The sequence below is a fragment of the Eulemur rufifrons genome, chromosome 2 (assembly GCF_041146395.1).
Source record: "Eulemur rufifrons isolate Redbay chromosome 2, OSU_ERuf_1, whole genome shotgun sequence".
Classification (NCBI taxonomy): domain Eukaryota; kingdom Metazoa; phylum Chordata; class Mammalia; order Primates; family Lemuridae; genus Eulemur; species Eulemur rufifrons.
The window spans coordinates 113536224-113779039 of record NC_090984.1 but is presented as its reverse complement, the minus strand read 5'-3'; the positions used below and the strand labels follow the sequence as shown (position 1 = coordinate 113779039).

Below are 242816 nucleotides of genomic sequence, written 5' to 3'. Positions count from 1 at the left end.
GGGCCACCTCCTGCGCTGGTCTCCGTCGGCAGACGCGCGGCGCTCGGCGGGCCAACCTGGGAGCTGCAGCGCTTCTACTCCGGGCCCACAGATTTGGGGAGTGGGTGCTGAAGAGGCTGGTGGGATGCTTGGCCGACCTGCGTGGGCCTTTCCGGGGCCAGGAGAGGGCGCTCTGTCCCCTGCAGACACATCTCACCCCCACCCGTGTGCACAGCCACACACTCCCCTCCAACATCACCCGCCCCGGGCAGGTGCCAGCGAACACGGATGCGTAAAGGAATGGATACGTGGGCATCTAAGAACCAAGTAGAATTTCCCCGCCTTTCTAGAGAGCGGTCCCAGGCTGAGCCCCACACGCCCACCTATACTCACCAGGAGCACAGAAGGAACACCTGGAAGCCCTGTTTAGTAAAACCATGATTGCGAATAACCAGCTCTGGCCAGTGTGTATCATCGGGAGCCCTGATGCTGTTATTCCTCTCAGCTCCGTTATTCACTCCCCAAAGACCCATCTTTTATCTACCCTTTTGTTGGGCAAGAGCTTTAGGCAGGTAGTGAGAATAGGGGCATGTGTATACACCCAGGATGAGTACCACAATCCTTTTTTTCCATTTTATTATGAAAAATTTCAAACATAAGTTGGAAGAATTTCACAGTGAACACCCGAATACTCACCACCTAGATTCTACAATTAACAAAGTAGGGTGTAGCCCTCAGTACACTTCCGCCCCCATACCCGGCACTCTGCCTGCATATCATTGCGTAGAGTCCAATATTTACTTACAGATTTTTTTTTCTTTTGGGGTGAAACTTACAATGAAATGCACAAATCTTAAGCGCCTCGTTAGGTGAGTTCTGACAAATGCATACACCTCTGCAAATCAAACACCTACCCAACCAACCTATTAACCAAACATCACCCACAGGTCACAGTTCCCATAGGTCCCTTCCCAGTAAATCTCCACCCACATTCCTTCAGAGGAAATCACTGCTCTGAATTTTTCTACCATCGTTTACTTTTGCCTTTATAGAACTTAGTTTGTTCTAGATCTCCATATAAATGGAACCATACAGTTATGCACTTTTTTGTGTAAAGCATTATGTTTTTGAGATTTATCGATGTTATATGTCTTTGTAATCTTATTCTCTTTGCTAGTTTTTCAGTGTTTGGATATACTGTTTATTCATTCTCCTCCTATTGATAGAAAGCAGGGCTGCTAGAATATTCTGGTTATAAAACTATTAGGAATATTCTTGTATAACTGTAGATACGTTTTTATATCTCTTGGGTACATACTTAGGAGTGAAATTGCTGGGTCATAGGATAGGTATGTATTATATTTAGTTTTATAAGAAACTGCCTGACATTTTTCCGAAGTAGCTGTACTGACCGACAACATACAATAGTTCTGAACGCTCCACATCCTTGTGAACATTTGGCAGTATCAGTCATTTTAATTTAAATATACTGCTGAATGTACAGTGATATCTCATTGTGGTTTTAATTTGCACTTCCTGATGTCTAATATACTGTTAGTCTACTGGCCATTTGTGTGCCCTCCTTTGTAAATTTTCCGTTGAAATATTTTGCCCATTAAAAAAAATTGGTTTTTCTATTATTGAATTATAGCAATCCTTTATATATGCAGGATACCAGTCCTTTGTCAGATACATTACCTTGCAAATATTTTCTACCTCTGGCTTGCCTGTTTATTTTCTTACAGATAATTTCTGTTTTCTGACAGATGTAAGTTTTTAGTTTTGGTGAAGCTGAATGTATGTTTGGTACCCTTTGTATATTAGGGAATCATTACCTCCCTCAAGATTGCATAGGTTTCCTGTCCCTGCTTCCCACCAATCCCCAGAAGTTTTGTAGTTTTAGCTTTTATATTTGGGTCTATGATCCATTTTAAGTTTGTTTCCATATGGTGTAAGAGTCTAGTCATTTTGTCCATGTGGATATCCAGTTATTCCAATGCCAATTGTTGAAGAGATAAATATGAATGAATTTTATTTCAGGAATCTGTATTTTGTTCACTTTTTGTGTACTCTTATGCTAATACCACAGTATTTAGGTTACTTGTAGCTATACAGTAGGGTTTTTTTCCCCCCCCACTCCCTATACGGTAGGTCTTGAAGTCAGGAAGTGTGAATCCTCTAACTTTGTTCTTCCTTCTTGAGATTTCTTTGGGTATTATAAAACCTTTATATTTCCATTAAAAAATCACAGAATCTTCTTAATCATAAAAAGCCTTGTGAGATCTCAAATTGTATCGAATCTATTTTGGGGAGAACAGATCCTAACAATCATGACTATCTTGACGTTTCATGGATGAGGTATATTCCTACATTTACTTCAGTCTTACGAAGTTTTCATGTGGAGATCTTGCACAGCTATAAATTCATTCTAATGTATTTTATGTTCTTTTGATGTTATTGTAAATGGAATTTCAAAGTTTCACTTTTCAATTGTTTGCTGTAGTATAAAAATATATATGATTTTTGAAAATTTACTTGCACCCTGCAACCTTGGTAAATTTACTTATTAGTCGTAGTTGTTTTGTTGATTCCTTTAGGAGTTTCTATGTAAATAATGTTATCTGAATTTTGCTTCCTCCTTCCCGATCTTTTTTCTTTTCCTCTTATCTTACTGCAGTGGGTAGGACCTCAGGACATTATTGAATAGAAGAGGTGGAATCAGATATCCTTGTCCTGTTCACGATCTTAGGGGAAACCTTTGATTTACCATTATCATGATGTTAGCTGTTGGTTTCTCACAGATATCCTTTATCAGGTTGAAGAAGTTTCCTTTTATTTTCGTTTCTACTTTTCTACGTTTTTCTTTATTAAGTAAAGCATGAATGAGTACCTGACAAAGTTTGGATTTTGTCAAATGCTTTCTCTGCATCTATTGCAATGATCATAGTTTTTTCCTTTATTCTATTACATGTTAAATTTCATTGATTGCTATTCTAATGTTAAGCCAACCTTGCATTTATGGGATAAATTTCACTTCAGGTTTTTACTCTTTATTATTTTTACTCTTCTTCTTCTTTTAGGATTTACTTTGCTTCTTTTTCTAGCTGCTTCTGGTGGATGCTTAGATCACTGATTTTAGACCTTTCTTCTTTGCTAATGTTAGCATTTTAAAGCTATAAATTTCCCTGTTAGTCTGGTGCTAGCTGCATCCTAAACATTTTGGTATGTTTATTTTCATATCATTTTGTTCAAAGTATTTTCTAATTTTTTTCTTCTTTGGCCTATCAATTATTTAAAAGTATGCTGCTTAATTTCCAAATATCTGGAATTAAAAAAAGACATTATTTCTAACTTATTTCCTTTGCAGAGAACCATATTATGTTTTTAATTTTACTAAATTTGCTGAAACTTATTTTATGGTCCAGCCAGATGGTCTATCTTAGTGAATGTACCATATGCACTTGAAAAGAATGTATATTCTGCAGTTGTTGGCTGTAGTGTTCTATAAATGTCAATTAGGTACAGGCAACTGATAATGTTTTTGAGATCTTCTGTCTTTACTGACATTTGCTCTAGTTGTTCTATTGATTGGTGAGAGTATTTAAAATCACCAGCTATTATTGTGTAATTGTCTAGTTCTCCCTTTAATTATGTCAATTTTTGTTTCATATACTTTGAAGCTCTATTACACATATGCATTTATAATTAATATATCTTCCTGGTGTAGTGACCCTTTTGTTTATATAAAATGTCTCTGTCTCTGGTAAAACCCATCGCCTTACTTTATCTGATATTAATTCAGCCACCTTTTGCTTGACATTTGCTTGGTATCTTTTCTTATCCATCTACTTTTAACTTATCTGTGTCTTTATGTATTTAAAGTAGATTTTTGTGAACAGCATACAGTTTGGTCTTTTTATGGAGGCTGGGCCAGTTCTGACAATCCCCATGTTTTAATGGGATTGACCAGACTAATGCTGTCAAATGTGATAATGCAAATATTTTTTATCTGTGCTGCTCAATATGCTAGTGAAATATGGAGGTGACAACTGAGCACTTGAAATGTGGATAGTGCAACTAAGGTACTAACTTTTAAGTTTTATTTAATATTAATTAAGTATCACATGTGGCAATCAGTGTAGGTTGAGACCATTTAATGTAGTTATTTATATGACTGGATTTAACCCTGCCATTTTACTATTTGTTTTGTGTGTCCCCACTGCTTTTAGTTTCTCTATTTCTCCTTTCCTGTCTTCTTTTGGAGTAACTGAATATTTTTTAGAATTCCACTTTATCTATTGACTTTTAAAAAACACATTTATTTATGGCCAGGTGCAGTGGCTCACGCCTGTAATCCCAGTGCTTTAGGAAGCCAAGGTGGGAGGATTGCATGAGCCCAGGAATTCTAGGTAACAGTGAGCTATGATTGGGCCACTGCACCCCAGCTTGGGTGACAGAGAGACCCTGTCTCTAAAAAAGGAGAGAAAAAAACCACATTTATTTATGGAAGCAATGGGCAAAGGACACCGACTTGGAATTTCAGGAACTGTAACTTGAAGTTGTCAATTATTGACCCCTATCTGTAATCCAGAGGAAATTAAGTGTGTGTGTATATATACATATTTTTCTTAATTACCTACCTTGATACATTATTACCCAAAGTCCATAGTTTATATTAGGTTTCACTTTTGATGTTATACATTCCATGGGTTTGGACAAATATATAAAGACACGTATTCACCGTTATAGTATTACATAGAACAGTTTCACTGCCCTAACAATTCTCTGTTCTGCCTAATCATCCTGCCACCCCCGACAACCCCAGATCTTTTTACTGTCACCATAGTCCTGCCTCTTTCAGAATGTCACATGGCTATAATCATTTTATGTGGACATAAGTTTTCAGCTCCTTTGGGTAAATATTAAGGAGTGCAACTGCGGGATCATATGGTCGCTATATTTACTTTTGTAAGAAACTGCCAAACTGTCTTACAAAGTGGCTGTATCATTTTGCATTTCCACCAGCAATGATGATGCCTGTTGCTCTAGCATTTGGTGGTGCCAGTGCTCTGGATTTTGGCCACTCTAATAGGTGTGTATTAGTATCTCATTGTTCTAATTTATACTTCGTACGATGTGGAGCACCTTGTCATATGCTTTCTTGCCATCTGTGTATCTTCTTTGGTGAGGTGTCTGTTAAGGTCATTAGCTCATTTTTTAATCACACCATTTTCTTGTTGAGTTTTAAGAATTATTTTGGATAATAGGCCTTTATTAGATAGGTGTTTTGCAAGTATTTTCTCCCAGTCTGTGGTTTGCCTTTTCATTTGCTTGACAGTGTCTTTCTCAGAGCAGAAATTTTTAATATCTATTGACTTTTTTGCTCTGTCTCTTTGATTATTTTTTAAGTGGTTGCTCTAGGGATAACGTTTTCACAGCCCTCTCAGAGGTAATATTGTATCACTTTGGGTAAATACAGAATGCTTGCAACTGTGTAAGTTCATTTCCTACCCACCTTCTCCACATCTATTATGCTATGGTTGTCATTCAAATCACTATCTCCATATGCTGAAACCCCACAAGTTTTTATTGTTTACTTTAAACAGTAATACACAGTTTAAAGAAGAGGAAAAAAAGAAGCCCTTTGTATTTACTCAGGTATTTACTATTTTCAGTGGCTTTTATTCGTTCCTAAAGATTTGGGTTTCCCTCTGGTATAATTTCCCTTTAGCCTGAAGAATTTCCTCCAGCCTTTCTTATAGTTCAGGTCTGTAGTTTCCTTTTATCTGAAAATATGTTTTTTTTTGGTTTTCATTCTTGAAGGATATTTTCACTAGATATAGATTTCAGGGGTGACTTTTTTTTTTTTTCTGTTCAGATGTTAAAGATGGATGTTGCATCGTCTTCTAGTCTTCAATGTTTCTGATGAGAGAGGTCAGCAGTCATTCAAATCATTGGTCCCTAGTTTCCTCTAGTTGATTTCAAGATTTTCTCCAAGTTTGGTCTTTAGTAGGACTATGATATGCCTAGCTGGGGTTTTCTTTGTATTAATCTGCTTATTATTCACTGAACTTCATAAATCTGTACATTTATATCTGTTGGTAAATTTGGGAATTTTTCAGACATTTCTTCAACTGTTTTTTCTGCCCAGTATTTCTCCTGGGACCGCAATTATGTGTAAGTTAAACCTTTTGATATTATCCCACAGGTCCATAACTGCCTTTGTTGTATTTTGTCTTGAATCTTTTCATTGTTGTTCTCGAGACTGGATAATTTCTGTTGACCTATCTTCAAGTTCCCTGACTCCTGTCATATCCATTCTATCAAGGTCATCTAGTGAAGCTTTTCAGATATATTTCAGTTCTAAAATTTCCAGTTCTTTTGAAATAATTTTTATTACTCTGCTGCAGTTTACCATCATTTCGTTCATTCATTTAGAGACTGGTGGGGGGAGGGTCTTGCTCTGTCGCCTGGGCTGGAGTGCAATGGCACTGGGCCCAAGCTGTCCTCCCACTTCAGCTTCCCAAGTAGCTGGGATTACAGGTGTGTGCCATAGCACCTTTTTTTTTTTTTTTTTTTCTTCCCCCTAAAGAGACATAGTCTTGCTATGTTGCCAGGCTGGTCTCCAACTCCTGGTCTCAAGCGATCCTCCCATCTTTTTTTTTTTTTTTTTTTTAATAGCTTCCTGGTTAAATATTTTACTCTTATTTCATTAACAATCTTGTCTTTCTTATTTTTCCTGGCAGTACATTCTTTCTTTTTATTTTTTATTTCAGCATATTATGGGGGTACAAAAGTTTAGGTTATGTATATTGCTCTTGCCCTCCCCCCCACCCCGAATCAGAGCTTCAAGCGTGTCCATCCCCCAGACAGTGCGCATCGCACTCATTATGTATAGATACACCCATCCCCTCCACCCCTCACATCTTCCCGACACCCAATTAATGTTATTCCTAAATGTGCTCTTAGGTGATGATCAGTGAAACCAATTTGATGGCGAGTATATGTGGTGCTTATTTTTCCATTCTTGGGATACTTCACTTAGTAGAATGGGTTCCAGCTCTATCCAGGAAAATACAAGAGGTGCTATATCACCATTGTTTCTTATAGCTGAGTAGTACTCCATGGTATACATATACCACATTTTATTAATTCACTCATGTATTGATGGGCACTTGGGTTGTTTCCACATCTTTGCAATTGTGAATTGTGCTGCTATAAACATTCAAGTGCAGATGTCTTTTTTATAGAATGTCTTTTGTTCTTTTGGGTAGATGCCTAATGGCATTGCTGGATCAAATGGTAGGTCTACTTGTATCTGTTTAAGATATCTCCATATTGCTTTCCACAGAGGTTGCACTAGTTTGCAGTCCCACCAGCAGTGTACGAGTGTTCCTATCTCTCTGCACCCACGCCAACATTTATTGTTTTGGGACTTTTTGATAAAGGCCATTCTCACTGGAGATAAGTGATATCTCATTGTGGCTTTGATTTGCATTTCCCTGATGATTAGAGATGTTGAGCATTTTTTCATATGATTGTTGGCCATACTTCTGTCTTCTTTTGAAAAATTTCTATTCATGTTCTTTGCCCACTTTTTGATAGTGTTGTTTTTTTCTTGCTGATTTTCCTGAGTTCTAAATAGATTCTAGTTATCAGCCCTTTATCAGATGTGTAGCATGCAAAAATTTTTTCCCATTCTGTAGGTTGTCTGTTTGCTCTCGTGACAGTTTCTTTGGCTGTGCAGAAGCCTTTTAATTAATCAGGTCCCATTTATTTATTTTTGTTGTTGCTGTGATTGCCTTTGGGGTCTTCTTCATAAATTCTTTGCCTAGGCAAATGTCTGTAAGAGTTTTTCCCACATTTTCTTCTAGAATTCTAATAGTTTCACACCTTAGGTTTAAGTCTGTTATTCACTGTGATTTGATTTTTGTGAGAGGTGAAAGTGCAGGTCTTGTCTCAGTCTTCTACATGTGGCTATCCAGTTTTCCCAGCACCATTTATTGAATAAGGAATCTTTTCCCCAGTGTATGTTTTTGTCTGCTTTGTCAAAGATTAGATGGCTATATGAGGATGGTTTTATATCTGGATTCTCAGTTCTTTTCCACTGGTCTGTGTCTCTGTTCTTGTGCCAATACCAAGCTGATTTAATAACCACAGCCTTGTAGTATAGTTTGAAGTCTGGTAAATTAATACCTCCCATTTTGTTCTTATTGCCTAAAATTGCTTTTGCTAAATGGAGTCTTCTCTGGTTCCATACAAAGCATAAAATTATTTTTTCTGTATCTGTGAAAAATGATGTTGGTAATTTAATAGGGATTGCATTGAATCTGTAGATCGCTTTGGGTAGTATAGACATTTTAACAATGTTGATTCTTCTGATCCACGAACATGGGTATGGTTTTCCACCTGTTTACATGCTCTGCTATCTCTTTCCTCAGTATTTCGTAGTTCTCCCTGTAGAGGTCTTTAACCTCCCTAGTTAAATATATTCCTAGCTACCTTATTTTCTTCTATCTTTTCATTTATTATGCAAATATATATATATATATATATTTTTACACTCTGGAGCAAAGCTAAACATAGCTTGAATAGCTACTTTAATATCTTTGACTGGAACTTCTTGGGGTTGATCTCCTTTAATTGTCTTTTCTCTTGAGAATGAGCCATGATTTTTTGTTTATTCATATACTGAATAATTTTGGATTGTATCCTAGACATTGTTTAGTGTATAATTTATGATGTGTTGTAGAAACTCTGGATTTTGTTATATTCCTCTGAAAAGAATTTATTATTTTTAAACAGGCAATTAAGTTGGTTGAACTCAATGGCCAGATGGTCTCCTTTGCAGTGGGGAGTAGCTCAACTTTTAGTTGGGTTCTTTTAGTCCTACCTGTGCATGAATAGTTCAGTTATCAGCCAGAGATCTGAACAGAGTTTATATACAGAATTTGGGAATCCCCTTTCTGACACTCTTTTCTGTTATTTCCCTTTACTCTCAAGAGGCCATGGTTGTTCTGAACTCTCTATTTTTTCTTCAAGCCAGCAAGACTATGTAGATTTTACACTGGAGGTTTAGCTGTCCTGCACGGTGCAGATTGAGACCTGACTTTAGGCTAAAAGTGGTTCAAACAAACAAACAGGAAATCACCAGTATGGTGCCCTTCCTCCAGTATTGACTCCCCTCCAGTTTCTACCTGCTTTTGGTTACTTTCGGTACCTTTAAGAAGTTGGTTTTTAAAGAAGTGTTTTCCCCAGAACTTATAGTTTTTATTTGCTAAAGAGTTGGTCCAGGCCGGGCGCGGTGGCTCACGCCTGTAATCCTAGCTCTCTGGGAGGCCGAGGTGGGCGGATCGTTTGAGCTCAGGAGTTCGAGACCAGCCTGAGCAAGAGCGAGACCCCACCTCTAAAAATAGAAAGAAATTATATGGACAGCTAAAAATATATATAGAAAAAATTAGCCGGGCATGGTGGTGCATGCCTGTAGTCCCAGCTACTCGGGAGGCTGAGACAGGAGGATCGCTTGAGCCCAGGAGTTTGAGGTTGCTGTGAGCTAGGCTGACGCCACGGCACTCACTCTAGCCTGGGCAACAGAGTGAGACTCTGTCTCAAAAAAAAAAAAAAAAAAAAAAAGAGTTGGTCCAATAGGAACTATTTGGCTCTACCAGAAACCTTAAGTGACTTGGTTTCCCCCCAACATTTTATAATGAAATTTTCAAACATCAAAGTTGGAAGAATTTTACAGTGGCAACTTGTAAATCCACCACCTAGATAGTATGATTAAATTTTTCTATACTTGCTTTATCATGTATCTACCCATCCATTAATACACCTTACATTTTATGCATTTCAAAGTAAACTACATTGGTAAAAATCTGTGGTGTTTAACACATTGACTACCATGCGAATTGTATTTAACTTAGGCTAGTTTCGACCCTGGGGGCCTTATGAAGCAAAACCCTGCAGATTTTCAACAAGTGAAAATTTTACTTGTTGATGTTCTTATTGTTACAATTAATATTGACAATTTAATTCTAAAAATATGGATTGCATTGCATATAAGTCACACACTGAAAACAATAAAAAATAACAAATTAGAAAGGATCGTTTTAATGAAACACCATGGCCTCAGGGAATTTTTTTTTTTTTTAGTGTGGCAAAGCATTAAAAAAAAGTTATAAAAACCTAAACTACAGACATCAGCGTACTTGCCCCTAAATACTTCATGTATATCATTAGCTAGAGTTCAACAACTCTAGTTTTTTTCTTTCTGATATAGAATTTACATACAATGGATGCACACATAAGAGCTGTACATTCTTTTGGATTTTTAAAAAATCAGCTTTAGCTATAATTTATATATAATAAAAATGATCAATTTGGTGTATAATTCAAGTTTTGTTAAATGTAATCAATGCTACAACCACGAAAGAAACATTTTTTTTATGCCCCCCCAAAAGTCCCTTCATGCAGTCAGGCCCTTGTCCCCAGCCCTGCCCTTATTTGTTTTTTAAAGCCACTCAGTTCTCTTCTGAGAAGCCAGGGTGCCACTCCCAGTAACAGGAATTAGAGACCAGAGGAGAGGCTATTCACTGCCAGATATGTCCTGGGGCGCCAGAGAGGGAAAGAATGGAAAAGGGGAACAGGGCTCAGACTGGGTTCTTCAGAAGTATCTCTGGGTTGTCTCTAGAAAAGACAATGGGCTTTTAATGGGCTCATTAAGCTACATGGCTCATTCCCTTACCTAAAGGCGGATTCTGCCAATTCAAGCACAATTATTAATAAAGATGCCCATTTCTTGAGTCTGTTATGATATCAGGATACAGAAGCTTGCTCTCTTGATCTTTAAGAGGAATGAAACCTTAAGTCTGCATATCTCTTTGAGGCTGTTTTGTCACTTATAAAATGGACTTCCTCCCAGAGGTGAAATGGGGCATGCCTGGCACATAATAGACACTCAGATATTTGCTGCATGAATGCATCTGGCAAATGGTAAAGCTCTTGGCCAAGTAATTATTTTTAATCCCCACCATGTGGTTGCTGATATTGAAGGAAGGTAGTTACACATCCTTTCTTTGCAAATTTAGGAGCTACTCACGTCAAATTTAAACACTTTCATGCCTAAAAACACTTGTCCAACCCCTTCTTCCACACAGGCGACCCTCTTCCCAGCAACTTCTCCCCAAGCCATTCAGTGGGCACCCACTAGCCTGCCCATCCTTCACACCCTGATGGCCCTCCCCTACTCCCTTGGGACCCCCTCCCCAAGCACATCACAGCTCCTCCCTCCCTTTCAGACAAGCCTCAGAAGCCAGCTGGCCTAGTGACTCGCCTTGCTTCCTCCCCACCCATTCAGATCCTCCCTTCAGCATCTCAGAGAGTTTACATCTGGCACCTAAACTGAATGCTCAGCCAGTCCCAGCAGGACATAAGAACGGCTCAGCATGAGGGGGCTTTATGATGGCTACAAGGCAAGCCCAGCTGTTCCCTCCCCAGACTGAAGGCTCTCACCTCCACCTTCTCCCTCTTTACCAGCTATCTAAACTCACTCTCATTAATATGCACTAATACTCCCCTCCCCCCCCCCCCCCCCCCCCCCGCCAAAATCACGTGCTGACCTACCTTTCTGGGAGGCAGCAGGCATTGTAAATGCAGTACTCTCAGGGTAGGAAGTGTGCAGGTCAGCTCTGTGGAGCTGTTCAGGGTGTGCTTCTGAGACACTGAGTCTAAGGATGAAGACTTCCTTATGAACAGAGCCCCTTCCTGTCGGATCCAATAGCATCCTGCCACACTGCTACAGCCAGTATTCTTAAATCTGTCTGTCTTCCAGAAACAACTTGCATGTATTAGTCTGGAAGCAATATTTGTGGAAGAATGCTAGTTTCCAAAAGGCATGGGTTTTATTCCTACACTTGAGTAACCATTCTCGTAAGTGCCCCAGAGACTGCTGGTTCCAAGCATTTTTATTTACTGATAACAAGAATGAGTCCTTACAACTCACATTTCTGAAGTTCTTGCCACTGTTCAAGAACACCATTTCATCTGATCCTTACAAAAATCCCATGAGGCAGGAAGCACAGATAAGAAAAGGAAGACTCAGAGGCATTAAATGACTTGTCTAAGGTCTCACAGCCTGGGCGCAGCAGAGCTGGGGCTAGACAATTCTAATGAATCCTGAGCGCCTTTTAGTGGAGTCACCTCTCAAGCTTCAGTCAAATCTCAAGCCATTACCAGGTGACTGCTTGTCTTCACTCAGGGTAGATGAACTATCAAACCTGCAAAAGAATATGTTTTACATTGTATCCCTGAACACAGGTAAATACAAAGCTAAAATAATCATACTGTGTGCTACACATACATATTTTCATTAAAACGTGCTGGTCTCGATCCACTAAATTTATTCTGTGATTCACTAATAGGGATTTCATGATTCGCTAAAAGATTGTGACCCACGGTTTGACAAATTACTGTTCTAGAACACTCAGATCACAAGGGTCGCTTATTTAGTCAGCTCTTCTGAGAAGTTTGGATTTTCAAAAATGTTTCTACTTGGTTTCCCTTTGCTTTTAAATAAATTCTACAAGTTTGCACATATTATTTAAAGAAGAGGCATAAAAAGGTTTCTTTAGCACAATATTAATACTTCACCTAGAGACATTTCTTGCCCTGGAGTTGACATCAGGTATTTCCCACCTGTCTTTGGAGAACTTCCCATCTGCTTCCTCCTTCCCTCCCCAGCAGCGGCAGCCCCAGGATCTGGAGTGACTCAAGATGGCCAGTCAGGTGCTGGGGACTTTTACTGGAATTGCTGCGTATTTTCTTTTCTCTGGAATGAGCTGGAATTCCAGGCTATGGGAGAATTTCGGCCTCCAGGTGTAGAGCACTAGCTTGAGAATACCCATATCCTGGAAAGCAGAGCTGAAACTTGGAGACAGTCTCAGTTATTATACATTAGGGATCTCTTGGCTCCAGTACATTTACTGGACTTAGGTCAAAGTCTCTTTTGTTGCACAAACCTAATTAACCTGGTTTCTGTCACTACAAAAGAATCTTGACTAATATAGCCATAAAAATATTGATAAAATATTGAATAGCAAATATTTAAGAGGCTTTTAAATTTTAGCAATGTCAATTATACGATGAAAACAAAATCATTCGGTTGTCACATTAATTTTTAAAGAACCTATCAGCAAACAGCCATCCAGGGCATCCACACTGGCATCATTTACGTCCTCAGGCTGGGAAAAGGATGGCACTGGCTTAGCGGGACAGACCCTGCACCACAGACAAGGCACAGCTCTCATTCATTACCGCCATGTGTGGCCTTAAACCCTAATTTTTCCCTCTTGTAAAATGAAGATAGTATCACCTGCTCCACAGAGTGATGAAGATGTATATAAAGTTACCTGTGATCATAAATGATCCCTGAAATAAATGCCCTATGGATGCAATTTCTCTTTTGGCTTTCCTTTCTGAGCTTCTCTTTGTTCATGTATATTAAAAAAGGAGAACAGTCCGGGTGCCTTCCAGTTCTTAATAAACTGCAACGGGACTCTTTGAAAACCTTGTTACAAAGGGAACAGGAGACACTGAACCAAATGCCTTAGGTACATGAACCATAAACATCGATCAGACCGTGGTTTCAGTGGAGCTTCTTATAGGCCTAAAGTGAAGAGTGTAATTTACATGCACCAATTGAATCCTGCTTTGAAACAGACTTGCTTGGAACTCTGTAAAATATGGAACATGAGTTTTACGAGACTCGCACACTTTGTCCCCATGTCTGTGCACCGTCTGATACTATGGGAGGCGTTTTCATTTTGTCTTGTTCCAACACTGTATTTCCTGGACTGCCTCTGCCCTACCCTCTCCAGCATCCTCCATGCTGCCTTCTTTTCTGACACCAACCTCATTCCCCCTGCTCTGTGCTTTACATCGAGTCAACAGAAACCACAGGTTTCAGCCTGAGAATTTAATAGAACATACTTAACAGTGTTCAGCCCTTGATACTCTAACTTGAAAGGAGCCTGCTCCACTGGCAGTTAGGTCTGGCTTTGATAATTCAGCGGCTCAGTCCTGCATACTGATGCGACATTTATTGAGTGATTTTATGTGCTGCTAGTTGCTTCTGTCATGCCAACTGTGACTTGCTATTACAGTGGATGAAAGTACTGCCAGTCTTGTATCTACACAGGTACATACCATATATGCAAAGCCTGCTCCTTGGCTGGAGCTTGGGAACATCTGCCACATTTGCTGCCTGGATCCTCACAGCAGAACAGTATGACTCTGCAGTTAAACCGCCTGGGTTCAAATCCCAGCTCTGCCACTTGCCAGCTGTGTGACTTTGGACAAATAATCAGTTTCTCTATCTGCAAGTGGGGATAATGACAGGAACTACCTGACAGGGTTATTATGGAGATTAATTAATAAACACAAAACCTGTAGAACAGTTCCCAGCACAACGTGCTCAGTACTTGCTGGTCAATATCAAGGCTCAGGGACCAGAGGACACAGACCGATCTCAGAGTTGATTATTGTGGGTGGGTTTTGGTCATGTGATTGCTGGCATTTCCGAGGACCAATAATGGCTGCAGATGACCTCTAATCTGATCTGTCTCGCTTTTCTGGTGTGTGAAATTATATTAAATATAAGCAACAGCCACCTAAGACATATAACTTACTAGCTGATAGAAATTCAATAAGAAACCGTACAGTTTGTAGTACTCTCTCCTGGATATTGCTTGAAATAAGTGGGCTACTAAACTCGGAAACCTTGTCAAAAATTTTATAATAAGATCTGACCTAGGCATAATATGGAGTTAGCACCATATTCATTTGAAAAGTCACATAATACTGTACTGATTCCTGTTAAGGATAACTTCTCCCAAGGAATCCAGGAAAATGAAACTCAATCTGTATGTGCTGTGGTGCAGCAAAGCGTGCACTCTCTAGGCAGAACCCAGGCTTGGTTCCACTAGTTATTGTGGGAACTTATGTTACTTAACTCCCTCAAATCTTAGTTCCCTCAACTATAAAATAGGGCTAATAGTGGTACATTCTTCAGAAGACTGATGTGAGGATTAAGTGTAAAGTACTGAAACATAGGAAGAACTCAGGAAACATTAGCTGTTACTGTTACTTGGAGAAATACAGCCTCCCAAATCAGTGAACTTTAGGGTTGATTAAAAATAGGCAGCTTTTCTAAGGAGTATGTTGATAATGAAAACATCCCATCTCTCTCCCTCACCCCAAGAAGCAGTCCATTCCTCCCTTCAAAGGAGAATTCATGAGAATGGAGGGGACACGGAATCTTCCCGCCAAAATGGGAGGTGAGTTCCTTTAAGCAATCATGTGTCAGGGCTGACAGTTCTCTACCTCAACATCTGTTTAGGTCTCTGATGCTCAAGCACTCAGCATATTCTGTTGAAATTTATCATCTGGCGTGAAAATCTCATTTAGGCTTTTGGCTGCATGTCCATCTCTTCAAAAGGATGTAAGATTGAAAAAGATACAACTTTCTGTGAAAAAAGGGCAGTGGTTCCCTTTGTCCGTATGTAGAAAAATCTCCTTCCTCAGACAATGAATCTCTTAGGTTGGCAGCTTACAAAGAAGTTGGATTCTTTTATGAGATTTGTCCTTAGGCATAAAGCCACTGTTCATGAGATCTGAAAGGGTGGGAGAAGATGGGGAAAAAAAGGATAAATGGGGGACATGCGGCTTCATGTAGACAGAAGGGAAGGTGTGGGTTTCTTCAGATAGGGAGAAATAACTGTTAAGTCCACCCTGAGAACAACAGAAGCACCGATCCTCAAAAACATTAGCAGGCATGTTGCAGCCAGTCCCAATAAAAAAAAAGGCCAGATGGGTAGAACTGCTTGTTTTGTGTTCCCACACGTTCTTGATTATTTTTGGGGCATTACTTTATTTCCCAGAAAGCACATGGTAGCGACCATACCTGCACTGGCCTGGCTCAGCCCTGCTATCCCTGAGCCCATGCTCACCTGGGCAAGGGGCACAGGACGGCTGTCAGGGGTTGGGCCCGGACACCTCCTGAGTGCAAACTCCTCGACCACTGACTTCCCCTCATGTGACCTCAGTTACTTACCCAGCCTATTCTACAGAACTCATGTCTCCCTTTCCGGACTGGCCCCCCAGGTCCCCACCAGGTATAGAGGACTACTCTCCAAATGTGTGTGTTTGGTGGCCCAGGGCCCATTTGTGCTAAGAGCAAGCATTTAGAAACTTTCATAGCAATTTGACAGTGTTGTGACAGCCAGCACCTAATTTTGTATTCTAAAAAAGTATCTGTCCACAATGGACTGGGGAAAAAAACGGCCCATCTCCTCAGATAGTCCACCATACTGCTTGGGAGCCAAGGCCACCTGGTAGTTAAGGGAAGAGGCGTTGGATGCTGTCTGACCTTGGTTCAGATACTGGTAAAGAGCACTTTTTAGCAGCATGACCTCGGACAAGCACTTTACCTTTTTGAGCCCAGGTTTCCGTATAGGAAAAATAAGGATAACCCTAAGGAACTAACAGTTGCAGTAGCAATCACGTGTACTATTCTTGTTTTGTGAGGGCATGGCTCTACACTTTACACATACTAATTCACCAGAAAGTCTCTGCAAAGAGTATTACTAACATCACCTCCATTTTATAGTTGGGGGGACCAAGGCACAGAGAAATGGTCTAGGCTACACAGACAGTGAATAACAGAGCTAGGATTCAAACCCTGGCTGCGTGACTCCAGCTCTGACCTCTGACCCACTTTGCCAACCCACCTCCCTGTGCTGTTATGTGGATCACATGAGCAGTGTACCCACGTGACCCCAACATGGTCATCACCTTGCCTGGCTGGGTTCTGCTCCAGAGCCAACTGCTTGCAGCTATCAGGATGCCCTGCTGACTGCCAGGCTTGCCCAGCAGTAACCCCCAACTGGGTTCCACCACTACTGGTGGAACCACAGGTTCTTTGTCACAGTCCTTTGGACACCCAGATGGAACCACTGGGCACCTGCTCTGGGCAGGCCCCACCATGACAACGTTGGCTTTTACCACCAGCCCCAGGGCCCTCCCCACTTCCTTCCATGGCAGTTGGGCTCACCTGATGTAGGGTTTGAATGTTTTTGTACGCAGAGGGTAGGGTCAAGAAAGGCTTAAGCCTTAGTTTTCTTATCTGTGAAACGAACTGGTTAACACACTGTCTGCCATGTGAGTTGTATTTAACTCATGCTAGTTTTGAGCTGGGGGGCCTCATAAAGCAAAACCCTACAGTTGGTTTGTGAAAATCTTACTTGTTGATGTTCTTATTATTACAATTAATATTGACAATTTAGTTCTAAAAATGTGGATTGTGCTGCATATAACTCATGCACAGAAAACAAAAAAATAACAAATTTCTCACTAAATTAGAAAGGATGGTTTTGTCTTTGAAGTTTTTATTCTATTTTCGTAATAAAACAGTGGCCCCAAAGAAAAAAATTTTTTTTCTAGTGTGGCAGTCAATGTGTTAAATTAATTTAGTGGCTTTTCAACCTTTTTTTTTTTTTTAAGCAAAAGACTTAACCACCCCCCGGCCCCCAATAACACCCCAACATGTAAAATAAAGCAGAGCTTCTCACTGGAAGGCAGAGGTGGCCCTGCAGCCCTGGCTTCCTGCCTCCTCCTCCTCCATCACACCCCCCACCCCCAAGGTTCCTTTGGAAAATCCTGGGCCTCTGAGGAACAGTTTGAGACTATTTAAAAAAATCTTTCAAAACTACCATTCAACTCTCTCCTAAATTATAAGATAAAGAGGCTGGTGACAAACTGGAAATCGGCCTCATGTGCAAGGAAACAGGGTCTAAACCACCTTGGGGAGAGCCCGATGCACACAAAGCAGAAAGATACTGGTAGTTCTGACCCCAGCCAGCTGTGGGTTCTATAAGCTGTCTTCTCTGGAAATAAAAGAGACCCTCATTTACCCTGGGGAATGGGTGAGGTGGTGGGGTCCAGTGGGATCTATCTGCAAGCAGGGAGGCAGCCAGCAGGGTGGAGAGAGGGGGAAAGCCTCGTGAGGCAAAGGCTGAAAGCCATGGAAAGCTGCAGAGTGACGAGAGTCAAGACAACTCGCTGTGTCTGAAGCAGCTGACCAGCCTCCACGATAGATCCCAGGGACAACCGCAGACTACAGTCCAGCAACCCCAGGAGACACAGTTAGAAAGCTAAAGGGGTACGGGTGAAAAAACAAATGATTGCATTCTTCCTTGGAAAAGTTCTGGCTGAATGAAGGGCACCTTTACAGATGAAAAATGAGAGCACAACACACATTAATCAAGCTTCAATTCAGAACACCATGAGATTCTACCTCCTTGTGAGGATGATTTTATATCTATATACAGGTTGAGCATCCATAACCCCAAAATTCAAAATCTAAAAGGCTCTAAACTCTGGAACTTTTTGAGAGCTGGCATGTTGGTTGCTACAAGTGGGAAATTCCACACCTGATCTCTTGTGACAGGTTGTAGTCAAAACTTTGTTTCGTGAACAAAATTAAAAACATTGTATAAAGTTACCTTCAGGCTATGTGTATATGAGACAAATGAATTTTGTGTTAGACTTGGGTCTCATCCTCAAGATAGCTTATGTATATGCAAATATTCCAAAATCTGCAAAAATCCAAACTCTGAAACATTTCTGGGTCCAAGCATTTCAGGTAAGGGATACTCAAGTCGTATACATTTTTAACATTGTGAAGTTTAATAGTTTTCTTTCCAAAGCATATAAAAGTGAATTAAGAAAAAACCTTTTCTAAAGTGAGAATGTTAATAATGACCATTAAAAGTATCACCAACATCCATGTTCATAAGAGCAACCTTTGCAAAGAGTTTTATAGGGGTGCAAAGAAGACTTTAAGGAAGTGAACATCCAGTACACATAACAAGAACGTTCAATGCTTGGGCTCAGTGTCTTACATTTAAATTTCACAGCTTTAAGATTCTCAGGAGGGCACCCACATGTTCCCATGTGTATCTGGTGCTTTCACATAAGGAATGTTCCATATCCATGGCCGATCTGGGAGGAAAAACACATTATATAATATTTATTAGAACAGGATCACAGAAAATTCACTCACCTGATGGGATAAAAGCACTTGTGTGCTTTATTTTCCAAATTGTGAAGAATATTTTCTTTAACCAACCCCAGATGATATCCCTCCCCCTTTAGACAATGGCTTTTACTAAAGGTATGGTAGGCTACAGGGGTGAGTGAACATGGGGAAGCAGGCAAGCAAGACCCAGGGCAAATCCTGGTGCTGCCACTTATTAGCTGTTAAACTGGCAAGTACCTTCAACAGGAGCCTCAGTTTCCTTATCTGTACCTATGTCGTGGTGCTGTCATTAGCATTAAGTGGGATAAATCCATGTAGCAAGCAGACAAGACATAGCATCTGGCACACATTAAAGGCCCAACAAAGGGCAGCTATTCCTTTTTTTTTTTTTTAAGATGGGGTCTTGCTATGTTGCCCAGGCTAGTGTCCAGCTCCTAGGCTGAAGTAATCCTCCCTCTTCAGCCTCCAAAGTAGCTGGGACTACAGACACGTGCCAACACACGTCTTATTCCTTTCTTCTTTTAAGAAGCTGAAGAAAGCAATAATAATTGGTACAGTCAAGGGCCACAGTTCTGATCTCAGCTGGTCACATATAACTAAGAGGGCCAGTCCCATGTCCATGAAATGTTTTTGTTCTGTGGTTAGAGGTTAATAATGGATGAGACACAAACATCTCTGTATAACAGACTGCAGACTAACATTGAAGAGAGCAACATGCCTGGGTATGGCAAAATGGAAAGGACACCGAGGACCTATGTTCAAATCCTATCTCCATCCCTCTCACCACCCTAGGGAAGGCATTTGGGTTCTGGCCACAGGTTCCTCTTCTGTGAAATGGGAATTACATTACCAACTGCCAGGGATTACCATGAAGCATAAATGAGAGAACATCTGTGAAAGTTCCTGGCATGTTGTAGGTGCTCAATGAATGTGAACTTTCTTCCTTCCTTTTAATTGATCACCACACATTGCTATGCTAGAGTCAAACAATTTCAAAAGAACACTAATAATGTGGGTAGGCTGTAAATATATCACAAGGATTAAAAATAAATCCCCATATTATTGTCTTGGTAAGTATTGCAGACAGAGGAGCTTTGAAGGGTTGGGGTGCTCATTGTAAACTGCCAGGTAGCGGGTGTAAGATGGACCGCCCAAGTAATGGCAGTGTCTCAGAGCTGCAAACTTGCCTCTGGGGGAGCGTCTCCCCTTCTTCTGAACAGAGGCAGATGGTAGCTCAGAGGAGGGTGTGGGCAAACAATGGTATCTGCTGCTCTCTCCTCCTAGATTCACTGTTTGTGTTAAATAATTTCAGAGCAATCATGCAGACAGGAGCACCCAGCAGGGTATGCAGAAGGGAATACCAAAGATGGCAACAAAAGATCAGAACACTCTTTGCTTGTCTTTGGCCTTGGGATGGTTTGAAAGCATGAAACCAAACCCTTTTTTGTTAAACAAGGTTGTTAGCACAAACCTGGGCCTGTGTTACACAGGCTTCCTAAGAGGCTGAGGGAAGGGCAGGGCTGATAAACTTGCCCCCCCTCCACTGCCACTCATTGGTTTTAATGATGTCCTTGCTCTTTTCCACTGGAACCACCACCTCTGTGCCTGGGCTTCTCCTTTATTTTCCCATCTTTTCCTGTATATTGTTCTGCTGGGTAACATCAGTTCTGCTGCATTCCCAAGGCCGAGGACACCCTGGTTCTTGCTGTGTGAATAGCTATTAGAGATACTCCTCAGCAATGCAGAATTTCTGATGCAGGCATTTACCAACCAGCGGGTAACTTCAAGATCATCACTGTATTTACTCTTCCCCCTCAAAATTCAGCCATAATGACCAAGCAAGGACCTGGTAATCATACTGTTGGCAAATCCCCTGCAACTGCTTTATAAATGAGCATAATGTCTGCATCCGTGCTGGATGAAAGGTCCACCATCACCTGGAGGGAAGACTGAAAAATGGCCACAGGGAGGAAAAAAGGTGGTTGTGATTCTGGTCCCCCCCCCCCCTTCCTCATTATGACTGGAAATCTGCATTAATACTCACTGGCTTAGAGGAAAACCTATTTTAAGCAATCCCCCTAAATCATCCCATGACAGAACAACTTGCCTCATAACATATTCATGCATGTATTCAAAATATTAGAGAGCTGGGTAGATGCCAGGGACTCTGCTGGGTGTTATGGATACAAAGGGATAAGCCAGACATGAAAGCCTCACAGAGCTTCTAGACCAGTGTGGAAAACAGGGAAGCAGGCATGCCACGGAGGTGGAATTCTGACCTTTACCATGTCTGTGTAGCAGGCCCCCAACCTGGCTGACGTGAGAATCCCTGGGGACCCTGCTAGAGCACATTTAACTAGGACCATGCCCAGAAAGCTTGTTTCAGTAGGTTTGGGCTGGGGTGTGACCATATGCATTTTGATCTGATTCCAAAGGTGATGCTGATGCAGAGTTTGGGATTCTCAGGCTAAAGGGGATAGGAAGCTATCTTTTTTTCTGGAATATAGTGGAAGGGTTTAAAACAGGAGAAGGACATGACCAGATTTCTATGATAGTATGGAAGAGGATGAATTCCAGTGGGAGGAGACCACCACTGGAGATGAGAAAACAGTGTGGTCTAGGTGAGAAACCGGGAGGCCTATGTTAAGGCCATGGCTAGAAAGCTGGAAATGATGCCCATGGAGTTTTGATCTCTTTCCGTACGGTATCCCTTTCGCATCTCTTCCTGTGGTCAGACCGTGTGCACCTTCCACCTCTTTGTTAATTCCAGAACTTAGCCTTCCGTAGGGAAGTAGTACATTGTAATAGAAAAGGGGGTATGGATACAGGAGACAGACTGCCGACGGGGCCTTGACCAAGATAACCAGAGTACGCTAGGTTCCATATCTGGAAATTGGGGGTTGTACTACAGTACTTGCATCATGGGGTTGTGAGGATACAATGAATTCATTCATGTCAAATGCTCATATTGATTCCTGGTCCATAAAAAGTACTTACTGAATGCTAGCTATTATAGTTACCACCACCCTCACTCACAGGGCATGACAACTGTCATTATCCCAAGTACTATGTAGGTCCTAAGTGGTTTTTTAAACAAATAAATGCAAGTAAAGTACAAAATCCTGTTCTATTTAGTCAGGTAATAAGCTCTTTCCTCCAACCTTCTAATAAATGGCCACAGGTTAAGGGCTTGACACTGCTCTTACCTGCAGGCCCAAATACCTATAGGTGTTTCCCACTATCTTTTCTAGAGGGAAACTTGATACACCACCCTCCAGAAGCCACTGTCTGTCACCTGAGCAATCACCTTGGAAAGCTCTGAAATATTTTATACTGGCTTACCAACTTAGCAGAAATGCAATCATTTATAATTGCAGTATCAGTGTTATCCAAAACCCACTAACACTGTTCTCTATGAAGAACTTCAAATAATAATCTGTGACTATAATACAGAAACAATTTATTAATAACTAGTGGAAGAATTCAGCTTGCTGAAGATCAAGTACTTATTTATTTCAAGGGAATCCAATAAATGACTTGTTTTCTTACCTTGATAATTCTAGATTTCCTTAAGCTTCCTGATTACAAAGTAATTTTAAAAGCTGAGCTATTAGTTACTTTTAGCTTGTTTGCACTATGAAACAAAAATAGATTTTATTAAAGGAGATGATTAAATTCATTCTAAAATATGTTTTTGGCTGCTTCATTTAAAAAATATTCATTTCTAAAGGTCTTTCAAAAACAGGTCCTTAAAAAATAAAATATACCAACAATTTTAAGCAACTTGCTTTTTTTGCATTTTATTTAGAAAGGACAATTCAATCGACTTCGCATTTCCCTTAGAAAAATACTTTATGAATCTGGACTCTAGCAATAATTCTAACAGGTCTAGACTAAAGTTTGTACTGCTACTATCTGAATGCAATGAACTATCTTTAAAATTAACAAAACAATGAGAGAATGGTGACACCATTTAGGAACCAATGGTTTTAAAGTGTTTTAGAGGATTATATACACTATATACGTGCTAACTCGATATCATGCATATTTCAAGTGCCAAGCAGGTTTTAAGGACCTCTTCTACTAAACAATTACACTTGCAGCTTATAAGCTTAGTTCCCGCCACTTAAAATTTTTGAAATATATCATACCTGTGAAAGAGTATATACAATCTGGCACACACCAACTTAACCAATCAAAGTTAACATCACCAGTAATCAAGCAGATGAATATCATGTGCTTCCTGATATGATGCACCAAGAAAACACATTACTTCTTTGATATTCTTGGCAAAAGTATATAACCTGGATCTAACTGGAAGAAAGAGTGGACAAATCTAATGTAGAATCTTCCTCACAGTTTACAAAATAACTGGCCTATGCTCTGCAAAGTGATGTCATGAAACACAAAAAATTGTGGAACTGTTGCTAATTAATGGAAACTAAGGAGACATGATAACTAACATAACATGCAACCTAGACTTTCTCTTTTGCTACAAAGGACATCATTAGGGAAACTGATAAAATTTGAATACATTCTGTAGGATAATAGTATCAAACCAATGTTAACTGCTGCTGATGATAGTTGTACTGTGGTTATATAAGAGAATGCCTTTATTTTTAGAAAATATACAATGAAGTATTTCGAGATAATGGCACAATGTGTGCAAATTTCTCTCAAATGGATCAGAAAAAAGTTAATATTAGACTGCAAATGTGATAACATATTGACATTTGGTAACCAGGGTGAAGGGTTATATGGGACTTCTTTGTGCTGTTCTTGCAACTTTTCTGTAAATCTGTAGGTATGTCAAAAATTTAAAAGAAAAAAATACACGCATTCTGTATTTAAAAAAAAGAAAATAGAACAATGTACTTAATAGAATATAGCACATCTGAAGCTTTATATGTTCGGTTACTTCTTTTTTTTTTTTTTTTTTTGAGACAGAGTCTCACTCTGTCGCCCAGGCTAGAGTGAGTGCCGTGGCGTCAGCCTAGCTCACAGCAACCTCAAACTCCTGGGCTCAAGCGATCCTCCTGTCTCAGCCTCCCGAGTAGCTGGGACTACAGGCATGCGCCACCATGCCCGGCTAATTTTTTCTATATATATTTTTAGCTGTCCATATAATTTCTTTCTATTTTTAGTAGAGATGGGGTCTCGCTCTTGCTCAGGCTGGTCTCGAACTCCTGAGCTCAAACGATCCGCCCACCTCGGCCTCCCAGAGAGCTAGGATTACAGGCGTGAGCCACCACGCCCGGCCCGGTTACTTCTTAAATGTGCCATATAACTTATTCTTTAAGTCCCAGTAGGATACACTTTACCCTTACCGTCCTGGTTCCAGTCTGCAGAGGGGCTGCACTGCACACCACACAGCTTTTACTGAGGACCCTGTGGAGCCTGAGGTGCAAGTCCCTGGTAAACCACTGGGTCCTGAGCATGTATCACTCATGAATTCATTTTACTCTCTCAATAGTATTTAAAAAGATAATATAAGCTAAAAAGGGAGTTCAAAGCAGATGCCCTTGGAAGAGAGCGCAGGAGAGACCACACACTCATTTGTTTCACTTTCTCTTCAGGATCAGGGTCACAAAGCAAGTGGGACATATGGAGATAATGTGTTAGATTTTAAAAATTGGTGATTTTGCTTTACAAAAGTCTTCTTCAAAAAGTACAATTTCTATTAGTAATGTGGGTTTGGTTAAGTACAACTTTTCAGGAGAAGAGTAACCTAAGCTTGATGAAGGCAAGGACTGCAGCCTGTCTTGCTCACTGCTATATTCCAAGCACCCAGAAAGTGTCTGCACACGGAAGGCTCTCAACATATATCTGTGGAGAGAACGAATAATAGCAACTACTGCACAAAGCAAGGTATTCTGGTAGCTGAGTCTTAGTTTTTACTTTATTTGGTCATTTTCTTGGTTTCAAGCTATCTGGCAGTCTCTTGCATTGATCTGTAACTTTGTTCACAGCAATATACTCCTTTGCTAAACTTTTTGTATAGTCTTCTGATTTTAACAAATACTGAACAAGATCTTTTTGTATGTTACAAAGGTTTGACAATCACTTTTTAAAATGAAGTGCTTTGGAAATGTTCTTAACCACTCACTTTTCTAAATCTTGGTAAAATGCCTTTCTATAGTCCACACGGCTGCCTTAAATGTTGGCTATATATGAAGTGATAATGTCTGAATTACTGGCATTTTACACACCATTAAAGCAGAGTGGAAGATAAAATAGTAATAACAGAAAATAAAATGCTCCAGTCTCTCTTATATGTATCTTTCAAAGGAAATGCCTAAAAACTAAAAACCTCATTTAAACATTGGAAACCATTCTGCTTGCTGGCCAAATAAAAGATTTACCATTCCATGGTCTAAGATGCTACCCAGTTGTAAATGTTTAAGTTCTTGGGAATGCTTTTTCTACTGGAATGGAAGGGACCTCAGGACATTTTTAAGGCTCTTCTATCTTTTCCATTCTTGCTTTGATACTCCTTTGAAGATCAGGACTAAAGGGAGGGGTGGAATCCAACCAGGGTTCAGAGCTGGGGTACGGAGTGCAGGGTCCAAGGCTAGGCCGCAGCAGATATGGCCTACGGCAATCACAGTCAGCCCCCATCTCTATGACGTTTATTCAGGAGAACTCAGGTTAAAAACAAACAAAACAAGAAAGAAAAGGAACCTGAAGAACAGAGAAAGGAAGAAAAAAAGTATAGCACAAAGCCAAAAGGGAGAAGGGGCTATGGGTATCAAGGTCCAGGCAGGTTTAGGGAATGACCCGCACATGTCTTAGACTTGTAAAATCATCAGCTCACCAAGGGAAAGGGGAGGGAATTCACACTAATTCATTGTCTATTATGTGCCAAGAACTGAACTAGGCATTTTAATAAAAGCAACTATGATCAAAGAAGCTAACATTTATTGACTGCTAATTCTGAGCTAAACACTGTGCTGTGCACTTCATAGATACTATCTCAGTTAATCTTTTCAACCGTATGAGGTGGGTATTCAGAATATTTTCCTCATTTTGCAGATAGAGACACTAAGGCCTAGACGAAGTAATTAAAATGCCGAAGGCTACTTAGTAAGTTGCGGAGTTGGCACATAAACAAGGCCTGGTTTTAAATAGGGTTCTCTTTCTTTCTTTTTTTTTTTTTTTGGTGGCAAGTAGGGTGGTGACAGATTCCTTAAAATTGTAATAAAACCTATATAACCTTGCTAGTGAAAAAGTGATACGCACGCATATACAACAAATATAGAGGACTCAACAGAGATGTATAGAGGACTTACACACTTAGGGAAGAAGAATGCCTTCTGTAACTTAGTAGCAACACAACTGATTAGAGAAATGCAAAGTTGCCTGCAAGAGGCAGGATGGCCAGTGGACAGCAAGAGATAGGATTAATTTTGTTAGATGTGTCAACACAATCTAAGGAATGGGTCTGTCAGAAAGGGGAGGTTTGGCTCACCATGAAAGCTGAGAAGGGTGAGTGAGGGTAGGGAAGTTGCTAGAGCCTACCCAGCATTGTCTAGGGAACTGGGGGACCCCACTGGGCAAGGATGACCCTGTTAAGGAATTGTAGATTTTGGAGTGTTAAAGCAGTGGTGTCATTAAAACTTTCTAATCAAAAAACAAATGTTCTTTGTTCAGATTTAGCCCTGGCTCAGAAACCTATAGATTATAATCTGACTACTCATGCAGGCCCATACCTTCCAGGGGAGAGTATGTTGGTTATGGTGGTATGAGCATTTGCCATTTTAAATTATTAAGTGTATCCTGATTATACAATCTCATTCTGTGCAAGTATGGTGTGGACCCACCTCAAAGACAGCTGTTCTTGGGGCTGCTAAAAGTGGCACAACAGCCTGTGAGGCTGGGTCACACCCAGGCAGATGGAAGTGTTGTACCTAAGCCAGTCAGCTTTCCTCAGAGGACATCTAGACTTATTCCTAGTAACTTTCTATTGTGAAAAATATTTGGTCACTGTCCTTAAAGTCATAGTCAAGTATAGCAGTTTTCAAAGTGTGGCCTGGAGATCTCCCTTTTGGAGAGGGTGATCTGTGAAGTCAAAATTATTTTTAATACTAAGCAAGCCACTTGTTTTCACTTCCGTTTCCACACAGGTGTGCGGAAGCTATGTGACATGTGATATCACAACAGAGAGCAGCTATGACAATGCAGGTGTCTTCTTTTAAACTACACAATAAAGAGGCATGCAAAAACATAAATCACTTTCCTTGCTAATTTCTTCTTTTTGGAGATAGTTATAGAAAGTATGTTACAAGGGGTTTATTATTGTTAAATTTCTTGGTTGTAGTTTCTAATACAGATGGTCCCTGACTTAACAATTTTTTGACTTTACAATGGTGTGAAAGCCATATGCATTCAGTAGAAACCATATTTCAGTAATTTAATAAATTACATGAGATATTCAACATTTGATTATAAAATAGTCCTTTGTGTTAGATGATTTTGCCCAAGTATAGACTCAGTTAAGTATTCTGAGCACTTAAGGTAGGTTAGGCTAAGCTATGATGTTTTGTAGATGAGGTGTATTTAGTGTATTTTTGACTTATGATGGATTTATCAGGATATAGTCCCATGATAAGTTGAGTAGCATCTGTATAGGAACTATGAGAGTGCTAAGGGGTTCCAAGACCAACCAGTTTCAGAAGTGCAGCCCCAGACAGGATGACAAAGGGGCTTCTGCAAACCTGAGCTTCCAGAGGGTTCCATGAACCAGGCTCCCACTGAAACCAATGGCTTTCTCCTAGGCTGTTTATTTCTACTACTATGGTATTATCCACCCACAGTTTTCCTTCATCTGCGTCTCACCTTTACTTCCATACAGTTCTGGAGGGAGATCATACGGCACAGGAAAGGTGGCCGACTCCTGGTTGCCAGAGAAGAATTTCTGTTTCACTTTGAAACTGTCTAGGCCCTGCAGACACACAAAGGGAATCTATAATTACACTCCGTTTTCTGAAAAAAACCCGACGATTTTAAGAAGCAATCATATACGGTACAACAAAATTCAAGTTATTTCAGAGCTATTTTCAATTTTCATAGGCAAATATATTTACAACCTCCACAGATTATTTTGTTTTCTAAAAATAAGAGAGCTTTAATTTTCAGGAATTATGGCAAAGTTTGCAAAAGTTTAACAAAGGATATAAAGAAACAAACCAATTTGGATATGATAGCCCATTTCTACCAAACACTATGTACAGTCTGCAGGGAGTTTGTAAAATTGTACAAAAATACCTCAAAATACTTCCAATATTGCTATAGTAACAGGCTGTCTGCTCTGGAGTAAAAAGAAATAAAAGTTGCTCTCATGTATAATGAAAATGCTCCAATATAATGTGACAGAAGTATACAAATGAAAATTCTTCAAGACCTCCAAAATGCAAGGTTTATTCCAAGAAGTCCTGAACAGGACTGAAGTCCTGATTAATTTTAGTCTTCATCAGGGTGGAAGTTGAGGTTCTATATCTGGGCTGACAACACACTGCCATTTCCTTCTACCACAGGGCCAACCACAGTGCAGGTGCTTAGTACCTGGCTGTCGTCCCCCTACTGTGCTGCCACACACCGATCGTCTCTGGCCCCCTTCCTGGACCATCCTGGCACTCTGCTTGTTAGTCTGTCATTCCTTCTGTCCACCACCCAATTACATGTGCACTCTTCATATCCTAAATACCCACACATCAAACAATGCTAATGACTTATGAACCTGTAAAAACAACAAGGACTACAGATCTTAGTCTCCGTGACCATGTACCTTACTAAGGCGAGGCTAACTTTAACACCTAGCAAAGTCCTGGTGTGTAGGGGGTTCAAGAAATATTGAGCGATAGAAATGGGATTAAAGTACCTTCCATGTTTACTTTATAGGCTTCTGCGTAAGAGCAAATGAAACTGTGTGAAAGTGTTTTGTGCATGTTAAGACCTATAGGAAAGTATGGGGTTACAGCACTGATGAAGAAGGTGATCACTAATACAGTGAAAGGCAGGAGGTGACAGATGCCTGGGACAAGCTCCAGACAAAAATGGAAAAAATGACCTTCCAGTGCAGGATAAGGAAAGGCTTTGGAGAGACTATTTTAGCTGGGCTTTGATGAATTGGTGTAATTTTGATAAACAGATAGTAGGGAAGAACTTCAGGGGAGAGAGCAGCACAGTCAAAGGTAGAGTTGGTATGGCACAGGGCAGGCACACACCCGGGGATGGCAAGTCCACTAATGCAGTTGTCCCCAAGCTTTTTGGCACCAGGGACTGGTTTCATGGAAGATAATGTTTCCATGGACGGGGGGCAGGGGAGTCGAGGAAGGGGAGGAGCAGAGCTCAGGTGGTGATGGGAACAGCTGTAAATACAGATGAAACTTCGCTCACCTCCTGCTGTGCAGCCTGGTTTCTAAGTTTCACGGAAGGCAATTTTTCCACGGCACATTGCGGGGGTGGTGCTGGGCAGCGTGCAGCTCAGGCAGTGATGCCCGGCCTGGTACCCCGAGGGTTGGGGACCGTAGCACTAATGCGGAGGAGGGATGGGGAAGACATGGAGGGCAGCTGGGCCAGCTCCTCAGCACATGCAGCACTGGTATCCCTCCCTCACATCCTACCTTTGACACACTCTGGATCTGAGGAAACTCTTTAATCATCTCTCACTTTTATAGATTGCTTACTTGCTGTGTGACTCTAGTATGTTACTTAACCTTTCTGGGCCTTGATTTCCTCATCTATTAAGTGAGGATAATTGCACCTAGTTCATAGGGCTATTTTGAGGCCATAAAAGTTATTTAGAATGACCAGCCCAAAATAAGTATTCCAGGAAATAAACCAGCATAACAGTAAATATATTCAGGGTGTTCTCTGTGACCCTGGGGAAGAGGAAACATATTTGGAGATTAAATAGTTGCCCAAGGCCACACAGCTATTAAAAGTAGTAAGGCTGGAAATTGAACCCTACTTTTCTGATTCCTGGTCCTAGGTTCCTTCTGCCGAGCAAATGGTCTCACATTCATCACCAGGAGCCATGACAAAGGAAGAATTCCTTGAAAATTTAAGAGTCAATATTAACATTAAGGCAGGCCAAGTCAGGATGAGCCAAATTCTGGAAACCCTGGCATTTGTATATTTTTAAAAATAAAGAGGCCAGAGTTTGGGAAGTGATGCCAATTTAACGATTATTAAATACTTTTATGGAGCTTCAGGTAAAAAATAACCTCCTCCTTCTTTAGCTGCTAGCTTAATCCTGATATTTTCAAATGCATCATGGCAATGGGTTATGGTTCTTTATGGTCTGGACCCAGATCTAACATACTACATGCCTTATTCCATGGCTCCATTCTATGGTGTCTGACCTCAGATATAAGAAGATTTGAGCCATCCCTGTCTGACAGGAACCAATATGCTTTTTTATTGAATGCTATTTTTGATCCAAATTCTAGGGTATTATAAAAAAAAGTACCACTTTTCTCTTCAATCTGGATGTCAAATAATTTGAGGCTGTCTTCTAATTATCATCATTTATATATCACAGTGGTATCACTTGGCATTTTACAAAACAGAGGAAGGCACCCTCCCAGGCACACATACATAATAGACAGTTAAGACAATACATTTATAAAGCACCAGGTGAGAGGGTGGACATCTATCACACACAAGAAATTGCTGGCTTTTCCCTTCATCAGCTTTGGGAGTGAAAGAACTGGTTATTGTTGGGATGATTGAGATTTAGCAGCTTAGCTCAATCAGAGAGAACAAGAAGCATGCTCCAATTTCAGTTAGAGATGTAATTTATTTTTTTTTTAGTTGCATCTAATGTAGCAACCTGAAGTGGTAAAACCCTACACAAGGCATCAGGTTTTCCTGGGTAAAACAGTGATAGGAGCTGAGCTTGCCAGAGGAGTATACTTAATCAAAGATGAGCTAATTGACAAGGAAGTGAATTTCAGGAAGGTGGTGGCATGTTCTTCCTGCAAGGCAGTGCACGATCAACTACTGAAGTATTTCCAGACACAGACTTAGGAAAAGCTTCATGGAGAAGTGTAAACCTAACAGGGGTTTAAAGGATGAGTTTTTGATAAACAAAGGGCTGTTTGAGTGTGGTAGAATACAGAGTTCAGAAGGGAAAAAAGACCACAACATCACACAAGTGACATCAAGATTTTAATTCAAAGCTCACAGAGTATCAGCTTCTGCTTTCAGCACTTCTGTGGAACTGTGTGGTTTATATGCTGTTGCTGCTACTGCTAATATCAACCCTTACCGAGCACTTGCTAAGCACCAGGCACTCTTCTCAACACTTTACAGGTCATAACTCAATTCTCATGTGATTCTGTGAGTTGGCTTCTACACCATCCCCATCGTACAGCTGAGAATAACGGGGCTAAGTCTAACACAGCTCGTAAGCAGGGTCCCAAATCTGGTCTGTCTCACTTCAAAGTCCATCTTATTTCTATCAGTTTGGCTCCTATAGATCTGAGATCCCTACATTTTCAAACTGTGTATTCTGGGAGAGTCCCTTTTGTTGGTCCTTGGGATCTCTCCAGTGTGTTCTCCCATATTATGTCTCTTCCCAAGTTATTTCAGAGTCTCTGAGGCCAAGAGGAGCAGCCCAGGATCACACTAGTAAGCGGCAGTGGCTGCTACAGCCTACGCACAGTATGCTAACTAGTACTTGTGGGAGATGAAGCCCAGGGGAGTGAGGGGAGAGGACAGGAAAGGAGGCTGGGAGGCATGCTGTTCCAGCTCCCAGCAGACCTTGATGTCACACAAAGGAATCTAGACATTGTCTCATGGGCCAAGGGGAACCACTGAGAGTTTAAGCGCAGAGGAACATAGACCCTGACATGTGGGGGAAACACAGCTCCAGAAGCAGAGTAGCAGCTGAGATGGGGAAAAAGAGAGTCAGTTAATCCAAGGGAGGGAGATGACTGTAGGAGCAGGCAGCGAAATTCTTGCCAGGGCAGATGAGATTGGACAGGTGAGAGGAAGGAACAGAATGCTAGGGTTGTGGCTTTGTTAGCTGGATATGAGAACATCAGAGTTACCAAAAAAGGCCACATGAAACTGTTCCCCAGCTATGGCCTTCCTGGGAAACCCTGGGAGCCCACAGCTGATGGGCTGGGCCAAGGCACAGGGCAGAGGTGGTGCAGGGAGGGAGGACGAGGAGAGGGTTATGGTGGTGGCTCTTGTAAATTTTTTTAGTTCTTCCAACCACAGCCATAAGAGAGCACATACCTGTGGCATGTGCCATTTTTGACAACAAAAAGACAATAAAATAGTTTAACCAGGACAGAGAAAAGAGAAAGTAGAGACTTGACTTTTTGGAGATTTGATTGAAACACTTTTGATTCTGACCATGGAAAAGTGGGAACCCATTACGGAATAGTAAGTGAACCTGGGGCTCAGAGGAGGCTGAGAGTGTCTCATCTTAAGACAAGCACAGGACCACTTGGGCTACCTTCATCTGGAAGGTAACAGTACCGAATGTTGTTCCAGGCTTCTCAGGTGGTTGGTTACATGCATTATTCCCAGTGGTAGGAGGCATTCCAGCCACAATGCATTAGGCAGGCTCAAGCCCAGGGCCTACTCAGTATCTGACAAAGTATGTGCTCAATAAACACCAAAAGGAATGAAGTGCAAAGAGAAACATTTGTAATTCCCTGATAGACACACAAATGCCTTAGGGTCTGGAACATAGCTACTGTTCTTTAAAATCCTCAGATCTTTCCTATACTGAGATTTTTCTGAACCTTAATGAGTTAGTCTAATTTAAAAGTTAAATACACTGAAAGTAAAGGGACAACCCAGAAAACATTATAATTGATAAGCTGATACTAGACTTCAAAGAATAAAGTCTTTGATTTAAATCAGCAAACTTTTATTAGGCACCTAGTACGAACCAAACATCACTAAGTGCTGAGCACACAAAGTCAAATGTACCTTGACGTTAATCTCCAAAGCTCTTCAAAGTGTTCTTAATGAAAGGGAAAGCTACTGACAACTTGTTCTAATTGCAAGTTAATTTGATCTCAAAAGGATATATTTCTGGATTCATTCATTTAATTGGAACAAGTAGTGCCAGGGACTCATGAGCCTCCAGAGGTTTCAAATGGCATCTTTACTATGAATGGGAAATGCTGGCTCTCCAACCACTATAGTTTTTAGGCCACCGGAGAGTCACGTCACATGGCCACTTGGTTGCTGAGTGACACGTCCTAATCATGGCTGCGGGGGAAGCAGAGAACTGCAGGGTCCTTCTAGGTGAGGATTCTGTAGTGTTCGACACTGTGCTGTTCTGGACACTAAACTTGACTGTTTGCAACAATGGCCTCCAGTCAGCGTTCTGGAACACAGTGAATGACATGGTCCACTGGTGAAGGACAAAAGTGGCAACTCCAGTTGCTGATAACTCAGAAATGTGGGTGTTATGGACACAGAGTTCTGTCCAAGAAGCACAAAGGTGGGCTGATCTCAAGGAACTGAATTCTGGATAATGTCCAGTCAGAGGATGACTACAAAATTTTGTATTAAGTAAGTCTATTTGGCAAATATGTAACTAAAAACATTAAAAGGCAAGTCTTGCTAGTACTGAGGAGAGAAACATAAAAAAAGAAATAACATCAGTCCTTATTTATTGACAAACTGCATTGTCAGTAAATATTCTAAGATTACAATTAATACATTTATTAAATGAATATATAGGGACTGGCATTTTTAAAGTACTGCAATAGGTTCCTAAGGGTGTATTTTAATTTCAACAAGACAGCTACACATAGGCTATTCCATGCTGCAAATTGCTTACATCATGATTTATGAACATATTTAAGTACCCACTACACGCAACAGCCACTGGACCAAATGCAGACTCCACAGACACTGTTTGTACATTTCCCTTCACATTAGTTAGTATGGGGCCATGTGTACTCTAGGAACTTAAAGGAAACATCATCAACTAACATTTACTAAAAGCCTCCCACATGACCCATGGGAAAGCAGCTCAATCTCATGAAGGAGACACACAAATCAACAGGGGTCACGATACAGTGGGAAATGTGATGAGCCCCAGGTTCTAGAAAGTTGTAGGGTGCAGAGGAGGGGCGCCTGGAGTGAAGCGCAGTAGGTGAAGGTGGGGATGTAAAGGTGCCATTCCCAATGCAGGTTAGGGGTGGCTAGCAGGGAGGACCTGGCCCACAGGGAGAACCGTGAGTTCTGCATGGCTGGAACACAAAGTACCAGGAATGAGAGGTCAAGGGTGAGGCCTGGGTAGTCAGGAGTCAGCTCACAAAGGATGCCATGCCAAGGATCCTGTATTCTACCTTACAGGATTTGAAGCAGGTGGGTAATGTAACTAGATTTGTGGTCTACAAAGACCATTTTGGCAGCAGGCTGAGGAATACCATGAGGAGGTGAGGTGGGAGCTACGATAGTAAGAGAAGACATGACCTGCATGCAGTGGTTAGAGGGATGGCCAGAGGGAACAGATTATCAAGCAGTATTAAGGAGTCAGAAATGACAAGATTTGGCTGCTACATAGATATGGGGATGAAGGAGTTGTCAAAGATGATTTCTGCACTTGAACTAGGACAGTGGGGTGAATGGTAACAGTAATTAACAATTAGATTTTTAAAACAGTGTGATCCAAATGATGATTTTGATATCTGCAATGTATCCTCAAGTACCTTTTGAATAATGTAAATTATAATCACAATTTAAGAATTATACTTCATAAGATTCAAATTCTCTGAAAACTGGCCTGATGAGACCACTAACCCTGCTTAGAAAACTGGTGGCTTCCTACTATCCGAGTGGGATCAAGGCCAACCCTAATCTCCTTCGTGTCGGGATTCCAACCTCCCATGGCTCATGCCCCACACCCTGTCCCCATTCCGGGCACATGGAACTGTTTGTTCTTTCCCAGATATAACATGTACTGTTATCTCTGTCTAGAAGCCTCAGCTCCCCTTATAGTGGGTTAAGCCTGTGCTCATTTCTCAAAACCCAGATGGAATGTCACCTCCTTGAGGAAGCCTTTCCCAAGTCCCCCAGGCAGATAACACGCTCCCTCTCTTCTCAAAGCCCTTATATTTTAAAGGCCCCATATCCCTAGTTCTTGTCACATACTGTAATAATTTGTGTCTGTTCCCTCAAGTTATCCCTGAATTTCCCAAAAACGAAGATTCCATCTCATCCTTAATCCTATCCCCAGCAGGAGGCAGAGGGTGCTTATGGAACTGAACTGAACGTCCAGGAAGCTGATCCCAGGCCGCTGGAATGTTCGGTTACGAGCCTGGGATATACTTTTAGGAGGGAAACACTGAGTTGTTCTGCTGGGCAGGCTCTCCTTCACAAGCTAAGCATCGCATTCCTGTGCTCATATAAACTCAGCAAAATGACAAATTACCTCATGGCACAGATCTTTGGGTTGTCTTCAAAGTCAAAACCATAAATGTTAATTCGTTGAAGGCCGAGCAAAGGTCTACTACTTTTCCAGAAGCTTCACATAACAGTAAACAACACAGATGTTGTGATATAGTCGCTTAAAAACAAAGTTTCCTGTAATGCAAAAACCTGACAATGCTTCTCTGAATGGCCAGCACCAGAGCCACAGAGCCATGACAGTGGCAGCAAGCAACCCAGATAGGAGGTCACCGCTGAGGCCCCCAGGAGCGGGCCCCCTCCCTCCCTCCCAAGTCTCAGCTGTTCAACAATTCCTCTGATGCCGTGACACTCCCCCCAGCATCTTTTCAATAAACTCTCTCCTTCTGTGGGCTCAAGTTGGTTTCTATAAAACACAACCAAAAGAACACAAATGCCCCCTTCAGTCCTCTGGCGTCTGCTCACTCAGGCTAGACACCTCCCTTATATATTAGCACTCAGCTCACACCTGGGATGTCTCTTGTCTTATTACTCACATATAGGATTCTCTATCTGACTTCTGCATCCACCATGGCCAATATGACTATTAGCTCCTGGGGAGGGCAAGGTCAAAACACTTCTGCGTATTGTCCACAATACCTAATTACGGCACCTTGCCAAAAGTCATTTATGATTCACTGGAGGACACAGACAACCCAACCAAATGGGAAAGTGACTGATGGCAAGACAGGTGCAGTCTGTGGGTCCTCATCAGTGTTGTGCAGGAACATGCTGGAAAGCACTGTTTCAGGCTCTGTAATCCCGAGACATGCCAACAAACTGACTGTTGGAGAATCTGTTACCATCTTAGTATGTTAATTATATATCACCTTAATTAGGGCCCAGCTCTTGAATCTGTTGGTATACACTGAAGGGGTGGAATCTGTTTTTTATATTCTTGTCTGCTGATCTTTTTAAATTATGGAATCTCTATTCTACCTAGAACGTGCTACAGTGGGGCTCCTTTCTTATTCCAAAGATACAGAAATAAGAGCCCAGTATAAAGTCAGTTTGGGGATTCTAATGATTATTGTCACTTTCTCTATTGGCCTTCTGTAATGTACAGTCAGAGAAAGAATATCTGAAAAATTAGTAGCTTAGAGGTCTAGAGGACCTGGAAGGGCAACATATTTCTTTCCTATTACCATTTTCATGATCAGAGATCAGGTTAGAGCAGTCACAAAAGACTAGATTTTTGCAAATGCTGACAACAAAAGCCAAACGAGAATGACATGGAATTTATTCCATTGCTTATTAGTGGGAGATAATTCCAGCCTCAGTTTAAAGCCACAGTCACTATAGTCACACCAAATTACTGAATGCTGCTATCTGTGTTGTGACTTCACTGGTTCCCAGGAGCTGTGACAAAGGGCTGTGGAAGTTGAAATCTTTAGCTGCAAGCAACATGTAGATCTGCTTTGTTTTTACTCTGCAGGAGAGAGACAAAACATGCTGAAATCTTAAGATAACACCCTCAAATGAGGCCAGGTACAGGGTCTTGTAGTGAAATTCTTAGATGAAAAGGAAAAGAACTGATAAAGACTGGAAGGGGAGGAGAGAGAAAGGGAGAAAAGAGCTCTTCACCTGAGAAGTGAGAAGAGAAACAGTGGACAACGTCAGGGGCCTGGGAGGGAAGGTGCTCTCCAGTGGGCCTGAAGACCAAATTCCCATGTGTCATGTGGGTCCAGATTTCAGTCTACGGACAAGCACACAACACCCCTCAGCTAAATATTATGGTCCAAAGTGGTTCACGACAGAGCTGTGTCACATGTGTTTATCATAAATTCAACTATAGCAACCAGCAAACAAGCAAAGGGGAAAAAATCATTAGCCAGCTCATCATGAGGGCAATTCTGAGCATATGTTCAGAGTGAGTGTGAGGAGGCGAGATGGGAGATCTTGGGGCCTCTCTGCCTCTCATAGGGGGAATGTCTCTCTGGTCCAAGTGTGGTTCTCATGTTTAAAGAAACAGAGAGTTTGTACAACCCAGTCCCTATAGGCAAGCCAGCCAATTCGTCTAGAGCGTTTGGCTGCAGAAACCTCAAGCTGTTCCAAGCAGAAACCTCAAGCTGGGAGACAAGCTGGCTGTGCTGGACATCCCAAGAGACAGCTTGCAACATGGTGCCTTTCCAGGGGGCTCACTGGGCAAGAAGCATGTGTCCTTTGTGATCCCCTGAACTCCAGCTGCTGATGCGAGATTCTCTGCTTCCAGCTTATGCTCCTGCCAGTTCCTTTCCAGGTGCAATGCCATTCCCACCTCTCTACACGCACCCTAAATCCTAGGCATCCTTGAAATACCCCCACCAAGCGCTCCTGCTTCCTAACTGCATCCTCCAATCAATGAATCACCCCTCCTAAAATGTCTTATGCTTGGCTGGGCCATTCCTTTGGTGACTTGTTACTAACTACCTTGTGATAAACCTTCACATCATGGTTCACAGTATTTACCTAAATATTATTAACTTTACCCGAAGCACTAGTGTCAGTTTCTAATTAAGCACATGCCTTGAGAGCAGGTATCCAGCTGTACCTAGATTAGTGAGTGTTCAGTAAGCTCATGAGCACAGACTGGTGGTTAAGAGCACAGGCCCTGGGTCAAGAATCCTGACTCTGTTACCTGATGACCTTGGTCAGGCCACTGCAACTAGAGGAAGAGAACCCAACTCATTTCACAGGTGACCAACTGGGCAGTTGGAAGAGACACTTACAAATGCTGAAGGGAGGAAAAGGACGCCAAGCTCGTAGGAGCGGATCATGAGCTGGGCACCGTTCTTCTCTAACGCTCCCCAGGCGGCTTTGGACAGATTTGCGCTGCAGAGACAAGGATACAGAAAGGGCTGACTCAGTGAGGCATCTCAGTGCGGGTCAAACTTGCACAGCTGCAAGAGCATCGGGTCAAAAAAATACATAGCCGCAATCACGTTCATTCAGTTTCCAGCAGATTTATGGCATTTTTGAAAAGGGAACTTAAATCCTGCTATACTATAATCCTCAAGATTTATCTAATTGCTAATTTGGGATAGCTTTATGCTCATCTGCATATTCCTGGCAGCAGCTATTAAAATAATTATCTTTCTGTAGGGTTTTTCTGTTTAAAACCCTTTTCCTTTTCATGACCTTGGGGTAGCCAGGATTTCTGGGTTTATTGTTTATAAAAGTAGCATTTAAGGAAAAAACTATGTTAACATTACCTTACACAGTAGTATCTTAAACTTCATATTTCCTTTCTCTCTCTTTATTTTTTTTCGCCAGTTAGTGGTAATTTCTACTTTCAATCTAAAGAAAACAGTTCTGAGGGCACTAGATTGGTATTTGTATCTGGAAAGACATGATGCATTTAGAATGTTTTATATGTTCAAAGAGTTGTGGCTAAAAAATTATATGGTGCAGCTGGAGGAAGGAAACTCGGAACTGCCCACACGGGAGGTGACAAGACACACATCAGGATGCTCAGGAGTGGAGATGACTAAGTACTGAAGTGAGGGCTTTACAGACTCTCTTTTTCAGCAAATGCGGCAGAGAACTCTCTTCCAGTGATTGATTAACATAAACCCTCCATAAACTTTTTTGCCAGTTAGGCTCACCCAAATTCTATTTCATTTTTAAAACATAGTAAGGGTGGGAGGTGGGTATGGAATGAGAAATTATCTACTGGTAACTAATTGGGGGAGGGTTACACAAAAAGCCCAGACTTCACTATGCACTACATCCATGTAACAAATCTGCACACATACCCCATAATTCTATAAAAATAATAAAAACAAACAAAACGGTAAAACCTCAGCTATTCAGAACCCTTAAAGCCTGACTTTGTGAATGACCGAGTATTTCAAGATTCATTCACTGATGCATCAAGTATTTTCCTGAGCTATATGCTGGAATTGCTGTCTGTTGGAATGGGAGAGTCAAACAAAAACAGTTACCAGTAAGATGAAAACAATGATTTCTGTTAAGGGTTCAATGAAAACAGAAGGAAGAATGTGGAAATCAGAGTTAAGGAAAACTCTTGAAGTGATTAAGCTCACTTAAAAAAAAGCGTATTTACAGACCCTTCCTGCCTTCTTAAATGGACCACACTGAGGGTAGGGAACCCTCCTTTGATGCACAAGGGCCACAATCACGAATGCCACTGTGATGTATCACAGAGATTTAAAGTGCAGAGGAAGTTGGATGTTTACAATAAACTGGTATGACTCTAGGAAAAACGTTTTATTTGAAAGTCCAAGGCCACAGGTTGCTTTTGGGTTTCTCACCTAAAAGCAAAAAAAAAAAAAAAAAAAAAAAAAGGTGATCTCCTGGGCAAAGACAGAGGTCTAACAGCAAAATGAAACAGTGAATGTGAGGTGGAAATAGTCTTCCTATGAAAGTTTTTCTCACTTTCTAGACTATTATCTTCTGGGTAACTCTTCACTGTTGGCATCATAATACTACAGCCCAGAGGCACCTTTTGGAAAGCTGTTCTCATTTGTTCCTCACTAGTCATGTTTTCTCACCATTCCAAGATTGAAGGCTTATTCCAAGGTAAAGTTCAATGGAGACCATGAGGATACCCTTTCATTCTAATCCCTCCATTGTACTTGGCTTCTAACAGAATTCCAAGCATTTGGAACCTTAAAAACTCTATCTTGAATATTGAGAGACTCTAATCCCTCCATTGTACTTGGCTTCTAACAGAATTCCAAGCATTTGGAACCTTAAAAACTCTATCTTGAATATTGAGAGACTGAAAGTCACTTGCAGGTAGATAAATAAACATTCCTTGAGATATCATCTTTAAATTTTTCACATTCTGGATAATACTTTCAATCGGTAGCTGCTGGGGCAGCCAGGAGGATAGGGTATATATTTCCAAACTCTTACCCTGAGGCTGTGTGTGTAGGGTATGGGGTAGTATAGACAATCATCTACAGCAAAAGCACCCACACATCTTCCATGAGGCAGTGACACCACAGGGCTCTTTTGATCCTGAAATTCCGAAAGAGTTCCAGCTTGTCCTCCTTCACACAGGATCCCCTGTCTTCTGCCTGTCTTGGCTTCTGCTGAGAGCTCATTTCTACCACCTTGCTCCCCCTATCCTCATTCTTCCATCTTTCTTCTGTCTCCTTCTGGACTGGGCTGTTTCTCCCCCCCAATGCTGTGGTTTATTCTCTTGTTGTTGGATACTGAATGAAGCTTCATCACTAAAGAGGGGTGGAATATTTAATTTACTACGGATTCTTTCAGGTACAGGGCTATTCTGTGAGATGGAGAATTCTAGAGGGTAGGATTCTGGATGTCTCATGTTCTACCATCCACCAGAAACTCTGCTCAGACCACTAATAAAGTAATGATGATAAAACAGCTTCTGGGGGACAGAGGTGTGTCAGCCATGGTTCAATCACAGACATACAACTAGCAGATTATATATGTACAGGAATCTGTTATCATGTAATTGCGGGCGCTGGTTAAAGTCTTCATAAGCTGTCATCTTTGTCCTGCTACTGAAGCTGGAAGTCTCCAGGACAGGCAGAAGCCAGGGCCTTCATCACAGAGCTAAACATATACACCTGGTGAGGCCAGGGATTAGAGAAGCCAGAGGAGGACCCAGCAGAGGACACAAGATCCAGCTGCTTCCCCATGCTGAGGTGAGCCAGCACATAGTGACATGTATGTTGAATTATAAAATGGCTGCTGCTTCACACTGGCCCTCCAAATAGCTCATAAGAATATCCCTTGGGGTCCACCCTAATCAGAAACACATAAGAAAAAGAATTCTGGAAAACGTGGTTCAGCCTAGCCAAGCTGACCCATTACCAAGTATTATAAACTGAATGTTCATGTTCCCCTAGAATTCATACACTGAAATCCTAACCCCCCAATGTGATGGTATGAGGAGGTGGGACCTTTGGGGGGGGTGATTAAGTCATGAGGATGGAGCCCTCATGGATGGGATTGGTACCCTTATAAAGGAGACCCCAGAGAGCGGCCTTGCCCTCTTTCTACCATGTAAGGACACAATGAGAAGTCAGCAGTCTGCAACCCAGAAGAGGGCCCTCACCAGAACCCAACCATGCCAGTATTGAAATTCTAGTCTCTAGAACTGTAAGAAAAAAGTTTCTGTTGCTTATAAGCTGCTTTGTATAGCAACCTGAACTGAATAAGGCACTAAGCTGACTAATGGTCAGTTATTCAGTTAGGCAGTGTATTAGGACCCTTGCCTACAAGGAGCATAAGTGGTAGTAGAGTACTCTGCCACAGCTTCTAGGGCATGGCTGCTAATTACAGGTTTGATCTCAGTCCACACTACGAAAATTTCAGCCCAAAGTTTAAGTTTTTGAGAGCAAACTTTATGACATTTAATGAAAAATCCCTAAACGAAATCTCAAGAGAGCATAGGAACGACATGGAAGGTACATGGAAAAGAAAGGCAGGCAAATGTTAAGAAAAGTACCCTGGACCCTGAATCAGGAGTAGAGGTTTTTGTCTCATTTCCTCTACTAACTGTGACTCCTTAAGCCACTCTTCTCTCTGGACTTTAGGTTCCCGTCTCTAGAATGAGGACTGTTAGCCTATGAAATCAAAATTCCATTTCCAAGCAAGAGTCCACAACGACCAGACTAGACAACCATGTTCACATTAACTAGGGAGCTCCCCTCCGGTACGTACTCTGATCCTAAGATAAAATCCCTGATTTTCACCGGGAGTCTACCACTGAGGATTACTTGTATGGATGTTCATGATAACATACTGGGGTAACAACAGCTGTACGAGAAAGGATGGGGGAGCTATGAAGATGATCTCTGGGCCAAACTCTGCTCCATGCATCTTTCTTTCTTTTGAGACAGGGTCTTGGCTCTGTCATCTGGGTTAGAGTGCCTAGAGTGCAGCGGTGTCATCATAGCTCACTGCAACCTCAAACTCCTGGGCTCAAGTGATCTTCCTGCATCAGCCTCCTGAGAAGCTGGGACTACAGGTGCATGCCACCACACTTGGCTAATTTTTCCATTTTTTTTCATAGAGATGGGGTCTCGCGCTATTGCTCAAGCTGGTCTTGAATTCCTGGGCTCAAGCGATCCTTCCACCTCGGCCTCCCGAAGTGCTAGGATTACAGGCTTGAGCCACCACGCCTGGCCTTCCATACATCTTTCAAAGTCTAAACTTTGGTGACCATAGCAGCTGTCATTGTCACTGTTTGTTTGAGCACCTGTTAGAATAGCTAATTGGATTCACTTTTATGTTTTTGTTAGAAGATGCATGAGTCCCTAAGGATGACTGCTGTTATGGGAACAAGTGTCCACTGATAAAATATTTCATCGTTAATTACTTAGTCTAGGCAGCAGCTACACAAGGAGTGCAGAGACAACTTACAGGTTGAGGTTTTGGCCACCATACTTCTAGAAGATCAGGGCTGGGGGGACAGATACATGCACAGACAGATGCAATGAAAGAGAAGGTTAACAGTGGATGTAGGAGAAGATGTAGACTGAGCAGCTGTGTGGTGAGGGGGAAAAGGATGACTGCAGGCAACACTGCTGTTGTCCTTTTCCTAAAACTCCATGGTTGTGTGTCTGCCACAAACACACAGACACTGTATAAGCTACCTTTCATTTTGCATTCACTGTAAGTTTTTTTTTATTGCCCTTAGGCTCTTGTTTTATGGACTGAAAATAAGTTTCACAAGTAACACAGATATCTTTGACCTTACCTTACTCAATTTTTCAGTAGCATGTGACTTCCACTACAAGAAACTGTTCACCATCCCACTGGCTTAATTGAAATATAATATTTTTCCTTGTTTTCTGTTACATTTTGGCTTGCTTTCTTCTTTCATCCTCTCTGGTTATGCCTTTTCTTCTACCAGATCTCTCAATATTGAAAAGCCAGGAATCTATCCTCTTTCATGTCAAGATATTAACATAGACATTGGTTCCGGACTCTTAATGAGACCGGCAGAAACAAAATCTATCTGGAGGTACAGAGATCCACTCATGTCACAGAGAATCCTTACAGTTAAAGCCTCAATGAACAGACAATCATAAACCCAAATTTCAAAACATAAGAAAAAATAATCCAAATCTAACATGAGCAAAAGATAACAGAAAATAGGATTAGAACTCCAAGAACTTCAGATGGATTGATCAATTAGATAACTTAAAAATAAGTGTATCTGAAATGATTTAAAAGTAAAAGAAATACAAAAGAAATAATGAAACAAGAAAAAAAGCAAATTCAATAATAATAGCAGCTAATACACAGCACCTATTACCTGTCAGGCAGTGTTTTAATTCCTTTACATATTCTCACTCTATTAATCCTCATTCTAAACTATTAGATATCTAGACTATTATTAACCTTATATAACAGATGAGAAAACTCAAGTAATTTGTCCAAGGTTTTACAGGTTTTTATAGGCAATAAGTGGCAGAACAAGAATTTGAACTCAAGCTGCCTGACTCTGTTCTAAGCTCTAAACCCGTCAAGCATATGGTATCTCAGAAGGTCCGAAAGTGAAAAACAGTCATGGAAATTAAAAACTCTACTAATGAATAAAATAACACATTAACTACAGCTGAAAACAAAATTAATGAACTAGAAGAGAGATCTAAAGAAATTAAGTAGAATGCAACTCAGAGGCACAGAGATGGAAAGTAAGACACTAAAGATAGAATGAGGATCTAATAAGCATCTAGTAAGAGTTATGGGGAAGTAAAAAAGGGTGAGAGCCAATATGCTAAGAAATAATAGCCAGTAATTTTACTGAATGGTTGAATAATCAGATCTTCATATTGAAGAAATACAATATATCCTGCTAAGACTAAATAAAAATAAATCCATGCCTATTTATCCATTCTAGTTAAACTGAAGGACACCAAAGATAAGGAAAATCTTAAAAGTAGCCAGAGAGAAAAGATAGATTTTCCATAAAAAAACAATAATTATAGATGGCAACTTCCTAACAGCAACAAGTTAGTTTAAAAGCCAATGGAAAAAATTCTTTAAAGAACTGGGAGAAAATAACTGCCCAATTAGAATTTTAAATCCAGTTAAATTATCACTAAAAAATGAGGGCAAAAACAGAGGCAGTTTTAGAAAAACAAATCAGAGAGTTTATTGCCAGAAAGAGTGCTTCAATAAAATAACTATACAGGATACAGTTCAGAAATGGCCACATCCCAGACAACTGACAATACCAACTGTTGGCGACCTGTGGAGCAACAGAAACTTATTCATTGCTGGTGAGAATGCAAAATGACAGTTACTTTGGAAGACAGTTTGGCTGTTTCTTACAACTTGTACTTTTACCACATGATCCATGCTTCTTGCAATTTGCCCAACAGAGTTGAAAACTTATGTCCATACAAAAACTTGAACACAAATGTTTCTACCAGCTTTACGAATAATTGCCAAAATGAGGAAGCAACCACGATGTCCTTCAGCAGATGACTGGATAAACTGTGGTACATCTAGACAGTGGAATACTATTCAGTGCCTAAAAAGAAGTTAGCTATCAATCCATGAAAAGACATGGAGGAACCTTAAATACATATTGCTAGGCAAAAGGAAACAATTTGAAAATTACTACCAACTGTAATTCCAACTATATGATATTCTGGAAAAGGCAGAACTCTGAAGACAGTAAAAAGATCAGCGGTTGCCAGGGCTTCGGGAGCAAGGTGGGAGAGGAAGGGAAGGATGCATACGTGGTGAACATAGGAGATTTTTAGGGCAGTGAAACTAGTCTGTAATGGCAGATACATCATTACACATTTGTTAAAGTCCACAGAATATACAACACAAAGAGTGAATCCTAATGTAAACTATGGATTTTAGTTAATAATAATATATCAATATTGGCTCATAACGTGTACCACACTAATGCAAGATATTAATAACAGGGAAAAGGTGGGGAGTGGTGGCTATATGGCAACTCTCCATATTTCCCACTCAATTTTTCTGTAAACCTAACCTGGTCCAAAAAATGGTTTATTTTTTAAAATGTAATTAACTATTAATATAAGGAAAAAAAGGCAAGGGACTAAATTATTTATGATTTTAATGTAACTTCAATAAAAATACCATCACTTTATTTTCTTAGAGCAAGACAAGTTATTATTGACTTTATATGGAAGAATAGCCAGGAAAATCCAAGAGGATTTCCTTTACAAAATGTAGATGTATGTCCCCCAATTTAATATAGATGAGATATTGATACACATATGTCCCCCAATTTTTAATACAGATAAGTGACAAAGTGCCAGGAATATAGTAGCATGGTTAAAATTAAACCAATTATGCACATGTTGAACCATCCTGTGAGATTAAGTACCAAAGAAGATGCAACACATCAGCTGTGTTTCAAGGGTGGGTATCATCTTTTATAGATAATATATTAACAAAGAAATGCCAGCAGAAAAATAAAAATGAAAATGATTATAATGCATGTTTTCAAACAGATAAGCAAGAGCAGGGTACTACACAAGATTAGATACTTGGGTATGGGCTTTTGCAAGTATAAATTCTGACAAATCACCAAATAGATGCAGATAAATTTATTTGCAAGCTCACTCTGTTCCTCAGTCATAGGAGTATGATGATCCCCAAGCAAAGTCTTTCATATCCACAGTGAACTATGAATGGAGGCTTTGTGTTCCATGGCTTAGTCCAGCCTCGTTGTCGACATAGCCTGTAAAAGGATCTATCTATCCTATTTTTTTTTTTTTTTTGAGACAGAGTCTCGCTCTGTTGCCCGGGCTAGAGTGCCGTGGCATCAGCCTAGCTCACAGGAACCTCAAACTCCTGGGCTAAAGTGATCCTACTACCTCAGCCTCTCAAGTAGCTGGGACTACAGGCACATGCCATCATGCCCGGCTAATTTTTTTCTATATTTATTTTTATTGTCCAGCTAGTATCTTTCTATTTTTAGTAGAGACGGGGTCTTGCTCTTGCTCAGGCTGGTCTCGAACTCCTGAGCTCAAACGATCCACTTGCCTTGGCCTCCCAGAGTGCTAGGATTACAGGAGTGAGCCACCGCGCCCGGCCTGCACTGGGTTTTAATGAGGAATGAATTAAATAATCAGGGTGAAAGTGCTTAGTAATTATAAAGCGCAACACAAAGGTAAGGCTTGGAAAGTATTAACACTTTTTTTTTTTTTTTTTTTTTGAGACAGACTGTCGCTTTGTTGTCCTGGCTAGAGTGAGTGCCATGGCATCAGCCTAGCTCATAGCAACCTCAAACTCCCGGGCTTAAGCGATCCTACTGCCTCAGCCTCCCGAGTAGCTGGGACTACAGGCATGCGCCACCATGCCTGGCTAATTTTTTCTATATATATTTTAGTTGACCAGATAATTTCTTTCTATTTTTAGTAGAGATGGGGTCTCGCTCTTGCTCAGGCTGGTCTCGAATTCCTGACCTTGAGCGATCCACCCGCCTCGGCCTCCCAGAGTGCTAGAATTACAGGCGTGAGCCACCGCGCCCGGCCAGTATTAACACTTTTAACAGAACTATGAAATATTAGAATGGGCCATGGAGGTGATCTATTATAATGATCTTAAATTTTTTAAAAAATCTACTTAGAGATGATTCACGGTCATATCACCACCCTTGCCTTCTTGCAGAAACTAATGGATAACCTTTGTTCAAGGAAAATATTTAAAGCGAACAAGCTGGACACGATGGCTCATGCCTATAATCCCAGAACTTTGGGAGGCTGAGGTGAGAGGATCACTTGAGGCCAGGAGTTCTGTACTAGGAACACAGCAGCATAGCAAAACCCCAGCTCTACAAAAAACAAACAAAAGGCCAGTATCTAAGGGTGAACCAGGAATTGCCTGTACTCCTCTCCCCCTGTCCACTGTTGTGGTAACCTCTGAAAGGGGTTTCCAGAATACAGAGCTCCAAGGAACACAGTGTGAAAACCACTGATTTAGCCCAACTCCTGGTTTTACAGGTGGGAAAACAGGCCTAGAGAACCGAAGCACATGTCTATAAAAGTGTGGTTGCAGACAGCAGATTGTTCGTATGGCCGGATAAGACTGAATGGTCCAACGTATGGTCAGTATTTGGTCAAGGTTCCTTAGAGACCTTGAAAAGCTTTCTGAAGAAGATTCTGCCTCTGATCCCTTCACAAAATCTGTGACGGCTGGTGCCTTGCCTGTGTTTTCCTGGGTCCCACAGTGGCTCAACCTAACAGGAACCATTCTTGTCTTTCTGGAGCCTCACAGTGAACAGCACCATGTATTGGTGCTGCAGAGCAATTGGAAGGTTTCCGCCAAGACCTTCTGAGACAGCTTGAGGAGTAGCCTCCTGGGGGCTGGTGACCAGCTCCACAAAGCATCTGTAAGTCTCCTAGAGAGCTGTGCTCACAACCTTACAGGCAACCTGCTTCATCCCTGCCTTCAGCCTGCCACTGAGTCCTGCTGATTTTCCTGCAATAATGTCTCTGTGCGAATGTCCCCCTGCTTTTCCATTCCACTGCTACCTTATGGTCCCATGTTTGGAATTTGGCATCAGTCTCTCAGTAGGCCTTTCTGCCTCCATGTTTTATTGCCTCTAATCCATCCCAAAACTATTTCCAGAAAGAGTATATGACTTGGAAGAAACAAAAAATCTGCATTCAAGTTCCTGTTCAACTATTAATATTTACTTGATGAGCAGCCTGAACTCTGTGCCTGTTTCTACGTTTATAAAATAGGTATTATAATAATACCTGTCTGTGTCCTTTAGATCTCAGAAAGCATGTGACGGCCTTATGAAAAAAATATTTCAATTATAAAGCCATGAATAGACATCAATAATATTAATAAACACTGATCATCTCGCTTCCTTGTTCAAAATATTCAGTGATCCCTAATAAAAAGTCCATCACTCCAGTGCCACCAAACCTGGTGCCATCCACTTGTCAGGCTTCTCTCTCATCTCACTATACAACATTCTGTGCCAGCCTAGGTAATCTCTCCCCCTACCCCAACCCACCTTGTCTCAGAACCTTCAAGTTCAAGATTTCTTCTCGGCCTATCAAATATCTACTCTATCAAGCACAAAAGGTACCATTTCCTGAAGCTTCATCGAGTTATTCCACACAGAAGTAATCTCTCTTACCGAACCATCCCCGCCCCGTGCTTATTAGCAGGTACTACCCTGGATGCCCTTAGCTGCTATGGTGTAGATTCCCCTGAACCGACACACTAAAATCTAACTACATATCCATCAAGCTGTCCGTAGATCAGCAGATCCAGTTATCAATATCCCAAGGTTAGGGACATCGGTAGGCCCACAGGCTCAGCACGGTATCCTGAATACGTACTGAATGTGTATTCACAAATGGCAGAACAGATGAGTAAAAAAACTCAACGATGATATGAGACTTAAAAACAAAGTGGGACAATAGAAGAGCCAGACAATTCAGGCTATGGGTGGCATTTACCGCTACACGATGTGGCTGAGTTTAGTATGAACAGACTGGAGGTACTCAAGAGATTTTTGTCAGCTGCCCAGATGTTGACTAGTAAATGGGAATTGGATGACCATGATGAAGTGTTTTAGAAAAGCACTGAAACTTTAGATACTTTAGATAAAGCCTGGCATGGGATAGACACTCAAACACTTGCTGAATGAACTCAGAGAGGCAAGGCACACAAAAGCTGGGAAAAAAACAGCATCAGGTGACTCACTGCCAGCCACACAGTCCTTCTGTTCAGCAAGGGACACAATGACAGAATGGCAGAAACTGAAATCTTTCCAGGTGGGCAATATGGTGGGGTAAAGCAGAGGACAGGAAGCCAGGGCATTCTGGGTGGAGGGCCTGAGACCGGGGATAGGAAAGGCCTGGCCCAGCAGCAGCAGATGGTGTCAGTGGGGAGGAACGAAGCCTGGGCAAGTTGCTGCCTTAGGAAATGAGGGCTGCAGTAAGTTTTTGAGCTGTGTGTTCCCCTCCAGAACCTTAGCAGTGCCAATTCCAAAGTAGAGGGATGACAGGGCTACATCAACTACAATTCAAGTCCCTTGAGGGCAGGGACTGCATCTGTCTTGTTCATCACCCATAATTAAAGCCTAGAGCAATGCCTGGTACAAAGGCAAGAATATTCATGCCAGAACACCTGGATTTAAATCTTAGCTCTCTCAGCTTACCAACTAGTTTGCTTGGGGACACGTTATTTAAACTCTCTATGCTTTAATTTTCACATCTTTAAAATGGGGATAATAATAGTATCTATTAATAGCTCCTAATTGGGAAGATTAAATGAGTTAGTATAAAAAAGCACTTAGCCAGCATCTAGTAAGCACTACATAAGTATTTGCTATTATTTATGAGAGATTCTCTCTGGAGGCCAGTTCCTGGTAGGGGACTCCCAATGGCACCTTCTCATCTCAAGCCAGAGATGTACCTCGTGCCAACAATGCCAGTGCACAAAGGGTCTAGAGGGCCTACTTCAGGAGTCTCAGCTTCTTCCCATCAGGGATGATATTTCACAAGACTTACTCACATGGGTGTGGAAAAAGGCATGCTCTATCTTTTGTCTGCTTGTAGCAGAGTGCAAGAAGGGTAGTGATATGATCTTGAATCATTTCTAACGTTTAAAGAAAACCATTTGCAGGTACTGATAACCGTCATTTGTAACAAAGTACGTGAGGCATACCAACTAATCCCAATATCTCGGAGGAGCTGCAGTGCCAGGCAACCAAGTCTACCCAATGACACCTACAAGTATTTTTTGTGGGTGTGATTCAGTTTGATTTTCACCAAAAAACTCAAAGGAGGGGAAAAAAAGATGATTTGTTTCAGAATCAAAGGAACAGACATTAGAGAAGTAGTATTGCATAGTGATACTGAAAAGCGGAGGAGGGGGATGACGTCTTTTATGTTTCCTCAAAAAGCCACAGTGATTTTGTAGTCAAGCACTTGTCTCGTTTTCTCCCAAAGTGTCAGCACCAACATTCCTGCTCATCCCTGACTAACTCGCAACGCCTGTCGGTTGCTAGGCGACTTATAACAGTATAAGGTCTCTACCTTGCTTTCTCACTACCCACAATATACAACTTTCATAACTGTTCTCACTGGGTTTGCCAATAACATCTATGCACTATCCTCTCAGCCAAGGCTTTTCTTAAAGTTCACCTTCTTGCCTCCTTGGTCCTGTGGTGATATTTAAACACTGTGTTTGTCATCATGCCCCAATAATTTCCGTAACAGGCTGCCCATCAAACATGGGATGATTTCATGGTATAATCCAAACAGATGGGAGGAAAATCTTATTAGAACAATAAATACCTTTCCATAAAAGCAAGCAATCAGACAATAAAGGAACTATTCAGTCAATATAATATTGTAAAAAGTTCAAGCTAAACTGTTAGTTTTACGTTTCTTTGAGCATATACATCTGGCTGAACATATATACCTTGATAAAACAATAATTTTGATCAGTTTTTAAATTAACCACATAATGAGCTTAGAAAGGGCTGTAGGTCTATGGTCACATATTTTATGTCCATGTTACACATGCAAAACAGATGAAGGCTGTTGAAGGCTTTATAAAGTGCTTCCTTAAATCCCAGGGCGGGGCCTAATGAGTATGAGCCACGAAAAGTCATGCAGGGTAAGATGGCTGACCAAAGACACCAGCTGCCCGAGCATCTCAGTAAGAAGTAGTTTTAGATGAAAGAGAAAAATGAACAGACAGAGAAACATAGATTGGATGCGAGTCTAAAGGAAAGGTGCCAGAGCCTTCGGGAGATTTCACAGGAAGAAGGTGTGGAGCAGAACAAGAAGGAGCAAGGTATCAGCAGAGATCAACCCTCAAGAGGCTTGGAGTCCAGCAAGAAGGGAAGGTGGAGCGGTTTGTTTCTCCCTCCCTCGTATCTCTGACAGTCAATGGGTTCCTGAGCTCTAGGAGAGACTTTCTTCCCATATGAGCCCAAAGGCTCATGCTGGGTATGAGGTGCACCTCTGGCTTGAGATGAGGTGACACTGGGAGTCCCCTATCAGGGACTAGCCTCCAGAGAGAACCTCTCATAAATAATAGCAAATATTTATGCTATTTCATAACACAGAAAAGGATGGAATTCTCCCCAGCTCATTATATGAAGTCAATATCACCTTGATACCAAAGCCAGGAAAGGACACAACAAAAAGAAAACTACAGACCAATATTCCTTATGAACATAGGTGCAAAAATTACCAATAAAATCCTAGCAAACCAAATTCATCTGCACAGCAAAAGAAAAAAAAATCCACCATGATCAAGTGGGCTTCATCCCAGAGATGCAAGGATGGTTCAACATACAAAAATCTATAAATGTGATTCATCACATAAATACAATCAAAAACAAAGACCATATGATCCTCTTGATAGACACAGCAAAAGCATTTGACAAAATTCAGCACCCTTTATAAGAACTCTTAACAAAATCGATACAGACAGAACATAACTCAGTATTATAAAAGCCATATATGACAAACTCACAGCCAACATCATACTGAATGGGGGAAAATAGAAAGCATTCCCACTTGGAACTGGAACCAGACAAGGTTGCCCACTGTCACCACTTCTGTTCAACACAGGGCTGGAAGTCCTAGGCAGAGCAGTCAGGCAAGAGAAGGAAATGAAGGGTATCCAAATGGGGAAAGAAGTCTAACTATCACTCATTGCTGATGATATGATCTTATATCTAGAAAACCCCAGAGATTCTGTCAAGAGACTCTTGGAATTGATATATAAATTCAGCAAAGTCTCAGGTTACAAAATCAATGTACACTAATCAGTAGCATTCCTATACACCAACAACAGTCAAGCTGAGAATCAAATTAAAGACTCAATACCTTTCATAATAGCAACAAAGAAAATCAAATACCTAAAGAATATATTTAACCAAGGAGGGGAAAGACCTCTACAGGGAGAACTATGAAACACTGAGGAAAGAAAATCACAGAGAATGTAAACAAATGGAAAAACATATCATGCTCACGGATCAGCAAAAATCAACATTGTTAAAATGTCTATACTACCCAAAGTGACTTACAGATTCAATGCAATCCCCATTAAAATACCGTCATTTTTTGCAGATCCAGAAAAAATAATTCTACACTTCGTATGGAACCAGAAAAGACCCCAAGTAGCCAAAGCAACCTTAAGCAAAAAGAACAAACTGGGAGGCATCACTTTACCAGACTTCAAGCTTTACTACAAGGCTAATAATAACCAAAACAGCATGGTACTGGCACAGAGACCTAGACCAATGGATCAGAACAGAGAATCCAGATATAAAACCATCCCCATATTGCCGTCTGATTTTTGACAAAGTAGACAAAAACATACAATGGAGACAAGAATCCCTATTCAATAAATGGTGCTGGGAAAATTGGATAGCCACATGTAGAAGACTGAAACAAGATCCACACCTCTCACCTATAAAAATTAATTCACAATGGATAACAGACTTAAACCTAAGAAATGAAACTATAAGAATTCTAGAAGAGGTCGTTAGAAAAACTCTTCTAGATATTGGCCTAGGCAAAAAATTTATGAAGACCCCAAATGCAATCACAGCAACAACAACAATAAATAAATGGGACTTAATTAAATTAAAAAGCTTCTGCATAGATAAGGAAACAATCAATAGAGTGAATAGACAACCTACAGAATGGGAGAAAATATTTGCACGTTATACATCCAATAAAAGGCTAATAACCAGAATCTACAAAGAACTCAAGCAAATCAGCAAGGAAACATCAGACAACTCCATTAAAAAGTGGACAAAAGATATGAACAGAAGTTTTCCAAAAGAAGATAGACTAATGGTCAATAAACTTACGAAAAAATGCTCCACGTCTCTAATGACCAGGGAAATGCAAATCAAAACCATAATGAGACATCAGTTAGGGTGATATACCTAACTCCAGTCAGAATGGCTTTTATCAAAAAGTCCCCAAACAATAGTTGCTGGCATGGAGACAGAGAGAAAGGAACACTTACACACTGTTGATGGGACTGCAAACTAGTTTAACCTCTATGGAAAGCAGTATGGAGATACCTCAAAGAACTAAAAAGAGACCTACCATTTGATCCACAAATCCCACTACTGGGTATTTACCCAATGGAAAAAAAGGCATTTATAAAAAAAGACACTTGCACTTGAATGTTTATAGCAGCACTATTCACAATCACAAAGATGTGGTAACAACCCAAATGCCCACCAATAAATGAGTGGATTAATAAAATGGGGTATATGTATAGCATGGAGTATTACTCAGCCATAAAAAAAGGTGAACTAATACCTTTTGTAACAATCTGGCTGGAACCAGAGACCATCATCCTAAGTATCGTAAGAATGGAAAAACCATCACCCCATGTACTATTAAATTGGAAATAAATGATAAACACTCATGTGTACACATGGTAGTAAAATTCAGTGGAAATAAAGCAGGTGGGAGGGGGAGAGAGGATGGGTAAATTCACACCTAACAGGTACAATGCATGCAGTTTGAGTGATGGACACATTTATAACTTTGACTCAAACTGTACAAAAGTAATTCATGTAACCAAAACATTTGTACCCTCATAATATTCTGAAATTTAAAAAAACCCCCAAAACAAAAGTAATAACACTTGGGCCAATTTTATCACTTAACTAGGAGGTAGCCAATAATTACAATAAGCTTTAAGTGTTCATAATAGCATGATGGGAAAAGAGAATGCCAACAGTAGAGTAAGTAGGTCAGAGTTGTTAAAGCCTTTAATTCTTCCAACTCAATAGGAAGAGAATTATTGGTATAAAAATGGGCTGATTTAGGTGCATTACCAACAGCTGACTGGCATGCCATGGATTAAAATGACTACTTAAAGCCCACTAACCCCTTGATGTTGCAATCATATCACATCAAAGACCTACGTTTCATAGCCTATTGCCATTACTAACCACATTTTTGTATCCCTGGTAATTCTTTCTCTACCTTTCTCTGGATTTCACTCATCTACCTCTTTGAATAGATTCTAGTTGTTATGAAAGAGCTATCAACTTTTTGGAAAAAAAATCTATTGAAGATAAAAGCATGGCCACTTCAGTGTCCAATAACTATGTACTGAAATTGCTAAGTACAAAAAATAGTGATTTAATATCTCAAATTATTGTATTAATGACTAATTTGTCTTATTTCTAAATTTAATTTGATGAGAATACTTTTCATAATACAAAGGGCACAAAATATTAGTGAGTCATCTCAACCCACCCAGGACTGTGTTTATTCTAATAAAGAGGAATAAATTTCTAGTAACGCAAAAAAAGTCAGTTAATATTAAATACATTATACAGTTTAATACAAAATGTCCACATATATTTTCTATCATCATCCTCAGAGTATTCCATAAATGAGATAAAAGCCAAGATTATAAGTGAGTTTTCTAAAATTTAAGTGGCAATGCTAAGAAGTGGTAATACCAAATTAGGACTTGGATCTTTGGACTCTATCTCAGGTTATTTCCTCCATAATATGCTAGCTGACAGGTAATATTACCACCTGAAGACCTGAAAATGATGGAATTAAAGCTATCAAACCCAAGAAACTAGCTAGTGGTAGTGGTTTCAGGTTGAGGAGCAGGGTAGCTAGGGAATGGGAAGACAAACCTTCTTTATAGTGTGTACGTATTACCTGTTTGAAAAGAGTTTTTAAAAGGGTTCTGATTCAAATATTTATTAGTCACTAACCATGGGCCATGCAGTGTCAGATGCTAAGGATATAAAGATGAGTAAAGCCAGGCACCTGCTCACAAGCAGCTCATGATATAAAGAAGCAAAGGGACCTATAAAGAACAAGGAAGATGTAAAAAGGATCAAGCAAAAAAGCGCCATGAAAACACAAAGGAAAAAATAATTACGTATGCTGAGCTAGAAAGAGTTTCATTTAAAGGGGAGCATTTGAGATAGACCTTGAAGGAGAAGTATAATTGATCTAGATAGTACAAAAACAAATAAATAACTTAAGATCTGAGAAGCAGTCTGAAAATGAACTGCAGTTAGATTAAGAGGGATACCATTCATTCATTCAATGTTTCCTGAGCCACTATAGGCCACGTACTGAACTAGGTATATTAGCCAGTCTGACAGAAAAAACACAAACATTAAATGGATAATTATCAAAAGCATGGTGAGTAGGAAAAGTATGGTAATTATAAACTCCTTTTCTCTTATAGTAGAACAAAAACTTCGAATGCAGATAGTCCAATAAAACAGAAACTTCAATAAAAATGGTTTTAGCACAGATTTTACAATTCTCAGTGATGTGGTAACTATAGCAACTATATAATAAAACGTGACCCAGGATCTATGAGAAATGTTTTCAGTAAGAACCTCAATCACAACACATAATGAAAGAGAGCAAATGAAAACTGATTTGTATTAAAAGAATAAAGTTGAAGATGAAAAATATATTAGGGCTAGCATTTTTAAAAGATTTCAATCCCTGACTTTCGGTAGCCAATTTTCACATTTGTGACACTGGAACTGGATAAAACAAAGTCGCCATGATAAGGAAGCCAATGTCCTCTATCATGGGTAGAGAATATCAGTTATTAAGTACACAATACAGGAAACCACATGATGTACATGTCTAAGGTGATTTTTTTTTTTTTAGGAAATCAAATCTTTTGTAATTCTAGTAATCTTTTGTAGGACTATTATTTTTAACAACTCTACACACCCAAGTGGATTCGGTTTCCCTCCAAAGTACTTGTGCTGCAGGGTCATTCCGTCACTCCCATGAAGCTGCCTCCCCTGGCTCCAAGTATTATAAGGATAGACAGAAATTCACTTCTCAAACAGCCTTTGGAACCCAAGGTTCAGTCTTTTGAGTTTAAGAGTAGTTTTGCTTAACTATAGAAAACAAACCTTGGTTTTGGAAACAGTAAGAAATTATTTCAAGCCAAGGTTGGAGAATAGGATGGATAAATCAAATTGGGTAATAAATGTCAATGAGGTCTGCGGAAGGCAGAATTGGAAGATGGCTCTTGGCGCACACACCTAGTATAGTTCCCTTTCCTTGAATGTGAGCAAGAACATGAATATCATGGGATTTCACTTGCATAATTAGGCTACCAATTAGCTTACTTTAAGTTAATCAAGAGCAAATAATCCTGGGTAGGGCTGGGTCCTTCCCGAGGAGACGAATTCTCTTGCTGGTTTCAAGAGTCAAATAACCATGAAGCAGAGCACCCTAGCTAACAGCCAACAAGAAAGCAGGAACCTCAGTCCTACAGCCACAGGCAACTAAATTCTGCCAACAACTAGTGAGGTTGGAAGAGGACTCTGAGCTTCAGGTGAGATCACATCTGGGATGCCACCTTGATTTCAGCCTGGTGAGATACTGAGCAGAGGGCCTCACTAGCCCATGTCCAGACTCCTGAGCCACAGAAACCACAGGATAGTAAATTGTGTCATTTTAAGCCCCTTAGTTCGTGGTAATTTATCATATAGCAAGCGAAAACTAATACAAGGCTAAAAATGAAGAGCATCTATTAAGAAACAATACTTATTTGTTAATGTGTCATGTAAAATGTAAACTCACTTTGAATGAAATTCCAAAGAGTGGCAAAAAGGTTTGAGCAATGGCAGGATTTCTGGCTAAAGCACTTAGTTTCAAAAGGTGACCGTCTTGAAGGGCAACACTTCTTTGGATATGCAGACCTGGATTATTTTTTAAAAACCTTTTATCATCATATTAAAAGTCACAATTCATATTGCCTATTATCCATTTTGCTTATTACCCTTATAACCTTTTTCTGGGGAATTTGACTAAAATCCAGTTCTTAGAACCTAATATGTCTGCTACTTTATTGATGGAGGATCAGATTTGCTAGGCATTATTATTACTTCATTTGGACCAGAATCCATGGTGCTCTCTGGAATCCTCCCTCACCACTCTAAAGTAGTTAAATGTATCAACCGAAAGGATACTAGCACTCATAAATCAGTTATTTATAAAGTTCTGAATTTATTTTCAAGGATGATGAATTATCCACCACCAGAGCATAAAATCTCCAGGATTGTATGGAATATTTAGAAATATATTAGACATTTTTTTGGCTTTCTCCAAGACTTTTGCATTTATTATGTGAGGGCCAGATTAAGTGTCCTATATAACGCATGGAACAATCTTGCAAAACAAAGAATTATCTTGACCAAAATGACAGTTGTGCCCTACTGAGAAACACTATTTGAGTATATGCTAAAGTCAATGTATTCCATGTACTAAAATCATGTCTTATTCTGGAAAGTCTGATGGGATAAGCATTTAGAAAAGCACTCAATTATTCCAATCAATTTGAATTATAAAATTCATTGAACTCCTTTCCATAGACCCATACTAATAAAGCCTCAGGAAACCCAGAAAACATCAAGACAATGGTAATTCAGCCCTTAGAGCAGTAAAAAAATAAAAGGCCCAGTCTGGCCTCCTGCTACTGCTCTGAACTCACCCATTCTGCCATCCCACTCATTCCAATAACACTTACTTTGCTGTTTCTTAAACACAACAGGCATATTCTGTCCCCAGGCCCCAATGCTTTCCCTCAGCTATTCATTCACAAGGCTCCCTCCCTTACTTCTTTCAGGTCACTGCATAAATGTCACCATATCAGCAAGGCCTTCCCTGACCCTCCTGTTTAATGAGCAGCCTCCCTCCCCAACCTGGGCACTCACTATGATATAGCACAGCACCTGAGTGTTCTTGGGCACCTGTCTAACCTCTCTGTGTTTCAATTCCTCCATGTGAAAAGGGGATTAACAGATATATTGCAGAATTACTGTGAAGATTACGTGAGTTAATACACATAATATGGTTACAACAGTGTGTGGAACTGATGGTACAAATTACACGTTAGCTTTGAAAATTTAAAAACCACCACCTAAACCAACTTTGAAATAAAGCTTTTAACTCACGTCACTTGACAGCAAAATTTGAAACTCTTAACTCATTGGTGGCAAAAGTTGACCAAACATGATAGGAGGCTACCTGTAATCTTTGCTTTGTTTATTAAGAACTGTTGGTCCAGACACCAGTAGGGATGTTAACAGACAGCATATGTATCATATTGTCTTTCTAAACTTCAAATACTGAACTACATCTAGTCCCAAGCATTTTGAAAAAAGGATTGCACACCTAAATTATAATTCTTTTTTCTATAGTACTTATTACCATTTGACATATATAAACTTGTTTTTGTGTGTATTACTCCCATCACTAGAACATAAAGTCAAGGATTATGTTTTATTATCATATTCCCAGCACTTGGAAAAGTACTTCACACGATATGCTGAATAAATGTTATGTTATAAATGTTATGTTGAATAAATGGTTAAATCTAATCCCCCCAAATAGAATATATATAACATTTTTCTTAAGTGGAAGGAAGATTATTTCATGGAGGATGGTGACCAGTTGATCTTCAATCCAGGAGGGACAGCTTGGATCCAATTCATTTGTTTCAGTGGAACATTTGGTAAGCATGAAAAACCCACCTGATATGTACTTCCTGTATGTGCCTTCAATGCCCAAGCATTGGCTTGCTATACTCTTCTCCTAGAAAAGCCACAAAAGCTTATATGGTATCAATAATAAGGACTTAGAAGAACTCCAAAATACACTATAAGTATACCAAATTTCTGCGTACACCTCCAACAAACAATTCCATCTGAAGTCCCTGTCACAATAAATCAATCAGCGTTCAAATTTGCCATCTTCCCACTGTGGTAAACCAGTTCCAATCCCTTACTTCTGTACTGATGCCAATGACCAACACCTGTCTCCCTACTAGCCACGGCCCAACCTCAAGAATCATCTTTGAGGCCTCTCTGATATTCAATTACGCACAAAGTTACGCCTTCACTGTTACCACTTCAATCCTGGCCTTCATTAGCCCTGCTTGCTAACAAATCAGTACTGAGGACTTCCACATGCCAGGCACCCAGCCAGGGACTGGGGTGTGCTGAACAAGTCAGTCATGGACTTGGCCTCAGAGTTTAGAGGGGAAACCAGATAATTACAAAAGCAACCACAATGAAGGGGAAGGAACACTGGCAATGTAAGAATCCAGGGCATTATGGAAGCCACTGAGCTAAGGAAGTGATGTTTAAGCTGAGAACTGAAATACAATGTTGAGGTCATAACTGGGTGAAAATCTACCTATATGCATAATAGTCAGAAAAGCATTACAACTGCAATTAATGTAAATTCCACGAGAGCACAAACCTCATCTTTATTACTCTATTCCTGTGCCTGGCACAGCCCCATGGTGGGCATACGTATTTGCTGAGTAATGGATATAACTGCCTCAACTCTGTAGCCTTATTCCTCATCAAAGGGAGAGGAAGACAAGGCCACCTCATAAGTTCTTGTGATGACTGAGCAAGACGACACAGACAAAGTACTAGAATTGTCTGCTGCATGTAGCTGCTTAAGGCCAATTCTCTCCCCGCCCCTTTCTTCTTACTCCTGCAGAGCAGAAATGACACTTCCCCTCCCCTCTGTGTGTTGGCAAGGGCCTAACATTAAAAAAAAACCAAGTTATTTGTAATTATTATGGGTACATAATAGTTGTATATCTTTATAGGGTACATGTGATGTTTGATACAGGCATACAATATGTATTAATAAAATCAGGGTAATTGGGGTATCCACCACCTCAGGCATTTATCATTTGTGTTAGGAACATTCCAATTCCACTCTTACTTATTTTAAAGTATACCCTAATTTGTTATTATAGCACTTTTGTTGTGCTATCAAATACGGTTTATTCTAACTATATTTTTGCACTCATTAATCATCTCTACTTTATCCCCTCCTCCCCAATACCCTTTCTAGTGTCTGGTAGCCATCATCCTACTCTGTCTCTATGAGATTTATTGTTTTTAATATTTAGCTCCCACATATGAGTGAGAACATGCAATATTTGCCTTTTGGCTATATACCCAGCAGTGGGTTTGCTGGGTCATATGCTCGTTCTTTAGTTTTTGAGGAGCCTCCATACTGTTCTCCACAGTGGCTGCGTTAATTTACATTCTCACCGACAGTGTACAAGGGTTCCCCTTTCTCCACATCCTCGCATTCACTGTTGCCTGTCTTTTTGATAAAAGCCATTTTAACTAGGGTGAGGTGATGTCTCACTGTAGTTTTGATTTGCATTTCTCTGATGAAGCCCTAATATTTGACAGAGATCCCCAAAGTGGAGGCTGAGGAGAACCAGGGGATGGTTTGAGGGCCTGCTGACGGAGTCTGAGGTCACTACAGTTCTTTTGGTCACTGTGTCAATCTACAGGTTGAGCTGCTACTGTGAAGCATCATTATCTTATACTTACTACAGTAGATGTTTCCTGTGCTTACAATGAAATATTTAAGTACCATTACCTAACAATTATAATTAATATTCAGAATTCAGCTTCCTTAAGCAGAGAAAAGAAGTGTCATTTGTTGAGCCCCTACCACTGCCTGGTAGTAAGTGCTCTATATAACTGATTGCAAATCCCTCAACAAAACTTAGTGTAACTTCACACCCTATTTCCATATGTAAGGAAACTGAGGCTTGGAGGGATCAGGAGAGGGAACTACACGGGCTCCTGGCAGGATGATTTCAGGGGCAAAAGAGGTTGGCCTGGCTGATTCTCGAAGTTCACACTGGGGATTACTGGTAAGAATGGTGAAAATGATGTGGCGAGGGTCTACATGCCAAACAGAGGAATCTGGACTTTAGCCTATAGGATGTGGGGGATTCTGAACATGGGACAATGAGGAAAACTTATTTCAGATGATGAATGGGCTTGAGAAGCTGGGATGGGTGACCTGGGAGGAGGAACACCCACGTGATGGGATGGCAGACAGAAAACCATTTCAGAAGTCCAGGTGATAAGTTTCTGAACCGGTAATTGCAAGGATTTGAAAAGAAAAGTTTGATACATTTCAAGGATGAATAGGCTTTGATAGCTATTTCCAAAGCATCCATGTGCCCACCTCAAGCATAGAATTAATCTTTTACTACTGTAATTATTTCTGTGTCTGGCTTCTCATGGAGACTGAGCATCTTAAAGGTACTACTGAAGTCTTCTTACTGTTCTACCCTGAGTGCTCAGCATCCACAGGAGAGGACGTCTGATGATGGAATAGTGAAAGAGGACACCCAGGCATTAAGCCTGCTGACGAGAGACTATGCAGATGCCACGATGGCAAAGAAGGATGCTGGGAAAGACCCTCCATCCATGTAAGATGAGCTTGGTTTGGGAATGTTCTGACTTTGAGATAAGGTGACAAAAACCCAAGAACAAACCAAAAACCCACAAAACCAAGGGAGCTGCTTATTCGTAGACGTCACTTATATTTGGGATCCATACCTTTCCTTGTTATGGAAGGGCTGAGAGAGTGGGCTCTAAGTTGTTATTTAAGTTACGGCTCTTTGAAATTCTTCAGTGATATGAGAACACTCGATGGATTTTTTCCTTTTATACAATCAAAGTAAAATGAGTGCAGTTTTTTTTTTTTACTTAACCAGTCTTCACAGAAAATAGACACAGTAAAACTGTATCTTCATTAAGAGGAACACTAGATGCTAGAAGTGAGGAGTGCCAGCCATGGAGCCCAACTCCTTGGGTTCCTAGCTGATATCCACCACTTACTACTGCGGGATAAGGGGCAGCTTATTGAAATACTCCATGCTTCTGAGTCTTCATTGAGCTGCTGTGAAAATTAAATATATGAAGTGCTCAGAATGACATCTGGCATATTGAAACTGTTGAATGAACGTGAGTTGTTGCTATTAAAATAATCTTTAAATGTTTTGGCAAGTAGATATAGTTTTTGGTGTAGTTATTCCAGCATAAAATTAGAAGCTACAAATCTATGACAAATTTCAAATTCTTAAATTAACTTCAAATAGTTATAATTTAATTAATTTAGCAGCCAGCCAATATTAAAGCAGATATTCATACAGTACAAAACAACAAATACTAAGTGCTAACAGTGAACACTTTTTGACTTAACTGTAAGAATATATGGTGCCCTAGTTTTAGAATGGATTTTCTAAAGGTATCTGGACCTATACTTTCCTTTAGCATCACAGAATCATTCAGATTTTCCCTAACCACCCTATGTACTATCCCACCTTCGTGGCCTTTGTCCTCAGTAGGCCCTCTGCTCTGATTCCTCTTTTAATCCACCTGGCTTACTCTCAGTCATGCTTCTAGGCCTATTTGAAACACCACTTGCCTACTTAGCTTCACTGATTGCTCACCCACCCACCTCTACCCCAACTAGGCAATACATTCCTAAGAGTGCTTCCACTATGGTCCTTACACAGGTGGACACCTAGGGTACAGTGTCATGCAGAGCAGGGCTCGTGCCTCCTGGCTGTGTTCCCAGGGCCAAGCACACACTGTCATAGAACTGAAATACAAAAACTTTGCCTTTAGAAAAGGATTACTCATAGGGTTACTTTAATCTCAGTCTCCCTTAATGCCCTTGATGCTCGATCAATAATACTCATATAATTTCTTTGAAGTACATCTACTTTTTATACTCCACTTTGGGGGAAAACAACACCCAAAAAGACATTAAATTCAACTTTTCCAATAAAGTAGAAAGATACTCAAGATTGCAACATCAAGTCTTCCTAAATCTCCAAGCTGCTGGCTTGCCCTTTGGAGTTTGGACTTGCCAGCCCCCACCATCACATGAGCCAATTCCTTAAAATAAATCTCTCTCTCTAAAAGGATGTAAGTGGCTCTTTTGTTTAAAAGTTTGTTCATGAGTGCTGTTCTTTTCTTAAAGAAATAATTCCACTCTGTGATACTTTAATTAGTTGCTATTGACATTAATTATGTTACTGAATCATGAAGAGATGCCTAATGGTTAAGTTCAGACTAGGAGTCAGGAACTAAAGTTCTAGTTACAGCTCTATTTTTCAAAGGGCACAGCAATTTACCTTTCTATAAAAATAGACAAAAATGCCACCAGGTAGGTGGTTTCTTATGGGGTGATGAAAATATTCTAAATTTAGATTATGGCGATGGTTGCATAATTCTGTGAATATACTAAACCATTGAATTGTAGACTTTAGGTAAATTTTATGGTATGTGAATTATATCTTAAAGACGTTTAAAAAAACACACAAAAGATTTGATTGCTCAAGTTTCAATTACTTAAGGAGAAACTAATGTTTAAAAATATTAGCTTTAACATTTCTTCTGTATTTACCCTATATGTCAATTTGTTTAATCCTTATTATCGAGGTAGTAGATAACAGAAATGCAAACTTTGTATAGCCTTATAAACATCTAGACGTATAAGTAAATTAGGTGATGATCACACACTCTACAAAGGGATTAGTCACGGGGCTTTTTAAAATAAGGCACACATAACACAAACACACTAAAAACTAATGACAATTCACAAATCACTTTTTGGAAACCCATTCAATATTCAGAGGAGAGTTACAAACACATTTAAAAAATTCCTCTGATAAGGAATATAAGGACTATTTACCTTGTGACAAGGAACCAAGCAATGTTACTGAAGTCTGGAGAAGGTCTCATATATGTCTTAATATGTGGCATGGCACGGCTGCGGCCAGAAGTCTCAGCTGACCATTTGCTAGTGATGGGGGCAGGAAAAACAAGTTACTAATTATGAAATACAAATTAGTCATAATCATAATATTTGGAAACTGCATGAAAAGCAAAATCCTATAATCTAAAAAACAACAGTGGGTACACAATTCTTTGACCTGTGATATTTTATTAAACTCTGTACAGATAACAGCTCATTTTAGAATGCAGATATGTAGAAAATTTCCCACTACCCACAAGAAGCACTAAAACCTTTTGGCAGGTAGCCTTCTCATCTTTTTTGCCATGAACACAAATGTATACATGTTATTTCTGTTGTACTTTTAACAGCACGTGCGCACATGTCTCCTAGCTGAACTGTGAGCTCCTTAAAAGCAGGAATCATGCTCCCATGGTGCATTCCGAGTATAGGCTCGGGGAAAGCTTGTTGAATGATACAATATACAAAATAGGCAAAATACAAACAGTACATGAAAAAAATGAATGTTGAAAAGTAGGGGCATAAACCAGAAATACTTTAGTTAAATGCTGATATTCACATATCTGAGTTTGGTTTCTAAGTTTCCAACACTGTAGGACTAGGGTTCCATGGGAATCTATGGGGCAACAGCCCTCACTTATGAATATAAAAGGATAGTTTCTCAATGACAGATCATCTAAAAATAGTATCAGGTATATGCAGGTCCATCACAGTCTTCATTCAAGTGAATTTAATAATCTCATACTAAAAGGAACAATATAAAAAAGTGTCCTTCTGTAAGGAAAAAGCTGAAGAAAGCATTAAAGAAAGGCTCCAGGATGACACACTATTAATAAGTTACAGTTGAAAGCTATAGTTCGATGTAATCATGCCTTCACTTTTGACTAACCAGTACAATGAACACCTGTTTGAAGCACTGGGATTGGCTTAGAACATGTGCCACTGCTGTAGCTAGAGGAAGATGAAGGACATTCCTTTCACTTGGCCACTCATCAACCGTTTACTGAACTCTTAATCACGCTAAATACTGTACTGGATCCTGGGGAAACAGTGGTGTGGACTCCGCCCTCAGCAAGCATCATATGATGGTATAGACAGAATGATGGTATTTTATATTTTGGAAAAATGAACTGAAATGCTGCTTATGTAAGCTCTAAACTACCCAACACGATCTTTTATTTATCTTTTTCTTTGTATGCCAATATTTAAATAGAAACCTCACAGAGATAAATTTTACTCTTTGGTATTAAAAACCTATTCCAAAAAAATTCAAAATCTTGTTTTAAATTATTTCTATCACTAACATATGTAGATGAAAAAATATAGCTATATTACATAAAGTTCCTTTTAAAAAAACAGACTGACATGAATAACATTCTAATTTCTAAAGAAGCAACAGCAGCATTCTAAACCACTTACTTACTGAAAATAGGAATGCAGCCAATTCTGTTTTTCAGCTGTCTGGATGCCATAGGGAAGAGAGCCCCCAGCTTTTGAAAGAAAAATAAAACAAAAATTATGAAATATAATTTGAGGCTCCTTCATTAAGAAGAAAATCTAAAATAAACAGTGAGAAGGTAAGAGACAAAAAAAAGTACTTCCATTATTTTATCTTATGGAATACTTCTTTGAAAGAAAGGGTCTATACTTGCATTTAAATAGTAAACATTTACTATCTGAAAAGAAAACTATTATTTAATCACTTGGTGGTGGTAACTTAACATCTGTAACAGAATAGATCTGAAGTGTTAGAAAAGAAAGAATCCTGGCCCACCCTACCATCCTCATGCAGGTAAGACACAGTTGGACAGACTCTTTGATTTTGCTCAAGACCATAATTACTTGGGGAGAAAGTCTAGGATGAGACTCCCATCTTCTTCACCTTTACACATTGCTATTTCTAAAAAGACTTTGTACTAGCTGAACAGATTCTTCTAAACAAAATGGAATGATCAGAAAACAAATTAAAATGTTCAGTAAACAGTTCAGTTTTTAAAAATTCTAAAGGCCTTGTTCTTGCAAAGAGAATAAATACAGTTCCAAGAGGAAACACAATTAGAGGCCAATTTTTGCTCATCTTTGAAAGGAAGAAAACTCCATTGTAGATTCATCAGTGACTTTCCAAAAACATGTTGTAGCTTCTCCACAGTAATCTATATTCAAAGAGGGCTTTAAATATCTCGGACACATCAAATAAGGCATGTCCTGTCTCCTACTGCAAATAACTAAAAACATATTCAGCTTTAGAACCAGTTATAAAATAGCTTTATTAAAAATATCATGTTGCTCCCCATTAAAAGTCACTTTGAATGGACCTAGCCTATTAAAGGTACAGAAAGAAGACAAAAGAAAAGCCACCACCATGTCCCAGAGTCTCACTGAAATAATTTCAGCTTTGCCATTAAAAAGCAAAAACCGAGCTAATACACTCCAAACCCTACCAAGATTTTTCTGGTAGATTTTTATCTAGTTTGATAAGCAATAAATGGACTAAATTAGCCTAATTCAACACATTCTGTTTTCAGCCATCAGCAAATGCCAATCAGACTGTCCTTTCTCCAGAGGCAAACACAATTTGGGTTTTTAGTTAATAACTACTCATTGTACTATCTAGGGTGAATTCCAAATAAAGGTTTAGTGCCCAGTATTGCTATAAGGGATATGGAAGATAAGGTTCACAGATGACTACAAAATATTATTAGGCATTTTCAGAGGAAGCCTTTGAAAGAATATACATGTCAACCAGGTTATACCAAAGGTAATAGTAAATATAAATCCCAGACCTTAAATATACCTGTATCAGGCATTCCAATTTGGAAGAACCACATAGTATCTCAGACAGAGGCGGGATGTGGAGAGAAATGAAAGGTATGTTAAATATGCTCTGAAAGGCACTGAGTAGGTAGCGGAAAGTGATTTTATTTGGACATCCTGTCTGGACAACCAATCTGTTGGTTATTTTGTTGGTAAAAACCATGAGGAGGGTTACTGTGAGGATTAGATAACATATCCCAAACTGCCAACAGAGTGGTTTGGAACAGAGCTCAATATTACCTATTTTCATGATCCTTATCCAGTTAAGAGAAGACCATCTTCAAATTTCTAATGAATACTGGTAAAAATTTTACCCAGGCATTTATGGAACATATACAAAAAACACAACTGTGACAGACTCCCCAACAATTACCAGGATATCCTTCTAAGCTGGTCCGTACATTTTCCACAGAAGGATAGATCTAAAAATACAGAGAAAAATAATAAAACTTGGAATGTACCATGTTGAAGAAAAGGAATGATGATCAGCTTTTAAGAAAATGAAAGCATTAATTAAAAATACTTAGTTTAAAAATATAGAAGATATGCTTTAAATTTTAAATAGTTCCCGTCTTATTGAAAAAACTTCTAATACTTAAACTACAGGAAACACATACATTTGATGAAAATTACACTTCTATTTGAACATTTCTTCCCCTGAAATGTCAAATTAACATTGAATTGAAAGAGAAATTAACTATTAATTCACAGGTCTCTAAATAATTAAAATGCCTATAATTCTGCTGGCAATGTTATGCCAACTATTTTCTTCCTTGGCTAGACAACCTGAGAGAAAGAACAGAACAATCACAGGCTAGTCTGTGGCTGAATGAAGCTTCCGAACAAACCAGCAAGCTCTCAGCCCTGGAAGACATTAAGGCCACTTGATTACAAACGATGCTGCTAACGTACTGCTTTTTCTGTCCAAAAATCATAGAACAAAACTTCTCTGTTACAAGGAGGATTGATTCTCAATTCTTCTCCTGGACTAGAAAATAAAAATAAATTAACTCAGCAAGGCAGAGAACTCACCAAATGAAGAGGAACGGCACTTTTTCCTAGAGTCTTGCTTTCCTTCCCTAGTGTCAGCAAGCTCTCTTTAAACTCAGAACTTAACCATTTTGATTCATCAGCCCCCAAGGAGCCAATGCTTGAAAACTGACCTACTACAGGCCAGGACTCTGCTGCAGGCATGGATGAGGCATGTTCTTTCAGAAGCTGGGAAAGAAAAAAAAAGAAACGAATGCTGCAGTCACTCAAATAATGTTAACAGAAATGCTGTAATATTAATACTTGAAAACAGTGTTTTCTGCCCTTGGAAGGAAAGGCTAAAAATATTAGCCATCAATTGCATACCCACATATACATTTTTTTATTCTTTGGGAAGTAATTTTTAAATACTAAAAATACTTTTTTTAATGGAGCAGGTGGATAGAAGTTTTCCTTTCCAAAATTATTTGATTTGTACTAAAAATAAAAACAGATTTAAAAAATACAAAAGACCCATTTTAATAGAAATGTCAGATAAACCACCAACCTATCATATGAAATGAGATTTCTGCCTTAAAATCATAATTGTCTAATATACCTAACTATACCCAGAAGGTCAAACTATTGCATATTTTGACTCCCGTCATTTGAAAGAGGCTTGGCATCCTCAGTTTAACACTTGGGCTCAAGGCAGCTGTGACAGTCTAGAAATAAAGGAATATATTTACATATAGATACAGACCACCTAAAGCACTGCGTAAGACTGATCTGCATTTCCTGCCCTCATACTTATGCAAAGCTACAGAAACAATTCAGAAAATATTTGGAAATTTGATCCACTTAAACATATATTAAGTGCCTACCTAGAAGGCTGGAGATACCAAGAAAAATAAGCTGCAGTTCCTGCCCCAGTGGAGCTTGTATTCTGACTAATGTTTTGTTTAATATGTATTATTTTCTTTAACACAGCTTAGGCATTAATATTTACACATACACTTACCAAAAAGCCCAAAGTCTCAATTTTCACCATGGGTGCAGTATCGTGTAGACAAGTGACAACTCCAAGGCCCAGTTTCCATCGTGGTGCTCAGCCCCCAGTCAGCTGCACTATCTGGACAAGTCCCTGTGCTTTGATTTACACTTTAATGAAAACGGGCACCTGATCACCTGCCTGCCTTCCCTGGGAGGGAGCTGTGATGCAACATGAGCGACTATGCATGAAACGTGGTGTGAAAGTTCTTAAGACACTATTCAACTTTCAGTAAGCCTGTGATCATACACTGTATGTGCTATTGCCTAGCCCGTCTAAACCATTAGATATTAGTCCACATATAATCATTCCTGCGTACTGAAAGCTTACTGTGGGCCTTGCACTGTTTTACATTATTTCACTTCATCCTTACATAATTATTATGCCCATTTTAGAGATGACAAGTGGCTAGGTTAAGGAATAAGTCAAGATCATATGGCTTGTACATAATAGGTCAAAGGACCTATTATGGGTATCTACCCTCAAAGCTGGGCATGAAGCCAGCGTGCTCTTCTTTCTCTCTAGATCAACAGAAAGATGTCGTCTTTGAGATCTTGCCTGCTTTAAGCTGTGGTCACATTTCAAAAGGGGAAATTAAAATGAAAAGTTTCATTAACCAAGGGAGAATTCTTACATAAATAATTTATGGAATAAGAAGTAAGGCTTTGAAGAAAACCACTTTAGGAAATTTATTAAGGTCAGTAAATTGTCTAAAGAGATGAAAAAAGCTTTAATCTTCAACTTGTTTTATTCTGTCAACATTTTGTTCATTTTTATATCATTTTTGTAACTGTGGTTTTCTTAAGGGCACTATTTAACAAACAAAATACATTACAGCTCAATTGTAGCCTTGACTTAACAATACTTTCTGTTCTTTGTTGAAATTTGTATGTCAAAAATTCTTGATATGCTGAACAATCAAGAGCTCTAATATGTTAATGAATGGGAAGTCTCTATCTTTATTACAAAAATAAAAACTAAAAAGTATATATACTTATGCCATTTGGAACAGTCTACAGCTATAAGAGGCAAAACATTAAAAAGCTATAATTATTAGAAACTATAATTAGACAAATTTATCAAGTGCCTGCTATTTTCCCACAGTTGTGCTAGAAATATTGTAAAGCTATCATCAAAATATACATTTTAAAAAGGAGAGAACATACATTTAATTTTTTAAAAAGTGTTAAAACAGTAAAAGTTCTGTTACCTTCCTGAGTCTAAAATGTCCCCAGTTATCTTTTTGACTTCCTTGAAAGCGTCCTGGGGTTGAACCAATAAGATAAACCCTAAAAAGATATAAAATGCAAGTTATAGAACATAGTGATATGCTTTGGGCACCTAAAACAACAAACAAACCCCACAAAATACACATGAAAACCAAAATAATCATGAAACGTTCTAAGAGCCAACCCATTTTCTTGTCATGCCTTCTCAACAGTAGTAACTGATACTCAAATTCATTTTCAAGCAAATCGACTAATGATGTAACACCTACAAGGTATAAGGTACCAGGCAAAGAAGTGATAATTTTAAGAGTACGCCAGTGGAGACTTAAGGTAAGCAGGAAGATTCACTAGCTGCCACTTTAATGCCTTAGAACCATGAGCTAATGACAGCAGATAGTTACAGCATCTGCTCATCCCCTCGTCACATTATGAAGCACAGCCAGATATCACCCCACCTCTTTCCAAGGCCCCTGCATTCCAGACCTCATGTGGCCCTCAAGGTATGAGCTTATTATAAGTACTTCAAATTGATAAGACGACACATACTTTGTTTCAGAGAGATCATGCTCGTGGATGATGTCTATCCAGCCCTTGAGAGAAGGAGCATTATAAGCCATCAAGTAACTGATGAGATCAGCTTTAAAATGTGTTGTTGATTCTCCAGATGTGTGGGTTCCGTGGACAATTCGTGGGTATAAGGGGCTCAACCATATTCTGGAATGGAAAAAATAACCTTTAATAGTCAGGAACACAACTGATCACAATGATACCCCTGTATCCATTACGCATTCACCCAAGGAGGTGAATTCTCACTAAGTATCTCCACACAGAATGATTCTTAGGAAACATGAAACATAAATCTGATCTCATGACTCGAATGGTTTCCCATCATATTCGGTATTATTTCTGAATCCCTTGTCATGAATTTAAGACAAGTAAGGCGGGCTCTGCACACCTCTCCCAACTCACATCTCCCTTTGCTCCCTCTCATTCACCACACCTTTCTATTCCTGGTCTTATCTCTGTACCTATATATTGCTTTCTGAGACTTGATGACAGTAGTTAAGGGTTCTGCTCCTAATGCTTTCAGCATATCCATACCACCTGTAGTAATCCCCCCCAAAATTTACCCTTGTCTACATCCACATAGCTCTTTAGCCAAATGGGAAATAAGAATCAAATGTTATCTTTACTAAGAGAGATATGAAAATCTATTTTCAATAAACAAACTCATTTTCATAATGTAAATGCTACAGCAGTTTGAGATATGTTCATATCCTATACTTTGCAATGTCTGGAATGAGTATATACCATATTTAACGATATGACATTAACACCAACCTCAAACTTTTAAACACTTAAGTCAGTAAAGAAACATTAAAGATTCTCTTCATTCAATTCTTTTTCCCCCAAAGGAAAAGAATGATCTTTGCCAAAACTTCTGTATTATACCCACAAATGAAAAACTACTATGTTTAACCGCAATCCTCCATAGATTACAAAAAAGTATGGCTTCAAATCTCTTGTGCTTCAGTTTCTTCAACTGCTAAACAGGGTTAACTGTCATGCCTCGTAGGGCTGTTGCAAAGACACACACGAGGCAATGAATGAACAGTGTCTGGCTTAAAGGAGCACTCAGAAAGTATTAGCTGTCACTATTTTTTCCCCCATCTGTGATGACTCCACCACCCTGGTTCTACCCATAAAGCCAAGAGAAACTGCCCAATTCCTCTTTCACCTGGCAGCCCTCAAAGGAGACTGGTGAGATGCAGGCATATAGGGCAGGAAGCATCAGAACTACAAGACTCCCAATCCTGGTTCTACCCATAAAACGAAGAGAAACTGCCCAATTCCTCTTTCTCCTGGTAGCCCTCAAAGGAGATTGGCAAGATGCAGGCATATAGGGCCAGAAGCATCAGAACTACAAGGACTCCTGGCTGTGCATCTTCTGAACTCTGCATGTTTCTACCAGATGACATTTCATACTTTCCCCTCCTACCTTGGGGAGACCGTTGGTGGCATAGGAGGTAACATGGGGTGACAAGGGCAGGAGTCCTGGCTCTGGACCCAGATGTGCTTCTAACTGGCTGTACCATTTTGGGCAAACTCAATGACCACTCTGGGCCTTTGCCCCTTTGTGTGTAAAATGCTAAAATGCCCAGGTTGGGCTAGATGGACGTGTAGTGTCTTTCCTTGCAACAGCAACTTGGAGTCCACAGGCTGAGTCAGGCTCCTCCTGGATTAGAGATTCACTCAAAGGAGCATTCTGGATGAGGAACACGACATATGACGACTTTCTAAACTGGGATGCTGAGATATGAGGCGTTTTTAACACTTCACAAAGATGAGAAAATTATTATAGTGGGCCAAATAATTTTAAAAGAGAGAAATTAACAGGTGGACCGAGAGGCAGCTGAAGAGGACAGCTGGAACACTCGTACAGCAGGAAAGGATGAGCAGAGCCACGGCAGGCACATTAGGAAGTGAGATTACACACAAAAATGCGCTTCTGAAAGTTTTAAAAAGTGTGTCACAACCCACCACATGAAACTGCAAAGTATTAGAGAACAGAATATAGATTAAGGGCGAGATAACAGAACCCATACCGGGGTGGCTGGCAGAGGCAAGATGGAGGGAGATTTCACAGGCTTGGTACTTTTTTGAGTTTTCAATCATTTGAAGCAACTATCTAGTCAATACATTTTTTAAAAATTTCAGTTAAAAATATTTTAAAAATAAAAGACAAGAAGTAACCCCTGAGCCCTTACGCTTAATCTCTTCCCTCATAGCAACCACCACAGAGAAGCCTAAGGAAGCCCTGCTGCTGTAAGCTCAAGCTTGTGACTTCAGAATGAGCTTGAGGCCCTGGTGGGATTCCTGGAGCCACGTGAGACTGAGGGCCACCACGATAAATCCCTCTAGTTGGGTTAATTACCGTTCCCCTAAGAACAAGTTATATTATTCTCATTTTCTTTCTTGACAGGGATACATGACTCCCCAAACCCAATCTGGAAGTTTGAGACCAACCTGGCGTAAAGCTCTTGAGGTAGCAAAGACGTGGTTAATGTAGTTAACTGTAAACTCAGTGGATCAAAGGGGGCGGGAGGGTAGGTAGTAAAATACTGTGATTTTCTGCATGTATTCTCTTTTCTATGCCACGTGTGTTATTTTTATAATTAAAAAAAATAGAAAAAAAAAAGAATAAAGTGAATGCTCTGGCCTTTCTCAACACATACAACTACAGCTACGAAGTAAACGAGGGCCTACGAACCCTTGAGTTTTCTGGTGCCAGTCCTCACGGATGAGGTTGGAGGTGTGTATAACAACCCGGAGGCCTTCTTCGTAGAGCAATAGCATCATTTTCCTTTAAAAACAGAAAAGGGATCAAAAAGCATTAACAGTACTTCCAAATATGTAATACCTTTCTAATGTGAATATACCATATAGCTAAAGGGATTTTTTAAACTCATATTACCCAAATTTTATGTTTATAATCTTCCCTTGTACACATTACCATTATGAAAGTCTGCTTAAGTGACAGGTAGAAGATAATGTTCCAAAAATGCTCAGAGTATTGGGTGGTAAACGAACTTTTGCCCCATCCTGGCCAATCCTGGCACTACAAACCCCTCCAGTCTGACACCTTATCTTTCAGCATCATCTGTTACTATGATGGACCACGGGAATGTCTTCAGGGTTTTCCAAAGTATGGTCAAGAAACTTTTGCTGCATCAAGGCTAGCATTTTTTAAACAACTGAAATAGAATAAATCAGAGTATACTGCTTATATTTAACTGGCTCATGAAACTTGTTTCAGCACATAGGTATGTTCATGTGCAGTAGACTGAAATGTAAAACGTATTTCTTATTGTGAGCTGCAATTTTAAAGTTTGAAAGATGCTTCATTTCCATTAGACTGATTTTTTTATATTCCATAGATGCCACACTCATCACCAGGGTGTATCTGGGCTTGAGGTAAGTGTTCCTTGTTCTTCATTAATTCCAGTCAGACCTAGTTAAGTCCACTTTTTCCATGGGGTCTCCCCAGGCCTCTAGTTAGACACATTTCTCTTAATTCCACTGAGAGAGAGGAAATAGGGTAGAAATAAGAGCTTTCCATTTGAAGTCTGAAGATCTGAGCACCAGTCTTTGTAACTTAGAAGTGGGATGACCTTAGGTAAGCCATTCAACGTCCCTAAGTCTCAGTTTTTCACTTGTAACTTGAAGGATCAACCCTGCCTTGGGACTGCCTCAGACCGTTGTAACCGGACGTTGTAAAAGAAATTGCAAAACACATTTTGATAAATGTAAAACGCTCTCACCTACACATACCCATTTCTCCTTCAGTGCCCTGCTTTATTTTGTAATCTAGTAATGGATGATTTTTCTCTCTCTATTGTTTTCTAATTATTTCAGGAATCTATGTTTTCTTTCCCAAACTAAAGTGTCACTTCTCAAGGCTGTAACTGTGTTATTTTATCATTTCCACTGAGGCAAAAATGCTACTTAATACTCACTGACATAACTCAGTTCACATGTGGGGGAAAAAAAAACATGAACCGCTGGCTCTCCCCAAATAAATACCACCACAAATACTACTTGGGCAGGATGAGGTTAGCATAAAAAGGAAAAGGATACAAGAACAGAAAAGAGGAATGAAATATTTAGCTCATGCCAAAATGAGAAATAAACCCAAGCTGGCAAACAGTAAATTAATGCAAAGCTGGAGAAATGACAGCTGCTGAGCCATCTTCTCTGCATTTATGAAATGTGCTCCCTGAAATATGGGCAAATTGACACACACAGTTGCCAAATCAACAGCTGATTGTAATTAAGAATAAGTCAGTTATGGATTCATGGTATAAGTTTTACAAATATTTCCATTAGTCGAGACATCAATTATAAGGAAAATCATGCACTGATGTCAATGAATCCTATCAAACAGAATTACAAACTAATTTAAGGGGAGCCATATTAATCTTTCCACAGACAAAACGGTAGTATTAATATGGTCATGGTTAGTTAAAAATGGATAGAAAAGGGCAAGGAATGAGGCTTCCCTTGAAGAATGCAGACTTGCCATATTGTCTAAGCTATGGGGGCAGCAAAAGGGACACATCCCCAATATGAAGCTATTCCTCCAAAGGGAGAAAGAAAACTAGTATCCGTTGAGCACCTATCTACCAGGAGCTCTGTTGCATATTATCATGCTGAATCCTCACAGTGATTCAGAGCAGTTCTCATTCTACAGCTGTGAAATCTGTGGCTGGGAGAGGTAACCGAGATCATCCAAGGTTGCAAAATAGGCCAGCAGAAGAGCTTGCTGGGATCACACGTACCAGACGCTAGGCTCTCCCTTCCCCGTGCACAGCTTCCACAGCACTCGTGGTAGCAACAGTGAACACCTCACGCTACTGGGGCAGGAGTGAGAGGGGGAAGATGGGATCTTGGCGAGAACTAAGTGACATGCAGGCCCGGCTACAGATGTTAGTGGAGAGAGGCACATTCCACCCACTCTGCTGTTTGCCACAAGCTACTGATCTTGGGCATTCAACATTCAGCTGCTCTGGCTTTCTTTTTTCCCTCTTATCAATTCTTAGGGCCATCAGAGGTAATTTCACTCTCAGCTCTGGGGGAAACCGAAGAGCTTTATCATTCTAAAACATTGTGAGGTAAGACCATGGGATTGCATCCTACCAAAACCAGATAGAGCAGGTTTACTGTACCTAACAAGAGTATGAGGTTCTGAAAGACGAGGCCACACCTTGGTTGTTTCCATATGCTTTGCACATGGTACTCGGTCAATACATGCTTGCTAAAGTGTTTGCAATCTCAAAGACTGCCTCATATTTACTGTTGCTAGCTCTACCCTGCCAGGCTGGGAAGGCAGTTTACATCCCCATCACCATGAGCTGGAAGATTTTTCTCCTTTTCCAATCACACATTTGTCTTGTGTCTCTCACCAAAAGAAGAAAAACTGCAAGAACAAAAACTCTATGTCCTCCAGAGCTATGTCTCAAGAACAGGTATTTAATAATTCTTAAAACATTTTAAAATAAGCAAACAAAATATCAAGACATAAGCACAATCTTCTACAAGATGCAGGCATTTCAACAGATTACAGATACTATTAATACAAAGTTGGGAAAGGTTCAATTACAATTCCCTCCCTAGGCATTTTAAACTCTGAATTAAGAACTCTGTTAGGTTTAACCTGCAAAGCGTGTGCTTGTGTTTGAGGAGATGGGGAGGAAGTGAATGGACCAAAGGAAATAAGGTAAATTTTAGCCGTGAGCAAGCAAATTAGAAACTAAAGTTAAAATAAATAGGTTTTGTTTCCGTCACTACCACTGGCCTGAGGAAAATCACCTACCTAACTCCAGGCCTCGGTTTCTTTACCTATGAAGGTAAAAGGAAGGACCAAGTAACTTTCATAAGAGCATTAACAAAAGATAGCCCCCCTAGGCTCAGTTAAGCATCACTGTGATAAGATCCCAGGGAGGCCTACCATAGTCAGGCTTTCCTAGGAGTCGTAGCATACCTGACAAATGACAGCTAGGGCTCTCCCACTACCTGGTAGCACAGAAGTGCCATGTGACTGCAGACATAGTGCTTATTGCTAGCACACAACGTGTGGCAAGCACCGAAACCTGGCGCTGGTGGTCTAGCAAATCACAGCCAGAACTCAAATTGGTGACAGGGCTTGCTGGACGTATTTTAGAATCAGGAAGGAATGTATGCTAGGGTTTCAGCTAAGGGTGGGAAACAGGACTTCCCATCTGGTGCTACCCATTACTGCTGAGATGCCCCTATTTGAAGGACTTTTATATCCTCTACTAAAATTAGCATCCTATAAGCTTAGTGATATAAAAAGAATTTATACCTGAGTTAGGTGCTTGAGTTCACTCGCAACAATCCTCACACCCTGTCCTCTGTTGGACTAAAGCTACTAATTAGGGATGGTTTCTAGATGCTGCAACATTTATTCAGAGCATCTAAAATCAGACGATGTACGGTTGACAGCTATCCTCTGTCATAAAATGGCTCAACTCCTTCCGCTCTGGTTCCTTCCAAAACAGATTGGCAAAATATAATTTTAAGCATATGAAGAGAAAGATGAACATAATGCCATCATTCCAGGTCATGATAAAATTAAGAAAACAGCAGTTTGTGGCAAGTCTCAGGACCAACACTCTCTTTTATGAGATTCCTTGTTTGCCTTGAAGGAATGTGCCTGAAATGGCAGGCTACCCATTTCCACTACTGGGCTGGAAGATGAGATTTTTGTCACATTCATTTAATGAAAAAATTCTGGAGAAATGTGATTATAAAAATATTGAAATAGTGACAACCATGTCGTATTCTTTTTCTCATTTATAGAACCTATTACACAAAAGTGCTCTGTAAAACCAATGTAAGTAAAATGGGAGTTGATATCAGGAACAATGTGTCAAGTAAACAGCAGTCCCCGACCTTTTTGGCACCAGGGGCCAGTTTCATGGAAGATGATTTTTCCATGGACTGGGGCTTGGGGTGCGGGGTGTCATGAGGCGGGGTGGGGGTGTGGTACAGAGATCAGGTGGTGATTCATGGCCTGTTTCCAAACAGGCCATGGACAGGTAACGGGCTGTGGCCCAGGGGTTGGGGACCCCAGAAATAGAAGTAACAGAAAAGTTGTTCTTGTGTTTCATATCTCAGAAAATTATTCTGAAAGAGCTATCTCAAGCAGGGACAAGCATCAGACTCACAAGTTGACAACTTTTGGTAAAATAGTTTTTCTTTTAATCATAGTATGGAGCTGACCTAACAATATTCTATTCTATACAACTCAGATTCTCATAAAAGTCACAGAACTTAAAAGTAGCAGAATCCACAGGCACATGACTTGCACACATACAATCATCAATAACCACAAGGACCACACAATCACATCTATTATTCCCAAACCAGTTATAGCAAAAGTCTTGAACCAAAGGTAGAAACCTCTGAGTCATGGATTTATACTTTCATGCTCACAGCCAGAATATCTCAGTATTTTGTCTTAAAGCTGTTAGAAAACAACTCCACTTAATCCACTACTGATAGTTTTTTCTTCCCCCAGCAAAACCATCCAATATTAGGCCCTCTAAGGGCACTTACTTTTTGCAACAGTATCCTTTGATCTATTAAAATCACATATTCACCCATTTCATAAAAATTGCTTACGTGTGGTGTGTTCCAAATGCAATATCCAGCTTTGCCTAGGATAAAAAAGAAGTAATTTATTTAAAAGAAAAAATTAAATTAACAACATCCCTATCTGTTGGAAATTAAAAGGCATCAGGTCAACTTTTAAAAAAAAAACTGTTTTTACTGCCCTCTATTGGACAAGCCCTTGAATAACAAGACAGCTTTTTATAATAGCATCCAGGCTTGCTCAAAAAAAAAAAAGAAACCCACAAATTTTGTTACCCAGAATGATTCAATATGCACTGCATTTTTAATTGTGGTAATTAGGAGTAAGAAGCCTAATTTCCTTAGTTGTCAAAAAACTAATAAATGAGATATCAAAAGTTTTAAAATTAGATAATTGGCTTATATCGAAATTCATATACCCAAAGTTTTCAGAGGATATTTAAAAGAAATATTGAAAGTGGTGGCAACATAAAGACTTATGATGTTAAATTAAAATAGAAATATTCTCACATTAAAAACATAGCAAGTGCTAAAAAATAAAAGATATATTAAATCCATTTTCGAGTTACAATGTGTGATACCTTTATAAACAAATGGAGGGTGTGTGGAGATGTAAAACATCTAACATCCAGTACAGCAAGACCTTGGTCAAGCAGAATATGCAACAAGAGGCAGGTGATGAAAAGGTTAAATAAACCATCATTGAAATAGATTAGCAATTAGGAATGTAGTATACGGGCTCAAATTATGTCTTCATAATTTTGTATGACTGGAAAATACTGATATCTCTATCCCTCACCTCTCTCCTCTTTAAAATAGGGTACTCTTAGGAGATCCAGAGAGTTGTTAGGAGATAATGAATGTAAAATGGTTAGGAAAGGGGGCCTGCATACAGTAAGCACTCTACAAATGGTAGTAATCACTACTATTAATACAACCTCTCCTTTTCCCCACTACAAGACAGACAGGTGCAACTATGTGCTGGGGGCAGTAATGGCCATTTGGAACACACAGATGGGTAGAAGACAGCCCGTTTTGGGGATATTCACTGACAGGTACTCTTTTTTGAGAGTCTCACTCTGTTGCCCAGGGTAGAATTTAGTGGTGTCATTACAGCTCAGTGCAACCTCAAATTCCTGGGCTCAAGTAATCTTCCTGGCTCAGCCTTCCGAGTAGCTGGGACCACAGGAGTGCACCACCATGCCCAGCTAATCTTTTATTTTTTTGTGGAGATGAGGTTGTGCCACATTGCTCAGGGTGTTCTCAAACTCCTGGCCTCAAGCAATCCTCCCACCTCGGCCTCCCAAAGTGCTAGGATAATAGGCATGTGCTACCATGCCCAGCACCAGCTGACTATACTCTTATACACAGTGTTTGGAGTATATACATCTCACAGACTAGCATGTATCTGTGTGCTCAGTCTATAGACATGTAGGGAACTGCATTTCATGTCTTTAAAACTATAAAATTAGAAGAAAGAATGTCACTTTATAAATTGATAGCTGAGAAAGAGCAATGGTCAAGAGACCTGGCTCTTCTGTCTGGTTTGCTATAAGTTATGTGTTTATGGGCAAGTCTAAACATAAAAAACAAGAATGATAACTTCAATAGATATTTAGTAGGTACTTTTTTGGGCTAAAGCCTCAAAACCTTTAGTTAACACACTGCCACACTAGAAAAAAATTTTTTTTCCTTGGGGCCATGGTGTTTTATTATGAAAATACAATAAAAACTTAAAACGATCCTTTTTAACTTAATGAAAATTAGTTATTTGTTTTCTGTGCGTGAGTTATATGCAACTTAAAAAATTGTTCTTGCAGCTCCCAAGGTGAAGAGATGTGTGAGTTACATATGCTTTATGAGGCCCCAGGCTCAAAACTAGCATGAGTTAAATACAACTCATGTGGGAGTTAATGTGTTAAACCCTATGATGAACATTAGCAATCCATTTTAAAGATAAGCCTAACTTTTTAAGCCTAATTTAAGTGACAAGCCCAGAATAACACTGTTATTAGACTGAACATCTGTGTCCCTCCCAAAATTCAAATGGTGAAGCCCTAATGCCCACTGTGACTGTATTTGGAGAGGACTTTATGGAGCTAATTAAGGTTAAATAAGGTCATAAGGGTGGTAAACTCAATCCAATAGGATTAGTGTCCTTAGAAGAGACACCAGCTTGTATGTGGTTCCCCTCCTCCCCTTGCCATTGCAAAGACCCTGTGAAGCGGAGGTTGTGCGCAAGCCAGGAAGAGGGACCTCACTAGAAACCAAATTGACTGGCATGTTGATCTTGGGTTTCCACACAGTGTTGCTAGAAAGAGTCAAAGAATTTATTCTACAGACAAGGAATAAACGCACTTCAATAGATCCGGATAGGGCCACAATCTTCCCGCATCTCAGACTACAGTGGGAAGCTTCTGAGCAGCTCTTTGCAGGTTTGGAAGAAGCATCTGGCTGCGCCCTCTAGTGGCCAGCCTGGAGCATGCTCTCAGGGACAGGAACATCTCTCCTAAACCTTTCAGTATAGATAGTATTTGAAAAACACTTCTCTTTCCATTTATTTAATCACTGGTTGTCAAGATTCCTGCATCAGTTTATTTTCTTCCCACTATTAGTCTGCTGGGGGCTATCCTACTGAAGTTTAACCTCTTATGTTGCTGGAAACAGAGGTGAAACAATGGAATTTTAGCAGCTGCTAAGCAAAGGCCCATCTATGTGCATTGAGCCACAAACATGTTGGGTGGAAGGCATTTTTAAAGTCACAACTGTGTAAAATTCAGTGGGTTAGATCATAGGAAAAAAGTTGTGAGGTATTTCTAAAACTCAAATTGAGTTCTCACACTGTTTAAATCTTAAAAAAAAATATAGAGATCATATAGTTAGTTGGAAGAAGGGTGATAAAATGTGAGTTGCAACTCATATCTTTGTGGATGGGAAAAAAGACACTAGAAGGAAAATGGCAAAGAAAAGGTATCTAGGTACTAGGTAATTCACTTGTCTCTGTACTCCAAGGGCAGAGAACATGAGTCAATTTCACTAAGCTAATGACAATGAAAGAGAAAGGCTATAAACATTATCAAATCATTCAATATGAAATGTCTGATTTCAAATCAAAAGTATAGTTCATTATATCTCAAACAAGAGGCAGTACAATTAATCAAAGTATGCAGCTAAACTATCGACACAGTTTTGCCATCTCAACAGTAGCTTGTTTATTCCAGCAGCAAAGAAGCCTAGAGAGCAAGTAGTGATGAAATCACGAAAGGTGTTTTCCACAGCTTGTTGAGAACTGAGTATTTTTCCTTGTAAGAAGTGGTCCAAAGCCTGGAAAAAGTGGTGGTCAGTTGGGACAAGGTCTGGTGAATACAGTGGTTGAGAGTTTCCAAGTCCAGCTTCTGTAGTTGGAGCAGTGCTGTTTGTGTGACATGTGGGACATGTAGTCGAGCGTTGTCTTGTAAGAGGATTGGCCTGTCTCCATTGACCAATCTTGGCTGCTTAATCACAAGCATCCTCATCATTTCGTCCAACTGGTTGCAGTAGACATTTGCTGTAATTGGCTGACCAGGTTTAACGAAGCTCTATTGCAGAATACCAGCGCTGGACCAAACAAACGTCATTAGTTTTTTGGATGAATATTTGGTTTTGGACTGTGTTTTGGCACTTCATCTCTATCCAACCATTGTGCCGAATGCTTGCAATTGTCAGAAAGAATCCATTTTTCATCACACATAATAGAAATGGTGTGGAAATGGTTCACCTTTATGTATTGACAGCAAAGAAAGGCAAACTTAGAGACGATTTCTTTTCTGACACTCATTTAACTCACGTGGAACCCAACTATCCAGCTTCTTTACCTTGCCAATTTGTTTCAAATAGTCCAATATGGTTGGAATAGTAACATCAAACCTTGCTGCTAATTCATGCATAGTTTGAGATGGATTCACTTCTAGTACAGCTTTCAGCTCATCATTATCCACCTTGGTCTCAGGTCACCCACATGGCTCATGTTCAAGATTAAAATCACCAGAATGGAACTTCTCAAACCATTGACGTACTGTGCATTCATTAGCCACATCCTTCTAAAATACTTTGGTATTTCAGGATGTCCGCAATGCATTGATTTCACAACAGAACTCACATTCGAAAATAACAGATTTTTTCCTTACTCGTGGTTTCACAAAAATTGCTCTAAAAAAACTTTAAAAGATAATCACAAGCCACAACATGCATTTGAAAGACTAAGGATGTACCTTTACAATAAAAACAAAACAAAAAGTGTCAAAGGGAAATGTCAGAGGTATCAACTGTCAAACTTGGTACTTAAGGAAATCAGACATTTCGTACTTAATAACCTTAATAAATGGACTGATAATCCTGTTAAAAGAAATAGGAAAAGGTAAATATTACACCAGCTACTTTATAACCACCACAAAAATCCACAGCCACCCAGCTGCACCCAGAGGATCTGTTCAGTGCTGAAATCCAGGTTTCGAGAGGCACACTGACAGACTGGATGTAACCAGGAGTACTAGCAGGCTGGGGAAGGATACAGAATCCATGCTACATTGAGTATAACTTAAGAAAGTGAATGCTTGAATCTGAAAGAGAGAAAACTAAGGAAGATAGAGCACCTCAAATACATGAATTGCTGACATGTGCAAGAGAGAGATTTATTCTGTGTGGTACCAGAGGGAGAAAATTAAGACCAATGAGAAGAAGTTAGAAGGAGGAATACTTCAGGTTAACAAAGAAAAATCTTTCCAACCATATAACTACAAATGGGATAGACTACAGGAAGTATTGAAGTTGAGGCTAGACAAGTATCTGTTGGTGATGCTGGAGAGAGGATTTCTGCAGTAGGTGGGAGGGTGGACTAAGTGTCTAACTTTCCTTGCAACTCTCAGACTAAGCATGATCTCCAGTGGCAATAAGTAGCTTACCTGGCAGAGGGAAATGTTTTCATAAGGCTTTGCCTCGGCATGCAAATGAGCCTTAGCTTCTCGTTTATCGCCATGCACAAGCAGGATTGGTTTCTTCCTGAAAAGAGAAGTGTTTAAAACACACCATTCATGAAGCCAGACTCTGGCCTATCCAAGGAACATTAGCTTCCTTACCAACCAACACTTGTTTCTCTGGCTTTTTTGGTGACTGAGTACATGGGCTAATCAGTTAATGTTCATTCATCAATTACCTTTATAATGGGACCACACAGTCTGATCCCAAAGCTCTGCTGCAACACAGAGATGTTATGACTCAAGTCATAAAATAATTAAATTATGTTTGTTGGCCTAAATAAATTATGTTTATTTATGACATATAGGTGGCTGTGTGTCAATATATTTAAGTTCAAATAGGTTAGAGAGATAATCATTGTCATGAAATATAACGCTTCTCTCTTTCCCTTCTTTTGAACCAAGCACTGGATTCACTTCACACTGCACCTATATTCACCAAGCTCCTACTGTTGCTATGTGCCGAGCTAGACCCAAGATACAACAGTGAACAGGCCCAGGTCCATGGCACAAAGCAGACTTGCTAAAATAGGTGGCTAGATTTCAATAAAAAAGAGCCCAAGCTATGTTGAAAGTGCTACATTTTTGAATTCAAGACGATATAAGAAGACTCTGCAGGAATAAATTTAAAAGGCTTTTAAGGGATCCTTCATCTTCCCTGGTTAATTCAAATCAGGATAATCCTTACAAATCAATTTGTTTTTACAAGCTCTCCCAACACAACAAAAATTGGATACAAGCAATCAAACAAGATAAACTATAGCCTTTTTTACATTTATCAATCACAATGCAGAATGATTCTCTACCATATATAAAGGGACAATAATCAACTAAAAAGAAACATCACAGAAAATGTACTTCCAGTACTAATGCCTAACTACCTCATGCCCAATAGGTTTACATGACAGGTATAATAAAACTATGAAACATGTATTCCTAACTTTCATATTTGGAAAAAAATTTTTTTTGAAAAAGAAAAACAGTATAGAGAATAATGTAAGAAAGACTCAGGTTATCACCTAGAAACAAATGTTATCAGATCAGTTTGTCTTAAAAAGATTAAACATTACTGATAAAAATTGAAGTCCTCATTAATTCTTTCAAATTTACTGGTTCTATGAACTATTACAAAAAGGCAGCATTCAAACAAAATATGATCTGAATTTTTCTATGTACAAATTCTGGATGCTACCTAAACTTGCCATTTAGGTGATTATTCATTCTTACAATGCTCTTGATGGCTTTCCCAAGATATATTCAGCAATAAGGCAGTAGAAAGAGGATTGTTTTGTCCCTTTAATTACTGAGAGTCCAGTGGACAGCGTACTACTTTGCTAGTACCACAAGCTAAGTGGTTTAAACAGAAATTTATTGTTTACAGTTCTGGGGGCCTGAAGCCCAAGATCAAGGTGCTGGCAGGGTTGGTTTTACGCCTTTCTCTCAGCTGTTGGTGGCCTCAGGCATTCCTTGGCTTATAGATGGTTTTCTCCATGTCTTCGCATTATCTTCCCTGTGTGTGTGTCCGAATTTCCCCTTTTTATAAGGACATCAGTCACATTGGATTAGCACCCCTTCTTTTTTTTCTGAGACAGAGTCTCACTCTGTTGCCCAGGCTAGAGTGCTGTGGCGTCAGCCTAGCTCACCGCAACCTCAAACTCCTGGGCTCAAGCAATCCAACTGCCTCAGCCTCCCAAGTAGCTGGGACTACAGGCATGCGCCACCATGCCTGGCTAATTTTTTCTAGCTGTCCATATAATTTTTTTAGCTGTCCATATAATTTCTTTCTATTCTTAGTAGAGACGGGGTCTCGCTCTTGCTCAGGCTGGTCTTGAACTCCTGAGCTCAAACAATCCGCCCGCCTTGGCCTCCCAGAGTGCTAGGATTACAGACATGAGCCACCATGCCCGGCCTAGCACCCCTTCTAATGACCTCAATTTTGGCTTGATTACCTTTGTAAAAACCGTATCTCTAAATAAGATCCCATCTGGAGTTACTGGGGCTTAGGACTCCAACAGATCTTTTTTGGGGTGAGACATTTCAACCCATAACAGATACCAAAGGAATTGTAGTCTGCATTTTGCCAGTACTCTAAGGAGGTGACAATTTGATTTCAAGGTCTTTCAGAAGACAAGGGAGGAAGAACAGAAAATGCCAATGCCATACCTAGGCACACCTACGAGCAGCCAGGGCAGAGATTGCTTGTTGCCTCCAGATAGCCATTCGCCCCTTCTTTCCTAAACCCTGATTTTATTCAGGACAAGGTATTCGCAGCTAAAGGCATTTCCAGCCTCTTTTAGAGTTGGTTTATCATCACTTCCAGGGAGGCTCAGATGGGCACAGCTGGAAGGTGAGCCTTTTTGTCCTTCTCCCACTTTCCCCTTCCTGCTACCTGGAACACAGACAAGTGAGCTGGAGCTCTAGCTGCCATCCTGGACAATGAGGTGACTCTGAAGACTGAAGGTATACACAAGGATGGTGGGCCAGAAAGACAGAAGGGTGGGTTGGCAAGTCCCTGAGAACCATGGCACCGCCAATGCAGACCACAAATATCTACCATTTGGACTCATTAGGCTGGAAAAATTAATTTCTGACTTATTTAAGCCACTGTTATTTTGGGTTTTCTGTTATATGCAACTAAAACTAATCCTTTGTGCTACAGGTCAAAAACAAGCCCTGAATGCCAAAGCTGCTTGGGAAATTTCAACAGCATTTGGTCTACTATTAGTGACAAAGGTTTGCATAATCTTATGCCCTAAATGCACCAAGAATTTTGAGGACCCTGACAGTCATTCTTTTCTTGTGCATGTGTTTTTCCATCCTACTTACTGTTATGGGATTCTGCTACATAAATGTGTTAAAAACAGGGACCGGTGGCATATCACTGTGTGATGCTGTCTCTGTGTGGTCTGTATTACTTAACATGGGGTCAATGAACAACAAAACTGAAATTTCATCACCTCCACAGCCTGGATAAGGGAAAACTATTTATGACCCCCTTTCTTAACTCCAGGAAAAATCATTTGAGAAACACAAAGAGATCCTCAAAAAATAACAGCATCAGTGTGCTAAGTGTGACATGCTGGCCACATGTTGGCATGCTTACAGGTCTAGAAAGCATGTGGAGATGGTCTTTTCCTCCAATTAATATTGGACATAAAGTTATACTGAGTTCGAATTTGTCCTTATCTACTTCTTGACAAACAGGAAAATACTAAAATCTATAAAAAAGAATGCATGGGATTAAATAGATAAGAAATGCTGTTTTCCCAATATAACTTAGCATCCGTATGATTCCAATGATTTCAAAAGAAATATTTTAAAAAGCAGTTTTTGCCTGAGACATACAAATCTTATGTTTTAAAGTCCCATTACAGTTTATGGTGTTGGCAGTCACCCTGTGGAACTCACCTGAACTCTGGTGGATACTGTTTCACGAGCCAGTCCACATCAAAGCAGTAGTTAAACTAGATGGGGGAAAACAAGAATAACCAAGAAGTTCATAAGGAGAACTGCTTTTAGGTTTAAAGAAACTCTAAAATAATGATGTACCACATATGTAATTTATGAACCTGGACAGTTATGCTGCAATATTAATAAATAAACCTAAACTTCACCTTGAAGAGATTACATGGTTAAGGAACCTGAATAAATGGAGCCGAATACACATAACAGGCTCCAAGGAAATAATCTCTGTATGCTTTGGCAACACTAGTACTTATCAATAGGGTGCTACCACATTATTTTTAACAGCCCTGAGATCAATTTAAATAAAGGGGCTTATAAATTTATCGCTTTTCCCTTATGTGATTCTAAGAAGACAGAAACCCAAGACAAAGACCCAGCACTTTCAGAAAAGAACATTTCCTTCTAGGCTTACTAGCTACCTTTGTACATAGTCACCTGGGACTGGTATTCACTAGGCTTGTAACAATTACATCTTGACCACAAGTTCTCTGCTGGTCTTACCCACGGGGGGCTCCTCCCTGTGCCTGGGTAACCCCGGACATTGTAACTCCATCTAGGTAAGGGAGCACACCCAAATGCTCCCCACCTTCCATATGGAGACCAAGACTCTCAAGGCCACACCAAACATGAAGGGCACAGAAAGCCATGCTTTTTCCAGGGACATGGCCTTTTTTCCGATCATTGACTTGTGAGTCTAGAGCACTAACTTGATTTATCTATACAAAGGGACCAGCTCGGTCAGGAAGGAGCCATAGAACACAGAATTTCGTATTTTTCTAAATCAAATCAAACTTGAGTTAGCTTTCACTCTACTCATACCTCCCCAAGGGGTTGTACCAAGGTCTGAGATTATCAATATCTCAAAAAGAAGTCTTTCAGGCCGGACTGCCCAAAGTGACTTGGACACCTTAGGACAGTCCAGCCTGAACTTGCCAGTCCTTGTGGCCTGAGTCAGATGCTCTCCTGATAGAGACATCTATGTTCTATGTTGATGGCCATGGATCCCACAACTGTGTGTTTGGTTCCAGCCTTTAGGTACATAACCATCTTGGGGACCCCGCACTGGACTGAGATATAGGTCCCCACCTCCCATTTTCTTGTGGAGTTGTTTAATTATTTGTTTCCTTTCACCTGAAGAAAAAAAAAAAACAGTAAACTTACCTGAGCTGAAGAAACAAGTGTCCCAAATAGAGGAGACAAAATATCTGAGAAGACAAAAGATATAAATCTAATTCACACTCAGATAAAAATTCTCTAGTCATAATAATCACAACTTATTCAACAGTCATTGATAATCAAGATTAGGCTCACAAAACAGTTAAGTGGAAAATCACCACAAAGCTTTAATTTTTTTTAATGTTACTGTTTCATAAAATTCAAGAAAAAAATTTCCCCATATTATTATATTCTTTCATAAAACACAATGCAAAACTAAAATCTACAACTTCAGTACTGGATGACTGGTCAATTTCAGAGACTCAATATTGACAGTCACGATACATGTTCTTTCCAGATCTCCGAATTTTTATCCCCTGCAAGTACCCATTCAAGGCCTTCTCCAGGAAACCTCTCGATTCTGGACTAGCAAGATGGTTCTCCTCTGGAGCCTGACACAACACTTGCTTCCTATAAACGAAAGGGCAGAGGCACCCACAATTGTAAGCTCACATTCCTGGTGTTCCTGGTTATCTCTAAGGAGGTCCCACTTTGAACCCATTGACGCTTTACGTTATATAGGTTGGAAAGCTCACTTTTCATAAACTACACCGTAAGAGGAAGTACATGATCATCACCATCTTCCATTACAACAGCTGCACCTACAGAGAACCCATTAGGTGTTGGGCACTGTTGTTGGCACTTCCCATGTATTACTTATTCCTCACAGTCATTTTCCGAGCTAGGGTGTTATTTCTGTTTTCTGGATAATCAGAGAGGATTTCAACCCAGGCTGGCTGGCTCCAGCACCTTTGCTCTTAGCCATTAAACTGCCTCTAAGAATTAAGAGTGGGCTCACTCATTTATCTAACAGATATTTACTGAGTGCCTCCTGTCTTCTAGACATTGAGCTAGATGCTATGGTACAAAGATTTTAAAAGAACAAAAAAATAATCTTAAGGAAGTTCCTACCTTCTTGGGAGAGTTGCACAATTAGAAAATAAAGTACAGGCCAGGCACGGTGGCTCATGCCTGCAATCCTAGCATTTTGGGAGGCTGAAGCAGAAGGGTCACTTGAGGCCAGGCCAGGAGTTCAAGATCAGCCTGAGCAACAGTGAGACGCTGTCTACAAAAAATAAAATTAGCTGGGCATGGAGCCATGCACCTGTGGTTTCAGCTACTTGGGAGGTTGAGAAAGGAGGACTCCTTGAGTCCAGGAGTTCGAGATCAGCTTGAGCAACATAGTGAAACCCCATCTCTACAAAATGTCCTAGCTACTCAGGAGGCTGAGGCAGGAGGATCCCTTGAGCCCAGGAGTTTGAGGTTGCAGTGAGTTATGATGACACCACTGCATTCTAGCCTGTGCAACAGGGTGAGACCCTGTCTCAAAAAAAAAAAAAAAAAAAAAAGATAAAGTGTGATATGTTTTTCCATTTTGCCCACACCAGCATATCTTTCTACATTCCCCTCAAATTTCAATGGCTGTTTGAAGTCCCCCTTCCCTTATGAGATCTTCTAAATGATCTACAATTATGGCACGACAAGGTTATTATATCAAACAGCATGGATTCTGGCACTGGAATGCCTGGATACAAATCCCAGCTCCACCATTTTCCAGCTCTGTGACCTTGGGCACTTGTTTAAACTTCAGATCTGTCACCTATCCAAGAAAGACAACTGTAATATCTACTCATAGCTGTTGAGGATTAAGAGAGAAAATATATGTAAGCTCCTGTGACATTACCTCCCCTTCCTCAATATCTTGGTGCCAACAGTTAAAATGATAAACATTATATTAAGACATAGCAAAACTCTGCAATGTTCTCTAATAATTTCTTGTGTCAACTTCTCTCAAAACAACACTAACAACTGTCATATTTCTTCAAAGTACCTAGATTAGAGATTCTCAAAAAGAAAACAACCTGTAGAATCTAACTCTCTACAGTATGGAATTAGATACTCCAACATTTATACATCACACAGAAGAATGATATACAATTATATACTGGATGCATAACATTGTTGACAATGAACATAATCCATTCCTGAATATGGGCCAGAAAAAAAGTTAATCTGAAATAAGAGTAATAATGTTTATTGTATGTATCTGGCTTGTGAAAATATTGTGCTGGTCACTTCACATATTTGCTCCCATTTTTCTGAAGCCCCAGTTTAGGGATCATAGCTCACTGCAACTCAAACTCCTGGGCTCAAGTGATCTTCCCGCCCCAGCCTCCTGAGTAGCTGGGACTACAGGCACACGCCACTACACTTGAATAATTTTTCTATGTATTGTAGAGAGGGGAGTCGTGCCATGTTGCTCAGGCCAGTCTCGAACTCCCAGCCTCAAGTGATCCTCCTGCCTGGCCTCCCAAAGTGCTAGGATTACAGGTGTGAGCCACTGCACCTGGCCTGAATCCCCAGTTTAAAGATGAGTAAACCAAAATTGAAAGAATGTTAGGTCCCTGTGTTAACAATCCACGCAGCAAATGGGTGGTGAGGCCAGGAATTCTGCCTCTTTGATTCTAGAACTCCTGCTATCCCCCTTGCAGGTGTTCCCTGGGGAATAAGGAGAGCAACCAAAGACCATCTTTTGATTCATAATGGAAATATCTACTTACACTCTTGTTTGCTTCTTCACCAGGAAGCAAAAGCAGTGCTTCTCAAACTCCACCGGACATTGGAATTCCCTGAAGGGTTTATTAAAACACAGATCACAGGGCATCCCCCTCAGTTTGATTCAATGAATCTGGGAGGGAGCCCTAGAATTTGCATTTTAACAAGTTCCACGTGATGCTGCTGTCCAGGGGCCATAGAGAACTACTGTGGTAAAGTACTTGCTGCTTTGTCAATAAAGTCTTATTGATCAAGTTTAATCTTCAACTTAAAAGTTAAACAATTCTAAACATTGTGCTAAGTGTTATAAGGGGTTGAGCTACAGGGTCTTGAGAAATACCCTGTGATTGCCTGAGCTAACAATTTGCTGTCAAATGAATGCACTTGCTTGTTAAAAAGAATTTTTTTTTTCCCTGAAAGTAGTTAAGACCACAAAGAAGAGTTCTTGGAGATCATTCTGGGCTGCCCTGTTTCAGAGAGGACACTCAAGTATAATTCACAGCTCCTTGACACCCAGCATCCTCTTACCCTTGATGTGGAGGGCTCCAGAGTTGTACTTGGGCTTAATTCCTGAGACTCTAGTGAGGTAAAACTGGAAGGGGTTCCCTTTATCCAACATGTCCCAAATATCCTGGCCTTCCCCTGACGTTTCGTATTCATTTTCCTCCTCTTTGAGCCTGTGGCGGGCAGGAGGGCCAAGATTTCCAGTTCTTTGGGCAGTGCCATCCATGGGAGCAGAGATGTCTTCCTCTTCTTTGACTGCCACTTTCTCAGCCTGCTCCTGTGGCCTTTCTGGTTGCAGCTCATCATCACTGCTGGAGAGACACCAACCTAGGTACTCCTGGGAACCACTTTTCTGCCTTTTGGGAGGTGATCCCAAATCTGTGTTGCTGAATTTCATGGGTGATACTTTCCTCCTGTGTGCGGCTTTCCGGGCCTCAGAACAGGTGTACCTTGGCTCATTTGCTGCTCCTTGCCCAGCATGGGGGAGAGAAGAGGTAGATGGCTTGTCCAGTTCTGGCTTTTCATCCTCACTTTCATCGCTACTGGATATTGTCCACCTCCCATAATCACCTTCCTGAGACATTATGCTTCTGAAAATGAAAGATGGAACTATCATCATTTCCCAATCACCATGCCATTGGCAAAATACCTTTATTTCTCTCAACTTTCCTGTCAGATGAACTTCTGCAACACAAATAGCACTCTTCTGATACTTATCAGAGGCTGAGCCACCTAACATCAGTTGCTTTGCAGGAGCAGCTCAGAGGTATTTGTTTTTATCCTAGGCACATTATCAGAACCTGAAAAGGGATTTTGACAAATTAACAGCAAAAATGCTGGTCTCTTTTCTCCTGCCCTCCTTTTGTCTTTCAATCTAGACCTTGTTCTTAGATGTTCCTAGGAAAGGGATTGGTGCCAAATTCCAAAATAAGACAAAAATGTTCATTCTTGACTCTGAAGGTTCCAATAGGTGCTTTAGGTTAAGACCAATTTAAGGAATTTCAAGAGTAATTCTGACTATATTCAAATGCTTAAGGTCAAATTAGAATTTATAAATCCATCTTTCACCCAAGCAGACACCAACAGGACTTCAGTGATTATGCACGTCTTACTTCCCCAAGGATAAGCCATTTACCATAAAGCTTAAAGTCCTTAAGATAACCACTTCTGTATGTATATCATCTGTAAGTACTTCCACGAGGACCCAACTAAAGAGATAATTATCTTATTGGCCATGTCATAAATCAAACTACTAAACCCTGCAGAGAAAGAACTGGTACTGAAGGAAAACATTTATTTTCTAAACCACACAGTATGATTTCCACTTCCTTGCTCTATGAGGAAAGTACATAAAACAGACACTTTTGGTTTTACCTACAAAATCAATGGTAAAGGGCTATCGAGATTTTCCAGATAGCTGAAGAACTGTTCCTTAATGTGATCCTTTTAACATTTTAGAACAAAACCCAGAGGAAAATTACAAAACTCAAGATTCTATGTTCAGATTAATAGAGTATCTTTAAGTTTTTGCCATTTTAACAGGATACATGAGCAGGGTAAAACCAAGCCAGAAGGTGGCACTTGGTTGACAGGACCTACATTCCAAAATAAAGGCTTGATTCTACACCAAAAGATTGCATGAATACATGTTTCACTCAAATGCGTTTCCTGCTAAAAAAAACTGTTTAGGTATCCATTACTTTTCACGATTTCTCACTTAACCTTTTTCAATTAACTACCAGTCAAGTCAAACAAGGCTTCTGTAAATTACACATTCCTAGGTGCTTTTATGAAAGAGTGCGTGCATCAAGACAAAAAATTTGGCCCACTCTTCATGACTCAGGGTCACTATTACCCTACCTGGTATGGACACCGTTTTACAGCCAAAGCCTTAGAGAATGCAGAAATGGATGGGGCCATTTGCTTCTGTAATAGACTGTCTAGGTCTTTTGAGCACTCAGATTTGCTTTCCGAAAGTTTTCTGTTCATTTCTACTTTGTCCAGCCTACTTGTACAGGGTATCAGAACTCAGTATATTTTCCCTAAATTGTTTCTAATCTGCTAGGTTAAAAACCAGATAACTAAGCTTGTTAGAACTGTATTGTCACAGTTAAAAGAGTTTGAATGCCCGGTTTTCTCCATGAAAGAGATTCATACTGATTTACTACTTGACACCTACTTTAGCAACTCAGGTGTGTTTTATCTTGTTTAAAAACATCCTTAGATTCTTAGTGTTCCAGAGTCATTGCAGGATAGAGGTATTTAAGCTGCCACAATACACTATGAAGAACTATTTTCATGGCTACAATTTTGTGACTTTGAAGTTATTTAAAACAAAAGAACCACCTCAGGAAAAAACACTTCGAAAGTTAGCTCTAGATTCCTTTGAGTTCTAAAATAGCTCTAAAGCAAGGTGTTTACTAATAGAACCTTCAATTAAGTCCTCAGGTTCTCTCTAGATCACTTTCCCATTCTAAAGCAAATAGCGGGTACCATCTTCTCTTCCCTAGGTGAGCAAACACAGTAGCCTGTATTGCTCATAAATAAAATGGCATCCCAACCCCCCGAGAATTCTGTATATAAAACCTTCAGCAACTCTGAACTACTTAGAACAGCGGTACCCGATCTTTTTGATACCAGGGACCGGTTTTGTGGAAGATAGTTTTTCCATAGACCAGGGGGTGGAGGGTCACCGCCTCCGTTCCAACTCAGATCATCAGGTGTTGTTTTCTCACAGGGAGCGTATGTAAGGACGGCCTAGCTGAAATAACAGGAAAATATCTAATCCTGTAATTTTCTAATAACAGCTAAAGATCAATCCTATTAGCGCTCTCTCTCTGCTGGCAGGCAACCTGCTGGGATTCCATTCTTCACAAACACCTGAAAAGAGCCCAGAAAGGAAATGTAAATCTTTCTCTTTACATCTCACCAGCTCACCGCTTTTAGAATTTGTTTCTATAGCCTGGAGGTGTTCCTGAGAAGCCCCAGGATGGATAGCAGGGGGATAAAGTCCAGGCCTGTTTCCAGCCCAAAACCATATCTCAGGGGCAAAATCTTATCCCCTGTGACAGGCCAGACCATATCTCAGAGATAACCAAGTCTCCAAGAACAGAAGAAACAAGAAAGGCGAACAACCTGACATCTCACAGCTGCCTGCGAATTACTCCACAACAATTACCATTTTATCCTTTGTCCCCTTAAAAGCAGCAAGCCACCTAGCCTCACTGCTGGTATCTCCCTTCTTTCTTTGAGATGCCACACCATCTCCCTGCTCTCTTCCCCCCACCCCCATTCTCTGTCTTTCTAAAGGATAAAATAAATGTTTTTACCTTTATATCTTAATTTCCTCTTGAGAAATCTTTCTCCACCTGCACCGTGAGCATCTACTAGGCTTTCCACCATAACAGCGCAACCTGGATCCTTCGCGTGAGCAGTTTGCAGTGGGGTTCCTGCTCCTATGAAGGTCTGATGCCGCCAGTGATCTGAGGGGGCAGGGCTTGGGCAGTGATGCCAGCAATGGGGAGTGGCTGTGGGTGCAGGTGGGGCTTCGCTTGCCCTACTGCTTGCCTCCTGCTGTGGGGGGACGGGGGCATTGGGGACCACAGATTTAGAGGATTTCTAAGGTTTTTAGTTTTATCATTATTTACATTTTCTAAAACCACATGGGAGTGGAATTCCATTCAACAAAGTAGGACAAATGAGTGAAAGGTAAAAAAATTAAGTTCTCACAGACCTTTCCCAGAGAACAAAGCCTTTTTTTTTGGTCCTGCTTTACACACCAAGTTTTGGATCTGCTGACACTCAAAAGTATGCCTGAGAGTTGTTTACTAAAGGCAAATAACGCAATACAGTTTATTGGGTTACAATTTAATGCAACACATCAATAAAACTGTGTCTTAAGTTTAGCAGGTTACCAACCTCTTTATGAAATCAAGGACCTGGCCTGTTAAAGAGGAGCTGTTGGTAAATGATCAAACAGGAACTTTTTACTTTGGAGAACTGGATCTGGACACCAGTGTCAGAACTTCACTTCTCCCCTATACGCACAGGTTCACAGCATTCCAGGGAGCTCTGTAATCAAGTCATACAATTTTATGAGTATAGAACCCCGGGAGCTCTTTCTCCAACTGTTTACCATCTCTGTCTTCCATGGGCAGAGCCTGGTACAGCACGAAGTCACACTTTTTGTAAGTGGTGCCGAAAGAATTGGAATACGATACAGGAGGGCCAATTCTGAGTCCTGGCATTCAATCAGGACAGCAGTGTTTCCCGAAGTGGAGGTATCTGGGACTTGACATTAATTAACACTGCATTGTGAAGGTACCTCTCTTTTCTATTCCAATCCAAGCTCCCTATTTAAAACAAGGAGAAAGCTGTAGTTTTATAGAAATTCTTTTAATCTTGCTTCCAAATACCAGGTTTGGGCTCTTCTGCAGGCACCAACATTTACCAACAATGGAAGGTTACTTATAGCTTCATTATATTTACCATAACAAAATAAAGTCTTCTAGCTACTTGAGAGGCTGAGGCAGGAAGATCACTGAACCCAGGAGTTTAAGGTTGCAGTGAGCTACGCTGACACCACTGCACTATCCCAGGTGACAGAGCAAGATCCTATTTATTTTTAAAAAAATAAATAAAGTTTGTTTTTTAAGAGACAGTGTTTATGTAAAAAAGTGAGTGGATTAAAATAAAAATATTAAGTAAATAATGGTATACGTATTAAGAGAATACAACAAAAACTAGGGAGGCAGGTGAGTGAAATTTGGCAAAGAATGCACTGAGGATGAAAAATCTAAAATTCTCCCATCAAATGTCAACTCGGACCATAGTTAGAACTTTTATTGAGGACTTAAAAAATGTTGTGGACGCAAAAAAGTACACCATTTAGACCTGCAGGTGCTTCCCCTCACCACAACCATACCACACCCAGCTGGGGCATTTATTTTACACCTTCAGCTGCTTCTTCTCATAGAGCTTAAAGACCATCAGGTGGGTTTGGGAGCCAGGTTGTACAGCTGAAGTCCTTTGTGGCCAGTGGTGGGTGAACATGGGCCCCAATTTCAAACCCAGTCATTACCGGTGGTAAGTGAACACCTGGGCAGATTAACAGCTGAGCTTCAGTTTCCTCATCTGTATAAGGGGTATCATGCTTAACTCCCAGAGTTCATTTAACAACTTGTATAAGCAGCTACTTTGTACCAAGCAATGGGACTAGGGAGTTAGCAACACACAGTATCTGCACCAGAAAAGCTTAATATCAGGAAAAGACAGACCCAAAACAAAAATTTTAAGAAAAGCTAATTACAGATATTTTATGAGGAAAAAAAAAAAGGATGCCCTTACTTGGGAATACTCTCCGAAGAAGTAACATTTTAAGTGAGACCCAGAAGATGAAAAGGATCTCGTTAGCTAAAAGATGGGGTGAAGAGCATTCCGGGTAGATGGAACCCAACCTGCTAAGGCCAGGAGGTGGGAACGAGGTCAAAACTGCAAGAGCAAATAGAAGGACGTAAGCCAGGCAGGCAGTGGTCTGGGATGAAAGGGATGAGGGGAGATGCAAGTCGTGTTAAAGGCGCTGGATTTTGTTCTAGAAACAACGGTGCCCCACTGGGGGCTTTAATAAGGAGAATACCATGGTCTGGTTTACCTTTTTAAAATATTACGTTCGCTACTATTCTGTATGGAGGATGGTGTGCTGGGAGACAAAGGTCAAAGCGAAAAGGATCCCGCAGGAGCTCGGAAAGATGCTTGAAGGCGTTGGGGAAGGAAGTGAGTATGGTGAGGAAGCAGCGACAGCTGCTAACTTGACTGCGCGTTCGCCTGGCGCCAGGCACAATTTGAAGCACCTCACCAGGTACAAACTCATTTCACTCTCACGACAGCTCTATACACTACGTACCACGACAGTCCCCACTTACTAGGAAACTGAGCACAGAAAGGTTAAGTGCCTGGCACTCGGTGAGCGCTCAACATGCGGCAGCTTTTACCAACTGTCCGAGACCACCCCCCCCTCCCCGTAAGTGGAAAAGATGGAATGAGAACGCTAGCAGGAGGCCCCTCACGCCGACACTACGGGCGGAAGCCGGGTCTCTGCTGCGCGGCCCCCCGGAGCTGCTATTACTGGAGAAAACCGGTGGGTAGTGGGGACTGCACCGCTTCCGTCGCGGCCCGCCTCCAGCCCTGCCCGACACTCAGAAATTTGCCGGACCTCAGCGGCCCGCGCACCGCGACCCGGCCGGGAGCAGGATAGTGGGCCGCAGGGTAGCCGCCGGGAGACAGCGCCGAGCCTGCAGCCGCCGACACGTACCTCAGACACGCACAGTTCTCGAATCCCGCTCCTCGGCGCTGCCGCGCATGCGCACAGTTCAAACCCTCCAGGCCGCGGCGCGCGCTTCACAGCCCTTCCCCTTCCCCTTCCCCTTCCGGGAAGCTCGCCTCTGGGTCCTAAAGACTGCCGGATCCAGCGGCGCTGCCGGGTACCTCCCCAGGAGGGCGCGGAGGGGACACCGCCTTCCCTAGCTTCAAGCTCACGTCCTGGCGACTTCTTAACAAGAAAGAGAGAGAAATAGAAAGGCGTTCCCTAGCTTATCCACTTAATTAGCAGAACTCAACCTCTTTGTGGGGATTCTCGTAGACTTCCGGCTGCCAGGGCTCGAAGCAGGAGTGTTTGTATGAAAGTCGGAGAAAGGATGAGGTGAGGTAAAGGCAGCTACGGACTGGAAGACCTGTGTCCTGGGAGGAGTGGGCTCTCCTGGGGCGCAGGCTTTAAAACCTGATGTAAAATAAAAAGTTAAATGAGTTCCCAGCAGACTCAGAACCTCGAATGTCTGTTTCTTCTTTGAAACATTTGTGTTCTTTTTAATCTCACTGATTTGCCAAGAGGGGTCTGAGATAAACTTTTGCAAAACGGAAACCTCCCCTCATTCCTTGCCTTTAATAAGGATGTTTGCGGCGGAGTCTGGTCTCGATGCTGTTTACGCTAATTTATTCTTGGAGTCTCAAACCAGGCATTTCTCCCAGAGGATTGAATGAAATAAATTTATGTAAACTTCCTAATGGCTCATTTCGTTCGTTTATTGAAGGTCTACTTTGTGCCAGGCACAACGCTAGTTGTTGGGGTTATTCGGAGGACAAAACAGACCTAGTAGCTGCCCTGGGAGCTCAACCCCAAGGACTGGCTGATCTGAGCGTGAATCCTGGACTTGGCTCGTTTTATTTGGTTCTTTTTATGCTTTGTTCACATTCTTTGCGTCTCCTATAATGCTTAGCATAGTCCCATAGAGCAAAATGATCAGAAGTAATTTATTTCAAGGTGAGGGGAGAGAATGAAAGAAATCATGAAACTTGTCGCGTGGAACCACCACCTATATGTGCTGAATATACAGTCATGCACAAAGAGTTACGGGGACCAAGCAGGGGGTGGAGCCAAGTGCTGGAGGCGGGCCTGGAAGTCTCCTCGCCCCAGGCTGTTCCAAGGAAACGGTATTAAACAAAGTCTCTGGCCAATAGCACGTCGGAATTAACGTGAGTGGCTCTCAGGCCGTCCAACGGGAAGAGACGTTGGAGTTGCACGGCGAAGTTCAGCTTCCTGAGCTGCGGTGGGCGTGGCCGCGGCGGGTTGCAAGCCGGCTCTGGCAGCTGAGGTCACTGATTCGGCTGCTCCTGCTTAGTTGTGACACTTGCGATGTTTTCCTCTGAGGCCAGGGCCAGATCGCGGACGTGGGAAGCCAGCCCCTCGGAACGCAGAAAGTGGGTGGAAGTAGGTGTCCAGAGGTCGACTCTGAGTCTCGGACTTAAGTTTGGTCCGGGACTCTCACTTTGTCACCACGTTTGGGTCTCTCTCAGCCCCATTGTACCAACGAGACGTGAACTGCCCTTCCAAAGGACTAATGACTGAGCCTAGAGCTGCAAAGCTCCTGGCTGCCGGTCCAGTGTTCTGGCTAATTCCAAGCTCCTTCTCTTCTTTCCCCGCCACATAGTCTGTTAATAATAACCTCGAATCCGCGTCTCTCCTCCCGCCTTTCAAAGCCTGCCCCTTTGTCTCACCTTCCTAATTACAAGACTGAATTTTGGGTAGAATTTATCCCAGTGGTTTAATTAATTTGCGTTAGGGTAGAAATTAAGTCGTTTGCACTTTTCTGGGGTAAATTTCAGTCCATTAAGATTTCTTGAGAATGATAATTGGTTTAATGAAACTCCATTTTCAACCTCTATTGCTGGGTGAGTTTTAGCTTTTCGAGATCCAAGTTTAATATAAACTAGTAATAGAAATAAGAGAACAGTTTCTGTCTTATTAACTAAAGATATTTAACGTTCTTTAGGTATTTAAAGCATGTGATGAAGATAACAAAGGCTATCTAAGCAGAGAGGACTTTAAAGTTGCTGTTGTAATGCTGTTTGGGTACAAGCCCTCCAAGGTAAAGCTTTCTTTGTGTATTTGGGAAGGGGAAGGGGTAGACGATACAGTTTTAGTGAATGGATCCTAAGAGAAGTGCACAGCGCTAGCTTAAGATGGTCATAAAGCAAATCGCCGTTTTCACAGACGCGTGGGGTGCTGAATTTTACTTTCTTCCTAAAATCTCAACCCAGGGATGAATTGGAAATCTATTTCACTGGAACCCAGGAAGCCTATTTCACCACCAGGCTGCTAATAATTAAATGAGAGGCATCAGGAGGGAAGGCCGGGAGGGGGACGTTGGTAACAGGAGGAATTCACGTAGAAGATGACATGCACAGTTTCTTTCTCTTAAATTTAAAAATTTTTTACTTTGTTTAAATTATAAAAATAATACATTCAAATATTCAAAAAATTAAGACAGTGCAGAGGGTGTAAAGTTGAACATTAAATCCACTCTCCTTGTACCACAGGGTCTCATGCTTAGGGATTACCTTTATTAACAGATTTTTGTGTATTGTTTCAAAATTTCCTATCCATGACAAACATGCATAAATGGGTGCTTAGTATAGTATGCCTACTTTAACTTGCTTTTCCGACTTTATAGGTCAGCCTAAAAGCACACACCAGTACACATTTTTAAAAAATAGTTGCATAGTGTTCTTTTAAGCCAGTTTTCTGTTTTTTGGTCATTTAGTTGTTTCAATTATTTTTTATTCTTACAAACATTGCTGTCAATGAGCATCCTTTTATATCGAAATACATACGCATATATATTTATGTCCTTGTGGATGGGTATCTGTGGAATAAGTTCCCAGAAGTATAATTGCCAGGTCACAGGATATGTACATATAGAATTTTGTTGGATATTGCTCTCCAGAATAGGTTGCATCAATTCACCAATAAGAGTTGAGCTGAGCCTTAATGAACCTCATACTTCAGTAGGACAAGTTTTCTTTTCACCTCTGTCTTTGTACTCTTCTGCTTGCCTGTTAAATTCTTCCTAGAGACGGATCCCTTCTTGTTAAGCTGCTGAACTGGAATTAGCATCAAGATATTGTCCAGATTCAAGAAATTTGACAGCAACCATCAAACAAAGGGAGCACTCAGGGCTCTGCCTGGAATGTTCTCCCTCACTCTCATTACACCAAAGAGCTTGGCAATCAATTATGGCCCAATTGGCCCTCATGAGTGGGCTCTACCTTTCAGCCACATTCCAAGCCCAGCAAAGCCAGGGACCCCAGACATCCCACTTCACCACCCTTCAGTGTGCTTAAATACATCACAACTTCACAGTAAATATGTTGTTGACCCAAACGGGTTGCATGAACAGCCCAGGTGGGTTCAGAGCAGCTCTATTACCAGGGGATGCTTAGTTACTGAGAGGCTGATTATGGAGCCTAGAGAAGTAGTCAGGGCTGGCTCTCTGAAATTGCAGCTCTCCTGCTAACATGCAATCATTTCAGCTGGAATTACAAAACAGGTCAGCTAAAAAGACTCAAGCTTTGAAGCATTGTATTTAACCTGAGTTCACCTGGAAAGATATCTTGTCTCATTTTGCCTTTATCATCCTTGAGTCTATTTGGTTTCAATTTCAGAATATAAGTGGGGAGTTTAATGGCAGTTACAGTGATGTGGTAACATACTATACATTCATTCTGTGAAATTTAACTTTTACTTTTGATATTTGCTTTTCATACTGGGTTGAGGTTTTGGATTTTATTTCTTAAGCAAATGAACTGTTTACTGACTGCAGGTCACTAAACAGCAAAGTATTAATACAGCAAATCACCTATATACTTAGTCATTTGTACAATGAACTTTTATTACATAAGTGACACTTAATGTGTAGCTTCCATGAAATTTAACAGATTTTTACTTTTATACTAGGTTGATGTTTGGTGTTTAATTTTTGAATATTGCTTTTGAGCAAATATTTACTGACTGCAGGTCATGAAGCAGCAAAGCACTTACATATAAATCACCTGTACACTCATGCAATGTTTTACACAATGAAATTTACTGTATTCCTATTTAATAAAAAGAACACTTGCTAGTTGCTAGTGATATAAAAATGAATGAAGCACAGTCCCTACTTTGAAGCAGTTCACAGTTTAATGTAGAGAGACTTCTAAAACTCTGTGATAAACACCAAGATAGAGAAGAGAATGAAGAACAGAAAGGGAAGGGGACAAAGGAGGAGAGCCTAATTCTAGTGGTAACCATAATAGCACCCTGGCTGTCATTTAGACTTGAGAAGCTTGACTACAAAGTGTCTAAGAACAGTTTGCTTTGTGGGTGGTGGGACAAGTTGTGCCCTGGTGATTGACTGGATGTGGTGGTGGTAAGAGAGTGCCATGATCACAAGGGCTGAAGCAATAGTGATGTCACCAAGTAAAAGAAAATTCAGAAAGAGTAGGTTCAAAGGAATTCAGTGAGTGCTGGGACACATTGAGTTTGAGACGGCTATGGGCGTTCCAGGTGCATTCACTCATTAACTGCTGTGCTGGTATCGAGGTTATGGTGAAAATCTGCTCTCAAATTTTACTGCCTCCCTTATATATAGAAATCTGAAATTGGGTAGAGAGGGTAGGGCTGGAGGTAGATTTAGGACTCCTTGGTTTCCAAGTTGTAGCTCAAAATATGGGACTGAATGGCATTGCTCAAGAAAAGCATGCTGAGTAGGAAGAGCTGTAGTCAGAGGATAGAACATCAGGGAATACCAACATTTAAGGGTAGTCAGGGGACTCCATGAAGAAGATGGAGTGGCATAAATTTGTCAGGACAAGAGGAACCAGGAAAGTGCAGGGAATTCAAGATTGTGAAGCGTTTAAGAGTGAAGGTGTAGAAATTATGTCAAATGCTGCCAAGGTTCTAATTCTATAATGTTTATAAAGCCCTTGTAACAATGTGGGAAAATGCTTATATTTTAGTATTTAGTGAAAGCACATCCTCAAATTTTATATACACTGTGTTCTCAAATATATTTATAATGCATAAGAAAAAACCCTAGATTAGAACAAAATATTAACAGTGGTTTTCGTTGGATGGCTGGTTTGTAAAATTTTATCCGTCATAATTTTTTATATTTTTCATATTTTCTACATCAATTATGTATTCCTTTCATAATCAGGAAAAAAAATTTTAAATAAAGCCATAGAGCCCATTGCAACAATTGCTTATGTTTGTCTGAAGTGGAAAAGTTACCTTTTGGATTACACTATATATGGGACAGCCAAATTGATTTTATGTGCTCAAACTGTTTTGGTTAATATTTTGGGGGCCATTAGGGTCTAGCAGATTGCATCTGGTATCTTATATATGTTGATGGAAAAGTAAAATGACTATTATAGCTGTTGTATGTCATTACTTGTCTGCTGGGTTCAACAAAGTTGGTTTCTCATAAAATATATCCTTTCTCCCTAGGAATTAAGAACTTGCACTGTGAAAACATTCAGTAAGATTACATGTCCTATTATTCTTTCCTCTTTTCTAGATAGAAGTGGATTCTTTGATGTCTTCAATAAATCCAAGCACTTCGGGTAATATGAAAGTGAACATTAATTTTTGGTACCTTATTTAGACATCACAAAACAAAAATTAAGAACAAGCATAAAAGCTATAAAGCATTATGTTTAAACACATCTTTTTATTTTCTCATTATTCAAAGGAAAGTTTTGGTTCTTGTAATTTTGATTAATTAATTTATAAATATGTTTATTGTAGGAAAATTTTAAACTGTTGAAAGCATAAAATAAAAATGTCACTCATAATTTCAACACGTAGGGAATGATTCTGGATTTTCTGACTTGTGCCACTGGATGAATCCAAGTGGCAATTATTGAAATGGGAAGATGGGGGATAATATTTGGGGCTGGGGGAAACTACGAGTGCAATTTTGAATATGTTAAGTTTGAGAAGTTTCAATCCACTCTGTGAAAGCCTTCGGACTGTATGACTGTAGAATTTGGAGTAGAGTTCTTGGCTAAAGAAATAAATTTGGGAGTCATCAGCTTGTAGATGGTTTTTAAAACCATGGGAATGGATGAGACCACCGAGAGAGAGAGAGAGAGAGAGAGAGAGAGAGAGAAAGAGGTAGGGGGCAGGAACCTTAAGAACTGTGGCCATTGGAAGTTAGATAGATGGCAAGGAGACTTAGGTGGCAGAGAGGCAGGAGGAAAAGGAGTGTTTGATCAAAAGCCAAGAGAAGTGGGTATGTCAAGGGAGAGGGTGTGATCAGTGCTATCAAATGCTGCTGAAAGGTCAGGTAGCATAATATCTGAAGAGTATCCATTGGAGTTGGCAACCGGGAGGGTGTTTGGTGACTTAAGCAAGAGGAATTAGTTTCAATGTGTGGTGAGGCAAGAGGCCAGGCTATAGTGGTTTGAAGATAAATGGAAAGTGATAAAGTGTGACAATGTGAGTAGATAAGTCTTTCAGTAGTCCGGAGAGAGTGTGATCAAGAGATGCTTTGTTTGCCTTTTTTTTTTTTTTTTCAAGATGGAGGAAAATGTTTTTAAGCTTAGCAGAATGATCTAGTGAAGAGGGAAAAAGAAGATGAGAGAGAGAGAGAGAAAGGAATACCTATTGTGTGAGGGTATAGGATCCAGAGCATGCTGGATTGGCTTTTACTTTTTTTTGGAAATAATTTAGAGCTTACAAAAAGTTGCAAAATAAAAATAGAACAGAGAATAACTTCATATACTCTTTACCCAGATTCACTTATTGTTAACATTTTACTCCATTTGCCTTCTCATTTGCACTTTCTACCATTACCCTCTTCTCTCTGTATACTGTACATAACCACAGTGTGCTTATCAACTTCATAAATGTATATTGAGACTGTATTTTTATCTAATTTACCATTTATATTCCAATCTTATCATTTGGTCTAATAATGTCCTAAATGGTATCTTTTTTATTTTAGCATAGGATTAGGTTTTGAGTTTATATCTCGTTAGTCTGGAGTGTTGCTGCAGACTTTTTTTTTTACCTTTTTATAACATTGATTTTTTTTTTAAAGAATATAACCCACCCTTCACTGTTTTGTTTTTGTTTTTAAAGAACATTTCTTGTTTTGTGTTTGCCTGATATTACTCTGTAATAAGGATGAGGTTACAACTTCTTGGCCAGAATACTGTTTAGATGATATGTCTCTCAGGGTACCACATCTGGAGGTACACAATGTCCATCTGTTTCTCATAGGTGATATTAATTTTTTTTTTTTAAGTAGAGACAGGGTCTCGCGATTGCCCAGGTTGGTCTTGAACTCCTGGACTCAAGTGATCCTCCTGCCTTAGCCCCCTGAGTCTCTGGGATTGCAGGTATGAGGCACGGCACCTAGTCCTATAGTTTTTATTAGGGTTTCTATGTGAATATTCCAATCTACATAGAGTTCTATGTGCTGGCAGAAGAATTTCCCACATTCTTTGTATTGATAGGGTTTCACTCCTTTACGAGACCTCTGATATTTAGTGAGTTATGTCTGAACGAAGGTCTCCCCCATTTATTATACAGTGTTTCTCTTTTATGTGACTTTTCTGATATATCAAGTATGACTGTTGCTGAAGGCACTTTAACATTCATTATTCTCATAGATATTCTTCCTTATGTTTTCTGATTTTGAGTTAGGGGTTTGACTTCACACTGAAGGTTTTCTTTCCTTAACTAGCTCTCTGATATACAGAAAGGTGTAATGCAAATTCTGGAAGAAAGATTTTCCACATTCGGCACGTAAAAAGTTGAGTTCTCTGATGTAGAGTAAATGTTGACTTCCAACAAACCTTTTTCCCACATTCAGTATATTCGTAGGTTTCCTTCTCATATGTATTCTCCAACATTTAGTAAGATATGATTTCATTAAAAGGTTCTCCCACATGTATTACATTCATATGATTTCTCTCCTATATGAGTACTTTGATGTACATTGAAGGGTAAATGTTGGCAGGTTTTCCTACCTTCATTACATTCTAAAGATTGCTCTTCTGTGTGAGTGCTCTCATATAAAGTCAGTGTTGATTTGTGGCTAATGAGTACTCCAGGTATGCTACTGATACTTTCTTCCTCTGTATGTTTTTTTTCTGATTTTTTTTTTTTTTTGAAACAGGATCTCTCCTTGTCACCCAAGGTGTAGTGTAGTGGCATGATCATAGCTCACTGTAATCTCAATCTCCTGAGCTCAAGCCATCCTCCTGCTTTCAGCCTCCCAAATAGCTGGGACTACAAGTGTGTACTACCATTCCTGGCTAATTTTTCAAATTTTTTTGTAGAGATGGGGTCTCACTATGTTGCCCAGGCTGGTCTTGAGCTCCTGACCTCAAGCCATCCTCCTGGCTCAGCCTCCCAAATTGCTGGGATTACAGGCATGAGCCACCGTGCCTGGCCTCTTTCTGCGGTGTGAGAGAAGTTTGACTTGTGGCTGAAGACACCTCATGTTCATGAAATTTACAGAATTTCCTCTCCTTTATGAGTCTTCTGATGCCTGAGTTTTGACTTCATGCAGAAATATTTCTCACATTTGCTGCAGTCATGGAGCTTCCTTTTGATATGAGTTCTGATGCACAAATAAGAGCTCCTCTACATTTCACGTGGTTCCTCCCATGCTTGAGTTCTCTTATGTATAATGAAGATTCCTTATTATGGAACATTTTCTCAGATTCATCATGGCCAAAGGATTGCTTCAAAACTGAAAGTTTTCAACGCTGAAAATAGTCTTCCCTTTAACTAAGGGCTTTCCAACTTTGGTTATATGCTGGAAGACCTGCTCCAGCATGCATTTCCTTGCATTTAACATCAAGGAACAACTCTCACTTCTACTTCTCAATCAGATCATTAGGATGCTTCTTTTTACCACATCTTTTCCTAATAATTAATTTTAAAATATATTTCAAAAGGTTACCAAGTGAATTAGTCATCTGAGAAATTCAGGAGAACTATCACAGGAAGGATTAATTTGGAGGAATGAGATCAAAATGTAGGTGCTTTGTACTTTGTTCCAAAATTACTGTGAAAGGCCCCTCCTTACACAGGAGGGTCTACGAGCTTCTGGTCTTTTTTCCTCCTCCTTCCAGTCTTGATATCAACAGCAAATTAACCTTCTTAAAGCATCACTTTCTTCAGGATTAAAGGAACAGGTTTATAACCAGGGCACTAACTCCAATCAGCTTTAATTCGTGTCCATTTGAATGGGGAGACTCAAGACCACAGACATCTAAGGGAAAGAGTAAAATAGCCCAGCAAGAAATCACTGCTGAACTCTGATTCCTGCTAACATGATTTTTTTCTATTAGAATTGTTCAATACTGAACCAATTTCAGACCTTCAGTTCCTTCTTCTCTCTCTATTAATGACATGAGTCACATGTACATATTTCTCTTGAAGGAAGAGGGTTCATGCACAGATTAAATGTTTTTCCAAATATATTATTCTCTCTCCTTAATGTTTTGATCTTGAAGAAAAATCGAAATATTGGCCTTGGCTTCCTGGGAACTATTTATTCAGGCAATGAACTTTCCAAAGTTGTTCTGGATAGCGGTGACTTGGGAATTCTCCTTCTGCTATCCATAGCTCTTCTTCCTTCCTCTTAACCAGTTGATAACCCTTCTCTTGATTTTGATTTTTTGTTTGTTTGTTTTTCGAGACAGGGTCTCGGTCTGTCACCCCAGCTAAAGTGCAGTGGTGTCATCATAGCTCACTGCAACCTCAAACTCCTGAGCTCAAGAGAGCATCCCACCTCAGCCTCCCAAATAGCTGGAACTACAGATGTGTGCCACTACACCCTACTAATTTTTCTATTTTTTTTTTATAGAGACAGGCTCTCACTCTTGCTCAGACTGGCCTGGCCTTGAGTGATCCTCCCTGCCTTGGCCTCCCAGAGTGCTAGGATTACAGGCATGAGCCATCACACCTGGCTCCTTCCCTTGATTTTTAATCAGTCATATTCCTAATTGTGACAGAATTGAGGCCAGTATTCATTCCCCTAAGGAACTTAACGTGTTGAAGTGAGGAGTGGAGTCGATACACAAAACTCACATCACCAGATTCTGTGTAGTTGTGGGAAGTTGATTTCAAATTTGATTCTGAGCTACCTAGCATCCAGAGCAGACGGGGATTTATTCAAGCAAGTACAGCAGTAAGTGTCCATGTAATAAAAACACTTTTTCTAGAGAGGTCTTAGTCTTCCCTGGGGTAGTTCTATGATATCTCATGATAGTTCTATGATATCTGATGGGGGAGAGACTGGTGAGCATACATCAATACCCACAAACTGTTCCATAAGTACAGTAGGGAATTTTGCAAGGCTGCTCCTTCATCTTTCTTCAATGTAGTCCATTGTTTAATGCCAAAATATGTCAGGGCAATTCTATGAAGGGCAAAGATCATATGCTCCAAGTATACAGATCTCAGATTATTTGACTTCATTGAAGGATAAATTGTAGAGCATTTTATATGAATAACAACAGCCAAGATTTATGGGGCTTTTGCTTACTCTGTGCTAAATGCTGTAAGTAAGAACTGAACGAGCATTGTCCTACTGAATCCTCACACAGCTGTCTCTGTGTCGTTATCTCAGATCTGTATAAAATATGCCTAAGGTAAAAACCAGAACAAAGTACCTTAGAATTTTGTTTTCACTAGGTGATTGTATTGAGCATTTTTGCTTTCTGTTTCCTTATATTATTGCCCTTTTAAAATAATGAACATATTTTACTTTCTTACTTGAAAAACCTTTCTAGGAACTTACTTTTAACCTTCAACTTTGAATGATGGAAAAATCAAAGAGATTGATTCATCATAATGGTATACTATGGACTGTTTGACTCAGTCATGCAATCCAATGTGAGTTCAATCGAAAAATAATTTGTGCATGATTTGGTTAATGTTCAGTTGTCTTGTATGCTTTTGTTTATTACTGTCTTGTCTAACTTGTTTTAAACCAGACAGCTGACTATTTGACATATTATTTTTCTAAATTTAAATTTCCTTTTTCTAGTCTTTTAGGTTCTGTCATAAAACACCTGCTGTTGTTGAACATGTTTTGTTGTTTTGGCTCCTACAGAACAAAAGCCAAGGTATAGCAGGGGTGAATTTTGTTTGTTTGATTTCAGATTTCAGTTGGCCTCTTAGTTGTTTTCTATAATCAGGCAATGCATACAAATTAAGGTTACCTTATCTTGAAATCATAATCATAGGACGATTTTGTGGTATGGCCCACAGACTTTCACCCATAAATTTATTTATTTAATTTCCAATTTAGAGAATGGTGAGTATGTTTCATTGCAGGGATAGGAAAGCATTGGGAGACACAGACACCGACCTAAAGACCCTTTTTAAAAATTATCTTAAAAATTATCTCATGTGATAAGGAAGATGAAAGAAGTATGGTCATTTCTTTTATGGCCAGGTGTTACACGAATACTATAGGCAAGAAAACCTCTAGTAGTTCAGAGGAAGGCAACACTCCCTTCCTGGAGGAGATGTTGGTCTGGAGCCAGATGTTGAAGGATGAGTGGGATTTGAAAAAGTGGCAAAGCAGAGAAGAAAAGGTGGAAAATGAATGTGGTGCAGGCACCGGCCGTGCCCCTCTTCCAGCTCCTATTGCTGTCTCTGTGTCTCTGTGTCAAGTTCTTCATAGATTCTCTTTCCTTATGATGTCCACCTCAGTGGCCGAAATCTCTTCCTCCCATATCCTTGCTCCTCCTCTTCCAAATCTCCCTCTCCTCTCAGATTTGCATACCCAAATCTATCAGCTGTCATGCTGTTAATGCAGAGTCCTCTGGGAAACAGAATCTGCTTGGAATGGTTTTCGTCTGCACCAGCAAGGAGTGTAGTGCATAACCATAAACAAATTGTGTTCAGCAGAGTAAGCTGACCTGAGGGGAGTGGAGAGTTTGAAAGGATTAAGGACCAGTTTGCCTGGGAGGAAGGATGAGGTTTTAAATTCCAGAAGAAGGTATTAATATTAGGACTTTGCACTATTAATACCAAGGAACCTTTGAAGCTTTATGAGCAGGAGATACACATAATAAAAAAGTAGCAAATCCTGTCCATGTTTGATAGAAATAAGATTTTATTGGGTCAGAGTTCTCTGTTCTATAAACTGTTTTTACTCATTTTCCTTCCAATTATAAGTAAAACTTGATTTCTTCCATTAAAGTAGATTCTTTCTCTTTATTCCTCTACTCTTCTGCAAGAAGCTGGAAGAAAATATTAATCCTCTGAATTTGTCCATCTTGCTGTGGCAACTCACCGTTGTTGGTACCACTTTTACTTACTGTCCTTACAATCTTTTTGTGCCAATACATTATATCCCCCACCCCATGACCTCAAAAGGTTGTAATCTGAATTTTATTTCTCTAACTAGAGAAAGCTTGCGTTATATTTTTTAAAAGGCTGCTTCATTCTCTTAAATACTCATTTTAAGGAATTTTTAATTCCTGGAAAATTAATATATGGCATAATGAACATAAACCCTCCCTTTTCTACTAAATCTAGGACCAGACTTACAGTCTAAATAACTTGGCATTTTTATTGTTTTCTCCTTCACTCTCCCCAGGTTTATTGCAGTTTCTAATTTGAGCTCACCGTGATAGCCAGACTCTAGACTACTTCATTTTCAAGAGGATTTCTCTGTGTGCACTGACCCCAAAGCTTAGAACTGTGACCCACAGAAAACTATACATAATGGAACTTTCAAGGGAAAAAATTTATATAGTTTTGTTGGACTTTTTGAATATACCCACTCCTGTGGTGAAAGATGATTACCATCCTAGGAAACTGCTTGAAATCAAAAAAGTAGAAAAGATAATATTCCTAGTCTCTCTCTATGTGACGTATCTATATCATATGGATTAAGTAGTTTAGTAAAATATATATATATATTAGAGAACATGAAGAGAGTCCATTTTGCCAAGGATTGTTTATAAAATGCAAGGAGATGTTTTCCAACATTCTGTGAAATGCAGACTTTCAGAGTCAGGAAGAATTTGTAAAGGTCATTGGTTCTAGTGGCTTTAAGCCATGACCCTCAGTCCTGGGTCCTGTGGGGACACTTCAGGGTCACTGCTGGACAGGGAAGGTGGGAAGCATACCTTGCTTGAAACCAAATAGCTCTGTCTTCATCTTCTCTACACGTCAGGCTTTCCTGTTTCATAAAGAAGAACCTTTCCTACAGCTTAAAAAATATCTGCAAACTACCAATAGAGTCCAACTAACTACACAGGCAATTTCTGAATACCTTCTGCAGACATATTAACAGTGAACACATAGACACATAGATCTCCATGGTTCCTGATGTTGTGATCCTAATTTATAACTATAGTAAAGTATGTTTAGGTAGCTATTATTAGTGGAACAGTGTACATAGAGGACTCAAAATTGTATTTGAAATTAGAGTTTTCTGAATGTATTCTTTCACTAGTGGGGGAGGACACAGGTAATGCATTTCAATAGATTTATTGAAAGTCTTTATGAAGTGGTAATTTTAGGTGTGAATGTTTTGACAGCAGGTGGAGCTAGTAGTGGGAAGTCTATTTCTGGGCCATTTAAAGAGCAGCAAGATGTATACAACTTACATTACTGTGTTTGCATTGCAGAGCTCTAGGAATAGCAAATTATTATGTATTGGCTTTGGAAAGTGATCTTATTACTACAACCTGAGAGCTAAGCTGAATGAAAGCTTCTCTATCCTTTTTATTATAGCAAAGGAGCTTGTATTTGGGTATGTGTTACCTTGGAAGACTAACACAAGTTAAGGGCATGGAGGGAGGGGATGTGTTCACGAAGTTTAATAAATAATCGATGAGTTTGACTCGTAGGGTATTGACTTTAAAAGATAAGGCATATGATTCTGTGGGAAAATTGTGTGAAAGAATTTGATTAGACATACAGAGTTATTTGTGTTATTAGATTGTTTCTCTTTTTAAGTGGTAATAGGCATACAGTTTAAATCCACAGACATTTTCCCCTACTGAAAACTGAAGACCATTTGCTTTTTATCCCACAAGATTGTGAAATAAAGACCTGAACACCTTATGGCTTCAAATACTGATGAGTTATCTGAATATGTAATTTAAAAGATACCACCACTTGTGTGCTTTTTTTTCTTGTGAATCACACAAGAACCACGGAATTGTGCCTTTTTCCCCTCATCATTTCTCTAAGTCAGATGCAGTGATAATTTAAGAACAAATATTATATATGCATTTCCTTTCTCTCTGAATTTTTTTAACTATATTATATGTATTAAGAAATTGGAGTTTCTAATGGTTTATTTTGCTATGTGAATAAAAAGTGACCTTTTTGACATTAATTTACAGAGTTATAAGATTATTTAAACACACATTTTAAGCCTGGTGTGGTGGCACACACCTGTAGACTCAGCTACTGGGAAGGTGGAGGCGGAAGGATAGTTTCAGGGCAGGAGTTCCAGGCTGCAGTGAGCTATGATCGCATCTGTAAACAGCCGTGCATTCCAGCCTGGGCAACACAGCAAGACTCCCTTCTCCAGAAAACACACACACACACACGTACACACACACTTTGATGCTTGTTGCTAAAAACTAGAAATAACACCTTCCTACTTGTTATTATTTATTCATAGCATGTTACTTATTCAGCAAACATGTAATGAATTCCTACTCCATGCTAGACATCATGCTAAACACTGGGGATAAAATCTGGAACAATGTACAGTGCTTTCCCTCAGCATGTCTCAGGCAGACATGCAGCCAAGTAATTACCATAGATCCTAATAGATTCTATGATTGTCTTACGAACAGAAGATTGTCGGGTCACAGAAAAGGGTCCTATCTTAGAGAAATCAGAGACACCTTCAAAGAGGAGATAATGCTTGAGTTGCATCTGGAAGGAAATGTATAAATTACTAGGAGAAAAAAAGGAGAAAGCACATCATTCCAAGCAATATGTTTTATACATACAAAGGATTAGGGTAAAAAAGGCCTATTGTCTTGGGAGAAGCACCAGGAAATTTGCTAGCGAGACTAGAGAGGTCGACTGCAGTAAGGGGTTCTGAAGGGTCTCCTAGGACGTGCCATCATCAGTGAACAGATTATTCAAGAATTTCAACTAAGCTAGATGTTATTTAATTGATTAACTTTTGCTGTTCATAAAGCCAAAGTTATGGATACCATCTTGTGGGAACATGGCATGGCTATATTTCGATTTTAACATCAGCTAGCGGTTCTGAATGTGCACCCTGGCCACAAGGGGATTAGATGAAAATGGAGCTACATCCATACCTGTCTTTAACAACTACTGGGGAAATGCTGCATATGCTAATTTAATACAATTAAACCCTAAGTGAACCCAAAAAATGTCTTTCATTTTCACTATTGATTGCTACTGTTGGATCTCCAAATTTATTGAGCACCTGCCAGGCCCTCTGCTAGGTGCTGGAGGTATGCCCTGTCATCTACAATACAGCCAGCTGCCTCCTAGACTTCTCTAGGTTGTCTCTGAAGCACGAAGCATGGGAGACTTTGCACTTCCGAATGGCACCTCTTCATCTCACCCCAATCCTACTCTTCCCACAGACTTACTCCTCCCTTTAAGCGACTCCTTGAACCACCTCGTACTCAAGCCAGAATCTACGGGTTATTCTTGACATCTCCTTTCTCACCCGCCACATCTAATTCTTCATCAGGCTATGTCATTTCGATTCTAAAATATATCTGGAAAACTTCCACTCCTCTCGTTCCCACTGCCAGCACCCTGGCAACCACATCTCTTGCAAGTAGGCTCCTAACTTACATTTTTTGCTTCCCCCAATCCTTTTTTCAAGACAATAGCCCGAAAGATCTTTTAAAAATCTAAATCAGATTTTTACATCACTTCCCAATCCAGACTTTCTGTTGACTTCCTATTGGAACTTAAAAGCCAAATTATTTACTGTGACCCACCAGAGCCTGTGAGTTCTGGCCCCTGCCTCCATCTCCAACCTTGTCTCTTATCATGCTCTTTCTCTTTTGCTCACTACATTCCAGCCACAGTGGCCTCTTTTCATTTTCCCACTCTCCCACCCTATGGCGTTGGCACATGCTCTTTCCATTGCCTGCAATGTTCTTCACATCTTTTAGCCTGTTGGTATTGTCTCATGATTTAAGTCTTAGCTTAAATAGCTCCTCCTCTAAGAGATCTCTCCTTCATCAGAGTTGACCCTACTGTGACTGACTCTCCTTCACGACCGCCTATCTTTCCCTTCATCGCCCACACCATAGTTTGCAATTATGTGCATGTTTGCAATTGAACCTGTGTGATGACTGTCTCCCCTACTAGACAAGTAGCTCCTTGGGACTAGAATCATATATGTTCTCTTTCCCCTTCTCTCTTAATACAGTGCCTGGCCCACATTAGGTTCTAAAAAGTTGTAAAGGAATCATTTAAAAACATAGAGTGATTTTTTTAAGTCTATAAATCTTTAACTACAAATAAGAAAGACATGGGAAATTAAGAAAATTATTTCTACATTTTTTTTATACTATTGGAACTATTTTAAAAAAGATGTACAGCTCAGTGTTGCCTCACCAAAAGGAAAAGTGTGCATGTGGTTATTGTATGATTGGGAGCTATTTTAAAAACAGAGTGATAATGGTTTTTTATGGAAATCCTGAGTTATAAAAATGAACCACTCTTTTTATATATTTAGGGCTCAGTTCACTAAAATGTTTAAATTCTTGGCTTCGCTCTTTAAACCTACTACAAAGATCACATTAGAATTCATTTTAATAGACATTGTAAGCACAGTATCCAATCTCATATTATCATGCTGGGCTCTTTTATTATGAGAGTCGCAGGAAGCTGAGCCCGAGGCTGCTGAACACGTTGTGGGGTGTATCCAGGGCTGGGGATGGTGCCAGCTCTATTGTTTATGTAATATTCTCTCCACCTTTATCTATGGTGCGCAATTGGTATTGACTTTTGAGAAACTACTTCTCTGACCCTATCTCCCAGTTGGAAAAAAACCTGCCGTAATGACATCTGGCTAGGAAAAAAGGGATCAAAGAAGCATAAGGAAAGAAAATTATGAAACCTTGTTTAATAAGTAGTTTCATGCCTGTCTATTAGATCTGTTAGAGGGAAGAATATTAAACTTTTTCAAGGTCACCATTCCTTTATCCTGTGAAAGGGCTCAGTGAACTCTGAGAGTGTATTTTGTTTTCACTATTGATGGCTGCTGTTGGGTCTACTTAGCATTTAGCAAATGTCTTTTTTACTTTATAGGTTTTTAGGAGTAAATACTATTCACCAAAATTAAGAAAAAATTTGATTATTTGTAATATTTATCACTGTTCATTTCTATTTCATTTTTTCTTAAAGAGGAAAGCAGCCATTTTTAGCAAATTGTTTTTTCTCAACTTCTAGGTATATTACTTGAGGGTTTTTTAAATATTGTAAGGAAAAAGAAAGAAGCTCAACTCTATCGGAATGAAATAAGACACATCTTCACAGCGTTTGACGTACACTGTAAGTGTCTTTAATGTGTTTAAAGTGTTTTTAATATAAAAATGCTATTAAAGAACTGGTAATGGAAACATATACTCGGTAAATTAAATATACAGTATACTTGGAAGATTATTTTGCTGTATTCATTAGCTGTTACCTTAGGTGTTGGTGTAATTTTTTTCTTTATCATGATCTTACATTTTTGACATTTACCATGGATGAACTAATATTTATAGTTATATAATTGTACTTATATGTTGTACCTATAGACTTATATATTGTACCTTTATTGTAAGGAGCAAAAGGACTGGCTAAGTGGGGATATAGGCCAAAGCCACCTATGGAAGTGAGACACTGTGTGGCTTCTTCTTCAGTTCCTGCTCTGACCCACACATGATTGGAGGAATTGTTTTCCCACACAGAGTACACTGGAAGTGGTGGCTGCAGACCCTCTAAGCCCCACAGGTCACAAACAGGATGAAAAGACTTGCAGAGTCTAGGTTCAGTGTCTTGGCTGATGTTATGGTTTTCCCCTAAATATATCATAATTTTAATACCAAGCAAGGAAAAGAGGTAAATTTTGAAGACTGAACTGTTTTGACAACTCACAAAAGACTCAAAGCCTAATGTGATTGTTATAGTGCGTGTCTCTGTATAGTCCTTTCCCATATAGGACTTAGAGAATCAGCAAAATGACAGGGCTGGAAGTGATTTTCAAAATTAGCTGGGATTGGGAGGCCAAGGTGGGAGGACCATTTGAGCCATGGAATTCAAGGTTATAGTGAGCTATGATCATACCGCTGCACAGAGCAAGACCCCATCTCTAATAAATAAATTCTTAAAAAATTTTTGAAAAAAGATCAGCTGGGACTGTAGTGAAAGAGTATTACTAGATTCTTAAATTTTGAATGAGACAATCTTGGATTATCTTATATGTAAAATGAACTATAAAATACTACTTTTCTCATAATATATTAAAATAAAGTTTCACACAAAACTGCCTGAACTGACAGCTCATAGGATTTATAAAAATAAGTGAATGTTTTATATTTTGTTTTCAAATAGATCGTGGATTTTTAACTTTGGAAGATTTCAAAAAAGCATTTAGGCAGGTGGCTCCCAAATTACCAGAAAGGACTATCCTTGAAGTATTCAGGTAAGGCATCAAAATCTTTACGTATACCTACCTTTTGATTTACCATTTGCTTTTACAAAGTTTTGATTTTATGGAGAGTACTTATTTATGCTGATTTTTTGCTTAGGAACATTTTTGTCCTGTAGCATACTGTTATGATCTATCCACAATCTTGACACTGGGCTCTAAAGTGAGTGGAGTGTTTGCACACCAGGCAGGTGATAAAAACACTTGTTTGTAGGGACAGGAGAGGAGCAGGAAGAAAGCAGAAATTCTCCAGATACTTATGTATCAACCAAGAAAAACACAAAGCTTTATTAATATTTAGCATGGATGCTGGTGTCTTTGCACGGTCTATATTTCAGACAAACACAGGTTAGGTGTCGTTCTTGGGTTGTCTGGAGAGAAGAATTGGAGTTGCCTAATGGGGCCCCCATTCATTTGCTTTCAAAGCTATGGACACATGTTGCAGTTCATACCTATCTATAAAGTGGATATAAAGACTATATTATGTGGTTCTTATGAACTAATCCTGACAAAATGGATAAGTGGTTTAAAAGCAGTTTCTGTTAGGAAACTGCAGGTTGAAGGTAATATTAATAGTGCAAGCACATGCTGACGTGAGAACGCGGCAGAGCTGTCTCTTCTCTGACTCCCAGCATGTGCTTTTCATCAACCCTGTTACCAGGTGTATTAATTAGGATTCAGTACACCAGCAAGAGCCAGAGAACTCAAAAGAACAGAAGCTCAAAAAGATAGAAATGTATTTCTCTCTCACATAAACATAGGCAAGCCGGGGCTGAACAAGGACAACACAGGAGAGATCTGGATTCCCCCTTGTTGCTCTGCTGTATCAACACCTGGCTTTTCCCTCTTTTCTTGAAGATGGTTGCTTGAGTTTCAGCCATCACATAAGAATTCCAGCTAGTTAGGAAGATAGGAAGCAGAAGATATGTCCCTCCTTTTAAGGCCATATATTATTTCTGCTTACATCTCAGTGATCAAAACCTAGTTCCAAGGCCACGCATAGGTACAAGGGGAAAAGGGTTTGGAAAATGTAGTCTTTGTTCTGGCCAGTGATGTGCCTACTAATAGAGGTTCTGATGCTGAGGAAGGAGAGAGAATGGATATTGGGGGACATCTGGCAGAGATTCCCATTTGGGATAAAAGTAATTTAGTAAAATATGACCAGAAGCCAGCCCTGCTCAATGGAAATTATCAAGCAGGTTATTTGAACAGGGATCAGCCCTCATTATCATTTACAGTGACATAGATGAAATTCATTTGGTGCATCATTCGCAAGCAAGCTACTGAGCAAGCTATTGAAGAAGAGAAAAGAAGTTAAAGCCAGATGCATAGAAAATGTCATAGGACATTACTTAGTTGCATTTTGTAAAAGCATGTCCTTTAAGATACAGTAGCATCTTTGTATATATTTTGTGATGAGCTGAGTAATGAATATCAATGTATTTCTACCCACAGAGGTTATTTTTAACAAAGGAACTAAAAATTATTACCGATTTTCCTTTTAGAAAAAGATAAGTTGTCCAGATTTGCTACCTTCATGTATTAAATGGTTTTAGTAGATGCTACCTCCTTGTTTGAAAAATATACTTAAATATAGCCCGTCCAGGTAAAAGCAATGTTTTAACAATGAATGAAAAATTAACTGCTTCTTGGAAGAAATGCTGCAGGGAGAACATTTTTGAAATGCATGTTTGAAAATATGATTTTATTTTAAAATGATAATGTGTGTCACCTATTAAAACTCTTTACATCCGCATATTTAGTAAGTTGAAAATGAAATACTCTAACCTGGCTAAAAATATCTCACAAAGTTGCAGTGATTTTAGGACACAATTTTTAACATAAAAATTTAAAAACCCCTAAGCCTTTGCACTATCAGAGGATGGAATAAAAAGCTGAGGATACAAGTGCATGATGACTTTTTCCCATTTGGATCTACATATTTTCATGAGGTACCTATGACAGGCGTTGAAACTAAATATCAAAAAAATTGAACTTTAAATTGCTCAATCACATAGGATTGAGCCAAGATGTTCGGAAATAATAAAGTCTGTTGAATCACATTGTTTTTGTTAAATATGATTCATAATTTCTAGTGAGAGCAAAAAGTTATTTACCATTAATAAAATATTTTTATCTTTATTGCTTTCTTTAGAAATTTGTTTTTTTTATAATGTACATAGTACATTCATATGTGAATATAATCTATAAGTAAGTATATTCATATTGTGGAGTATATGCCCTCAAATCTTGTACTTACTGGGGTTGTATGATCAAAACAATTTGGAGACCACTGCAATATACAGCCAAACAAGACATTTTAGTTGACTGAACATGCCCTGTTTGAACTCTCAATTGTATTTTTATAACACCATAATCCCTAAACCAGAATAAGTGATGAATAAAAGGTAATAATGGAAATTGTAAACTCAAAAAAGAGAGAAACATAGTCTCTTTTCGTGTCAATTGAAGTAGGCCAAAGAAGCAGAGATGTCTACCTTATATACATATCCCTGTTTCAATGGTGTAAACAATTTTCAAGAATAAAAGAATAAAACTCAGCTGCTGAGGCTGATAGAGATACAAAACAACGTAATGTTTCTAAAGTTAGACATTCACTTTTTGAGAGGTTTCAGTAGCTTTTGACTTAATTGACCAGCAGAGTTCATTACCTAGGTCCACAATTAACCAGAAGAAAAAGCTGATCTCTGAAAAGCACTACAAGAAGGAAACTAGAGAGGGAGAATTCTAATTAAACCAGTGTCCTCTGTGGTTTGAACGACCGAAGTTTTTATAATCTTCAATTCAGACTGCCAGATTCCTCCCAAAGAAATTTCTAAAGATCAAGAGTAATCTCTTTCAGAAGTGCTTGCCTATATTACGCTTTAATTTTATAAACCAAACCAAACCAGACAACAACAATAAAACCAACCAAATAATAAAAACAATCTTAAAAAAGAGACTTGGGCATAAGGCATCAAAGAATCATTTCACTTTATAACTTGATAGAAATACTGGTGTATCATTCATTCATTCTGAGAGTGTTACCAGAACTAAATGAGATACTTTTATAAGGTTTCTGAATTATTGCCCAAGTATTCTGGTGATGTTCACTGTCACTATAGAACTGTATTCTCTATTGTCTTTCGTCTTCAAAAATGTTTATGTGGGCCATTGTACTTGAGTAAAAATATATCATGGATTGAATGCAAACATTTTTGAGTTGCATTCCTTTTCTTGAGAATGCTAATTATGCTTATGGTGGAAGTCCTTTTAAATTTTCTGTTAATTTCTATTTTAATTGCTTGCTTTGCTCACCATGATTGTTGGTAAATTTTCAGCAGTGTTTATTCTCCTTTGTGCTGCAATGTGGCTTTTTTATTTTTCTGTTTTGGTTTTCTTTTTCTTTCTTTCTTGAACTATTTAATATATATGCTCTTATTTCATGCCCTTTTGTTATTGTGCTATATCCTGTTATTTTATAGTATCTCCCCTAAGCCTTTCTATAACTTCTTTCAACTCTTGTTTTATAGAGGTGTTTATTTATTAGGGGAAACAATGATTTTTGAGATTTTATTTTTAAATGGGTGATTGCTTAGGGGAAGCTAATTATAACTTTTAATGTATATTAATAAGCTAACAAAAGCAAGTCTTATACCAAAGGAAGGGTTATGAGGAACAAATTACTTTCATAAACCAAAGGATATCTTATGTAAAAACCCAAATCAAAAATTGATACTTATTGGTTATCTCTAAGGATATCATAACATGTTTAATATTTGGATTTCAAAATTTGAGATTCCTTTGAGTGTTTGAAATTTGTAACTTTGCTTTTCTTTTAGAGCTAGTAGTCATAATTATGTGTGCTTATGTACTAAGGTTATATAAAAGATGCTGTTTCATTATTACTCAGAAGTTCTTAGGAAATTCCTTTTCTTGAAGATTTTTTTGTTCTATCCACTAAAAATGGCAGAGGTTCAGAGACATAAGAGCTGAATAGTACTATTTTTACTATGGAATTGATGTTAGATGATAGGCTATTTCTAGAAATTAAGGGTTAAAATAAGAAACATCTTTCCTCTTTAATACTAATAAAGCTCATTGAAAACTTTGTAGTGCTATCTTTTATTTTTTTAATGTTCGAAATCTTCAGTGACTCCAATGGGTAAAGTTAAAACTCTTCAAGCTGGTACTCCGACATCTGGTCCCTTTTCCAAACTCATCTTTCAGCAGTCCCAAATTCCTGTGTTTCCCTTGGCGTAGTACTTGTTTCTTTGATTATGTGATGTGCATTTATACTTCGGTCTGTTTCCGTAGCCTGAGAATGCCTCTTTCTGCTCCTTACCTATCCAAATTCAAACTTTCTTTTAAGGTCCTGCTCAATAAAGCTTTTTTCCCCCTCTACATTGAACAGTCTTATCTCCTTTCCCTAAATGTTGGTAGTATTTATTGTTATATATTTTTTTCAATCACTTACTTGATAAACAGAAATACAGTGTTTATGATTATCTCCATAAAATACTACAAGCTCTTTGAGTTTATGGACTTATCTAAAATCTCCACTGTCCCTAGTATGTTGCCTTATGTATTGTAGTTAATAAATAATTGTTTGTCCATTTTCACTTATTCCAAATACCCAGTGACAGTAAAATTCTCACGGTTTTCTTCATGGCTGAATTTATTTCTTAAAAACTAAGAAAGGATACTTTCAAATGCAGTCAGGAGCTTTATAGCCACATGTGGCTTTGCTTTTCATTTTTGTCTTTCTACATGTGATTTTCATGAATTAATCTTTGCCAGTCTCTTTCTGTTTTATTTTGGGGAGATTTTCAGTTCATGATTTAGCTTCAGCTGTCATCAGGGAGCTGGCTTAATGTTCTTTCTTGACTTTGCCCGCCATCAACACCCTGTGGTATTTCTGGCTGGCGTTTTTCTCTGCATGGGTATGTTTACTTCTCCATGCCTAGGAGCTTTCTCCATCTCATTGTAAGCACTGCTATTTGTACATTCCCACCACCTGTCAGTTGGCAGAAAGCTCTGGGAAGCCGCTTCTGCTTCCCAGTCATGAAATGAAATGTGAATATGCAGAAGGCCCATGCCCTGACCCAGCGTCCAAGATTCTGAGTGCACAGGCGGATTGCCACAGACTAACGTAAAGTGGAAATATCGAGGCCCCAAATGCTCTCCAATCAATGACTGAAGACAAAGTTATGTCCTGATATTTTTGGTATAAGAATCCCTTTCTTCATATTACATGGGGAAAGGTCAAAGTACATGGAACATCTAACTGTCCTTTTTTGGGTATTAAAAATAAGGGTGTCACCACTTGTCGAATAATATATTTTCAATGTCAGAGTGTTAGTGGACATAAGGAATGCAATTTTAAAAGGGAGTGATGGATATTCTCTTGGCAGAAAAATTATATATGCCTCGTATCATAGCCGTTGTAGAGGAAAGGGTTGTCATGAACTTGGGTAAAATGAACCGACAGGGAACCAACAGGCTCTTCTGTCACGCTGATTAGAAGACTATTACAGAGCCAAAGGGCCTAACGGAAGGTGATTTAAGATAGCATTTATTTATTCAAATCATCTGCATCTCTTTTGAAATGTTATTCCTCACTGTGTTCTTTAGCTTCCTTTCCGCCATCAGCCCACTTGTTACATATCATTTTCTTGGGCCATCTCTAACAAGACAAAGTTTCTCAGTCATTATTTTGTGCATCAGAATGATTCTCTTATATATATGGTCACGTGTTCTCAGTGAGATCACAGTTATTATAGTGAGTACCTGTTTTGATGAAGACGGTTATTGATCTATAAGTATCTACATGCTTCCGTGTATAGAAAAGTGTGAAAAAGATTAGAAATCATATCTCATTCTTTGTAGCCATACATAGATAGGAGTCACCAGCTATTCCTGCTGTGTGTCATGGCCAAAAAAGTAGATTTCTTGAGTTTCCAATTTTTATTTTATGCATTTTTGTGTCTCCTCTGCAATGGTAATGCCACAGTTTTTAATCTCAAATTTTTTTGTTTGTTTCAAAATTTTAATGTGAGAGATTCCCTTTTCTGGTTATCCTCTTGCACATGCTTATGGAATGGAGAGTATGAATATGTGCAGGCTTTTTAAGGTCACCTCAGAATTTCCTCTCTGAGGGACTTCTAGGAACTTCCACATGTAATGTATAGAATAAAACTGCACTTTTAAAATCCAGCTATAGAAATAATTATATTCTAGTCATTTTAAGAAAATGCCAGGCCCAGTGTGGTGGCTCATACCTGTAATCCTAGCACTTTGGGAGACCAAGGCAGGAGGATTGCTTGAGGCCAGGAGTTCAAGGCCAGCCTTGGCAACATAGCAAGACCCCCATCTCTATAAAAAATTAAATAATGAAAATGCCAGTTTTTCAGAGGGTTCTTAATTGATTTTGTCTATGGGCAAAAATTATTGGCTTACATATGAGGATAGTCCTTTTAGCAAGGTGAACTGAAATAGTACACATGAATTGAAGTTCAGAAACTGGACCAGGAAACAAGTAGAGAAGAGTAATGACTTCATTATATAGATTTTCAAATAGAATGTGTTATTTTGGTTTCTTCAGTTAAGCTAACTTATGGAGTTCAAATTATGAAGGATATATTATTTGATTGGAAGGAATATTTAATCTCTTTTGCATTTTAGAATGCCCAGATTTTATAGTCCTCTCTCATGTTAGACCCATCTAGATGGAAATTCTACTCATCCTTCAAGGCCCCGCTGTTATTTCTTATCTTGAAAGCTGGTCCTACCCTATATCTTAGCCACCCACCTCCCAATCCCCCAAAAGGAAATTGTCTCCATCTTCTACTTTGAACACCTAATCTGTCATAAATATCTTCTTTATGCTTTTATATAGTCATTTGTATCCATATATTATTTCCAGGATTAGATGTGACCTTAACACAAGCAGTCACAGCCAAATATTCATCACCACAGTTCCCACAGTTCATAGCACAGTTTTGTAGGTCTTGAATAGATGACTACATCTTATGCAAATGAGTGGCTTATGTAGAGAACAGGCTCTTCATTATGTTTTGTTTGTTTGTTTTACTCCGCAAATGCCACACTAGCACCATGTTAAGGTTGTTGAGTCCATTCAGGCCCCGGGATGGGAGTCAGGAGACCTGAATTCTAGTTCCAGCTCTGCCTCTGACCCCTATTTCCACAAATCTGTGCACCTCTCTGGACTGCACTGTCCTCGTCTCAGAAGGGAGGGTGTTGTGTTATACGATCTGGCAGGATTCTCCAGCTCTGAAATCCATGGTGGGGCCATCTATCATGGAGAGTGGCGTGGCCGTGTCCTTTATTTTCTCTGTGTACCACAGATATTATTCAGAATCCACCACAGCATGAATACAGATGTAGCCTGTCAGTGTGACAAAGACTGTTCTCAAGAGGAAATTACTGGGTTTGACAGGTGTCCAAAACCGGGTTTAGTTTTTGAGATGTCACTATAACAAGTGTTATGGTCAACTTGTCCAATTCCTCATCTGCATACGTGGTTGAATACGCTGTTCTTGCTGTAATAGCATGAGGGCTATTTTTCTTTTAATTCAGTGGTCACACAGGAAACTGCTGCCATGGTTTCTTTCTGTGACCAAATGTTCCTAACCCTTTCAGTCATCCTTGAAGTTATTAATAGCCACACGTCATGAATGTATTCATGCCATTTTCCTTTCTAGAAAAAGGAATCAATTTCTTATGTTTTTCTTTTGTAGTAGCTAGCTAACTTCTGGGTGGAATTTTTGATAATATTATATGTCATATTTATGAAATAAGAGAAATGTGTATTTAATAAAAGAAATATATATTTTATGAGATATTTAAATTAACATTTTTTTCAATGTCATGAAAAAATAGGCTCAAAATTAAGACTTACATCCAAGTTTTTGTTGTCTTTCTTACATATGGCCTATAACCAGGAGCAAAGATTTCCAGTGTTATATTTTAATCTGTGACATACCAAACTATGAGTTTGCTACCTTATGTCTAGCCATCTTGTTCACCTACCTCCTACCCAATCATTCTTCTCCGTCAGGCTACCTTAAATAGATACATCCTTGTCATTCACGGAGTTATCCAAGGACAGCAGCATCAGCACTGGGAGCTTCTTAGCCATGTCCAATCTTAGGCTCCACTCCAAGGTACTGAATCAGACATGTTTACCTTAATATTAATATGATTCCTGGGTGATTCATATGCACATTAAAGTTTGAAAATCACTGATTACCCTTCTAGTTAAATTTTGGATAATGAGAGTAAATTATCATCACTTTTTAATGTTACTTCCTGACTTCAATAGCTTTTCATTGCCTACTAGATAATGTCTAGATTCCTTAGCCTGACAGACAAAGTCCCTGCAGAGAGAAATTGGTGTGCCTTTTTTGTATGTCCCCAGCATTTCCCAGATCAAACATTCTACTCCATCATTCTGGTCAGCCTGCCATGTACTGATCCTGTCTCATTTCTCTTCTAGAATTTTTGCTCCTGCCAGGTTCTCTGTTCTCTCTCCTCCCCACCCCTCACCCCCCCACTTCCCCATCCACATATCTAAATGGTCTCCATTCCTTAGCTGAACACTCTTTTCCATGTAGCTTCCATTGTCACTCCAGGCCACAGAATATCTTCTTTCTTCCTTACAACTCCTATAGCACTTGCCACATTAACATATCTAACAAGATCCACAATATCACTGGCAACTGACATTTTTTGAATATTTACCACGTACCAGGCACTGTGTTGAATGAATCCTCACAGGAACCTCATGGGTTAGGCTCTGTCTGTTCCTATTTTACAGATGAAGAAAAAGAGAGGTCTGAGGACTTGCTCAAGGCCACCTGCCGGTTAGTGATGGAACCAAGTTTCAAACCCAGGCAGGCTGACTTTTAAGCTTGTGGTCTTAATCACTGTTATATTCCTTTGTTACTTCTTTTAATAGTGTAAGTGTCCTGAAGGTAGGAACCATGCACTTGTATCTCTATGTAGCATAAACATGAGCAAGCAAGGTATATTCACTCTGCCCAAAAAGCATTCTTGATAAACTACTTGCATAATTATTAATATATAGCTTTCCCCTTTTCACGTGCATGGGTTTGGTTTGGATTGTTATACCTAAGATTTCATTTGAAAAATGTACAAAAGGAAGCTGATGCAGCATTTTATCACATGAAACCGTGGAAGGCATTCCAGTTCTCATTGCTTTGATAGGAACCTGTGTGTTATGCATCTTGCCTATGGAATGATATCACAATACCAAAATATTTGCCAAATAAATTATAAAAGCAAAAAGTATTGAAAATTGCCAAATGAAGTTTTATCATAATTTTAACTGGGGTAGGGGTGCTAAACTAAATGTATGATTTTCTCTTCATAAGGCAGAATTAGACTTTGATTCACTTGTAAGACTCTTTTAATCAGTTCCTGTGAGTTCAGCATTGCGTTTTATAAATTCTAGCTTGTCCACATTATCTGCTTTTCTTCTCTCCTTGGTTGCAACCTGCTGCTGGAGAACCTCAGGGCAAAGTAATGATTAAATTCACTATAGACTTAGTGAGATGCCTCTGAATTTCTGCTCTTTCCCTGTCTCTGCCTGTCTTATCCCTTGAACCTACGGATGGCTCACTTGGTAGATTCAGGCTCACCTAGTTCCTAAGCCAACCCAAGGACAGGCAGGACCGGCTTTCCCTTCCTTATCTTCACTTGGGGCCGGGGTCTCTGTCCAAGGACCCTGCCCTTGGTTCTGACCTATATTGCAGAGCTCTGGTACTTGGGCCTGCTCTTTGCCAATCTGAGATCTTACCACTTGCCTTCTTTCTGCAGTGTTCTACCTCCTCCCCGAAAACACACATCACACATTCCACAGTCAATCAGTTTCTCTCTCTTTCTCTCTCATATCAAGTGTAATGTCTGAGAGATCTCTGAACTCTACTCTCCACCTTCCTGGACCCTCTTGCTTAGATCCCCTGATGCCTGCTGTGATCCCAGAATGGGACCACATTCACATTTACGGCAGAGTCTGTGTTCCCTATTGACCAAAGTGTTTGGACTACCAGAATCTTTCTTCTGTACTCAGTTTCCCCATCCTGGTCCTATGTAATCCCAGAGTGCCGTCCTTTTCATGCTGAGGTCTGGTATGCCTGTCACTCAGGTCATGTAATGCCCTTATTGCTGTCCAGGAGAACTTTAACTCAGCTGTCTTCCATTCCCTATGACAGGGATAGCAAGGAGTTGACATGTGTGTCGTCACCGACCCCTCCTCTACCTGTGGCTACACTCTGCTGCTGAGCTGAGTTCTACTCAGTGTAACACCCCGGGCCAGTTCATTAGGGTTGTCACATGAGATGAAATCTATTCACTCTCTCTGTAAGGCCTTGTTCTCTGTGATGATGGTACCAAACCTTTCCCATTGCTGTGCTTTGCGGGTGATCCTGCTTTCTTCTTCATGGAGAGGATTGTGGCCTCTGCCTGGGTTTCCTTTACTGCCTCCTCTTCACCTCCAAAGTTCTTTATTTCTCTTAAATTTTATTTCTAAGTAAAAGGGGTCTCTTCTTTTTTTCTAATTCCTCTCTTTTGTTCTGGTTCCATCATTTCCCCATCTTCTGATCGGAAATGTCTTAACATTTCCCCGTCAGCCATTCTCTTTCCTGTTTATGACTTCTATACCTGGCTGTAGATATGCTCAAATTCAGCCTAGAAAGCTGCTCTCCCCACCCTCCAGTTATCCACTGTCCTTTTGCTCAAGGTTCATTATTGTCAGCTTCTCACAGCATTCAGCACTCTGCTTGGGAACCCTGTCCTCGAGTCTCGGCCTTCCCAGCTTTCATCGCACTGCATTGTCTCACTGCCAGCGATGGTGCTTCCCATTCGTTGATCACCTACCACATGTTACCTTACTGAGTCCTCACAGTGATTACACATCAACTGGTATCCTGCCCATTTTATAGATGAAGCTGAGACTGCTTTATTGCTAAATTCAAGCCAAACTGAACTTAATTCTCAATTATTTTATCTTTTGATCAAAGAAAAGAAGTCATAGGAAACTGACAAAACTTTTAATTTGATTATAATCATGTTGCTGGTACTTGTAAATGGTTAAGTGTTTTTATCACACCTCAAAATTTTATCTTCTTATTTAGGAATACCACTGCCTAATAATAATGGTTGGATAGACCAAACTTACAGTTAAAACAAAATGTCTGCACTCCCATGTTAATTGCAGAATTCAATTCACAATAGCCAAGATATGGAAACTACCTAAGTGTCCACCAAGGGATGAATAGGTAAAGAAATTATGGCATATGTGTACAATGGAATATTATTCAGCCTTAAAATATTAATAGAAGGAAATTGTGCCATTTGCAACAACATGGAGGAACTTGGAGGACATTATGCTAAGCGAAATAAGCCAGAAACAGAAAGACAAATGTCATGGCATTACTTACATGTGAATCTAAACTAGTCAAACTTAGAGAAACAGACAGTAGAATAGTGTTTTCCAGGGAGTGGGAGAAATGGGGAGATATTGGTGAAAGGGTTTAAACTTTCAGTTACAAGATGAATAAATTCTACAGATCTAATGTACAGCATGGTAACTATAGGTAATAATAATAATGTGTACTTGAAATTTGCTAAGGGAATAGATCTTAAATGTTCTTACCCCACACTCACAATGTCAGATGATGGATATATTAATTAGCTTGATTGTGGAAATCATTACACAAGGCATGCTTATATGAAAACACCATGCTGTATACTTTAAATATATACAATTTTTTACCTGTCAATCATACCCTGAAAAATCTCAAAACAAATTTAGCATTAAGCATCATTCAAGAGTCATGTTAAAGGATATATTTAGAAATAAAAATAAAGTTACAAAATGTTTTGCTCAACTCAAGTCTTGTTGTTATGATTCCTCATAATCCATTCCTGACTTCGTGGCTTCAAAAGAAATCTTCTTTGCCTTGGAGATGGCATATTGAGACTCTTGTCCAAGCAGAGGCAGGGGCAGGAGAAGAATCTCACTCTTGTTCTCTTCTTGTAGGAATTTAACTGTGTTTTCAGGAGATTATTTAATAAATACAAGAAAAAACAAACAAATGAAATAAGCAAATCAATAAGCAAAGGAATAGAATTAATTTGATCAAAGTCTGCATGTTCAAATTATGTGTTAAATTGGGTAGAGCAGCTGCTGGCCTTAATTTTTTCTGGGCCTATTACAAATTGTCTTCTTTACTTGGCTTTCAATTGCAGTTTAGACATGGAGGCTTTAAAAAATATGAAATTGAGTACACATTTGTATAGAGATTTAAATTGCTATTATCACAGAATTATTACAGCAGTTTTAAACTCTATATCAGAAAGCTTTTAGCAGAACCCTGCCATCAGAGTCAAATTTGATTATTCGGATGGAACCTCCTTTTTCTTTCTCTCATTTACATTTTCTAGTAGAGAAGTTTCTGCAATGACCAGATTTGTCATAGTGTTCGTGCCATTCATCCTGCCGGTTACAAATTTCTCATGACAACAAGTGGCTTGATATACTTTTCATAGACAATTTGTATCCACAAATTGATTGTTTTGGAGGAAAAATTAGACTTTTTTCTTTAGGGATACTTGTTTTCAGAGATTGATTCATTGTGAAGAGGATCAGATTTATACCCTAAGGGCTCAGTTATGCTCTCTTTATACTGGTATCCATTGTTAGGTGTGGTTCGATTAAATAGGAAGGAGAGATGAATAGCGGTATATATATTCACGTGTCAGATGAGTGGCAGCATCCATCTTTGAGACAGGAATCTTGGTGGAAAAAGTTCAAATTTTTTTAAAATGTGAAATTACCTCCTCAATCATTTTTATTTCCAATTAAATTAATGTCTAAACACTATATAATATTAATGTATAAATGCTGTAGGCTAGCATAGTATTTGATACCATTTAGTTTGCTCTTTCAGTTTCTAATTTTCATTGTTGGACCCAGTCTTTGCTTTTTGAGTGTGAGAGTAGGGTAGAATAAATCAAATTAGCTTTAGTAGGTAGATTTAGTTTTCTCTAATGACTTTTACTAACCAAAACATACCTTCTCCTTATGTGAAAAAGCCAGAGTGGATTGTTATTTATTTGACTGACAAAGAAAGGCATTTCTAATTTTATTTAGTGACTGAAATAAATTACTTTACCATAAGTTACATGTGAAATAAATGTATGATCCTCTCTTAATGAACCAAATAGATTGAGCAAACATATTTGTAGTAGATCTTTTTAACCAGTTGGTGGTGCTAAAAACTCTGATAAGAAACTAATTGGAAGGAGAGGAGATTAACTTGGAGCCTTTCTTAATAGATGTTATTTTTTTAATTTTTGAAAAATCAGTACCAAAAATATATGCCTAGATTACTGCATTTTCTAAGGTTGGGAAGCAAACCCAATCTCTCTGATGGCCAGCAGAATATATTTCTAGTAAACTCCTATAACTATATCATTGGCCCATTTTCATATTCACTTGTTGGAAGTTGCAGGGTTGTGTTGTTTCTGAGTCCATCTTGGAAAGAGCCTTAGCCTGCTGGGTGGGAAATGGAGGTATGGACAATAATGTATATAGAGAAGTAGAGGGATATTCTTGGTTATATTTATTATTGAATTTAGGTTTTAAAAATATTAACTTGTGTTATTATTACTATGATTTTTTTTTTCTATTGTATTCCTGTGATAGCAAGAACATTGCTTTTTAGGGGCCAAGTTTGTTTGTTTAGCCCTTTGTTTTTAGCTCTGAAGTCCAAATGGAGCAATAGTCTGTTGCTTGAATGTGTCCTGAGATAGAGTCAAAAGAGCAAAGGCTTTGGAGTCAGAGAGATTAGGTTTTGAATTTCCCTACATATTTCATAACTGTCCCTTACTTATATAGATTCTTTACAGTTCGGTTATCCCAATTTGAAAAATGGAGATAATGACATCTTTTCCCCAGAGTTGGTGTCAGCATCACCCGAGATAATGTATGTAGGGATTAGTTGCTCATTAGGTGTTGTTTACCCTGTACTTCCCTGGTATGAAGCAGAGACTCAGTTCTTTTTGAGGCTCCACCATATCCCATGGACTTAGCGATGGCCTTAGGACAAAAGGCCCTCCTTGTGTCTGATGAGGCCTCATGTTCCACTAATAAAAAGGTATTTCTAGGTTATAAAGTTATACAAGGATTTTGTAGAGACTCAAAAAAGAGATACTCATATAGTTATATCTGGTTTTCACATATTTTCCTGTCTACCCTGGGATATTTACATGTGTTGGTCTGAATCTGAATCTGCCTAAACATTTAAAATTGGTTGAATACAAGTTGCTGAAAAGTGTCATAAGAATGTCACTAAGAGTTTGTTCATCCATCCATTTATTTGTTCCATAAACTTTTATTGAATGTTACTATCGCTGGGTCTCGGGCATACCAGGATGAACTCCCAGAGAGCCTGGAAGTGTTTCTGAGAACTACAGCCTTTGAGAAACAGGATGCTTTCTGCTTGGCAAGAATTGATAGGCAGCCGTTATCTATGCAACAGTTAGAAAGATTACTTAAATTTAGATATTACTTATAGTATTATAAAAATAAGTTAATGGATTGTCTGTAAGAAATTTTTATTAACTTTTTAAAACTCTGATAGTTTTATTAAACTTTCTCCTGTGTTTGGAAGGTTGAAACAAGTTAAAGGCTTTGGTGTGATGGTAAAATCATAAAACACTATTAGGAGCTTTAGCAGTATAGAATTTTAAAATAAAACTGTAAAATATATTTTTGGGGGAGTAGCACAACTAACATCTTTGGTTAAATCTGATTGATAGATTCAGACCTTTGAGATTTAGAGATTTTACAGAATTATGGGATTAGATGGTGACAGACTTTAGGAATCATATACACCATCTCTGTTATCTTCTAGCTGAGAAAATGGAGGCTGAATACACTTATGTGGCTTACCCACAATTACATAGACCTGGATCAAAATTTAGGCCTCCTGACTTCCGATTTCATGCCAGGGCATTATTTTTCCATCCTAACTACTACATGGTGAGCCGTTTTCAATAAATTAAAATAAGGATATACTTGTTTTGTCTCAAGAAACTTTCATACCAAATATAAAGCATTGTTTCTGCCAGTTATCAAATGAAAACTTTGACCTGCACCCAGTTAATTATGGTGCTCTTACATCCATCTCAGAGCTGAGCTGAGGGGAGACAGCACACATCAGGCCTGTCATATGCAGTTCTCAGCCAGAGCCAGGGAGTGCCCCACAGAAGCAGGCAGGGTTCTCATTCACGTCTGCCTTGCCTGCTTCTGGCTCCTTGCTAGATGAGTGGCATCATATGCCGCAGGTGTATTAGTAATTCCTGAGTTTGTTCCCCACTAAAAATGACCTCATTGTTTTGTGCTTCTTTTCCATAATTATACAGTAACAGGAAAATAAACCGGCTCTGAGTACAGCCCACAGCAGAAATCTTGTGCTCTTTATGCAAGTTTGATTTATAGACGCGTACTGCAGAGCAGAGTGACTATGAAACATTCATCTTCCCATTGCTAGTTGCCATGGAAATCAAGTACACAGAGCAGTGTCATTCCAGTCGTGGTGATGCCTGCAGTAGTTTATTCCTTTGTTGTTCTCGTTTCTTAAGCAACTGCCTAGCATTCTTTCATCATTACAATTAATCATGCACACAAGTTTTTATCTTTCATCGCACATAGAAAGTACTAAAAATGTATGACAAAAATAGGGAGAATTTAAATATTCTTGTGGCTTTAAATATGCATTTGTAATTTTCCCCCTCAGTCCCATTGGGAAAATAGGTCATGTAAAAAAGAAAAGCACATATTAACGTACAGAAATTTCAATAAAGGAAGCAATATAGAAATGTGAGGAAAAAACAACGCTAAACTAACTTCAGATTCCTGGGGTCCCCCAGTGTTTGGATCTAAATAAGTTTGCATTTTTGGTAATGCCAACCAAAAAAAAAAAAAAAAACAACAACCACCTAAATGTTTGCTGGATAGACATGGTAGATTAATTGAAAAGTAGGGATCCTTTTTTCTTGAACGGCTAATAAAGTTCAAGATCTTTTTAGAAGTGTAAGTAAAAGAATTCTAGTTATTTTATTTGTTTAAATGAAACCATTTTACCCCAGTTTTATCCCACATAGTTCATAATACTTACCATACCAACAATTAATAAATGCTTGTTGATTACCCACCGCCGCCGTTCGTTGGACCTCTGGCCTTTCTGTCGGTTAAGAGAGCGTGTTCTAGAATAAGTGTCTGTGTCTAAATCCCTGCTACATTGCTTATTAACTTTGAGACTTTTGGAAAGTATCTCAACGTGTCTTAGTTTCCCCATCTATAGAGTGAGCAGCTATGAAATTAAGATAATTATATGTTAAGAATCTTAACGGGGATAATTCATGCGAAGGGCTCAGCTTTGTGCCTGGCACAGGACATATGCTCCATCAGTGGGGACTGTTGTCGTGGTGGTTACTATTACTATGACTACTAACAGGCCACAAGTGAGTGGAGAACTGTGCTCTGACCCGGAGAGTGAGACTCAGTTGAACAATATAAATTCTAGCCCAAAGCCACAGGACTGTTCCCAGGGTCCAAGTTCACAGGATGATTGCCAGTGCTTTGTTTTACTTGAGCTACATGGATGTGTTTCATCTCTAGACTTTGGATCTAGCATGGTAGCTAAGGGGTACTTACAATGGTCTTTTTATCTGCAAATTGAGAAAAGAAGGCTGCCACAGGCAGTCCTTGAGGATGCAAATTTCTCATCTTTGACCTGGATTTGTTTCTTGCAAGGAGCTGTGTGTGGAGCACATTAGGAGGTAGTGGGCTGCCTTAATGTGTCTCTGGGAAGGTTCTAGTGTTTGCCTACAGAGTCTGAAATAGTATCTGACCTGCTGCCTCTCCACCCCTACATCCCCCTTGTCACTCAGCAATGGCTACCCACTCCTTCAGCCTTTCTGGAATTGAAGTCTTCCTAACTGGTGGCAGAAGCATTCTTTGTTGAAATTCACTCTACTTGGCAGTCTTCCAGGGCACACGGCAATGCCTATTTATTTGATTTAGCTTTTGTTTGGTTAGCCTTGTATTTTGTCTGTTTTGTTTTGTGAAGTTCCTTTTTCCCCAAATTTTCATATTTAAATCCCTTGGCCTTCGTTTCTATTTATTTTACTAGCTTGCTTTATAGTATTGCTAAAAGTTGTTTGCTTTAAGTTATCACAAAATGAGTAGTCTTGGATTCATTTGTCTTTTTTCCCCCCAAGTCTGATCTATACCGTGTGTACTGGGTGCACCTTTGTTAATGATTAAAACAAAATAGCCTTTATAGTTTGCCCTTTGCCACATTCTAATGTTATACCACAGTGTCTCCGGTTTTCTGTATTTAGCTCTTTGTTTTTCCCTGTCCTCTAATCGGTAGGCTCACATCACTTCTGAAGAGTTAGAAGTAGTTTAACTTTTCTGAATCCTTTTGTTCTCCCTCCTCTGCCATTCTTCCTGTTTCTCCCCAAAGATAAAAAACGGTCAGACTCCCATGTCTCCCAAGTGAAGCTTGTGACACTCTAAATGACATGAGTACTCGAAGATGCCCATTTTTTGTTTGACTACATACATCAGTGACTGAAACTTGGACCCTCTGTAGATGTTTTCAGATCCTCCCAAGACCCCTGATTATACGTATGTGTGGTCTTCACCTCACACTTACTGTGGCCAACATGCCCTCCTGTCTTCTCTCTGTCTCACAGTCACCGTGGGAGGTATCTTTGCCTTCCCACTCTAGTCTCAGGTTTGTATCTTTCTTTGTTTTGAGTATTTGTTAGTATCTCCTGCATTGCAGATACTGGGAATATATATAAGTAAACAAGATAGACCCTGCCCTTCCCTCTAAGAGCTGATAGTCTAGTTGGGTAGATAGGTAATTGGCGTCCAAGATAGTTAATTCTGAAAGATGACTACAAAGTACTGTGGACAGGGAAGATACTTAACGTAGACTGGGGTGGGGTCACCAAGGCTTACTTCAGAGAAAGTGATAGCCAGTGTAAGACCTGACGATGCTCTCCATTTGCCTGGGTTTGCCTTAGCCAGGCAGAGAGGGAGAGTGTGTTCTAGGCAGAGTACATCTGCAGAGGTCAGCAAGAAAGTATGAATAACTGGCAGTAGTTCAGTATAGCTAATCTGCTACTGAATACACTTGTGTGTGTTTGTTTGGGAGGTGGGTGAGGCTGGAAGGATGAATGTCAAGTGCTGAGACTGGAGAGGTAGGCAGGGGTCAGATCATGAAGGGTCATGTAAGACTTGTCAAGAAGTTTGAACTTTATCCTGAGAACACCAGGAAGCCATTGATATGTTTTAAGTAGGGAAGTGATAAAATCTCTCCTATTGTAGTGTGGAGAATAGATTAAAACGTGGCAAGAGTAGCTTCCGTCTGGGTTGGTCCTAGGGACCACCTTCCTAAACTCAGCCTTTTCTTTAACCCCATAGTTTTTGTCCAGCTCAGCATGTCCAGTTTCTTGCATTTTTTTGATTAGCACAAGGGCTTGTCCCAAACTCTAGCTCCCCTTTTCTAGGATCCTGTCTTGAAGGCCAGGACTCTGCCTTCTTCCAAGCTCTGGGCGGGGTCTTGCTCTAAACTGAATGTGTCATCTGAAGCACCCACCGGATCCCCATTTTACCATTTTCCAGAGGGTCTGTTTTGCCTGCCACCTTGGATCCCCTAGGATTTTGGTTCCAGTTTGGATCTGGCCTGAATTCAGTGACTTCCTTTGACTCCCTAAATTCATTGCCATTCACACAGTTGGCCCCTCCTGCCCAGCCAGGCCAGACTTGCACCTGAGGGACTTCTCCTAGTTCTCTCTTTCCCACTAGCAGTTGAGTATCCCAGATACTTCACACCCAGTCCCCATTGCATGCTCATATAAAACCATGAGTTTGAGAAGATGAATGGAAATAAGATGAGTTGAGCTAGCGACAGTTTGATTATCCCTTATCCCTTATCCAAAATCTTTGAGACCAGAAGTATTTTGGATTTTTTAGGATTTTGGAATGTTTGCATATACATGATGGGATATTTTGGGGATGGTACCCAAATCTAAACATGAAATTCATTTGTGTTTCATACACACCTTATACATATAGCCTGAAGGTCATTTTGTGCAATATTTTTTAATAATTTTATACACGAGTAGTTTGTGTTAAGTACTTAGGTGTAGAATTTTCCACTTGTGGTGTCATGTTGGTGCTCAAAAGTTTCAGATTGGGAGCATTTCAGTTCAGATTTTCAGATTAGGGATGCTCAAGCTGTAGTAGATTTGGGGCTAGTTACTTAACTTCTCTGTGTCTCAGTTTCTTCATGTATAAACTGCAGGTATTAAGAGAACCTACATCATAGAGTTGTTTGGAGGATTAAATGAGTGAATCCATTTAAAAACACTATGCCTGGCCCATAGTAAGCACTCACTGTTTATTAATGTTTTTATTATGGTGTCTAGACTTTACCCTAAAGAAAGTGGCAGGAGAACAGAAAGGTTTTTGACTTTAAGAATAATTGTTCACAGCCAAATGGGTATTAATCTTGTAAGGTCTACTCCTCTTCTTCACTATGAATAGTTGAGAGATGGCAGTAATATCACACCTTGTCCAGCTGGGGGGCTATTGCTGTGAGTAAGTAGATGTGAGGGAGTGATAAAAATAGCTAACACGTCTCTAGTGCTTACTGTGTGCCAAGCCCTGTTCTAAATGCTTTACTTGTATTAACTCATTTGGTCCTCACAACAACCCCATGAGGTGGCTACTGGGATTATTCCTATTTTACAGATGAGGAAACTGAGGTACAAAGCAACTTAGTAGCTTGGCTAAGATCACATTAATTGATAGAATTTGGCTTTGGCCCAGACAATCTGACTCTAGTTTAGAAACACAAATAGATACATCCATCATGCAAGAGAGGATCTTTTCCTTTCTCTTTTATACCTCTCCCTAGGTGTACCCTTGAAAAGGGATTTTATCAATCAGAGCTATTACAGTCTCCAGATTTTGAAGGAATCATTTTATTTCAGGGTCTTTTTGAGTCAATTTCAATAGAATAAGGATCTGGACAGCATATAAATTTTCATAGTAAAAAATAGAGCTATATAATCCATGGCTATAACCCTTTTCATAGACCTCAGGTTGGGGATATATGAAAACACGTTAGCTGCATTGTATATCCTTTTTATAAAATTCCCTGATTTCTGAGAATTTGGTCATAAAATCTTTTGATACAGATATCAAAAACCTCATACTGCAGTACTGTAAAATGTGGCTGTGTTAATGACAAAAAATAAATCTGTATTTTAAACTCATGAACTGTTTAAACATCATAATGAGAAACATTTATGGCTTAAATAATTGAAGTCCACACTTCTCAGAACCCATCTGCTCATCTCAACCTTTTGTTAGACCTTCAAACAAATCACAAAATTGACTGGCTTGGCCGGGCGCGGTGGCTCACGCCTGTAATCCTAGCACTCTGGGAGGCCGAGGTGGGCGGATCGTTTGAGCTCAGGAGTTCGAGACCAGCCTGAGCAAGAGCGAGACCCCATCTCTACTAAAAATAGAGAGAAATTATATGGACAGCTAAAAAATATATATAGAAAAAATTAGCCGGGCATGGTGGTGCATGCCTGTAGTCCCAACTACTTGGGAGGCTGAGACAGGAGGATCCCTTGAGCTCAGGAGTTTGAGGTTGCTGTGAGCTAGGCTGACGCCATGGCACTCACTCTAGCCTGGGCAACAAAGTGAGACTCTGTCTCAAAAAAAAAAAAAAAAAAAAAAAAAAAAAAAAATTCAACTGGCTTGAGTTTCAACATAACTCTTTCTTTTCCGTCATGGGGTGGTTGGATGTGCAGGGGGCCACTGGTCAGTTCTTCCCAGTTTGGATCCCATCTAGTGGGGAACTGGCCATTAACCTCCCTGGACTTCAGTTCCTCTTCTAACGGACTTCTAACTTTAAAATACCTTGATTCTCTGTTTCTATGACTTTTATTTACTCTTTAAAGAATATTATAATTAGGCCGGGCGAGGTGGCTCACGCCTGTAATCCTAGCACTCTGGGAGGCCGAGGCGGGTGGATCGCTCGAGCTCAGGAGTTCGAGACCAGCCTGAGCAAGAGCGAGACCCCGTCTCTACTAAAAATAGAAAGAAATTATATGGACAACTAAAAATATATATATAGAAAAATTAGCTGGGCATAGTGGCGCATGCCTGTAGTCCCAGCTACTTGGGAGGCTGAGGCAGGAGGATCGCTTGAGCCCAGGAGTTTGAGGTTGCTGTGAGCTAGACTGACGCCACGGCACTCACTCTAGCCTGGGCAACAAAGTGAGACTCTGTCTCAAAAAAAAAAAAAAAAAAGAATATTATAATTAATAGTACAGTGATCTAACGGCAAGAAGTAGAGAAGAAAATAAAAAGCAAGTAATTTGGTTTCATTTATTTCATTTAGCATTATTTTCACAAAAAAAATTTAAGCACCTATTATGTCCATTATTAATGTTCGTTTCACTGCCCAGTATTACTCATGATTACAATGTTAAATTCTCAGACTGACTTGGGATTTACATTCCCTTAATTTCCCCATTGTTAATGTTCCCTTCGTGGCTACAGTACTACCATAGAGTCTTATGCTGTTTAACCTAATTTTCTTATTCCCCAAACAAAGCAAAGCAAAACTTTTCATCTCAAAGGGATTATTAGCATGTTGCAAATTATGATTAAATCATGCACAATATTTTTCTTTCAGTTTTTTTCAATGTAAATAAGCCCATTTTTAAACATACGAGGTTGCATTTCTTAGGAAAAACTGTGGCCATCCAGTGTTCATTTCTAATCCAGATGGGTCAGCTGACATACTAGTTTTAAGGAGTTACACTAATGAAGTTGTCATAGAATTGAAGCCCTCTCTAGGTTATAAATTGCCCAGACCCAAATGCTGTAGAAAATTTACAAGGCCTGCCATTAGAATAGAATGTTTTAAATTATCTCAGTTATATTGAAACAAAACCAAACTTGATAAAAGGCATATCAGGTAGTCATGAGTTGATGAGACAGGAAAGAGTTATTGGGCTCTTTGTTGGATGATAAACTGGGTGATGATTATGATGAAAGTTAACTGTCATTTTTTTTAGTGCTGTAATGAGTGCCAGGCATTGCCATTATTTCATTTAATCCTCACGATAACCTAATGAGTTGTACACTATTATTAATATTATTCCTATTTTACAAATAAGAAAACTGAGTTGGAGAGATTGGGTAATGTTCCCAAAGTCACACACTTTTAAATAGCTGAAAATGTTTCAAGTTGCCCTCAGTCCACCATATTTAAAATGAAAGTTAACATCCTTGTCTCCAAGTCTCTCTTACTATTTCTGTCAGTGATACCATGATTTTCTCAGTTTCATTATCACAGTCATTGATTTTTCCTTTTCCATCTTTGTTCTAAATCCATTCAATTACCAAGTCCCTTTATCGGTTGGTGTCTTTCTGCTGTCAACTGTCTTCCCATCGCCTTAGTCTAGGTGCCCAGGCTAAAGGCCAAACTCCTTAACTCAGCCTTCAAGGCTGGCTCCCTCTGGCCCCTCCTGTCTTAGGTTCTTTTTCATGTGACATCTCTCCAGATGAAATAGTTACCTACATGCATAGTGCTTACTTTCCATGTGGCACCTTTGCACATGGTAACTCTGTTTTGAGACATCCTCTCCCCTGCTCCCTGCTCTGTGACCCCCTACCCCTTCCTTAGCATGAGATTGGGTCCTCTGTTCAATGATGCATTTCATTCCTCAATGAGTATCCCCTCTTCTCAGCAGTTATGACAGTAGTTTCTGTACTTGTCATTTTGCACCAAGCACATGTCACCCTGCCTAGTATTGCTATAGAACTCTTCATGTATGTGACCTGTCTTTCTCTTAGTGGTGGTTGGGACTGGGTCTAGATCTTCCTTAACATTTGGAACATTTCTCTGCACCTAGAAGGGTACAAGTCTCCCATGTGTATTTGTAAGGAGAGGAATTTTTATGGTAACTGTAGCAAATCTCTAAATATTGAGCACATTGAGTTAATAGATCTCCTGTTATCTTTCAAACCTTATCACTAGAAAAGGACCATATATATTCACAGATTACGGTAGTAGTGTGTTTGCAAAGATGGCCACAGCCATTCCTCCCATCCCTGTGTGTATGCCCCTTTGCAAAGTAACTTGGCTTTCTTCCCATCAAGAGGTAGAGTTTATTTCTCCACTCCCTCACTCAGAGCTGACCTTTTGGCTTACTTTGACCAAAGAACGTAGCAAAACGTAAGGAATCACAAAACCTGAGGGTGGTCTTGGGAAGCCCTCCTCCCCATAACAAAGGATCCCATCTGAAGCCATGACTTTTACCCATTAGCCCTTGAGTTTATTTGTCTATTTGTTTGAGACAGGGTCTCGCTCTGTTGCCCAGACTGGAGTGCAGTGGCCTGATAATAGTTCACTGCAGCCTCAAACTCCTGGGCTCAAACAATTCTCTTGCCTTGGCCTCCCAAAATGCTGGGATTATAGGTATGAGCTACTGTGCCTGGCCACCCCTTAAGTTTTTATGCACTGTGTGCATATAGTATAATAGATGTGATTTGAGATGTTTCTTTAACCAAAGTTTTTAAACATTTTAAAGTTCTGTACTTCTATAGAAGTGGTCTTAAAAGCAGATAACAAATTGCGATTATTCATATACCCTAGTACCATAGTTTTGTTTTGTCTCATATAGTTTCTTGAACATAATCCAAAACTAACATTGATTTAAAATGCTAATATGTTCACAAGTCTAAGTTTTTAAAACCTTGCATTGTTGTTGTCTTGGTGTGCAAACACCCAGAATTGCCCCTCCTTTCTCTCCTACCCATTATGTGGAAACAAGCTCTGTATTTGCCAAATAGCAAAACAGCCTTTACTTGACAGTGTATATTTCACTTTTGTGCTAAAGCTATATCCCAGTAACATTTTCTTTCATGGAAAATGACCATTTCTTCCAGGAATATATAATTTTTTTTCAAATGCATGAAGTTTGAAAAATGAAACTGTATCAGACAGAATGATCTTTGGTTTTATAAAAGTAGAATATTTTTTATGATTCCATGGCTGTTCATTATTTTAAAACCTATTAGTTATAACAAGTAAGCTTGAAAAATGAGGAGGTTTAAATTTAACTGAGACAAAATATCTCACTGTAGTTAGATTCTGAGACTGTGCCAGTGAAATTGTGCTTGAGAATGGTTCTCGAGTCTGTTTTTTAAGGGATCGCTTTCTGCTTTAAATGTGTATTCAGTAAAACACAGTTATTCAAATTCTGGTAGACGTGTATAAGAGCCAGATCCATGTATAACGCAGATGTGGCATTGTTCGTGGGGCTTTTTACTCCTAATAACTGACCTAATGTGTTGTGTCTTTTTCTGGCTGAGGAAAGGAATCACATTTTATAAGCATTTTATTCAGTAATATGTTCACATTGTGTTTCACCTCTTGCTATCTCTCATACTACAAGAATACCTGCGACATATTGAGATAGCTAATATCATTGCTAGAAAAGTACAAGGTAATTTGGATAGAAAATGATGTAATAGCTTTAGTAACAGAATATAATTAAATTAGCGCCTAGAGTAAAAATAATGAAAGGATTTATTTTTAGTTTTTAATGGATGAGATCAGTATGATTAAAATTCATAAATTAAATAACAGCATTTACTTCAGTGGTGTTCTTAGTGGTATCAGCTCTCTCCAATTATCTAATCTGAAGCATTATTAATCTGATCTGATTATAAGTATTCCATTTTCCTCTCCCCTTTCCCATTTTTAAGTAAACCCAATATGAATTTGATGAAATGGGAAACACATTTGTTACATTCTTGGATGCCTTGAGATTAAGAAATTTTAGATTGTGCAGGCATATATTCATTAAGCTGTCGGGAAATGGTTATTGAATGCCTACCAGGTGCCTTTCTGGGTACGGGGGATGGAGCCATCAACAAAGCAGACAAGGTCTCTGCTCTCAAGGAGTTCGAGATTTCCTTGTGAGAAGACAGACAATAACTGAATACACAAAAAAGTTAATTTCAGATAGAGATCAAACACTGTAAGGAAAGTAAGACAGAATAAATGATAGAGAATGATTAGGCAGAGATAGTTTTAGATTGGGAAGTTAGGGATGACATTTGAACTGAGACCTAAATGATGAAGAGCCATCCAGAAAGAGGAAAAACAGTGAAAAGGCTCTGAATTGGGTGTATGCCTGGCAGGATTGAGAAACTGAAAGAAAAACAGAGTGGCCTGATTGCAGAGAGCAAGAGGCAGCAAGGTATGAGTGAGATTTGAAAGATAGACAGGGGCAAGATGATGCATTATTTATGGGTGTTACTCTGTTTATTTTATTTTATATTACAGGTTGAGTATCTCTTATCTGAAATGCTTGGGACCAGAAGTGCTTTGGATTTCAGATTTTTTTCAGATTTTGGAATATTTGCATTATACTCACCAGTTGCATATCCCTAATCCGAAAATCCAAAATCTATTATGTTCCATGACGTTGTCTTTGAGGGTCATGTTGGTGCTCAAAAAGTTTCAGATTTTGGAGTATCTCAGATTTCAGATTAGGGATATTCATCCTATATTATATTACATTATATTCTGTATTGTGTTACTTTACATTATATCAGATCTTATCTCACATAATGCTGGACACTAGAAACTGATGAGTTACTGATGAGATGAATGCAAAAGAAATTGTGATAGGGTTTCATTGTAAAGCAACTTTCCTGTATTATATTTATTATTTCAATTAGTGAGCATCTACCTTTTCTACCTTCTTACTTATCCTTAGATTACAAGTAGTAAAATGATATTTATTTATTTATTTATTTATTTATTTATTTTTTTTTTGAGACAGAGTCTCACTCTGTTGCCCAGGCTAGAGTGAGTGCCGTGGCGTTAGCCTAGCTCACAGCAACCTCAAACTCCTGAGCTCAAGCGATCCTCCTGTCTCAGCCTCCCGAGTAGCTGGGACTACAGGCATGCACCACCATGCCCGGCTAATTTTTTTTCTATATATATTTTTAGCTGTCCATATAATTTCTTTCTATTTTTAGTAGAGATGGGGTCTCGCTCTTGCTCAGGCTGGTCTCGAACTTCTGAGCTCAAACGATCCGCCCACCTCGGCCTTAAAATGATATTAAGGGCCAAATATCTAATCTAAATGTCACTGATTTGTAATGTTAACTAGCATAGTCTTCATTTGTTCCTCTGCATTAGAGAAACAAGACGTGAAAAAATGATTTTGAGGCCTGCTTATGCATCAGACCAAAAGCGTTTATCATTTGAATATCTTATTCTGGGAGGAATAAAGGAAGTTTAAAAGAATTAACAGTTTAACAAAATATATGAGAGTTAAAAATATATGTTCCTTTAAATGAAGCAACACAGATTTGTAGACTCTGTTCTGTTATTATGGTTATGATTCAAGGTGTCTGATTTACACTAGGGGATCAGGAAATAATATAGACTATTTCCTTTCTCTGTGTCTTCAGACCATATGTAGTCATAATATACTGACTTAAAATTTCCACTGAATTAGACTTTCCAGTGATTTATAAGACATTGAAATGCATTACCAAGAGCAGTTATTGAATCCTCCTTCAGAGATAATTAATAAAAAGACTTTGTTATTAAAAAAGAAAAAAAAAAGCAAGAGTTTAGGTTTCATTACGGCAAAAAGTAAGCTCTAGGAGTCTTGCCATGATTTGCTGATAGTGATTCTACTCCTTGGATATTTGTTTTGCTTTATTCTTTCTAACTCTCCCTGATTCTGTGGTTTAATAGATTTTCTTCCTGTTTAGAATAAATCTGTAGAAGCCAGTACCACATTTAGTATCTATCTTCAGGCGAATCTCTCTTCCCACTGGCTGTGTTCCAGAGGATTCTGGAAAAAAGCTGACAAAGCCTGGATGTGACCGGGCAGGACATTTTAGGCAGCTCTCATGGCTTTTTCAGCTCTGCTTCTTATTTTCTTACAGATGTCTGTGTAGTGTGTAAGTGCGTATGTGTGTATATATGAAGTATATCCCTGGTTAAGGAACAAAACATTCCATTCTAACCATGGTTGAAGCCCCCTAGGGCCCTACGTGATTGCATTTGCCTTCCTCTGCCCCAGAGATAATCATTATTGTGAATTTTTTAAATCATTCATTTGTGTCCTTATATTTTGTGACACAAATTTATATATTTTAACTAATACATAGGATTGTTTTGCTTATTTTTAAATCTTACACAAATGCAAATGCTTTTTCTCTTGTCATTATATTTTTAGGACTTTTCCACATGGATATGTGTACCTTTCATTTATTCTCCCTGATGTATAGTATTCTGTTGGGACTTGAGGGTACACAATAGCTAGTACACTCTTTTGCCACCTAGAATCAGTTGAGAAATAGATTCTAAGTGTAATAAAGTAGTAGATAGAAGAAATTTCAGCTTTATTAAAATATAGCCCAAATTAAGCAGGTTGTAGTTTACCCAGGACTCCCTCCAGGAAGGCCTGCCCCTGTGGCATTGGGGAGCACAGCAGTGTGTATGCTCCACCCTCTATCAGGTGGCTCTCATAGAGAAAAGGAGGGGGCACTAGTTAGATAAGTCACTTCTCTAGGAGGAGTGAGTGAGGAGGTGGAGAGGGGCTGGAATGTTACTCTAAGAGAGGTCCCTCTGCATGGAAAATTTTTGTAAGACAGGGAAAAGGAAGTTTTCCCCAGAACATTTTTTTTTCCATTATATAAGTGTACCATAATTTTCATATCCATTCTCCTATCGATGGGTTCATTTGTTGTTATAAATGATGCTGTAGTGCATATTCTTGTGTCTCCTTATCATTGTGTAGCAGAGGGTCCATAAGGCACATATACGTCAGAGTGGAATGGCAAGGTCATGGCACATTCATGTCAGCAGCTCAACTTGCTTCCCAAGTGGTTGTGCCAGTTCACATTCTCACCATCAGTGAGTGCATCAGCATTCCTTCCCATCGATATCTTCACCAACACTTGTTATCAGACTCCTCAGTTTTTGCCAATTTGATGGGTGTGAAAGGGCATCTTTCTGTGATTTTTATTTTTCTAATTACCAGTAAAATTCAGCATTGTGTCTCCTAACTATTTGAATTTCCTAATATGTCAGTTTACTATTCATATTATTGGCCCACGTAAAAAATATTGGGTTGTCTATTTTAAATTGATTGATAGGGATTCTTTATGTATTCTGGCTATAATTCTTTCTCATTTATGAGACAAAGAAATCTTAACTCGTGGCTTATCTTTTCACTTTTTTGAGGGGGAGGAGTATCTTTTGATTTATATCTGGGATATATATTTTCCCAGAGGTTTTAGAGAGAACTTGAAAAAAGAGAAAGTGTAGGACTCTTTGACATATCCAAAGTCTAGAATTATGTAGAGAATGTGTGTAGTATCACTTGAGCATACCAATAGGCATACCTTGTGATTTTCTGCCTGTTGGAGTACTCATATTATCTTTGAACAATTGCTCATCTTTTTTTTCTATATTAGCCAGTTTGAACAATGTTTCTGTAAGATTTACATTGCTTTTCAAATTCTTTTACATTGTATAATTTAATGCTTAGTGCTTAAAGTATGATTTTTTTTGCCTCAATATGATTGCAAGAAAAGGCTATAACATAAAACACCTCTGATCTACCAAAAAACAAATTTGTCTACCACTTGGCAACTCTCTGTGAGTAACGCAACTTTTCCATTTTAACTACTCCCATGGCAATACTGTATTAATGTTTCATTCTCTCCTCAGAGCTGTGGACATTGTCATCACCCAAAGGTATTTGAGTACTAAATTGCATATAATACTTATATTAAAAAATTGCTTCATGATTTTTCTAATGCTTCAAAGAATAGTGTCTGATAGGGTCATAGACTTTCCCCAATAAGAAAAAGCCTTAAAGAACATGTGGAAAATCTCTTATTTTACTTATGTGAGGTTAAATGACCCACCTTAAGTCACACATACCTTGGCAGACATAGAACAGCATTAGGACCCAGGCTTAACACACTCTACCTCTGGCATACTGTGTCTTCTATTGCCATCAATTATAAAATCATAGTGTTATTCTCTGGTTTTATAAGGTTGGTATGTATTTCTATAGCTAGATTTTTTTAAGGTTGCACTGAAACATAGATTTCAGTGCATTTGACTTTTTGTTGATGGCATCTTTTTAGTTCTTAATACTGAAGGAACTGTTTATTATACTTCCTTAAATTAGCTGTATGGAAATAATGTATACTGTTTTCCTTCCTTATTTTCAGCTCTCTTTACATACTAGTCTTTCCAACAGGTTGTATAAATAAGTTAAATGTTATGTTAAATTATTCCAAAATGGCATATTAACAGTTTGCATAAATTAAAACTATGGTGCAATACACTAAGTCAGATTGTAACTAGATGTGAATTCATAAATGTGTGTAGTTAATTTTTTAAATATGATTTTTCCATGTGTGACTGTCTTTATTTATTTGTGTGTTTAACAATACAATTAGTACGTTCAACCCAAGAACTAAAATATTACCATTAACTCACATATACCCACATACTCCTTCATCCTGTCTTCTTGCCTTGCTTCATAGGAAGCAGTATCCTGAATTGAGTATTTACTATTCCCCTGCTTTAAAAATATACACATGCATACATATATATATGTGTGTGTGTATACGTGTATATATATCCACATACATATATGCTAATGTATTTCTCTAATGTTTAGTCTTCCTCATTTTTAAACTTAGTAAAAAAGTGTCAAATGTATGTAGTCATTGTGACTTGCTTTTGTTTTTACTCAGCAATGTTTTAAATATTTATCCTTGTTTTATGTATAATTATAACTCACTCATTTAAAATGTATAATCCATTGCATGGATTTACCACAATTTATCTGTTGTTTTGTTGATGGGCATTTAGTATTTTTCCCCCAATTTTGTTGTTTTTGCTATTACAAATAGTATTGTAAGAACACTCTTGTATCATTGACTTCTGGTGCCCATGTGCAAATGTTCTTTTGGGTATATACTTAGGAGTAGATGGGAATGTTTACTTAGACAGTGACAAAATATTATAAGGCCAAATGTTATTTCCAGTTATTCATATCAACTTACATTCCCGCCAGCAGGTGTGTGAGAGGTTCATTGATCTGCTACCTCTCCAACTATTGGCATTGTCAGACTTCATCTTCCCCAATCAAGTGGGTCTGATATCTCATTGTGGGCTTGATTTGCATTTCCCTGGTTCATAATGACTTGTCTGTCACATCTCTTCGTATTTACTGGTCTCTTCTGTGACATATCTATTCATGGATTTTACCTGTTTTTCTATTGATCTCAATGTGTTCTTTATGTTCTGGGTATAGATATTTAGTCAGTTAACAAATATCTTTTCCCAGTTTATGAGTTGTCTTTTCACTTTCTTCGGGCATCTTTTGAGACATAAGTAAAGTTTAGTTTGGTTGAAGTAATGAATTATTTTGTAGTTAAAGTGATTATGTCATATTTAAGAAGCCCTTCATTACCCCAAGGTCACAGAGATATTATATATATTTTCTTCATAATTTTTTTTGCTCTTGATAATTAAATCCTTAATTTCTTCTAGAATTGATTTTTGAGTATGGCATGGTGTGTGGGAACCCAATTTCACTTTTTTCCCTACAGATAACCAATATTTTCAGCTCTGTTTATTGAATGTGCCCTCCTTTCTCTACTGGTCTGCCATGCTGCCCGTTCCTATTCTGTTTTCTATTCTGTTCCATTGGTCACTTAATCTGTCACTGCACAAATACTTCACTGTCCTCATAAAAATCTTAATATCAGTAGGGCAAGTCTCCCTCCTTACTTTTCTTCTAAAGCAGTATATTGATTATTTCCAGCTGTTTGCTTCTCCATATTAATTCTATTATAGAACCAGCTTGTTAAAAATGAAAAATTCTGTTCACATTTCAATTAACATTGAATTTACAGATCACTTTTCCGAGAATTGACATCTTAATAATACTGCCCTCCTATCTATAAATATGATATATTTTTCATTTAATTAGATGTTCTTTGCAGCCTTTCAGAAAATTTTTATAATTTTCTGTATCGTCACTCCACCATTTCCATCATAATCATAATGGTTTTTACTTATACAGTGTTTCTTGTGTGCCAGCCCCTGTTCTGTTACTTTATATTCAGTCTTCACAACAACCTTTTAAGGAAGATCCTATTATTATGTGATATTACACGTAGGAAACTGAGGCACAGAGAGGTGAATTGACTCACTGGAGATTATACAACTAGTGAGTGTTGGAGGGTGGACTCAAACCCAAGGTGCCTGGGCATAAAGTTCATGCTTTTAATCACTACTCAGTATTGCAGACAAATTTTTTTTCTTCTTTTGTTGGATTTATTCCTATATATTTTATAGTTTTTATCGCTATTATAAATAATAGCTTTTGAAAATTACATTTTTAAAATTACTTGTAGAAACAAATAGAAATGAAACTCGCTTTTGTATATATATATTTTTTTATTTCAGTGTATTACAGGGGTACAAATGTTTTGGTTACACGGATTGCTTTCGTACTGCTTGAGTCAAAGTTGTAAGTGTGCCCATCACCTAGACAGTGTACGTTGTACCCCTTAGGTATGATTTCACCTATCCCGTCCACCTCCCTCCCACCTGCAGCTTTTTGTATATCGATCTTATATCTAACAACCTTGCTAAATTTGTAGGTTTTTAAGAGTATTTCTATAAGGATAATGATATCAGTGGAAAATAGTAACCGTTTTCTTTCTTCCTTCCCAGTCTTTATGTCTTTAATTTCTATTTCCTGACTTACTGCACTGGCTAGGACTTGTAGTGGTGATAGTATCTTGTTCTGAAACTCAGGGGGAAAGATTTCAACATTTAATCACTTAATTTAATCATAGGTGTTTTATAGTTAGATCCTTTGTCAGATTAAAGAAGTTCCCATCTAGTCTAGTTTGTCAGGAGCTTTTTCTTTAAAATCAAGAATGGACATTAAGGCAAGGTGCAGTGGCTCACACATATAGTCCTAGCACTCAGGGAGGCCAAGGCAGGAGGATTGCCTGGGCTCCAGGGTTTGAGACCAGCCTGAACAAGAGTGAGACCCTATCTCTACAAAAAATAGAAAAAATTAGCGGGGTGTGATGGTGTGTGCCTGTAGTCCCAGCTACTCAGGAGGCTGAGGCAGAAGGATCTGTCCAGGAGTTTGAGGTTGCAGTGAGCCATGATGACACCACTGCACTTTACCCAGGGCGACAGAGCGAGACTCTTTATTAAAAAAAAAGAAGAAGAATGGACATTAAATTTTATTATATGCTTTTTCCATATCTATTGAGATGATGTATTTTTTGGATCTGTTAATGGGGTAATTGACATGTGTGTGTATAATTTTAATATCAATTCATCTTTTATATTTTTGGTATAAACACAATTGGATTTTACTATTATCTTTTTCATGCACAGTTGGATTCAGTTTGCTAATATTTTACTTAGGATATTTGTGTGTGTCTATATATGTATGAATTAAATAAAACTGTAATTTTCCTTTTTTGATTTGTTTGGTATCAAGGTTATAGTGGCCTTATACAGTGAGTTAGGGAGAACTTCCCCTTTTTATATTTGGTAAAAGATTTTACTATTTTAATATAAAATATTACCTTGAAAAGTTTATAACTTTTAAATTATAAACATACATAATCAGAAACCTCTTGCTTTGGAAAATACATTGTTTTCTGTTGCTTTAAAAAAACTCGATACCATGGTATCTCAAACTGTTAAGTATTTTAAATGAATTAAATGTACAAAGGTATTAAAAGGTTATAACCAAATATTTATTAAAAAGCCTCTATATCACATTTTATAGTTTCCTATTCTCTGAAGACATTTCAAGCTATTTGTTTATTTTTAAACATAGAAACTATAGTTGAAGTCTACTTAGATCTGTTTTTGCTGGTTCTTGCTCATAGTGATTTGTTTCCTTGTAAACTTATTTGTATTTGACTTTTTGGAGCTCACTGACTTTGAAAAATAATTTGTGGGAATTTCCGTGGGCCAGGATGAAAGACTTCTCCTTAGAATGGCTTGTTTGTTTCTGCCAGACTCCTTGAAGCATGATCAGTGCAGGACCACGTTAAAACAAATTCGTAGGTGGAAGTTTCTGTACTCATTCAAGATGTGCTTAGATCCAGGATACCAGTCTACGTGACGGTCAGTCAGCAGTCATAACTTCTCAAAGGGATGGGTTATTACTTTTTCTTTCATTTTTCTTTTACTACTTTGCTCAGCAACATGGAAACTTTCACATAGGCCTTTGGTTTTAGCTTAATGTGGGGAAGTTATCTTGCGAGATTATTCATATTGGGCAAGCCCTGGACCTTGCTTGACTTCTGGCCTCTTCCTCCCCTGAAGCTATCAAACCAAAACTCAAGTGCATGCTATGAGCCAGTGTCTTCAGGGCAAAAGTGACTTTGGGATGCCAACTTTCCGCTAACCTCTTTGGGTTCAAGCCTGGCAGTTCCCTGGTATCTTTTTTAACTCTTCAGTACTATTAAGGTGGTTTTGTTTTAGTGTCTTTTCCAGTATTTTTAGTTTTTTCAGTGGTGAAATTGATCTGAATATCCAAAAACAGAAACACCTATCAATTATTAAATACTTTTTCTCTCAAAGTTTTCATTCTGTCTTCTGTTTTCCAAATATTGATTTGTTGTGTAGACCATAAGATTTATGAAGTGTTGGAAAACACTAACCATTTATTTGTAAGGGATGTAGAAAATATATAAAATTAGTGATGCATTTCTAAAGTTTATTAATTTTGGCATTTTAGTTGTGCATTATCTTCTATTGCTGTTTGAATGATATGACCAAATATTTATGACCATTTATTGCTCTTATATTGAATATCATTTAGAAGATATAAGCTAAATATTTATTTTCATGTGACATAAAAGCACAGCATTAGGAAATAGTGATACAATTTAATGACTCTGTCATTGAAGCTCAACATTTTTATGATATCCATTATTTATGAGAAAAAACCATGCATTGTTTTCTGTTTTCATCAAAGCATTATATCTAAAAATCACTTTTCTTGAACTTCAAGATTTATTAAAATGTATTTTTACTATACTTAAGTCTAGTATAAAATAATTGATTAACTATGTTCTAGTGTGTCGGTAGGTCCCCAAGACCAGCACTAGGTTTGATGATTTACTAGGACTCCCAGTCCTCAGATATGGTCATGCTCATGGCTGATTTATTACAGTGAAAGGATACCAAGCAAAATCAGGAAAGGGAAAGGCACATGGGATGAAGTCCAGGGGAAACTAGTGCAAGCTTCTAAGAGTCCTCCTCCAGTGGAGTCACACAGAACACACTTAATTCACCCGGCATCAAGTTGTGACCCCACATGTGAAATGTTGCCAGCCAAGTTCAGTAGAGACTCAGTGCCCAGGGTTTTTATTGCAGGTAGAACACATAGGCATTCTCTGCCTGGTGTGTACCAAGATTCTAGAACCCCAGAAGGAAAGCAGATTTTCAGCATAAACCATATTGTTTGCACAAACAATTTTAAGCACAGTGATCAAGTCTTATCAATTCATGGTGGTCGGACTGTTCCTGAAATCCAAGTTCCCAGATGCCAGTCAAGGGCCAACCTTGTGAGCAGGATAGCAGTCAGGCCTGCTGTGTTAACTCTTCTCTGCACAGGGAGCTATGGCTAAAGTTTTTAAAGCACTTACTATGTGGCAAGCGTGGTTCTAAGTCCCTTACTCATTTCATCCTCACAGCAACCATTTCATAGATGGGGAACTGAGGCACAGAGAGGTTAAGAAACTTCTCCAAGGTTGCATGGCTAATAAGTAATAAAACAGGATTCCAAGTCAGGCTTCAGAATCCATGATTTTATCAAATGCCTTATTGTTTTTTGTGGTATTTTTTTTTTTTTTTAGAATTATTTTCATTTTGTCTCACCTCATGGATAAGATGTTCCATACATTTCCCTAAAACTATGATTAAATGAAATTGTCTTCATATAGTTCCTTTTAATCTTCAGTGTTGTTTCATGGCTCCTAATTTTCAAATTTGGAAAATTGTTCTAATTATCATAGGCAAACACTTCCTGATCTCATAGGCATTTCTCAGCTTCTGTGTTTCTGGATTGGAGAATCTGAATTGTTTTATTTCCATTTTCCTAAAGCAGGTTTGTCTGGTCCTTGACCACTAATTTACTTCCACTGTTCTTTCTGTATTTCCTTTTCATATTTTCTAAGATGTAGCAATTAGAACTGGTACCATGGTTTATACACAAAGACAGTCCATTTGGGCTGCTATAACAAAAACCATAACTGGGTGGTTTATAAACAATAGAAATTTATTTCTCACACTTCTGGAGATTGGGAAGTCCAAAAGTAAGGAGGAGCAGATCTGGAGTCCGGTAAGGGCCTGCTTTCTGGTTCATAGATGGTACTTTCTAGCTGTGTCCTCACAGGGTAGAAGGGGAGAACTCTAGTCTCTCCAGCCCCTTATAAAGGCGCTAATCCCTTTCATGAGGGCTCAGCCCTCATGACCTAATCACCTCCCAAAGGCCCCACCTTTAATCATCACATTAGTGAGTAGGTTTTAACATAGGAATCTGGGAGTGGGGACATACACATTCAGATCATAGCAACAGCATTTTCTGTTTTATTTCCTTTCTTGTGATTCTCATAATTGTATTGGCCATTTTATCTACCTCAGTATATTGGACAATGACTTCAGGGAGTGGTCTTTAAATGTTCTTAGGTGGCCATCTGGGATATAGGTATAGTAATAACTAAGAGCTTGCCTCTCTACAAGTAAACTTTAGATTATTTTTTTATGATTGAAATGGAAAGATCCACTATTTGCTATATCCATTCCCAAGAAAATACATTATAGCTTCCAGAAAAATGTAGCTGTTAACACATGTGCTGAAATATGATACAGATGTTTAATGTCTTACTGTAATATTATTTTACTCTTCATAGTCACCTGCTTTTTTGATCTCTGCCTAAGTTTGCTTTCTTTATTCCATAACACCTGTTCCCAAGAGTATATTTACAATCTGCTATCTTTTCTAAATGGTTGGTACATATGTTAGGAAAAGGTTGATTTTTACTGGTGTCTTTCAGTAACTACTGTAAGGATTCTTGTTATTTTCTTTTCAGTGTTGTTTTATTTCAATATAGTACCTTAATACTGTTTTTACTTAAATACCAAACAAGAAGCCATGCTATATGACTGAGATGTGACACTTATTTCAATATTCATGGATAATAAACAAGTTACTTCTAATTTTAACTTTTTAAAAAGAATTCCAAAACCTCAGACTACTTCATGATGATAAATGCCCTTGTAGTTCTTACAGGCTTAGAAAGCTTATGTCTAATTCATTATGCTCATGTGATCATGTGCATCTAGTTGTTCAAGATATTTGCTACCTTCTATTTCAGCTCTTTGCATTTGTAGTTCCCTGTTTAAACATTACATCATCAGAGAGGCCTTTCCTATCCAAAGTGACTTCACCCCATCCCCAATAAATCTCTGCTGCCTGGTTTTATATCATTCATAAAACTTAAAAATCTCAGAAGGGATCTTTTGTTTTTGTTTGCTTATTGTCTATTCATCATACTTGACTGTAAAACTTCATGAGAGCAGAGATATCATCTGTTCTGTCTTGAATACTTCTGGATGTTCAGGTTAGCACAAAGCACATGCTCATTTAGTCCTTGTTGAGTAAGTCAATGAATTAATTTATTAAAGACTGCGAAAAAGGCATGTATTTATGTTAGATATGATATTTGATCTTAATTCAAACCTGTGAGATTTTCTTTGGGTTACTTAGAACTTGAAGAGGGTATCCAGACTGACTTGAGGTTTATGTTCCAATAATTAGCTAACTAAAAAGTTAACAATGGATACATTTATTCTCTAGAATTAAGTTTTCTGATCATTTGGCCTCTGAGTATTGTATATCTGCCATAAATTATCAAAACTGCAATAAACCAGGTCTCGTCAAATCTCAAGATACTAAATACATACCTTGATCTTTTTGTGTCCATGGGAAATATTTTAAACACAGAAAAGTATAGAGAATAATACAATGTAACACTTGGATTCTGGCCACATGACTTTATCCAGTCTTAACATTTGTCATATTTGTTTCAGGTTTTTAAAGAAATAAAATATTACACACAGAGTTGAAAACCCTTATGTGTCCTTCCCTAATTCCATTCCTTCTCTCTCTAAATAGAACCGCAATCTATGTTTTGGTATTTATCAGTCTTGTGCATGTTGTAGTACAACTGTGTAGATATTTATTCATAAATATTAATAATATGTTATCTTGTTTTACATATTTTCAAATGTTATACACATGGTGTTATATATAACCAGCACCTTGATTTTTTTCACTCAACATTAAATTTTTGAGATTCATCTATAGTGATATGGTATAGCTCTTATACGTCATTCATTTTCGTTGCTATGTAAAATTTCATTGAAAGGTAATTCTACATTTTATTTATCTAGTCTCCTGTGGAAGGACAGTTAAGTTGTTTTTAGTCATTCACTATTTTAATTAATGCTGCAGTAAGCTTTTTTGAACCTTTCCATTTGCGTGCATGTGCAAGAATTTTTTTAGGGCAGTGCTTACAATCAGTCTATTTCACCTTCTGGCACTCATAGACAATGAGAGTATTTATAAAGCACATTTAAGTAAATAGATAAGTTGCTTTTGGCTGAAGGCAAATTGCTGGCCTGCCCAAGACTCTTTGGGGCTCTATATATTGCCATACTGTGGCACCTCTGGCAGGGTTTTGGGAGGCTGTACTCTAGATCAGTGACCTTAGTCCTCTGGAGGGATTCTTAAAAGCTATGTACTTCCACGTGCATTTTTAGATTGAGAGTTAAAACTTTTCAAAGTAAGTTTAAATAGTATCACTTCATATAATTTCCAGTGTATTGTAAATATTGACTTTAAAAATGAAATATTACCCTTTTTAAATGTATCTAGTGAAATCTAAATACCATGGTGATTTGATACTCATCCAGAACATAACAGAGTCATACAATAAATACTAAGAAAGGTATACTTGCAACATTTTGAATAAATGGAAATTGAAAAACTAATAATAGACCAGATCTTAAAAAAGGATATACTAATACTAACATGTACATCCATACACACAGCTGACATTTCTGATACAGCAACTTTGTTCTGGAGAGTTTATACACAACGAATTTTGCTTAATGTTTTCTATAACTCTGTAACATCCTTGTGTTGCAATAGGGGAAGAAGCATCACCTTTCTCTGTTTATAATTAGAAAAAGCAGGACCTTAGATTATACTCAGAGTGACTCAAGCTAAATATCAGGTGATCTTCAATCAAAAACCCTTACATAACCTTCTTAGAAATGATTGTCTCCAAGTATAATAACAGAAACAAGAGTGCTTTATGAGTCCAGCAGTGCAAGTTAGCCTACAAATTAATTTGGTCTGGAAAAAGTAAAATGAGTTCTTAGTGTTCTTCAAAAATATTTATTCAGACATATGTAAAAGAAAATTATGGTATATGTTTGTAAATAATTGAAGTGATTGAAATGTTTTTTTGGCTTGTTGCTTGTTTTAGGGGGTAGCTCATCACAGCTAAATAAATTCATTGGAACTCATCAAAAAATAGAACAAACTTAAGTTGAATAAGGAATTTGGTTTTATAGGATTATACCAAAGTTAATATTATACTCACTAATGTAGAAGAGATGTCAGGAAGAGAGCAATAACACGTGCTGTGGTACTGAAAGGAACCACGATCTGGAACAGCAAAAGTGATAAAAGGAAAATAATAGCAAGTGACCTAAATTCTGTAAAAGAGGTGTCTTTCTAATGTCTTTAACTACAAAAGAAAGAAGTAAAACAAAGAAAGTAGACTAAAAAGAAATATAGTCATATGATGTAAGACTCTGTCCACCAGAGCTTAACAAAAATGGAGGAGAGCAGAAAAAATGGGGCTAAATATTGAATACAATAGCTATTGAGTAATGATCAAAGGACAAGAAGATGGGGGAACATGTTTTGGCAAAAAAAAAAAAAAGTCAAAAGAAGGTAGAAAGTACAGTTTGGGTCAATTCAAGTAAGATAAAGTAATAGAGGAAAATAATACCAAGTAGAAAATGTTCAAAGATAATGTATATCCTAATGTTATGCACATTGCTTAGCAACAAGCAATTTAAAAAAAAATGAAAAAGGAAGTACAAAAAGCAATTAAAGGAAGAAAGAAACATATGCCTTGTAAAGTAATCAGGTCCAAGGTGAAAATGAGAAAAGCCAAGATGGAAAGTGAATTTGGACCTCAAAGAAGTTTAAGATAAATAGATCCTATTTGTTATTGTCTTTTAGGTCAGTTTTTTAAAAAGTTAGACACTGAATTGTAATAATCATTAAAATAGCTGCCCAAAGTAGAGATATCAATTGCCATGTAAAATGTATTCCATATTATTTATATTAATGTAAAGCAGTAAAAATATATTTAGATATTTATATGATTTAACATTTTAAGAAAATATATTTTAATACAATATGATAAAAACAAATCTATTAAAATGATTAAAAATATGAAACACAAAGGTATTTGGTAATGATTTCCATCTTTCATTTCTTATTTTGGATATGGATTGTTGTTCTGTATGTATCCAATACCTTATTTTAAATATTCAGACAGTGGGTAGCGTCCAACCTGTTTGTAAAGTTCAAAAGTACCTTTATATAAATAATAGCTTCTAAAGGCCAGTAGACGCATTTAAAAATAAGCAAGTAAATGAATTCATCCCATACTCAGCAGTTAAAATAGAATGCATTTCCAATGTATGGATTTAGACTTGACCTTGCAAAAACTGAAAGCAATACAAACCCCACATACCACAGTTACCACAGGGTTCATCTGATGAAAGGATTACTGTCTGAAAACATTGCTCAGACCATCTTTTAGTATGTCCCATCTGCAAGCTAGAGTTTTTCTTCTGGTCGTTTGTCTTTTGAAATAGCAATTTCAAGTCTTTCTCCCCCACCCATTTTAAGTAAGTGGCCAACATTCTGCAGTGTTGGAGAGAATGCATAGACTTAGTAACAAACAAACAATTGAACAAAGGTGGTAATAATCAGGCTGTTATTACTGAGTTTTGGGACTTAAATGACATTATTCGTAATATAGCTTCATAGTGCTTTCTGCCAATTAGAGTTCTTACTGCTCAATGTGTTGAGGTTGAGAGTGGTAAATTAAAGTGCACAGATGGCTCTCAAAATAGTTACCCAACGTCTTAATGTAGGAAGCGGTACCTTTTGAAATACTCTGATTTGTACTTAGAATTTACCCATTACTAAAGCTGAATGCCTTCAGTTAAAACAACAACCACACCCTTTCATGGAGTAAAATACCATATTTCATTAAGTCTGAGACACCATTGATTGTAGCGGCACCATCATATTATGTACCACGAATGACAAAAAATTCTGCCCATTAAACTGTAACACACTGCTGGGATACCAATGATCATAAATGCATTGCAATTTTAGAGATTTTAAATTATAGGAAAAGGTACCTGAGAATTGGTGAAATAATATAATGTACACACTAGCCACCTTGTTCTGAATTGTCTTCAGGTTTTGTATACCAAACACTAATCCTATCCAGGCTATTTTGCCTTTTAAAAACTTCTTGGCCCCCATTACCCTTTTTACTGCATGTAACTTTGACTTTACTCAAAAATAGTTTTGGTCATCTACTCAGAGAATTACTCTCTGACCATCTCAATGAAACATCCTTCCTGACCTATCTTAGCCGTATGAGAGGATGTAGATATCAGCTATGGATAATCAGTGAGCTCATTCTTGCTTTCTAAGCAGGACCTGGGCATTAGTTCATGAAGACCTGGTTCTACAGCCATGGCAGAGCTTCCATTCAGTATTGGTTGGGCCTGGCATTGTGCAGGTGCTGTAGTTTACAACACTGAACAAGACGTGTCCCTGAAGACAGGGAACTTTCAGTCTGGTAGGAGGGTAGATACATAAACAGGGATTAGAATTCACTTATCTTTAGCCATAGCAGGCATGATTTACTGTCCCCCTCTTTTTTCCTCTGATCCCCAACTTAACCCTTTGTAATATCAAATGAATGTAATCTACCTCACATTGCTTATCAGGAATTCTCTCCAAATGGGTTACCTCAACCCATGCACATATTTTGAACAGGATTGCTCTAATCCTAATTAGCTACTCTTTATGGGAGCAGGAACAACTCATTATAAACATGGTGTTTGGCTATTCTTGGAGATAGCACGTCCAAGAGGCCCAGCTGACCTTAGGATGTGACTGCTACAGCCCCATTCATTTAATGGTATCATCTCCTCCTCCTCTCCTCCTCCACCAGCACCCCCTCCTCTGCTGATCAGAGTAATAGAACCCATGCTGGGCCCTGCATTCCCTCTAGCTCTGTCTCAGCTGAGCGAGCTTCCAGGCAGAGTAGTCTGAAAACAGTTCATTTTCCCCCAGTCTCTTCACTTCTCTACTTAGGACAGCATGGCTTTCATTTCTAACAGCTCTAATGAAATACTTTTGCTGAGCTCAGCAGTAATCTCCCAATTGCCAAATTTAATGTACACTCTTCTCTCTTTGACGGAACATTTTGCACTGATGACCCCTGAAGATGCCCTTTCCCGTTGGTGTCTGTGACAGTACTCTTTCCTGGTCTGGTCCCACCTTTAGCAGCCATTCCTTTCACTCTCCTTTGGTGGGTGGCCCTCTGCCTGCAGGCCCCTTCCAATTTTCTCTTCTTTACTAGTATGCTTGCTCTGGGAGATTTTACTTACCACCTCCACTCCCACGTGGAGGACTCCCAGCTCCATTCCCTGATCTCAGTCCTGTTTTCTGAACTCCAGACCCCATCTTCAACTCCTACTGAGCACTGCCATCTGGATGTCCCCCTGAACCCTCACACTCCACGTGTTCTAAGTGTTTTGTGTCATCTTTTATCTCAGATCTGATGGTCCCTTTCTTTTCTTGTATTACTTTTGTTGGTTCATGATATCACATCTACCCAGTTACCCACACCAGGAACCTCCAAACAACCTCTTTTCTTGACCACTTATAACCAACTTTCGGCCAGGCGTGGTGGCTCAGGCCTGTAATCCTAGCACTCTGGGAGGCCGAGGCAGGTGGATCATTTGAGCTCAGGAGTTCGAGACCAGCCTGAGCAAGAGCAAGATCCTATCTCTACTAAAAAAATAGAAAGAAATTAGTTGGACAACTAAAAATATATAGAAAAAATTAGCCAGGCATGGTGGTGCATGCCTGTAGTCCCAGCTACTCGGGAGGCTGAGGCAGGAGGATTGCCTGAGCCCAGGAGTTTGAGGTTGCTATGAGGTAGGCTGATGCCACGACACTCTAGCCCAGGCAACAGAGTGAGACTGTGTCTCAAAAAAAATAAAAAACATAACCAACTTTCACCAAATTCTATCCAATCTGCCCCACAAGTCTGCCTCAGTTTTTTTTCCACCTCAACATCCTTGATCCATGTTATATTCCACACACTGGGTGGCTTAAACAACAATTTATCTTCTTATAGTTCTCGAGGTTGGAAGTTGGGGATCAAGGTATCAGTGGGGTTGATTTCTTTCGAGGTCTCTTTCTTTATCTTGTAGAGGCCACCTTCTCTCTGCATCTTCACGTGGTCTTCTCACTGTGCATGTCTGTGTCCTAATATCTTCCTCTCATAAGGATACCCATCATATTGGATTAGGGCCCACCCATATGACTTCATTTAAGTTAATTACCTCTTTAAAGACCCTATTTCTAAATACAGTCATATTCTGAGGAACCAGGGGTTAGGACTTCAACATGTGAGCTTTGGGGGACACAGTTCTTTCCATAGTACATGCCCTCATCATTTCCTTCCTAGCTTATTGCTTCCTCTCTTACTCTAGTACTCCCTACCTCTGGTGTCATCTCCATCTGACATATCCTCTGTGCCACCATCTGGGAGATTATTTTTTTTTTTTTTTTTTTTTTTTGAGACAGAGTCTCACTCTGTTGCCTGGGCTAGAGTGAGTGCCGTGGCGTTAGCCTAGCTCACAGCAACCTCAAACTCCTGAGCTCAAGCGATCCTCCTGTCTCAGCCTCCCGAGTAGCTGGGACTACAGGCATGCACCACCATGCCCGGCTAATTTTTTCTATATATATTTTTAGCTGTCCATATAATTTCTTTCTATTTTTAGTAGAGATGGGGTCTCGCTCTTGCTCAGGCTGGTCTCGAACTCCTGAGCTCAAACGATCCGCCCGCCTCGGCCTCCCAGAGTGCTAGGATTACAGGCGTGAGCCACCGCGCCCGGCCTGGGAGATTATTCTGCATTCAAATATGAGCACATTACTCTCCTAGTCACGTGGAGTGCAGTGTCCAATTCCTCCCAATGGCATTCCTCCATGCTATACTTCCTTCCTACTCACACTGTGCTCCAACCATTCTGAGATATGTAAAGTTCCCTAAAGGTTTTAGATTTGCACCTCTGTGGTTTTCTATGTCTGGAACTTTCTTAACCCTATCTCCTTTTGTCTAACCAACTCTGACTCATCTAAGATTCAATATAGGTAGCACATTCTGTGGGAAGTCTTACCTCAGAGTGACCAGGAGGAATATGGCAAATAGCAATAGTACAAATTGAGCAAATTGAGAGAAATTATAAGATTAATATATGAAAAAGCATCTCTTTCATAAGAGGACAATAAAAAGAGAATGTGGTAATGTAAATTATGCTAATTATTAAATAATTTTCTCATACCGTGGAACCCCTGAAGATTATAAAATTTATGTCTCCCTTCCATCAGTTACTTACCCATCAGCTCAGGGTCCGTCTCGTCTCGCCATATTTACTCATTTCCTGGCGCCTTCCTAAATCAGGAGCCCTGACACAGGGCTGCAGTGGCATCCACAGCACCCTTCTCCACAGTCTCTGGTACAGAAACAATGCAGCTTTTCCCCACCTTTTCTGAAAAATGAGTACAAATTGCAAGAAATGCAGTGCAAATTGTAAGATGTCAGTACATTAGTAGTGACATGAGAAATCTGATGGAGTCAGGGGGAAAAGGTGTAAATTGCAGGATAATATGAAGGGGAGGTCAGTATGTTAGTAATGCAGAGAATATGATGGACTTAAAGAAAAGGTATAAATTGCAGGGTAATATACAGGCGAGGTCAGTACATTAGTAACATGGGAAAACTGGCAGATTTGGGAGGAAAGGGTGCAAATTGTAGGATAATGTAAAGTAGGGGCTTCACTGTAAAGATGAGCTTACCTCCTACCAGGGAGACTGGCCATACAGACACTGGCTACAACTTTCAGTATTGTTATAGTTCCATCTCACAGCAGATCTTTAGGTCTTTTATAGTCATTTATTAATTTCAAGCTATTATTGCATAGGAAAATTATTGTTCTTAATGAAGGAAAAATCTGAGTCAAAAAGAGTCCCTCAAAACTTCTGAATGCCTGAACCTGTAAACCTCATATGTGTCAACTAATAAACATATATCTTTTGGGGAACATTTTGCTGCACAGAGACACATTCCTCCAAGAGGCTCTTTTTTTAAAAAAAAAATTATTATTATTTTTTTAGAGACAGGGTCTTGTTCTTGCTCAGGCTAGTCTTGAACTCCTGGGCTCAAGCGATCCTCCTGCTTCGGCCTCCCTAAGTGCTAGGATTACAGGCCTGAGCCACTGTGCCCAGCCTCATTCCTCCAAGAGGCTCTTAAATATGATTGACGTTTCTGTGTTCAAGATAGGATTTAAAACAGTCATACAATACAAAAATTTAATAAAGTATAACAACTGGTGGAAGACTATTCTCTGTGGGCCTCTCTTGTTTCTACATGGCTTGTGAGTGAGACACTGACTGCCCTTTCTTCCAGAATATCTTTTCCAGGATGTTTGTGTAGTAAACAGCCATGGGAGATGGAGATAGTGTTTCCCTCCAGAGCAAAGGGAACCCGCTTACCAACCGTTTAAAAAAGATCCTGGTTCCTAAACTCAAGGTTCCTCTTCTGTAATGCAACCCTTTGTGCGTGTAGGCATCTGTCTGGGCCCATCTACATCACGCCATAGAATTTGGGGCTAAGGAGACTGACACAGATGTGCCGACACTCTTGCTGCTTGCTGTGTGCTGTGAGTAAGGAAGTCCTTTGTCTCTGTCCCAGTCCTGGGTCTTCTGCCAGCATTTGTGAGCCTGTGGCATGTGGTGGCTTGCAAGGAGGCTAAAGTCTCAGGTTGTCCACAGTTTTTAACAGTTTTTTCAACAAGGATGGGATATTGACAGAAACATAGCTTTCTGGAAGAAGAATGAGGAAATCGTGGTCCTTAACAGGATTTGAGTGAAGTTCAAAGGAATTAGCAGCAAATGTATTGACCAAACTGTGTGGGCAACCAGGCAGTAATGGTCCCCTGCTTTATTACCTGTCAACGAGGAAGAATTTAGGAAGTGATTGCAGCTTCACAGACAGCTGCCCAGACAGTGTCTGGCTTGTTGCTAACTTTCCTCCAGGTGGGAAGACTTCCTCACCCATATGGCAGTCGGCCTCAGGTCCACCCCCTTGAAACAGCTTGTACAAAGATTCCTCCAGGGCAGGCAGAAGGCTCCACCTCCTTTCAGACAACAGTTATATAGATGGACTACACTGAGTGAGAATGAAGGGAAATTTGTGATTTCTATAGGCAGAAACCAGGAGAATCATTAGCATTTTGGCTCTTTTAGGAGGTACGGGGTGGGGCATGTGATACCTGTTAGGGAAGAATGGCGACAGCTGAGCCGTCTCAGCCCATCCTCTGCTGCACTCTGTCGTGCCACCTTCAGACGGGTCTCAAAGATTTGGAGAGAGAGGTCTCAAAGATTTTTGCAGTCTGTAGCCAAACTAAACAATATACCTTTAAAGATCTATATTTGGAAAAAAATATTTTGAAAAGCAAGAGAATGATGAATTCAAAATTTAGGAGACTGACTAATTCTGAAGAAAAGGCACAGGGCTAACATCAGGAAGGAACACAGGTAGCTGTTATAATATGGGTAATTTTCTAGTTCTTAAGCTGGGGGTAGGTTCACAAGTTTTGGTTTATTATCGTGTTTCATAATGTACCTATTTGTTACATGTATTCTTTTGTATATATCACTATTACATAATAAATTTTTGTGATCAGCTTAGGGAAATTTAATTTATAATTGGAATTATTGAATTGCTATGAATTATATGACATCTGTTAGATTCTTATATGAACTTTAGGAGAATAAAGGATAGTGTCTTCCTTTAAAAACCCTACAATATCAACAAGAATGTCCAACAGGAAAAATGGGAGAAATATTGGAGATGTTTAGTGTTTTACCTTGCTTAGATATGTTATGAAATGTTTCACATTTTACCTTGCTTAGGTATATCATGAAATTACTGCAAATTTAGTGTTCTGGTATTTTCCTAAGCTAAGATTAATTAAAAATTATTTTAGCTTGATGTCTAGTTCTAGATACAGTTAATTTCCATCATTTCTGAAAGCAGACTCTAAATACCTACATTTATGATGCTGAGGGGACATTACCCAGGAATTTGAAAAATTTGGGAAAATATTATATGTACTCTACCACCTTCTCTCTCCATGGGCAGTAAGAAAACCCATCTTTTTTTTTTTTTCTATCTTCTGTCTAGTCGAGAGAGAAGGGTTCTTCAAACCATTCTCAGGTGGCAGAGCTCTGAGAAGAATTTTGTGCTCCTTGTGTCCTCTGAGAATGACCGCAGCTCCTTGCTGTCAGCTTAGCCCAAATTGGGGCCTCCGAGAGCTCTCCAACCCTTATCAACTGTGGGAAGATTACTCACCACTTGATCTAACTGCCCTTGGGAGTTAAGACACTAAATTCTTTGTGAGGTCTCTTAGGATGTTGTCATCATAAATAATACTAGCCAAGTATTTTTATCACCTACTAGACCAGCTGCTTTTCGTGCTTTGTTTTATTTACTCTCTACGGCACCCGTGAGGTGGCCGTTGTTATCACCCCCATTCTGTGGTGCAGAAGCAGGGGCTTAGCGAGAGATGAAGTAACTTTTCAAGGCCTCTCAGCTAGAACGCAAACTCGGTTCTGTAAATTCTTCAACTCGGGCTTTTAACAATGCCAGATCCTTTGATTCTGGTGATAAAATGTGAGCGTATAGAATTTTTTTTTAACCTCATGGAAGAGAGAACGCCACGTAGTTGTGGTGATCAGAAGTTACATAGCAAAGACAAGTGGGCCAAGCTCTGTGACCTCCAGGCAGGAGGGGATACTGCATTGGGAGTTGCTGAGATTTTTCCAGTTGCCCCTTTTTTAAATGAATTCCATACTTTTTCTTCCTAGCAAAACTGTATCATTGATATCTGGATGGTTAATATTTTTTGATAAGCTAGATTTAACATTTTTAAAGTATGAGGGAGGGGGATCAAGTACATTAGAGATATTTTTATTTTATTAAGCATGACAATATTTTTTTAACCTGCTAGAATAATACCTAGTGTACACATGTTTGTTTCTGTAAGAAAGCAGGCAGCGTTGGCAGAGTGTTTTGGTCTCTGGTATGTTCACGAAAGGTATGAATGTCATTTTTCTCCTGACTTATAATTGGTCCTGATGAGGGAAGTTACATTATTTAATGTGAAATGAACATCACAGGCAAAGTATGAAGTGTCTTTATCCTTAGCTTGCTGACTTGCCTTTATTTGACTACAGAAAAAAATAAATATTTTAATCTGACTTACAGAGCACCTAAGGAACTGCAGTGTAAAGGTTGCAGAAGCCAGCTTCCCTAGAGGGAAGGCACCCGAACTGAAGACAAGTGCTCGCTTGGTGCTCCAGAGACATAGGAACCCCCAGTTACAATGTTTTCAGGAGAGTATTTACAGAAAACAGTTTACTGTTTAACTCTATGGAATATTTTATCTTGGAGTACACTTGTAAATGCCTTTAGTGGAATTTGTTACAAAATCAAAATATCTTTCCTTTAGTAAGAATGTTTTGTTTCATTATAAACTCTTCCTGAGGACTGCACAGTATTATACATAGTCGTGGTTGAAATATAATGCATCATTTGAAATGCAAGCCACTCCAACTTACAAACTGTATCATATTAGGGTCTTGGAAGATGACCAAGAGGGACCTTTATTTTAGTTTAGTCTTTCTGGTCTTGCCAGGGTTTCTCTTCAGGGGCCGTATTTCCTAATTTGGTGATCAGATCACACACTGTTAATCTATTAGTTAAACAGCTGTTTTTTGCACACTTATTATGCACACTTACAATGGGTTAGTTCAAGGTTTTCCCCTGTGGAAGAAACAAAGGAAATATAGTCTCCCATTAAGAATGAATTGCTTTCCAAATGATTGGGAAGTTGAGTCTTGAACCTGTAATGTGATTGCCCAACAATGTAATAAGTGACAGTTTTCCAGGCAAGCCCACAAGGCATCGTTAATCCCTAGTGTGATTCATCCATACCCTAATGTCTATGGCTCCACTAGGGTTAAAATGCAGGAAGAAAAGGAGGGGAGACTTCCCTCTGTCCTGGACACTAAACTCACCCTTTCTTGAGTGTCCTCCTGCCTCAGGGGTTCCCAGTGTTCTCCAGTATCACCAGCTGCTTCTTCCTCATTTCCCCAACCTGTTAAAACTCTCATTTCCTCAGTGTAGCTGATCTTAGTTAGATGTCAGTAGGGAAGTATTTTGATTTAACTAATTCATACTAACATGTGCATAACTGATAATTTCCTTAATCTTACCAGGGACATTTGCATTATTAAAAGAAAATACTTATTAAATGCTTCTATTAAGTCGAGCAAGTGTAGATTATTTAGCACATTGAATAAAGTGAAATAAAAGACTGAGGGCAAGTTAGGGAAGTTATGTTGGGGCTGCAGGGTTACCATGGAGGCAGAACAGCCCTAGGGGGAGCTCGTTCCCTGTGGGGTAGCTCCCCTAAGCCAGTCCTGCTTTTCATCACTTCTTGTATTGTTTCTAAACTTGTAGGTTCTGGAAAAGGCCACATGTTAACACAGTGATGGCAGCAGAAGTTCCATTGGTTGAGGTGAGGTTTGGGGAGGGCCAGGGTACTGGCTGAGGTCATTGATGATGGAGTTTAGGCTTGAGTTATGTATATGCCAGATAGTAATAAAGTTAGGGGCTGCCTACATAAGGCGTGGACACTGACCTAAAGAATGAGACGAAGGTACCACACCAAATAGAGACTAGAAATTACGAAATCATTCTGCAATCCAGGCCCTATTAACTGGTAGTGAATAGGGAGCCCTGTTCATGCCCACGGGTTCTCCCTCATCAAGCTTCACCAGCAAATCTTCAAAGGCACCAAGAGCGTTTCCTCCCCAGGGCCTCATACACACATTCATTTTGCCTGCAGTGCTCTCTCCATGCCTGTGTGGCCCTGACTATGTGTGTGACTGCGCTTGGGAGAAGGGAAATCTATTAGTGAGGACAATTAAGATCTGAAGGGAGCAAGAGGGGCCACTGGCACAGTGTCATTTGAGGGTATCCAGCAAGGCCCTGCCCCAAAATATCTTTCCAATCACTCCTGATATGGTGTCTGAAATCCTATTATTGAAAATTTCTTCTCTTAAAATGCAGGTCCTCTAACAGCCAAAGTCTCAGACAAAATTGCAGCATAATTAAAATTGTTTGCAGACCCCCAAGCATCCTTTTCAAATAAGGCAGAGGTCCCCAACCTATGGTGAGTTGTATGATTGTTTCATTATATATTGCAACATAACAATAATAGAAATAAAGTGCACAATAAATGTAATGCATTTGAATCATCCCGAAACCATCCCCCCGTCCCGGGTCTGTGGCAAAAATTGTCTTCCATGAAAATGGTCCCTCGTGCCAAAAAGGTTGGGGACCACTGAAATAAAGTATCTTTCTCCTTTCTCTGAGATATCTCTTCTCCTTTCAGATGCTCAGGGCTCATATGTCAGTCTCTAAATCAACACGTTATTTCAAGAAAGCCTCTGTCAAATATGACTTATATGAACTTTATGATGCAATTTTGAATCAGTCTGTTGCTTTCTCCCAGGATATAGCATGTGGCTGATTGTAACTCGAGCTGCCTTAAGTGATAAAAGGAATTTGTTGATTCTCACAACTGAATCATCCAGAGGTGGGACTGGCTTTGGGTGCAATTTGATCGGACCCCTGGTTAATTTTTCAGCCTTGCCCTTGCCTTGCGTGGGATATGATCTCGGACTGACTCCCCTGTGGTTGCGACACTGACTGCAGCAGCTCCAGGCCTCACACCCACAACCTCACCAACCTGAGCTGAATCGAGAGTGCTGCTCAGGAGGGACAGAAGTCCTGGGCTTCTCTCTAAGGTCCTGGGACAGCCCTGAGCTAATGATTATGGCCAGCAATGACTGATAGTCAGAGAACTAATCACTGAGGACAAGAGGGTTGGCATCCTGCTCATTGGCAGAGAACAACCTCTGGAGCCGTGATCCTTCCCTCCCAAATCACAGAGATCCTGGAGACCAAGAATGGGGGCAAGGTCCCGTGGGTTCTAGGGAAGCACCAAACAATGCTGATGGCATAGAGGTATTTGTATTTTACGCCTTAGGTCTGTTTGTATAAGGTTAAAGAAATGTGGGCATCAGCAAGCAGATGGGAAAGGAATTGTTTTTAGAGTGGACAGTGGGGCCATCTGAGAGTCCCTGAGACTTGTGCTCCCCAGCCCTGCCCTCGACACTCATTATATAATCACTATTTTGCTAGTATGGCCCGATTACCCAGTTATTTTTATTTCTGACATACTCCTGTCAAAGGGAGGGTATTTGAACCTTGGAGTCTGGAACATTTAAAATAAGCTAAATGTGTGGGTATCGGGGGTAGAATTCAATAAATATATAGATCCTATTTGTTTGGAACAATTATATGTTATTTAGAATTAGTTATTTTGTAAAATTAAACAGTGTTCCTCATTTGCTGTATCAGAATAATGTTATAAACAGGAGTTTGGCAGGAGGGGAAGGAAATGCAAATAAGGGTTATCGGTTAATGAAAGGCTTGGTGATCTTTTGTTCTCTACTTATCTTAAGTTAAAAGAGTTTTTTTTTTCAGGATAAATTTTTCAGTTTTTCTAATGGGCATGGTTTTATTTCTTAAAATTTTTACTTATCTAAATAATACGAGGCTGTATTGAATTTCTTCAGAAATATTTTCAAACTAGGCAAAATATATATCATTTAAAAATTTTAATCCTAGGTCCTTTTTTCTCAACCAACTATATTCGTTAATATTCACAGAATGTTAACATAAAATGAGCATATGCGTCCCCATCAACAAACATTTATCATGTGCAGGAAGATTCCTAGTTGCTGGGGATACAGAGAAATAGAAGGCATACTTCCTTTCCTCGGGGGAACAGCATATGATCTATTGGGGAAGAAAGGCAAATACATGGAAAATAAAAAGAAGCAGGCTATTCACTGCCTAGCGCTAGCAGGTGAGACAGCAGTAAGGAGTTTAGAAAACGGAACAATTGCTCTGTTGGGGAGAGGAGGCCTGCGGAGGGTGGGAGGGGCTCAGATGTCAGCAAGGAAGGGGAGAGCATCCCAGGGCGTCAAGCAAGTTTGCTTTGGCAGTTGCATTTTATTCTGTTGTCCCCAAAATTATTATTAGAGCATGTTGCTTAATTCTAAGATTTTCTTTATTGTATAGTATTTCCTGTAGAATTGTTATGAGTTGGTCATATAGATCATTTCTGACCACTTGTGCATTTTCTAAACATTTCTTTAATGATTCCCTATTATTCTTTCAGAACTGTCTTATAAAAGTATAATAATATAATTCTAAATTTCTTTTATAATGTTGAAGAAAGTATTGCCAAGACCAAATTAGAAAAAAAAGTCTCAACAGTTATATTTCTTAAGAAAAAATGTTGGGACAATTTCTTATTTTTAGGTGCTAAAAGTTGTTCCATCTACACAGTCCCTCTTCTGCTGCGTCTTAACATATTCGGGACTATTATTCACGGTAATCTTTTAGCTTGACATATTCAGACATGAGAATTTCAGAAAACTGAATCTGACTGTGATCAAGTTGGCAGAGTTCTTAGCTGGCTTTATTTAACATTGAGTTGTTGGATTAGTCTTAGTTTAATAAATTTAGAATTAAACCAAAAATTTTTCCATTTCATGTTATTTCTTCCCGTCTAGTTATTTCCTGTCCTTTACTCTTCATTTTTTCCCACCAAGCCTGTGAACTGCCCTAGTTGGCTGTGAATTCCTTTTGGACAGGGATCATTGAATCCCTGGAGCTTTGGACAGTGCCTGGCACATAGAAGATATGCAATAAATGCTCCATGAATGAATGAAAACATTTCACATATACATAGAAATAATACAGAGGAAATTGCATACAAGCACATATGTATGGTTTTTATTTTCACACATGATTTTGATCAATCTGTCTTATTTTAGCAACTTCTGCTAGTTTTACCTAGTCTGGAGCTAACCTTGATATGGAGGAGGTAAGGTTCATAAGTCTAGCAAAGTACTCTTGAACGTCAGTTATTTTGAAAGACAGACCTGTTATATGTGACGCATGAACACATTTGATGATGTGGATGCTCAAATTTTAAAAGATCTTTGGTTCCTCTGCTACATATTAAGTTCTTTTTAGAACAACTTACATATTGTAGATTCCACATGTGTATTTCAGACTAGTCAACACAACTAAAATTTTATCTCGATTACTCACTTTTCAAAGCTTTCCTTCATTTCCCACCAGGCAGCTTCCTGTCAGAATTCATTTCCCATTTGGAAAATATCTCTCTGACCCATGGTTTTCTGGACACAATTCATCCTTCACATGTTTAAGTCTACCCATTGTCATCAATCCTCAGCTCCTCAGATGCCAAAAACCTCCTTTATTTTTAGAGTGATAAGATCTATCAAAAGTGTCAGAGGAGAGAAAACTAACAAGAATGTTTAAAGGGTTTTGTTCCAGTGATTTTTCCAATTTAAAAAAATGCTTTTGGTATCTGTTTTTGTGATTAGTGCTTAAGAAATTAAAGTAAGAACTCTTACATTTGAAACAAGATGTGCTTTCTATTTTCCCTCAATCTCAAGTTATTAAAATTAAATGATTAAATAATTTAAGTAATTAATCATAATTAAAATTAAACTTTGGCCAAGCTGCAGAATAAATCAGCTCAATTTAGCAAACATTTATGGAGACCCTTCTGCTGCCTCCCCAGTACTATGGTTTCTACAAGAACTGCCTTTTAGAACTGCCCTTTGCAACAAGCAAATGTGAGAGTGTGATTCAGATGTGACTACTAAGGGAGTTAAAATACACTCTGGAAGGTAATTAGGTAGGGAAGGCATCATCCAAGAAGGAAGTTCATGTTGGGTTTTGGAGAAAGAGTTAGATTTGGTTTATGTCTTAGTTCATTTTCTATTGCTATAATTGTATACTTGAGACTGGGTAACTTGAAAAGAAATTTATTTCTTATAATTCTAGAGCCAGGGGAGTCTAAGAGCATGGTGCCGGCATCTGGCGAGTCACATGGCAGAAGGTGTCTCACTGCGAGGGGGCAAGAACATGTGTGTCAGCTTAGGTCTCTCTTCCTCTTCTTATAAAGCCACCAGTCCCATTATGGGGGCCCCACCCTGATGACCTTATCTAATCCTAATTACTTCCCAAAGGCTCAATATATGAATTTGGGGATTCATTTTCCAACACATGGAATTTGGGGGACACATTCAAACCACAGCTGCTTGCAAAGGAGGAAGATCTTCCAGGTAAGAGACACTGGGATTGGGTTCAGCAGGGCATGTGCTGATTCTTAGGCAAGGAAAGGAAATGATGAGCAAGGTCTTCATCTGGTTGCAGGATGTACTGGAGAATGAAAGTCTGGTCTACAGGAAGCCATTGTAACTGACCAAGGCTTAATTGATGAAGTCTTGTTTCTAGTGTAAAGGAGGACATATGAAGGGAAGGTCAAATCTTAGGAATGTTAACACAGAAAGCATCAGATAGTCCCAATAGCTGAGTAGATACTTGGAAGCAACACAAAGAGAACTGCCAAGGTTAGTTCCAAGGATGGGGAGCCCAGGCGAGTAGGAGAATCATGGTGCCATGTTAGTTTAAATGGACAAGTAGAAAGAGACGTGCAACAGGCAGAGGGAACACCTACAGTTTCATGGAAACAAAGGGGAGACAGTGTTTCAAGATGACAGGGAAAACAGAAAAGTCAGGAAATAAGAGGTCTGAGGTTCTTTTTTTTAAGAGAAAGACAAAATGTTGACCTTTGAGTAACTTCAGGAAAGTGATGGAAGTGGCTACCAGATGGCAAAGACTCTGAAAAGAGAGAAAGAATATGTGTTATTGGTGAGCCTGAAACACAAGATCCTGCAGTCACTTCAAGTAATAAACTCCTTTGAAGGAAATTCACTCCTCAACTGACTAGTGTTATATAACAAAATGCCAGCATATTATTAATACCTGTAGATTTAAAATGTACCAGTTTTCACATTGTAACCCCAAAACATTATTTTTATAAACCATTTGGAAATAATATTTTGATATTCTTTGATTCCACTCTTTGAAAATTTCACTTATCCCTCTCTGAGATTTATTTCTAGGTCATTGATTCAGATTCCAAAACTAGTGTTTTCTACAAGCTTATTTTATGCCTACTAGAGTTTAAATTTAAACATTTTCTAACAGTAGCAACTGAAATAGCTTCAAAGACATTTTTCATATCTACCTTACTTTTTCTGGGTTGATTGTATCTTTTCAAAAACACCCTAGATTGATAGCACCTGAGAAAGTATGCCTATAGTAACAACACAAACTTTTTAGAATTGGTTGAGAAATATATTTTGGCCTTGTTCTGGTTTCTGAAGACATCTTTTAGTCCTAAGAGACACCAACCAAGTAAAAAGTACATTAGATCCGAAGTCTTAGGACCTAGGAGCTATTCCCTAATTTGTTGCATGACTTTGAGGAGGTCAACTACTGGAGTTTCTCAGCTGTGAAGTGAGAAGATTGTATTAGATGGTTAATTAGGTCTCTTTCAAATAAACAAAGCTCAGAATCCATGACTATACCACTTTATTCTTTCGTTTACTAATCAAGCTTACCACATGGCATGAGTTGGCATTTGAAGACATAATCAGGGTATTCCTCATGTGCTCTCACCTCCCTTTTCCCTAAACCCACATCCTCTGCCTATGATGGAATGGCCTCACCTCTCCCTTCATTTGGCTGACTCTCTTATCCTTCTAACCTCTGGTTACCTATTTTTTGGCACACAGTGGAATCCCTGGCACCTAGTGCCGCTGGTAAAGATCAGATGCTTAGAAAGTAGGCTGTGTTGTCTTAGTGCCCACCTTGGTGGTTCTCCACGCTAAGCGTCACCACCAATTATGAATTAAATAACGTGGAGATGTCCAGGTCCCACTCCCCTGCCTTTGATATTTGAGTTTCTAGAAATGGGCCTATATACCCTATTTTAAAAATCCCCACAGGTCATGCTCATGTCAGAAGCAGTAGTCTGCCCTCTGCAAGTTCCTGGAGGACACGGAGTATTGTTTCTGGCATTTCATTCCCAGGCTATAGGGCAATTTCAGGCAGAAATTAGATATACAAGCAATGTTTGTGAATAAATGAATCTAACTTTTGAGAAAAGTAATAAATAATAAATGAGAATAAAATGCCCTTTCTTCTGTTTGCAGATATAACACCTTGGACCTTTAAAGACTAATTCACACTACCCATACAAAATTATATTTTTAAATAAATAAATTATGTAAGTGCCTAAACTACCAGTTCTGGTAAAATTCAAAGCTCACTGTATATTATCTAATAATGTGGCTAGAACTACTTGGCTTTATTTGCCTGATTTTTACTATGTTATGATAAGTTATTAACTTTCATTATTATTTCCTCGCCTAGTCACAACCCATTACTCTTTTGTTGTCATATAATTCTAGTATTTTAAACTATAGTTTCTTTCTTTGGGGTGAGGGATATGAAGTGGCGAAACGAAGTAGAACTAGCATTGACCCTTTGTGTTGTCTCAAAACACACAGTTGTGTCATGTTATATTTCTATGCTCTAGGGAAGGAAATTAAGGGAATTGCTTTTTAGCTAAGAAAATTATGCTATCCCGCATATAAAAATCTTATCTCTAATACCCTGTGTGCATTTGTTTCAGTTATCTATTGGTGAGTAACAAATTACTCTGACACTCAGCTAATTAAAACAATAAAGCATTTGGTATCTCTCCAGTATCTGTGGGTCAGGAATCTGGGAGTGGCTCAGCTAGGTGGTCCTGGTTCACGTCCTCATAAGGTTACACTCAAGACATTGGTCATCTGAAGGCTTAACTGGGGCTGGAGGATTTGCTTTTGAGGTGGCTCACTCAGGCATCTGCCTGCCAAGTTAGTGCCTGCTGTTGGAGGAGGCCTCCGTTTCTCACCACATGGCCCTCGTCAGGGCTGCTTGAGTGTCTTCACAGCATGGCAGATGGCTTCCCCCAAAGCAGGAGAGCCAGGAGAGGGAGAGCCTGGAGGAAGCCCAGTGCCCACGCTTCAGGGGAGGGCTGCTAGGCTCCACTCTTGAAGGGAGGAACATCAAAGAATGTGTGGACATATTTTAAAACTTCCACAGCCTCCAACATAAAACACTGTTTGCTACCTTAGATGCTTTGTCCAGGATCTGAAAGCATCTGTGATCCAAGTTATTTATTTAGTTTCTTGTCCATAAATAGAAGTTGGATGTCAGAACTTCTGGTTTCCACTTTATTATTTCTAGTGTCTATTTCCTTTTTATTCTCTTGTATAAGAGAATAAGGTACAGTGGTAAAAAATCATGAAGTGTTAGAATCAAAAGATGTCATTTTCCCTCTGTGTTCTAGACTACAGACTTTTCCTATGTCAGGTTTTAGTCTGAAATGTCGGTTCTTAGTGCATTCATGGCCCAAAAATGACCAGACAGACCAAAGTAAGACAAGCGCGAAAATGAGGTTTATTGAGGGAGAAAGGTAGGATTATAGGCAAGAGCAAGATACAGGTTTACAGAGCATGATACATATGCCACAGATGACAACCGGACCCATGGTCACAGCAAAGGGAGAGCAAAAGGAAGGGTGCAAGAAGGGGCTGGTTATGGTCTGCGTCTTGTTTTATAGTGCCCGGATTAGGACCTCCCCAGTGGCTCAGACATCACCATGGAACCACTCGGATTGGACAGTTGGGAGTTGCATTACTATGCATGCAGATTATTCTAGGTCACTTCCGGACTTTATGGTACCTATGCCGCTTGGCCCTTGGGCTAGAGAGTCCTCTTCATTCTTTTGCAGCTGGCACACTGAGTTATGATTGGCTGATTCATAGGATATTCCCTCATCCCAGGTATGGCAGTCGCTCAGGAGATTAGGGTGGAGCAGGACCAACATGGGGCCACAGCACCCACTTTCCTCCCTAGGAGACCCGGAATCCCTTGCTATCTACCTAACATCTAGACTATAATTCAAGACTTATTCTTTCTAAGAAGGCTTCTTAATGAAGGTGGGCAGAAATTTTAAAAATCTCCCCAATTTCCAGATGAGCCAGTTGAGCATCTATTATGCAGCACTCACGAAGGAGTAGAAGAGCAGGTGCCAGAGATGACGAACCTTCAAAGGAAGCTTTTTACAGTTAAATTAGAGCTTCTCCAAAAATGGAACCAATGACCATCAGGTATTTTGTTGGTAATTATATATATGAACTTTCAGGAAGACAAGAGAAAGATCAGGTCAGTAACAGCCACAAGCCCAAATGGGGGGTTGAAAAAAAAAATCAACCCAAAGGCATTTATTATGTGATCCAGTCATCAGGCACCATGGTTTTATATAATTATCTCACTTTGAATAAGTTCCCTTTTGTTTCTTCCCCCTAGTCCCCAGTCTTTCCTCCTTTGTGCATCTTGATTGTAGCACTTACCACATTGTGTTGGCACAATTTTTGATCTGCATGTGTCTGCCCCATTCAACTGGGAATGCCTGAAGGGCAGAGCTGTGACTTGCATCTTTCAATCCAGGTGCTGCAAGGCAACATCTGGCCCTTAGTTGATCTTTATTGTTTGTTGTTGAATTTAACATACCTATAAGTAAATATCATTATCTTCTTTTTCTCTGTAAGAAAGATAACACTCAGAGGATTGGATAACTCGACTGCAACTCCACAGTTAGTAAGTTTGAGATTCAAAGTGAGGTCTGTATTTTCTGCTTCATCTCAGAGGCTCTAAGGACGGCTCTAGGAAGGAACTGTATTGGAAGCCCCAAGTAGCACTCTTGCAGATCTCAGCCAGGAGAAATTACTTAGGATGTGTTTCTGTGTTTACGCAGAATGAATCACTACAGTTTAAGAGACTGCCGGAAGGAAATGATCTGTTGATTGGATAAAAGAGTCTATCTCATATATCTGATAAGGGGTTAATATCCAAAATTTATAAAGAACTCATACAATTCAATAATAGGAAAACAACCTAATTTAAAAATGAGCAAAGGACCTGAACAGACATTTCCACAAAGAGGACATAAAAATGGCCAACAGGTATATGAAAATGTGCGCAACATCATTAATCATCAGGGAAATGCAAATCAAAACCACTATGAGATATACCATCTTACACCTGTTAGGACAGCTATTATCAAAAAGTCAAAAGATAACAAATGTTGGTGAGAGTGTGGAAAAATAAAGAACCCTTGTACACTGTTGGTGGGAATATAGATTGGTGCAGCCATTATGGAAGACAGTATGGAGGTTTCTAAGGAGATTAAAAAATAGTACTACCATTTGACTCAGCAATCCCTTCTTTACATATACTGAAATGAAATAAAATCACTGCCTCGTAACGTTATCTGCACTCCCACGTACACTGCAGCAGCATTCACAATGGCCAAGATATGGAAACAGCCTAAACGTGTATTGATGGACAAAATGGATAAAGAAACTGTGATATACAACGGAATATTATTCAGCCGTGAAAAATAAGGAGATCTTGCCATTTGCCACAATCTGAATAAACCTGGAAGACATTATACTAGATGAAATAAGCCAGACACAGAAAGACAAATACTGCATGACTGCACAGTCATGTAGAATCTTAAAAAAAAAAAATAGTCAAATATACAGAGATAGAGAATAAAACAGTGGTTATGGGCAGAGGGTAGGAAGTGGGGAGATGTAGGTCAGAGGATACAAAGTAACAGCTATGTAGCATGAACAAGTCTAGAGATCTAGTGTACAACATGAGGACTACAGGTAATAAAATTGTACTGTATTTGGGATTCCTGCTAAGTGACTAGATTTTAGCTACTCTTGCCACAAAAACAAAAAACTAGGTAACTGTGTGATGATGCATATGCTAAATTGCTTCACTATCATAACCATTTTACTATCTGTATCCTGTGACACCATGTTGTATACCTAAATATATGCAATACAATTTATTTTTAAAAAAGAAGTGGCCTTTTGTATTCGAGCTGCAAAAGAATTTTTGATGTTACCTGATGTTCATCATTCTCTGAGTGGGATACTAAAAATTCCCCCCTCCTAAAGTGCTGAGGGAAAGTCTCCTTTTTTCTTTCCCCTTTTTCCAGGGAGTCTACTCAGGTTGATGCAGGAATTAAACATGGTATTTAGATAGGAAGTTGGAGCTCTGTAAATGAGCTTGTGTATCAGACCGCCTGGCCAAACTTCTGAGACCCCACAATCACTACTCAGAGGCCTTATTGCAAGAGTCTAGGCCCTAAACTAAGGTAGTGGTGGAAGAGCAGATGCATTCAAATGATGTTTTATGTCTAAATCCACAGGACCGTGGTGCCAGGATGTGCAGTGGAGGGTGACATGGAGGAGTGGAGAATGGCTCCTAGGCCTCTGGCCCGGGAGTCTGAGTGAATAATGGCTCCATTCAGTATGGCAGGGCACACAGGAGGAGGAGAAGGTACAGGGTTGATGATACTGTCAATTTGGGATGTGTGTTTAAATATTTAAGGCATCTGTGGGACAATCAGGGAAGGTGTTTTATCTAGAAATGGGCATCGAGGTCAGAAGGTTCCATGAAAGAGTTGTCCCAGGATATCCAGGAGAGAGCCTGGGTCTTAGGTACATGTGCGATGATGTCTGGTTCATGGAATGTTGGTATTGAAAAGAGCTGAATAGTGCAGCCCGGTCTTTCTTGGTCAGGTGCTGCTCTGTTGGGAATCTCTGCTGCTGTCTTTCTGTCTCAGTGTCCTGGATGAGGAGGGGAGCAAGGGGCAAACTCTTGCTGGTGGATTTAGAAAGGACCTGCCACGTTGTCCTGTAGGACGAGGGCCCTTCTCTCTGCCCAGGTCTCCAGTGGGCTACTACATGGAGCTCGCTTCTACTCATTATGATTTGGCAACCTCAGATGTCTCCTTTTTTCTTTAAATGTTGTCTGTATCTGTTTTGAGATGTCATTGACATTTCTTTTTAATAGACGGCCACAAATTCATGCTTTATTTTCTTGGGAAAATACCTCTAATAAAACTGTAGCTTGGCTTTTTTCATATGGGTGTTGATACAGATGGCTGTAATGAGACCTCTCTAATTAGTCACTTGCTATCTGACTCTGAATTATTTTAGATGTGCTGGTGCTCTCTCGCTCTCTCTTTCTGTTTTTGATTCAAAGAGTTGTCCTGAGATATAACACATTTAGCTTTTATTATAGTCTATAAACTTTCCATTTTTCCATTTGTAGCTTATTCTCTTTTTTGTGCTAATCTGAGAGCATAATTAAGATGTCTGACTTCAGTTCTTTCCTTACAAATATTGCCTAACTCTTCTGTCTTTAATTAACTGAAATCGTTCCTATGTAAACAAATAACAATTGCAGATTGTACTACCTACACTCTTTTGTTGTGAGGATTTAAGTGCATCCCTTGTTTGTTAAATTATAGTCTTTTAAAGAAACTAGATGTGACATATTTTGTCATTTTGTATGATGCCAATAGAAAACAAAGGATCACTTCTGTATTTTTATTCTTCTTACACCTTTTATTTAATGTTCATTTTAAGAGTCAGTGTGGTGGGTAAAGTGAGGACTGGCTTTGGGATCACACTGACTTGAAAATCTTAGTCTTGCCACTTCTTAGTGGCATGATTTCTGATAAATTGCTTAAGAACTCTGTGCCTAGGCTTCCTTGCACATAAAATGAGGATGATGATAGTATTTGCCTCACAGGATTATGGGCATTAAGTGACATAATGCAAGTTACATATTTCACTCAGTGCCTGGCACATAGTAGGTGCTCATTAAATGTTAACAATATCTATTTTTACATAGTAGAAGAAGCTCTCTTAACCAGCTCACTAGATTAAAGGACACTTCTGGCACCTATGCCAAGCAGTCCAGAAAATGCCCACAGTATGCTGATACTTGGAACTGGCTTCTCTTTAGAACACTCATGCACTTCTACTCCAACTAGCTGAGTTGTATTTGTCCCCAAAGCTGTTTCTGCCAGTCAAACTTGCTATTGTAATTATGTAATTTAATTAAACATTAGGCAAACAGGTGAAACGTAAGTACAAAAAGACAGCAACTTTTTCCTAAAAATTAAATGTGAAGGCTTTGGAAGGACTTAATAAAATTACTCACTAGGGTACATAGAGTGGTCAAATTCACAGAGACACAGAGTAGAATGGTGGTTGCCGGGGACTGGGAGGAAGAGGCAATGGGGAGTTATTGTTTAATGGGTCAGAGTGTCAGTTTTGCAAGACGAAAAGCGTTCTGGAAATGGCTGGTTGCATGACAGTATAAATGTACTTAATATGACTGGATGTCGGCTTAAAAATGGTTGGTTAAGGTGGTAAATTTTATGTTACGTGTATTTTACTACAGTTAAAAATTTAAAAATATATATATCACCTTAGCTCTGGGTAAGATTGGAAGAGTGGGAAAGAAAACCTAGAGAGATTCCACATCTAGATTGTTTTCCTATGGTCTTTACGTCTTCATACTTTCAGGAAACCAAAACAGAAAATCGTAGGTAATGCATTTTAGGTGTAGTTTATGTAAGATAGAGAATAAGTCTGTTATCCACCGTGATTTGATCTGCCATTTGACCCAGCAATCCCATTATTGGGCATATACCCAAAGGAAAAAAGGTCATTCTGTAACAAAGACACATGTACCCGAATGTTTATAGCAGCACAATTCACAATAGCAAAGATGTGGAAATAACCCAAATGCCCATCAATACATGATTGGATTAGTAAACTGTGGTATATGTATACCATGGAATATTACTCAGCTATAAGGAATGATGAAGATACGACATCTCTATGGTTCTCCTGGAGAGAGTTGGAACCCATTCTATTAAGTGAAGTATCCCAAGAATGGAAAAACAAGCATCACATGTACTCACCAGAAAATTGGTTTCCCTGAACATCACCTAAATACACATCTGGGAACGACACCAATTGGATATCAGACTGAGGTGGGGGGTGGGGGAGGGGATGGGTGTATGCCTACCAATGAGTGCATTGCGCACCCTTTGGGGAATGGTAACGCTTGAAGGTGCTGACTCGGGAAGGGGGGGTGGGGAAGGGAGGGATATATACCTACATGATGGGTGCAATGCGCACTACCTGGGGAACAGACACGCCTGGACCTCTGACTTGGGGGGAAAGGAGGTACATGGGCGACGTATGTAACCTGCAATTCTGTATCCCCCATAACAATAAGATGAAATAAAAAAAAAAAAAAAAGATAGAGAATAAGACATGCTGATCAGTGGACCAATTATCACAAATGAAGGCTTTAGCATAGATCAAAATATCTGTATAAATGTATATTTAATATACATGAATAAATCTATATTTTAAGTTTAAAATTAAACATTTAAGTTATGTCTGTGTCTTAGACTGGGCTCCTGGAAAGCAGACTGGGAGATGGAGATTGAGGCAGTTGGCACTTGTCCTGCTGCACTGACCAGACATTGGATGGGGGCTCCCCCAGGGGAGGGGCATAACCGTGAGCGAGGCACCTTCCTTTAGGTGAGGGTGAGTCTCAGGAGGTTCTCCACTGAGAGCTTTCAGCAGATAACACTTCCTGCAGCCGGGGAATCTGCGTGGTGCACCATAGCATCCACAACAGTGTGTGTCAACTTTTTGTGTGGTTTTCCCTTTTTAACAGACTTTTGAAAATGAACTGACTGACTCTTGGTCCAGATTGCTTTAGATAAGAGCATCTTCAGTGTTTATGTGTAATCTTCTGAAGGTCTCATCACGTTTGATCTTCTTTACATGTGACAACTGTAATACAGCAGGACTGTGCTCTCACCAATCCTACTTCTTAATCCAACAAATTAATGTGTGTGATGTGTTGGAAACTCTGTCCACTTTTATATACTTTCTCATATATATTTTGAGATTCATGGAGCCAAACTCAGATTTTTCTTCTTAAATTTCCAAAGACCTTTTGGCATTGGATGGTATACTTTAGTAAACTGTCCATTTTTGTACTAAAGGTCATCTTCCTCTCATGCCCTATGAACTGTAGATCTCTACCTGCATGCCTAAAGAGTAACCTTCAGTTACACTTCCACATGCCATGAATAACTGCCACCTCTATTCTTTTTACTTTAGCTTCTTCCCTTAGATGTGTATCTCTTTATTAAGATTTCAACTTGAATGATGGCCAATTTCCAGGATGCCCAAATTTCATTTTTAGATATGTTTTTTTCCAATTCTTAAAACAGGAGCCCTGTTTATATGGTTGTTTTTGTTTATTGTTAAATCAAAATTTGCTTTTCATTTCTCTCAACTTGCTTTGCCCCAAATTGTAAATGCTGAAGGGGCAGTCTGAATCCCTTTGTGTGCTCACAAATATAGCACAAAGATACTGTGATTACTCTATAGTGTCTGTTATATTTTCCCTTAGCATTTTAGCATGTGCTGACCTTTTAGTAGGAACACTATTCAGTCTCATTTATACTTAGCCCTTCATTTAGCCAAGTTTTGTTGTTTTCTTGGTTTCAAATTTTATCTCTTTATGCGAATTGGGAGCTGAAGGCTTTCATTTGACTTGTGATCTTGTACATTCTGGAAGCTCATACATGTAATCGTGAAACAAATAAAGCAGCTGGAAGAAATCTTTCCTGAACAAAACCCAAGTGGGGCATTTGGGTGCGAGCCAAGATTTGAGCAGCTACAGAGGGAGACGTACACAGGCTGCCTATATTACAGATGCCGACGAACACTTCTGGCCAAAGAGGAATGTCCTGTAGGTAATGGTCAGATAGAGGGTAGGGACCTTTACGCATTTAATTGCCTGACTACAAAATAAAGTGTTTGCTGTAACCTTCCAAGGTCTCTGTACTAAGTTAATTCCTTTGATATAACTAAAGGTAGAGGAATACTGTGACTCAGTGGACTAGCAGCAGATTGGAATTCTGAGTCTGTTGAGTTTGTGCCTGGCCTCCCACTAAGTTGCTGTGTGATCAGCAAGATGCTGTGTGTTTAACTTCCTGGGCTTCAGTTTCTCCATCCAAAATTAGGAATTGCAATACAAGTTTAGCTTAAGGAATCCCAAGAATACCAAACAACTAAATAAATAAATGAGGCCCTGTAGAACAAAATTCTGTGTTAACTTTCTCTTTTTAGAGGAGAAAGGTAAATGCCCTACAGTGACCAAATAATTAAGTAAAATAAGTAAAATTTCAATGGACATTTTGATAAGATTGGTTATTTTATTTATTTATATATATATGCATGTATATCTGGATTTATACATACAAAAGCAAGAGATTACAATGGAGGTAGGTTTAAAAGAAATGTAAAGGAGTGTCCTAAGTTTTTAATCATATATCAGTTCTTCCAGGCAATGTTAACAATTGTGCTGAGTAGTGCTTCTCAGACTTACAGTGTGTAAGGATCACCTGCAAGATTGTAAAAACATCCTTTCTGGGTCTCAACCTCAGAATTTCTGATTCAGTAGATATGGTGGGGCCTGAAAATTTGCATCTAACTAACTCCCATGTGATGCTACTGGGGTGCAGACCACACTTTGGGTTTGCATAGTCTAGAGACATCAGAATGCCAAGGTAAAGAAGGCACAGTGGTGTCTATATGGCAGATAGAATTAATATTAATACTCCACAATGGGCTAATATGAATCGCACTGTATCACTGTGTATGTGCATACTGTGCATGTATTTTAAAAGCATTTCAGAGAACACAGCATGTGCAGAGGCTTAGAGAATGAAACCACATGACACACTCGGGGACATGGAGTTTACATTCTGGAGCAAAGAGCTCATGGCTGGCCAGGGGAGTTTGTTGGAGGTGGGAAGGAGAGGAACATGTGGCAGGAGAGATGCCAAGAACTAGGTAGTGCTCTGATCATAATGAAGGGGCTTTGTGTGCCCGAAGAAATTTTTCCTAACTTGGTAACAAAAGGAATGGAAGAGAAAATTGAAGATTCACAACACATCTCAAGGAAGTAGAGTTAATGATAGCATAGAATTTGGCCAAAGATAATTTAACTAGCCCAAGAATCTTTCTGAAATGATACTTTAGTTGAGAGTTAATCTCTTGGATATCTGGTTTCTTCAGTTCTGGTAATTTTCGTGTACCATGTGATGACTTAACATGTTCTTAAATGTTCCCTGTTTTCCATTATTTTTCAGGTTCTTTTTCAATCCAATGAATTGTCAGCTAGTCATCCTTGTCCAAAATTGATTATAATAATGAACAATTGAAACACCAAGATATTAACAATAAAAGTACCTTACCAAAAAACAGGTTTTCTTTTTATAAAAGCAATGCATGCTTATTACAGAAGCTATAGATGAGCAAAAAAACCTCACATAATCCCACCCACATTTAGAAAATCACTGCAGAATCCCCTGGAGACTAACTTGTTAGATTCTTTCCTATGTATATGTGCATTCTTCCCTACCAAAGTAGGATTACACCATATATGTTTTGAAAACTAGCGTGGTTTGTTTAACCAATCTGCCAGTTGTCGGACATTTGCACAATTCCAACTTAATCCCCATTGTTTGACATTTAGGCTGTTCCAAGTAAATTCCCTATGGCTGGTGCCTAAACTGAAAGTTGAGGAACAGGAGTCAGCCAGGCAAAGATGGTAAAGTGGAGGGATAGATATTCTAGGTGAAAATACTGCCTGCACAGAGGCCTAGAGGCAGGTGACCATAGCATTCTTGAGAAGAGAAAGATGTACAGTAAGGCTGGATCATGGAGGGTGAAGGTGATGGGAGTGGAGATTGATGAGTTAGTTTAACACCTTGCAACTAAAAGCCTGTAATAGGACATCCTGGGGACTAACTGGCCAAAATTAAGTTAGGAAGAAAGTAGAGGGAAAAAAGGCAAATAAAAAGAGAAAAAATCTGTAGCCCATCACTGAACACTATTCCTTTTCAACCAGATTGTTTGAACTCATTGTCGTTTCCACCAACTTCATTTGGACTAAGTTGGTTTTGGCAAATGGCTTTCAATCAAATGTCATAGATCCAAATTAACAGGATTTGGGGGCTTATTGACTCAGTGTTGTGCTGGAGCCAGCTCATGCAGGCTCTCAAGCCAGTTCTGCCCATCCCTTCAGTGACTTGGTAGCTTGAAATCAGCAAATTCTACAAATCAGGGCTTTTTTTTTTCTATTTTCGTGAGAGCCTGTTCTCCAGCATACCACTAGGTGAGTGAAAGGGAAGAAGTCCAAAATAAATGTTCTGGGTTTTGGCTTGCGAATTGAACATTGAAGTCATACATCAGCACTAGGATCCATGATCGTTGGAGTCAGAAGGACTACGGTTTGAATCCTAACTGCCATTTTTCTGCCACTTCAATCAGAGTAATTAACTTCTCTAGGCCTCAGTTTCCTTATATGTGAAATGGGGTCACTAATATTTAACTTATAGGGTAGTTATAGAAGTTAATCCTTGAGAGATAGAGCTATAATGAGTATTACTGCAATGGAGGAGTAACACAAGGGCATTAAGTTTATTTTTTGATATGTGAAACTTGAGTTGCTTTGGGGAGCTTTAGGTAGAGAATTCTAATAACAATAGCTAAGATTATTGCATGTTAACTATGTGCTTCTACATGCATTACCTTATTTAATCCTCAAAAGAACTATATAGGTAGATACCAATAATATGACTGCTCCTATTCTGAAGCTGAAGAGACTGAGGTTTAAGTATCTTTCTCAAGGCAAGACAGCTGGTAAGTGCAGAGAAAGAATTTGAAAGGCAAGTCTGTTTGAATTCAGAGTCTGCCTTAACCAATGTGCATATGGGATCTCCACTCAGCAGAGATATCTGAGCTAGATGGTATCAGTTTGTGAATCCCATGAGTGGTTGAAGTCTTAGGTTTGAATGAGGTCACAGTGGAAGGGTCTATAGAGTGAGAAGAGTCAAGGGCAGGGATACAACCCTGGGCAACACCGGCATTTAAAAGGTGAGATAAGAGTTTAGAGAAAGAAGGAATGACCAGAGGTTTCAAATGCCACTAGAAGATCACAAAAGATAAGAATTAAAAAATTCCTTGGATTTGGCAATGTGAAGAACATTGATAATCTTAACAAAAGCAGTTTGGATAAGATAATGATGGCGGAGGCCAATGATGGCTTTGTATTGAGAAGTGAATTAATGATAAGGAAGGGTACAGGTTCTGCCTCTAATTTAGGGATGAGGACTCTGAAGATTAGTGAGAGAACTGGTATAAACTCCTTTTGAAGAATAAGACACTAAAGAAGCATCTTGGAATCTAGGGAAATATTTAAGAACGGAGATGTGTTGGGAAGAAATAGTGAGTACAAGTGAAGGTATAGGAATGTGATTGAAGGAACCAAGACCCTTCTTTATGAGATAGAAGGAATGAGATCCAAAGGCTGGCAGAAGAATTAGGACTGGATTGATCTCAGGTTTGGGTTTTATAGGTTGAGTGTGATAGAAGAACAAAGAGGCAGAGAACTGAGGATAATGGTCAGTAGGACCAAAGGCATGGCACCAGGGGCTCTAGGCTAGGGAGAGATTAAGTAAGACCAGGAGGCCACTCACAGACTGAGAGAATGTACAGTGGTCAGGGTTCTGGGAGTCTCAAAGATGTCAAAGGGAAGTTGGGAATAAATGAATAATAGAGTTGTGAGAGTAGGGAGTTGTGCACGATATTCTTGACACTGGGATCTTGACATTGAACAATTCATATTCAGAGAAATCTGGGTAGTTGACAATGTCCCTGCTCTAGCCATTGAAAATCAATTTTTGAAGCCTAGTGAAGGTAAAGGTTATCAGAATTGAGGAGATCAGGGGATCCTCAGCATAGAATTGTGGTTGAGACCTTGCACAGGTATCTTTTTGAGTCCCCATCTAACAAGACTACATATTTTTATAATACTTTATTAATAATCCAAATGTTATATCTAAAGAGGTCCTTCTCAATTATGGTGGAAACATTCCTGATGGTTAGTGACAGATTCTTTAGTCAGTGCCCAAGATATCTAATAGAATCTTCAACTTTTTCTCAAGATCCTCATCTTGAGATTAGTAGGGGAAGAGTATGAAAGTCCTAGGTTTATTTCTTCTTCTAGAGAATGTACAACTTATGCTTTTAGAAGTATAATGCTAATAATAATAATAGCTGTCATTTGTAAAGCATTTACTACATGCCAACCACTGTGCTAAGAATTTTATGTAGATTATTAACTCCACAAGATGGGTATAGGTTCTGCCTCTATTTTATGGATGAGGACTCTGAAGATTAGAGAGGTTAAGTCTCTTGCCCAAGGTCACTCAGCTTGAAAATGACAGAGCCAATATTCAAATCCAGATGGTTTGCCTCTAGAACTCAAGATCCGTCCTAATGATGAAAATCTGCTTCTCAATGGTTGGGGAGACCTAGGTCAGCCTCATGTTGGAGGTTAGTGTATTCCTGTTTGTGAAGGAAGAAGGAAGTGACCATCCCTGGGATCCCTGCCCAGAGATGGCACCACTAGACCAGGGGCTCCTGACTGCGCCTGCATTTCCCTGTTGCCCATCTTCAAGCTGCTTCTCCCTGGAGCACAGAATCACAGTGTCTTTGGGGCATTTCATCCCCACATACAGTACTGCTTTCCCAGGACAGTGCCCCTCACTGCCAGAGGAAGCATGAGACTTCTTCCCAGAGCCCCCTAGGAGTTAAACCTCTGGGCTTTACTTGCAAGAGAGCTAAGGAATGGCATGAGAGGCATTTCATTCTGCCACTGACTCTTGGGAATATCAGAGGGTTGTTGCATACAGACACATTACTGTGGTGAAGCTTGGCTGTTTCAAGTGCAAGAAGGTGGTTGTGCTGATGTGAAAACCTTAGTTCAAGAATGCTCAGAAAAGTAATATAAGAGGAATGTCAGAAGAAAGCATTTCTTTTGTAATGATAACATGAGTTACTCAATAGGAAGGGCCTCCTTGAAAATCATGTTAATTTGCTTCTGAATTAAGTTGCTATTTGCTGAAAGCTATTTTCAGAAAATGATACCTTGTCCTGTGTATGTCTAACTCCAACTTTCATATTTAAATGGTGCATTTACCAAGGTCTCATACTTGGATGAATTCCTGATGCATATTCAGAAAGTGCTAATGGAAGAGAAATGGATGAACATATATTTTAAAAACTGCAATATGTTATGTATTTCTTTTAGCTTATGTTCATTGACCAAAGGAAGACGTTTTTATCCTTATCTCCAAGAGCAAAAGAATATTTCACCTTATCTTGCAAGATGTAAAACAACAAAACAGATTTGTTTTACTTTTAAAGTTAGGTGTAGGCCGGGCGCGGTGGCTCACGCCTGTAATCCTAGCACTCTGGGAGGCCGAGGCGGGTGGATCGCTCAAGGTCAGGAGCTCGAGACCAGCCTGAGCAATGAGCAAGACCTCGTCTCTACTAAAAATAGAAAGAAATTATCTGGCCAACTAAAATATATATAGAAAAAAAAAATTAGCCGGGCATGGTGGCGCATGCCTGTAGTCCCAGCTACTCGGGAGGCTGAGGCAGTAGGATCACTTAAGCCCAGGCGTTTGAGGTTGCTGTGAGCTAGGCTGACGCCACGGCACTCACTCTAGCCTGGGCAACAAAGCGACACTCTGTCTCAAAAAAAAATAAAATAAAATAAAAAAAATAAAATAAAGTTAGGTGTTAATATGTTCCTTTTTTTTTTTTTTTTTTTTGAGACAGAGTCTCGTTCTGTTGCCCGGGCTAGAGTGAGTGCCGTGGCGTCAGCCTAGCTCACAGCAACCTCAAACGCCTGGGCTTAAGTGATCCTACTGCCTCAGCCTCCCGAGTAGCTGGGACTACAGGCATGCGCCACCATGCCTGGCTAATTTTTTCTATATATATTTTTAGTTGGCCAGATAATTTCTTTCTATTTTTAGTAGAGATGAGGGTCTCACTCTTGCTGAGGCTGGTCTCGAACTCCTGACCTTGAGCGATCCACCCGCCTCGGCCTCCCAGAGTGCTAGGATTACAGGCATGAGCCACTGTGCCTGGCCTATATTCCTAAACAATGTAAATTTGTACCAAATTCCTAATCTCTATAACTCCCCTCCCCCCACTTCCTCCTCCAACACACACATAATGCAAGACACAGAGTCAGTGAGAGGTTCACCTGGCAGTCCACCTCATCATGCTACAGAAAATAGCAAGGAGGGTTTACCTTACCCCTGATCATGGGCCCTGAGGACAGAGGGCTGATACCCAAAGCCAAGTCCCAGAAGTAATAACAAAAAAAAAAAAGCCAGGAAATTGAGTTCCAACCAGGACTTTGTTAAGGCCTAGGTATTAGCACTCAGGGGTTGAGCCAACACTGGGTGTTGGGTGTGGGTGGGAGGAAGCAACTAGGAAGGCTGAGAGTGTAGACGGGGAGGGGTAGCCATGAAGAAGGTACTCAGGATGGATTTTAGACCAGGAGGGCAAGTGTCCAGGCAACATCGTCACAGGAACCCAATGTAGGTCACTGTGGCCTTCCTTATATTCATTCATCTACCCAGCAGTTCCCTACTTGTGGTCCATGGCCCCAGGGGTCTGTACGGTCAAAACTATTTTCACAGTACTAAGGCACTGTTTGCCTTGTTTCTCTCTGTAGACGTTTTGCATTGATAGTGCAAAAGCAGTGGTAGGTAAAATTGCATGAATCAAGACAGTAGCACCCAACTGCAGCAGTAACCATTGTATTCTCTACCACCTTGCCCTTGCCCTTGCAGCTTAAAAAGGTTGTCAATTTTACTAAGGATATTCTTGATGAAGCATTAAAAATTATTAAATCTCAATCCTCAAATGCACATCTTTTTAATATTCTGGGAAGGGTCCATACAGTATTTCTGTCATATGCCGAAGCACGATGTTGTCTCCAGAAAAAGCATTTGCATGATTGTTTAAGTTGAGATCTGAACTGGCCACTGTTTTAGTGGAATACTATTTTTATTTGAAAGAATGACTGACAGACAAACTACGGTTATTCAGGCTTGAGTATTTGGTCGACATTTTCTAAAACTGAACGAAGTGAGCCTGTCATTTCAAGGAAAACAACTGACAGTATTTGTTGCCAATGATAAAATTCAAGCTTTCAAGTGAAAATTAGAATTTGGGAAACTTGTATTCACCACTGTGAGCTTGACAGCTTCTCAATACATAAAGACTTTTCTGATGAGTTCAGTGGTGATATTAAATATGATTCTTTTTATATTGTACAGTGAAATGTGCCAATGTTTAGAAGATCTGTATAAGTCAGTGAATAAATATTTATCGATGACCAATGTATGATGTTACAAAATCATGAATCTTGCTTGGGTGAAATATCCATTGAAAGTTTAAGATATACCAATGTATTTTGATGTGATAAAGTATATAATTGATATGGTTTCAAATTCTACATTGCAGCTAGCCTTTAGAAGATACCACTTATTAAGTTATAGTTAATATTAAAAAATAATATCTACAATTATCTGAAAAGACTATTAAAATACTCTTCCCCTTTTCAAGTACATATCTATGTAAGGCCACATTTTTCCTTATATACTACAGCCGTATCTCTGCAAAGAGAAGTCAGAAGCAGCTATGACAATCTAGCTGTAATTTATTAAGCAATATGTTTTAAAGACTTGCAAAATGTAAAATCATGATATTATTCTCACTTTTTTGTTTTAGAAAATGAATGTTCATAAAAACATGTTATTTATGTTAAAATGCAGTGGACTTATTGTTATTTTAAAATGAATTAGTATTTTAAAATTTTCTCAGTTTTAACACTCTTTTCTAGTATGGTGAATATTGATAGATATAGCCCACATAAACAGAAGCTCTAGGGTTCTCAATTTTTAAGAGCGTAAAGGAATCCTAAAACCAAAAAGTTTGAGAACCACTGCTCTAGTGCACATAGAGTACTGTGTACTGGGCCTGGGCTGGCGCAGAGATAGCACTCCTTGCCCATGGAGCTAATAGTCACCTATAGTTAAACAGGTAAGTCCCATAAAGTGTGGCAAGTGCTGTGATAGGAGAAGCACAGGGTGATGTGGGAGCACATTACAGGGCACCTGGCTCTGTTAGGGAAGACTTCCAGGAGGAATTAATGTTTCTACTGATTCTTGGAGGATGAATAAGAGTTAGCCAGGCAAAGAGGAGAGAATGATTACTCTGGGTATATGGAAAAGCATGTGCAAAGTCGTCCATGCAAGAGGTCATGGCTTCGTTGCAGAAATAAAAGAAGTAGAGTGTACCCAGAGCACAGGATGGAGGATGGTGTGACATTAAACTAAACTAGAAGACAGCAGCCACATGATGAAGGGACTTGTGAGGTCAGGAGTTAGGACCTCCTCCTAGGGAAAACAGGATATTGGAGGGTAAAGGCAGGAGAGTAACATCAGATCACGTTTTATATCCCCCTGGTTGTAAAGAATGGATGGCTAGAGGCAGGGGGGCCTGTTAGAGGTCATTGCAGCAATCAGAGAGATGGTGGAACCCAGACTAGGGTGTGGCTGGGATGTTGGAGAGATTGTGTAAAAAGATAGGGTACGGAGAGATGTGGAAGATTTAAGAGAGACTTGTGCGGAGCAGTTTACAGATCTAGGTAAATAGACTGGGCGTGGTTAAAGAGGGAAAGGTCGGCATCAAGGTTGAGCCTAGGTTTCAGGTTCAGCACCTGGGAGTAATGATAATGACAGAGTGAACACAGGAGGTGCAGGTTTAGGGAAGAGCAAGAGGAATTCTATTTGAGTTGACTGGGATATCTGAGAGGAGATGCACAATCAGCACTGAGATACATGGTTCTGAAGCTAAGGAGGAACATCTGGACTAAAGATGTAGATTTGAGAGTCATCAGCATATAAATTGTAACTGAAGCCATGGGCTGAGTGAGATCTCTCAGAGAGGATTTCAACAAGAAGAGCAGACTGCCCAAGAGATGAAGCCTGGGGAGTACCAGTGCCAATATTTAAGGGATAAGCAAAGAGAGAAGAGTATGTAACTATTGCTGAAAATAGTGCCCAGAGAAATAAGAGAATCCAGAGACTATGTGGTCATTGAGGCCAAGTGAATCCAGTTTCAAGAAGGGGGAGGGGGAGGGGTCAGCAGTGACCAGTGCTATCAAGAAGTCAGTGAAATGAGGATTGAGGGGGTCTGTTTGGTTTAGCAACAGAGAGAGTTGTTGAATCATTAACTGTTTCCAGAACAATGTCAATGGCGCCGTAGGCTCCAGTAGATTAAAGAATGAGGGAGAGGAGAGGTAGAGGAGGCGGGGAGAAGACAGCAGATGGAAGGGGAGAGGGGAGATGAACCAGCTGGGGGGAGAGATTGAGACTGATATGAGACTAATTCAATGGGTTTTGGGGAAATGTGGAGAGAAGCCATGTCTCCAACAAAGAGCCAAGTTCCAAATCAAGACATGAGGTGAATGAGCATTAGCTGAAGAAGTTGAGGATGTAAGATAGTTTACAATGTTCCATGGTGCTCAGTGGAAAGGTTTAGGAGGAAGAGAGTAGTGGGAGTTTAGATCAAAGGAGGAAAATCACAGAGCAGTGTGAGGAAGAAGATATGGTAGATTGGAAGGCCAGAGGGGCTCACCAGAGTGACCACACATAGCATTTTGTGAGGAGACGGGTGAGATATACAGAGAGCTATATCTTATTTTAGATATTGGCATTGAATTGCAGCAATCTTATCTTTTTACACATTGATGCATTTATATCCCAACCTAAAATTTATCCTCAAAAATAGCGATTCTTTTTTTTTTTTTAACCAAAACATCGTTTTCTGGCCAATTCAAATTATCCTTGTAAGTTTCTGTTGTTTACTTTTATGTTCACCAGGTTAAATCTTCAGTTATGCCACTGCCATTAAGAGTTCCCTATGTAGAAAAATCTGTTCATTATGAACACATTTATTGCTTCATTGAGTTGCCTATTTAAAATGCAGAGAACCACAAATTAAATGTAGTGCTTTTCCATTTTGAAAAAAGTGGATGAATGGGTACTGTTTTCTTGAATACATCATGTTTGTCTTACATAATTAACAGTCCAGATTCATAGGCTGACAGATGCCAATCCTTGCTTGTTTTGGTGTTTGTTCCTCAATGGTCATTATTAAAAGGGATGCCGCCTGAGACTTGAACGTGCTATGTTCTTCTTTGGGAAAGTGATAAGACAGATGTAATGGAGACAGTTGCTTTTGGGGGATAGCTAAGTGGTCTCCAAAATCTATTTCTCTAATTATGCCAAGTATAAAACAATTTCTTCATTGAAATTGTAAAATAAAGTATTTGAAGTAGCTTCAATATAAGGTTAATCTGTTTTTTTTTTTAATTTCAGCTTATTATGTGGGTACAAAATGGGCACGCTTGGAGCTCTGACTCGGGGGATAGGCGGTAGGTACATGGGCAACATATAAGATTAATCTGTTAAATGCTTCTAGACTCCAAGTTTTTAGCCCGCTACTAAATATTTATTATTAATATATTTAAGACTTTGGTGTTTGTTCCAGATATATGCTTTAATGCCATGCCATAATTCCCTAGATTTCTAAAATTGATAAATTTTAATATACCTGTGCTGGATATATATACGTGTAGGCTACAGTATAGTACAAGGGCACTTTAAGTGAAAATCTGTGAGTAATGCTTAGTGGATCTAATCTGGAAGTCAGACTTGACTTTGTTGTTGCCTTTTGACTGAACTAGGCCATTTGAGCTGCTTGCTGAGCCATCTCGTTCTTTGTTTCCCTTAGTATTTCATATATCTTGTTTTTATTCATTGCACTGCCTTTAATCATGCTGCATATCCTTGTATATTTTGTAATTTCCTTTTATTGAGAGCTTAACTTCCCTATGGATTTATCCTACAAGGGTTATCATTGAGGGGTTTTGGGATTGCCTCAACCCCAGGCCCATGAGTTTCTTGGCTCTGAAACAAGCCATAAGTTAGGCATGACTTCTTGTACTGCAGGGAAGTAATTTTTATGCCCATGTGAAATGCAGATTCAGATGCTAGTTATGCATAGGCATCTGATCTTCATTTCTAATCATAGGTAATTTGGGGCCTTGACCCTAAGTGAAAAAGAAAATGAAACTAATATTACCCCCACAGCTCCCTACCCCACCCCTGATATTTCTGGGCGTGTTCATTACTCATACCCTTTTCTCTCTTCAGATATAGAAACCTCAGACCCCAAGTCTTTCTAGCATCTGCCCCTACCTCCGATCTCACAGTGGCCACAGAGTCTTAGACATCACTACCAGTATGGGTTCATTATCTTTTTCTATTCACAGAGACTTTTTTGTCTTGTTTTTAAAAATGGTTGTATCAGTCAGGGCCCCAGCAGAGAACAGAATATTATTCAGATACTTAAATTTAAGAGATTTGAAGGAAGGTACTATTTACAGAAGTATGGGCAGGGATAAAGAATCCAACAAGGTCATTTGGGGTATCCAGAGACAAAGAAGAGCAGGAAGCCGTTACCACTCCTAGTCCTGAAAGGGCAAGGGAGGAAATATCCCACCCTCTCTCCTCCCACCCTCCTGTCTCTTGCTGGTAACTTCTGTTGGCCAAACTGAACTGGAAGGGAGCCCAGGTAATGTGGTCCAGAGGGGCACAGAGCAAGGCAGAGGATGGATTGGTTGGATATGCAAATAGAAAACAAATAGTGTAAGGCTTATGTGGTTTAAATAAATATTTTATCTGTTATTTCTATATGTTGTAGAGGGATGAGAATTTTCAGCAAGTGTTTACTCTGCCGTGTTGACCAGAAGTTGAATAATCCCTACTCCAGCTTCTCACCCAGCTGACTCCCGCATTCAGGCACACCCCTAACATTTGCAGGGCCTGGGGCAAGTGTACAAATGGAAGCCCACACACTATATGTCTATATATTTAAAAATTATAAATCAATATAAACTATTAAAATCTGTTTTATCTTCCTATCTTGACAAATGTATTCTAATAATGAGCTAGAAGGCAAAGGTTTGATTTATAATTAATTCATCGATTCCTTGGAGGTTCACATGGCACATCCATGGCACAGGGGAGTGTTGACCTGTGGTCCCCAGCTCTGCTCCACAGGGTGAGCAGCCTCACACACACTGTGTGGACATCCAAGCCTAATCCACATCCCCTTCAAACAACCACCCTTTGGGTAGACCCTCAGGAAGAGGCCTGCACAGGCCAGGCTCAGGGCTGGGAAGGTACTTGTAGGGTCCAGGATGCCTGGAATGTGATCTAAAAGGTAAGGGGTGTTGGCTCTGGGTATGCATACCCTCTGATCTTGTAGAGTCCTTGCACTGTGGAGGGGAGTGCAGCAAAAGGCAGGCAGAGCCAAGCCCTGAAATGCAGGGCCCAGGGCAGGGTTCCCTCTGGCCTGAGTCTGCTGCTGGTCCCATTTTACTTGGTCTTCAAGTTCATCAAGACCTGTAGTCCCTTGACCTGTCCATGTTTTTCTCAGACTGAAAACCTCTTGTGATACTCCCTTCTTTCCCTGTCTAGCCTGGAGCCTGTGGTCTATCATATTCTCAGCAATGCCCTCAACTTCCTAGCCCCCTCATTCTTCCATCACTCCTACTTCACAAGATCTGAGCCCTGGGTCAACCCAACTCTCCATCTTCTTACACTTAGGTCATTGAGTGTCTGTAATATAAATATACAGGTTGAGCCTCTTTAATCTGAAAATCCAAAATCTGAAACATTCCAAATCTTAAACTTTTGAGTGCTGACATGATGCCACAAGTGGAAAATTCCACACCTGACCTCATGTGATCCTGCTTTGTTTCATAAGCAAAATTATTAAAAATATTGTATAAAATTACTCTCAAGCTATGTGTAGAAGTTGTTTATTAAAACATAAATGAATTTTATGTTTAGATCTGGGTCCCATCCCCAAGATACCTCATTGTGTCTATGCAAACATTCCAAAATCTGAAAAAATTCTGAAATCCGAAACACTTCTGGTCCCAAGCATTTTGGATACAGGATATTCAACCTGTATAAATGGTATAAACATGTCATCCCAGCTGGACCTCTGTGCCACCAGGCATCCTTCTGTGTTCTCCCAGGCAGCTCTCTGGTTTCCACAGAAGCAATTTTAAACGTTTGCCACCTTTTTCAGGCTCCTGCCCCACCATCTTCCCTGTCACTCTCAGCTACAGCCATTTCTCTACTTCTCATTTCCAAATCTCTTTCAATCCACTGTCATCTTATTTCTGTCCCAGGAACTCTGCTGAAACTGCCCTGACCAGGGTCAACAATAACCTCGTTGTTGCCACCAATGGGTACTTCAGTCCTCGCAGTATTTGACCTAGCTGAGCCCGCCTTCTAAACACGCTCTTTGCCCTGACATCCATGCCCTTCCTACTTTCCTGACCAGCATTCCAAGTCTCCTTCCCTTAAATGTTGTCTTCTGCAGATTTCTGCCCACGGCTGCTTCTCCTCTCATTCCTTATCTTCTCAGTGCCTTGCCTATAGAAGGTGCTCAGGCATATCAAATTATGTATGCAAATCCAGCTGCTGGTTTCAAATTCAAGAAATAGACTCAAAAGTCTTTAAAAGTTTAAGCAAAAAGGAGCAAACTTTTTTTGAGGGATACACATTTCCAATTATAAATGATGTATTACCTATTGCATCTGGAGTTCACTGAGGGGAAAAAACCATAATAGCTTATTTCAGAACTAATATGGCTATATGTTAGCAACAGGAATGGTGTAGCTATCTTATTAGAAACACAATAAAGAGATTACTTAGCAACTGTCTCCCCACACCATCATTTCATTTTGCTTTGTAGTTTTTGGAAGAGAATCTGGAAAAGAAAAAAAGTTAAGCCCCACGCTAATGTTTTCCTGGACTAAATGATTGCTGCTGTTCTGAGAAACAAATCTTAAAAGGCAGTGTATGTTCCATGATTATTGAAAATAGAACATTTTCAAAGTTTTTATTTTTTCCCTAGAGACATTTGATTAAACATTATGGCCTTTTCCCTTTCATATCTTGTAGTGAAGTTTCTCTTAGCTCCATGTTCCTTACTCAGAACTTGAGGTGCCAGACTCCATCCAGCCTCGAGGCCATCTGAGAGCTCTTGAAAGAATTCAGTGGGAATTGTTTACAGCTCTCTTTTCATTGAGATAAAGCAATGCCATATAGAGAGCATTCATATGTTTGTTCATTCATTATTCATCCAATAAATAATTATGTTACCATCTATTTAAAGAAATCTTAAAATATATATTTAATGTATATAAAGATGCCTTCCAAAAGAAATGCTGAATTCATTTATTACTCTATTTGGTCTTTACCTACCAAGGTTTCTTTTCCTTACCTTCAGAGTGTGTTAGTCAGAAGTACCTACTTTGCACAGTCACAGATTTCAAGGATCATATCATTTTGATTCTATCTATTCCTGCCACAGATGGTTTAATAACAGTATTCATCATGTTATCTTTTTTTTTTTTTTTTTTTTTTTGAGACAGAGTCTCACTGTGTTGCCCCGGCTAGAGTGAGTGCCGTGGCGTTAGCCTAGCTCACAGCAACCTCAAACTCCTGAGCTCAAGCGATCCTCCTGTCTCAGCCTCCCGAGTAGCTGGGACTACAGGCATGTGCCACCATGCCCGGCTAATTTTTTGTATATATATTTTTAGCTGTCCATATAATTTCTTTCTATTTTTAGTAGAGATGGGGTCTCGCTCTTGCTCAGGCTGGTCTCGAACTCCTGAGCTCAAACGATCCGCCCACCTCGGCCTCCCAGAGTGCTAGGATTACAGGCGTGAGCCACCGCGCCCGGCCCATCATGTTATCTTTATATGCTACTGTGTACTTAACATGGGAAAAGTCTTTATCAGTCCAGGAGAAGAAAGAATTGTCAAAATTAAATCAAAAGTCAGGATTGTATTGCCTGCTGATTTGTATAGTTCATATTTTTTGCAAAATAAATAGAAATTTAAAAAGTGATATTATAACCATTTTAATTTTTATTGATATCCAAGAAAATGAATATGGCTAAAAGGGAGATAGATGAGACATAAGCAAATTTCATAGGGAAAATTTTGTATATACATCCACATTTTTCTGAGCATATAAACTAATGTATACATGTACATACATATGTAGATTATATAGAGATATCTTATTAAACTGATTAAACTGCTTTCATACCATTCTTCATCTTGCTTTTTCATGTATTATAGATAAAATTTTGTTCTGGTACAGCTATATCACATTCTTTGTAATGACTATTCGTTCAGCAGTCATATCAATGTGCCATAACTGATTTCAGTCCCTATTGGTGACAATGATGTTGTTTCTAACTTTTCTACTGTTATTCTGGTCTTACTCAACTCCGTACATGGATGTGAGATAGGCATCTACATGTTCAAAACCAAACTCCTGCTCTTCTCCCCCAAACCTGCTTTTCTTAGGGTTTTCTGCCATCTTAATTAATGGTAACTAAATCCTTTATGTTGCTTCTGCCAGAAACCTGGGAGTCATCCCAAGCTCCCTTCTTTTGCTTACACTCCACATCCAACACATCAGCAAATGCTGGCTCTGACGACTTCCCAGCCCTCCACCATTTCAGCCCTGGGCAAGCTTCTATCTCGGCCTTTTACCCAGCTTTGAGCTTCTGCCTTTGCTCGCAGAAGTCTATTTTCAAGTCTGTTCTCCACTCGAGGGGTCCTTGTAATTAACCAAGCAATGATGCTTGTAAAGTATACATCAGGCCAGGTCAGGCCTCTGCTCCAAACTTTTCAGAGCTTCTCATCTCATGTATTAAATAAAAAGACAAGATCACTCGCTAAGTTCCAGACTCATCTATACTTACCATCTCCACTTGGACGGAACATCCCAAAATTAACATATGCAAACATATTCCTCCCTACTATTTCAATAACTGGCATCACCATCCGCCTATTGACTCAGGTTAACAATTGCCCAAGGGTCTTCTTGGAATCCTCCCTTTCATTTATCTACCCCACTCATCCCACATCCTTAGTGCAGTCCATCAGCAAATACTGTTGGCTTTACATCCAAATACCTCATGACGGTGCTACTCACAGTGTGGTCTGCAGGTTGGTGCTGGTCCATGACAAGTTAGGATAGAAGCAGGGAATATTAAAGCTTTTATAGCAATTTGACATTGTCATGATGACCAAGTTCACGAGGGTGGACTCATCTCATTGAACAGTGCACAGACCACTTCAGTATTGTCAAATTTCAGTGGTGAATCATATGTGGTGAAAGTCCTGTAATAATCATATGCAGTAGGAACATATTATATGATATTTTATGATTGGTTTGTCAACTATACCCTAAAAGTATACAAAAATCTGGGAAAATGAAAAAAATATATGTAAGGAATTGATTGCATAATAAAAACAAACAAAAAAATCTGTGAAAATGTAAACATTTATTTTTATAACTTATTTTTACAAGTTTTAATTTTTAATGAGAATTTTTAACTCTGTGGTTTAACATTATTAGCTAATTAAAGAAATACAATTTATATTAGTTGTTTCTACCCTCAGTCTACTAAAGGTGAAGCAAGCTTCCCTGGACTTTTTTTGGTGAGAAAATACTTATCTTTTCTGAGTGTGGCAGGAGTAGAAACCAAGTGGTGACAATGGACGTGATTCTGAAGAAACAGATACGCAAAGAATTCCTATTGGTTTTCTTCAGAACTGTGTTTTCTAATATACTGAGTTCAGTTTATAGCTGTAATTGATGTTGACATGCTAAAAACGTAGTGTTTTTGTAGAGATGTACTGGCTATGAAGCAATGAAACCATCAAAACTTATGGGGTGTTTACTTACAAAATTTAAGTTAAAAACCACAAGATCTTTTGGAGGAAAGAATACTGGATTAAAAAGCTGATTAAAGCAGATGTTCAATATTTCACATATAAACATTAGAGCTTTACAAGCTTCTTAATAAGTAGCATTTCAGCTTGCCAAGACTAAAATCCATACACAGTTGCCGAGACATTAGATAAAAGATGGTATCAAAGATATTTGCTTGGAAATGTTGGGTGAATGCAGCAAAGGAGGACTACTTACCAGTGCCACCAGAGCTCAACATCTCCAGGAACTGGCTAATGATACGGAAGACTAACTTATGGAGCAATTAAAGCTAGCAACATATTTTTTCATTGTAGCATGGTAATTTCACTCATACTCCTGTTTATGTGCAATTTGAACACGACGATGGTAATATAAAGGAAGAGTTCTTTTTTCCAACTTTGTTTCTGACGTACATAACTAAGTCCAAATGCTATAAAACACGACAATGGTAATATAAAGGAAGAGTTCTTTTTTTCCAACTTTGTTTCTGACGTACATAACTGAGTCCAAACGCTATAAAACTGTGAAGGATTACACTGTCAACAAATGTGGTTTTGAGTTTAAATTTTATGTAGGAGTATGTTCTGATGGTGCAGAAAACATTCTGGAGCGATTACCTCGATTAAGGAGCTGATACCAGAATGTAAATCAATGTATTGTTTCTTTCATGAGAAAGTTCTGCTATGAAAAGAAATGTTGATGGAACTAAACAGTGGGCTTAGTGTTGTACTAAAAATTGTGAATTAGGTAAAGGCTAGTGTGTTCGATTCTAGATTATTCTCTTGTGTTGTTATAATAGTATGAAAGCAGATCATAAGCAGCTGTTGTTGCTTGTGGAGGTATGATGTAACCAAGAGGCCAAGTGCTCGAGAATGTTTGAACTACAGAACAACTGATGTTTTTGCAAGATAAGGAGACAGTTTGGTTCCAACTTGCTGAAGATATGAATGGTATAGCAGGATTGCTTATATATCTGATATCCTCAGTATTTTTAATGATCTTAATACTTCCATCTAAGGAAGAAATGCAACATATTTTTCAAGAGCAGATAAGATCAAAGGGCAAAAGCAAAAGACGCTTGGAAGAAGGGTTTCTACAGATTATTGTGACAGATATTCCAAAAGTTAACAATTATCAATGATGTAAGTGATGATCTTGATAGTGCACATCTATGAAGAGCTGTCACCTTAAACACCTTCAAGTTTGATAAAGCATTTGGAATTTTATTTTCCATCAAAAGATCTGTGCCTAAAAAATTCATGGATCCAGAATCCATTTTTTTCACCAAAAGTTGATTTAAATTTAACTGTATTACACAGGATATGTTGCTGGAACTGACTTCTGTTGAAGGATTGAAGGATTTTGAAAATATAGTAGCACTTATTCCATTTTAGATAAAATTTAAAAATGAATAAACTGAACTCACTGAAATTGCTCTGAAATCTCTTCTTCCATTCCATTCTGTAAGACTAGTTTATTTTGTATTATTATTATTAAAGTAAAACATAGAAGAAGGTTAGATACACATTGTCCCTTACAAGTAGCCTTATTGGTAATTTTAACTAGATTAGATAAATTGTCAAGGAGGAAGCAACTCAATTTGTCACATTAAAAACTTAAATATTTATATATATTGTGTCCATTCAAAGTATACAATATAGACATGTAATATGAGCATTCACTTTTTCCCTGAAAATGAAAAAAAATTACAAGTGTAATAGTGAGCCTATTTACTGCCTACGTGCATACTTTCAATGAACAAACAACGTGTAGAATTTTCATATTTTTTTTCCTTTTCTCTGTACCCTGGTAATATCTATTGCAATATAATTTCCTGTTTGCTGAACTAAAAATACAAAATTTTGTATGTCTTTTTAAAAAATTTGGTTTTTCTAGTTCATTCACCTTTACAACGTGAGTTAATTTTTACAAAGTATCAGTGTGTGGTAGACCAAAAGTTTATAAAAACAAGTCCTTTTCCACAGAGAGTTTAAGAAGCACTACTTTATAGAACTTAATATACATTGAGATTTTTCTTCAAAACATATCCCTCTGAAAAGAATTAGATGTCTAACAAAGTATCTCCTACTGCAGCGGTCCCTAACCTTTTTGCACCGGGGACTGGTTTCATGGAAGACAATTTTTCCACTGAATCGGGGGTGGGGGCGTTGAAGGGGGAGCTCAGGCTGTGATGCGAGTGATGGGGAGTGGCTGGTGGCTATAAATACAGATGAAGCTACACTCGCTTGCCCACCGCTCACCTGCTGTGCGGTCCGGTTCCTAACAGGCCATGGACGGGTACCGATCTGTGCCCGGGGTTTGGAGACTGCTAGTCCTACTGCCAGAAATGCTTTGTTACTTTATTTTGAACAAGAAAATAGTGGTTGAGCCTGAAACAACCTCAGTCAACACCAGGTTTTGATACTTATAGAGGCCACCTGATGAAATTGGCAAGAAAAAAAAGGAGGAAAGAAATTTAACATAGATGAAGTTCTTACACCTAGTGCTATAAACTCATAATTGCAAATATTGGTTATGATTGTTAAAAAGCCTTTAAAAATCATTTGAAAAGGAATATAGTAAGTGGTTACATATTGGAGATTACAAATACACATCTCGAGCTGAATGAAAAAAACCCTATTATAATGTTATGCAAATAGCTACTAAGTGGCTTTAGGTAAAAATTCCTACTGTCAGTACCAGGCATAGAATGAAAGTCCTGTATTCCAGACAACTTTAACAGATGTGGAAATGATATGTCCTGGAAAACAGAGTTAATGTCTCAAAAAGTGGCTCTCATGATGATGAAAACATTGATATGAAGATGCATGTCAAAAGTGAATAAAATTGCTCCATGAAACATGGTCAGGGAAAAAGCAGTGTGTGTTGGTATTTCAGTGACTATTTCAGACTCCAAACCCACCTATATTCTGCATGGCGAGGCTGGGACTAAGACTCTGAAAAACACATTTCTCTTTTACCAGCTGCCTTGCATGAGATTCTTCTCCCCAAGGTGCAGAGGCTACAGAACGACTAGAGGAGGGAGAAGCAAGTGTTCTTTCCTGTCTACTTGCAGTTCCTGTGACAGTCACCCCCGTAACAGTTCTTCACTCCAGTTATCTGCAGTTAGTTCTAGTTTCTCATTTTTTCCCACATTGTACCCCCTCAGAGATAGCAGCTTCAGCCCTCAGCCCCCTCCCCAGGGGTCTGGTTTATGGCTTCTCAGGACCCTCCTGCAGCCTTCCAGGTTTTAATAACCTCAGCCTCTTCCTTTTGTTTCTTCAGCCCGAAGAATGGTAGAGGCTTCATGTATTAATAGTTACTACCTTCTTTGTAAACTGCAGAATTCCTCTTTTGCCTTTAAAGTCCTCCAATACCTGTCTAACTTATTCTAAAATTCTCTTTTTTAAAATAAGTACTATGATTTCTGATTTCCTGACTGGATCCCAACTGATAAAATAGCTGGTACCAGGAGTGGTCCCAGGTGGTCTGGGAATGGTTTGGTTGTGTCTTTGGTGCCTGAGCTGAGCAGCTTGTCAGTGTGAAATGGAATGTTACTAATCCACATCATGCAGTGGCATCATGATTAATCGAACTACCCCCTGTAGTTGACTGTGAAGAAGTGTGTGAAGTAACTTAAAGGGCCAAGGGATGCTGTACTCAACTATTATATTAATAGTAGTAATGATGACGTTAAAAACCTGGAATGGGATGACTATTTCTGCCTGTACTGGCATGCTTACAGAAAAGAATGACAAGCTCATGTCTTTAAACACCCAGCTCATGTCATATATGGCAAATCTCAAATTATTCTACTTCTTTTCATCTCCACTGCCACCATCCTACTATAAGCCATCCTCTTTTCAACCTGAAGTTTTGCAATCCCCCTTTTTTTTTTTTTTTTGAAACAGGATCTCACTTTATCATCCAGGCTAGAGTGTAGTGGTGTCCTCATAGCTCACTGTAACCTCAAACTCCTGGCCTCAAGTGATCCTCTGGCCTCAGCTTCCCCAGTAGCTGGGACTACAGGCACATGCTAACACACCCAGCTAATTTTTCTATCTTTTGTAGAGATGGGATCCTGCTCTTGCTCAGGCTGGTCTCGAACTCCAGGCCTCAAACCGTCCTCCTGCCTCGGCTTCCCAGAGTGCTAGGATTGTAGGCGTGAGCCGCTGTGCCCAGCCTCAATCCATTTTTTATACAGTGACCAAAGTACCTTAAAACCAGCTCCTCTGCTTAAAACCTCCAATGGCATCCTGTTGCATTTAAAGTAAAATCTAATCTAACTTCTTCAACCTTGTCTCAAGCCATTTCCTCCTTTCTGTATTCTAGTCTCTAGCTCTCTCTGGCCTTGGGCCTCCCACACCGATAGTTCTGTCTTCTTAGAATTCAATTCCCCTGGCATGTATAACTGCCTCTCACCCTTCATATCTCTTATTTCCTAATTCCCCAAGCCTCTCTACCTAAAGCAAACCTTCAACCCTTTTGCCTAGCAAGTAAATATGTCATTATAGATTCATTTCTTTCATAGCTCTTCGACAACCTATGTATAGATATATATATCTTATTTATTTGTTTACTTATGTCTCCCCACCACACTGCACTCCATTAGAGCAGAGACCTGTCATATTGGCTTCTGTATTTCCAAGACCCTGCTCCAGTGCCTATCACATAGTAGATGATCAATAAATATTTGTTGATCAAATGATCCTGGGAAAGAATTTTCTCTCAATTAATTTACAATTTTTGTTATGAACCATTTCAAGCACACAAAAGAAAATACCATAATAAACATCCAGGTAGCTGTTGACAAAATTTAACAGAGATTTTGGCATTTTGCCCTACCACTTCACATCGCACATTACATTCTGTCTCTCTCTCTCTCTCATTTTTTTCAAGAAATGAAATGTAAAATAAAATTTTCTATTTCATCTAAGTTCAAAATTATTAGCACAAATTATATATAGTATTTCCTTATGATAATTTTAATGACTCTACAATCTATCATTCAATCCTGATATAGGTGATTTGTGGGTTTTTTTCCCCCCATTAGTTTAGCTAGAGGTTTATCAACTTTATTAATCTTTTAAAGGAACTATCTTTTGGTTTCATCCATTTTCTCTATTATTGTTCCATTTTCTAGTGCATTGATTTTTGCTGTTATATTTATTATTTCCTTGTACTTAGTTTGCTTGCTCCTGTTCCGTCTTCTTAAGGTAGACTTTTGATCATTGATTTTAGTCTTTTCTAATGTAATCATTTAGAGCTATATATTTCCATCTAAGCACTGCCTTAGCTGCATGCCACAAATTTTGATATGTTGGGTTTTCATTGTCTTTAAATTCAAAATACTTTCTAATTCTTTTTGAGTTTTCCTCTTTGATCCATGGGTTATTAAGAAATGTCTTGTTTCATTTCCAAATATTTGGAAGTTCTCCAAACTTTTTGGTTATTGATTTCTAATTTAATTCTATTGTTTAATATTTTTAAATTTATTGTGACTTTTTTTTATGTCCCAACATCTATTGTGGTAAATGTTCCATGAGCTCTTGAATGGAATGAATATCCTTTAGCGGTTGGATTGGGGCTCTATAAATGTCAATTAAGGTCAAGTTGATTGACAGTGTTATTTAGTTATATTATTCTCACTGATTTTCTGTCTCTGTGTTCTGTTATTTACTGAGAGAGGAGTGTTAAAGTAACCAGCTATAATAATGGATTTGTCTGTTTCTCCTTTTAGCTTCTTCAGTTTTTTTCTTCATGTATTTTTAAGCTCTGTTATTAAGTATATATACATATAGGATTATTATGTCTTCTTGATTAATTGACCCTGTTAGTGTTATGAAATTAATCCTGACAGTATTCCTTATTCTGCAATGACACAGATATGCCATTCCTTCTTTGTTGTGATTATCTTTTTTTATTCTTTTACTATTATCCTTTCTGTGTCTTTATATTTAAAGTAGATTTCCTGAGGTAACATATAGGAAAGTTGGATAGGATGGTTGAATCTGCTTTTTTATCTTTTCTGACAGTCTCTGATTTTTTAATTAGTGTTTAGTATATTTACATTTAATTTAATTATTGATGTGGTTGGGTTTAAGTCTACCATCTTCACATTTGTTTCCTATTTCTCCCTTTTGTCATTTGTTTTCTTTTGACTCCTTCCCTACCTTTGTTTCCAGAACTTTTCTTTCCTTTATGTATAGATCCAGTTTTACATTTCATGTTATTTTTCATAACCCTAAAAAACTTCCTTAAAATTAATTGTCCACTGGTGACAGATTTTCACGGTTTCTGTTTCTCTGAAAAATGTTATTTTACTTTCATATTTGAAAGATACTTTCTTTCAGCACTGGTTTTCGTTGTTTCTGATGAGAAGTCAGTGGTAATTTATATATATATTTTTTTTCTCTGAACATATGTGTCTTTTTTTCTGGCTGCTTTTAAGATTTTGTTTTTATTGCTTGTTTTTAGTAATGTGCAAGTGCTTTTTATACTATTTACTTATCGTTAGAGTTTGTTGAGCTTCTTGGATCTGTGGAATTTTAGTTTTTGTCATATTTGGACAATTTTTGGCCATCATTCTTTTGAATATTTTTCCTTCTTCCTCCACCTTCTGGTACTCCAATTACACATATGTTAGACCACTTGATATTGTCCCACAAGTCATTGATGCTCTTTCCATTTCTCTTTCAGTTTTTCCCCTCAGATTTAGTTTGGAAAGTTTCTATTTCTGTGTCTTTACTTTCACAGAAGTTTTCTTCTGCAATCTCTAATATGATGTTGATCCCATCCCATGAATAATTTACTTCAGATATTATACTTTTCAGCCCTAGAAGTTCCACTGGGTTCTTTTTTATATATTCCATTTCTTTCTTCATTATGTTCATGCCTTTCTTTAAGTCTTAGAACATATTTGTAATTAAATGTCTTTGGCTACTAATTCTATCATCTTTTTTTGTTTCTGGTTCTGTTTCTATTGACTGATTTTTCTCATGCTTTATGGGTCACATTTTCCTGCTTCTTAGCATGTACAGGAATGTTTTTATTGGATTCTATTATTATATTAGTTTTATATTGCTGCATGACAGATTACCACAAACTTAACAGCTTAGAACAACACCCATTTTCATGTCAGTTATGAAAGTCAGAAGCCCAATGGATTCATTATTTCTGGTTAGGGTCTCAGGAGGTCAAAATCAAGGTATTGGCTGGGATGGGCTCTTATCTGGAAGTTCATGGGAAGAATCTGCCTCCAAGCTCATGTAGGTTGTTGGCAGGATCCAGTACTTTGTGGCTGTAGGTTTGAGGGCCCCATTTTCTTGCTGGCTATCAGCCAGGGTCTACTCTCTGGCCCTAGTGGATGCCTACATTCCTTCTCAGGTGATCCTCTCTGTCTTCAAAGCAGTGAATAGTGTGTCAGATCCTTCTTATGCTTCGAGTCTTTTTGACTTCTTTTGCTACCGGTAAGAGAAGGTTTTCTGCTCATGTGATTAGGTTAGGCCCACCTGGATTATCCACCTAGATAATATAACAGTCACAGGAGTGGTATCTCATCACCTTCACATGTTCTGGGGACCAAGCAGTAGGTGACCCTGGGGGTCATTCCTAGCAAGTCTGCCCATCACAGTTATAAATGTTATGATGCTGAGTATCAGGATTTTATTGTCTTTTAAAGAGTATTGAGATTTCTTCTGGCAGTTTTTTAATTTACCTGCAAATCAGCTTGATATATTTTCAAGGCTTGTTTATAGGCTTTGTTAGGATAGTTCTGGAGTAGCCTTTACTCCATGACATATTTAGCCCTACAGCCTTTCTGGTGTCTGATGAATAACCTACATGTTCAATGAGGTCTCTCCACTCTCACTAATCCAAACCTGAACATGTAGAGGCCCTATGTGAGGTCCCATGGTTGTACAGCTGTCCCGTGCCTATACCCAAATTTTTGGATTCTTACCTGCTTCATGTCCATAGGATATTTGGCCAGATTTAATTGAAACCCAAGTAGGTTTCTAGAGCTCTTTCTCTGCATTGCTCCTTCTCTTTAGTACTCTGCCCCACAAATTCATATACCAGTCCGAATGGATATGTGCTTTCTTGTCCCTTGGATAAAACCGTAGAATGGCTGAACCCTGCGGTAGATGTATGTTTAATTTTTAAAGAAACTGTTTCTGTTTTCGTTTCTGCCAGCAGTGCATAAGAATTACAGTTGTTCTGCCTCCTCACCAACTTGGTGTTTAGTAAATTTAGCCATTCTTAAAAGTATGAAGTTGTTTATCCTATGTTATAAATAGTAAATTCAAATGCCCACTTGGAATAAATATATTATTCTGTTTCTACTAAATTTGGGGAAATTGTATGCTAAATTTTCATTGACGATGATTTTATTATGGTTGTGGTATAAAGGTCTAAGTTTATATTTCTTAATATTGTTAAGGAATAATTTTAGCAATTCTTTCTGTTGAGCCGAGATTGTCATATATTAAACTTTCATACTATCTATGTCCTATTTTAAAAGTCTCTGCTTTGTTCCATGGATCTAGATTTCTGAAGACAGCAACATACTTTTAATGTGGGTTGCTTTATGATACACTCTAGTATTTCCTAAGGCAAGTTCTCACTTATTGTTCCACTTAATCTCTGATATGAACTTTAGAAGTTTTATGTAATAAAATATCCTATTGTTATTCTATTGGGAAATGTATTAAATGTATAAATTACCTTGAAGTACTGCCATGTTTACAATATTTTTATTTTATAAAATATTTGTAGATCTATTTATATTGGACTGATATATCCCACCTTAGGTTAGTTGTCAAGTAGGTACTCAATAAATATGTATTAAATACAGGCATATTTTGTCCTTGTTATAACAGAAATATGGTTTGAAACAAAAAAATTGATATTGTTGAAAGGATTGCTTTTAGAATATGTTTTAAGTAATAAATATTTTTAAATTATATTTCTAAAATTCTTAGTAGCTTCTTTTCAGTTTCTGGGTTATATTAATTTTTCTTATATGTTTTTCTTGCATTATCACCATGATAAGACCCCTACTAGGTTATTAAATAAAATGTAAATTAGAGAGTACCTTGTTTATTTTGCTTTTAGGAAACATGCCACTAATAACTGTATCTTTACTAAGAGTTCTATTTTGTTTAGTTTTTAGAAATTAAAGATCAAGAATGTACGTTTTATATTATAGAATTCCCTTTTAGGCCTTTTAACATACAAATAATTATGAGTGCCAGAAAAGTATGCTAGGAATGAATTAGCTATATTTTGAGAAGAACATATTTCTTTTTTGGTTACTTTCCATTTTGGTTCACAAATTTTTTATCTTTTGGCCTAAAGTTTCTAAGATTTTCTTTTTGAGGGGACTTTAGTACTTGTTATCCTATTTCTAAAGCTGCTGTAGACTTTGTGTTCTGTTGTCTCAGCTCTGTCTCTAGTTTGCTCATTCTGCTTTCTCCTTTGTGTTTTCTTTTTCTTATTGATACATAATAGTTACACATATTTTGGGGATACCTATGATATTTTGATACAGCATATCATGTGTAATGACCAAATCAGGAAAATTAGGATACCCATCACCTCAAACATTTATCTTTTCCTTTTATCTAACTGTATTTTTGTACCCATTAACCAACCTGTCTTCTCTCCCTCCCCTCCTACCCTTCCCAGCCTCTGGTAAACACCAAACGACTCTCTATCTCCATGAGATCCACTGTTAGCCTCCCACGTATGTGTGAGAACATGCAGTATTTCTTTTTTATGCCTGGCTTATTTTACTTAATATAATGACCTCCAGTTATAGCCATGCTACTATAAATGGCAGAATCTCATTCTTTTTTACAGCTGAATAATATTTCATTGTGTACATGCAACACATTTTGTGTATCCATTCATCTGTTGATGGACACTCAGATTGATTCCATATCTTGGCTATTGTGAATTGTGCTGCAATAAACATGAGAGTACAGACACCTCTTCAATATAGTGACTTTTCTTTCTTTTGGAGATATACCCAGCAGTGGGGTTGCTGGGTCATATGGGAATTCTATTTTTAGTTCTTTGAGGAACCCCCATGCTGTTTTCCATAATGGCTGTACTACTTTACATTCCCACCAACAGTGTATGAGTGTTCCCCTTTCTGTGCATCCTTGCCAGCATCCATTATTTTTTGTCTTTTGGATAAAAGCCATTTTAACTGGAGTGAGATGATGTCTCGTGGTTTTGGTTTGTGCTTCCCTCATGATCAGTGATGTTGAGCATTTTTTTCATATATCTGTTGGCCATTTGTATGTCTTCTTTTGAGAAATGTCTATTCAAGTCTTTTGCCCATTTTTAAATTGTATTATTTATTTTTGCTTGTTGAGTTCCTTACATATTCTGATTATTAATCCCTTGTCTGATGGATAGTTTGCAGATATTTTCTCCCATTCTGTACGTTGGCTCTTCACTTTGTTGATTGTTTCCTTTGCTGTGCAAAAGCTTTTTAGCTTGATATAACCTCATTTGTCTATTATTGCTTTTGTTGCCTGTGCCTTTGAGGTCTTATACAGAAAGTCTTTGCCCAGACTAGTGTCCTAAAGTGTTTCCCCAATGTTTTCTTTTAGTAGTTTCCTAGTTTCAAGTCTTATATTTAAGTCTTTAATCCATTTTGATTTGATTTTTGCATATAGTGAGAGGGGTCTAGCTTTATTCTTCTACATATGATTATCCAATTATTGAAGAGAATGTCCTTTCAACAAGGTATATTCTTGGTGCCTTTTATTCCACATACAATTGGAAGTCCTAGCAAGAGAAAGTAGACAAGTGAAAGAAATAAAGGGCATCCAAATTGGAAAGGAAGAAGTCAAATTATCCTTGCTTTGCTGATGACATGATATATTTAGAAAAACCTGAAGACTCCACCAAAAAAACTATTAGAACTGATAAACGAATCCAGTAAAGTTGCAGGATACAAAATCAATATATAAAAATCAATAGCATTTATATACACCAACAGTGAACAAACTGAAAAGAAATCAATCCCGTTTATAATAGCTACAAAGAAATATAAAATACCTAGGAATAAATTTAATCAAAAAAAGGAAAGATCTCTACATGGAAAACTATAAAACACCTGTGAAAGAAATTGAAGAGGACATACAAAAGAAAGAAAACCTATTATCCCATGCTCATGGATTGGAAGAATTAATACTGTGAAGATGTCAGTACTGCCCAAAGTGATACACAGATTCAGTGCAATCCCTATCAAAATACCAATGACATTCTTCATAGAAATAGAAAAAAAATACTAAAACTTCTGTATTTTCTTTCTTGATTTTAATTTTTCTAGTTAAATCTGTCAAATCAGTCAAATCTTTAATCTTTAGGATGTTCCAGGAGTACCCACTTTCCTCTAATAGTCTATTTCCTCACCATTGCCCAAAATTCAAACTTACAGCTATCTATGTAGTATTAATTAAAAAGCATTTCATAATGAAATTCCTCTAATTATGATACCAGTGCTTCTGTTAAACTCAAGTTTTGCTAAGGGCTCTTTTCTTAAGCACAACCCAGCATCTGTGGGGGAAAAACATAATTAAGAACTTTAGCAGAAATTTTACCAATGTACACTTACTACATAATTTTCAAGCACTAATATTTTGAGATGATTTTGTGCTTTCTTTTCCCACCCTCAAAGTATTGGGCTGTTCTCTTGTGCTGTTCTGTGAAGCTCTGGAGAGGATGTGCAATGTGACATCATGCTTGCTACATGGTCGAGGCCCAGGTTTTCGCTTCTCATTCAGCCCTGAATTCTTCATGGGTGTGAAAAGCTTTGGACTAACTGCACAACAAAGTCATCCTAATCCCAGCGTTTTTCCCTTATCACCTCATAAACTGAAAATGATCAAGTAGTTGGAAATGAGCCGTCCTAAGTCTTGTTCCTAGCACTGCTTGGAGTTGTGTATGCAGGTTTGAGCTGGCAGTATTCTGCAACCTGGCATTTCTCTCTGTATAAAATGGGACCAACATGGATTTTTGACAAAGGCCCTCAAGATCTCAGAAAGTCCAGAATTATTATTCGCTGGGCCTAGGACTGTGCTATGGATCAAGAGACCTGGTTTCCTATCCTAGTTGGTAAAGTTGCTTTATGCATCTGAGTTTCAATTTCTTCATCTGTAAGATGAAGCGTGGGCTGTGTGATTTCTAAAGTCCTTTGAAAGAAAAAATGACTACATGCTGCTGTTCTGGGCATAGGGTTAGAATCTGGAAGCACGGTGGGCAGGTCAGTATTGGCCTTGCTCCTAGTATGCCAGACCGTGTGGGGCTGGCAGGTGGCAAGTCCGAAGCGCTCAATACAGCTCACTTCACCGGGGGACAGAAAAGCAATAGGGTAGGAAAAGAGGACATGGAAAGTTCTCACCTCAGAGTGTTTGTTCTTCACAGTGTTCCAGAGATCGTAACACCAAATGCAAAGCTCAGAGTTGTTTTATACCTGTGGTTTGATTCAAAGTAAAAAAAAAAAAAAAAAAAAAGTTTTTTTTCCCCTCCCCCTGGGAGCTGTTTTCAGTAAAACTTCCATATGGGGATATATTTATTACTAAAGAGTGTCAAGCGAGTCAAATAGTCAGACCATGTAGTCACTGAAAGAAAAGTGCAGCTGAGGAATGTGTGCTCAGACACCGGGCACCCCTGGAACTGCATTCCTTCTCTGCATAGTCAAACACAGTTGTTTCTTTAAAAGTTCTATCCATAACATCTTTTCTTTCATTCCTTTCTTATAAACTCATATTATGTAAGCCCTCTAAGTGCTAAATGGTTTTCCTTTGTTGGCCATCACTCTCAAGATGATTTTATGAAACAAATTTTCCCTCGGCTATCAACTGCATATAGTGGGAAATTGACAAAATAGAGACAAGGTCTCTATGAGCTGTGAGGACTTGGGCATTTTGCTCTGTTGGGGGGTGGAGGTGGAAGGTGGGGGACATGGGGGGGATCTGGCTAAAGTAACAAGTGCTACTTGTAGAATATTTTGTAAATAGAGAAAGGTATGAAGAAGAAAAGAAAAACCAATCATATTCCTACCAAACCAAAGATAATCCTTGTTAATATTTTGGCTTTCATTCTTCTCTCTTTCTCTCTGTTTTTGTTAGGTGAGAGTTTTATACCCCAGGCTTTTTGATCATTTTATAAATAACCCTACAATAAACATATTTGTACTTTTAAGTCATTTTCTTGAGAGAGGTTCTCAGGTGTCGGGATACCATATTAGAGGGTATGAACTTATTTTATCATTTTTATTGTTCCTAATTCTTCTTACCCAATTGCCTAATTAAGAAATTACACTTCCCCTAGTTGCATATGCCCTTCTCACCCTGTTCTTACCAATGATTGAATATTATTTATATTTTCAAATCTTTACTAATCTAACAAGTGAAAAAATAGTATCTTGCTTTTTTGTTTTATTTCTTGCCAATAACACTGAACATTTTTGCATGTTTCTGTGAATTATGTTCATGCCTTTTGTCCATTTTCTCTTCTGTAGTGAGAACTTTTACCTGTTTTTATTTTTATTACAACTATTTTTCCAATTTATTGTTTTCCTTTTATTTTTATGGTGATTTTTTGATGTGCAGAGATTTTAAGTTTTCATGTATTCAAATATGTAGTCTTTTCCTTCACAATTTCTCCCATTGCCTTTATACTAAGAAAGTTTTTTTCATCCAGAGACCAGGTTAATATCCGCTTCCATTCTCTTGGTTGGTTTTAATTATTTGACTATTTAATGTATTTGGAATGTTTATATATAATGTCTTCATTATCATGTGCTGTACTGAGAGTCCTTTTACATACAAGGAGACTTTTCTGGACTGTCTATTCCCTTCGTCTCCCTACTCCAGGGACACACCTTTTTTTCACCTAGTTCTTATAATATGTTCTAAAACCTGGTATTCTTGTTTTCAAATTGTTCTTGTCTTGCCTGTTTATTTTCCAGATAAATGGTAGTATCAGTTTTGTAAAGTTCCAAAAAACTTCCTTCAGAGTTTTGATGAAATTTGCATTCAACCTATGAATTAATTGGGAAGAATTTGGCATCTTTACAATGTTCAGTCTTCCCATCCAGGAATACACATATGGCATTTTCAAATATCCTTTTATATGTCTCAAAGGAATTTTGCAGTTTTCTTTACATAAGTTTAACACATTTCTTACTAAGGTGTTTCCAGATTATTTTATATTTTAGGTACTCCTTTTAATGGAATCTTTTCCCCCTTTAGTTTAGATCACTATTTTTAATGTCATTTTTTTCCCAGTGATTGCCAAGTACTGACAGGAATCTGAGTGAAAACTATATTTGTTCCTTTCCAAGCTTATAAACTCAGAGATTTAGAACTGGAACCAACCTTAAATATATTTTCTTTTTACATATGATAAAACTGAAGTCATGAAAGGTAAAATAATTTAACAAAGATCATGTAACTTTTAGGGAGAGTGGCTATAGAGGAATACTTCCAAATTTCCATATTCTTTGTGTCAGAGACTTATAAAAAATATCCAAAACTGAATTCATGATCTTCCCCCTTGTATTAGTTTCCTGTGGCTGCTGTAACAAATTACCACAGACTTAGTGGCTTAAAACAACACAGATTTATCATCTTACGTCTCTAGAGGCCAGAAATCTGAAATGGGTCTCACTGGGCTAAAACCAAGGTGTCAGCAGGGCTGTGGTCCCTCCAGAGGCTCATGGGGAGAATCCACTTTGTAACTGTTTCCAGCTCCTGGAGGCTGCCTGCATTCCTTGGCTCGTGGCCCCTTCTTCCATCGTCAAAGCCAGCAGTTTAGCATCTCAAATCCCTCTCTGCCTCTTCTGTTTCCCTCCTCTGCTTTTACAGGCCCTTAAAATTACACTGGGCCCACCCAGATAATCTAGGATAATTTCCCCATTTTAAAGTCAGCAACCTTAATCCCATCTGCAGCCCTAATTCCCCTTTCTCATGTAATAGCAATAATTCACAGGTGCCAGGGATTAGGATATGGATATTTTTGGGGCAGGGTATTATTCAGCAACGATGAACTTTCACAGTTTATGTCTAAGCACGTCAGCCCCGTCCTTGAAGCACTTTGATGGCTTCCCATTACTCTTTGGATTACAACCAAAGTCCTTAAATGGACTACCAGGTCCTGAATAGTTTCATCCCATGCACCCTCCAGCCACACTTGGCTCCATGCTCTTCCTAACTCTGTGTTCTGGCCACATTTGCCTTCACTGAGTTTCCTGAACGTACCTTGCTCTCTCCTGCCAGAAGGCCCTTGCACATGCTGTTCCCCCTGCCTGGAGACCTCTTGCCCACCTGCCCTCCCTGATTAGTTCCCTGCTCATCTTCAACTTTCAGCTTAGTCCCACTTCCTCGGGGATCACTTCCCTAACCTTTTACCCAGTTCATATCCCTTTGTTCCCTCCTCCTTAGCACCTTCTAGGCTCCTTCAGGGCTTTAGCACACTGGTAATTTTATTTTGCTTGTAGAGTTATTTAATTCTCTCCTAGGCTGAACTAAAAGCTCAAAGGGACTCTGACTTTTCTGCTCACCCCTGTGCCTTCAGAACCTAATGCACCTGGTCCATAGTGGGCTCTTAATGTGTGTCTGGTGAATGAGTAAACGAACTCAGGGATCCATTTCTAAGGAAAAACATTATTACTGAATGTGTTCAGTGATACATTTATAAAAGTAAAAAGACTGGGGCAGTTCAAAAGTCCAACAATAGGCCGGGCGCGGTGGCTCACGCCTGTAATCCTAGCACTCTGGGAGGCCGAGGTGGGCGGATCGTTTGAGCTCAGGAGTTCGAGACCAGCCTGAGCAAGAGCGAGACCCCATCTCTACTAAAAATAGAAAGAAATTATATGGACAGCTAAAAATATATATAGAAAAAATTAGCCGGGCATGGTGGCGCATGCCTGTAGTCCCAGCTACTCGGGAGGCTGAGACAGGAGGATCGCTTGAGCTCAGGAGTTTGAGGTTGCTGTGAGCTAGGCTGACGCCACGGCACTCACTCTAGCCTGGGCAACAGAGTGAGACTCTGTCTCAAAAAAAAAAAAAAAAAACAAAAGTCCAACAATAAGTAAATTATTATAAATCCATTTGATAAAATTCCATATAGCCATTACAAAAGAAAATTATAAAGACTATAACAATAGGGTGAAAACATCTGTATTACATTTAAAACAGCAGGATCTAAATGTTCTTATGCCGATCAGAAGTGACAAAATCATCATAGCAATTGGTTTAAGATCATAGGATGGTGAGTTACATTTCTTTTCTCCAAACTCTCCTATTCAGATATTCATATATTTAGCACATATTTATTGAGTACCACTGTGTGCCAGACACTGTGCCAAATACTGGGAACAGCACAGTGAGCAAGATGTAGGTGGCCTCTGCCCATTGCAAGTTTACAGGCAGATGAGGAAGAACACTAGTGATAGTCATATCAATGGCCCAACATTCATGGATTGCCACTGTATTCAAGAAAACGTGGATTCCTTTACCATACTGTGTGCCGTAAAATACTTTTAAAATCAAGGCCATCGTTATTATGGCACCAAAGCTTTAAGTTGTGGGGAAAAATTGTTGGGGTAATATACCTATTCCCTTTAGTCTTTGAAAGAGATTTTCTAAATTGTCTCTCCAGTCTTTAATCACCACTTATCAAGAAGTAGACTATATCCTAGAAGAAAGATGTCTAGGGACAGGATGAACTTTTAGGCAGGTGGCCATTTGGATGCCATTGTTTGGCGGGGTGAGGGCAAAACACTTTCCCTGCTCATTTCAGACTCTTCCCCAAACATTTTGAGGTCCCTCAGCCCCCACTTCTAGGAGACTGAAAATGGAGAGTTTTCTCCAACATAAATTCTCTTGATTTCGTTGTCTTACACTTCTGTACTCAATGACTGCCTCTGTGCTTGAGCATAATGTAAATACTTCATTTGTTTAATAAATATCCTGAAATAGCCTCTTTGAGTTGTTACTAGAAGGGCACGAACCTTTTAAGTCACTTAGCCAGCACAGATCAACATTTAATGTCTTTAATGATGAGCGTGATCTTTTTTAGTGGCTGAAATGCTCCGTAATCAATGATGTGGCCCTGCCTAGAGGCAGGAGAAACTAGATAATGGGCAGAAAATGTCGTGCTGGATCAGGCCAGTAATTTGAATCCCTGAAATCGGCATTAGTGTGGCAATTTATAGGAGAGCACTTTTTTCCCAAGGGTAGGAATAGCTCCCCAACATCCCTAATGTCCCTTGGTGATTTACGTATTATTGAACCCTTCATAAGCCCATGTCTGGTCTCCGCCTGAACCTTCTGAGGCTCTTTGCCTCCCCCGCCCAGGAAGGCGAATGCTGCAGCAGTTTCAGCACAGCAGTCCCTTGCCTGGGAGTAATGCTTCGTGCTGGGCAGGAGGGGAGAGGCCCATCGGGATCCTGGTACTAGGATGCCACGGGCAATTTGTGAGATCACCCCAGGGGTATGTTCCCTGTTCTTCCCCCATCTTCATACCAACTTTGAGAATTACTATAGGAATAGAAAACAAATTCTGTTTTCTAGCTGTCATATGAAGAAGCATCTCTAGGTTTCGGTCCTCAAACTTGGAGTCCCCTGGTTTATCCTAGGATTTCATTGATTTGACCATGTTCACATTCTGTGTGCATTCCTGATTTTCTGAACGCTTGTGTGTGGCCCTCTGAACCTTCATGTCTTTAGACTGAAATTCTCTTGTGAAAAGCCGTCGTGATCATTCCCTTTGGGGTGACTTTTTGATTATAGGTGGACTTCATTAATAGAGTGCTTCTCATAATTTGAGGGAATTGCTTCATTATGAAATGTTACTCATTTTTTATGTTGTGTGTTATTGTCCACAGACTCAGGTTTTAAATGCTAGGAGCATGTTGTAAATGAAAACATAAATAATTTATTATAATCATGCTGAACTAAGGCCAAATTTTCTACTGGCTCAGTGATGTGCATCAATGAGAAATGGACTGAGATGTAAAATCTTGTTTTCTCAAATGGATTATTTAAACCTAAAGTACAAACTGTTTAAAAATTGTAATTTTTGAAAATTTCTGCACTCTCATTTAATGAAAAAAACCTGACTTCACAGAATTTAAAAATAATTTTCCTATAACCAAGATATATCGAGTAAATCACTCACTTACTGGCAAGTCTTTGCTAACATAGTGTGAGAGAATCTTTCAGGATTTGGCTATGTCCCAACCCCTAGGGTGGCTATAAGGTCCTGTACACTCCTGTGAAATGGTATGCTTTTAATTAGCTGGAGTGATGGATAGTCTTTGTTTCTATATCATTATACTATTAATATTCCATTGCCAGCACTCCCCATCACATCTAATTGCAAGGAGGCTGGGAAATGTAGTCTAGCTACGTTCCTGAGAAGACAAGGAAGTAAGTTTTGTTGAACACACAGCAGCCTCTTGCCGCGGAGTCAAACCCCACCCATCCCAAAGTGGATACCCAGTTATCCCAGCTTCTTTTTCTGCCAACATATTCTATCCCCAACACTTTGAAATGCCTCATGTGATCTTTGCAGAATTCCTATATATATGTTATTTCTGGACACTATTCTTGTTCATTGAGTCATAATCACACTGTTTTAATTACTGAGGATTTATATTTTATTTTGATATTATTTTTTAAAAAATATTTTGAATCTTATGACATATTTATGTTTCCAAATAAACTTTAGATTTATTAAATTTCCCTGAAAAAGTAAACAAAAAACTCTATAATCCCTCTATCACATATTATTAAAAATATATCCTACTCAAAAACATTATACTATTAGAGAAAATAAGCATTATTTGACAATTGGTGTTTTCTGACTCCAAGGAAGTATGCTTTTTAAAAAAAGCAAGCTTCCTACCAAACAATGGCTAACAATGTAATTAGGAGGGCATTTACAAATGGCTTGATGTTTATAGTTCACGTTTCAACTGCAGCTCTATTTGTTGCATTAGCAAAAATGAAGCTCATTAAGTCTTATTCTTTTAGCCCATCTCTCCAAGCCTCTGAACCCACTAATACTCAGCTTTCTTGTCTGGAAGTATGTAATCTTTCCTACATTACACTTGAAAGTTCAGCTTATTCCTAAACCTCCAGTCAAGGATATGAACTTGTTGCTTTCAGAGAGGCCACATCTGTACACCGAGCCATTATGCCATCTGTTAAAGTGGTCAGAGTTCATTTTATTGCCTCCTTTGTGGAAGAACTTGTGCTGTAAAAGTGGGTGTTATTGAAAACATAATTTTCTTCATCATTATGCTTTCTTTCTAGCCAGATCATAACCTGCTAGAAATCTATTGAGCATAGATTGAAAAGCTCTCCAGAATAGCTGTTCTTAAGAGATTAAATGATTGCCATCTCTGTCCCGTTTCTTTTATCTCATAATCAAGTTCAAGATGATACTGGATATCTCAGCTGAAATGATTATATATTTGAAATAGACATGGCTTTATCTCCATTCATATTTTACACTGTTGAAGGCAGGGTCTTTTTTCTTTCTGTTTATATTTATGTATGCTTATGGTTCCTTATAACTGTCCACAGGGTCAACTATTTAAACTGCTTTTTTAAAAAGGCTAAACATGGCTAACAGGAGTTGGGTTGCATTTTTAAATTTTCTGTATACAAAAACACTAGTTGTGTGACTAAGATCCAGCTTTGATTCATCAAAATTTGGAACTGAATCAAATCTTAGCAATCATTTAGCCCAACTATTCAACTTGGCAAGTGAGAGGCTTGAAATTCGTAGCAGCTAAGAGACTTGCCCAAGGTTCCAAAGCTGGGCAGCAGCCTGGCTAAGATGGGAGTCCCTCCTGGGCAGTGTCTGCTGGACCACACTGCCCACTGCCATATTCAGAGGAGGCCTGTAGTAGTCATACCGCTATGGCATGGGAGCAAGAACAGAAGATCCAGTGACCCAGAAGTATAGGAAGCAGATTCGTTACAATGAGTTCAAAGATGTCCCCTTTGACTTTTTGTTCTTTATCCTGAAAGCTGTCAGATGTGTGCTATTTTCTTACACGGCAGTTTCTCTTCCAGAGAATCAAACTTAGAAACAAGATCATATCCCTGTTTATTAGCAGCCCTGCTAAAACACTTGACAGAGTAGGAATATCAAACTATTTCCTGGAAATGAGGCTTTGGGCTATATGTTGATTGCATTTATCTACAAGTAGTCAATCATCAGGCATATTGAAATACGATTCCTCATTCTTAAAATGTAGTAAATAGGAAAAAGTGAGTCATTATTTATGGTTAATCACTTTTGCCAGCTGTGACTGCATTTTACATCCATTTTTCCTTTTTTCTTGGATTAAAGAATTTATTCTGTCACTCACTAGCGGACAAAATATTGGTCCCCTCAATGTCCCCTCTTCAGCACATTAAGAAGCACAATTAAGGCATCGTAAACAGAACTTTTTGTTGGTTACAGCAAGTAAGTTACTTCTTTAGAATGCAGAACTGAGGAAAATAATCCAGAACCTTGGGATAGTATCTAAGGAGAAATCTGAATTGTTTAGGATTTCTTTCAAAGTGGAATAATCATTTCAGAAATACTCTATTTATTTAGTGTCCACTGTCTGTCTATCAAGTTCCAGATATTGCAAGGTTTAGAAAAGATTTCAGACAGGATACCTTATATGTCAGGAGGCTTTCATTTGCAAGTAGCAGGAAATCTGTTTCAGACTGCCTTAAACACACGGAATTTATTAGGTCAGTGACTAAGAGTCTTGACAGAGGGCAGGCTTCAGGCATGGTTTGTTTAGGCTCCAGCTCACTCTGCTATTCTCCTGACTCTTCCTCTCACTGTGTATAGCTCCATTCTCGGGCTGATAATTAACACTTAAAAGCCTGTGCACAAATTATTGGATCAGTGCACCACTAGATCATAGGACTATTGAGGAGATTGCACCCTTATGGTAGGAAAAGCTATTGCAATACCAAGCTCACCTCTGCATCCCAGATGTCCATATTGAGAGAGCTTCTCCTTTCTCAACTTGCAAACAAAATTCCTAGGCTTCATTATGTTTATACCAACTCTTTACCAATCAGTAGTGGCCAAGGGAGGAACGACATATACTGGTTGGCTTAAGCCAATCCATCCTTGAACCAGTCACTGTGGTAAGGAAGGTGGGATGACAGTGATTGGATTAGGCCAGTCAGATCCCACTTAATGGAGCTTGGGGTGGGGATCTGTCCCACCCGAATCATACAGCTGCTGGTAGCACAGAGCAGGTAGATGGATGGTGGGGAAATAACCAACAGCATCCACTTTCTCGTTAGTCTAGTGGGCAGAGCCTAGTACTAATGAGGCCAAAGCTTTGCCTTGGCTTGTATCATTCTTTCTTCCTGGCCTGGTCTGGGCATCCTTTTATCCTTCACAGTTTATCCTAAATGGCCAAGTCCACCACCTGCTCAAGTCAGTTCATAGCTGTACCTTTATGTTCAAAAGGACCCTGTAAGAGTCTATAGTCAGGAATATATTGTCTTCACACTGAAGGAATACTTAAAGCCTAATAATACTACTTGTTGTTAACAGACTAAATATTATTAATAAGGCATGTATATTAGACTGTGAAGAAAAGACTGCTGCAGTGTATTTCTGGTTAACTGGCATTTCAAGTGCTTGGAACTTCAAACTTTGGAGCTCTTCTTAAAGGCAATATTTAATTTTCTCCAAAAAGCATTTTGCAAATAGAGAAACACTCTGATCTATTTCCAGTAGTGAGATCCCTTTTACCTGAATGAGAAGCTGTTGCTGATGGCAAGTTCAATGCTCTGTGTGAAGTTTATCTCTAAAAATAAACTTTCACTATGTCTTAACCCAGGTTCTTCCTCAAAGCAGAGCCTGAGATGAGGACTCATTTGTAGGCTGTGAAACAGAGAATGAGAGAAAACTAATGCAAGTGTTTGTCATCAAGTTCATTACTGCTCTGGGTGACTGGAGCGCCGCCATCCCAGCAGAACTCCAGGGAGCCCAAAGAATGACCTCAAAGTTGTCTACCTGAGGGACAGAAGCAGGCAGCAGTTATCCACTGAATCCTCTGACCTCATCGGTCAAGGGGTGCCTCGTGAGGTCTTAACTCCTTTCTTGAGATTGTGTGTGTGACTGAGTGCCACCCCAGGTGTCAGAGCAGTCCCAGCAAACAGCAAAAGATACGGGTATAGGGTGCATCTGAGGTGAGGCACTCCCGGCAGTGGCTGGAGCCCAAGAACGGTGGAGAGTGCTGGAGGCTGGCACAAAGGGAGCCCAGCACACAGGGAAGGCAATGCTTATGCCAAAGTCACATAGGAGCCTGGAAAAGACCAGACGTCATCTGCGTATCTCTTTAGTCCTTCCCATGCATCTGAATGGCTTTTCTTAACACATGTCTTTAAAAAGGTAAAATGAATAAACACATTACCAACCAAATTGCTGCAGAGCCCTGCAGGACTCTCATCAACAAAGAGGCAAGCGCACCAGTGGAAAGAAGCAGCCGGCTCCTTGGAAGAGAAGGCTGCTTGCGGGAGAAGCTGTCATCATTACATCTTCAATTGGCGGGTCCTCTCATCCACAGCAGGGGCTCCTTGCTTGGAGGGTAATTTTTACTCTCACTGTTCAGTCAGTATGACAGCTTTGTCCCTAATGTAATGGCAGTTTTGACTTTAGTTTAAATTATTCCATAAAGAATCAAAGAGAAAGAGATTCTCTCTCCCTTTTCCCCACCCCAGAAATTCCACTAAGAAAACTTTTCTCATTTAAATCCTTGCCTCCACATTCAATTTCTTGTTCATGTTTCAGGTGAATCAAATACAGCATCAACTTTCAAAACCACATGTTATTATCACAGTGACTGAAAATAATTATTGTCTGTCAGCGCGTTTGCTGGGAACACAGATCTGTCTGGCACTGGCCCTGTTATCACCAGCAAGAGTGGGGTCTTCTCTGGGCTCAATTCAAAACCTTAGTGTCGGCAAGACGGAGCGTTGGGGCGATTATCTGCATAATCCACCCGAGAAACACGTCTCAGCTGACTCTGAAATCACTTGTTTAAAAAAAATGTCTTTAAAGCAATTATTTTACTAAGTGTAGCTTTAGCTGGAATGTTCTGAAAGATTGCCTCAAACTGTGGCTCCTCTAGCTCAGTGGTTCTCAACCGGGGATGATTTTGTCCCGCAAGGGACGTTTGGCAATTCCTAGCGACATTTTTGGCTTTCACAATTGGGGGTGAGGGGTGCGAGAGGGAACTACACATCGAGTAGGAAGAGGCCAGAATGCTGCCCCCCATCCCACAGTGCCCAGCACAGCCCCCTCTTGGCTGTAACAGAGCAGGGTCTGGTCCCAGAATACCCATAGTGCTGAGACGGAGACACCCGGCTCTAGCTGTTCAGATTTAAACAATGTGAAATAAGGCTGCTTGTTAGGAAAATTCACACTACAAAAAAAGAAAATATTCTTTCAGTTGAAAAAGATATCGATAATATTAAAGAATATTTTAAGAGAATTATCCATAACCCTGCCATCTTCATAAGACAAGTTTCTGTTTAGCACGTAACCTTCAATTTCTGCCCAAATGAATAGAGCAGTTTATAAAATTGTAATTATGATGTATATATCATTTTGTATTCTTGTTTCCACTTAAAAATATCACTTTCATAGTCTTTATGTCATTTTACTAGAGAAGATTCTATTGTTTTAATGTAATAGAATCTATTAAACCATTCCCTTTTTATTTCTTTCCTTCATTTTTTTGTTTAAAGCAACTTGGGTAAAAGCAAGTACTCCAGTCTGAAATCTGGCTTTGGAGACCTGGATAATGGGGTACTCTCGAATGATTTTACAACAATGACTATTTTCTAAGAAATAACTACCTTCAGAGCATTCTAAGAAATTGTTGTGATGTAAATATTTTTATACAAGAAACATTGCTTACATATTTTTTAAATTAAAAAAAAAAACCAAAACTTGTGTTTCCCCTCTTCCCCTCAGAATGCATTAGAGCAACACTATGGCCTAACTTAATAAAAGATTCACAGTGTGAAACCCTGGCTTCTTTAGGGTGGTTGAACCCTTCGCCTCTGGGGCAGGGAAACACGTAGCCTGGGCTGTTGAAGCCCACACAGCATCACCAAAAGGAGAGCACAGAATCTCGCTGAACAAATCAGGATGTAAAAGAGAAAAATGCCAAAGCTCATGCTTATGAACGTAATTATAACCACTTTTCAATGCAATGAATCAGAAAATGTTTGTATTTTAACATATATGAAAAGTGTTGGCATTCAGCCAGATAGACTGAATCTAATTCCTGCCTTAAATTCCCTGTGTATCCTGGTGTCACCTGAATCTTCCTACACTTCAAAGTCCAGATAGTATTGCCTGGAAACCTCATTCCACACTTTGTGGGATTATTAAGCACTTGCCAAGATTCTTGCAAATTTCTGGAAGGCTTATGGCTCTGAGTTAGTTCTCATTTCTCTGGATTAATTCAGTTGATGGGTCATCTCATCTTTCCCCATGTGCTTTCCTGGTCTACTGTACCTACTCAGACAGATCTTATCTCCTAACTCAATCTTCAGCCCTTGACTCAACACAGATACCCCAGAATTCACTGTCCCCCCATAGTGTGTGTACGCCTGTCATACCCCTTGGTGAAGATAGGGGAGAGATTATAACAAGCAACGCAAACAACTTCGAAGTGCATAGTAAAACATAGCAGCTAATCAAAGGGCTTTTGATCTCTGCACCATTGGGGACTTTCAGGACAGTGCTCATATGGTACGCCCTGTTCCTGCACCCTCTCTTAGCTTGCTTGTCATCCCCTTCATCTAGATGGCCCTAAATTGTTCACACTAAGTTATACAGAGCAGGTTAGCTCTCTTGAGTCCCTACTTCCAAAACCAATTCCAGGTCTCCCTTTTGCATCTCAAAAACAAACCAAAAAAGCCTTTAATTTCACTGGACGTACATTTCTAGAAGCAGTTATTGTTCATAGCAATTTATTTTCCTCTTGTACATCTGTGTAAACTTTAATTCCTTTGAAAAGCCAGTTCTGAAATATAAGCCTGTGCATATGTCTATACCTATATCCATGTGTCTAGTAGAAAAGCAGCTACTTACCTGGATTGAAGTGCATGGTCTCCGACTACAGGGCAAGTTAGACGCTCACATAGCCCATGTTCTGCTTTGGTTCACAATTTTCCTCTTTTTAGCTCTACACTGTGCAGCCTGACATTCAAGGGATTCCTTCCATGCATTGCCCCACTTTTTTAGCCTCCTTTTCCAAAGTTTGTCTCTCAAGTGGCCTCTCCTGTGCTCGTCTGTTTTTGCAGAATGTGGTTGAACATAGAGACCCTAATTGAATGACGTATGGGTCCCTGAGTGATGGGTCTGAGATGGCTTCTTCCATATGTTTCATTTTTCCAGCTAGTTTTTAGACGCTGTAAAGACAGTGATGCCATAGTCTCTCTCTCTTTAATCCCCTAGTACCTCCTGGGAGGTAATAGATTTTCCATAATATTGTCAACTGTTTCCTCAGATTCGCTTATTCCACAAATTCATTCATTCTGCAGACATTCATTGCCTTCTGTGGGCTCAGAAGTGGGCACACAGCAGCAAATGAGACACAATTCTCGCCCTTCTAGGGTTTATTTCTAGTTGAGGTGCGCGGTGGTGGAATGCTTTAGTGCTGAAGGTATGTTGGTGACACCAAAACAACACATTCTAGTTTCAGAACTAGAGTAAACTATTAGGGTTGAATGCTGTGAACAGAAACAATGAAACTTGTTACCTAGTGACATATTTTTCATCTCCGTACCAATTCTACCCACCAGCCACAGCTGTTTTTTTCTCACAGTGATTTGAGTGTGGGTACTGTGAAATCTTTCTCCTTTAGAATAGTTCTGTCTGCAACAGAAAAACAGTATATGTTAGCTTCTGAAAAGATAGGCCTGCAAGCTTGAAAAAATAATAATAAAAAAAATGATAGCCCTGAAACTTGAATTTCCTCTTCACTCTTGGTAAGATGACCAGAACTGCTCATATATATGTGATAAGGAAGAAAAGTCAGAAGACATAAAGAATTTTACCATGCCTCAAGCTAAATATAAACTTAAAAATATATATGACACCCCTTGATTCCTTATGTGAATAAAATGCCACTCCAAACCTTATGAATAAACTTTCCTATTCTAATACTTCCTGGTTATACTGTGCCCCTTTTATGATGGGAAGCTTTGGCAAAGACAGCAAGAAAAATTAGAAGCTAATATTAATACAATGACAATGAAGGTTATTAACTGAGAAAATCGGCAGAGGGATTCCCTTCTCTACAAGCATGCAGCATCTCAATAAGTGAATAAACACACACACACAAATATTATCAGAAGCAGTTTATTCTAAACGTTATTTTTCTAGGTTATCCACTTAACTCACCCTCCGAGATTTATAGTTCAATCATACCAGTTCAGAGTAGAAAGAAAAAAGGCCATTTATCTAATACTATTCCTTGAGAAAAAATACTTAGGCAATATTAAGAATCTTCAATTATCTAATTTAATAAAAGGGATGATTTATAGTCTGTAGTTAGTAACATGTGATACTGATTATTTCTAATCCCTTAGAAGAGATCTGACATTATGCTTTTGGTCCCGTGTAGCATGAAATCGTCATGTATATTTTACCAAAAGAGGTAACAAGAATAATGGCCCTGCAGTCTGTAGTCATTTTATACTAACACACTGCAACATGGTTTTGCCCTGGGGCAGAGAAGTAGGGATTTTTCTCTACTTCAAAAGAATGAAAAATTATCATCACTCTATCCAGAACCATTATAGACTTCAGAGACTTTGGCATGAAATATTCAGAAAGTTTATTTTAGAATTCAATATTTTAAAAGCCTGCTTTAAAACTATTACAGTGATTAGTGACTTTCTTGCTTGGGCCAGTCTTTGTTTTAAAAAGTCCTGTGTCATGGTTGATACTATTTGTTGTTTCAACAAAATATATTCATAATTTGCGTTAACCACAGAAGCTACATATAAGGGATGCGATGCATTGTTTTGAAATGCCCCCCAAAGAGCAATTGTGACCACTACTGATCAGTTATTGCTACAGGCACACTTTTTAATGAACATTTCTTTTACTGGTAACAGTTTGTATTGCTTATGCTATGACTGTCCTTCTGACGTGTTATCTTAACCACTGGAGTGGGTGCCATTTCTCTGCTTCCTGCTCAGGGAGCAGTTCTCCTGTCTTAGCAGCTCTAGGGACACACAGGGACAACCCTGCTGAGGCCACTCACACCTTCAGCTCATATCTTCATCAGTCTATATAGGAGTCAGAGAAGCTTATTGGGTGTTGGTGAGGATGTAGCAGAGCTTGCGAGGCCCTGAATGAAGCCACTGAAAACTTCTGGAGGGAGTGTTAGCCATGTGGGAATTGCAATGTAATCACTTCTCTCTGGGACTAGCCTATATGTGTAGGGAGGCAAGGTGGAATAGAGTATAGAGCCCTGGTTTTAGAATTTAACAGTCCCAGTTTGAGTTCCAACACTGCTACTTACTGGCAGCGTGATCTTGAGAAAACTGCTGAGCCTCTGTAGCCTCCTTAAGGCTCAGTGTCTCTGTCGGTAAAAGGGACCCATCCCAGCGCAGGCACAAAGACTCAGTGAGCCAAGGCATGTGAAGGCGGTGCTATGTGGGACGTCAGCCATTGCCCCAGTCATTATTCTTTAGTCCCAAAATGAGTTTCTTATCTCTTGTTTGTTTATTCTACATTTCCATTATGTAATGCGTATATATTTTTTGATATATCATAGAAAGACGCACGGGATCACTAGAAAAACAATCATTCCTCTTTTTTTTATATAACCTATGCATTTGGCTTCGTCCCTTTAAACACGTCAAATACATTATTTCTGTAGGTTTTAATAAATACCCGTTCTTTTCTCCTTACCCTATTGAGTAGGTATTCTCAATGTAAGAAAAAAAGCAGGCATCAATCTTGGCCTTCAGGTAGATAAAGGAGGTTCCTCTCTCAGTCAGACGTGCAAAGAAATTCAGATTCTAATGTGCTCGTGATGCATAGGTGCTGATGAGAATAATGTGTAAGTAGCTTGTTGTTTCATTTTCCAGGGAAGTAGATCAAGACTCAGATGGTCACGTCAGCTTTAGAGACTTCGAATATGCCATGAAGTATGGACAAAAGGAAGCCTAACCATTGTGAACTACTTTTGGCAATTCTGGGGCGATCGTAATGTGTTTAAAGGTCAAACAGACTCCACTTTACTAATGATGTAACGCTACATCCTTGTGATTAAACTCTTAACCATAACTTTTGGATGCTGATGATAGGCTTGCGTCTCAGAATCCCAGTGCTGGTCGGTACTGGGAGTCTCCCAATGTGTGGCCACCAGCCAAGTCAGGCTGCCACTGCTGGCACTGCCACCCAGTGGTCCCCCTCCCCTTCACGCTTATCACCACCCCCCCCACACACAGTGCAGGCCGGGTGCCCCACTGCAGCGTCCGCACTGGTCCCAGGGCTCCACTTATTCACTGCCCCGCATCAGGTCCTGATTCTCACCAGCTCCTAATGTCTGGGGAGGGGCAGCTTTTTCCCCTCCACTGGGGCCCATTTCCTTCCTTCGCTCAACTTTGATTGGACATAGTTGCACCTATGGTACTGAGAGCTTCCTGTGCTCCAAGCAAGGAGCAGGACTTTCGGAAAACAGACTTAAGACCGCTCTAACATAATGTCCCAGAGTCCACATCTTTATTGCAAAGTGGCTCTAGGCTGTGCAAGACAAAGAAACCAGATTGGGCTAACACAAGCAAGGAAAAACTGAGTGTAGTCAGGGTACTGGGGCAAAAGACACATTCCCAGCACCCTTTAGGGCAGCCTGGGCCTGAGCTTCCTGCTGCAGAGAATTAAGCCCTGGGCTGCCCAGCCCCAGTTCTGGGCATTTCTGTCCTGCACCTGGAACCTCAGCCACCACATGGTCATGTCCTCCAAGCCCTGCCTGTCCCTTGGGGCTCTGGTGACTGCTGTACTGGAGCAGAAACACTCAGCATTTATTTAGAGTAATTCTAAAATACTGGTATCAATACTAACATTTTATTTGTAAAGCGTTCAGAATTCATAACATTAACAGCATTAGTAAAACAATATTTAATATACTTCACATTTTAAAAGTGTTAAACGTTTAAAGGTCAAGTAAAATGTAAATTTGTTAAACAGAAGCATTAAACAAGCAGCATTCTCATCCAAATTATTAGCAAATAACCTCAATAAAAATAAAGTTTTAAACTGTCATAAGTAAGAGGAGCCTAAGGAGATGGACAGCTAAATTGGCGTCCTGGGTGGCAGCATAGAACAGAGAAAGGACATTAGGTAAAAACGAATCAAGTGTGGACTTTAGCCAATGGTAATGTATCAATGCTGGTTCCATACTCATATAACATGTAAATAACAGGGGAAACTGGGTGAGGGGTATATGGGAACTCTCTGTTTTCTACTTTCACAGTTTTTCTGTAAATCTAAAACTATTGTAAAATTAAAAGTTGGTTAAACAATAAAAGTCATGTTCAAAAACTAATAAGCTAAACTTTATCTAAAAGAAAACATTGAAAATCAAGTACAAATAAAATATTATTTCAAAAACAGGGTGGATCAATGGTGTCATTGAGTAGTGTTTGTGTTTTTGTACAAATTGTTCCAGCTGATGAAAAGCCCTTTCTGACTTTGGGTAGAGTTTTGTTCAGCAAGTATTTTCATCATAAATTGAATCATTGAATCCTTGGTCCTGATCTCAAAACATAAATGATACAGATTTTAGATTTTTAAACTATCAAAATTAGAGTAACACAACCACAAAGTGGCATTATTCAGTAATGACCAGAATACCAAAACCTCGTGATGTGGTCACTGCTTGGACTTCATTTCTCCTGGGAAACATGACAAGGGAAGGGGAGGGTCACTTCCCACAGCTGATGTGGGAGGCAAGAGGCCAGGTTGGGAGTGGCTATTGGGCAACTCCCTTGGCCCTGGATTAGTCAAGGCTCTTTTTGGTCTCAGTGGCAGAAACCTACCCAAACTAGCTTGGACTGCAAGAGAATTTACTGGAAAACACAAGGCTAGCTTATGAACCTAACACAGGGATAGCAGTGGTGCAGGTAGTTCCGGGATAACCAGAACCAGCAACACGTGCACCTCCAGACTCTGCCTCTCTTCCATAGTCACTGGAACTGGCCCACAATCCATCCAGTTCCAAGTCCAGAGATCCCAGAAAGAGGCTCTGGTTGGCCCCCTGGATTGATCAACTCTCGTTCAGCCAGGGGTATGGCCATGGCCGCTGGGGGCTCACTCCAGTGTACCGAGGGTGGGTGGGTCGCAGAGTGGGACACTGGTGAGATCTGGGCAGCAAGTCCATCTTCTTCCTCAGAAGAGAACAACATGGCTGAGGCCTGGTCCAGGAGGGAGCGCAACCCTAGGTTTAGGATCCAGCCTCTCAGAGCAAAGGCAGAAAGAAAGAGGGAGAATGAGAAGATGCTCACGTCACCTCCCCTTCTCACCACTTGCCCTAGGCCTGATCCGATTCCTCATCCCATGAGCTTTCCCCCCGGCTTCTCACTCCCAGGGCCCAGGCACTACCCTCGTCCACATGCTACCGTGTGTGCAGAGTGCCCTTGTTGATCTGACCTCAGCTGAGCCGCCCCAGGGTGGGCATCTGTGCAGGCTGATCAACTCAGGCTCTTCCTTCGGAAAACATCAAGAGTGAGAGTGAGACATGGCAGTGCTCCCAGGTGGCCGGGCGAGGGCTCTGCCTCGGGAGCAAGCGGCAGACATGCAGTGGAGTGAGGCAGCTGGTTTGCAACAAGAGCAGAGCAAAGAAAAATGGATACCAACAGGGCAGCAAGAATGGAGACAGAAGCCCTGTGGTGCTTGGTTTCTGGTTCAAGCTGGTGTGCAAGGCCCAGTCCTAACCCTCTGGGTCCTGTGAGGTAACCCTCTCTCCTTCCAATAAATCCTGCTGCTCGAGCCAGCTGGAGTTGCTTTCTGTGATTTGAAACCGAGAGAATCTAACTGTTGTAAGCATGGAGCCAAGGATGGAGGCCTAGGCCGCATTAACATTACTGGGGCAGCAGAGAAGGGTCTTCTAAAGAGACTAAGAAACAGCCGTTGAAGATGGAAGAGGAAGCTGTTGCCGCTTCTCTCAGCAGTGCTGTGCCACTACTTGACCTCTTGTTGTAACCCAGCTCCAGTCTTCTCTGTTGCAACAACTCTCAGAGTGGTTACCAGTGAGCTACAAACCGCCAAACCCAACAGGCCCTCTCCGACCTCATTGCACTTGGCCCTTCCCCTGGGTCTGCCCTGACAGCTGTGCCTTTGAAATTTTTCTCTTTTAGCCTCTATGAAATGGGTAGCTCATGGTATTTCTGTGCCCATTTTTTCCTACTGTCTTTTCCTGTTTCCTCTTCTACAGCCATCCTATGGTGCTACTATTCTCCAAGGTCCTGTAATTGGCCAATCTTCTCAATCAACACATTCTCCAAGGATGATTTCACCCACCGCCGAGATTTCAGCTATCATCTTTATGGGTATGACTCCACAAACAGATCTTTAGTTTTGACCTCTGTTCAACTCCAGACCCATGTTTTCATTTGCCTGTCGGACATTTCCACCTCGATGCAAACACATTGAACTAAAATCAGACTTGTTCCCCTCATTTTCTAAATTGGTTTCCCATTTTGTGTTTTCTATTTCTGTTCATAGCAACCAACCTGTCCTCCACCCAAAGCTGTCATCCAAGCCAGCCAGCTGCCACAGAGTTCATTTCAAGTCTCCCCTACCTTCCTTAGCTCGGACATCCAGCCAGTCACTGCACCCTTCTAAGCCTGTGTCTGTAAAACATTCATGACGTTGTCTTCCATTCCCTCCCGATCTCTCTGCCCATGCCCTTATTCTCCCCCCAATCATTCCATCCAGGAATTTGTTCTTCTGTCATTCATATAAAAATAAGTAAAAGATGTGCAGTAACAAGCAGGCTCTGCTGTCAAGAAATTTTAGTCTAGCCTGTCCATTATCTTCCCAAAGCACAGACAAAATTACTTTTTCTCTCCTCAAAAGCTTTCGGTGGCCACATTTTCTATTGGACAATGTCTAAACCTATAATAGACCATTCAAAGCCCTCTGTAATCTGATATCGATTCCTATTTTCAGTTTCGTTGTGCACAACTACCTCTACCATGCCACCCCACAACCAGGTAGACTCACACATACACACGGCCCCTTCACCCAAATACACCAAGTTAGCACTAGAGCTTTGCCCCAAATTGAAAAGTGACAACCCTGGAATTAATATCTGATGAGTTAATAGGAAAATGAAACCATAAAATAATGAAACTCATTTTAAAAAACATATTGGACCACCTTCATCCTAAGGAATATTTTTCCCCTCACAGTTGTCACCTTGGGAAGGGGGCAGGGGGACAAGTTATGCTAGGTATTTTGTATATTTTATTTTATTCTTGAAACTGTTGCAATAGATATTACTCATCCTCTTTTATAAATTAGGGAACAGTCTCAAAGAGTCTAAATAACTTGACTCAGGCCAAGTGATGGGGATGGGTGGAGAGTGTCGGCGTGGTGGCGCAAAGCCGTCAGTCTGACTAAAAACACATGCCTTTCCTACTATGCTACGTTACCTCCCATGGGAAAATCATCTATGACATCGGTTCCTATTCAATGGTTGCACTTTGTTTTTGGCCTAAAATGAATTTACTCAGATTCATTGGCCAAGTCAAGCTTCTAGCACATAGTAGGTATTAAAAATAAATTCCCATCTTATGTATCACTAAACTTAGGCAAAATTACATTGGGTTATTCATCAACTCCACTTTCAAAAGACCAAGATTAAAATGTGCTGCAAGCTCTAAAGGCAACATTCAAAATGCAGTTTTAAGAATGCTCTGAACAATGGAAGCACCTGTGAAATAGGTGTGCATTCTCACTGGGCAACACTCAGGTATATAAATTCTCTCTATTTGGTATTCACACTTCACTTACAGAATTGTAATTCAGGATTAATAAAAACAAACTGTTGGCTACTTTCCTTTTTCTTAGCTTGTAACTTTTGAGAAATTTATTTGGAACTGCAGAATTAGGCAGTTATAAAACACCACACACACACACACACACACACATTGAAATTCAATGCCATAAGGAATAGCAGCTCACAAAGTAACCTTTCTTACAAAACAAATTTAAATTGGATTGGCCACATGAATTGAAAAATAGCTTAAAACAATTTAACATAATAAAAAGTAGAGTGCCCAATCTAAATTTCTCTTAGGTTATTAAGTTGATAAAATACTCAGAAATGTGAATAAAAAAAGAACATTATTCTAACTTCAGAGAAAATGCAGATTAATTTATATGAAAACATAAACTGAAATCCAAATATACTCACTATTTTATGCATTAGTCATCCTTGGGGGAAGAAAACTCAAAAAACAGTTAAGTTGGCTAAAGTATGTGCCAACAAAGTATGTGCTCTTCAGAAAGAGCAATTCCAATAATATTGAATTTATAGGGGAAAAAACTTGACCAAGGGGCTGGAAATATATCATGTGTATTGTCATAGCAACAGTCATTGTAAGGTAGAAGTCAGGTTGAACATCTTTTTTATTTTAAATAAGGAAGTCGGGTTTAGTTTTATTATAAATAAATTTTCTGAGGTCAAATGTGTCAGAGATAGTGCTTGAATCAATTTCTTTACCGAGCTTTCTCTATTACTACTTGTATTGTGCTACTCATGGGATAGGACTTGTTCATTTTTTCTTCTCTCCTTCCTGCCTGCCTTTCTTCCTACTGCCCCATCACATCCATAAATAGAGTTACATACAATCAGCAAGAAAAAAGTCAAACAACCCCATTAAAAAGTGGGCAAAGGACATGAACAGAAACTTTTCAAAAGAGAATAGACTAAGGGCCAACAAACATAGGAAAAAATGCTGAACATCTCTAATCATCAGGGAAATGCAAATCAAAACCACAATGAGATATCACTTAACTCCAGTGAGAATGGCTTTTATCAGAAAGTTCCAAAACAACAAATGTTGGTGTGGATGCAAAGAGATAGGAACACTCATACACTGCTTGGTGGGACTGCAAACTGGTACAACTTCTATGGAAAGTAATATGGAGGTACCTCAAAGAGCTAAAAGTAGAACTAAAATTTGATCCAGCAATCCCACCACTGGGTATTTACTCAAGGAAAAAAAGGACATTCTATAAAAAAGACATCTGCTCTCAAATGTTTATAGCAGCACAATTCACAGTTGCAAAGATGTGGAAACAACCCAAGTGCCCTTCAATACATGAGTGGATTAATAAAATGTGGTATATGTATACCACGGAGTACTACTCATGCATAAAAAAAAGGTCAACTACATCTTGTATTATCATGGTTGGAGCTGGAGCCCATTCTTCTAAGTGAAGTATCACAAGAATGGAAAAACAAACACATGTACTCACCATTAGTTTGGTACTAATCGATCAACACTTACGTGCACATATGGAAGCAACATTCACTGGGTGTCGGGCAGGTGGGAGGGGAGAGGAGATAGGTAAATTCACACCTAATGGATGCGGTGAGCACTGTCTGGGAGATGGGCATGCTTGTAGCTCTGACTCGGGCGGTGCAAAGGCCGTTTATGTGACCAAAGCGTTTGTACCCCTGTAATATTCTGAAATTTAAAAAAAATTACACACATTAGGGCATCTAAGGTTCAATCTGATCTACTTCTTGGCTGATATCCAAACTTGTGTCAGCAAACTTCTTTCCCCCTTACTACAAATGGAAGCCAAAATTCCAGGACATTTTAAGACTTTTATCAAACATGGACACTTCTTGGCCATTATCTCTTCAAATACTTCTTTTACCACATTCTTGAAGAGAATGGCCGCCTCAGACTCCAGTTGTACATACTTTATACCAATGATGTTATCTGGCATGTCTCTAATTCTATGTTTTCCTCCTCTTTCTCTTCACATTCTTCCTCTTTCTCTATTCTCTCTCTGTTTCTGTTGGATAATTTCTCCTCTTGTTTATTGCTGGGGGAATGCAAAATGGTATAGCCACTTTGGAAGACATTTTGGCAGCTTTTTACAAAGCTAAACATAGTCCTTACCACATGATCCAGCAATCAAGCGCTTAGGTATTTACCCAACTGATTTGAAAATTCCATCCACACAAAAACTTACATGTGAATGTTTATAGCAGCTTTATTCATAATCACCAGATACTGGAAGCAACCAAGATAGATAAGCGCTTTAAGAGATGAATGGATATTCTACAAAATGCCTGACCAGTGCTCCTCAAAACTGTCAATGTCATCAAAAAAAGGAAAGCCTGAGAAACTCCAAGAGGAGCCTGAGGAGCCATGACGACTAAGTGGAATAGCCTAAATTTGATCCTAGAACAGGAAAAGGACATTAGGGTAAAACCCAGGGAATCTGAATAAAGTATGGACGTTAGTTCATAATGTACCAATATTAGTTCATTAAGTGTACCAAATGTACCATATTAACGTATGATGTCAATAATAGGGGAAAACTGAATGTGTAGTATGTAGGAATTTTCTGTACTATCTTCACAATTTTTCTGTAAATCTAAAAGTATTATAAAAATTTATTTTAAAAAAATATCATAGGCCGGGCGCGGTGGCTCACGCCTGTAATCCTAGCACTCTGGGAGGCCGAGGTGGGCGGATCGTTTGAGCTCAGGAGTTCGAGACCAGCCTGAGCAAGAGCGAGACCCCATCTCTACTAAAAATAGAAAGAAATTATATGGACAGCTAAAAATATATATATAGAAAAAATTAGCCGGGCATGGTGGTGCATGCCTGTAGTCCCAGCTACTCGGGAGGCTGAGACAGGAGGATCGCTTGAGCTCAGGAGTTTGAGGTTGCTGTGAGCTAGGCTAACGCCACGGCACTCACTCTAGCCTGGGCAACAGAGTGAGACTCTGTCTCAAAAAAAAAAAAAAAAAAAAATATCATATCTTAGGGTATGGTAGAAATTATATCCCTTGCCACTATTTAAATTTATAATAAAAGTTTAGATGTCGGCCGGGTGTGGTGGCTCACGCCTATAATCCTAGCACTCTGGGAGACCGAGGCGGGTGGATTGCTCGAGGTCAAGAGTTCGAGACCAGCCTGAGCAAGAGCAAGACCCCGTCTCTACTAAAAATAGAAAGAAATTATCTGGCCAACTAAAAATATATATAGAAAAAATTAGCTGGGCATGGTGGCACATGGCTGTAGTCCCAGATACTCAGGAGGCTGAGGCAGTAGGATCACTTAAGCCCAGGAGTTTGAGGTTGCTGTGAGCTAGGCTGACACCACGGCACTCACTCCAGCCCGGGCAACAGAGCGAGACTCTGTCTCAAAAAAAAAAAAAAAAAAAAATTTAGATGTCAATTAAAAATATGCAAAGGGGGTACATAACTTTTCAAAATGATGTTATAGGTTACATTAACCAAAAAACTGTTTAGATCACCACTTTATGACACCTTTATTGGACCTTCTGCCTCAACTCTCAAGGATGCCCTACTAGGGTGTGGCCTTTGACATGGGAAAGTCTGTTCACGGCCTGTTGCATGATTTGAATTGGTTTCTTTTTTTTTTTTTTTTTTTTTTGTTGAGACAGAGTCTCACTTTGTTGCCCAGGCTAGAGTGAGTGCCGTGGCGTCAGCTTAGCTCACAGCAACCTCAAACTCCTGGGCTTAAGCGATCCTACTGCCTCAGCCTCCCGAGTAGCTGGGACTACAGGCATGCGCCACTATGCCCGGCTAATTTTTTCTATATAGATTTTTAGGTGTCCATACAATGTCTTTCTATTTTTAGTAGAGACGGGGTCTCGCTCAGGCTGGTCTCGAACTCCTGACCTTGAGCAATCCACCCGCCTCGGCCTCCCAGAGTGCTAGGATTACAGGCGTGAGCCACCGCGCCCGGCCTGAATTGGTTTCTGACAAAGAAGAGACCTCATATACAGTACCTGCTTTTGAATTGCATTTTGAGGGACATTCAAAAAATGAAGAAAAAAGTCCCCAGCTTTGTATTATACTGCTTTCAATGTACATTTCAAGGAAAGAAATCCATTAGCTTTGGACTTATTGAATACCTTTTATACTTCTTTTGAGTTTGATAATTCCTTACAGTGCTGAGAAAACTGTAAGGTGCCATCCACCCATAAGGCCATAGTTCCTAGATTCTCCCTGTGGCGGGTCTCAAAAGGCCTGTTAATGAATGGAGCACACCAGCAGCCTGGGATGAGCTCTCTGCTGCTGCCTCTGCAGTCTTGGTGGCTTGGCCTGAGCTTGGCACCAAGTTGTAACCTTGGAAAACCCGCATGATCATTGTGAGGTTACTCAGGGACAAGTATGATTTTGCAAAGTTAATGTTTTCTCCATTAAAGTTATAATGGTAAAATGCCTAGTTCTTCCTTAAGCTTTCATATACAGATCATATTCTTCTATTTATAAATCCAGAAAATTTAATTCATCACTCTAAGGTGGCTTTTTATAATTCTGTTACATTTCCTTGAGTTTTATCTGCATGTACAAAATAATATATTTAGTTATCTTTTCTTGATTGGCCTTTCTAAGGGTTTATCAATTGTTTTAATCTCAACTTTTGGGCTTGTCATTTTTCTTTATTTTATGTTTGCTTTCTGTTCATTATTTCTGCCCTTATTATTGTTACCATTTCCTTTCTTTTTTTATTTTTGCTCTTTTTTTTCCTAGCTACTTGAGAGGCTAAGATCATTGATTTGGATCCAGCCTTTTTTCTTTTCTAATACATATATTTAAGGCTATAAATTTCCTCTAAGCACTGCTTTAGCTGCATCTCACAAGTTTTCCTATGTCTTATCTTCATTATCATTCTCTTCAAAATATTTTCTAATTTCTGTTGTTATTTCTTCTTTGACACATGGAAAATTTAGGAATGAATTGTTAAATTTTCAAAAGTTGTGGGTTTTCTGGCTAATTCCACTGTGGTCAGAACACTTATTCTGAATCTTTGCAAATCTTCAAATCAATTCTTTTTTAAGTCCTTTGATTCTCCAGTGAATAAATACATATTCCCATGTATCTCAAGAAGTTTTTAAGAAGAATAAATTCTATTAAGTCTTAATTCTCTCGAATTTTCCAATACTATTTGTAAACTTGTATTTAAACTTAAAATCATAAATTTAAACCAACTTGTGTTTTAAATTGGAATTACCAAGTGAATCTATTAATCAATCTAAAGCTATGCTGTCCAGTGTAGTAGCCAACAGCACATGTGGCTATTTAAATTTAATTTTTAGCAAATTAAAATTAAATAAAATTTAAAATTCAGTTTTCCACTGAATGGCTATATTCAGTGGCCATATTTTAAGTGTCCAGTAGCTGCATGTGGTTCGTGGCTACCCTGTTGAACAGCACCAAATAGAATATTCTCATCATTGCAGCAAGTTCTATTGGACAACACTTCCTAGACGCTCCTGTAGGGTGACTGGCTGCTCTGGGTCAGGTGCCCATCCTGGTCCAATTAGCTGACAGAGTACTATGGCAATATCATGGTGATATATGCAAACAGTACCCCATACAAGAGAGCTGTTGTGGGAACTCCTTAGAAAGGTATCAAGGGAGAGACAAACATTCTGCAGGAACCTGCCTGATCATTCTTTGTCTTAGTTCATTTTTGCTGCTATAACAAAATACCTGAGACTGGGTAATTTATAAAGAATGGAAATTTATAAAGAATGGAAATTTATTTCTTACAGTTCTGAAAGCTGATAAGTCCAAGATCGAGGGGTCAACATCTGATGAGGGCATTATTCTTGCCACATTATTTCATGGCAGAGGGCAAGAAGGAGAGAGTGAGAGTAAGGGAGAGAGAGAGAGAGAGAGAGAGGCATCAAACTTGCTTTTTTATGGTGAGCCCACTCCCCTGATAACAGCATTACTCTATTCATGAAGGCAAAGCCTTCACGGCCCCATGCCCACATCAACTCATGTATGACAAGTCTCCTAACTCTTTTAGAGGGTAGTCATGCTTCCTTCTGGACTCCCACAGAACTCTCTTCAGAGGTCTCCCCATGTTGTAATGTGATTGGTATACTTCCATATCTGTCTCCAACTCTTGCTTATGAACTTCTCAAAGGCTAGGACTATGTATCTTTTCTGTCTTTGTGACCATAGTGCCTGGCACAGTGCCTGATAAATGGCAGATTTTGGTACACTGATGAATTAGAGGGAAATTTCTTTGCAAGGCAGTGTGGTATGGAATTAAGAATCACAAGACCTGGATTCTACTTTCCACTCAGTGCTTATCTCTGTGCTCTTTTGGAAGTCAATCACTTTTCTTGACTGTGGCGAGTCAACCAATTTCCCCTTCTTCGTCAATTTCAATGAGGAGGTTGACTTAGATAAGATTGCTTATTGCTCATTTGTCTTAATCCAATCTGGTTGCTATAACAAAGATACCATAGACTGGGAGGCTTAAACAACAAACATTTATTTCTTATGGTTCTGGAGGCTAGGGAGTTCGAAATCAAGGCACTAGCAGATTTGGTGTCTGGGGAGGGCCTGCTTCCTGGTTCATAGAAAGCCTCCTTGTCACTGTGTCCTTACATGGTACAAGGGGCAAGAGAGCTCTCTGGGATCTCTTTTATAAGGGCACTAGTCCTATGCATGAGGATCCCCTCTTCATGACCTAATTACCTCCCCAAAGCCCCACCTAATACCATAACACTGGGGGTTAGGATTCCAATGTATCAATTTTGGGGAGACACAAACATTATGTCCATTGCACCATTATACATGAATTAGTATTATATAAACAAAGGGTGCCATGACCAGGGAAGCTGGGGAAATACTTAAAGATGATAAATGGGTATTTTTTAATGTAGGGGTTCACAGAGCCCTTAAATGCCGAAGTCCATTATGGCACTTCAAGAAATGGGTAGAATGTGCAGAGTTACCCAGACTTATCTGATGAACCATAGAACTGTGTATGTGTGTGTGTATGTGTGTGTGTCTGTGTGTGTTTGCTTGTATGTTCCCAAGTATGTGTGTGCATAGAGAGCGAGCCATGGTAAAGAACTGATGTTCCATGGTTCATACCTTCGGAAATTGTTGATTAGCTGATCTCTACAGGATCTTCCAGTTCTACATTTTTATGAAGATGCTGTCCAGAGTCTCAAAGTTCCTGGTGCCTGACTTGGAGAGTGCTGTAACTGTGAACTCATAGAGCCACACACTTGACCTTCCCCTCCCTCAACCCCTGCTCCTCATCTCCCTTCCACCCCCTCCTCATGCAAAAGAAGAAATCAGAGCCACTTTACTTAAAATGTCCGTCAGTTGGGAAGGGGCTGGGGTGCATGTGCATTGAACTTTGACATCTGATAGTGAAGTAATGTCATTGCTGATCTAAAAGAGCATCTGCTTTGAAAATCAAAGTATAAGACAGAGAGAATGATTTTATTTTAATTTAAAATTGATTTTTTCAGTTCTTCCATGTTTCTTTCATGATATCATGGGTGTCACTAGTTAATACATCTAATTTGAGCCATAACTTAATAGACCAGGCTTTCATACACATGAATTCTTAAAGGACAGCAGATTATTGACGTTATGTTAATAAGAAAGCAATAACGAGATATTATCCAGAGTTCTTATTCCATCTATTATTAATGAAGACCCTTCATGTTTTGGTGAGTCTGCTACTTTACAATGTGGGTGCTGAATAGATTAGAAAACATTACTGCCTTCTCAGCAAAAAGGCCCCAGATTAGGCTACGTGACTAGAAAACATTTGCAACAGGTAACCAAAGTGGCCATGAGGCACTGTGGGACAGGAGGTAATGAACTTATTTTAATCTGAGGTGCCAGATATAGCAACATTCTCATGGCTAAAGAGTGAAACAAATAATCCTATCGGTTGTTTTGGGAATAAAAAGTAGGAAAAACAGCGTTGCCACAAAGCTTAGTTCTATGCTGTGCTAAATTGCCACATGCCCTGGAAATGATTAACATTGATGCATTGATGTTAAAAGCCAGTGTTTATCGTATGCCGGCCATTGGTCAACACTGTTCTCAGCACTGTACACGCAGTGTCACTTTAGATTCTTGTGGCAGCTATAAGATGGAGGCACAATCTTTGCTCTCAGGAGGAAGGATGAGGACCTTTAGGGGTAAGTAGAGACCTGGGATTTTGAACCTGGCCAGTCTGGCTCTGGGCCCACCCATTCTCATACTCTCAACACTGAGGATGGAGACCCCTGGCCTTTCAGGTCTGAGCTCCGGGTTTGGGGAGGCACTGCAGATCCAGAAGAACTTCAGGCATTTCCAATAATGGAATCAGTGGCCTGCATCTCAGGTCACCGTGAGCGTGGTCACTGACCTCCCACAGACATGCTGGTGTGAGTGTAGAGGTCTAGACACATCTCCCAGTTACGGCGTGGCTCTTTGTTAAGGGTGGCCACAGTCAGTGGCCATAGTCACACACTCTCTCAAAGACTACTTTGTTCTGCATGAGGCCAAGGTCACCAGAGGATAGGGGACCTGTAAACGGTCACATACATGCATGCACGCACACACACACACACACACCCCTCCCTCCTTCTCCCCACACACCTACACACATCCTCCATCCCCATGGTCAGCCCTGCACTGCCCTCCGTGTTTTGGGTTCCTGCTGCCCCTCCCACCATTTCTCATAGGAGGCTGGCCTCCTCTGCCCTTGGCGGTGACCTATGCTGTATTAGACTTTGTTCAAAGAGCTGGGGCTGCACGTCCACCTCCTAAGGAAGCCCAGTCATGTTCTCAGGTGAGCGAAGTACACAAGGTTCATCCCATCTTAGGCCAGTAAGAGAAAGGGGTCGTGTAACCCAAGGATTCCAAGACCCCCACAATAATGTTGTGGTACCACCTGGCTTCTCCCCAGCCATCATTGGCCTTTGCCAGACACACAGAAAATTTGAAAAGCAAAACACTATTTTCTTCAATCATTTGACTTTCAAAGTGGAAGAAATGATATAAGGTTGACTTAGCAAGGCCCTTTCTGTGCGGTACAAAGTTCAGCGTAGCTGTGATTTAAATACTAATGATATTTTAGTTTTCACTTTAAGGAGGCTTTTTGTTTGTTTGTTTCTTTGCAGAATCAGTCAGGAGAGTGACTAAAAGCTTATTCATTTGCAGGGTTTTTCTTTTGGAAATGAACATGCTGGCACAATTTTAATTGGGTTTTAGTTGTTGTTGTTTTAATTCTCACAGTGATGGCTTGGCTATGTCTTTTGGGACTGCAGAGGGAAACTGGCATCTGGTGTTTGAGGATTCTGGGGATTTGCACCATATTTATGTGTAATAACTATACAGTAAATAAACAGAATGAATAATTAAGTGAATTACGAGTTTCTCAGAAAAGAAGATGCCTCCGAAGACTTGGGCAGAAACTCTCCCACGTGGCGATTCCACGGTGCTCTCACTGTGTCATCGCCCCCGTGGAAACCAGCAAGGACACCTTCCAAGCCGAAATCAAGCACAACATTAATCAACATGGTTAGAAACAAATGAGGACATTTCTTTCGCTTTTGTATTTTCTTCCAGTTGCAAGGATGTTGGATTTATATTTCTTAGAATGATCTCTTTTAACCCTAGAGAGATACATTTTGCCTCTATAAAAATGAAATCTATGAGCTTAAATTTCATTGAATAGTGTTTCTCTGAGGGACTAAAAACTTGAAACTCCAGGAATTGGCTGTATCTAGTGAAATTACTTAAATGCATGCTAATACCCACATTAGTTAATACAAGGTGCCCTTGCTTCTAGATGCAACCCAGGCCTAAAGTGAATCTTCCCAGAGGTAAAACCACTTGCATAATTACCATTTCTTTCATGTGCATGTTCATCCATTCATAGATGTTTTTCCTTGCCCCTTCATTCATTCCTAAAGCAATTATTTATTGAACGCCAACTACATACAGGCACCGTGCCAGGCTTTGGGGATACTTGGCTGAGCAAAACCAGACCCAGTTCCTGTCCTCACAAAGCTTGTATCTCATCAGGGAGGTGGCGATCGGATAACAAAACAGAGTGCAACCATGACTATGAAGGAGAGTTTCTTAGTCTGCTCTGGGTAGCATCACAAAATGCCACAGGCTGGGTGGCTTACATACAAAAGCTCATTTTCCCACAGTGCTGGAGACTAGAAGACCAAGATCAAGGTCTCGGCAGACAGGGCTGTTGCCTTGGTTTACAGATGGCCGCCTTCTAGTGGTGTCCTCACGTGGTCTTTTCTCTGTGCCCTCACATCTCCCTCTTATCTCTTCCTGTGTCCAAATTTCCTCATCTTACAAGGACACCAGTCATCGGATTAGAGCCCACCCTATCAGCCTAATTTTCACTTAGTCATCTAGTTACAGGCCCTCTCTCCAAATACAGTCACATTCTGAGGTACTGGGGAGTTAGGACTTCAGCATATGAATTTGAGGGAGACATAATTCAGCCTAAAGAGAGAGGTTTCTGGACAAAGATTTTAACAGGGACAGGTCAGTAACCAAGCAGGGACCTCAGGTGGCCTCCCTGAGGATTCAGTGCGCATTTCCAGGAAGAGGAAGAGCTAACTCAACAAAGAGGAGGGAAAGAGCATTCCAGAAAGAGGAAAGAGCATGTGCCAAAGCCCTGCAGTGGGAGGAACGTGGCACATAGACGTGACCAAAGCATGGCAGGGCATGGTGGCTGGGTGCTGTAGGGAGAGCCTAGGGCCTAGGACGGAGCTGACTTCACAGGGGTTGGGGGAGGCCATGCAGGGCCTTGTAGACCATGGCAAGGAGTTTTGTCTTTTTCCCAAGAGCACTGGAAGACCATCGAAGGTTTTTAAGTGAAGGCAGAGGTGGCACAACTAGCTTTGCCTTTTGGAAGTACCAGTCTGGCTGTAGGGTAGAGGGCAGACACATGGGTATCAGAGAACATTCTGCAGAGTGCTGGTTACAGGAAATGCTGCAAGCATTCAAGCAAGAAACAAAAGTGGCCTGGACTCAGGAGGTGGGCCAGGGGGGAAGGCAATGAGTGGACTGGATGGACCTATGGGATCAGAAATGGTGGGGCATTGGGAGGTAGGCATTGGTGACAGATTAGATGTGGGAGACCCTGGGCAAGGGAGGAGATGCCCAGTTATCTCCTGGATTTCTGACTTCCATAACTGAGTAATTGAGGTACCAGTCAATGGGGTCAGGAATGCCAGAACAGGCCCGCGTTTGAGCTGAGTTTGATCAGATTGGTGTCAGTAGACACTAACAGCCACCTGGCCACTTTTCGTTCCTCAACACGGATCCCTCTTTCCCCTGCCTGTGTGTTCTGCTTGGAACACTTTCCTGCTGGTTCTTCACCGCCCACCCAGCCTCCACAACCTCAGCCCCAGGGGCAACTTCCTCAGCAGTGAAGCCTTTGGAATTTCCTCACACAAGGCTCCGTGTTTCTTTCATATATTCTTTCAACACCCTGTGCTTTTCCTTCAAAGCAATTGTTATGGCTAAAATTACATAATTAGTTGTTTAAATTCTGTTTCTCCCACTAGAATGTAAAGTCTATGGAGTCTGTGACCATATCTGTCTAATTAGCACAGCAGACTAGTGTTTCTGGAGCCAGGCTCTGGATTCAAATCCTGACTACCCGACTTCCTAGTGGTGTAATTTTGGGCAAGGTATTTCATCTTGCTGTGCCTCAGTTGTCTTGTATGTAAAATGTGGATTATGATAATACTTCATTGAATTTTCAGGGCTACTAAATAAGTTAATTAGCATAAAGTATTTATACCGGCACTTGGCATATAATAAGCACTCAATAAATGCCTGCTATTATTATTCGTCACTGTATCTCTAACTACTTGATGGACAGATGATCAGATAGATGCATGGACCAACGAATGGATGGATTGAAGAATGGAAGGATGACAGGAAACAAAGCATAATCTTTATGAAGTTATGTTGAGCGAGCACAGTGGAAATGCAAGGAAGCCCCAATGGGTATTATGACGCT

General features: G+C 39.4%; 2 protein-coding genes across 2 annotated transcripts; one reads left to right on the top strand and one right to left on the bottom strand.

The window, feature by feature from the left end:
- Positions 1-18887: 18887 nt before the first annotated feature.
- TDP1 (tyrosyl-DNA phosphodiesterase 1) lies at positions 18888-97389 on the bottom strand. The gene is made up of 16 exons (XM_069465213.1): positions 97354-97389; positions 91068-91633; positions 87930-87973; positions 86712-86767; positions 83232-83328; positions 78322-78356; positions 73388-73480; positions 70663-70830; positions 70098-70176; positions 67900-68085; positions 67241-67289; positions 65477-65543; positions 63991-64098; positions 38206-38308; positions 27908-28013; positions 18888-19035 (listed from the first exon to the last, which is right to left on the bottom strand). Exons 2-16 carry the CDS (start codon positions 91624-91626, stop codon positions 18962-18964), a joined length of 1824 nt encoding a protein of 607 aa, XP_069321314.1. The 5' UTR covers positions 91627-91633; positions 97354-97389; the 3' UTR covers positions 18888-18961.
- Positions 97390-98721: 1332 nt separating this feature from the next.
- Positions 98722-226849, top strand: EFCAB11 (EF-hand calcium binding domain 11). The gene is made up of 6 exons (XM_069465212.1): positions 98722-98805; positions 99368-99463; positions 102938-102983; positions 114823-114924; positions 115969-116059; positions 225864-226849. Exons 1-6 carry the CDS (start codon positions 98731-98733, stop codon positions 225943-225945), a joined length of 492 nt encoding a protein of 163 aa, XP_069321313.1. The 5' UTR covers positions 98722-98730; the 3' UTR covers positions 225946-226849.
- The last annotated feature ends 15967 nt before the right edge of the window (positions 226850-242816 follow it).

Coding starts and splice junctions, on each gene's coding strand:
- TDP1 (XM_069465213.1), bottom strand. CDS start 91,626: ATGTCTCAGGAAGGTGATTATGGGAGGTGGACAATATCCAGTAGCGAT. Junction 86,768..87,929: donor CACTTGTTTCTTCAGCTCAG/GTAAGTTTACTG, acceptor TCCCCCATCTAG/TTTAACTACTGCTTTGATGT. Junction 70,831..73,387: donor TGGCACCAGAAAACTCAAGG/GTTCGTAGGCCC, acceptor TTTCCATTCCAG/AATATGGTTGAGCCCCTTAT.
- EFCAB11 (XM_069465212.1), top strand. CDS start 98,731: ATGTTTTCCTCTGAGGCCAGGGCCAGATCGCGGACGTGGGAAGCCAGC. Junction 99,464..102,937: donor TTGGGTACAAGCCCTCCAAG/GTAAAGCTTTCT, acceptor CCTCTTTTCTAG/ATAGAAGTGGATTCTTTGAT. Junction 116,060..225,863: donor ACTATCCTTGAAGTATTCAG/GTAAGGCATCAA, acceptor TTCATTTTCCAG/GGAAGTAGATCAAGACTCAG.